We start from the raw sequence: 213,773 nt of genomic DNA, 5'->3' as shown, positions 1-213,773 counted from the left end.
ACACCTTATTGAACTAAATCCAAGATCTAAAGCGCATTGTTTGATTATGAGGTGTAGGCCTGAGATTATAATATCATTGAATATGTTTGCCTTTATATTTGAAGGTGCGTTGACATTAAGAAAATAACTAAACATTTGATCGTAAAACAGATGAAATATCGAAGCCTTATAGGCCAATCTTTTAATGATACACAAGTTCAACATATAAGATTAATAAGATTAAGCATTTTGGGCAAAACACGTTTCAACATTCACAGCATTAGAATATTGAGATGTATTCAGAATATCCTGCAATAATGAAAAATATTTATATGAATTGTTATTATCAATAATATGAAAAAGTGTTTGTTTATACCTTCATGGCTATTTTGTTTTTATTTTATTTATTTATTTATTTGACCTATTTTTAAACTCATGTGTTTACCGCCCCCTTGTGGTAATACACAATAAATACAGAATTTTTTCACATGCAAGATTGTTTCCTATCAAAAGAAAAGTAAGAACTAAAGTCACATGGGGGTTTTGTTTTTTGTGTTTGTTTGTCCTGGTGACTGTAGTAGCTGTTTACACCTGTGAGTGACTGTTTTGTTAGCTATCCCTTTGGGCCAGCGCTGTCAGATTTAATTCCCTCCAGCACAAATACACAGAGTTCAGAAGTGTATACAGCTTAGACCCCGAAGCCGCCGCCAGGCGCCGCCATTTGCGCCGTTTAGAAGTTCAGCCGCCATCAGCCAATAATTTCCTAAGCCAAATTGAGCCGCCAGCTGATAAAGTTTGGCTGAGCCGGCTAGAATTATTTGCAATCAAATAATAATTCTATCAAATAAAGACATACACACACGAAATATATAAACAATACACGAGATCTATTTTCCGATTGGTTTCATAACAGCACAGTCTTGTGCTCGCTCGTTGCTACAATACACACAGGGGTTGCAACCTGTGGAGGTCGCATATGCAGGCTGCATACGTCATCAAGCCTGGTTTATTTAAGTTAACTGAGCATTACATTCGCAAGCCATACGCATATTACAACAATTTACGATTAACTTATAATAATAATAAACTTTATAATTGTTGATATTTTGAAATAAGACAGTGTTGATGACGTAGGCAGCGTAAAATGCGACCTCCGGAGGCTGCAGTCTTCGGATTGGGAAATTAAAATTGCTCGTTTTCCGTACAGAAGAAGCGATGCATTAGTAACGTGCGCGTCACAACAATGCATTTCAAAAATAGACCGTGTTATTTTTAATTTTGACCAATGCGCGCGACCAGCATCCACACAGGAAAAAGCTGCGGTTAAAATAACGTTTGTATGTCTGTTTCAGGGTGCTGCATGCAGCATGTTCATTTTTACTTTAATTTTGTATTGGAACTGCGATTTGGAATCGGTGAAGTCAAATATAGACGCGTTTCTTATAAGAGCCGCTTCTGGGAAGTCCGTGGCTGTATAACATTGACTAAAGTGGTCGCAATCAGGTCCGGTAGCGCCGCACACGCATAATTCTGCGAATGAGAGCACTAAGTAAAAGCAACAGAAAGTTTCTTTCTATCGGTCTCCCATGCTGCTTGAACCCCAGAAGTAAAGAGACTTTTAAAAAGCTTGCCAGTAAAATCCATATCACACCAGCAATGACAAGGTAAGCTAACGTTGCTATGGTTACAGTCCAGATACATAATAGATTGCTAGGCTATTGCTATGCTATCTACAGTTTTATTACAAACGGCAACCAAAACTACAACGTAAAATTAGTGTAGACTTTTAAACATCAATGTTAAAAGTTTTTACCAACCTTTGTATGGGAACCTATATTCATTCATTCATTCAACCCAGTGCATGCCAGGTTTGTGCTGTGGCTCTGAATTTAAAGTGAATTAAAGAATAGAAATGAAAAGAGGTTGCGTGTTTTGCCATGTTATTAGTCTATAGGTAGCATTATAGTGGGCTCTAGCTCTATTGTTTTTGGTTATGTGATTGTGTACCATAATTTACCAGACTTTTACCAGATCTGATCATTTGTCTGTGTTTATAATTCTGACAGTGATTGTTATTGTATTTTGCCATAAGTCTTCACTGTGCCTATTCAAAGCTCGAGGGCAAACACATAACTTCTAGATTTATGCAGCAATAAACTACATTTTAACATTTTATAATGCCTAGTCATACTTCTGTTATTTTGATTAAAGTAACTCAAAAGTAACGTAACTCATTACAGTTCAGAGACAGTAATATTGTAATGTGACTAATTACTTTCAAATTACAGTAATTTGTAATATATAATGTATTACACTTTGTAAGTAATTTTCCCAACACTGTTAATCAGCATAACGTAGACATCTGTAGACATGTGGCAGCTTCAGCCATTTGCAGCTATGAAAACTTTGGCGGCTGCAGCAGCCATTTAGGTTTCGGCTGAGCCGGCTAGCCAGCCAATAACTTCATCAGCCAGCCATTATTCTCAAAACAAATGGCTTCGGGGTCTAATACAGCTCGAAGGTTATCACCAACAGAAAAAGCATAGTGCCTTTGAAGTCAGCCAGGTTTGTTAATGTCTAATTACAGATGTTGGGTATTTACACTGAAAGTTATCCAAAAACTAATTTTACTTGCTGACATTTTGTATAATTTCATGCATAATTTTACGCATGTTTTGCAAAACAGCAGCTCATGAATTAATACGAGTATATTGACATGGTAGCTTAAAATTATGATGCATGGCATAAACAAAGTTACAATGCAAAAGGTGGCATGTCAATTAAACATCTCATTAAATGTCTAATTTCAACAGCACCTGTGGCAGTTACTTAAGCATCTGTTCTTACTTTACATCCACAAGGGCTATAATTTTAATTTGTGTGAATGAATTAACCTGACTTTCTGAACTACAAAGACTCATAGCTGAGTTTGTAGTGCATAATGTTTGCAATGCTAAGAACATGGGTTTAATTTCTAGGTAACTAATAATCTGATAATGCATACCTTGAATACACAATAGGTGGCTTTGAATAAAATGTGCAAAATTCATATATTCAAAATGTTAATGTTATCTGGATTGTTTTAAACATATCAAAGTATCAGTTTTAGCAACAATATCCCATCATTTAATAACTAAAATAAAAACATGTTTTGTGTGAATTGATGCTTAATGGATAACAGATACATATTAAAAACAATGTACATTGTTTAGAAAAGCTGCCGTACTTAAAATAAGTTACAATTTTTTCACAGTTTATCCATATTTTATCATTAATTTCTCAACCTGTAGACTTTTGCAAAATTATTTAAGCTGCTTCTGGGATCTCTGTCTACAAACTCCAATTAACATTTCTAATAACATCTTAACCTGATGGGTAAATTTCCCCACCCTCATTCCCGATCGGGTTCGACTTAGCACATCAGAGATAATGCCTGCGAGCCCACCATGGACACAAATCAATTTCCAATCCTCCCCTGTGTAAAACACTTTATGGATTACCCCACGGGCACAGGTCTTCCTTAGGTTGACCCTCCCTCATTACAAAGCTAACTATTGGATTTTGCCTCATTAAGACAGGGCCACATGCCAGGATGTCCCCACCTGAGGTCAGCAGCTTCTTATCTCTCTTTAGACACAGCAGAATGTGAAGATAACAATGGTGAGATCGTTCACTGTATTTTTTAGCACCCTGCTGTAGCATACAGTATGCTGGAGAAAAGCTAAATGACCCTTTTTAAGTGATCCAGAATCGAGCATTCCACTCACGTCCACACCGGGGTCTCAAAGTGAATAAATGGATGATGGTCTCTAAAGATCTGCAGCCTTCTTAGGTGCCTACAGGAGCTCCATCACTCACAGTTCTCATTTGTGTTCCCCCTCCAGACTGATTGCATTACGGTGGAGCTCTCATCCATTGCAATAAAAAGGAATAACGGATGCTGGATTCCATTGTGCTGGTATTATGACATCTCCATAGGGGATAATGTTTTGGAGCGGTGATTTGTGTGTTTACAGTGCGTTTATTTTAAGGTGTAAATGAACGCAAACACAAAGATAAAAGGAAGGTATATGGTATTGATATGCCTCTTTAACTATGAAATGTGAGTCTCAAATGGCCCTTTTGGAAAGCGAATTAAAATATTAAAATTGGAGGTTGGCATTCATTGATTTAAACCCTTTATGGGAAGTAAACAAGAATAAAAAAATAAACAGAGTTTTAGACGAAACAACAAATTATGCAGAATATTACAAGATAGTTTGTGTCTAAACCATAAGTTGACATTTATTTGTTCATTGAGCTTGTCAGAGCTAGTTGCCTTGCTATTACTGTACATTTGCTCATTTGAACAAAACTTAAAGTTTTCAAGGTCTTTGCATTAACACAAATGATTGCAAACCTTTCAGAGTTTGATACGAGTGATTGACAGACATAAAGTAGTGCGACCTCACCAGGTAATATTAACAAGGAGTGTATGACTGGTGGGCTGGACAGATAACACAGCTGCAAAGTACTCTGTGGATAAAATCTGCTCACCCTATCTTTCAATCTTCCTGTGCTTATATTTTAATGGTATATTATGTTTGTACAGGTCAGGACTTGGCCTGAAAGTTAATGAGACCTTTCTGAATGAGTTGGCTCTCCATCTGCAAACAAGATAAGAGTTGTATATCATTGGTTACACCATCCATCTTGTATAGTCTTCTAGTGCCTGGAGCCTGCGACCATTGATGGCACAGTATGGTGGTGTTTGTTCCTGTCTGCACTGATAAGAAACATAGCAAAGGGTTAACCATGAAAAATTGTTTATGTGAATATACAATTAGGTATTCAGAATCTGAATATTTGAAATATAGGCACAAATCCCAGGGGGGGACCCCGCTGGGGGGACAGCTAGGATAATCTGATATATTTGATATATAAAGATATCTACTTGAAATAATTGTGTAAGTAGTAAAACCATACAAATTCAAATGGGGCAGATAAATTATGTTTTAAGTTTAGAAACAATATGATTCCCGTACCCCTTGCCTTACAGTGGTTTTGTCCACTGCCTGCCTTCTCCCTTTACCTAAGTCAATCATGACATAAAAATGATAATAATCGATGTATTTTAAATGTAAAGACTTAAATTTGATTAATTTTTTTGTGTCCATGGCAAGAAATTCAACTTTTGTTTGTGCCTTGAGTACGAATGTCTTTTTCGTGTCAGTCACACACATTTATATAAATAGTTTTTTGTGTTGGTGGCACAAATTTCTTTTTTGTGTCATTTTATGTATTGTTTTCTCATTGTTTTCCTATTTTCTTACCATTGCCACTTGAGGTTGGGCTTAGAATCACTTTCTGTTACAGTTTTAGACATCCTAACCCAAACCCCAACTCCAGACGAGAATAGTTTTAAAAGCTGAAGAAAAATATGTAGAAACCAATACATAAAAGTACATCCAAACCCCAAATCTAAACCCAACCCCAAGCGACAATGATTTAAAAATAGTGGGAAAAAATGAGAAAACAATACATAAAATGACAAGAAAAAATATTCGTGCCACGGACACGAAAAACTATTTTTATAAATTCATGCTAATGACATGAAATAGACATTAGTGCTCGAGGCATAAAAAAGATTAATTTCGTGCAATGGACACGAATAAATTAATAAAAATTTTCGTGACTATAACATGACTTTCCATGAGATCATGTTGCTTTTTCCATAAGTCTGCTATGATAGAGATTATAACGTTACAGTCATTGCGTTTAAAATTAAGTTTAAATGAAAAAAAGAATATTGGTTTTTGCTCTGTGTACACATACCCTACAAGTACAATTTTGGGTACAATTTTGGTTTTATAATTTGTGTCCCCTTCAAAAATTGCTTTATAGAAATTTTATGTTTTTTGTCCTCCCCTACTGTTAGATGAACACCCATACATGTGATGCCAATGTAAATCCATACATGATTATTTACATAAGGGAATGTAGTTGCTGTGTGTAGTTGGTTGTAAGAACAGTGTGTACAGCAGTGTTCTCCAACATGGTGCCCGCGGGCACCAGGTTGCCCGCACAGAGTCTGTGAGGTGCCCGCCAAGCACATCCTAATAGTCTCAATTGTATTTATTTATTGCATATTTTTATATTAGCTTGGCTTCTTTTATGTATGTTAACATTTTAAACAATGATAAAACAAATCAACAAGTGAAATTAAATAGAATCAACATGCAAAAAAACTTTTTGAGTACATAAATATCAAAAAGTAGCCCTCTTTTTTATCTATTGTGGTAGCCCTAAAAAGCTTGGAGACCCCTGGTGTACAGTATGTGAGTCAAAACTTATTCATATGTTACAAGGTGTCTGTGAAATCCAGGCTAAAGTCTAATAATCTGATATTAGGAGCATCAAAGATTGATTTCAACCTTTGACATGACCTTACCGTCAATATTAAATATATCAAGGTTATATTTTCACAGAATGTTCTTTACATTATGATTTATTGTAGAAAACAGTAAATCACAATAAAATGACATTAGCTGCATGGGTTTTCACAGGCAGGGTCACATATGCCCTAAAGAAAAAATAAATAAATTGGGAAAGCGCGTTATTAAAATAATATTAATGATACATACTAGGTATCTATAAATTGAACCAAATGACCTTTATAAAGTTATACAGAGTAATGCAGAATGGGCCGCTGTTATGTCTGGGGATTCTGGGAAATAATTTAATTTGCAAAATGAATGAGTATGCCATACTTAACTTCAAAAATGCTTGACCAGGATGCAAACTTGCAAATATTTGTACCCTTTTGGCAATTAATTAACTGTAAAATCAAATAATGTATGTCTTGAACACAGTGTAGACATTTAAAAAGTAAGGTATGTCTGGGTTTTCATAGGCAGGATCACTGTATTGTAGAGTACACTGGTTGGTTTCGCAAACCAAAAACAGCATGCTCATCTTTTCAACAAGCACAGGCTGTACTTGTGCTAAAGCTGCAGTATTGATGTCCATCTTTAACACTGGTTTTTATTTGGTATGTTGACTGCATTGAGATGTGTCAGTATAGCATCTTTGAATCTGCTGAAGGTGACACATGCATTGCCCTCCTTCAGAATTGGCACCTTATTAACATCCCAACTGTTCAACCACCCAAACACAAGCAGAGAGAAAGAGAGAGAAAGAGATGCGTTTAGTTTTGGAAGGGATGACAGCACAGTCCAAAAAATACTAAAAGAATGCTCACATGTCAAGAGCACAAGTGGAATTTACAAGCTTTTTCTAAACACCATAACTATTTCTCTCAAGCTATTGAATTAACTACCTTACAAGACTGCAACTATCACTAATAAAACACAGCCATCATACTGGATTCTGACCTAACCTGACACGTTTATGTCATTCCCACAGGTGATTCAACAAATCTGTATACACAGCGTGGGACCACATGGATTACTTCCTGTTGATCCTCCTGCTTGAACAAAAATCCATGCATACTGATAGGCGTGCCCGGTTGGATACTAATCGTGATACCCCAGGTGTACAGTCGGTTGGGAGCAAACAGTAAATCTGAGCCAAGTTTATACTGAGACCTTCAGCACTCTTTAAAGTTACATCCGATCATGCTGAGGAGTCCTGGGATGTGGCATAGTGATTAGGGGAGTGCTGTGCAGATAGTTTGATGTTAGTATGGCATTTATCAGAAATATTAACATTGATTATGTGCAGCCCACAGAAAAAACAAATAATGATATAAGACATAAGAGCATTGTTGTGTGTCCATATAGTAAACTTTTGCTGAAAAGAACATTAGACAAAGTTTAGATTAAAGTAGGCTCAATAATATTTTCCTCATGTAAAGTTGATTGAAGATGATTGGTTCTTTTAACTGGAAGGCGGGACTACTGTCGACCAGAGCAGCCATTTTGAGAGTTGCATTGTCTTCTTTTCATAATAATAACAGTCCTAAATCTTGTTATATATTTTTGATTTAATACAAAGTTGCGTTTTTCCATAACTATATTACGAGGTGGCTAATTTTTTATAAATTCATATGCTGTAGTATGAACTGTTTTCATGCAAATAATGGTAAGAGGAGGTGGGTATTTATTATTATTTATTTATTTATTTTTTGTTTGATTCAAATCACACGAATTCCTATGAATTAGTCAGTTAAAAAACTACAATACATATTTTTTGGGTGGTGCAACATCATCCACACCACTAGACATCACTGTAAGCAAAGACATTTCAAAACGTAATGACAAGCTATTTTACAGTTGCTGCAAAAGGACAAACATGTCGATGTCTGAGACAAAGGTCCTGTCCCAAAGGGGGCACTTCATATGGACTTTCGCATGCGCATGCTTGCTTAGTCTACGAGTCCGTAGTGTGTTCCCTCTGTCATTTTTATGCTCTAAAGTGCTCATCAGCACCCCCTTTGCACCCTTGATGCGGTCTTTAGCGAAACCCGCACTGCTGCAGGCTCCAGACACTTTACCATCCCAGAAGTCCTTGCGAAAGAGAAACCAGACAACAGATGGGAGGAGTTCACATCTCTTCCTATTTCTGGCGTGACGCTTGAGTTTGTCCCAAAATACGACTGCGGTGCGCCCTTGTCGACTCGCGTCAAGGGTCCCTAAGGTCTATACTATATGATGTCATCAAAGTGTAGACTCTGAGGAAGTGTGCCATTTGGGACAGGGCCAAACACGCTCTGTAGAACAGGCCTACTGTAGAAACATGATGGCGACTTCCATGTAAGGGGACCTGCTGTGTATGTAGATAAAAACGGCTCATTCTAAGATAATAAAAACATTACAGCTCATAATGTAAGGTCTTTATACACCACTAATAATATAGTTTGTAAATTACATTGCATTTCTGTTAAGATATCCTTCTAAAAGTTGCACATGATTTGTTCAACACTAAAAAGAGTTCTGTTCAATATATGAACTCTTTATTGTAATATTTGAATTTCTTAGTGGAAGAATCACTGTAAATTTGTTTGCTTTGTTTGTTCGACTGCAAAAAATTCAATAAAAAGCGCTAAGGGATGAGGCTCCAGCTGTTCAATTCAGGGATGATTTTCACCTCTCAAGTAATCATCTGTTTCTGAGCATCTCAGAGAAAGGAATAGCTGAAATGAGTTCTCCAGAGAATGGCTATTTTTCTCCATCTCGGGTCTCTATCACTCCTTGTAGAAGCAGTCACAGGTTGCAGATGAGACCTCACACTGTTTGCATATGAAATATTCATCTGTGTTCCAGGCCTCGGTGGAAGGACGCTAAGCCTATTCCAGGCAGATGCTTCCTATTAACGAATATGATTGGGAATAAGCATTCTGTTTTTTCAAACTCTTTACACTATCTGCGATTGTTTTACTGGGTTATTGCTTGCAGGTAATATTGGTTATTCTGTACATGGTTCTTGATTCAGTTAAAGTCGTGATTTGTAAAGGAATCTAAGGCGAATAAGAAAATAAAGATTATTGTGGTGCCATAAATCACGCTAGATAAAACAAAATCGTTTCATGACAAATTTCCTACTTGCTGTGGGATTTATAATCTGACCAAAAAAGCCAGGTAGCAATTCACTATCCCATCATGTCACCATAAAGATGCCTTGAAGAAAAATATCTAAAACCTTAGCTTGCACAGGAACATTGTGACAGCAAGTCACTTATTATGGAACCACAATACAGTCTTTCCTTTAAATATTTATCCCGGACCCTTAAAGAGTACTTTAAAGGGGACATTTCACAAGCCTTTTTTTAAGATGTAAAATAAATCTTTGGTGTCGCCAAAGTATGTATGTGAAGTTCTAGCTCAAAATCTAGATAATTTATTGTAGAATGTTAAAATTGCCACTTTATACAGTCTTGTTCAAAATAATAGCAGTACAATGTGACTAACCAGAATAATCAAGGTTTTTAGTATATTTTTTATTGCTACGTGGCAAACAAGTTACCAGTAGGTTCAGTAGATTCTCAGAAAACAAACAAGACCCAGCATTCATGATATGCACGCTCTTAAGGCTGTGCAATTGCGCAATTAGTTGAAAGGGGTGTGTTCAAAAAAATAGCAGTGTCTACCTTTGACTGTACAAACTCAAAACTATTTTGTACAAACATTTTTTTTTCTGGGATTTAGCAATCCTGTGAATCACTAAACTAATATTTAGTTGTATGACCACAGTTTTTTAAAACTGCTTGACATCTGTGTGGCATGGAGTCAACCAACTTGTGGCACCTCTCAGCTGTTATTCCACTCCATGATTCTTTAACAACATTCCACAATTCATTCACATTTCTTGGTTTTGCTTCAGAAACAGCATTTTTGATATCACCCCACAAGTTCTCAATTGGATTAAGGTCTGGAGTTTGGGCTGGCCACTCCATAACTTTAATTTTGTTGGTTTGGAACCAAGACTTTGCCCGTTTACTAGTGTGTTTTGGGTCATTGTCTTGTTGAAACAACCATTTCAAGGGCATGTCCTCTTAAGCATAGGGCAACATGACCTCTTCAAGTATTTTAACATATGCAAACTGATCCATGATCCCTGGTATGCGATAAATAGGCCCAACACCATAGTAGGAGAAACATGCCCTTATCATGATGCTTGCACCTCCATGCTTCACTGTCTTCACTGTGTACTGTGGCTTGAATTCAGAGTTTAGGGGTCGTCTCACAAACTGCCTGTGGCCCTTGGACCCAAAAAGAACAATTTTACTCTCATCAGTCCACAAAATGTTCCTCCATTTCTCTTTAGGCCAGTTGATGTGTTCTTTGGCAAATTGTAACCTCTTCTGCACATGCCTTTTTTTTAACAGAGGGACTTTGCGGGGGATTCTTGAAAATAGATTAGCTTCACACAGACGTCTTCTAACTGTCACAGTACTTACAGGTAACTCCAGACTGTCTTTGATCATCCTGGAGGTGATCATTGGCTGAGGCTTTGCCATTCTGGTTATTCTTCTATCCATTTTGATGGTTGTCTTTCGTTTTCTTCCACGTCTCTCTGGTTTTGCTCTCCATTTTAAGGCATTGGAGATCATTTTAGCTGAACAGCCTATCATTTTTTGCACCTCTTTATAGGTTTTCCCCTCTCCAATCAACTTTTTAATCAAAGTACGCTGTTCTTCTGAACAATGTCTTGAACGACCCATTTTCCTCAGCTTTCAAATGCATGTTCAACAAGTGTTGGCTTCATCCTTAAATAGGGGCCACCTGATTCGCACCTGTTTCTTCACAAAATTGATGACCTCAGTGATTGAATGCCACACTGCTATTTTTTTGAACACACCCCTTTCAACTAATACCCCAATTGCACAGCCTTAAGAGCGTGCATATCATAAATGCTGGGTTTCATTTAATTTTTGAGAATCTACTGAACCTACTGGTAACTTGTTTGCCACGTAGCAATAAAAAATATACTAAAAACCTTGATTATTCTGGTTAGTCACATTGTACTGCTATTATTTTGAACAAGACTGTAGGTGTGAGCAAACATGTGCCATTTTTGGGTGTGTCCTTTTAAATGCAAATGAGCTGATATCTGCACTAAATGGCAGTGCCGTGGTTGGATAGTGCAGATTAAGGGGTGGTATTTTCCCCTTCTGACATCACAAAAGGAAGCAAAATTTAAATAAATTTTTTTTCACATGCTTGCAAAGAATGATTCACCAAAATTAAGTTACTGGGTTGTTATTTTTCACATGAGAAGCACTGGGGACCCAATCATAGCACTCAAAACATGGAAAAAGTCAGATTTTCATGATTTGTTCCCTTTAATACTTCTTGGGTGACTGTAAAGATTTTGTTCTATAAACTTCGCCTGCTTTGAATGAGAGAAGCACACTCTCTTAAATGTATTCTCAATTCAAGAGGTCTTTTAGTAACACATTACATTTCCTATGCGCAAAGAAAAGCTTTGTAGATGGAAATAAAAGTTTCAGTCGGAGCAGCAGTAAAGTCATGTCCTTGCTATTCTTGCCCTTCTACTCCTGATCTATTTTTAATAAAGAGTGATTCATCCTACAGTATATATCTTTAGTAGAAACTGAGATCCTGCTATGGATTACAAGTGAAAGTTCTCCTCATATACTAAACTCTAAGGATATTTGCTATGCAGTACCTACAAAGATTATAATTTGATTTATCATGCAACAATGATTTAAGCATCTGCGGTTGGATTTAAGGTTCTTGTTTTCTTATTATGTTAATAAAAAGCAAGTGCTGCTGTTAAAATCCAATCAATCAATAAAATGTATCAATGCATAACCTGTGTAGAACCATATTGTGCTATGTTGAACCATGTATCTGTATACTGTCGGTGCTTTGTAGCGCTAAAATTTTTTCCCCTATATATGAGCTTTTAGTACTATTAAGCACCATTTTGTTTAGAGTGTATACAGTATATAATGCATTCATGTTTTATAAACATGTACACGTATTCAAAGTGCGCCAGGTCAGCTGGGATGCAAGATATACATCAATGAAACCAGTGCAAATTGATGTTTTTTCATTAAATATGCATATGAAGGACGGGATCCCAAAAATGAATAAAAGAAATCTTCCAATCTAATCTCATGGCTCACCTCATTTGCCCTATAGCTCATCAACTGACAGGAATAAAATACTTTACTGTAGCAGAAAAGGAGTAACCGCTCCTGACAGTGATTAAATATCTTATTCATTCAAAGAGAAAAATTATTAAACTACTAATCTTAAAATCCGTCGTAAAAAAGCGCATTACATTTAAAAACGAAATTAAATAGTTAAGTAATCATAGTACACCCATCTATTCTCTAAACCCATTTATCTACTATGGGGTCACACGAGGGCAGAAGCTTATTTTTTTAGCAAGTAAGCATAGATAGTTTTATTATTTATATTATACACTCTAAAAAAACAAACGGTGCTATATAGCACCAAAACAATTGCTTTGGATCGTAACGATAGAAGAACCATTTTAGTGCCATATAGCACCGGTGAAGAACCAGTGAAGCACCAGTGAAGCACCAGTGTAGAACCATATAGGGGCCATATAGCACCACATATGGTTCTACATAGCACTATATGGTTCTACACAGGTGCTTCACTGGTGCTTCACTGGTTCTTCACCGGTGCTATATGGCACTAAAAATGGTTCTTCTATCGTTACGATCCAAAGCAACTGTTTTGGTGCTATATAGCACCGTTTGTTTTTTAGAGTGGATAGGTACCACTTTACAATAAGGTTGTATTTGTTAAAGAGCACCAATTATCCAATTCTCGATTTTACATTTCCTTTGGTGTGTAAGTGTGTATTTGTACATGTTAACAGTATGCAAAAAGTACAAACCCCAAAGTAAACAATGATGCGAGTTATCGTCTCCAACCTAAATCTCTTTTCTTAGACTACAACAAACACAAGGATTGTAGGCAACAGTTTACTTCCTGGGATTGGTGATGTAGACAAGACCAACATTATCATAATTTCTCCTGCGTCAGACGCTGGATTTCCACCGACTGCGGAACGGCTCCGGAACAAATACGCAGAGCTTTTATTTTTGACGGATGCCGCAGGGCGGAGCCATGACTATATCGCGTGATCATACCTGAATTCGCGAGATCTCGTGTCATGATCTAGGCTGGTCCAGCAAAACGTCATAATTTAACGTCATAATGGGCAGAGACAGAACTAGATATCAAGCGATCATCACGTGAATTTGCAAGACCTCATGGGTCCTCGTCACTTCAGCACGCAGTCGCTCTGCAACAAATTCGGAACTGGTGGGTATTGGCGGACGGCAGAGTGCGGAGCCGCAACGCAGCCGCTCGGGGGTTGGTGGAAATCCAGCGAGACTCACAGCCTGTAAGTTAACACCTGTTAGCATTGCATTGTGCGCAAATCTTTCAAACATGGTAAGGAGCGTCACATTTCGTTCGCAGCTGACGTCAGATGTATTTAGGCCAATCACAACGTACAGATTAGCTGACCAATCACGGACACAGCGCTTTCAAATCAATGAGTTTCATAAAAAAATTGCATTTCAGGAAGAGAGGGAAATCTGGAGCTACAAAAATGTATGTGAAAAACAATGTGTTTTTTAACCATAAACCACACAAACACATTGTATTATACCAAATACACAAAATGACATTGGTTTTAGCAACAAAAATGAAAATAGGTGCTCTTTAAAGCGTTGGCTAACTAAATTAACAATGAACAAGCAGCATTTATTTATATTAATTCATGCTAGTTTCAGTATTTTCAGTTTTTTTATTAATAGTTACTGTTAACATTAGTGAATGCATAATAAACTAACATTATTAACATTAACTAAAATTTAAAAAGATTAATAAATGCTTAAAAAAAACTATATTGCTATAATTGTTTGTTCAAGTTAGATAATGCATGTACTGTTAACAAATACAACCTTATCTTAAGGTGACATTTTAAACAAAGCTGTTATTCAAAATAGAAGCAATGACTGAAAAAATACTTAATTATTTGTAATGAGGATATGTAAAATAACAGAAAAATATTTATTTTTGTATTACAAAAAATGTCTGTAATTTATTGTGCCCGTTATTTTACTGTATTTTTCCAGCACCCGAGCTGCCAGAATTTTACAGTTTTTTTAACAGATTTTTTTTACAGTGTACATACACTTGGTTATTTTCAACCCAGCGTTGTATCAAAAAGGGACAAACATAACCGGTTGGGCTGTAATGTAACCTATGCTGGATTGTTTTAACTTAAAATGTTGGGTTGTTTTAACCTATATTGTTGGGTCAAATGTAATCATTTTCTGTGTTATTTAACCCATCAGCTGGGTTTGTCCCTTTTTGACCTAATGCTGTGTGTTTTTAGGAGGATAGAAGTGTACTTTAGGAAAACTCTAAACACAAAAATAGTAAAAAGTGGAAATCACAATCAAACAGAATCTATTTACCCTGTTGTCTGTTACTAAAATAAGACAAGTGAAAGTGTAAGAAGTGTGTTTTATTTCAGCCATGAGAGAAGCAAAAAGGTACTGAATTATTAAGAAAGACTTGGAGACACTAGGGGATTTACTGTGGTTTATTTTGTTTTAGTCTACAGAATCACTGCCAGCTTATATTCAGGGTCAAGAAATGAAGAAGCGCATCAGAGAGGAGGCGGAGCTTTCTTTTTTCCTCTCCTGAGTAAGAATGACAGAAGATGGGAGGAACGATGGGAGGGGAGTGGACACGTACGAGCTTGTGGACTTGTGTGTTGGACAGTGGCTCAATGTGATGCTGCACCTGGGGGTACTGTTGCTTTATTAGGCCCCCTTCCCGCCTACCCCAACACAGTCACTCACCCATATGCGAAGATCTGAAAGTTGCAGATGCGTGGGATCTATACCTACTATCTACTGCATTTTTTGACGTGTTAGGATCCTGTCTATCCTGCCTCGTGCTGCAGTACAGATGTAGATGATAAAAAGGCAATAAATTGGGATTTGGACTCACAGAATGAGTGCTACCACCACTGAAGACCAAGAGATGTTCTGTGAGAAAGCAGTGGCCCTCATTGTTGACCTCTGCCTGGACAGCAGCCCTCACCTGGACTCTGCAACATGCCAGGATTTCCTGTTGCTTCTGACCAATGACAACCCCAACATCTCCAGCTCAGGTAAACACTGGGTAGTTTTCCAGGAGCGTCTGACGGTTAATGTGTTTGTTTGGGGTGACGTAGGATGGGGATGTGGTTATGATTGTGTATAAATGCGTGAGCGGCTTTAAAGGGTGGCATGCTTTAAAATATGCCAACTTTCTGTTTGATTTAAACAAAGTTGGAGCTTTTGCTTGAAAGTGAAAGTTTGTACAGTGTCAGAAAAAAATGGTCAAAACTTTGAAAAGGTTCTTTTACATACCATTTTGGTATAGATATATATTTGGCACCAATATATACCTCCGAACCATTGATAGGATCTCTGTAGGTACAAATGTATTTTTTGAAAGGGTACCTCCACAGGCAACATTTTTTTTTTTAAATTTCTCACAGTGTACAAGCATGACGTATAAACCGTAAATGCCACTGTTACTTTTTATTAATGTGTCAAATAAGTCAGATTATGTTTTTATTTCCTTTGATATCTGGATGCTGGTTGGCGATTTTGATTATTTATAACAAAAGCACATTTTTGTTCCTATCTAGGGACGAGTGCTCATTGTGTTTCATAGCAAGATTAATGTAAATGTCTTGCAATGTGCCGTTCCAGACTACAGATTCACAGCAGCAGCGTGAGGTAAAATTGACAAGAAATTGAATTTTGGACAGAAGATCGAATGAGCTGTGATATCTCCGAGTTGGCAGGTGATAGGAGTGTCTAAAGCAATACAAATTAAAATGAATTCCTCATCTGGAAAAATGCCATGGAGGAAGACACAGGATCTAATTGTCACTCTGAGTTTCTGTCACAGAAGAAATTAAATAAACCGCCGCAGGCTCTGACCTGCATCATGTCCCCGACCACAAGGATAGTGAATGCCACTGTGTGTTACCCACAAATAAAGATTAATCATTGATGCCACGGACAGCTTAAATGCCAGTTCTCTAATATTGCTCAGTGCCAGTTTCAAAGTCAATTTAAATGTGTAAATACATGGATTGAATGAAGTAGTAATGTGTCTGGATTTTACAATTTATAAAGTAATTTTGTAGCGTTTAATGCTTATCTGTCTGTGTTTAACAGCTGTTGCTGCTGTTAGAACAACTAACACAATTACACATTTATATTTGATTTTAAAGGTCCCATTCTTCCTGTGTTTTTGAAGCTTTGATTGTGTTTGCAGTGTGCAAAATAACATGTGGTCATGTTTCTTGTGTAAAAAAAACGCTGTATTTTTTAAACTACTTACTTACCTGTTTTCACTGTCCTAAAAACGGTCTGATGTCTTCCTTGTTCTATGAAGTCCCTCCTTTATAAATACGTAACAAGTTCTGATTGTGTAGTTTTTTTAGTGTGTTGTGATTCGATAGCAGCTTAGCGTAGCAGTGACGTTTGAGCTTAGCTGGTGACTGATGTATTCCTGTGGGCGGAGTTTAGTCAAAAACTCTTGACGTCATTCAACCGGGAAGTAGAGGGCTGTACTCCACTTCATGTCGTGCCTAACAACATCCTTCAGTCAAGATTAGCATTGAGTACCTTATTGCTTACTTACATACAGTATTACAACATTTCTATATACAAAAACATATGAAAAATCAATAATAGTGCCCCACCTAGTGGCAGACGTTGAATTCTCTTCCGAGGGGTGCAAATTCAAAATATGTGTTTGGAGTTTCATGAATGTTCCTCGTCATGTCAATGGGGCTGTTTGCACTTGGTATTAAGATGTGTTTTCATCGATCGGATCACAAGTGGACGAGAGAGACACATTACGTTTACACCTGGTATTTAAATCCATCTCTTTTGTCCACTTTCCACCGCTTATGTCCTGAATACTGTGGTCTGTGAGGGGGTGGTCTGTGAGACGGTCTCTCTGCTGTCATTCAAACGCGAGCGGGAGTAATGATGAGTTTATATACTGTAGACGCAAACTAATATTATGTCGGAGTCCACTGCTTGTTTAGCAAGTAAACATGCTGCACAGAGTTTGTACATGTGTATGTAAGAGCTTTCTCTGAATTTTTAGCGCAATTGATGAAATAGGATTGCGCAACTTTCATACGCTTTCAAAACGAAACTACGGAGATCAGCCGCTTTAGTTTATCAATGAAAGGCTAAAAATAGCGCTTTTCACCGTATGTTCATGCCAGAAGTAAAGATAAGACGTAAAACTTGTGTTTAATACCTCAGATTAGATAAATGGGCGGAGAGAAGGCGGTCACGTGTGGCTGTTCGAGCACATTCAACCACATCTGCGTTCCGCAACTCCAAAGCGATCCGATCGAAAGTGGTTTCGACTACCTCTGGATGTGGTTGAAAGTGGTCAAAAGTGGACGAGCTCAAAACTTTTTGAACAGCGTTTACACCTGGCATTAACGTCGTCCACTTGTGATCCGATCGATGAAAACGCATGTTAATGCCAAGTGAAAACAGCCTCAATATATGTGTTTGTTTGGTCATGTTAACCATGTGCATCATGCGTAATTTTAAAATATGTGCCTGCTGCACATGCATGAAAAGGGTTTATGATAAAAGAGACGCTCACGTTCACAAAAAACTCGCAAGACACCAACTTAACACCAAACTCTGATTGCACATGAGATTAAATAAGCTTTTAGTCATTTAAATTTATGAAAGTTGTGTTGGTAGGCGACACATTTTTCTTGCTTTAATATTTGTATTGTGTGGTTAACATTTTAAGAAAGCAGTAAAGTCCTGAAAGAATTGCAAGCACTCCACTTCGCATCGTAACAACGTCCTTCAGTCGTGACTTATTCACACTATAGTACTCAGTGTTGGGGAAAGTTGCTTTTAAAAGTAATATATTACATTATTAAGTTACTCTCAACTAATTGCATTACTTAGTTACTTTTCATGGAAAGTAATGCTTACGTTACTTTTTAGTTACTTTTGCGTTACTTTTTCTTGGCTGAGGCTTGATCTTTCAGGCCTTCAGGTGTTTTTATGAATGAAAAGTTTTGCATTCAGAAATTGCATATTTCAACACAAAAATGTCGAGCTCTTGCCTGCCATCTCAGTTTCTGACTCAAACTGTTCCCACATAGGCGTGTACATATAGAGTGCATAATGGGACTATGTTTAGTTTAATTGAGTACATATTTTTTTTAATCTAATTAATTAATGTAATCTAATTTTATTTAATTAATTAAAACGAAAAAAGTAACTTGCGTTACTTATTTGAAAAAGTAACTCAAATATTGTGTACATTTAAAAAGTAATGCGTTACTTTACTCGTTACTTCAGAAAAGTAATATTATTACGTAATGCACGTTACTTGTAATGCGTTATCCCCAACACTGATAGTCCTAGCATCAAATACGTTATTGCTTACCTGTACTTACATACAAGTGGTTCCAGCCTGAACTTGTGGGAATCTGTAGATATTTTATGAAATGGTTAATTCGTATGTGAATATACCAAAACAGTATGATTATGAAAAAAGCAATAATAGTGGCCCACTCCTAAACCCAATGCCACTTGGGTGAAAGCAAATATGAATTTATAGGAATTAGCCAACAAAAGCTACCTATATCTTTTTGATAGAGATATTAAACAACTATTCCATATGTTGGCACAAAATTATCTTTTTTACAGATTAGGTACATGCAATAAGCAGGTCGTAAAACGACAAAAATAAACTAACAAGGCTAAGTGTGCACTGTAAAATATATTTTGGCACTTTTTAAAAGTCATTTCATCTGTATCGACTAGTGATGATGAGTTGCTATAACTTATAAAATATAGTTGACATTACTAAAGCAAATTTAACTTGATTTAATAAGCTACAGCAACTCATCACTCTCCACTCAAATGGAAGTGCAAAAAGATTTTTTACAAATGATAAACTTGGTGCTGTGCCGGGTCGCCACTTGATGTGATGATGTCATGTCTTTTTTTTTCTAAATCAAAACATTTTGACAAGCACTACAAATCACTTTATTATTAGTAATGCTGTAGCAAAAATAAACGCTCTTAATGTCAGAAAGTCATAATGATCCAGCACTAATTAGTAAGGAAGTATCGAGTCTGTAAAGGGAACTGCCTGCTGACTTGACTAGGAGTGTAGGGAGTGTCTGGAACCTGCATCCACAGGCAGTAATGCTAGATGAATGGAGGACTGGCGCTGGCCTCCGCAACCCCATAGTGAGAGCTGCACCCAGCCTGCCAAAAAGCAAAGGTCATGCATCAGGAGAACCAGCTGGTGCAGCAATCACGCAATGCCAAAAACCCACATGAATAAGCAGGCCTGAACGTAACAGAAGCCACATTTGATCTGCAGTTTGGTGATAATTGTTTGGATGAATTGTCCAACATCCCTCTTGAATGCATTTCAGTTGGCAAAGCATGTGGTACTGCAGCTGAACTGTAGTCTGGAGTATTTCTTCCTGTATTAATTTAAGGGATCCTGGCATTGTCGTCAAGCCTTTGTTTTTATGAATGAATATTTCAAAGATGTCAGATCCAAATGTAAGAAAAAAGCAGCTTGTTTAATAATTCAGTTTGTGTCTTGCATTTTTTTTTAATTCACGTTGTCACAAAAACTTTAACACAGGCCTGGATGCTTTTAAGTCATGCAGGGTTGATAGTTTTAGTAAAGCACATGTTATGTTGTCTGTGAAGTGGAGCAACAAAGGTCACAGGGTTGAATGGTGGTTCTCATCAATTGATGAGTCAAAGTTAGAATTTGTAAAAAAATCATGTAAAAACAGGGGTGCACACAAAATGTGGGACACAGTTAATGCCGTTCCACCACAGTCCAAAGATGCTCTATTGGGTTGAGATCTGTTGACTGTGGGGGGCATTTTACTACAGTGAACTCATTGCCATGTCTAAGAAACCAATTTGAAATGATTCAAGCTTTGTGACATGGTGCTTTATCCTGCTGGAAGTAGCTATAAGAGGATAGGTACATGGTGGTCTTAAAGGGATGGACATGGTCAGAAACAATGCTCAGGTAGGCTGTGGCATTTAAATGATGCCTAATTGGCACTAAGGGGCCTAAAGTGTGGCAAGAAAACATCCCCCACACCATTACACCACCAATAGCCTGCACATTGGTACCAAGGCATGATGGATCCATGTTCTCATTCTGTTTACGCCAAATTCTGACTCGACCATCTGAATGTCTCAACAGAAATCATCAGACAACATTTTTCCAGTCTACAATTGTAAAATTTTGGTGAGCTCGTGCAAATTCTAGCCTTTTTTCCTATTTGTAGTGGAGATGAGTGGTACCCGGTGGGGTTTTCTGCTGTTGTAGCCCATCCGCCTCAAGGTTGTGCGTGTTGTGGCTTCACAAATGCTTTGCTGCATACCTCCGTTATTTCAGTCAAAGTTGCTCTTCTATCAGCTTGAATCAGTCGGCCCATTCTTCTTTGAACTAACAAGGCATTTTTGCCCACAGGACTGTCGCATACTGGATGTTTTTCCCTTTTCACACCATTCTTTGTAAACCCTAGAAATGGTTGTGTGTGAAAATCCCAGTAACTGAGCCGATTGTGAAATACTCAGACCGGCCCGTCTGGCACCAATAACCATGCCACGCTCAAAATCACATTTCTTTCTCATTCTGACATTCAGTTTGGAGTTCAGGAGATTGTCTTGACCAGGACCACACCCATTGAAGCAAATGCCATGTGATTGGTTGATTAGATAATTGCATTAATGAGAAATTGAGGTGTTCCTAATAATCCTTTAGGTGAGTGTATATATTGTATTACTCTAATATTAAAAAAATCAGTTTGAAGTGTTTTTGTCCTTCATGTAAAGCTGCTTTAAAACAATGCAACATTGTGAACAAGTGCTACATAAATACATTTGACTTGACTTGTCACTGGGACAGTTCCCTTTCAAAGAGTACACCTTTGTACCTAAAGAGTACCTTAGAGATACTTATTGGTACCCAAGAGTGCATAGTAGTACCTTAACGGTATATTGGTATGATATATGTGCAGCACATACATATAGGACCTTTTAAAGGGTACTGCCCCAGTGACAGCTTGGGAGCATTTTTTCACAATTTTTGACAGTATTGTATAAAAGAAGTGCTGAGAAAGGCGAATTAAGACCGTAAAAGTCAATATAATGCCACTCATGCACATGACAGTGTCGTATGATGGCTGACCATCTTTTAACCCCATTTCCATTATATGAAAGCCCTAGGTAAAAATCAATTACATTTCATTTCAAACATGACAAGAAGGTTATGACTGAATTTAATGGTTGAGCAATAGAGGGCACGTGGAGGATGGACCTCATTTTTTTCCACTAGTGAGACGACCACTACAAAAGATGAAGGGAAACCGTGGCGAATACCCGACAGATTTCAAAGTGCCTGCCACCTCTCCTCCTTCCGTATCTATAGCACATTGAGCAGAACATTGCTATTAGCCACCGTCGAGTAGTTTATAGTTTTAGCACACTAAGCTCCACTGCAGAGACCCATCCCCTCATACAAAAACTACTACCGCAGCTACCGCATTATGTGACCATGAATAAATAAAACAGCAAGTAGATATCACAGCAGCGGGGAAAACAGCATACACAGTTTATCTATGTGTACACCTTCACGCTGAAAAGAGACAGAGTTTGACTACATGTGTGTGTGTGTAAAATCACTACCAAAGGAGTCTCAGTAACCCAATGGGAAATTCTCTAAAGTGTGCTGGTGAGCTCCTGTGTGGTCTGATTAAATAATTTAACATATCCCTAGATGCGTGCCAAGTATGCCACTAGCCAATTTGTGACCGTACCCTTGTAGTTTTAATTACTGAACAGGTGTAGATTAGACACGACATCCGGAGCCAAAAATACTTTTTACTTTTCACAATAGGGTTTAGGGATGCTAACAGGCTTGTTTTAAAAATAAAAAAACTGCTGAGAATTTGGCAGTATTGTCAGCAACTATGAATAATGTGTTTTTAAACATGTTTTGCGAAGTAAACGTGAGAATCAATTTAGTTTGACCAAACCCACCGTCTCGCAGCTTCACAACATCACACTGATGTCAGACCATATGTGTCAGAGCTCCGGGAAGATCTTTGAAGTTAAAGGTACAATATTAAAACACACTATTGCTATTTTACTTTCTCATTCACACGCTGTGTGAATCTTTAGGTTAAAATGGTTGTGAATACAATAGAGGCCTTTTATGCCAAATATGTTTAGCATCATTAAGGACATTGAGCTCATATGTCCACCACCATCTGCAGTACTAAGTATATCAAATGAAGGACATTTACACCTTGACCATTTCAGAAGACAATGGCAAGCAAAGAAAGGCTGCTGACTGTGGGCTCGGCTACAACAAAGAGAAATTAAATCAGAAGCCACCCTATTCCCGGGACATAAAGGTGATTTGAGAGGTTTAGGCAGAGGGCAACATCCAAATGGATTCATTTATAAAATCTAATTTCCAGGGTCTGCCTGTTATGGGCGGCTGTGACTTTTCATCCATGATTGTGTTAAATTTGTTACTCGGTCGAGGTTGAAAAGACATGCATTCACATGCATTCACACACACTGCAAGCACTAAATGTGATTCTTTAGTGATATTGACAGTTGTTAGGTAATGCATGATGTCATCTACTATTGAAAGTGAGGTTTGCATGGTTGAATGGTTTCCAATTTAATGATGAAAAATCAATTAAAAAAGGTCCATAATGAAAAATCATCCAGCATGATCTCCTTTTTTTATCATAAAAAGGCAATAATGAAACGCCACCTTAAACACATCCGCAAATTGTATAAAAATGAACTAGTGTTGTTGTACAAATTAATATGAATTAGCCACCTCGTAAAATACGTACAAATTGCCATGATATTTTATTGGTCAAATCACTGCTCAACAAAGTGTGAGTTTTCTCCAATCATTTTTCCAAATGAATGTATCGAGATTTGAGACGATTTTTGTACTCCACATAGATTGTAAACCTTTGAAATCAGTTTAGAAATGTAAAAGCTATTGTGCATTTTATCTAGAAACACTGCAGCTCCCCACCTCACTTGTATGTGTTTATAGGGCAATCTTTACCTGCTTAATATGGCAAGGATGTTGGCGACAGGCCAAAGCAGTAAATGCAGGGTCTATGTCCTCATGCCTTCTCAACTGCACCTTTATTTTCAAGGTATGTACATACAGACTTTGGCTCTTTGTGCTGTGATTCAGTTGGTCATTTTAGTTTGCAATGACTCATCAAACTGCATCCCCTTCGCTAAATGCCCTTTAAGGGAGCAAAACTGCCATTTGGAATTTTCCCAAGGTCTTATAGGATTACATAGAAAGGTTGCATGTGCATGTTTAATACCAGTTGGTGCTAAAGCTTCTGTTTGTTTGTTTGTTTGTTTTGTTTTGTTTTTTGATTGTTTGTTTTGTCAGGTAGTGTATGCAGTGCATCAGCTTTTTTGGACTAGTCTTGATGTTCAGTGTCAATGAATGTTTGTGCTCTTGTGTTATAGTAAAAAGTATGCTGCTCATTTTCCCATTTTTAGTAACAATGCTTTTCTTTAAAAAAATAAAAACCAGTAATGTGTCTCTAATGTGTATTTATGAATAATTACAATCACCGTGAAGACTATAACACCAGTTCCTTATAAGATTTAAATTTTTTCTCTTCTTTATAATCCCACGAGCTAAGCCATGTGTTTATATCTAAGTTTTAAATTAATTTTCTGGTAAAACCTTAAATCACACACTTCTTGGCTAATCGCCTGATTAAATCTTATACCTTTAGGAGCAGTGTCCCGGACAAGGCTTATTAAAGTCCCAGACTAAAATGCACCTTTGAACTGCCTTAATTTAAAAACATCCTGCATTGGCGTATCTTAACATATATCAGTACCATTGTTTTGTAATGTTTTTCTTCAGCATATCCAGATATATATATTCACAGGGTTCAGAATGTTTGTGTGTGTGAGGGTATATGGGAGAGTTTATATAGTTAAAAGCAAGCATACAGTATTTGACATGTAAGCATTTTTTCATGTAGTATTGTGAGCATACAGATTTATGCAGAGTTATTGTGTATTGCAATATAGGACACAGACAAATTCATCATATCTGACAGAATCATTATCCAAACTTGTGAATATTGATTTCAGACACGGTTTAGTTATCTGGAACAGTAGATACTCGCATGTGACAATACAGCTTACAAAGTGATTATAATTAAAGACCCATACAAAAATTATCAGGAATTGTATTTATTTTCCTCACATTTCCTAATGATTCAGGTTTTGGTATGTGGCAAAGTAATTATTTCAATTAATATATATAGCTAGAACCCAAGAAGACATTAAAGAATATGGAAATACATTGTAAAGGATCTCATGGGTGGCTTATGAGTCAAGTAGTTCTGCTCCCATGGGCCATTATTTGCCATTAAACACAAAAAGTATTTTCATTACATACAAAATGATCGTATGCAGTATGATTTGATTGCTTTTGTTATATTATTAATTTAGGAATGACCAAGGATTTTTCTTTTTCCACTCCATTGTATTTCTTACCTTAGATACAACATTAAGATGAATATCAAAACATTAGAACAATGGCACATTTTAAAGTGCTCTTTGCACAATAAAGAGGCACTGTAAAACCCATCAAAAATATATGATACACCCTCGGGTGAACTTTCTCTTATGGTACTATTGAGCAATTTATTGTGCAACGCGGTGCCCTTAAACTTATACAAAAAGTGCCTTTTTACAGTTATTTGATTGTTTACTGTCCTTGTTCATTATCATTCTAGCACTATTTTCAAGTGTCCTACTCCACACTCTCATGCCCACAACAAATGACCAATTAAACCAACATCCTTCATTCTGTTATTTTGTAAAATCAGGCTGCACAGCAAAACCTGATGCTGATGTGATAGAGCACGCACATAATTACCACACGATTTACATCAGAATAAGCCTTGTTGCACAATATCTCATTGAAGGCAGGAGATGGAAATTAAAACAGAGCTGGCACTTTTGACCAAACCCTCCAGATCCTCTGCATTGAAACAGCAACCTTATCTGAGCTGCCATTACCATCCCTTCATGCTGAATTCCAAGATCCTGATCTTGTATTCTAACAGAATGTTACAAAGCCTTAATTATGTATAGGCTAAAGAAAATTTGTGTTTAATAAAATATTTACAGTATCATGGTTTTAGTAAACTAAAAATATATTTCATGACATGTGGCAGAAAAGAAAAATAGCATTGAACCATTAGAAGATGGGCATAAGGCAGGAATATTTAATATATACAATTGCACAATATTATAGGCAAAAAACAGAACAATTGCATTTATTATTTGTCTGCAATATATGATACCTCACAAAGTCTTAATTTTCTTGTCCATCCAATATGTTTAAATTAAAAACGAAGTGTTCCATATTGCTAAACTGCCTGAAACGTCCCCTCCAAAATCAGGAGCACAACCCCCTCCCAAAGCAGCTACAATATCATTGATGTTAATCTGTCCAGAAGTCGGCTAGGGGGAACTATGACATCTCAGCTGGGGAATCACTCAAATGCATGAACAAGACACACAGGGCTTGTAAGACTGAAAAGCGTGTTAATGCAGCCGTGCATGCATCATAAAGCAGAAAATTCACAGCAGAGCTGGCCGTTGTAGGAATCCATCCCTTATAAAAATTAACCATGGGTTTATTATAGTAAATGTAATAACCTATGTTTTTGACATATTGATTGCCATTTGTAAAATTATGGTTCCTATAGCAAAACCATGGTTAATTTTTGGTAACCATGGTTTTATGAAACATCTTTTGTTTAGTTTTATCTGTAGTAAACTTTTAATTTATTTTAATTTAATTCACATTTATTTGAATAGCGCTTTTTACACTCACTGTCGCAAAGCAGCTATGAGGGCATATTGTAAAATACATACAATTCAGGAGATTAAAAGAAAATTGTAAACAGTTTATACTCCAGTGCAGGCTTTGTCTGAAGTCCTTGCATGGCCAGTGTCATCTTTCCACATCATCTGATAGAGGATAGAGGCAGGGGCTGGTGATTATAAAAATGGTTACTAAGCCTATTTTATTTGTTTTCACGAGACATTTGTGTATGTGCTTGCTTAAGTTACTGAATAAGATTGTAACAATTTATTGTCTTTATATATTTTTAGATAGCCTATATTCAGACATACAATGACAAATACTTTATAAAGAACTACTTGCGTCTAAATATATGGTGTCTTTAGAAATAAACCCGGGGTTATTTGTTTGCAGTTGTTGTAAACGCTTTAGTTTGGCAAAAAAATAGCGTGTTCGTGTGTGTGTTTGTGTATGTGCCCCCAGACAATTACAATACAGCATCTCTCGAGCTGAGCAATGGCTGGCTTCCTCGCGGTGCCATGGAAACGCGGTCCCGTGCGCGCTGCCGTGTAGAGCTCATTCTGAGGGAAGCTTGCGGGAAGACAGGAGCCGTGTTGAAGCAGGGAGTGTTAAAAACTGCATGAAAGCGAGTTTAAGTGGAAATAGCAGAAGTTAAAGAGGAGAAACTCTCAGTGGTAAGAAAGTACATGTATTTTGTTGTTTTGTTTTTAAGAAAGTTAGTATGGTATTTTTCCAGCGTCAGCGCTTTCGCTTAGTACCGTATGTGTGCTTTGACTAACGCAAAGACCGCATTAAAGACGCATTACATTTCGTTTAATATTCGTTTACTTGACTGTTTTTTCTGCTCTCTTTCATTTTTTTCCTTTTAACGACAGAGTTTTAAGTTGATGCAGCACTGATAGGCTTTTCATGCAGGTGTTTTGCGTCAGCACCTCTTGAACCTCCCTCGACTACTGTTGTAGGTTGTCTTGTTTTTAAAGGCTCATTAAAAAAATAAATTAGTTGCATTAAACATAACTTTGAGTGGGTGTGGAAGACTTTTATGTCCTTTTTCTAATCTAGTTTTTAGTACCTCTTAATAGGTACCATCTGTGGCTGGTCCTTTCAGGGGGAAGTCTTTATCACCTCAGTACAAAGGCTGATTTCTTTTTTACTATGTTGTATTGATCTCACAAAAGTGTATTGGTCCGTTACCTTTGAGCATATTGAACATATGGCAGTCAAGAAAAAAAATCGTCGGTGCCCTGGGGCTGCATAAAGTAGCAGACTATATTTCATACCAGTTGTATGTTCATTCAAGCATAGTGTGTGTGCAGTATCAGCCTCTTGTGAATGGAGTGCTGAAAGAAGGAAAGATTCATTTGTGTGTATGTGTGTGTAAACACAGCACATATATTATCACGCACATTATCGTGCGTGTGTGTGTGTGTGTGTGTGTGTGTGTGTGTGTGTGTGTGTGTGTACATGCATGTGTTTATCCACACAATTGAGCATGTGCATGCTTTTGTTCTCATTGTTTATGTGTGTTGCACAAACACTTGCAGGTGTGAGTGAATTAGGGTACGGCAAGTGCACTGACCTGCTTCTCTGGTGCAGTCTAGTCCATCACTGCTTCTCCCATGGTAGTCTGCCCAGGCTGTGTGAACATGTTCTGTCCTCCAGAGTTTCCTGCATTGGCAGTCATTCACACTGGAGGTGATGCTAGTGTTAAACCATTTCTGTCAGCTGCATATCCCAAAGCTGCAATGTAGACAAATGCAAGATCTGGATAAAACAGGCTATGGTGCATTGCTTTCATGCCTTAGTATTACACTGACTCAGTGTCTTAACCTTTAGGTGATAATGACGCCTCTTGTGGTGTTAGTTTATTAGCTGTCCAACATGAAATGGTTTGTTTAGATGCATGTGGGAATAGGGAAAATGCATGTTTGTGTGTGCCCAAAAGAGCAGCAACTGGTAGAGAAGAGTGCTTTCAATGCGCTGTAGTGAGAGATATGACTAGATTTCGATGTTTCAACCTCAACCGCACAGTTTCAGATCAACCATTGTGCAGTTCATATTTTATTTGTTTAGTTCATGAGCCAATATGATGTCAAAACTGTTACACAAACTTGCATCGCCTAAAAAGTAGTATCACACAATTAGAACCGGGTACGATAAAAAAGTGCCATTATAGGGCAACTGTATTGGCAATCATTAGCATATTAATAAAACATTCATATTTGTACTTTAATATACGTAGGAGAGTTTTAATATGAGCCTTACAGATAATGGATGCATATATTAGTTGACATTTTGCTGACAGGGTTATATTTTTATAGTACCAATGAAGCTGTGTCATCAGCACAGCACTAATGATCATGTTGAACTATAAAGCAAACTTCACTGAGCATCAAGAAAGATCGTGCACAATGTGCTTTCTTAAACTGCTGTGGGATTTTGATGCCAGTAGCATTCTCGGTTCATTCCTCTTCGTGTACAGCATGAAGTACACTGCCTTTTGATACTAACATTTGGAGACAGTTTCTACCTCACGGCGTAACGCTGTAGCTACGGTTTCTTCCTTGTTTCTCATGCTGCCACATGTTGTCATCTTCAAATGCTTATCCTAAATGGCTCAATTTCACCTTTCAAGGGACCCTTGTTGTAACCTTTCAGAATGCATTGACAGGAAGATATAGGGGTATTTGTGTAGCCAAATACAGGCATTGGCCCCTCACTTTTGCCTTTTCTTTGAATGACTGTCTGTGTCCATCAAGACCAGTAAGCTAGCTCTTCCCTGGCCTTATCTCGGGCACACACTCCCCTTTCGCCTGCACAACAAATGCTAATCTAGCCCAGTTTCAACCTAAAGGAAAGGGAATGGCACTTCTAAAGTGGCACATTATGTCATTTCTTTGGCTTATCTTGGATAGACAGTGTGCTAAATTGTATGCTATGTACTGTGTGGCCTTTGGGGTGAAAACAATGCTTTTGAGTTTTTCATGTAATAAGATGTGTTTTTAAGCTGCCCTATTTCTCACTTTCTCATCTCTCCTGTGCTGAACACACATCAGCCTGTGAGGTGCAAAGAAGGCGAGGAACATGTTAATAACTTGTTAACAGTGCAGTGAGATTTCTCTGCTTCGTCTAATTACTAGGAGGATTATTTTTTTTTAATCTGACACCAGTTATGACTTCGCTAAACAGTTATATTTAAAATTGAACCACAGTGGGGGTCAGTTACTTTCTTGGAATTACTTGCAGACTGAGTCGCTCTTTTTGCAATTGGAGCAGGACTTTTTGTGTCATTCCTATTTATCTTTTTAACTAGCTACACTAAAAAAAAAATGTTGGGTTGTTTAACCCATTGTTGGGTCACATATAGACAAACTCAACAGTTGGGTTGTAAATAAACCTGTGCTGGGTTATTTCAATCCAAATGCTGGTGCAAACTCAACAGTTTGGTTTGTTCATATTTAACCCCAGTAATGATACAACATTTTTTTAAAGTGCAGCAATGCAAGATAAATTTAGTTTAAATGTGTTAATTTTATAATAGCTCCTCATCCCTTTAACATTAGGATTGTAAAAATACATTGATAAGGATCGATACATTAAAGGCGGGGTGCATGATCTCTGAAAGCCAATGTTGACATTTGAAATCACCTAAACAAACATCTGGATCTTCTTTTGATAGGCCCGCCCCACACATATGCAACCCAGGCAACGATGACGGTTAGTAGACACGCCCCTTACTGCTGATTGGCGACAAGTGTGTTTTAGTACTCGGTCCGATTCCCTTTTCCAAAGTGTTTTTCAAAAATCATGCACCCCGCCTGTAATTATGTGATGCATCAATGCCACATGTTACATATGAGTTACATTTAAAAAATATGAGTTACATTTATTTTTACACTTTCCACACGTAACATCTGTCTACGCATGTCTGCCAATGCGCGCTTTTTGTTGGCAATGCAACAGCAAAGCAGTGCTAAATAACAAGCACAGAAAACTTTGTGTCTGAGTTGGACGCTGTCTTAATATCAGCAAATCGATCGATATATCCCTGAATTAAATCAAAATCATATCACAGAATTTTTTTGTTATCTGCAAATATTGTATCACTGACACAGAGATAACATATCCTATTGCTAACCAGTCTCACGAAATTTCGTTATATAGTCACGTAACTTTTTGATTCTTTTTTCGTAATATTATAACGAATTTCCACGTTTTATCGTGATCGTATAACAAATTCCTGTTTTCGTGTGATTATCACGTATTGGTTACTCAACTGCTTTTTCCTATTTTCAAACCATTGTCCCTTCGGTTTAGGGTTAGATTTGGTGCTTGCATTAAAATGTCACTTTATGTTTTGGTTTTTACAATTTTTTTCGGATTTATTTTTTATATGTCACCCGCGTTAGGGTTAGGTTTGGGTAGGGATGTCATTTATGTAAATCTAACCCTAAACCGAAGCAACAATGGTGAGAAAATAGGACAAAACAGTTGAGTAAGTAACCAATACGTGATAATCATACGAAAACAGGAATTCGTTATACGATCACGAAAAAAGAATCAAAAAGTTACGTCACTTCAAAATTTCGTGAGGCTGGGCTGCTATTGTGATGAGATGTCTGATTTACGCTCCTACTTAACATACAGTATGCCCAAAAATAAATAAATTAAATCATAAAATTAATGTTTAATGCTTAATCAATGTTCTAGTACCCTACCCTTTATGTCTTATCAGCTTTCTAAACAGCTTGTCAATAAATTGATATTATCTGCATTATCAATAATAACAGCATCAATTATTTGCATGTTTAATTATGAATGCATGTGTTTGAAGAAATTCCTTAAATTATAAATAAGTTCAATATTATTATTTATAATTTCTTATAGCCTCAAACACGTTATTTATAGACAAAATCTTTTTTTATTTTTATAACATTATCTCTGATAATGTTTCAGGTTTGGTCAGCATAAGTAAGTGTAGTTAAGTCCAAAGCCTCAGTAGACGAAAACCCCAGAGAAAACAACTACAGTGTTTGATATGGTGTTTTATACACTCAGGGCATAGAAATTACAAAGGTCTTTTGCTCTGAGAGAGGTAATCGTAGGTTAGCCTACAGTCATTACCAACCTGCAATTACAATAATTGCTTGTCTGTAAAATTGCTTCTAGTGTGGAATGAAGAAGAGGTCTTCCCCATGTTGTCAACGTGGCCACAAGGGCAAAAGCAGAAGGAAATATTATCTGCATTTTTTTTTTTTTAATACTTTGATTTAACTTCGTAAGGTCTTATATGGTTAATTGTTTGGAGTTTTGTAAACACTACCAGTTTATCTGTAGGACAAGGACTTTATTACCTGCATTAATTCACCCTGTAGTTTGTTCTTGCAGGGAATACTTGGTCCTGTGTGATTGAAATAAATGATTAAAAAGAACAAATCATTGCAACATGCCAGCACGACTATAAATAGCAAGCGATTTTCTAATGAAGCACTTTTCAGTTGCTTTAATAGAATGGTTTGTGTCGGCATTAGGTCTCTGTTTCTAGTGTTGACTCCAAGCACACTGTACTATTCATTAATGTGGGCTAGTCTTAAATTTCGATGCCAGGCCTGACCACAGCTGTCACAATGTAATACCAGAGGGACTTGTGAATGGCTGCAAGCTAATGGCAAGAGCGCATTTAACTGGATTTCACTTCTCCTCTGAGCTCCCAGAGCTTTGATAAGGCTCAGTGGTGCTTGATGGAGCTCACATAGAACCTTACAGGCTATTGTAGAGGTCAGAAGGAAGTGGCAGGCTTGAATACAACACATCGATAAGGTAAATACTTGAACGAGGGTAATTTTCAACAATAAAGAAATATATTCTTTTATATCGTTTGTTATTCATTTTTTATGCAGTTACTAATTAAATTTTATTTTAAAGTCTCTGCACATTTTTAGAACAGTTTTTATAGACGGTTTCAGCAGTAACAACATAAACAAGTGGCTTTCATGGAACACACGTAACTTCCTGTAAACTCCGTTAAGAATAAATAACAACATAGTCCTTTTAAAGTACTTTATTTATATAACAAGCAAAATAAACAACACATAGATTACCTAAGAAACCAAAATATTTATTTTCAATAAGGTATTTGTTCAGTTTAGCAACAAGTCAGACCATTAAAGGAAAACACCACCGTTTTTCAATATTTTACTATGTTCTTACCTCCACTTAGATGAATTAATACATACCTATCTTTTTTCAATACGTTCACTATTCATCTTTGTACAGCCCTTCTTGAATGTGTTAGCATTTAGGCTAGCCCCATTCATTCCTATGGCTCCAAACTAAAGTTTTATTTTGTGCCACCATACTTACTCATGTAACTACTTATGTAACAGTCTTTAAATAGGGAAAACATGAAAGTGTTTGGGTGATTCTCACGAAAACTTGGTTTTAAAAATGTCAAGCATGAAAATGTAAAAATTGCTTAAATTTACTTTTTTCCCACCAGACATTGAAAAACAAAGTCTGGAGTAAATGGGAACATTAATTTAAACACTTTTACTTATCATTTAACACTTTTTGTAACATAATTTAAAAAATTAGTCCTAAAAAATCTCATTTCCGCAACAGTCAGAAAACATCAACACTGACATATTTTCAAAATGACATGACAAACCTGAAAGAACATAATTTGGAGATTCTGCACATGCATTTAAAATCAAAGTATTATGCTTCTATTAATTAAATTAACATTTAATAAGCATCTGTTGCAGTAATGATAATCAAAATGTCGTGTAAGCATTCTGACAAGACAATATTTCAAATTAACTGTAAAAAAATGATCTTACCTGGTAGCCATCTTGAAGTAACTGGTCCATGTGCTTGGTCACTCAAAATCAAACTTTATTAAAATTCTGTATGTGTGCTTAAACTGTTCTCAAAAAGTGTTGCGGAGGATGAGAACATCAGGCATGGACACATCATTTTCCTAATTTTTCTTCATTATTATTATACATGAATATTCAGTAAATATTTTTTCTGTCATCTCTAAAGTAGTCTAGCAAAACATCCATTTATTTTTTTTCTAAATATTTTTGTGTTAATTTGATTAAATTACAACATAACGCATGTTCAAACACAGCCGGAAACATTGCGGTAATGAGAATTTCAGCAGAAAATTAGATAAAATTGACAAATTATAAATTCTAATGTTGAAATCACACATTGTGCAAGGTAGAACACAGTATTGTGTTAATTCTGATGCTTTTTAATATTATTATATTACACATTTTATAGCTAAAATCATTAGTGCCGTGGTGTTTCAATGGTTTCGTGAGAATCACCCGTTTGGTGGCTTCTAAATTAATCCATGTTTGATGCCAAAGGAATGAATGGGGCTAGGCAAGGCAATGGGGGGCAAGGCAAGGCTAGGCTAAATGCTAACACATTAACAAAGCGCTGTACAAAGATTAAAAGTGCATGCATTGAAAAAGTATGTATTAATTCATCTAAGTTGATGTAAGAACATAGTAAAATATTGAAAAAAAAAGTGGTGTCCAACCAGACGTGCAATCGCGACACCACCACCGCCGTGGTTTTATTATCATTTTCCTCCTGGGTGGAAGAGGGAAGAAACCAAATAGTGTCTAAACTATTTATCAGTGTCTGGAGATCTATCACAATAGGTGCAATAAAGATAAACATTATCATTATTCACATCTTCTAACAAGTTTTTATTTATTCTGAGTCTGACTGTGCAATTACTCAGAGACCATAAATAGGATAATAATTTATGTTTGCATCTGACACTTAGTCATAGTCATCTGACATCTGAGTCCTATGTCTGAACAGAACTATATTTGATGGCAACAACAACACTGCTTTTATATCACAATGCTACTGGAACTGGAACTAATTGGACTCACATGTTCAGCACTTTTTATGATGAGCTGAAAGTTTAGAGGGTAACTGAATAACGTGTCTCCAACAAACCATGTCAGATGATAAAAGACAAATAAACCATTGGTTGGGATTTTGCTGCAGTACAACTACAGCCCCTTTTTTTAGAAGTAACAAAGTTAACATAAAGAGTGGAAACTGTCTAATTGATATGTTTCTATGGATACCAGGTTAGATTTAAAGATACTTGAAGAGAAGTTCAAACAAACCTCAGGGCTTTGGTTGCTTTCTGCCACTGATACCGAACAAGTCGTAATTAGATTTATTGGTCACAGGAAATGTTCCACCTGACTGGATTTGTTTCAGCTTTGACATAAAATTGTCATTCATGCAAAAACTCTTTAATGCATGAAGAGCTCAGATGTGAAAAAACGGCACCTCTGTCAAAAATGAGATAATAGTATTTACTGAATACTCTTGGTATCTCTTGGTACTGAAGAAGAATTGGAGGAATGACAGTGCGTGTTCATTAAGGTGCAAGAGTTTTTTAAGTGGAGATCTTAGCAAAAGACAATCACATATACCAGTGAAATGACTAAAGTGACATTTGTGAAATAAGGCATTTTAATTACTGACTAACATTTTCATTAAGTTGAAATTATTAAACCTAAACATATGAGCCTGATAAAAAACATGTCAGATGCACTTAGAGGGTTTTGCATCTGAGCTCTTCATTTCTTAAAATAATTTATTTAAAAAATGTGTAATACCCATATGTTGCACTAATGCATGCCCACATTTAGCTCATTTCTATGTGAACTTCTGATTACAAGGTAGTTTATCTTGTTTCAGACATGATCATACACATTACTGCAAAGTGTTTTAGCCCTTTGGAGGATTGCAGTTGGTTCTTGTTAATGCACTCCAGCTTGTGAGAGGTGAAACTGCCAAACCATAAACATTGTAATGGTTGTGTAACCTTACATCACACCCATTAATATTTCATTTATGGGAGAGAAGAGTCTGCCTGAAAGTCTAATAGCGCTCTTATCTGCTAAACTGATCTGCTACTGTACGCCTCCAAGTCAGACCCCGTATGAACTTGTAATTCTTGGTAATGTATTTAAATGTATACATTTTGCTTCATTGATGTTTTTGCCAATAGAAAATTGTTAAGACATCAATCACACGGACAAAGACAAACTGAATTAAAATTTAGCAGAGTGCAGCTGAACTCATTTAGATTCATTAGGGTGAAATCCATAATGTATCACGATAAACGACAAAAGTGTGTCTGACATGTTTTCTTGTAAATTACATTTTTTTATCAGGCTCCTATGTTTAGGTTCAGTAATTTCACTTAAATGGCAATGAAACTACTGATTAGTCAATAATTTAAATTTCTTTTTTTTCACAAATGTCACTTTAGTCATTTCATTGGTATTTAACAAATTTGACTGTTTTTGGCTGCAAAACCCTCTAAGTGCATGCAAGCTTTTTTTTAAACCTCCACTTCTGCTTCCTTGGAAAAGACATAGTACAAAGTTGTAAAATCAACTAGATATGCAATTCCCAAGGAATTACCAGTGCATGAAAATGCAAAAAGCTGATTGATAGAAATGTAAAAGAAATTTAGTCTAGTAGTTTACCTGGCTGTTGACATGTTTTAGTGTGAAGCTAGCATGATTTAAAAAAGTTATCATGATGAAATATGATGCTAGCATGATTAGCATGATTCAGCATAACGTTAGCATGATGCTAGCATGATTAGCATGAAGCTAGCATGATTAGCATGAAGCTAGCATGATGTTAGCATGATTAGCATGAAGCTAGCATGATTTTAGCATGATTAGCATGAAGTTAGCATGATGCTAGCATGATTAGCATGAAGTTAGCATGATGTTAGCATGATTAGCATGAAGCTAGCATGATGCTAACATGATTAGCATAATGCTAGCATGATTAGCATGATGCTAGCATGAAGCTAGCACGATGCTAGCATGATTAGCATGAAGCTAGCACGATGCTAGCATGATTAGCATGAAGCTAGCACGATGCTAGCATGATTAGCATGAAGCTAGCACGATGCTAGCATGATTAGCATGAAGCAAGCACGATGCTAGCATGATTAGCATGAAGCTAGCACGATGCTAGCATGATTAGCATGAAGCTAGCATGATTAACATGAAGCTAGCACGATGCTAGCATGATTACCATGAAGCTAGCATGTTGCTAGCATGATTAGCATGAAGCTAGCACGATGCTAGCATGATTAGCATGAAGCTAGTATAATGTTATCATGATAAACACGAAGCTAGCATGATTAGCATGAAGCTAACATGATGCTAGCATGATTACCATGAAGCTAGCATGAAGCTAGCATGATGCTAGCATGATTAGCATGAAGCTAGCATGATGCTAACATGATTACCATGAAGCTAGCATGAAGCTAGCATGATTAGCATGACGTTAGCATGATGCTAGCATGATTAGCATGAAGCTAGCATGAAGCTAGCATGATGCTAGCATGATTAGCATGAAGCTAGCATGATGCTAGCATGATTAACATGAAGTTAGCATGAAGCTAGCATGATTAGCATGAAGCTAGCATGATGCTATCATGATTAGCATGAAGCTAGCATGATGCTAACATGATTAGCATGAAGTTAGCATGATGTTAGCATGATTAGCATGAAGCTAGCATGATGTTAGCATGATTAGCATGAAGCTAGCACGATGCTAGCATGATTAGCATGAAGCTAGCACGATGCTAGCATGATTAGCATGAAGCTAGCACGATGTTAGCATGATTAACATGAAGTTAGCATGAAGCTAGCATGATTAGCATGAAGCTAGCATGAAGCTAGCATGATGCTAGCATGATTAGCATGAAGCTAGCATGATGCTAGCATGATTAACATGAAGTTAGCATGAAGCTAGCATGATTAGCATGAAGCTAGCATGATGCTATCATGATTAGCATGAAGCTAGCATGATGCTAACATGATTAGCATGAAGTTAGCATGATGTTAGCATGATTAGCATGAAGCTAGCATGATGTTAGCATGATTAGCATGAAGCTAGCACGATGCTAGCATGATTAGCATGAAGCTAGCACGATGCTAGCATGATTAGCATGAAGCTAGCACGATGTTAGCATGATTAGCATGAAGCTAGCACGATGCTAGCATGATTAGCATGAAGCTAGCACGATGCTAGTATGATTAGCATGAAGCTAGCATGATGTTATCATGATTAGCATAAAGCTAACATGATGTTAGTATGATTAGCATGAAGCTAGCATAATTTGCATGAAGCTAGCATGATGCTAACATGATTACCATGAAGTTAGCATGAATTTAGCATGAAATTAGCATGATCCTAGCATTATTAGCATGATGCTAGCATGATTAAGATGATGCTAGCATGATTAGCATGAAGCTAGCATGATTTAGCATGAAGCTAACAAGATTTAACATGAAGCTAGCATGATTTAACATTAAGTTAGCAAGATTTATTATAAAATTAGCATAAAGCTAGCATGAAACTAGCATGAAGCTAGCATGACTTAGCATGAAGCTAGCATGAAGCTAATATGACCCAAAGACCCGACCCCCATGTCTCTATGATGTCCGGATCCAGAGATATAAGGCTTTGTTTATTATGTTGCTAGGCTGCTCATATTTGGTTGCTAGGGGCGTGGCTTAATACCTCAATAAGGATGGTGAGAGACTGATTGGATGCCTGAGTAAAATGAGCCCACCCCCATGTCTCTGTGACACTGTGCTGCAAAGATATCCATCTGGGCATTTTATAATGGCAGTCTATGGGAGATGTTGCTAGGGTGCCCAAAATGGTTGCTAGGGGCGTGGCTTGATAGCTCAATAAGGATCCTAAGGGACTGATTGGATGCCTGAGTAAAATGAGCCCACCCCCATGTCTCTATGACACTGCGCTGCAAAGATATCCCATTCGGGACGTTTTTAGTTCCTTATATGGGCATGATTCCTGCCCCATTATAAGTCTATGGGGAAATTTGGGGACCTCTTACACCCCAGGGGTACAACTTTCACCCCATTGTGAGGTATGTTCTTACAGAGCCTGCCAGCCTCTTCAAATGTGGCAAGTCACAAGTTTCTGTGAAATTCTAGGTCTGAGCTACGACTCGTCAAAGTTTGTCTCCATGTTAAGTCAATGGGATTTTTCGGCTGCTTTTTCGCCCCTGGGGCGAAGACCGTACCCCCGATCGCTTATAAAAGTCATAGCCCACTATTCCCGAATAGTCCGCACGTTTGAGAGTTTGAATGAAGTTTCTAAGTTAAGCGGTTCGAGCCGTATTAATTTCCGAAATTTGGTTGGAAGAATAATAATAATAACTAGATAGGTACATTTCCTGAAGAAAATGTGAAGTGGTGCTTGCCGTGGCAAATTTCGGGGGACAGTATATGATTATACTCCAAGCCAAAAGTAAAACAATTCAACCCACATGTCTCTACGATATTCTGATGCGAAGATATAAGGCTTTGTTTATTCGGTTGCTATGGTACTGTATTTGGTTGCTAGGGAGAAAATTGGCATCCACTAGTGATTACACTCCGAGTCACGAGTCAAACTGTCAAACCCCCGTGTCTCTACGATGTTCTGATGCGGAGATATAAGGCTTTGTTTACTCTGTTGCTAGGGTACTGTATTTGGTTGCTAGGGAAAAAATTGGCATCCACTAGTGATTACACTCCGAGATACGAGTCAAACGGTCCAACCCCCGTGTCTCTGCGATGTTCTGATGTGGAGATAAAAGGCTTTGTTTACCCTGTTGCTAGGGTAATGTATTTGGTTGCTAGGGAGAAAATTGGCATCCACTAGTGATTACACTCCGAGTCACGAGTCAAACGGTCCAAACCCTGTGTCTCTACGATGTTCTGATGCGGAGATATAAGGGTTTGTTTACTCTGTTGCTAGGGTACTGTATTTGGTTGCTAGGGAAAAAATGGCATCCACTAGTGATTACCCTCCGAGTCATGAGTCAACAGTCCAACCCCCGTGTCTCTACGATGTTCTGATGCGGAGATATAAGGCTTTGTTTACTCTGTTGCTAGGGTACTGTATTTGGTTGCTAAGGAAAAAAATGGCATCCACTAGTGATTACCCTCCGAGTCACGAGTCAAACGATCCAACCCCCGTGTCTCTACGATGTTCTGATGCGGAGATATAAGGCTTTGTTTACTCTGTTGCTAGGGTACTGTATTTGGTTGCTAGGGAAAAAAATGGCATCCACTAGTGATTACCCTCCGAGTCACGAGTCAAACGGTCCAAACCCCGTGTCTCTACGATGTTCTGATGCGGAGATATAAGGCTTTGTTTACTCTGTTGCTAGGGTACTGTATTTGGTTGCTAGGGAAAAAAATGGCATCCACTAGTGATTACCCTCCGAGTCATGAGTCAAACGGTCCAACCCCCATGTCTCTACGATGTTCTGATGTGGAGATATAAGGCTTTGTTTACTCTGTTGCTAGGGTACTGTATTTGGTTGCTAGGGGCGTGGCTTGAGAGTGGCCAATGATGTGCCCAGTGATTACACTCCGAGTCACAAGTAAAACGGTCCAACCCCCGTGTCTCTACGATGTTCTGATGCGGAGATATAAGGCTTTGTTTACTCTGTTGCTAGGGTACTGTATTTGGTTGCTAGGGGCGTGGCTTGGGAGTGGCCAATTATGTGCCCAGTGATTACACTCCGAGTCACAAGTAAAACGGTCCAACCCCCGTGTCTCTACGATGTTCTGATGCGGAGATATAAGGCTTTGTTTACTCTGTTGCTAGGGTACTGTATTTGGTTGCTAGGGGCGTGGCTTGGGAGTGGCCAATGATGTGCCCAGTGATTACACTCCGAGTCACAAGTAAAACGGTCCAAACCCCGTGTCTCTACGATGTTCTGATGCGGAGATATAAGGCTTTGTTTATTCGGTTGCTAGGGTGCTCAAATTTGGTTGCTAGGGGCGTGGCTTGGGAGTGGCCAATGATGTGCCCAATTGTTACACCCCTAGTCACAAGTAAAACGGTCCAACCCCCGTGTCTCTACGATGTTCTGATGCCGAGATATAACTGTTTGTATTTTATGTTGCTAGGGTGCTCAAAAGTGGTTGCTAGGGGCGTGGCTTAGTAAGTCTGTAAGGATCCTGAGAGACTGATTGGATGTCTGAGTAAAATGAGCCCACCCCCATGTCTCTATGACACTGTGGTGCAAAGATATCCATCCAGGCATTTTATAATGGCAGTCTATGGTATAGGTTGCTAGGGTGCCCAAAATGGTTGCTATGGTAACCTTACACCCCATTGTGGGGGACGTCCTGACAGAGTCTAGCACCCTCTTCAAATGTAGTAACCCACATGTTTCTATGAAATCCTGGCTCGGACCTATGACCCGTCAAAATTTTTGCAATGGTAAGTCTATGGGATTTTGCCCCATTGACTTTTCATTGGGGCACTTTTGGGCACCTCTTACACCCCAGGGGTACAACTTACACCCCATTGTGATCCATGTTCTTAAAGAGCCTACCACCCTCTTCAAATGTTATAACCCACATGTTTCTACAAAATCCTCGAGCGGAGCTATGACTCGTCAAAGTTGGGCGCAATGTTAAGTCAATGGGATTTTTTGGGTGGTTTTTCGCCCCCCTTTCGGAAATCCTGCACCCGATCGCTTATAAAAGTCATAGCAGTCCTCTCCTCAATAAGCCGGTCGTTTTGAGCCCTAATTTATGGGTCTACGACAAAGCGTGCGGGACGAGTTACGCGCCAAAAAAGTGTCCAGAAAAAGAAGAATAATAATAATAATAAGTATGCAAGATAGTAATAGTGATGCTTTGCATAAATGCAAGCACCACTAATAATAATAATAAAAAGCCCAGTAAGAACAGTACAGCGCATTTTCAATGCACTGTAATAAAAATGCAACTAGAAACATTGCAAATAATTAAGGTCAGAATGTAAAAAGGAACCAAATGTTCAGAGCCGATGGTGTGGTGGACAGTGATCCGACATATGGTGCAGATGCACTTCCGGCGACCTGAGTTTGAATCTTGACTCAAGGTACTTTGCCGATCCCAATCCCATACCCCTCTCTCCACCCTGTACTTTTCTGTCATCTCTCTAATAACTGTCTATCGAATACAGGCAAAATGGGCCAAAAATAAAATAAAAAAGAAACTGAACCACACATTAGGGTGCGTTGTGATCCAAGTCACTGCCACATTTGGGTTGTATTCAGGTATCCTAGCTAGTACTCACAAAGGACATAGGTTTGAATGTGATCTGATCAATGGTCATTTTGCATGCCACCTTTCATCCAATTTATCTTCCGTGCTTAGTGGACTTTGCTCAAAAATCAATGTGACATTTTGTTTTGCCAACAAGCCTGTATTTCTGAATGGATTAAGCGGATTTGAAGTGTAGGTATTTGATGGACATGTACGTGCCGCCTGCCAAAAGCATTTGGTTAATATCATTATATAATTTTTGACGGAGGTTGGGTTTAGCTGGATTTGCATCGGAGCTCCTCAAATATTCTTTGAGAACATTTATGGCATTGCATCACTTATATAGTATTACTAATATAGATGTTTGTTTGGTTCTTTCAACAAAACATAACGTGTTGCATTAACACTTATGCATTTAACAAAACAATAAATAATAAAATGCCTATGGTACCCAATTAATTCAATGAGCACTTGCTTTCTCAAATCTCGTGTTCTGTGTATCTCATAAGTGTGAAGGAGCACCCAGTTATGCGTATTGACTATGTCTTCTGCATTTGGTCTACCTTAGAGTTTGCAGAAATCAAAACTGTTACAAGTGAGGGATTATTACATTAAAATCTCCCACTAGCATATGCTGTTTATAAATATAAATGAGCAATTTTTCTCCACAAAGCCTCCTAAGTGGGCAGTTTGGCAAATTTATTGGTACATTAATTATGTTGTCAAGTTGTTTACGTGCTCCCACAGTTTCCCAGTTGGAAAAGCGAATAATTTTGAGCATGAGTGAAATGTGAATTTACATTTACACTGTCCCTGTTTGTGGTTACGATCCAAGTCTCCATTCCTGAGGGGTGTGCACTCCACCATATTTGTAATAATCATAAAGCATAGCTGATTTTTTTATATAACCTCTGTGAGTCTCTAGAAGAAGTTTGACCAATGACTTGCTCTTCTTTAATGAAGATGTCTGTAATTACATTTAGCTCATTTGCAATTCAATCTGGAAGTTATTTGTACTTCAGTGTTAATAATGCCGACTAAGACGGCTGGAAAGTTTTGGTGCTCTGAGGATTTAGTCATTACCCTGTGATACTCTCATCAGTGATGGGTTTAAGAGTCCTGACCAATCTTAATCCTGGAAAAAAAAACATCAGGCTCACTGAATCATTACTTCTAATGCTGTAGCTTTTCTCAGTTTGCAGTGGTTAATATTTATGTAAAAACTTGTGACCACCTATATAAGTATAGTCTGATATGACCCTCCTTCAAAGCTTTGCCAGAAATGTACAGGCTTTCCAACCAGCTCACATGTTGTACAGCTGTATATTTTCAAAAAGGAAGGAAAAACCTGTCTTTGAATTTTATTTTCATTATATGCTGTTTCAGTAAAGGTAATTCATTCCACTTTGATACATATACCAGGATATTTATCATGTATTATGCCATTCAACACAAAATTACCACGATATCAATTTTGGTCAGTATCTCCCAGCCCTACTACAGAATATAAACAAGGTAAGTTTTTATAAGAAGCTTTGACTTCAAAGAGTCTTTGGATTTTCTGTGGCATTGCTGCTCCTTTTATCACCTTTATTAGCTTAACCCTTGTATTGTGTTCGATTTTTGTGACGATTTTGATGGAGCGGGTCAAATTGACCCGCATTGGATTCAATGCAATTCCGTAAATATCACATTATGAAAAACAAGAAGGGATTAGGTATGAACAAAACCATTTTAGTATCAGTCTTTGTCACACATTATAAACACTTCAAATTAAAAAGTAAGATTTAAAAAAATGCATTTAACCACAATTTTTAACATGTTTGTTTTAACAAATGTTGCACAAAAACTGTTGCAACATTTAACATTTTAAATTTTAATTCAACATGTTTTTTTTAACATGCCTATGTTTAAGACATCCTAAATGAACAATTTAATATTGCTGTGAAATGAAATGAAGCTTTTCTTTTTCTAAACAGCCTCATCTTTTGTTCTTGAGGCTCATTGTACAAATTCAAGAAATCACTGTTTACATAATGTGCACACATCAAGCATGCGCTTTCTGACCTCTTGCATTTTACACAAATGATGCTTATTTTGGTGTCATGTCTTGTGGGGCACAGCTGGCATCACCTGTATTCACCTCTGGATTTACTGTGGGTCTGAATTAATCTGCTTTACATAGTATTTCATATACATTGAAAATAGAAATGATAGTTCACATTTACTGTTCTGTGTCTGAGGAAGTCTTTATCAGTACTGAAAATAGTGAGGAAAAGCTCACTTTTCCCTTTCCAGGGTAGTAAAACACCAAAATATATGCAATAAATGTATTTAATTTGTGTCTATACAGTTCCCTTGGAACAAACAAATATGGGTCAAATTGACCCGCGAACATCAAAATCGTACCAAAAATCATTATTTGTGCTAAAAAAACCCACTTCAAAACACATCAGTGTATCCTAACTTTGCATGCATGTTCATGGCCCTAAATGAGAATAAGTGACAAAATTTCTGGAAGAAAACTGAAACTTTAGTAGTATTTCATATACATTGTAAACAGAAATTATAGCTCACTTTTACCATCTGTGTCTGTAAAAGTCTTTTTCAGTACTCAAAATAGTGAGGAGAAGCATTTTTACCCCCATTTCAGGATAGTAAAACACCAATATAACAACAAACACTAAAAATATATATTTAATTTAGGTCTATGCAGTTGCTTTGGAGCAAAACAAAATGCGGGTCAAATTGACCCGCGAACCTCAAAATCGTTACAAAATTATTTTGGTACACTTCAAAAAATATCAGCATGTCTAAACTTTGCATGCATGTTCATGGCCATAAATGAGAAAAAGTCAGAAAATTTCAAGAATAAAATCACAGGTTAACTGGTTTATCCGACAGCTTAAAAATCAAAACGGGTCAAATTGACCCGGAACATAATATAAGGGTTAAAGCTTTAGAAAGTTTAGCAAAGGACACACTTCTTTTATATTTGGATTCAATGTGCATTTCTAGCAAACCAAAAAAATCCAGGCATTGACTTTGATAGGGATAGCGCATCGACTCCCTTTGATATTAAGTGGCTCCTTTTGCGGCTGTTTCTGATTTTTTATGCAAAGCAGCGATCTGCATTATGTGCATTTTTACCATGTCCACTTCTGTCTTTGTCCTTTCTACCAGACATTTCTTTCAGTCTCCTGCTGCTTGTATTTGTGGTGTTCAGTTTGGCCCTGCTGGGTCTCATCAGCGTCGCCACCTGGAAGCTGTGCTGGGTGCCCTGGCGCAGCAAAGCACTTTCCTCCAGTGCCACCGCCCTTGCCCCCACCCAACCAGAGAGAGGCCAACACAGAGAAGGTCACGGTGACTACTGCCCACCCTTCATAGACATCATGGCAGCAGGCAAGTTGAAGGACCCTGGGAACTTTCTGGAGGCGGCAGTGAAGATCAGTCATACGTCGCCAGATATCCCCGCAGACGTGCAACTGTCCATGAAGGATCATCTGCTGAGGCGTACACGCATCTCACGACAGACAACAGAACCGACCTCCTCTAACAGGTCAGTGTTCTGGAAGAATAAAGAAATGTTTTTGTTTCCCAAGATTTCCATATGGGTCATCACGGTTTACTGTAAATATAGAAACAATTTATACTGAGCCATTATAAGGGTTAGTTCCAGGCATTCCTAATCATGTTAATGCTTAAATCTTGTAAATGTCAGCTAGAATTAGACCTGAAGGAGATCTCTGGCTTTTATTGACTGCAGAGAAGGTCAGATGGTAGAAACCTGCAGCTCAAGGGCTGGATTTAAACTTGTTAAGCAATTCTTAATTTAAAATGTATTTTTGAGAGAATATTATTGGAAACCGGCTGCATGACCGCGGTTACCTTTAGAATACCATTTGCATTCGTTCACGAGGTGTTATTCAAATGTAGATTAGCACCTGGTGTACCTTTTGTGATAGAACCAATGCCTCATATCAGCATGATTAAGCAGTCAAATTGTTTCTGAATGTTGCCAGGCACAGTTCCTTCAAGAAGCACCTCCCCAGACAGATGCACCATGTGACCAGCCTGGACCGTGGAAGTGAGTTTTTGGATGTAGAGGACCATCCCACATGCACCGCGGCCTCTCTTGGGCGCATCCAACCGGAACTCTACAAACAGAGCACAGTGGAGGCAGAAGAGTCATCCAAAAACGACTCTGGTAAAACATGTGGCAAGATCAACTTCTCCCTCAAGTACGATTATGAGGGAGAGTTCCTCCTTGTCACCATCGTCAAGGCTTTCGACCTACCTGCTAAGGATCTGTGCGGCAGCTCGGATCCCTACGTCAAGATCTACCTGCTGCCCGACCGTAAGCGGAAATTCCAGACACGGGTCCACCGCAAGACGCTCAACCCCACGTTTGACGAAACCTTCCAGTTCCCCGTCCCATACGAGGAGCTGGGCTCCAGAAAGCTCCACTTGAGCGTGTTTGACTTTGACCGCTTCTCACGACACGACATGATCGGGGAGGTGATTCTGGAAAATCTTTTTGAAGTTTCAGACCTCTCCCGGGAGACTTCGGTCTGGAAAGACATTCAATACGCTACCACCGTAAGACAATTTATTCTCTTTATTACTTACTGAGTCAAGACCCTACTGGGGATTTGTCAAATTAATGTATTTTTGTCACATTAATGTGACCCTAATGATTTGGTTTTCTTACAGTCCTCTTGTATTGGGTTTTTTGCTAGAAACACAAACAGGGAATAATTAGACCTTGTTTTCTATTAAGTCTGATATAGTAATTTATCCAAAATTGAAATGACCAAAGAAGAAAAACTGTGCAATGTATATAAAGTACTAAAAACATAGTACAGGGAATAAACAACAGTTACGGCCTTGGCAAGAATATGACGATCCTGAGTCTGAAATATGCTGTGCTGCAGCACTTTTTGAAAACAATTAATTTTTTACTTGATTTAATTTTATATTAAAACTTTTTCAGTGCACAGTCTTTCAAAGACACGTTTTGTGCAAAGCAGAACATTTTTGGTACTTGATTAAGGAGCTGTAGTATAATGAATCCATGTATTACTGTATATTTTAGAAAATAAATGCTCCGGAAATTCCGCAATAAGCCAGACTATTTATCAACTGGCTTTTCTAAGTAACACAATACATCATGCTAATCTGTTGCACTTCTTTTAATAGGGTTATAAAGTTGCACAGTTATATAAAGAGCTCAGGTCAGGTTAGTGCGTTCCAGGTTTAATCGCATAGTCACATAAATGGGAGATTTTGAACAAAATAGACAGTTGCAATGTTTATGCTACAGTTCACAGACATGCAATCCAGTCCCCTATTGCAGTTTAACAGGATTGTGCAGAAGCTATTCGCTCCACCTGCCACACTCATGAAAATGAATTGTGGCCTATAGGGGTAACTTTTTTCAATGTAGCTTCTCAGTGCTTCCAAGCATTTATAGTAAATCTGGTCTCATCCATGATCCGAGTCCTCCACCGGTTACTTTAATATCTCTGGATTTCAAATTCTTACGGTTTTAAAAAAACTGTGTGTGAGCATGATATACAGTAGCTTTTTCGGGTTGTTCCCCTATAATTGGGACTGTTATGGCAGTAATAATGGCACTGGCACATCGCTAAGAACTTTTAAGTAAAACAAAAGATGTCTTGTTAACAATATCACTAAAACATCAGCCTGAATGTAGGTAATCATACCTGTCGCGCAACTCTATGACTTTAAAAGTGCTAAGATAAGACATTTAATTTCAGATGATTGATTATAGTACATGCTACAGATCATTGAACTCAGCAGTTGAGGTGTCAATGGAATAAATATGTCAAAATTGGTTAAATGTGGGTGAAGTAATTAGAATTGTGTGATCCACTGAATGTCTTCATTTGCATAAAAGTGCCTGCACAAATTAATGTCTCATCATGTCATTTTATTGATCCCCTGACTGTTGGTTTTTGGGTACAGTAGATGATCCTCAGATCTGTTGCTTATGTGGCTTACACAGCAACTTAGTAGCAGAATATTGACTTTCTAATGTTTTTCTGTCCAACATAGAGTTATCGCAACTACTATGGATTAAACGCAAATTTAACTACCATTTTCAGCCCTGGATGATGTTAAATGATTGTGCAAAAGTAGCCAAAATATGTGTAAAGAAATGGATTAGCAAGCAAAAATTATATTTAAAGGGATAGTTCACTCAAAAATTAAAATTCTTTCATCATTTACTCACTCTCATGTTGTTACAAACCTGTACAAATTTCTTTGTTCAGATGAACACAAAGGAAGATATTTTGAGATATGTTTGTAAACGAAGTGATCAGAGGCCCCATTGACTTCCATAGAAGGCAGTGGCGGCTCGTGACTGCTCATCCGAGGGGCGCAAATTCAAAATATGTGTTCGGGGTGTCATGTGTGTTGCTCATGTTTTCAAAATATGTGTTTGTTGCATCTTGTGAACCGTGTGCATCACGTGTTTTGTCGAAATAAGTGCCTGCTGCAGATGCGTCCAAACCATTTATGATAAAAGAGACGCTCACTTTCACAAAATACACGCAAGACACTCTGTTAACAGTAAACTCTGATTACGCATGAGATTATGCGAGTATCTGGCAAACGCAAGTGTCTCTTTTATCATTAAAGGAATAGTCTACTCATTTTCAATATTAAAATATGTTATTACCTTAACTAAGAACTGTTGAATCATCCCTCTGTCATCTGTGTGTGTGCACGTAAGCGCTGGAGCGCGCTGCGACGCTACGATAGCATTTAGCTTAGCCCCATTCATTCAATGCTGCCATTTAGAGATAAAGTTAGAAGTGACCAAACACATCAATGTTTTTCCTATTTAAGACGAGTAGTTATACGAGCAAGTTTGGTGGTACAAAATAAAACATAGCGCTTTTCTAAGCGGATTTAAAGGAGGAACTATATTTTATGGCGTAATAGCACTTTTGGGAGTACTTCGACTCGGCGCAGTAACACCCTCCCTCTCCCATTATGAGAGTGAGAAGGGGAGCGGACTTTTCAGGCGAGTCGAAGTACTCCCAAAAGTGCTATTACACCATACAATATAGTTCCTCTTTTAAATCCGCTTAGAAAAGCGCTATGTTTTATTTTGTACCACCAAACTTGCTCGTATAACTACTCGTCTTAAATAGGAAAAACGTTGATGTGTTTGGTCACTTCTAACTTTATCTCTAAATGGTACCATTGAATGAATGGGGCTAAGCTAAATGCTATCGTAGCGTCGCAGCGCGCTCCAGCGCTTACGTGCACACACACAGATGACAGAGGGATGATTCAACAGTTCTTAGTTAAGGTAATAACATATTTTAATAATGAAAATGAGTAGACTATTCCTTTAACACTTTAGACACGTCTGCAGCAGGCACTTATTTTGACAAGACACGTGATGAACATAGGTTCACTCGAACACATATTTTGAAATAACAAACCACACACATGACGGCTACATACATGTTGTGACGAACTTCGGATTGTGCGCCCTCGAAAAAAAAAGTCACCGGCCGCCACTGATTGTAAGAAGAAAGAATACTATGGAAGTCAATGGGACCTTAAAATATCTTCCTTTGTATTCACCAGAATAAAAAAAAAATATAGAGGTTTGTAACATGAAAGTGTGTAAATGATCCCTTTAATAGCAGTGTGTATGTGGCCTATGTGGTTCAAACTAAAACGTCAGAATATAACTTAATGTACACAAATCATACATCATTAACATGTATGCATTTGGCAGACACTTTTATCCAAAGCAACTGTTATACAGTGCATTCCAAGATATACATTTTATCAGTATGTGTGTTTTCCTTGTGATCGAACCCACAACCTTTTGCGCTGCTAATGCAATGCTCTACTACTGAGCCGCAGAAAGACCCAGTTTTGTTAGTAAATATTACGATAGATTTTTTTATTGACGCCGATACAATTTTCATTTTGTGTGTGTGTGTCCATTTGGCTTCACAGGAAAGTGTGGATTTGGGAGAGATAATGTTCTCTCTTTGCTACTTGCCAACTGCAGGGAGACTCACACTTACTGTCATCAAATGTAGAAATCTCAAAGCCATGGATATTACTGGTTATTCAGGTACGTTCAGCCTATTTGGCTCCATCTTGCTGTTTATCATTTTGGACAGACACATTTTTCATTGTCAACAAAGCTATTACGAGTCCATTTGTCAGGAACTTTCAGACCGAATGACAGACAAAGAAAGCTCGAGAAGTTTTTATCTCACTTATCATTCTGTTGGCAGATCCATACGTGAAGGTGTCACTAATTTGCGATGAAAGACGCTTGAAAAAAAAGAAGACGTCCATAAAAAAGAATACATTGAACCCGGCATATAACGAGGCGATCATCTTCGACATCCCTCCGGAGAATATGGACCAAGTCAGCTTGCACATATCAGTTATGGATTATGATCTGTGAGTAATATTTAATTCAGGTTATCATCTGTAATTTTAAAGGGAGACTACACTTTTTGTGAAAATATGCTCATTTTCCAGCTCCCCTAGAGTTAAACATTTGATTTTTAACGTTTTGGAATCCATTCAGCTGATCTCCGGGTCTGGCACTAGCCCTTTAGCATAGCTTAGCACAATCCATTGAATCTGATTAGACCATTAGCATTGCACTTTAAAAATAACCAAAGAGTTTTGATATTTTTCCTATTTAAACTTGACTCTTCTGTTGTTACATCGTGTACTAAGACCGATAGAAAATTAAAAGTTGCAATTTTCTAGGCAGATATGGCTAGGAACTATACTCTCATTCTGGTGTAATAATCAAAGAATGCTGCTGTAACATGGCTGCAGGAGGTGCAATGATATTATGCAGTGCCCAAAAATAGTCCCCAGCCATTGAAAGTAACTAAGGGTACTATTTTGGCTGCTGTGTAATATCATTGTGAAGAGTCAAGTTTTAAATAGGAAAAATATCTAAACTCTTTGGGTATTTTTTTAGGCGTGGTGCTAATGGTCTAATCCAGTGGTTTTCAAACTGGGGGCCAGGGCCCCCAGGGGGGCCGCGAGATGGTGCCAGGGGGGCCCTAGTTTAATGACATTTTATGAAATACATTAATTTATCATGAATTCTGTGTAATTAAACCTAAAAAATAAGGCTACTAACCAAAAGCACTACTTTTTTTGTATAATTAAATGTTTTTTATTATCAAAATGTTGAGTTTTAGTACAGTTTTTTGTCACAAATTTTCTTTGGGGGGCCGCGAAGGAATGCACCGTACACAAGGGGGGCCACATGCTGAAAAAGTTTGGGAACCACTGGTCTAATCAGATTCAATGGATTATGCTAAGCTATGCTAAAAGTGGTAGCCCCAGACCTGGAGATCAGCTGATTGGATTCCAAAACTGTAAGAATCAAATGTTTAACTCTAGGGGAACTAAAAAAAAATAGAATTTTTTTTTTTAAGTGGAGTGTCCCTTTAACAAATATCGCGATTCTAAAACTGTGGTGGCATCAGAAAATGTCTAAGATAATGAAAGTCATAAATCCTACAATAAAGTTTGATTGGTAATTCATCATGAATGCCATAATAAAACAAAACCACTGACAATGCAAAATGACTATTCATTCACTTTAATATGGCTACCTTCCCTACACATGATCTATAGCTTAAAAAAGAAGCTTCTTCTGTCTTTCATAAAAGTACTTTTGGTGTTTTCATTTGGTAGCACATCACTGACATTACAAACAGAATTATGCAATGTTATGTCTATTGTTAAATAAAACTGAATAAAAACATATTTACTATCCTATTTACAGTGACTAACAGCATTTTCCACCGCATTGGTAGAATGCCGCATCTTTTATATTTACTCCAAAATCTCTTCTTGTATTCTGGTGAGCAGAGTCGGACACAATGAGATCATTGGAGTCTGTCGTGTAGGAATCCATGCTGAGGGACTGGGCAGAGACCACTGGAATGAGATGCTAGCTTACCCTCGAAAACCCATCGCTCACTGGCATTCACTTGTAGAGCCCAAGAAGTCAGAAAAGGAGGTGACTATCTTGCCCTACGTACTGTTTCCAGTGTGGAAAAATTCAATTTTCTAAAACTAATGCATTTTTATATTTCCATCTCTCTCACTCTCTCCCTGTCATTTCTTATTATGTCTCTCTTTCAGTGGAAAACTCGCACAGCAAGCTTTGACAGTCAGGGTTCTTGTCCCTCTCCCAGACTTCCCTCCAGTCCATAAGGGAGGGAAAGACTCTCTCTGCGTCTTAACACGAGCCAAGGATCTCCCAGGAAGCAACGGTGAGATTCAGATATGTCCTAAGACAGTGTGATACAACATGTGTGGACATATATCATGGAGGAAAGATGATGCAGACTTCATGCGTATAGTGAAACTGAGCCTAGCCAAGTTATTGTATAGCTTTTCGGTGTTCGGATTGAAGTGTTGCTGTATTGCTCTGGGTAAATCTACAACCCACAGAGAGTTTGATTATTACACTTCAAGATGAATTTAAGTATAACAGGAAAATTTTGGATGTTTTTGTTATTGAATAATTGGTAAATGTACAGTATGATATATTTTCCTTGACATTATAGTAATATGAAGATATAGTTTATTATATACTGTATTTAGCCATAACTTATGATTCTTTTTGTCTCTTTGAAAATAAAATACATGAGATTTATAAGACCTTAACTTATTATTAGATTATTGTTTACAGAGATATTCCATTGATCTTCCTTTTATTTTGGTGAAATATAGTGAAATTGTTCTGCTACCAAAAAAGATAAATGCCAAGAGTATCTTGTCTACATAAAACTCATTATTAGTGTATAAATCGCTTTATTTTGGTTTGCTGAGATTTAAAGGCATAGTTCACCTAAAAATTAAAATTCTGTCATAATTTTGTCATCCTCGTGTTGTTTTAAACCTGTATACATTTATTTTTTTTGATGAGCACAAAATAAGATATTTTGATAGACGATGGTAAACACAGAGCTGATTGTAACCATTGACTTCCATAGTATGAAAAACAAATACAATGGAATTCAAGGGGTACTGTCAACTGTGTGCTAACCATCATTTATTAAAGGGGTCATATTATGAGATATTTTAAAGATTTAAAATAAATTTTTGCTGTCCCCAGAGTGTGTATGTAATGTTTTAGCTCAAAATAGCATATAAAAAAATTATTATAGCATGTTAAAATCGCAAATTTGTAGGCCTGAGCAAAAGTGTGCCGTTTTTGGGTGTGTCCTTTAAATTGCAAATGAGCGGATGAAATGCAAACACTGATCACAATGATGGTGGTTTGTTGTAATTGAAACTCAATTGTGCTGTCAAGTCCATCTTTTCTCCTTCTTTCTCTCTGCACTTAATGGCAGTGCTGTGGTTGGATAGTGCAGATTAAGGGGGCGGTATTATTGTAATTCACCTTGCTACCTACCTCACAAAACAGGCAAAAACGGAATGACCTAATTTTTCACATGCTTGCATAAAATGGCTTACTCAAATTAAGTTACTGGGTTAATCTTTATTACATTTTCTAGATTGATAGAAGCACTGGGGACCCCATTATAGCACTTTAACTTGAAAAAAGTCAAATTTTCACTCTATGACCCCTTTAAAATATCTTCTTCATCTTTATCAAAATACTTCCACTTGTTTTTACTAATATGGAAGTCAATGGTTACAATCGAGTGTGGGCTTACCATCATCTATCAAATATCTTGTTTGTTGTTCATCAGAAAAAGAAATTCATACAGGTTTAGAACAACAATTGTTGACATAGATTTGCTGTTACAGTATATATAAAGGGTTTGGTTCCAAAACGCAATAAATCCATTTTGACTACTTTGGGTAAAAATGTGATTTCTATACCAAGAAAGTGACAAGATAAAAACCAACATTAGCATCTTTAGGTTATAATAACATTAAAAATTCAAATTCATAATTTGATTTTCAAAGATTTATTATAAAAACTGATTATTTTTTCCACAAAATGCAATAAATCCATCCAAGTTTTTATTTTCAAAATGCTATAAATCTATTGAATCAATATATAAATGTGCATTCATATTTTGACATCTTTCACTGAATTGAAAAAATTTAACATTAATGGCATTAATCAAAACACTTACTGTTTGCTGAACTTTTTTGACAACGATCAGCTGTAAAATGTTTTGGTCCTGCTCGATTTTCGTTGGCTTCGAGTAAAATAATGGAACGTTTTTAATAAGATCCCCTGGGGTCAATGTGTTAGCATCAGAAAAGTTTGATGCTGTCGGGAGAACAAGCAACAGCTGGAGTGCCTCTCACTTAAATTATTCGATTTTGATGACCTACTTTTTCTTCCTTGTCACAGAAAACCACCACAAGTTTTTCAATGCCAACAAAAGTATTACTTTTTGTTTGTTTGTCAAAGTACAAAGTAGATGAGGAAAACTAGGATTCTGTGTGTATTCAACACACCGCCATTGTTGTTTACAATGCTTGGAATGGTGCCCTGTGATTTGTTTGAGCGGATTTATTGCATTCTGCAGAGAAGGAGGGTATTTTGGGGAAAAAAGGGAGAAAAGATGACGGAATAACACAGATAATACAGAATAATACGCATTTTCCGTAAATTTAAGAATTTACTTTTTAATACTGACCTGATACAATACTGATTTTGGCGGTAACTCTTTTTTTTTAAATGCCGTTTATCGCGTTTTGGAACCAAACCCTTCATATACTGTGTGTGTGTGTGTATATATAGTTTTTTTAGTCAGCTATGATTTTCTTTAGTCAAATTCTGCACAGCTGTATCCTTCTGTACATCTGGAATAAATGCATAAAATGCAGTAACTGTAGCTTGTAAAGTATAGATCATTATGAATACCAGGGATTGTGTTGACAGCATGCCAAATGTAAAGGTATCTGAAATTGGATTGATAAAGACTTGAAATGCCACCATTACGTATATTTAATTTATTACAAGTATTTATTCTGTTATATTTAATTCTGTTCAATCGTATTCTGCATAAACTGTGACAAACGTTCATTGTTCTGTATTTTTCTTGTTACCTTGGAGGTGTTCAGATAACATGACAGGAATCCACTGTAAGAGTAATCAATGGGAATCAAATGGGTGTTTCTGTACGAAATAGGCTACTTGATTCAGTGCTGAAGGGCAACTTTCCACTTTTATATAAAAAAAATCTATTTGTAATGTACAGTAATTGTTTCAGAACAACCCCTTGTACTTTAAAGGTGTGATTAAAGTTCTTGCTTCTACTGAAATTGCTGTTATGTTCTCCTGTCATTTCATGTTCATTTATGTGTTTTATTTATTCATGTAAGCAACAATGAATGGTCACAATTTATGAAAGGTTATTGAGTCTTGCCCTAGTAATTTAAACTAAATTATGTAAAATCCACTTTAATAAGATTTGGACATAAATGTGTGTTGGCAGTGTGTGAACACAACAACACTAACCACTCCTTCTTCTTTAATCCACATTAAACCAAAGCAGTCTCATTACACATATTGTTTTAATTTTGCTGTTAATGTGACATCACAAAAACAAAGCCCCGCCCACGTCCACTCACTGCTTGGTTTATTTTACCCAAAAGCTTTTCTAAATGTGTTTGTAGGACTAATACGGCTAAAGATACTACTATCTCAGGCTGTATTTAAAGGAATCAGATCTATTTTTAACGGAAAGCAGCTCATTTGCATTTAAAGGTACATACATAAAAAACTTTTTTGCTCCCACCCAAATAGGGACATTTTGGACATGCTATAACAAATGATCTGGACATAATATGGGCAAAATATTTAACTTTGTAAAAACATCCTCATTTATTAACAGCACGTTTCACAATATAAAACCATTATAATAGTTCTGCTCCAGGCAAACTAGGTTAAAACAGAGTATTTTCTGAAGTTCAGTACATACATAGATTTCTACTAAGCAACCTAAGAAAATCTGTATCTAATCAATCATACGTTTCGCTTTCCTATTACAGTCTGTAAGTGCAAAACTGAAAACGTATTGATCTGTGACTCATTCTATTTAAGCTGGGTTGCATTAGATACATGGGCATGTCCTCTTTAGCTTTGCTCCATTCAGTCTTCATTGCACATTCTAGACCTCCAGCTTCTTTTTCATTTGGAGTTTGTAGAGGATTTGATAGCCATCGTCCCAAGCATACAGCAGCTGCTCCACCGGACTGTATTTGAGACTGGAATGAGTGCCGTATCGCTTGGGAAAGTACACATTTGGAGCATCATCATTCGTGATCATATCGCTGACATCAAAAACGCACTGGATTCGGGAACGGCTGGGCAGTTTGGAGTTGTAGACCACGTAGACGGTACCGCAGATCACAAACGCCGCCTCTGCGTTTTCTCTTACGCAAGGAGTGTCCCACATCTGTTCAATGTCCAGCGTTTTAGGATCTATCTTCGCAAGAGAGATGTGCTTCTCATTCTCCTGCGTGGCGAAGATAGCCCAAAGACCTTCTTCATCTACCGCCAGATCGATAAAGGTCTCTGGATTCAGGCTGTAAGCAGGGAGCTGGTTTTTGGCGGGGAAAACGGAGCTGTCCACAACTGTGCTTTTCTGAAGATCAAACTTTATTAATTTCATTTCATCACCCTCCTTCATGTAGTACAGGTGGTTGTTGTAGACTACGTGGCCAACACCACGCCAGGCGGAGGGGAGCTCGATGGTCTTGCCAGCAGATAGACCTTGGGAGGACGTGAACTCCCGTACTGTACCAAATTCGTACAAGGTGTTATCATCGGTCCCATTTAAGAGATACACCTTGCCATTGGCTGCTCCCATGTCTTTCGTCCACACTCCTTTAGGGCCACCCACTCGTTTGAGTATCTTCATGGCTTTGATGCTGGAGATCATGTCACTACAATCTAAACATAAGGAAGTATGTTATATAATCAGTGTATAACAACTTGAATGTTTACGATGTAGTAAAAAGTTTTTGCGTTAGGGAAAAATGTCACATAAACATAAAACATCTTTGTTGAGATGGACAAAGTGACCCTAAAAAATGAAGCACCAACATTTTGTAAACCTTTTGGAGAAGGGTTTATAAACTCAGTATCTTAAGTAGCACAAACACAGTCCTGTAGACCGCTACTGTTATTTTGGTTATACTCGCGCATGCCTATATAGACTGAATTTACACATGCGCATGACATCACCGTTACATATTCACATAATTTCATAGTTACACAGAGACGACAACTTGCACTTTGAAACCAGTCTTCAAAAGTTTTATCCTTGCAGGATCGCACAATGCAGTTCTCATGTAAACGGCCCCATAGTCTCTTCCTCCTATAGGTGCATGCAGTATGGGTACGGGGCAAAAACTAACATGGGGTTAGTTGTAACATGGACTGTTTACATTGTTGCACAAGGTTGAGCGTTTCGTTTTTCCGGTATTTTTTTCACGCTGCCAAAAGACGATCTCCTGAAAATATTTTCACCCAGCAGGGTTAATTGTAACGCTGTGTTACAACTAACCCCTCAGCACTTACAACATGAAAACCGCTAACGTTAGCGTAATTCTTGCCGTTGTTTTAAATAGACTACACACAAATGATTGCTGACTGCCAACAAAATAAATGTGCCTGTCTTATCAAAAATCATGTGTAAATTTTATTTTTGTTTATATCTTTAATATTGATTGAATAAAGTCACGTCAAAAATTGAAATCATAATGAAATGAATGGATAAAAAACAGACTTTGATGCTCATTATCTCAGAATTTGATTTTGAAACTGTAGTATGGTATTTACAGACTGGGTCCCATCTAAAAAAAAAAATTGTCATAATTTTTCTCACATATTTAGACATTTGTATCCATTTATATTTGAACTAATGTTAGAAAAGGGCTGAATGAATGAATACAGTGTGGATACCTGTCTATTATAGCCAGATATATAAACAATATCCACTTCAAGTATATAGACAAAATAGTATTGAAATATTTGCCTGCAAACTTAATTTTTAAAAAGTGTTACAACTAACCCCCTGACTGTTACAATTAACCCCACCTATGGGGTAAGTTGTAACGTTTGCACTTCTGTCACGTTTGGTGTTATTGTCCAAGAATGGTAAGTACTAAAAACAAACTTCAAATGTTAATTTGTTGCAGAGATGTGTGTGTTGTTTGTGTAAAAAATAATTAATAAAAACTCAAATATTTTTAGAAATAATTGAGCCAAAACCAAAATGTGTTGTGCCCCGCTCTCCCCTACTTAATGGACCTTAACAGCATACAGGAGCAACCGGATGGTCAGTAATAATGTTCAGTTTTGGGTGAACTGTCCCTTTAAGTATTATATAATACCTTGTTGGCACATCCATTCTCCTTCTCAATTTTTAATAACACATCATTATATCAAATATTGTACACCACTGCATTTGCAATTTGTCTTGCTTGCTGTAATTAGATCCTTAGTTGCCCTTTTCTGTTCTCTTGCAAAGTTTATCCAGCACTTTATCAAATGATTACTTAAGATCTGCCTGCCACTAAAGCCTGATTTAACACTAAACCCTAATGGGAATGCACAACACATAATGGCAATCTAATCAGATGTTAAACAGATGTGTGGCTATTTACCACGAAAATGCAATATAGTGCTGCCAAAGTATTAAGGCACTATGCGGAAAGCATCCGACTCATCCGCCAGGAGTATAATTATCATCTTTCTTAATGATGAGATAATAATACATTTTATTTAATACATCTAAGCCCTTTCAAAACAAGGGCTTAAGAAATATTTGAACTATTTATTGTATTATAGCATGATCTTATCTCTCAGTGTTTCTGTGACACTTTGCTATATGCATGAGTGCAGGGCTATTAGCATCGGTGGCCCTTAGGGGTGTGTGTGTTCCCTGTTGTTATTTACACTGTACACTAATGATGAGCATAGGAGTCACTATCCAGGGAATGCTGTGGTATAATTTTCAGATGATGCTGTCTGGGTCATCGCCATAAGGATAAGGACTTTAGCTTCATACTACAGCCATCTTTGTCCTTTTCATTTGCGTTGCTTGCTATGATTGACAATCTGCCACAGGTTTCTTTATATAAACACTTACTGTCAGTAATCTACATTGTCAGTAAGGATGGTACCCATTAAAAAGGTCCCAAAATGTACCAATTGGGTACATTTATGTACGTTTGAGGTACCAATTTGTACTTTTGAGGTTCTTATATGCACACTTTTTGAAAGGGTACTGTCCCAGTGACAGATTTATCACTGTGAGCTTATAGTGTACCTTTATTCAGTTTAGTGTGGGACTTGCGACAAAAAATGTAGGGTCAGGCTTTTTGGAGTTGCCGAAAGGTTATGTTGTTGTTTTATCAAGACTTTATTGAATTCAGCTTCCTGTATGCCATATCTGCTTACTTGGGTAATCTGACAGTTACCCGTAGGTCTCAGGTGAACCGTGAACGAGGAAGATGATTGGTGTGAGTTTATACACCAACCAGATGGTTCAACTGAGATTTAAGGGTCACTCAGCCTACATTTAACAAAATTATCCTCAAACAGGCAAAGAAAATAAACGTGAATCCTTCTCATGTGCTCCATCCGGAATTTGAACTGCTCCCATCTGGCCCCAAGTTCTAGATACAATAAAAACTCTTTTGTTGAAACTTTACAGTGATGATTGTGAGTATCGTCATCTTCATCATCACTTATCCATAAGGCCTCATCCCACTAACAGCTTCTTAAACCTTAATCTTTCTAAAAATGGTTGCATAATACTGCATTTAAGATGAATATTAAAAGCATAATTCACCCAAAAATCTAATTCCTGTCATCATTTTCATCAACTTGATGTTGTTGTAATCCTGTATGACTTTGATTTAGTCTTTAGATTAGTTTAGTATAATGTCAGATTTGCTGTTTTTTTCATACAATCAATGTAAAAATCTATAAAATGGCACCATAACAGCATCAATCTTCAAGACTGCTGTATTTCTAGTCTACTGAATGTCAAACTGTAGCTTTTGAATACTTATATCTTCCGTATGTTTTAATTAAAGAAGTTTAATATTAATTTCATGGGGGATTTAAAACTCAAATAACACACGCTGTTTCTGCTTATCTCATGTAAATCTTTTTTAATTAATTTATATTTATAATTATTGTTTTTTTTTTGTTTTGCTTGTTAAGAATTTGCTTTGTGTGTAATGTGTTTATATGAAACTCTTATCTTGGCCAGGACTCCCTGAAAGAAGAGAATTCTTTAATCTCAATGGGACCTTCCTGGAAAAATAAAGGTTAAGTAATAAATAAATAAATCTTGAGTACCTACAGAGTAGTATTACATCCTTCATATATCCAAAGGCTTTTTACACCTGGTCACTTCACGCGTGAAGACCTTCCGAAACGTTTTTGAGAAGGATTTAAATCCGATCGCTCAAACCACTTCAGGAGGTGGTCTGGGACGCATTTCAGACGAAAGTGTAATTTGTTAATGAAACCATATGTCAGCCTCAATTTCTCCAAAAGGGAAATTTTTGGGAGTTCTAAAATAGATAATATTAAAGCATAGTTATTACCATATAAATTCTGTATACCAAATAAAGCGAAAGAAGTGAAATAAATTTTTATCATGCAATGTTTCAACACTTATCTGAAAAGATTTGAGTTCCTATTGTTTTTTTGTTTGTTTGTTTAATAATGTGAATTGTTATTTATGAATATCAAAGATGGGGTTTTTTTTTGAAAATAAAAAATCTTTAGAATATTTTGACAAAATCTATTTTCACAAACAAATATTTCTCAAGAAAATACGTGAAGTAGAACATTTAATTAAATCACTAAGACTAATTAATAACAAAAAATGTATTTTTGTAAGAAATATGATGAGATCTTTCATGTACTATAATTAGTTTTGGAATTTATTTTCTCCTTTCTCTCTTCTCTTTCATTTGTTCAGATGACTTTGAATGTATTGTTAAAACATTTTATTCATTATGCTAAAAACATATGTCAGTGCATAACTCCTCCCAAACGTAAGCACGCCACCCGGAAGTTAACAAACTTCAAACTGAGGTAAACAAACATAGACGACACGGTCGTTGCTTTATGGAGCGACGACAGCGGGTAAAAAAAGTTTCCTAGAAACAATAAAAGAGTCCAATGACATTAAACAAAGAAAGAAAACTTTATAGAGAGTTTTGTGAGCGCTTTCCCCATCATGGACCTGTACGTTAAATCACAGCGCCTTCACTCTCCTGCTGCTTTGTACTGCGCGCTCCAGTTCATGTCAAGCAAAGAGACTCGCGTCCCCTACCCATCATACAGTTGGCTACAACATACAGTAAGTGCTGCCTTTTGTTGCATAAACGTTTTTAAGGCGGAGTAATGAATATTGTATTTGCATTTTTCGCGGAAGTAGAAGATCGGATTCATATACGTTTTGCCAGCCCAAGACGCATTTATGTGACAATATATGTGGTTTTAACAAATCAGATAGCTATCCGATCAGAGAAAACACATGAAGTAACCAGGAGTAAAAAAGGCCCAAAGTTTTGTCAGATAAAGAAACCGCATACTGTATAGTAGGTACTGAATTAGATGAAGTACCTACTTACTTGCTGTTCAAACAGTAGTTACTGTATAGTATGAATCCTGGTAGTATGAACAGGGGCGCCGTAAGGGGGGGAAAAGTTAGGACGATTCTAAGGGCCCATGAACTTTTGAGGGCCCCAGCCAAGGACTGTGCCGCAAACGCAACCCCCTTAAGCTGAGCCCTCTTAGCTCCGCCCCGTCTTTACTCTGCGTTTTAGCGCCGTCTTTAATCCACAGTCTCCAGTGCGCGTGAACTTCAGAAGAGAACAAGGTGTGTGTATTAACTGCTATTTCCTATGATATCTGCATATGTGCACTTCCTTACTATAAATGCAGTTTACACAATGTGACGCTGGATCAATACAATGCAGTTTTCTTTCCACTGTAAAGTTCGCTCTGTTCACCTCAGTTTAAAAAAGCACAAAGCGATATACGTTCTCTGTTTTATGTTATGATTCTAACGCGAAGTCAGCCCTTATAAGCTGTTTTAATTAACATAGCCCGTATAATCTAATTAACATAAATTAGAAATGCGATCGGTTACACACTTCAATGTTTTGTAACGCAATATGCCAAGGAAGTATTTTTATGCAGTCGTGAATCGAGTTGATTGTGATAAAACTGAAGGCTAAACTAGTCCAGTTCCCTTTCAATACGGTTCACTTCGCATTGCGTCAGTTTGCTGACGCTATGGGGGGAAACTCCTGTTTACTCCGTGATTGAAGCCTATTGGTTAACGTCTGTAGAAAATACAGACCAATGACGTTTGAGCCCGCGCGGGGGCGTGGCACACGTCCCTATATAAGCCGGTGAAATACGTCAAGAGCTCATTACTTTTCTCCTTCAGCGCGAACCTTCTCGCTGCTCCGAAGAAGAAGCCCTTACTCGCCGTCGATCCAAGCACTGCAGCGGACTACAACACACCAGCGTGTTCCCCTGCCGCTTTCCGGTGAAACTAAAAAGAGTTATCTAAAAGAGCAGAAGCGCGTTGAGATAATGTCGCTTCGGCATTGCGGCTCCTGCCGAGCCCCTTTGCCTGTGGAGGATTTCCACAAGGAGTGCGTCATCTGTCTGGGTCCTGCCCACGCCGAGGCCGTACTCGCTGAGGCGGGCTGCGCCCACTGCGAGCTCCTTCCTATCGCGGTGCTGCGCTCCCGCCTCGAGATCTTTAATGTCAATGTCAATGTCAAATTTATTTATAAAACACCATTTCTACAACACAGGTTGACCAATGTGCTTTACAACAGATACACCAAACACTCGCACAATTAGAGAAAAAAAACAAAAAAACAAACTCAGAATAAAGTAAAACACATCAACCGTAATGTAAAAATATTTAAAAATAATAAAATATGTAAAATAAAATGTATAAAATATAAAACAAGATAAAAGAAAAGACAGAGTACCTCAACCAGATATAAAAGCTTTATCAAACAAGTATGTTTTTAATCGTGACTTAAAATTTGCCACAGAGGGAGCCAGTCTAATAGAGATGGGCAACTTGTTCCAAAGTCTTGGAGCGATTGATGTAAAAGCACGATCGCCCCTGCATTTCAGCCTTGTCTTAGGAATAGTCAAGAGTCTCTGATTGGAAGACCGTAGAGATCTTGTGTCACTTCGTTCAATCAGTAGATCAGATATGTAAGAGGGGGCCAGCCCATTTAGCGACTTAAACACAATTAATAAAATTTTAAAATCCACTCTGTAGCGCACAGGCAGCCAATGTAAGGACTGTAAGATTGGAGTGATATGCTCCCGTTTATGAGTTTTAGTCAGAAGTCTGGCTGCCGCATTCTGAACCAGTTGTAATCGAGATAGAGCTGTTTGACTAATCCCAGCATACAATGAGTTACAATAGTCTAATCTAGAGGTAATGAACGCATGAATCACCTTCTCAAGATTTTTAAAAGAAAGAAAGGTTTTTGCTTTAGACAGAAGCCGCAGTTGAAAAAAAGAAGATTTGACTACAGTATTAATCTGTCTCTCAAATTTCATATGTTCATCAAATACCACACCCAAATTTTTTACATGTTGCTTAACATATGATGATAATACACCCAGATTTGGATTGGCAATAGTAACAGAATCAGATGGTTTAAAAACAATAATTTCAGTTTTGTCCTCATTGAAATGTAAAAAGTTTAGCGACAACCATTTCTTTATATCACTTAAGCAGGCCATCAGTGCATTCATTCCATCAAAATTCCGTTTTAGCGGCAGATAAACTTGTGTGTCATCCGCATAACAGTGAAAGGACAGCCCATATTTCCTAAAGATGGAACCAAGTGGAAGCATATATAGAGAAAAAAGAATGGGAGCCAGAATGGACCCTTGAGGAACTCCACAAGTTATTGCAGCTTTACTCGAGGTATAGTCTCCTAGCTTAACTGAAAAGGTTCTATTTGTAAGATAAGATTTAAACCACTTCAAGGCACTGCCAGTAATGCCTGCACAATATTCCAGTCGATCAATAAGTATAGCATGATCGACAGTATCAAATGCAGCAGTAAGATCTAAAAGCAATAAAACAGCATAGTTGCCTGAGTCACATGTTAACAATATATCATTTGAGACCTTCAACAATGCAGTTTCAGTAGAATGATGTTTTCTGAACCCAGACTGAAAAACCTCAAAGATCAAATTGTCAGCTAAAAAAGATTGCAGTTGATCAAAAACAGTTTTCTCTATAATTTTTGAAATGAAAGACAAATTTGAGATGGGCCTAAAATTTGCTAAAATAGTCGGATCCATGCCCTGTTTTTTAAGCAGGGGGCGAACCGTTGCATGTTTTAGCAACTCTGGGATCGTGCCTATTTGTAAGCATTGATTAATCAATATCAATAAATTTGGACCAACCACATTGATAACTTGTTTAAGGAAAGAAGGGGGCATCACGTCAGCTGGAGAACCTGATGCTTTGAGGTGTTCCACTATTTCTATCAAATAGTCATCTGTAACAGAATTAAAGCAATTAAGAACAGCAGTGCATCTGGAGAAAGTTGAGGGGTCAGTCAGAACTGGGTTTATCCCCATTCTTAAATCATGTGTCTTTTGTACAAAAAACTGAAGAAAGTCTTCACATGAAAGCGTAGATGCCTCAGTCGTGAATCCAGTGGAGGGGTTGATAGCAGCATTTAAAACATTAAAAAGAGTTCTTGGTTTGTGGCAGTTCAGTGAAGTAGATAGATTTAGCTGTTTTCACAGCTTTTTGATAATTAGTTAATGAGTCTCTGAACATTTGTAGTGAAACCTGAAGTCTGTCCTTTCTCCATTTTCGCTCAAATTTCCTGCAGTTTTGCCTTAGAGAGCGAGTCGAATCATTTAGCCAAGGCTCAGATTTTGGTTTATTGTGTAGTGTCTTTAAAGGTGCCACTTGATCTAGAGCATTAGCACAGATGGAATTAAACCTGAAGAGAAGCTCTTCAGCACTCAAAACACAGTTAAAATCGTCTGATTGTTGCTTCCCTTCATTAAACGCTGAGCAAAAGGCTTCTCTTGTAGCTGGTGTGATATGCCGGGACTGGCGAAATGAAGACACTGGTATAACAGCATTAAAAAAGGATGGAAACATAAACATAATAGTCTTATGGTCAGAGAAACCATTTTCACACACCTCTAGGTCACTCAGAGAAAAACCATATGTTAATACTAAATCCAGTGTATGGCCATGCTGATGGGTCGGTACATTGACCTGAAGCGTCAGATCAAAGGCATTTAGTAAGTTAATGAATTCCTTTGCTAATGAATCTGCTACACAGCAGACATGGACATTAAAATCTCCTACAATCAGGAGTTTATCATGTTTTGGAATGATATCTCCCAAAAAATCAGCAAAGTCTATTAAAAAGTCCGCATTGGGCTTCGGGGGACGATAAATCAGTGCAACCAGAACAGAGTCATAAAGCTCCAATGTAAACAACTGAAGTTCAAAACTGTTGTAATCGTTAGAAGCCACGGGACGGCAGGAAAATATGTCTTTATATATGGAGGCCAAACCTCCACCTCGTCCCGTTGTACGAGGAGAGTTAAAGAACAAACACTTAGACGGAAGCATTTCGGAAAAGGCGCTAATATCCCCAGGAGAAATCCAAGTTTCAGTCAGAAAGAGAAGATCTAGGTGGTGAGCAGAGAAAAAATCATTAATAATGAAAGTCTTGTTCATTACCGATCTGGCGTTGATCAAAGCCATCCTTAGCTGCGGTGGGAGTCCTGGAGAAACCACAGACTGTTTTGCCCGAGGCAGCGGCCGAAGATTGCCCGGACAAACTCCCCTACGCAAAGGTCGATGTGAACGGAAAACCGGGAGCGGCTCCAGCAACGTGGGAAACACAGGGATAATCCAACCGTGTACTGGTTCCAAAGAACGCCAACGGAGGTAACATTTCCCAGACAGGTCTTTCGCGAAACGCCCCAGTTTAAAACGCGACTCCCCATGGAGTAGCAGGTAGCGTTTTAACTTAACAGCAAGGCCGCTCCGTCTTCCACGTCGTCTCTTACGCCTTCTACACGGTAGAGAACACGGCCACCGGCGTATACAGTCAGGAATCGACATCAGAAAGGGAGGTGGAGCATTGTGAGAGCTGGTGACCGGGTTTTTAAACAACTTAGATGAGATATCTTCCAAATTTAAAAGAGTACATCGATCATAGGTTAATACTGGTGAAGCACACTGTGTTAAACATAGTAAAAAAGAGGTTAAAACAAACAAACTCAAGACTATACTGGGCGACAGACGGCATGCCAGCAACAACGGCGCCATCATCCGAGATCAAACGGAAGGCTTCCCGTGCTCTCCCGCCTAAACAGCAGCGGAGCCGTGAAGCTGGAAGACGCCCTGAGACCGAGTCCACGCCGGCTCATCCCCCGCGTGCTCTGTCTCCCCGCCGTCACCCTGTCACCTTCGCCCATGAGGACCTACGCCCCCTGCCGAGTGCTAGCGGCATGGTTTCCTTTGGGTCCGGTGACAACTTGGAAGTGATGTCATCCTCTGAGGAGTTAGAGGATTGGGCGGCTTCGGATGACGACGCCCACGCAGCCGCCGCTGATGAACCTACCGAGTCGCGTCCTCACGACTCTGAGCTCATCCGCATCTTGACGCAAGCTACGGCGGAGCTCAACATTAAGTGGTCGCCGCCGTCAGAGCCTCAACTCAGCCGGTTGGACGAATGGTTTCTGCAGCCCGGGCGCCGTCAATCATCCCGCCAACGGCAGGCGCCGTTTTTCCCTGAGGTTCACCAGGAGCTCACCAAATCTTGGCGTGCTCCCCACTCCACCCGAGCTCAGAGCGCCGTCTCCCACGTCCTCTCCGTAGTGGACGGCGCCGACGAACACGGCTACTCCAAGATGCCGCCGCTCGAGGAAACTGTCGCCGCCCATCTCTGCCCGTCTTCAGCCGGCGGATGGAGGGCGAAGTTGAACCACCCATCAAAGCCCTGTCGCCTGACATCGACCCTGGCGTCGAAATCCTACGCCGCCGACGGCCACGCTGCATCCGCTCTCCATACGATGGCGGTGCTGCAGGTATACCAGGCAAAACTCCTCCGTGACATGGACGAGGCAGGTCCGGACCCGTCGACCTTTCAGAACCTGCGCAGCGCGACTGATCTGGCCCTTCGCGCCACTAAAGTCGCCACTCAGGCTGTAGGAAGAGCCATGGCCAGCCTGGTTGTTCTGGAGAGACATCTGTGGCTGAACTTGACGGAGATAAAGGACACGGATCGGGTTGCCCTTCTTGACTCGCCCGTGTCACCGTCGGGGCTCTTCGGCTCCGCTGTGGAGGGGTTCACCCAGCGCTTCACTGAGGCACAGAAATCGTCGCAGGCTATGCGGCATTTTCTACCAAAACGATCTGCCTCAGCGTCTGAGACCGGCCGCCCAAAACCGCCGCCAGCTCAACGCCCTAAGCCAGCACCAGCTCAGCCCCAGCAGAGAGCTGAACCGGAGGTCAAGCGCCAGCGTCCTGCACGACCGGCTGGCCCGCCTCGACGCCGCGGTCCCCGTCCTCGGATTACGCTGGACCCGACGCCGGCGCCGCCTCCCTGAAGAGAGTCTGAGGAGGAAAAGAGGCTCTGGTCCCGCTTCGGCCGGCCCGCCCTCGAAAGTTCTGCGTGTTTCAGTCCCCTCGGGCGCTGGACACACCCTCGCTGTAACAGCGAAACAAAAATTTTTACCTTTTCACAAAAAGAGCAAATTTCCTCCTCTGTACACACAAACACACACACACGGCTTAACGTCCATAAGCATATCGACGCTCGCCGTCAAATTTCACGTTTGGCAATCCACCCCCGGTATGCCGGGCTGGATTCTAAACGTAATCCAACACGGTTATTCACTTCAATTCGCCCGGAGACCACCCCGGTTTCGCGGCGTTCTCTACACCACTGTCCCAGACGATCGTGTACAGATCCTCAGGGAAGAGGTGCGTTCTTTATTACTAAAAGACGCGATAGAGACGGTCCCGGCGGATCAAAGCGAATCAGGCTTTTACAGTCGTTATTTTCTCGTTCCAAAGAAAGACGGCGGCCTCAGACCGATATTGGATCTACGCGTTTTGAATCGCGCTCTTGCCAAACGGCCGTTCAAAATGCTTACAGCCAGACGAATCATGGCGTTAATTCGACCGGGCGATTGGTTCATATCAGTGGATCTGAAAGACGCTTACTTTCACATTCCGATAGCGCCACGTCACAGGCCGTTCCTAAGATTCGCGTTCGACGGGACAGCATACCAGTACAAAGTCCTGCCCTTCGGATTATCTCTGGCACCACGCACATTTACCAAATGTGCGGATGCGGCTCTCGCCCCTCTCAGACAGAGCGGCATCCGCATATTGAATTACCTCGACGATTGGCTTATTCTAGCACAGTCAGAGAGGGAAATTACTGCGCACAAGACCGTTGTACTCCAGCATTTGGAGAATTTGGGGTTCAAAATCAACCTCCAGAAGAGTTTGCTCACCCCCACGCAGCGAATCGCGTTCTTAGGCACGACGCTCGACTCATTAAAGATGCGGGCATGGCTTACACAGGAACGCGCGCTCACGGTCAGACGCGAGGCGGCATCGTTCAAAGCGGGTTCACATCTCCCTCTCAAACGATTCCAAAAAATGCTGGGTCTGATGGCAGCAGCATCCCCACTAATACCGTTGGGAATGCTGTTCATGAGGCCGCTTCAGTTTTGGTTGAAAGCGAAAGTTCCGCCCCGTGCTTGGTTGTCGGGCCGCTTATTAATCAAAATCACGTACAGCTGCGTGAAAGCGCTTTCGATATGGACATCCCCTCACCTTTTCCTCTCGGGCACGGAGCTCGGCTCCGTGAGCAGGAGGAAAGTGGTGACTACGGATGCGTCTGCGACGGGTTGGGGCGCTCACTGCGACGGCGAGCTCGCCTTCGGTGCGTGGAACAACCAGTTGTCTCAGCTACATATCAACCACCTCGAGATGTGGGCGGTTATCTTGGCGCTACGACACTTTCGACCGAAACTCCAACATCAACACGTTCTAGTGCGGTCGGACAGTATGACGGTGGTTTCGTTCATAAACCACCAAGGAGGGCTGAGATCTCGCTCCCTATCCAGGCTGGCGAAACGGCTTTTATTATGGGCTCACGCGAACGTACGTTCGTTAAAGGCGACTCACGTACCGGGTGTAGCCAATACGGGTGCAGACATTCTCTCGCGCAACGGTCCGCCGCCGGGAGAATGGAGACTGCACCCTCAGACGGTCGAGAGAATATGGACCGTCTTCGGCCGGGCGGAGATCGATCTGTTTGCATCAGACGAGAACGCGCATTGCCCGATCTTCTTCTCGAGACATCACGATGCCCTGTCGCAAGCATGGCCGGCGTGTCTTCTGTATGCTTTTCCTCCGGTGGCTCTGTTACCACAGGTCCTTCAGAGGATAAGAGAGACGAAATGCGCGATAATTCTGGTCGCCCCGTTTTGGCACAATCAACCGTGGCTCCCCGACCTATGGCAGCTGAAAACATCAGCACCATGGCCAGTACCGCTGAGGAAAGACCTCCTATCTCAGGCGAGAGGGACGATATGGCATCCACAGCCGGAGCTATGGAATCTACACGTTTGGTCTCTGAACGGCAACCATCACGCCTTTCAGGACGAGTGTTAAATACTCTAACTGAAGCTAGGGCCCCATCTACCAGGCGCCTTTACGCTCAAAAGTGGTCTATTTTTTCTGACTGGTGCACGACGAAAGACTTAAACCCAAACACCTGTGAAGTGGAGCATATTCTCTCCTTTCTGCAGGAAATGCTGGACAGCGGTCGCGCGCCCTCGACGCTTAAAGTGTATGTGGCGGCGATAACGGCGAATCACGCCCTTATCGCCGGTCGCACCGTGGGAAAACATGATCTCATCATTAAATTCCTCAGAGGCGCTCGCAGACTAAACCCACCGCGACCTAACACGGTCCCGTCTTGGGATCTGTCCACGGTCCTGAAAGCGCTGCGCGGTCCCCCTTTCGAGCCCCTCGAACAGGCTGACCTGCGCGCTCTCTCGTTTAAAACCGCTCTCCTCCTGGCGTTGGCATCGGTTAAACGAGTGGGCGATTTACACGCGTTTTCAATTGACCCGTCGTGTCTGGAATTCGGTCCTAACGATAGCAAAGTGATCCTTAGACCGAGAGCGGGATACATTCCTAAAGTTTTGACCACGCCATTTAGAGTTCAGGTGGTTTCACTTCTCGCCCTTCCGACGGTGGACGGCGAACAAACCCCGAACACGCTCTGCCCCGTCAGAGCGTTAAGAATATACACGGACCGTTCTGCCTCATACCGCAAGTCAGATCAGCTGTTCGTAAGCTTCGCGCAACATTCCTTAGGTATGCCGCTCACTAAACAGAGGCTATCTAAATGGATCGTCGAAGCCATTGCTTTGGCTTACGCCTCCCTGAATGAACATTGTCCAGTTGGTTTAAAAGCTCACTCCACGAGGGGTATGGCTTCATCTTGGGCTTGGTCTACGGGGATTTCTATCGTTGACATTTGTAACGCGGCCGGCTGGTCCTCGCCGTCTACGTTTGTCAGATTTTATAGCCTGGATGTCCCTGCCTTACAAGCACAGGTCTTATCGGCTTAATGATTCACGCGACTGCGTTTCTGTATGCCTTCACGGTGCGTTGTTAGCTCACCGTCATGGCTACCTATTAATAATTCATGCACAGCTCGCGGCGCGCTCAGAGAACCCGCCGTCTTGTGCTCTATTGTATATGCATCATGGTGCGTTTAGAAACTTCACTGTATGCGTATTACTGTCTCATATATGGTGCTTACACTTGCGCTCGCTAGAGCTATGTATATGCTGGGTTAGGGCCACATGCAGTGTCTCTCCGGTAAGGGCACCTCAGTCCGTTGTGTATGCACGGCGGGATGGGATTACGTTCCCCCATAGCGTCAGCAAACTGACGCAATGCGAAGTGAACCGTATTGAAAGGGAACGCTTAGGTTACTCACGTAACCCCGGTTCCCTGAAATAACGGGAACGAAGCATTGCGTCGCTGGCCGTGCTACTAACGTCTATGCAGCGAGTGTTATTCGGCTGCGCGCTTCAGTCGAATAATAATGAGCTCTTGACGTATTTCACCGGCTTATATAGGGACGTGTGCCACGCCCCCGCGCGGGCTCAAACGTCATTGGTCTGTATTTTCTACAGACGTTAACCAATAGGCTTCAATCACGGAGTAAACAGGAGTTTCCCCCCATAGCGTCAGCAAACTGACGCAATGCTTCGTTCCCGTTATTTCAGGGAACCGGGGTTACGTGAGTAACCTAAGCGTTATGTATATTAAAGCTTCTCACCTTGCAACAGTTTTAAGAAATCAATGGAAATCTATGTTGCAATCTGCTATAGTTGTCATTCATTTCATTTTAGAGTCCCGTTGATAAAAAACAGTCTGAAGAGTCATTTACGAGTATAGCTGTTTTCTCAAGTTCACAGTTTCAATGATCTGTCGTTATTTTTGCTTTACTGAAGCTGCTGGTGTGTGAAACTTGTTCTTTACCTTATAAATAATGCTAATAATTATAATACAGGCTTTGGTCAAGCATTTTTTACCCAGTCTTATTTGAGGCATAAGGTAACTGTATAGAAAAGATGCATTGTTGTTGTTTGCCATTTTGTTAAATGTTACAATGTTATTGATGTGTGTAACAGCTCAAGTATACAGTATGTCACTGAGACTGCCTGTGAAAATCAGACTAAAGTCTCAAATCTTATTGTGAAATAAAAGCATCACAGTTTAATTTCAAGCATTAATTTCACTTTGATTTCAATCGCTGACATGACATTACTCAGTCAATATTAAAGATATCAAGTTTATATTTTCACAAAATGTTCTTTACATTATGTGGGATGAATTTATGTGGAAAACAGTAAATCACAAAGAAATACTTCAGCTGGGTTTTCACAGGCATGGTCACATTTATCTTTAATCTTTAAGAATGTTGCATTTTCTCTGAATATTCGATTAATGTACTGTATTTTTCAATTAAATTTACATTGCACAATAAATTATCTTAGTTTCAGTCATTGTAGGTGTCTATAAATACTGATAATTGTGGTCATAACAATAGCAAAATAAATAGTTCTGTATTATTAAATTACAGACAAAGAGTTTGAATAGCTACAGTAGGTTGGATTGTATGTTTGGTGCGAAATGGGTATAGTGGGGGCCTGACCCCCTATTCTTTCATAGGGCCCAAAATTGCTAGCGGCGCCCCTGAGTATGAATGAGATTCGGACGTACTACATTTGCCATGTTGCTACATCACGTGACATACGTCGTCATCACGTCATGTCATTTCAGCGCGAAAACAGCCTCATGCCTCTTCTTCTTCCTTGGATAACTCCTCTCCCGCGGCATCATGGGATAGTGAAGTGTCCATCGTATGCACACTGCAAAATCTAACCGGAAGTAGTAGGTCATCCGGGTACTTTTCGCATACTGTTTTTCGAATACTATGTATTCGGACATACTACTCGCCTCGCCTACTGCTTTTCGCGTACTATATGGTATGAAGTATTTCATGCAGTTTTACTTATCGACTCATGACCCGGTTGGGACCACCCCATTTCAACGAAATTCAGCATTAAACAAACACACACACAAACCCTGCTGCACAAACAATCCGGGGTCATTCTTTGGGAAGCTGAACAAGACTTATAAACAACAACACACTTCTTTGATTCATTGCGCTATTCCGAAAATGCCCATATAAGGAATTTCACTGTACTTCCTGCACTGAAATTGCCTATTAAAGAAATAAAGCGAGATTGTTCCCCTTCTTATGCCAACTGCTTTTTGACATTTCGCCTTGGTTTAGTATTAGTCAGAATGCATAAAATAGCTTTAGATACCCCCCCAACTCACTTTTTAAGATAATTTCTTACAACACCAGAACTCCTTAAACCGTAATACCTGTAAGCTTGGAGTATTTGGCTTTGTTCCTCTCCTTGATAACAGTCACCTGCTGTTCCACCAGCTTTTCGTCCACGTCCACACAAGGCTGCGCACCATTTTGCGTTTCCATGTAGTCCATTTCTCTCTCGACCCGATCTACTCGCGTCCCCACTGTGTCCAGCTCGCTCCTCAGCGCCTCCTTGGTCTTGTCCAGGCCCTCTAGCTGTGATACCATCTGCTGCTTGAACTCACGCAGCTCGGAGGCATAGCGGCTGGTCTGCTCGTGCCACATGGAGATGCGGTCCTGCCGGTGAACAAATAAACAAAAACAAACCTCAAGACGGTTTGAATTAGGCATCTTTAACTATATCTGCTGAATCCTCCAGATGGACATTTAGATTACATTACATTACGCAGCAAGACCGCTGAGTAAAACAGTTAATGTGAAGTATCTGATATTTAAATGGTTAATCATCATCCGTGTCGAATCGTGCCAAACGGTTACAGAGAGACATTCGCACATTTCAAACCATAAGTGTGCATACTTAAGCATGCTTAAGTGTTGGGCAGTGTCTCGAGTGTAAATTATTCAAAGATAAACCCTTCCTTAAAAGCTGCAGGCTTTTGGCATTGAAACAGCATCATTTACACTGCAGATGGATCAACCTTTGGCAGCAAATGTTTTATTTTTTTTATTATTTGTGACTCAGTGGAAGGAAAAAGACGAAGAGAAGTGTAGTAGCATAATAACATGAGATGACTGAAGTGCAGACTCAGCACGGAGCAGAGCAGAAAACAAAATTTCTTTCATGTGGCTAAACCCAAGACGCAGAGGGAGTATTTCATCATGCACGCAAAACAGGGTACAAAGGGGCTAAAGGCTTTGGAGGGAAATGATTTGATTTTCTCCCACAAAACCTATATAGCACAAATATAGTACAGTACTCTCCCTGGCACTTTTTTGTCGCTCCACCGCAATGTTTTCCTTATCCAAGAGGTCATTTGTAAAACTAATAGAAATGCCACTGAGAAAATGCATTACCACCTCAGAAGCTCGATTTTAGTGTTGCAAACCAAGTGACTGCACAACAAATAACTCTGCTTAGTTGAAATTCAGTCTATTGTTTTTACAAGCTCTACTTTTTTACTCCTCTCACTAATCTTTAGATCCCTGCCAACTGCTGTCTGGAGGCCAGGGTCTGAATGGGAAAGCATTGTCGTTCTTACCTCAATGGCAAGGAGTCTTCTTTCCAAGTAGTCCATAAGTGCCTGCTGCTGTGCCCCAGCCAGGCCAAAAAGAAAGAGGACGAGGAGCTGTAGGGCTCTCATCTTAAGGAGCAGAGGTGACTGTCTTGAAACAGTGAGTGTGTGTGTGTATATGACAGGTCGGAGAGGAAAAGCCCTCATGCAGAGGAATTGACTTGGCTGGAATGTTTAGAGAAAGAGTGGAGCGAGAGGAGGGGCTTAAAACATCTGGAGCGCCTCTATGCCTTCTTCCTCTGGAGAGCTGGATTGCCTACTCATCTCCATTTCTGGTAAAACACAGAACTTGAACACAAGACAACTTTCAGTATTACTGTAGTTAAAACATTTGTAATTTACTTAAGACATGCATGCAGTTTATAAGGTGCCTAAAAAATCCATAGGTCAACTGCTGAGTAAATAAGGTTTGAAAAGGCTCTGCAGAAAGAATTGACTGATGTGTTGCCCTTTGCATATTTATTTTCTTTGGAGATCTGCACAGCACATATTTTTTCCCTTGCATAACATTAGATAATTTCCAGACATTGAGTCATTTTTCAGTCTAGTCTAAACCATTCAGTGCATAGCTGCCGGCACCTTTTGCAGTGTGGGGCGAATGAAATTCATGTTGCTATTCACAGTGATCAGGCAGTGTGTGGGAATGTGTTGAAAGTAACAATCCTAGATCACTGGTTTGTGGCTCTGTTAGTGCAATACTGCGTGCAAACTAAGGGAAATTAGTATTTGCCAAAATTTTTGCCAAAAAGCTTACTTTTATAAGCTGGGTTTTTGCAAAATTACTGTATATGGTCATAATTATGCCGAAATCACAAATGTTTACATTTTAATGTAGCATCAATTACAGTAATTTTGACTCTGTGTGTAGCCTATATATTTAATAATAATTAAAAAAATGTAATAATAAAGATTATATACACTAGGAGGCGCTACAGTATAATATCAGTGCACACCAGTGCATTGACATGCAAAACATGCAGCATTAGATGTTCAGTGTACTTCCTCTTCCTGTTTTAGGCAAAGAGGAAATGCGTGGGTAAACCGTTATTAAACACTGGTTTACTTTCTATTAATTAGTCCTGATTTCTAATAGAAAATCTAATCTTTTGTTAGTCATAACATTTATGACTATTTAAAGAAAAATTTACTTTTAGAGGAAGTTAGTATATGTTTAAATTCTGTATGTATGTGTTTGTTTGTTGGGGAAGCATCATGGATGCTTTACCTAAGACCACAGAATAATCACTATTGTCATCTGACAGGTCAGAGGTTGCAGCTTTTGAAAAATTGTGATGAAATCTCTGGTGACATTCCTATAGTTTAAATTCCTCAAACATCTTGCAGACAGATTTTCTGTACTAAATCTTGTTAAATAAGCAAAGGAGACTGAAAGTAAATATGTGACCATGCCTGCCTGTGAAATAAAACAATCCTACAAAGTGTAATTTACATTCTTTCAGAACAAAATAGTAAGGTCATGTCAAAGATTGAAATTAAAGTAATATCCATAAGTGATGACAAACATTGATGCTCCAAATCTCATAAATATATGTCAGGGTCACAAATAACAAATTAAAACGGAGCATCCCTATTATTAAGGGAAATATTTTCCAGCCCCCCGATCCTAATTGTCTCAAATAAAGGGCTTTAACTGATAAGCTTATGCAGGAAGTTGACCTGATGTATGTCTGGCAGGCTGATAAGGAACTAAACCTTAACCAACCCCTAATACTAAGCTTATATGGCCTATATAGATCTCATCAGCCTTGAGGCACCTTGCCGGTATCTGCCACTGTGGTATGGACTGATGTTCTCCTCCCTTCCTGATAGCAATCACTCTGTGGTTAGACCGACTCTACACTATATGTCTGCTTCTTTTTTTGCACCTAACACTTTAATATGTGATGCACTGGAGTTTAATTTTCTATGATGATCATTGGTCATTATTTTGTATTTTTCAATAATTGTTTTACTATATTTAATTTTTTTTATATAATGAGTATAATGTTACTGACAATAATAATAATAATAATAATAATAAGTGCATTGAAAAGTAAATAAGGATATAGTCTACTCTTAAAGGGATAGTTCACCCAAAAATGAAAATAATGTCATTAATGACTCACCCTTATGTTGTTCCAAACTTGTAAGACTTCCGTTCATCTTCGGAACACAGTTTAAGATGTTTTATATTTAGTCCGAGAGATCAATGACCCTTCATTGAGAATCTATGTACGGTATACTGTCCATGTCCAGACAGCTAATAAAAACATCATCATTGTAGTCCATGTGACATAAGTGAGTCGGTTGTTAGAATGTGTTGAAGCATCGAAAATACATTTTGGTCCAAAAATGTAAAAAAAATTACGACTTTATTCAGCATTGTCTTCTCTTCCGCGTCTGTTGTGAAGCGCATGTGTGAGACTAAAGTCACGTGACTGCATTGACGCGGATGACGTGTTATCCTCAGACATGTTTGCGAAGTTTTTTTTTCAAACTTACAGCGTGCATCTCCCTCAGACTGTAAACGAAGCCTGGGTGCACAAAAAACCCATAAAACCAATAAAAACAGATGGGGCGCACCAGATAATACGTCAGCCGCGTCGTACGTTACCGGCATCACTGCAGTCACATGACACGTGGACATCATAAAATGCACTACCTTTATTAAAATGACAACAAATTGGGCAGATGGGCTCATAGGATGTGCCTACATTTAAAGCAATCAAACAATCATCATGAGCATCCAGTCAAGAGGATCAGAGGAATAGGCGTGGTCAGCATGTTAACAATAAGATAAGGTGCTGTACAGTAAAAGAAAGCAAAATAGAAATACTAAAAACAACGACTTATAAGAAACAATATAAAATAATAAGAGTACTAATAAGCCAAAGAAAACAAATATATTTTAGAAGAGACTTAAAAATTGTCAGAGAGGGTGTCTAGCCTGATCTCCTGCGAAAGGTCAGACCCAAGGCCCAATCACAGAAAATGCTGTTGTGTGGGATTTGAAAAAGATTTTGGTCACCTGACCTTAGGCTTCGAGAGGAATGGTGAGGGTGCAACAATTCAGATAAGTAGATGGGTGCTTGATTGTGCAGGACCTTAAAAACAAACAAAAGGATTTTGACCTGAATTCTCAATTATATAGACAGCCAATGAAGATGAGGAGAGCTCAAAAGAGGGTTTATATGGTCACTTTTATGCTTTTTAAAAGAAATCTGGCAGCCACATTTTGAATCGGTTGAAGACGAGCAATTTGAGTGTTGGAGATATCATAATATCATGAATTGAAGTAGTCTTTACGTGAGGTAATTAGAGCATGACCTGCATGACCTCTAGAGTTTTATCGGTTAAAAATGCTTTATTTTAACAAGAAGGCGAAGCTGATAAAAACTAGACCCAGTCACAACAGAAATTTGTTTCTCTGGTTTAAAAAATTCGTCTACACTCTTAGAAAAAAGGTACAGAAGTTGTACCTTTTTGCCCCTATGATGTTACCTTTTAAAAAGGTCCTAATATGTAGAATTTAGGTACCACACTCAAAAAAATTATTCATTGGATTAACTCAATTAAATTGTGGGCAGGATTTCCATCCAATCTGAATGTGTACCCCCAGAGTCGTATAATAACAGAGTTACGAAACGCTTTGATCTCGCCGCCGTGCGGTCACGTGATTCATGTAACGTTCTGCAGTTCCAAACCAAGCAGGGCTGTCAATCTGTTTGCATAGGTTTTCAGCTATTTTAGATAAATATTAGCTTGTAATGTGAATTGATCACTATACTTACTATGTTTATAACGTTTTTTTTACTAGGGAGTGATGTAAATATAGTAAAACAGTTAATAAAGATAAACAGTTAATTGTGGCCCAAAGATAACTGTGGTTATCTATACCAACTACAGCAACACAGTTTATCTTTTATTTTTGTAGCAAAATATGGCTATATAAATGGCTATCAATCTGCTAAAAACATAATTCCTACACTTTTACTATATTAAAATCACAAAAAAGATCGCCAACGCGGTTATTTGTAACAGTGAAGCATAACATAAACACACTAAATTAATATTTAATTGTATTTATAGTACACACATTAAATGTTAATATAATCATACATGATTTTCGAGGATACATCACTCGTATTACTTACCAAACACAATGAAACACATAGCAGCATTGTAAGCAGTGTGACTTTCTTATAAGGCATTTAGCTTGTCGCTGTTGCCCCCTAGTGTTACTCGTAATATATAAAAAAGATAAGTATAAAGTAGATGGCCACCAGTAATAAAATATTAAACCATTAAATCTATATTATTCACACATTATACACAACTCATTAAAATATAAAAATTTTACTAGTTATTATTAACGAAAATCATTACCTACAGCAGAGTTCATAAAATATCACTGTTGACTATATTAATGAAATGTCCGAAAATGTAAAGAGAAACGGTAATTTCATCGATTTACCAGCAGGTGCCATTGAAATGAATGGGCTTCAGTGCTGCGTTTGGAACTATGCGTCACTACCGGTCACTACATGAAACGCTGTTACTTCCGCATTCCATTCTTACAACGGACGTCTATGTGAGTGTCGTAACTCTATTATTATACGACTCTGTGTACCCCTAACTCATTAAAAATTGCTTTACACAATTAAAATATATTGAGTTTGTCCAAATCAATTTAAAGTAGATGTCAGTACTCAATTAAGTGTAGTTGCCTCAACTCAATTAAGTGTAGTCTAAATAACTCAATTTAGTGTAGTTTAAATTACTCAGTTAATTGTAGTTTCAATAACTCAATGTAATGTAGTCTGAATACCTCAATTCGGTTATTTTTAAAATGTTTTCATCATACTAATGGGCATGAACACATGTTAGCATGCTAATAATAATAACATGTGATACTTTGAATGAGCATGTGAGAAGAGACTGTGTTAAGAGATTAACACAGTTAGTGCTCATTGAGAGAAATACGTCACATCCACAACTTAACCATAAGCGACACTCTTCTGCACGATGGTAACCAAACAATTTGAAAAAATATAACACAAACGCTTCTAAATCAATAAGATAAACAAACATTCAACACTATTAAGTCTTTCTCTTTACCTAACAATGCATAAAATAACACTTAATTAAAAAAATTACTCTCCAAAAGCAGTTTCATATAAAGCATGCTGGAAATACAGATACACTGCCCAGTTAGTTATTTCAACTAAAATCATTCATGTGGTCCCAACATAAAATCAGTAAGTGGACTGAACATGATAAAATTAGGTTGAGATAAAAAACGGTATTCTTTTTCCAGAACCCAAACTCAAACTTGTGTTAACGCAATTAAAAAGAAATCAATAAATTATAGTACATATTCAATTTGTGTTAGACTTATTTAATATATATACTTATTGCTCTTAATGAGGCATTTAAAATTAATTGAACTAAATTTTAATGTGTCATTTCTAAGAAGGGCTTGAATAATTTGAGTGCAGTATGTACTTCTAACGGTACCATTGTGTTTATTAAAGTTATACCAATATGTACCTTTCAGTAATATGTACCAGTGCAAATTTTTGAGCTAGCCAGGATTTAACCTCATCTAAACACAACAAAAGCAATGTAATGTATGAGGTAAATAAATCTGGGTATCATCAGCATTAAAGTCAAAAGACAAGCAGTATTTTTTAAGAGTGGAACCCAAGGGAAGCATATATAAAGAAAGAAAGGATGGTGCCAGAATTGAGCTTCAAAGGAGATCACAGGAGAGAGGAGCAGTGGAGGAAAAAGAGTCACCTAGCTTAACCATAAACTTCTATTAGATAAATATAACTGAAACCACTTGAGAACCCTGACAGTCCCACCCACAGCATCCCCTATATATGTCCACAATACAGAGTGTTAAGAAGTAACACTGCAACCTTTAACTTTATCCTTACAATCACCATCCATTTTTATTTGAAACATAAAATTACATTTTACATCTTACTTGTAGGGTTATTTTTTTACTAAGATTTAGATGTTTGCTTTGTTTGGTTTAAAGGGGCATTTCACCCGTAGAAACATTAATCTTTATTGAAAGTGTGTCATATTTGTAGTCAAAATGTAACATACATTTAGAATTTGGTGCCTATTTGACCGAGAAAAGGGGTGCTTGTAGTCTCACCCCCTCAACAAAGATATTGCACTTCCTTCTTTCAATGATGCAAAATGATGATTTTTACATCATTGAAAGAAGGAAGTGCAACACTGAAATCTGTATTTCTCCTGTCTCAGCGGCAACTGAGGAAATTATGCATGACAATTCAAAAACATGACTGGGGTTCTAACTATAAAAAGCTTAATGCAAATGGGTGAAGTGTCCCTTTAAAGTCACTATTGTGGTAATCGGTGATTGTTTTAGTTGAACGCTTGGCTCTTAGGTTGTTAGTTTTTTCTGGCTGTTATAATTTGTGTGTTAAAACATGTTTATTATAGCACAAATAAAGACAACAGCTCACTCATCAGAAGTATCTATTTTGTCAATAGTGTGTCACTACAGTATGAGATCCAGCACTCTTATAGCAGTTTGTCATTTGAAAGATTTTGAAAGGATTTTGCCCAGAGGTGTCATGCCTATTCAAACTGAGGGGGCACGTGCCCCCTTGGTTTTTTTTTTTGAGTCAAATGGATTTTGCATGCAACCTCAAAATCAAAGAAGCGTCCTTTAATCAGTTATTTGTCTTTTAATCTGTTTAATATGCACAATATTATCAATTCTGTGCTGCATTCTTGTCACTTTTCTGAGGTTTTCGCCATTTTTATCGTGTTACATTACTTTATTCTGGCGGCAGGCGCTGCAGACAGCGCAGTCGCAGACCTCATCGCCGTTTGAGCGCACTCACAGGTTCTTTCCTGTTGCTGCTGCATTTTGCTATGTGATGAATTTAAACGTGTAAGAAACGCTCGAGACATTTCCAAACTCCAGTACGGTAATGTGCAGTTAACCTCCTCTGTGTAGAAAATGGATGGTTTAAAATGTGACAGTTTCTAGATTCATCTCTTGGTACAACGCCAAAGTTCGCCAGAGTTCATGGGGGCGCGGAATCACACATGCTCACATATGAGGTCAAATTTGATGCAATAATGCGTTCCTCTAATAATTTTAAAATCATTATTGAACATTAAAATCGATTACATTGCTATAGCTTATGTCATTTTCGTTGTTTATATACTTCTTAATGGATTTAAAATTACATTAATTTTATAGGATAATGCAGTTGTTGTGCAAAATGTAAGTAATTTATTAAAACTTAAATAAATAAAAATGCAGTTTCAGATGTAAATATGATTTCAATATGTAATTTTTCCGATTAAATAGTATTTGATATGAAAGTTAGTCAACACTTTTATTTTGGAGTTTTTTGCAAGAAAGCAGGGGTGTTCAGATTGTTAGAAATGTAAGTGTCATGGATAATAATAATGAAAAGACTAAAAGCTCTATAATATTTCGTTTGATGTCTGTGTATGCACAAATTTCTGTGAGCTGTGCACACTGTGCCCCCTTAAAAAAATTTGGTGCATCACGCCCCTGATTTTGCCCATAACAATTTCACCACTGTGTAAATTAGACACACAAACATCAAGAATCATGAATCTCAACAACGGTAACAAATAAATGAAAAGCTTCATGCTGCAATGCATGATGCTAGGTATCAACAAATTACAAATCTCATCCAGAACTCCCAGAATCCACGGTGGCATAAAAAACTTTATTATTATTTGTCACCATTGCTGAGATTCATACTCTGATTCTTGATGTTTCTGTGACTAATTCACACAGTTGTTAATTTTTATGTGTCATTTTTTGGGTTAATGTATTCATAAGAGTATGTCAAGAATCATGGGGGAGCAAAGTGACCATCAGTTGTCCCCTTCAAAATTCGTCATTCTGGTGATCCTTTTGAACTGGCCAGTTTTAAGCACTTTGATTTGAAATGATTTTTTACTCCGACTTGTCCTTTAGAGGGGAAAATAAGCGCACTTTACATTATAGAAAGGCTTATGAAAATCTTTATCATGATTCATCAAATAGTATATGCTTTTAATGGTTGTCGAAATTAAATTATTTTATAATATTCAATTCTACACCTCAACAATCATTCTCTCCTTATCCATGGTTGGTGTTTATGAAGAGTGGAATAAAGGTTCAATGAGTTTTTGGTGTGAACAAGGCTGAATTTTAGAAATTATTATTTTAAATGAAGGAATAAAAATGTGAGTGTATTACAAATAAATACAAAGTCTAAGGTCAGTGGAGAAACATTTAGTCCATTGATTCTCTCTAATGAATACATTTACCAACAGTGCACAGGTGTGAAACAGTTTTGGATAAACATGTTGTGTGTGAAATTTTCTGTTTCCTGTTTTCACATGTCCTGCTTACGTTCGTCTGTCAGCTGCATTTCTAAGTGCTAAAATGGCTATCAGTGTATAGATTATCACCTCTGAACCCAAAATGTGGATCTAACTTTGAGATTTTCAGGAAGTCTCTTCTGAGATTCTGTTAGCTAAGGAAGAGATCATGAGGAACCAACCAATAAAATGTTTTATCTTATGGTCCGAATGACTAATGTCTGCACTTCCTGTCCTGTGCAACTCACCCTGTCTGTGATCTTTATCTAGAATATTTCTTCCAAAGCATTAATCACAAACATAATCACAGTCTGGCCAATGATACAAGTCTAAATTTTATCAAAAAAGTATCCATTTCCTTGGAAAAGACAGAAGTCTTCATGTAAGTATAAGTCAAAGCAGACAATTGTGAGTTAGCCTAAGACTTTTCTTTGGGTATTTAATGTGGTAAAAAAAAGAGTAAGAAGAACAATTAGTCCCGTATAGGTGCGTAGGATAGAGAGACAATGAAGTCCAACCATATATAAAAATAAAAGGTATCATGTATGCCTGATGAAGATCTTGTGATTGAAACTTCGCAAAATAAATATTTTCATCATATTTTCAAATATTTTCTTTTGCAAGTTAATAGTGTGCGGGATACCCTTTATTTTATATTTTAAAAAAAAGAGTAGAAATGGTTAATAATATATTATGTGCAGTTTAAATAAAACTATTACCTCTCCTAAAGGCATCTCTCCATAAGGCTTATGTATTTATTTTTTAAATACTTAGAGATAAAGTGTTGCAGGATAGAAGACAGGAACAAGTCTTATGCAAACAACACGTTAACAGTAAGTATTTCCCCTTTAACTCTTATTTTATATTTTTGCAGTTTGTTCAGGGATGCTAGTATAACCAGTAATTAAACACTTTTGTTCAGTTGTCTCTTAAAAGTAATTGAATTAATTAATTTTTAAAGTCCATCAATTTTTTCTCTCTACAGTACATAAAGCAGAAAGGTAACAGACTGAATACACCGTTCTTCTGTGTATCTTAAATAGGTCATGAGAATTTTCAAAAGCTGGTTGTGTCAAATGTCAAATTTGATCTGATGACCCAAATGCAAAGTTAACGTTCACCACTCGACTGCTCTATCTTAAAATAATGTATATAATTAAAAACTTTATTCTAACGTTCTATTATAACAGCTTACAGTAACCTTTGAAAGAAATACATTTATTTTCACATTATTCTGTACTGTAATCATTGTTCTTACATAATTTAAAAGTTAGATGAGGGAGTTAAATTTCTTGCTTTAAATTCATATACAGTAAGATAAGAGAGGGTCGACAAGTAAGTCTTGGTTTTATACTTTAAGTTATTTATTTAATCATGATTTGCAAGGCCTTTAAGAATATGTCATCCATACATTCTCTGTAATATCTTAAAAGGGTTATGGGGAGACTAAAAATGCACATTTAATTTCATTCATGTGATCTTACTGATAACATATTTTTAGAAGTTCACATCTGCATATGCATTAAAACTAAAATATCATAAAGAAAAATAACAAATTCTTTTAGCAATTTTGCATGATTCTTAACCCAAATTGCTGAATATTTAAATCGATTTTTTTCGGCATTGAACTATACAAATTTCTCAATAACTTCATACTGCCGATGTATAGAGCTCTTTTGTACGAATATGCAGCAACAAGCAGTTTCTATAGCAGGATGTGGAGAACATGTCATGAGAGAAACTGAGAAAAGAAACTATCAGTACTTCAAGTTTATTAATGGATTTTTAAAAATATATTTCCTCGTACTAATGCTAAACAAAGGAATGTCATTTAAGGTTATTTAATTTTATAAACACTGTAAAAAAAACTTGTTTGTCAATTTGTCAAAATGCTTCCATGATCTCTTCTCATCAATAGATTATTTAAAGAGTTGTGCTTTGTTGTGATATTTCAGCATGGTTCGAATCCAATGTTAGGTTTACTTCCTATCTCCTGTCCTCCTGAGATATCTTTATTGTCCTGTCCCACAATTATATGCGTGCACAGGAATTCCATTATATTGCCTATATATGAAGTCTGTCTGAATGCGTTTCTATGTTCTTATCGCTCTTTATTCCGTCTGTGTTTGCCGACATTGATAAGACACAGAATATTATGTATTTTCTGTTTAAGGGAGACAAATGAATAAGATCGGTTTAATTTACATTAAGTGTTATGGCTGCCCACCCCCCAGTCCAACAAGCCTTCTGGGCCTGTTGATAACAAGAATGTTTCCTTTTAAAGATATTGCCAGTCACTGTCCGGTTTCTATTTCTCTTTCTGTTAAGTTATATATTCTACATTACTTTTTGTATGGCAGAAAACTTTTACATCTCACTTTTTCCAAAACCCTCCTTTCAGTTCAAATAGTTTGCGGGAGCACAACAAACGTTTTAGATTACCTGCGCCGTCATTATCACTCAGCCGCAAACTCTCGTGCAGGAGCCAGACGACGGCACTCCCTTAAGATTGTGTTTACTATAATTTCAGCCTTTCTGATCTCCTGGCTTCCTTTCAATGTGCTCAAGAGCATCCACGTTATCTCACTGATCAGCTCAGGAGAGGTCAGTCTGGACACAGAGGTGTATTTATATAATGGGCTCACATTGTCCTGCTGTCTTGGGTCAAGGTGATCAGCATCAAAGCTATATCTCCTCTAATTCTCTCTCTAACGGCACCTGTGAAAGCTTCTCGGGAAATACATCTACCCGTGGGCGCCTTTTTTCAAAAGAACTGAACTTTCAGTCCTAAATTTCAGTTTTTAAATGCTTTCTTTCTTTATAAATGTAATTATCAGCTGAAACCCAGAGTACTTAAAAAGCTTAAGTATATATTATTTCTAGCAGATTTGTATTTGCAACATTTAGAACTAATATTAATATGCAATGCATTTATAATAGAATTGGAATTTGGCATATATAACCCTGTTTGTGAAATCCAGGCTAAAGTCTCATATTTAATTATGAGATTAGGAGCATCAAAATTATTTTAAATTATTGATTTGATGGTATGACCTTACTCGGTAAGGATGCTTTTATGTAGAAAACTGTGCACATGACAATTACTTTTTAGCTAGGTTTTCACAGTATGGGTCATGTATTATAACATCAATTTTTTATATACTGTATTATAACAGCATTACTTACAATTCTATATTTCTTATTTTAATGCGTATTTACTGAACAAAATTAATTCAAATAAATTATTTTTTATTAATTTGTAGTGCAAATTGTTTAAAGCAATGTATGTATAGATTTGATAATAAAAAACTTTATTCAATCTTTTTTTCGAGTCAATTATTTACTTAATTACTGAATGTTAAATCCAAAATAAAACAAATAGTTTTGAGAAATATTTGATCAGTTACATATAGCAAAAATGTCTAGCGTTCATTCGTCTACCGCTTTTTCACAGATCAGTCATGGTCACTGTCATTGTAAATGTGCATGGCACTTATGGCAAAGAAAACATTTTTCATTTATTTCTGGGGACATTTTCTCACGAGAAACTGTGTGGGCTGTTAAGAGACTTGAAAGTTGAAAGTGACTATTGTGGTGATCAGTGTTTGTTTTAGTTGGACGCTTGGCTTTTAGGTTGTTAGTTTTTTTCTGGCTGTTATAATTTGTGTGTTTAAAACATGTTTATTATAGCACAAATAAAGACAACAGTGCAATGCTATGGTGTTGGTTAGTACATAATGTTAAAACATCATCTAGATTTATTAATTTAGTGCTTGCTCACTCATCAGAAGTATCTATTTTGCCAATAGTGTGTCACTACAGTATAAGATCCAGCACTCTTATAGCAGTATGTCATTTGAAAGATTTTGAAAGGATTTTGCCCAGAGGCGTCATGTCCATTCAAACTGAGGGGGCACCCTTGTTTTTTTTTTTTTTGAGTCAAATGGATTTTGCATGCAACCTCAAATCAAAGAAGCGTCCATTAATCAGTTATTTGTCTTTTAATCTGTTTAATATACACAATATTATCAATTCTGTGCTGCATTCTTGTCACTTTTCTGAGATTTTCGCCGTTTTGATCGTGTTACATTACTTTATTCTGGCGGCAGGCGCTGCAGACAGCGCAGTCGCAGACCTCATCGCCGTCTGAGCGCACTCACAGGCTCTTTCCTGTTGCTGCTGCATTTTGCTATGTGAGGAATTTAAACGTGTAAGAAACGCTCAAGACATTTCCAAACTCCAGTACGGTAATGTGCAGTTAACCTCCTCTGTGTAGAAAATGCATGGTTTAAAATGTGACAGTTTCTAGATTCATCTTCTTGGTACAACGCCAAAGTTCGCCAGAGTTCACGGGGGCGCTGAATCACACATGCTCACATATGAGGTCAAATTTGATGCAATAATGCGTTCCTCTAATAATTTTATCTACAAAATTCTAAAAACATTATTGAACATTAAAATCAACTACATGGCTATAGCTTATGTCATTTTTGTTGTTTATATACTTCTTAATGGATTTAAAATTACATTCATTTTATAGGATAATGCAGTAGTTGTGCAAAATGTATTAATGGCACAATTAAACAAGTCATTTATTAAAACTTAAATAAATAATAATGCCGTTTCAGATGTAAATACTATAACTAATTTTCATGGGTTGTAGGGTTAACACCCTCAAACGTATTTTTTTTACAGTTTAGTCATAAGGGCACAGAATTATAGAGTGGACTGCTTTCTGGTACAAACCATCAACACAGGAAATCTCCAACCAGCTCAGAAGAATAGTAGTTAACGTCTCCCACCACTGTCTAACCAACTCTGAGTCATAAACACTACAACTTCCAGCCACATCAAAACCTAGTCCCAGCATAAGCAATTTGACAAAAACAACTTATATGTCAACAAGCATTTTAAGTTGATTTCCCCAAATATTATCAATCTGAAACCGTCTAATTACAAGAATCCCCCCTCCAGAATTTCCCTCAGAATTTTAGGGCTTGTGTTGCTGTCTGCTCTCTGCACACGATAACCTTTTGATGAATTTGTCATGCATGCCAATTTGTCAAAATGCTTCCATGATCTCATCAAAGAGTTGTGCTTTGTTGTGATATTTCAGCATGGTTCCGAATCCAATGTTAGGTTTACTTCCTGTCCTCCTGAGATACCTTCATTGTCCTGTCCCACAATTATATGCGTGCACGGTAATTCCATTATATTGCCTATATATATGAAGTCTGTCTGAATGCATTTCTCTAGGCTGCCTTATGCCGCCAAAGTCATTGCCTCATGAGGCAGTGAGGCAAGTCAGCTGCCTTAGCTTTTGACGCAGCAATGGTCAGGAATGAATGAAAATATCCTATGGTATAGACTGTCACATCAAGGTAATAAGATTGAATGACCTCACCAGAGTCTGCCATACCTTTGCTTTAGTTGAATTGAGACCACATATTGAACGTCTTACCGCAATATCATATCTACACAATGTTGGCATCAAAAACAAAAAGTATAATTTGGTCGGGGGAAATATCTTTAGAAAAAGTCTCCTATCGCTTTTTATTCCGTCTGCATTTGCCGACATTGATAAGACACAGAATATTATGTATTTTCTGTTTAAGGGAGACAAATAAATAAGATCTGTTTAATTTACAATAAGTGTTATGGCTGCCCACCCAAAATTCCTGAACCCCCAGTCCAGCAAGCCTTCTGGGCCTGTTGATAAACAGAATGTTTCTTTTTAAAGATATTGCCTGACACTGTCCGGTTTCTATTTCTCTTTCTGTTAATTGCATCTTACTTTTTCCAAAATCCTAATTTCAGTTCAAATAGTTTGCGGAAGCACAACAAACGTTTTAGATTAATCAACAATGTGTGGTTCTCCTGTAAAGCTACACATCAGGAAACCACAGCAAATCGCAAAACTTCTCCAACATGCACCACAAACTCCCTTAATGTTTCGCATTCTGCATAGTTCAGTATTAAAAAAATTTTTTCATCTAAATGATGTGAACTGATTGAATTCTCACTTCATTTTTTAAATGCTTATGTGGTCCTTTTTGTTTTTTGTCCCTTGTCCTTTACAGGAAGTGACTGTATTGACCTATTGACTACTTATTTACTAACATAAAATAACCTGACAGTCATAAATGTTTAGACATTGCATAAAGTTAACAGCTTGTTAATAATCCCAGTAACAGATTTGAATGTTGCACTAAAATTTTTAGATTAATTTTAAACCAATGGTTCAATTTGTTCATGTTTAACTCAAATTTAAGTTGAAACAATTCAGCATTTTAACTGTGTGACTGTTTATGACCCAATCAATATTAAATCATAAAATATTTTAATACTTAACACTTAAGAAAAGTGTTTTGTGATAAATTTAGAAATAGAAATAGAGACAGACAGACAGAGAGAGAGAGCAAGAGAGAGAGAGAACCTGTTTTTGCAGTTTGTGGTTTCTAAGCATGTGATAGGCTAGGTTTTCTGTAATGTGCCCATCATTTGTGCACAGATGGCAAGCGGCACAGAGATGGCACTCTTTTACTCAACAGTAGATTATGGCTTTAATGACGAAGACCACGATCATAATATAACAATGAGCCCGACAGCGTACATGTACGACTACCATGTGCCGATGGAACCTGAAGAGCTGCCCATGTCCCATGTCTACATTCCTGTGCTGTACTTCATCATGTTTTTTGCTGGCTTCTCAGGAAATTTGTTTGTCATCATGGTCATAGGCAGTCGGCGTAAGAGAAGTGGACGTCTTGTGGACACCTTTGTGCTGAACCTGGCATTAGCTGATCTTATTTTCGTCTTGACCTTGCCGCTTTGGGCCGTCTCGGCTAGTCTTCATTTCCAGTGGCCCTTCGGAGAGCCCCTGTGCAAGATCAGCAGCTTCATCATTGCTGTCAATCGCTTTTCCAACATCTTCTTTCTCACTTGCATGAGCGTGGATCGCTATCTGGCTGTAGTGCGCTTAATGGACTCAAACTTCCTCAGGAGCAGCAGCTGTGTGCAGCTCACCTGTGGAATTGTGTGGATCATTTCTTTTCTCCTGGGAATTCCGTCTTTGGTGTATCGTGGACTGATTGGCAATTTATGTTCTGAAGACCCCAAATCTTCTTTTGTCCAGGGAATGAATCTTCTTACCATATTTCTGACGTTTCTGCTACCTGTTCTGATTCTAGGCCTTTGTTATGGGTCAATTTTGGTGAACCTGCGCCGTCATTATCACTCAGCCGCAAACTCTCGTGCAGGAGCCAGACGACGGCACTCCCTTAAGATTGTGTTTACTATAATTTCAGCTTTTCTGATCTCCTGGCTTCCTTTTAATGTGCTCAAGAGCATCCACGTTATCTCACTGATCAGCTCAGGAGAGGTCAGTCTGGACACAGAGGTGTATTTATATAATGGGCTCACATTGTCCTGCTGTCTGGCATTTCTCAACAGTTGTGTAAATCCGGCCATCTACTTGTTCCTGGATCAGCATTTCAGACGTCGAGCCTATGTCCTGTGTCAGACCTGCTTGGGTCAAGGTGATCAGCATCAAAGCTATATCTCCTCTAATTCTCTCTCTAACGGCACCTGTGAAAGCTTCTCGGGAAATACATCTACCCGTGGGCGCCTTTTTTCACTTACTCAAAAGAACTGAACTTTCAGTCCTAAATTTCAGTTTTTAAATGCTTTCTTTCTTTATAAATGTAATTATCAGCTGAAACCAAGAGTACTTAAAAAGCTTAAGTATATATTATTTCTAGCAGATTTGTATTTGCAACATTTAGAACTGATATTAATATTCAATGCATTTATAATAGAATTTGGATTTTTTCATATATAACCCTGTTTGTGAAATCCAGGCTAAAGTCTCATATTTAATTATGAGATTAGGAGCATCAAAATTATTTTAAATTATTGTTTTGATGGTATGACCTTACTCGGTAAGGATGCTTTTATGTAGAAAACTGTGCACATGACAATTACTTTTAAGCTAGGTTTTCACAGTATGGGTCATGTATTATAAAATCTATTTTTTATATACTGTATTATAACAGCATTACTTACAATTCTATATTTCTTATTTTATTGCGTATTTACTGAACAAAATTAATTCAAATAAATAGCTTTTTATTAGTGCTTGCAAATTGTTTAAAGCAATGTATGTATAGATTTGATAATAAATAACTTTGTTCAATCTTTTTTTCGAATCAATTATTTACTTAATTACTGTATGTTAAATCCAAAATAAAATAAATAGTTTTGAGAAATATTTGATCAGTTACATATAGCAAAAATGCCTACCGTTCATTCGTCTACCGCTTTTTCAAAGATCAGTCATGGTCACTGTCACTGTAAATGTGCATGGCACTTATGGCAAAAAAAACATTTTTCATTTAATTCTGGGGACATTTTCTCACGAGAAACTGTGTGGGCTGTTAAGAGACTTGAAAGTTCAATGGTTCACACTTGGCTGGCATTGTAGTTCCCCTTTGAAATGAATCATCCATTTTCTAAAAGAAAATGGTTCTCACATGTACCACTCAGAAGGCAAACTTAGGTCACAACTTTCGTCTTTAGTTTGGGCAACGGGGAAAAATTAGGAATCACTGTTAATTATCTAAACTTGACACGCAATCCACCCACTATGTGTTGCTGTGTTGCAAAGATGCTGACCTGAAATTTAGAGTCTGAAAATGCTATTTAAAAATAAATTTTACATTTTTTAGTTTTACATTGCTATCTGGAATATTTAATTCTGAATTAAATTTTTATTAAAAATTATTTACATTTTTGTCTAATGTAAATAATTTCAAATAAATGTCAAGCAGCGGTGTCTAGTTTCATATATCATGCTCTCTTCTTATATATGTTAAAATAATTGCTATTCAAATAAATATTAACATTTTATTTTGTAATCTGCTGTGTAGGAGCATCATACAGGTGTAGCACACAGCTAAATGGGTGAATTTTGCAATATGATCAGCCAACATTGTCCTCTTCTAAACTACAAGTTAACAACCCAAGTGCCAGTTTCTGTGATTCACTTCAGCAATTGAGTGGGATGTTTCTGAAAGTTCAATGGTTCATTGTTATTTAAATAAATAGGTTACTGCTAGACTTTATTTTACTTGTATTCTAAGAAAGAAAAGTACTTTACCCTTTAACTGACATGGCTCATTTTACATGTGGTCAACTTATACACTTGCCGACCTACCGATGCCTCATGTTGGGTAAAAGACTGTTCTCAAGAAAAATAAACTGTCTTTCATCTCCTTGCGAGTTTACCAACTGCCCTTACCTGCCAAGGGCCACCACAAGTGTAGGTTAACATTAGACCTTGGTGAGAATGTTAGTGTAAAAGCATTCTCATGCACCTTTCCGCCTGTATAACAGATTGCGTTGCGACAAGTAACTTTCAGTTTGATTTTGAATCATTTTTATACCGGTTTCACTGTATGGAGATCTGATGATAGAATAGTTTTAGTAAAAGTAAAAGGCTGGTATAGGATTAGAAACACTTTATTGTTAGTTTATTTTATATATATTTATTTTATACATACTAGAGTTATCCTAATTGTTAACTTGATGTATTTTTACAACCAAAAAAAAAACATTAAAACAATTGCTGGTATGACTTTAACTGTTACTTTATCCCAAAGCATACAGTATGACAGATGTACCCCATTTTGCTATTTGTTTTTGTAGAATATTTGGAACATTGCAAAAGAGTAACCCAGATAAGATCATAGGAAATGCGAAAAGAGGCTGTGAAGTTAAAAAGTCTCTTTATTGCACCAGTACGATCACATGATACCTTGTGGCTTTTGTCTAGATGAAGGTCTTAATTTGTCCACAGAAGCTCTGTGTGTATCTCCAACTTTAAATATACTGTACAACAACTCGAATTGTAATTTAACTCAAGGGATTTACTCAGTGTGGTTATTGTGTGAATCTATATTACAGATATGACAAATGGAGGCCTATATCATGTTTTAACTAATCATATGTTTAGAGCAAATATAAATGTTTATAATCTGTTGTGAGACCCATCTGACAGCATCAGTGTTGAGATTTGTGCAAAATGTTTCTCTTTATTTTAAGATTTAGTGAACCAGATTCTGTGTTGATAATCATTCTCTGTGTAGTATAATCCAGTCCAGTGTTACTGCATGCAATGAATAGTCTAGATACCAACCATTGACTTTGGTTCATCAATGAATAGGTTTTGAGGAACTGTAAATAAACTGCAAAGTTATGTTTCATTTTCCTCTTTTTTTTTCAGATAAATGGGTTTATTTTGAATACCTCTCTGTAAGGTCACTAATGTCAAACTAGGTCTATACACTTTAAAAATGCTTATAAATGTCATACTAGAACAGGGGTTATCAAGATTTTTCATTTTAAGGCCCCCATATTGTACACTACAAAATTTGAAGGCCTTACCACTCATAGTTTCTACAAACACTATATACTAGCTTGGCGTTACACGACAGATTTGTATATTCATTTAAAAAATAACCAAACACAAATAAATATCTAGATTTTTAGGTGCTTTCGCTTATTTAAATGTTTGTTTTGTCTTATTCTGAATAGTTTTAGGTCATCTTGGGGCCCCCTTGGAAGTTTATCGAGGCCCCCTAGTGGGCCCTGGCCCCTTGGTTGAAAAAAAACTAGAAAATGTTAATATTTGAACTAGCCATGGTTTGTTAGTTGTTAAAACTAAGCATTTTTAGAGTGTATCAAAATAATTTGTAAATGTGCATTTATGTTAGTGTAGTTTTAGCAAAGTACAAAATTGCTCCCCTGAGTAAACACAGATGTGAAACATTTGGGTCCCACGGTCATGTTTACAGGTTTGACAGTATTACATTATACTTATGTCAGTACAGAACTTGCTTTTTACAGGTTAAATGTCCTTTTAATTCATTTATTAGTTTTTACTTATTCATTTTACGATTTTTATTTTATTTTATTTTTTAAATAAATTTTGTACAAAAAAGATTTTCTATAGCAGACATACTGAAAAAATTAAAGATTCGTTTATTTGGATAAAAGCCTCTACCAAACGCATTAATGTAAATATTTCACAGCTCACTGCTGACCTCTAGCGGTACGCATTTGAAGACACGTTGTGTGTTGTTTACAGTAGCTTACACAACGTATCATTTATTAATCTTTTTTTTTAATATTTGAATTAAATTTTTACTCTAGTGCGTTATTTATAACATGTATGACTTGATGAGTTTAAAGTGTTAAAATACTATTCAGATTCTGCAAGCTGCGTCGATAACTTAATAGGCCTGTTAACTTTAATGGGCCATCTTCTGTGTTTCCTGAACATTTTCTGTGAGAGTCTTCTTTAAAAGGTTAAGCTTTTCATATGTTAATAAAAGGCACCCGCACCCTGCCGCCCAATGATGGCACATAGCATATACCTTTAATGCCTTCTCAAAAGATGCTACCTTGGAGGCATTAACAAAAACCCCCATTTCCCATCGTATGGATTAGCAATGTTTCGATCGTATGCAAACGATTTAGGTCGATTTAGATATATCAGGATCAGGATAACAGTAAACGCGGCTCTGCGTGTGTTCAGCGCTGTGAAAGAAGTTGGAGAGTTAAGGGATGTACCATTGTGACACGGGGGACACGGTTGTTTGTTCACGTAAGTAAGTGCTGGCGTAAAACAAATGGAACCAAAAATATAACAACCACGCGTTTTCAGACATCTGAAATTGACTGTGTTTTATTGCGAATTTATTATAAATCTGATCTCTGGTGTCAGTACCAGGCTTGAGGGAATACGTGGGAGGCAGCACACATTTAGTTGGCGCGAAGTGGTATCGCCCATTCTTCAGCGTCTCGCTTACATCAATGTGGAATGCGGCGGTGGAGAAAGCGTGGATAAATCAAATCCCATCATAATGCGTTGCGTAAAGCTTTGACGACTCCGTTGGTTTTCCTGTTGTTATGAAGACACAAGGTATGGTTATATTTTTCCTTAATAAACGATACATTTGCTTAACATTGTTTTATATATTTAAGAAACTATGCCTTCAATGTCCCTAACTTACTTGTAACGTAGCTGTGCAAACTAACACTTATTGCTGCTTCCGTAGACAAATGTTTAATGTTTTCTCATGTGTAAGTCGCTTTGGGTCAACGCATTTGCTAAATTATGCACTTCGCCGAAATGAGCACGGGCACAAAATGAAAACTGAGCTCATTCAGCCACTTAAAGTTTTGCAACTATTCAAAACTGTTGAGTGTTCTACATCTCTATGTGTATTTGCTTTTACTTCGATTTAAAAGACTTTAAACTGCATACCATTAAGTACAAAGTAACATTAATAAACACTATTCACTATTATGAATAACTGGGATGACACCGAAAAGTTGCTGCAAAATAATTTTTTTAACCAGGCCGTTTTTTCAATTCATCTTCACATTTTCTTAAATAAATAAACTACAGGCTACATATAAATAAACCAATTTAAAGACTTACTAATATATTTTAATGAATGCACCAAAGCGTTACATAAATGTAATTTAAATAGTTTGGATACTATATGATATTATTAAACTGATTCAAATAATATTTTACATGTTATACCTTTCAACTTTAATTTCGTATTGGGCATAATTTGCTGTTTGTGCTGAGGATGACATTGTCTATGTGATGCTAATTTTGTACCACAAACTACCGCATTAAGTCAGCACTTGTGATTGTTATGTATATGGAAGTACAGTGTTGTGTGTAGACTGTGTAGAGAAGTTACAAAGCTTTGTTTATAGCTCAAAGAGGAAAGAAACTTTCCCAGGTAAGCGTGAGAATCACATGATTACATTGTGTCACTATGAAAAGGGGGATATTATTTTACACGCCATTCATTTATTCAGACCGGAACACTGATTTCTTCAATTGAGGTTTGGTTGGATTATATAAGACAACAGATCAGTCAGTCACTGGTTGCAAGCAGTTAACTATTAAATACACTATAGTCTCCATCATTTCATTGTCCAGCTCTCATTATTCCTCACTGTGCAGTGACCAGTTACCCAGGAGTGATTTGAGTGGGCAGGTGTGCAGACCAGTGAATGTGAATAGCCCTGGAATCTGTGGCTTTGTTGGTTCATAGCCAGGGTCGGCCAAAGAGGAGCCAAGCAGCGTGTGTGTATTGTGTGCCGTCGACAGCTCAGTTTTAAGGCTCTTATTAGCACCTCTGGACGTGGCTGTTTTACAATGACAGGCACTGTAGTGACATTTTTATTTCGTCCACTTGTGTGGCAACACATTGTCTTTTAAATTTGACTGTTAGCTGGTTTGAAAAACCTCATCTTTTCAGTAGTGTTGCAGATTCTGTGTTAATCTGAATTGAGTTCCCGGGTTATGTGTCAACACATCATGATCAAAGTCACTTCCTTCCTAAATACTAGCTTGTGCATTCATATCAATAGCGGTCAGTTGCCCAAAAAAAGAGTAGTTTGTTAGTTAATAATGAATATAGTTTCCTGTCTAATTGCTACATTCAGCTTTCTGCTTGGTGGTGATCTGCATTGACATTTAGGAGTCACGTGCATGCATTGTATCTCTTTAATTCTGAAGGAATTGATCAGAAATAGTTTTAATACAGAGTGCTTTATTTACAGTAACAGTTCACAGTTGTATATATAAAATATCTGTCCACTTTTCTCTGTGGTGACACAGAGACTAAACAGGAACAGACTAAAGCCATAACATACTGATTTCAAAGAAACATTGCACTTCCTTTTGGATAAAGAAGAATAGATTAAAACAAGGCATGATTATATATACAATAAAATGTATCATTTTGCTACTCATTCTGGTGATGGTAAATGCACTTATAATGTATATCCTAGCGTACAATTAATGAACTTTCCAAATGCTTGGTTACTTACATCATTTCTTCTGTTATTATTATTTTACTACTTGGTTATTATAATGGTTTGATTCAACATGTGAGGTAACCACGAACGTTTTCCCCTAACAGAAATACCAGCCCAGTGTAAAAGAGAAGGTTAAGCCTGCCTCTGTGAGGTCTGTTATTTTTTGTGAGGTCTATTATATCTGCTGAGCCTTACTGTAGTAGTAATGAACTTACGGAGAGAAAGTACTCTTCAGAGTTTTACCGCCTGAGGGATTCACGCTGCGCTGCAGTGCTGCTGGTAGAATTAAAGCCGGAGGAGACGTTTAAGTCCACATCAGAGAATCCAACTTTGCTTTGGGTTGTTTGAAATCAATTTCCACTTTTCATCCTCTTTCTTCCATGATGAGTACCATGGCCACACAAGTATAAATGCTGGGGTGTGCTGTGGTCATCCTCTGTTTTATCCATCAGAACTGTTATTACGCAGTGTCTTATGATAGCTACTAGTTTGGAGTAATTACATGTCACTAACTATTGACAGTTGTGTAAACAACATAAAGCATATATTTAAAACCAAGTTTAAGATATGACCTATTCCTTAAGCTACTCAAAACAGTTCCTTAGGGTTAAAGAGTGCAATGTTGTTTTTAAAGGGGACATTTTAGAAGACTTTTTTAAAATGTAAAATAAATATTTGCTGTCCCCAGAGTATGTATGTATGTGAAGTTTTAGCTCAAAGTACTATATAGATAATTTATTATAGCATGTTAAAATTGCCACTTTGTATGTGTGAGCAAAAATGTGCCTGTTTTGGGTGTATCCTTTAAAATGCAAATGAGCTGATCTCTGCACTAAATGGCAGTTTTGTGGTTGGATAGTGCAAATGAAGGGGTGGTATTATCTAGGGCTGAAACGATTCATCGAGTTACTCGATTTACTCGATTCAAAAAATTCCTCGAGGCAAAAATTCTGCCTCGAAGCCTCGTTAAATTCCTATGACGCGCACTACACGCGCCGAGATCTGATTCACACGGACCGTTGTTCAATGTTCAGTAAGCACATCATAGCGCGTGGTACATTTTGAATTTAGTTGGCACGATGGCGGAGCGAATATGTCCATAAACGGCAGAGAGAGAGACTGTTTAAAGTTTGGGATCAATTACATTATCATTACATTCAGCATCTGAACTGAAAACATCCACTGCTGTTTCACCAAGCGTCGATGAAACAAGGTAACGTAGCTTCCGCTGATTTTAATCCCATACTGTATTTGTAGCGATGTCGTTATGCGGTTTGACTAGATATGATGTTTAGCTTTGATGTTTTTAGGTAGTAAACGTATTCACGTTCAATTGCAGGACAGTATAGCTTAAAAAAGAACCCCTTCACACACACGCATGCACTACAGGTGTGTGTACCAAAAAACGGCACCACAGTGGAATCATATATGGGCAACTTGTAATCTGACATATTTTGTTCAATAATAATAATCTCTGTCTTATTGGAGTTTAGCATAAGGAAGTTATTCTCTCTCACGTGAGTCAGACCGATCGCGCAATGCATCACATATGCTTAAACTTTTATGTAGCCACGCAACAATAATTTCAGCATGCATTCACTGTATACAGCGGGACGTGATGTTGACCAAATGCAGCGTTCTATTGAAAATGAATGTATGTATTTCTGCAGTACCAAAATGCAATGAAGCAACTGAAATGTCTGACTGGGGTGTCACTCTTCCTCACGCACAGAACGCGTGCGCGCATACACACAGGTTGTTACCATAGCAAATAGGCTCACCCCAGAAATGATATATTATATGTTAAAAGCCTAATGGTAAATGCTGCAGGTGTAGAAATGTATATAAACCAGATATTTACTTTGATGTCAGGGCTAGATTACAGCATGAAACCTGTTGTGCATATTAATAAATTAAAGTGTTTAATTGTTGGCACTAAATGGGTAAAAAATTGAAATAAATAGGCTTATTTCTTGGAGCCAAATACCTCTGTTTTTTTTTAGAAATAAAAGCCAAATGCTTGAACATTTTACAGCCAAGTCATTTTCGTTATGCATTATTTGTTTTGGTTGTTTAAAAACACACAAAAAATGTATCCGATTACTCGATTAATCGATCGATTCAGTGCTAGATTAATCGATTACAAAAAGAATCGATAGCTGCAGCCCTAGTATTATCCACTTTTGACATCACAAGGGGTGCCAAATTTCAGTGACCTGTTTTTTTCACATGCTTGCAGAGAATGGTTTACCAAAACTAAGTTACTGGGTTGTTCTTTATCACATTTCCTAGGTTGATTGAAGCACTGGGGACCCAATTATAGCACTTAAAGGGACACTTCACCCATTTGCATTAAGCTTTGTATAGTTAGAAGCCCAGTCATGTTTTTGAATGGTCGTGCATCCTTTCCTCAGTTTCCGCTGAGACAGGAGAAATACAGATTTCAGTGTTGCACTTCCTTCTTTCAATGATGTAAAAATCATCATTTTGCATCATTAAAAGAAGGAAGTCCAATATCTTTGTTGAGGGGGTGAGACTACAAACACTCCTTTTCTCGGGCAAATAGGCACCAAATACTAAATGTATGTTACATTTCGACCACAAATATGACGCACTTTCAATAAAGATTAATGTTTCTATGGGTGAAATGCTCCTTTAAACATGGAAAATATGTCCTCTTTAACATAAAGATGATTTGTGCAAGATTATTTTGAGAAAAGTGTTATGGTGGATACATCTCAGTAGTGAAGTTTTTCTTGTGCTTCATACCTAGTATTTCACTTGTATTTTAAATTTATCCAAAACACTACATTGCACAATATTTTTTTATTGGGGGGGTGATATGTTAGCATAGCATCCCCTTATTTACGTTACATTAGTAATACGCACGCTTATAATGTTGATTCATAGTCGCAGCAAATTTAGCTGCTTGTGCTATTGTGTATTATGTTGTGTTATCTGTCGATTTTCTGTGTTTTCCACTGCTTCTATTAATGTAAAGCTGCTTTGAAACAATCACCAATTGTGAAAAGCGCTATATAAATAAAATTGAATTGAATTGAATTGAATATGTGATAACTCAATTGGGTGATTCTCACGAAATCCAGATTTAGAAGGTGTCCAGCATCTTTTTTTTAAAGCCCTTGAAGCCATTTTTTTTTTTTTTGCACATATAAGATAAAGGTCTGAACTTACTACAATCATTATTTTTAGAGGATTTAAAAAATATTTCCTATAGAATTATTTACATTTTTAGATTATTATTATTATCAAAAACGATCATTACCCAAACATGATATTGCATTAAATATATGCATTTACAAACTCGTGTTTTTGTAATGAGAACTAAAAAGTTGTCTAGGTACTATGACAAACAGAATTTCAACTTTTATCTGGAGAGAAAAAATAAAAACTGCTTACCTGGTAGCCATCTTGAGTGTCACATTCAATTATGTCCCTTCCAACTATTGTTTATGTTAGTTTCTTAAACAATGATTGAAAAATGTTGCGGAGGATGAGAAAATTGGTCTTGGACACATTTATATTCCTTATTATTGTCTCTACATTTACCAGTGATCACCAAATACCACATGTTTCTTTACTGTAAATGTTTATAGTATAGCATGCACTGAAGCTTTTTATTTTATAAATATTTCCATGTCAAAGAACCCAAATCCAGTCATGGACACAGTGCCGTAATTAAAATGTTCCCCTTAAATGTGGAAAAAACAACAAAATTGCTTTGTATGATGTCATTTAAAGTCATGTGCAAAATAGTACATGAAGAGATGTTTGTAACTGGGTGCTTCTTATTTTGATAGCATTTACTTTTTTTATCAAAATGTTTCATGACACCTCATAAGTCTAATTTCGCGAGAATCACCCAATTGTGTGTTATGATAATGCTTAAATTAAAATATATTTAAACGCTAAAAATTATAGCCTGGGTGCCAGCCGATCTTAGCCCCGCCCACCACATTTTGAAAAACGGGAAGATCGGTCTGGTGTTTTTCCGTTGAGGAGCTACTATGCGAGTCCCAAAACTGGCCGACGAATCAAATTGTGAGGGCGGGCTTTATACGATGATGGACAGATGATCAACAGTAACGTATCAACCACGTCACCAAAGAGCGCGTGTGTTGAATCTGTTTACAATGAAATGGCTGCCGCTAGAGAATTCAGATGTGTGGATTCTGACATTGAGTCTGTTCTAAAAGATATCGACAGAGCATTGATTTTAAAAGAGGAACAGAGAAACGCGATCAAGGCATTTGTTTATGTTTTCGTCGTCATTCCTACGGGATTCGGCAAAAGTTGGTTGCACTTATGGAGGACAAAGTTAAAGCAGCAACTGAAATGGGTATCACGGCGATGCAACTCGGCGTGCACGACGAGATGGATATAATTAGCGGTCGTTGCCAGCTTCTTTTCGGAAGCCCGGAATCGTGACTGCTGAATAAGTGGAGGGACATGCTAGGCTCCGATATTTTTCAAGCCAACGTAATGGGTATCGTCGTGGATGAAGTTCACCTAAAGTACAAATGGTAAGAGATAGTCTTACTGTATGACTTAGTAAATACTTAATGTTGTGATATAAATGAAATGTTGTAAACATAGTAGGTGTTGATGTACCTTCCCTAACTCAGACTTAGTATAATCACAATGATGTTAGTATCATTGTAGCGAAATTACTAGCAGTTCGGTCAGGCTGCAAAAGACGACATTTCAACATACGTCACACACTCCGTTGCTCTGATTGGTCATAGGTCTATCCAATTGAGTGGAGAGGCATTTTTCAGTTGAGACACGCCTCATAATTTTAGCTCAATGGAGCGGTATCAGACTCAAATTCTGACTAGAATTGAGTATGACAACGTCAGGCTATAAAAATTATATAGCCAACATACGTTTTTAAATTATTCTCTCTGCATTGACATAAAACTTTGCATATACATAACCTTTTAAAGTATTAAAGTCATATGGTTATTGCAAAATGAATGCTATATAAATAGCTATATGCACATTTGTGGTATTTTGAATAATTTAATATATCTTGCTGCCGTAAGTCAAGGTATGCATTTTAAGACAAGGTATAGTGCTCCTGTATAGCTCAGTGGTAAATCATTGCATTAGCAATGCAAAAGGTCATTGGTTTGAGCCTAAAGAACACACATACTGATACTATATAATTTTTACCAGTATATGTATTCCCTGGGACTGAACCCACAACCTTAGAATCCAATGCTTTACTAGTTAAGTTACAAACCTTTAACCATACATCAAACTGTGCATGTAGTGTGAACAGGTCCTAAGTAAAGGTTAATATGCAACCGTCACAGTTCACCAGTTTTCCCAGTGTGTTTGAGCTCCCAGTCTGAATGAGCAGGATGGGGGAGATCCCCACAATAATAAAACTCTCCGACTCCCATGCATGCTAATCCAATATATCTCAGGGAAGAGGAGAGATATGAATCTACAGACTCCCATAGAATGTCAGCTTAAATTTGTAGACAGGAACCCCTTGGGTTCACATAGCTAATCCCATGGAAATCCAATGGATGTAGGACTAACTAAACAGTTCCTATATCCTCCCACAACTGTCCTCATGGGTATGTTGGTTTAGATTTGCGACCCACCACTGGTCTTTCTGTTAGTCTTAGACAAAGCCGCCTCCGCAAACTTTGGTTTTGGAGTTCAGATGACAATAGAAACCTTGTTTTTCAGCAGATGAGTGGTACTGACTCCCACTTCCTGTATGAGATTTCACAGCAGGTTGTTGTACTGTATAATCAAAACTTTGTACAGTTCACTAGTGCTGGCCCAGTGGTTAGCAGATAAACAAGCTTTAATTAACGCTCATTGTTTTGTTTAAATCACCCATAGCAGCCAAAACAGTGTTTTTATACTGTGCTTAATGGCCTAGTGTAGTTCTAGGATTGTTCCCAACTTAATATGAGTTGTGGTTAACTAAGCTTATGTGAATTGTCTGAAATAGCACATTTGGGCCTAGCTCCTGCCGGGAAGTCCCAGTGGTGTTTGTTTTAACACAAATAACATGATCCAGAAAAGTCATTCACTTCCTGCAAAAATGTCCTGTAGCTAAATGTGGTCAGTTCAGAGTTCATTGCTCAGTTCAGTGTTTGTGGAGCCCAGCCCATGGTTTTAAGCAAGACGTTATTTCTGTGTCCATTAAATGATTGACATGTTGCAGGAATTTTGCTTGTTTTTTTTTTGTATAGACAACATTGTCAAACAGATCTTTGGTCACACAGATTAGCAAAATTACCAAAAACACTGTATTATGCATACCAGGGGTCTCACTTATAAAGCGTGTGTACGTATGAAACGGGGCTGGAAACGTGCATACTTCAGTGTCCACGCAAGGCTGTGATCTATTAAAAAACTAACTTGACGGGAGAATGGGCTTGCAAGGAGGGGTCTGAGGATGATTCATGTAGGCACACTTGCAAGTGATCTGTGATTTATAAAGGGAACATTGCTTTGTTTTATAAGTCTTAATATTTTTTGCCGTATGCCATTTTTGGCTTTTGTGCGTACGTAGACTTTTAGTAAGGATTCGCACATTTTACAAATGAGACCTCAGGTCATTACTTGGCGATGTCACAAAATATATATAAACATGTAATTATACGCACATGCATGATGTCACCATTCTTACAATTTTGCTTTTTTGTAATTTACACAGAAACAATAAACATATTGTTGTTAAAGAAAACTTGCATTAAAACATGTTTTTTACAAGTTAGCATCTTTAGGCCCCCAAAACACTCGTTGTGTAAACGATTGGCAAAAAAATAAAAACATTTTTTGTCTTTAGTTGAAATAAGTGTCAGATAAACACTCGCTAAGTCTTACGGAAATTTAGACAAATTACTGTAGTCAATATTAATAAAAAAACTAAATAATAATTTAATTATTTCAACAGTTTAACAATAAGTTTAAAAGTTAGTTTTGTACCATGCACAAATCCTTAAGTACGCGTCTGTATTTTTGACACTAAAACCCGGAGTATAGTGTCTTTTTTTATGTGTACGCGAACGTACAGCCTTGCAAAGTATTGATTAATTGACTCGTACGTATACACAGATGTTCAACGCATGCACATTGCGACAAAATGTAGTGCCTGTCCTGGGCTTCATACTACATTCTCCTGTAGGTGCATGTGTGACCTCCACGTACAATGTACATGAGGTTTAAAAAATTCGGTGGTGCGCGAACAGTACACATGATGACAAAAAATGTGTGATGTGCACTGTACGCGGACCCTTACGTACGTGTACAAAAATGGACCGTACTTCAGCCTTAAAGGTAGACTTGTGTACTTTCCAATGTACTTGTAAGTGGCAGAAAGATGTTTTCGTCAGAGACTGGTTGTAAAATCAGATACTGGCATGCTCCAGCAGTCATGTTTCCTATGTCATTTGTTAGGTGACAGGAAACTTTCCTGTCTGGGAGCCGTGGCGGCTCCTATAGGCATGTAACTGGCATTCTTAGAGGGTCAGTATGGGAACGGGGATCTTGAATGTATGCGAGTAATGTGTAAGAACAGCAGGTGCAATGTCTCCCACGGTATTTTGTAGAACTGTTACATTGACATCTGTGTGTGTGTGTGTTGCTTTTCTCTATAGGTCCGAATGTAAGAGTAGATTGGGCTTCACTAAGGCTAGCGTATCCATAGCAACAGAATTAGCATTACTGTACAAGGAATGTTATTAAACAACAGGTTGGTTGGTTAGTTGATTTGTGTTTTGTTAGAATTGATCAGTTCTTGAATCAGATTTAAGCAGTTTACTATAGCTTTAATTGAATGTCAATGCATATCTTATAGAAAGAGGGACTAGCTCGGATATTTTATTGATCATCTGAAATTTTCAGCATGTTAAAGGATGTTAGCTCCAGGAGAGGGCAGCAGGACTGCATTGTACAACGCTTAAGCATTTTCAGTCACAGACTTCTTATTTTTTATTATTTATAGCTTATATAAATCTTTTATGGAAATAAAAATTATATAGCATTTCTTCTATTGCATTAGTGCACCATTTATTTTTAATATGTTATATATTTATTGATTTGTTTAGCATCAGAGCAGTTGCGTAACTTGTTTATACCGTATTGGGGGGGGAATCAATGCTTTCTTTGTACCAGTATGTAAAAGTGCTTATAAGAAATACAGCAGGAAGAAGAGTTATGATAAACCACATCAAGTGGCTACAAGCTTATAGCAGTGATTGGCAAACAGTTTCACCCACACGTGTAGGTATTCACAAGTCACGCCCAAGTTCATTTCACAGTACAAACGGCACGCCGGCACATATTGCGTGTCAGAGAGCTGTGCGGAGTCATCTGTGAAGTCATCTGATTCACTTTACACATTACTGGATAGAGAGAATCATTGTTTCTCATTATGTGAGTATCTTTTTTAATATAGGTTGTATTTCAGGCATCTATAACTCTGCATCACATCAACATTTGCATTGTTTTTATCGGTTTGACTAGTTTTACTTGTTTAGTTCTTACTGGTGTTGTTTAGACTACGAGTGCTCATGTTTATTATGTAAGGTCAGACTTTGTTATTGTTTCTAAAGTTTAAAATCGTCATTTGATGCAGCCAGAGTAACTTTTTGTGATCTTGGGTATATTAATTTGTTTTAATTCACACACATTTGTATGTTAAGACTCAAAAATTAGCATATTAAAATTAAATAGTTTTTCAGTATTGTTTTGGGTTTACTACGGTATATAATTGATGATAGCTGGTAAAATACATTAATTTAAATGAATATCGCTTTATGGCTGTATTCGTGAGTTGTTAAAGATTGTAATGTCAGGAGTAATTGGCACTGTTATGTGTTTTAGTGTCAGGAGTAATTGTTATATTGTCAGTGTGTGTAACAGAGTCCTAAACAGTTTCAAAGTAATAAAGGCACAGGTGCCATAGATGTAATATTTAACATCTGTTAATCATTGTACCAGCTGTAGATATTCACAGCTTACTCAAACGTTGTTGTCATGATGTCAAGTAACACTTCATTTTGGCAGACGGGAAGCTGTTGAGACTCTTGGATTTGTCATAGACGTACACCACAGAACATATGTGTCACAAGCTGCTGATGCACTGGACTTTAGCATTTAATGTTACACAGTTGTGAAATGAAGTGAAGACATTCAGCGTTATTGTTTTCAGCTATATACGGTGATAATAATTTTATGACATTCTTATGACACACTGCTTACAGTTATGACAGTAGAGCTGTACAGTACTAGTCATGTTTGCACATGCTGATTAGTCATATATTCATGAGTGTCTATAAAAAACAAATGTGGCGAATAACACACAAATCCATAGCTAATCGCAATGTTTTCAATTTCTTAAAAGTAAATGCATTTCAATTCCTTACAAGTGTGAATGTAATGAATCGAGTCAGGCCTCTTCTATTGGGAGCATTCCAGTATTGTAATCGAAGCACAGCACACCCTTGTTCCTCCTGGAAAATGGACATTTGAGTACTACTAACTTGAATGCCCTCCTAGTTAAACCTCACCCTAAGCCCCTGCTGACACCGCATAGCTGAGAGGCGTAGTTAGACAGTGATTTTTTGGTGGGCATGCATGTGAAAACTTTTGTTTGCCAGATTTAGTCCCCTGGAATCTGCTTTGACCCCTGTGGCTTTGGGTCAGGAGACACTACACGGCTGAAGGGCTAAGTGGTTACGCGAGACTAGTTTCTTCACTTTGGCTCGAACAGCCAAAATGGTCTCTGGTGAATTATTGGGAGTGTAATAAAAGTTGTGCTTACTTTGTAGGAAATAGTGAAGGAAAGGAAAACCAAGTCTTTCACTTTGAAGACAACTTGATCAGCTGACATGGAAGGAAAAGAGGAGATCAGCGACACTGATAGCGGGGTTATTCTGCATTCTGGTATGTTCATTCTCAATACACATGGATTAAAGTTTTCCGTCGCTAGACGGATTTCCGTCAATTGAAAAATTATTAAATTCACTTTTCATAAAGACGAGTCGTGTATTCACCTTTTTAAGTGGGATGTGATCAAAGCCTGGAGTGGAGCCAAATCACGTTCCTCTCTCCACTGTAAGCGTTCTGTAACCACCACGCACCGGATCCACTCCGGGTTTTCTGGCTGTATCACGTTAAGCTGAGGGATAACTTTATTTCAGCTAGCATGGACAAACTTATAATGCAGGAAGGCTCCGATGTTTTGGAGATCGATAAAGGTGTAAAAGACCTGGAGATTGACTTAGCGAAATGATGAAGATTGGCAAGGCTTTCAGTTCGTGGGCTAAGAAAACCAAAAAGCCAGGTAACTTGCGTGTCTTTGCACAGTATGACTAGGGGTGCTGTATTTTGGGGGTAAATGATTTCCCCCGTACGTGATCACCCGCGTCCCGTTTTTGACTGCTGATCTAACCAGTGGCTGATAAAACATGTTTGTTAAACTCGTGGGTAAACTTCATGTGGCGCCACAAGAACCAGGAGGCAGATGACATCCAAATCCCGTGAGAGCGATTCGAGGAATCATAAGAGGAGACTGCTTCCGAAATGCTCTCGCGGGACTTTGATGTCAACCACATGTCGGTTCTTGCAGTTGCATTTGCGTGTGGTCACAAAAACTTAACATTTGTACACATATTTAAGCACCACAGTTTAAAAACAAGTGATTTAAGCCATTCAAAGTCAAACAACAGTGCAAAATGCGGCCGCTGTTTCTGTGTCAGATGGGCACGCAAAGTCGCGCATTCGCTTCTCATTGTGTGAGTATTTTTGCCGCTTTATTGGCCTTAAATAAACATATGCGTCAAAAATCCAGTCTTTGCAAATATCCTCATATAAACACGGCCATTTAGGTCTTAGGATAAAGTAAACAGCAGAAACATTGCGCACAAAATAGCACATCAGCGCTGCCTCTATTGTAACATAATAATTTGTTGATAAAGGTACAGTCATTCATTTTACATCTTTCACTATGGTTACAGACTGTGCTTATTGTACACGAGTTTGACTCGAGTTACTCGTTTAGGATTTATATTCATACATAACGTTACTGTATAAGAGCTGTGACTGTAAGCTGTTTTGTGAACAGAACAGACCCTGGATTATTTGTTTGTGTACTGAATAATATGATATGAAAAAGTTGTATTTGTTTACATTAGTAAATGCATTATATAACATGAACAAACAATGAAAATATAGAGTATATAAGCATTCTTGTTTATGTCATTACAGTAATTGACGGTAGTTCATGGTGCATTCACTAATGTTAACAGTTTCAACTTTGATTTAAAAAAAATATTAGTTAATGCTCAAATTAATACATTTACAATTAATTAATTAATAATTAATAAAAGATTCATTAAAGGTGGTGATATTCATGTTTTCTTTTTATATAGTGAGTTATTTAGCTGTTTCGCCTTAATCTGAAATTCCCTGTAAACTACAGCTACCTATATACTACAGGAGACTTTAATATGGAATTAATGGCAAAAAAATCTCCCCTTAAAATGTTATTGGTCTCGCCTACATAAAGTGTAAGTTAAAGGAATATGACTTGGCCTGAAAAAAATTTCAGTCAGAAGAATTTTTTTCACTTTAATCCCTGAATACATTATATACTAAATATATCTAGCTGCTTGTTGTATGGATGCATTTCAAAATATGTAATGAGGGTCATTATGGTTGTTATTATTTGGTTATTATTGACGTTAGCATGAATTTAATTAATTTTAAGCGGTGGGTGTTGACTTCAGGTAAAGACTTAATTGTAGCTTTTTTGTTTTAGCGTATTTGTAAATGTATGATTCATGTACTACACCAAGGGTGTAACAGTCATTAGGAACCACAGTAAAGCAGGTTTTATAAAGGTCAGAAGGAATGCTCGCAGCATTATTAGCCACAAAATAATGCTCTGTATGTTTTTTACACTAAAATCTAGACTTAATTAATCTGTTTCTTCCGCTGAAGTTGAATTTTTCCTCATTGTTTACTTTGTGTGCTGTCACGCCGGTAATCGGAAATGTATGTTGAGGAATTTTGTAGATAATTCTTCCGGACATGCCAGAGGCATTTAGCTAATATTTAAAATGTCTGTCCTTTGTTGTCACCGGTTTAGCCGTTGTCTGTAAAATGAAAACCACCATTCATCACCTTCAGTTTCACTGTTGATCATATCACAGTTATCTATAAGTATTTGTTTCCTGAAAGTCTGCATCAGATTCAGAAATATGTAAAAGCTCATGATACATTGAATACCTAAAGTCACTTTAGATTAAAGTGTTTGCTAAATGCATGAATTTAAATGTATACATTGAGTGAACAAATGTTTATTTTAGTTTCCTGTCTATATCAGATGTATGAAAGGAAAGGAATAGTTTTTTTTAAATACTGTACTATTTAGTAAATTTGTTTAATAAACACTGATTATGAACCAGAATACTTGGCATCTAATTGTAATAAATCAGATATTGTATTTGTAATGTACTTAGTTATGATTTTTAGTTAGTTAATGAAGTAAGTAAAGTTAGTAATAGAAGTAAACTATTTTATTTGTATTTTGTTTATAAGTGCCGCAAGGATGATGTATTTTTGTAGGCCAACCCGAAAGTTAGCTGGACACTGGTTCCCTCGCAAAAAACGACCATAAATTTTATGACAAAAAAAAAAACTCTGTGGTTAAAGGGACAATATGCTCCTCTAGAGGAAACCTTTCATTTTTACCATATTGGAATCAATTCAGCTGATCTCCGGGTTTGGCGGTACCATTTTTAGCATAGCTTAGCATAATCCATTGAATCTGATTAGACCATTAGCATTGCGCTCAAAAATAGCCAAAGAGTTTCAATATTTAGCTATGCTAAAAGTGGTAGCGCCAGACCCGGAGGTCGGCTGAATGGATTCCAAAACAGTAAAAAACTCTAGGGGAGCTGGAAAATGAGCATATTGTCCCTTTTCAACTCGTGCGTGTCTCGTGGCAATGCTCAATGTGCGCCATTCGCGCGAACTAGATGCGAGACCTCCAACGCGGCTTTACATTGATTTAACATTGAAATCACTCGCGCTTCACACCTCTACTGTGGTTTGTCTGAATGCAGCATAACAAAAGTTAAAGACACTTATGCTACGTACACACCAAACGCGAGGCATCGCGTTACTCGCTCTAGATCACTCGTGGGATTTAACTTCGTGTCATGCAAATTTTTCGCTCAAGTTAGATATTCAAGTTAGGCGAAGACGCGTTTGAGGCGAATAGCGCATGTTTTCGAGGCAAACGCGCCGCCCATATTCGTCACTCGCATCGCCCCACGCGAGGACGCGTCTGATCACGTCTTTACATTGACTTTGTATGTAATCTACTTGCGCAAATTGTTGAACTTGCATCTGGTGTAAACTCACAGTTACGCGTTTTGTCCAACAAGATTATATTCACAGATAAATACAACGTTTATGAATTTTAAAGTGTAAATGCATTTACAATAAATAAAAAAGCCAAATTTCATAAAAGTTGTGATCATCTGTGAAGATTTTCTTGTTGGACAGAACGTGTAAGTGTCATAACCTTTTGTTAAACACGGATCTTATTTTTGCGATAATCCAAAAGTCTATGGGGAAAATAATGGGCTTTTTGCGTGGATGATTTTATGTAGAAATCTCCAAAAAAGACTTTGAGCTGGGTTTTCACAGGCAGAATCACATATGAAGGACATGTTTTCTGCTATAATCTTGAATCTGCTTTTCATCTGAACGTGTTTGTTGTATTTTAGGTCCTGACAGCCCAACCACAGTGATGAAGGATGTAAACACGCACACTCGGGTCATGAAACTAAAGCAGCAGGATTTGGAGGACAGGCTGAAGTTGTGCTTACTGGAGCTTAAGAAACTCTGTATCAGAGAGGCTGTGAGTCAACATTTGCTGATCAACACCAACATATAGGCAGATCTACCAAAACACTGAGATAAGGCATTCATGGGTGATTCGGAAATTAGGGGGACTTCCATTGTAGGGAGATACCATCGTGTTTTAAAAGAAAACCGAAATCAATTTTCAGCACAAAATCACAAGTGTGTCGAACCATGAACTCAAGGTTATTTAGATGAAAAAAGCAAGAACATTTTATCCCGGTACATTGTGTATTTAAGTTGCACCAGCTTTGAAACAGTAAAATGGCAACAACACGTCCGTCTTATCACTCGTCGTCACATTCAGACTCAGATGCAATGTATTAGTCCCACAGGGAAGACATTAAGTCACAGAAATGCATCGTTGTTTCCTGTTGGATTGACCTGTTGGTGCTTGTCCAGGTGACTCTCTCTCATGACACCTTCATGTCACAATAGGTCTGAAGTCACGTCAGGTAACAAGCATGTGTATCATCTGTCTGAAAGGATTCGCCCCTATTGTGTCTCATTGAAGAGCTGTGGGCATGTGGTTTTTGTTTTTGAGAGAATTGTATCTAAACGTATGCTGGCAGGGATTTCAAGAAGATGGATAGCAGGTTTAGTTTGGCAGGTCAGGCTCTTGGAGGAGCTTAAGGAAGAAGAGATTGTTTGAAACAACAGGCTTGCATAATATTGCGGTTGAAATCCCAAACCTGTCTTGACTTGCCGAAAGGTTTCACAGTGGAGAAACAGGAATTCTGGCCCTATTCGTGATAACTTGTTGGAGGCATGGACACTGATTAATTATAACTGCATTTTTGCTAAATTGCGGTGTTTAAAACATATTCCATGACTTGTTTTAGAATTTCATTTATGATACATTTCTTATTTTCTTTCAGGAGCTCACAGGGCGTTTGTCTTCTGACTATCCATTATTACCTGGAGAAAAGCCCCCTCAGATTCGCCGGCGTATCGGGGCTGCTTTTAAACTACATGAGCCGAGCATTTTACAAAGAACTGAGGTAAAAGCTTTTATTGAACGCTCCCGGAACTGAAACAGATCTGAATAACCATTGACTGTTTTGAAGTCATTGTCTAAAAGACTAATCAAACTTCAATGCACAGAACCCTGAACTGAGCTCTGTTGAAGCTGGTCTGGCCCTTCAGCAGCAGATATTTGTGGCGGCTCAGAGGTTGTGTCAGGAGGAACATCTCAGCAAGGCTGTAAAGAAGAGCCGCCTGCAGCAGTACCAGCGCGAGGAAAGGAAACTTAAAGATCTGCAGGATGCCGTGTTCAGGTTGCGACTGGAGCAAGGCCGTTCCTCACCGCGCCCTGGTGTGATTGCTCAGAGAGGTGAGAACACAAAGTACATATAGTCTTCCTGTAGCTCAGTGGTAGAGAATTGCATTATCAGCACAAAAGGTCTTGGGTTTAATACTAGGCAAAAAACATACATACTAATAAAAATGTGTGGCTTGAATTCACTGTGAGTTGCTTTGGATAAAAGCATGATGTAAGCATAAATGCAAATGTAAACGTTGAGTAATTTTTTTTTTTTATAAAAATATTTATGTTTGTTTATTGTTCTCTTTATCAAGGCACTTCAGATGATAGCTCATTGTCAGACTTGGCTGTGCTCGATGAGGGTAAGTAAAAGCTGAATGTTTTTATGCAACATAAGATGCTATTAAAAATTAATTGTGTGTAGTTTACTGTTATTTATCATGCTATACCTGTACTTTATTTTTTAAGTATTGTCAATATGTACATTTTTACTATGAATCTAGTTTTTTATGATTTCTTTATAATTAAGAGACTACATTGGATATTCACACTGATAATACTTCTTTACAAAAACTGACTGAACGTTCTTGGCACATATGTACATTAAATACTTTATCTTTAAATTCGCTTAAAGGGGACATATCATGAAAATCTGACTTTTTCCATGTTTAAATACTATAATTGGGTCCCCAGTGCTTTTAGCAACCTAGAAAATGTGAAAATGATCAGACCAGTAACTTAGTTTTGGTAAACCATTCTCCACAAACATGTGAAAAAATAGGTCATTGAAATTTGGCTCCCCTGGTGATGTCAGAAGGGGAAAATACTGCCCCTTAACTGGTACTATCCAACCACAGCACTGCCTTTTGGTGCAGAGATCAGCTCATTTGCATTTTAAAGGACACCCAAAACGGCACATTTTTGCTCAAACCTACAAAGTGGCAATTTTAAACATGTTATAATAAATTATCTTTGTGATATTTTGAGCTAGAACTTTACATATGTACTCTGGGGACACCAAAGATTTATTTGACATCTTAAAAAAGTCTTGTGAAACATCCCCTTTAATCCCAACTCCAGGCCATTCAGAAATACATTTTTGTTGGCAGAATCTGTTAAATGGCACAACATTTTTTTAGCAAAGTCCTCTAAGTGCATGGAAGAAGAATTGGATAAACAATAGCGTAAACGGCAAAATAAATTTTTACATGATTAAAGGAGGTTTACAGAATATATTTGACTGAATTATTGAGCATGTGGAGAAGTGGAGTGGAGATTTTGGCCAAAAACGCATGCATGCACTTAGAGGGTTTTGCAGTGAAAGACAGTCAAATTTGTTAAATACCAATGAAATGACTAAAGTACGGTGCCCCTAAGGGGACATGGAGCAAAAATTAAATAAAGTTTAGTTTCGCATGTGCACGTGAAACTATCGCGTTTAGTTTCGCGTGCACCAGGAAACTTTCACGCGCATGCGATAGTTTCACGTGCGCATGCAAACTAAACTTTATTACAAAATTCCGCACATTAAGTTTTCGCGTGAGCACATGAAACTAAACTTTACATTTTTTTTACTCCACTGTCACCTTAGGGGCTTGGTACTAAAATAACTTTTGTGACAATAAGGCATTTAAATTACTGACTAATAACCTTTTCATTGCCATTAAATGAAATAACTGAACCTAAACACTAGAGCCTGATAAAAAAAGCTTATTTACAAGAAAACATGTCAGATGTACTTTTTGCGTCTGAACTTTCTCTATATATATGTTATACATATATTTAAAGGTTAATGTTATGTCAACTACTCATGTACTATTAAATTAATAACACAAATCTCTATTCTCATCCATGTTTCAGAGGAGCTGACCAGTCAGTCTTCCCAGCTTTCCTCTGAGCTTCCCGCTCCAACTGCAGACCCTCACCCTTCACCTCGGATCAACTCTCATCCCCCTCCTCAAACACCTACAGCTCCCTCCTATCGGACCCCTGAGGTCATCCTCCACCAAACCCCGCCGCAGTCACTGGAGAACTTATACCTATGCCAGACGCCAATACAAGAACTTGACCCCGCCCCCATTCAAAACTCTCCATGGGCGGAGTCGAGTCTGGACAAGCCTTATCAGAAACAAAAAAAGTCTCACTCTAGTAGCACCAAATCCAGGTATGTTTACTTTTATCAAAGGGACATATCATGAAAATCTGACTTTTTCCTTGTTAAAGTGCTATAACTGGGTGCCCAGTGCTTTTATCAACGTAGAAAAGTTAAAAAGATCAACCCAGTAAACCATTCTCTGCAAGCATGTGAAAAAATAAGTAATTAAAATCCGGCTCCCTTTATGATGTCAAAAGGGGATAATACTGCCCCTTAATCTGCACTCTACAACCACGCACTGCCATTTAGTGCAGAGATCAGCTTATGTGCATTTAAAACGACACACCCAAAAACCACACATTTTTGCTCACACCTACAAAGTGGCAATTTTAACATCCAATAATAAATTATTTATATGGTATTTTAAGCAAAAATTTTACATACGTACTCTGGGGACCTCAAAGATTTATTTGAAAAGTCTTGTGAAATGTCCCCTTAAAGCAAATATTTTACAGTGCACAGCACACACAAGTTAAAGACACTTTTGACACATGCTCTATAAAATGAAAGAATATAAGATTCATTTATGTTATAAATAGGAATGCTACAAATTAGAGGTTATGTTTAAATGTAAAAAATCATGTAACCATGACCTTTTAAAACCTATTGTTTCTCAACTAGTCATTAAGAGAGCACAAAGTAATTTTGGGTTGGGTCTAACCACACCTTTTCTTCTGTAGTTCTGTTTTACCGGTTGATTTATGGGACACGTGTATTGTTATCATGCAACATGAGAAAAATACAACTGTGTGGTTGTTCATCACAATATTCAAGACAACTGCTTTTTTTTTTCACAAACCCACAGTCCTGTTACCCCAACGTTGCCTCCTCTGGATGTTTGTCTTGTGGAGGCTGGAATACCGCTGCAGATACCCACCCATGCTGCCCTGAGACACACGCAGTCCTGCAGTGCACCCACCACTCCAGAGATGCATCTGCGCAGGGGACAATCCCTCAGGTCTGCTTCCAATTCACTTAGATCTAAACAGTCCCATGCTTTATTACTATTATTATCTGATTTTATACAAATCTTGATTCAACTCATTTTGAATTACAACAGAGTTCCCAACACTGATCCGGATGGTGGGCCCGGGCACTCGAGAGGTCCCAGGAGACGGTTAACGGAGTTTGCAGTGACATCACGAGATTACTCGCCTATGAGATTAACTGTAGGAAGCCCATTGTATTACTCCAGCTCTGAGGACAGCAATTCTGAGCATTCTTTCCAATCGTACGCCAGCTCACCTTGTCAGGAGTACCCTGGGGAACTACCATGGCCCTACCAACCCCAGTACAGTTTCCACGTATCTGACAACCCTGTATCGCAGAGATATTCACCTGTCAGCTTCAACAAGAACTACCAGCCCCCGTCCTCATCTAGTTATTCCAGAGGGTACGTAGATGACGGATGGGGCCATCCTTACGATATGGACACCGGAAGAGCATACATAAGCCATCATGCTCCTTCCCCTGTTTATTCCAATGGCCACTACGATTACTGCTATAATGAAGCTCCACATCACCAGCAGAGAAGTTTGAGGGTGTTACCTGCCCACGTGAAACTGTCTCGGGCCCCGTCGTTACGAGACTACCCTCACCACCCGAACAGAGGACTGCCCAGGCAGGTGGTGTCAGAAGAACTGAAATCATGGCACCAGCGCAACCAACGCCGATCGCCTCAACCATGCTCGCCGGATCGGAGCAGACAGGGTTCGCCTCGCATTCGACACGCGCCAGGACAGGAGTCTCCACTTTGCCTTCCCCAGCACCACATGTTCCAGGAACAGCAGGTAAACAGTTGTTTCTCACCGTCACTTGTGATAAATGGGTGGAAAATGCATTGAACTGCAAAAGGGGGAAATATGAAATCGAATACCACTGTATCGACTTGCTGCCGTGCATCAAACTGTTGGGGAGGAATTTCCTGGTAAGGCAGGTATGTGCTGTCCAGGCCTGTCTGAGGTACCGTGAACGTTATGGAGAAATTGCACAGTTTCCTTAATGCTCTGATTCATCACAGTGAGATCATATTGCTAGAACAAGGTGTGGTTTTGAGCTGTGAAAGTGATCTTGATTTGAATTAGATCAGTGGCAGAGTAACAAACCACATATAAATCATAATTGTCATTTTATGTGTTATATCTGGCCCGGAGACTTTTACTAAAGGAATTATGAGAATTGGGTAATGGTGTAGAGGGGTTTGGAGAGTTTGTGGCGAATGCAATTTGCACAGCATAATTCCCTATCTTCCAGGTATGATTAGGGAAGATTTAACAGGTTGCTGGGACTGAACATCTTCACTTCACCACAGAGCACAGACATAGAATTGTCTCTTTAAAGTGATGAAAATATGTAAATAAATCTGTGTAGATGCACAAATAGCTACCCTCTTAAAATATAAAATTGCATACTATTATTATTAGTTTTCATTTTGAGTTACATTTAAATGTCTGCACATGTTTTCATGGGATGTAATGCTGCGTACACACCAAACGCAAAGCAACGTGTTCCTCGCTCTATATTACTCACGGGATTTAACTTCATGTCTTGTTAAACAGGCGGTAATCGCCTCAAACGCGTCTTTGCGCAAGATTCAACTCAAGCTAAACATTTGCACGATACAAAGTTAAATCCCACGAGTAATATAGAGCGAGGAACGTGTTGCTTTGCGTTTGGTGTGTATGCAGCATTACATCCCACGAAAACGCGCTATTCACCTCAAACGCGTCTTTGCGCAAGATTCAACTCGAGTGAAAAATGTTCACAACACAAAGTTAAATCCCGCATGTAATATCGAGCGAGGAACATGTTGCTTCGCGTTTGGTGTGTATGCAGCATTACATCCCACAAAAACACCCTATTCACCTCAAGCTAGTTTTTGCGCAAGATTCACCTCAAACAAATAATTAGCTTGACACAAGTTAAATCTCGCCAGTAATATAGAGCGAGCAACGTGTTGCTTCGCGTTTGGTGTGTATGCAGCATTACATCCCACAAAAACACGCACTATTCACCTCAAACTTGCTTTGCGCAAGATTCAACTAAAGGGAAAAATGTGCACGACACAAAGTTAAATCCTGCAAGAAATATAGAGCGAGGAAAATATTGCTTTGCGTTTGATGTGTATGCAGCATTACATCCCACGAAAACATGCGCTATTCACCTCAAACGCGTCTTTGCGCAAGATTCAACTCGAGTGAAAACTGTTCACGACACAAAGTTAAATCCCGCATGTAATATCGAGCGAGGAACATGTTGCTTCGCGTTTGGTGTGTATGCAGCATTACATCCCACAAAAACACCCTATTCACCTCAAGCTAGTTTTTGCGCAAGATTCACCTCAAACAAATAATTAGCTTGACACAAGTTAAATCTCGCCAGTAATATAGAGCGAGCAACGTGTTGCTTCGCGTTTGGTGTGTATGCAGCATTACATCCCACAAAAACACGCACTATTCACCTCAAACTTGCTTTGCGCAAGATTCAACTTAAGCGAAAAATGTGCACGACACAAAGTTAAATCCTGCAAGAAATATAGAGCGAGGAAAACATTGCTTTGCGTTTGATGTGTATGCAGCATTACATCCCACGAAAACATGCGCTATTCACCTCAAACGCGTCTTTGCGCAAGATTCAATTCAAGTGAAACATGTGCACGATACAAAGTTAAATCCCGCGAGTAATACTGAGCAAGGAACACGTTGCTTCGCGTTTGGTGTGTAAGCAGCATTAAAGGAACAGTATGTAGGATTGTGGCCAGAACTGGTATTGCAATCACAAAACATGTGGCTAAAACTGGTACTGCAATCACACAGCTTGAGGGCTCCACTTTTTAAATGACAATATCCTGACCAGACCACTGTTGTTAGTGATATAAGTATTTGAAATCAAAATGATTTCTTAACGTCTATTGACATTTCAGGGCCATTTAATGATTAATTGATATAAATTTCTTACATACTGTTCCTTTAAATCCCACGAAAACACTTGCTGTTCACCTCAAACGCACCTTAGCTCAAGATTCAACTCAGTGAAAATTTTGCACAACACAAAGTTAATTCCCGCGAGTTACATAGAGCGAGGAACACGTTGCTTTGCGTTTTGTGTGTACACAGCATTACATCCCACAAAACAGGCGCTAAACGCCTCAAACGCAACTGTGCAACTCAGTGAAAATTTTGCACACCTCGAAGTTAAATCCCGTGAGTAATGTAGAGGGAGGAACACTTCGCTTCGCGTTTGGTGTATACGCAGCATTACATCCCACGAGTAATCTAGAGCGAGGAATGCGATGCTTTTGGTGTGTACGCAGGTCATATCCAATTTATTTTATTTATTTTATTAACCTAAAAAAATTAAATTCTGTCGTTTACTCACCCTCATGTTGTTCTAAACCTGTATGAGTTTCTTTATTCTGTTGAACACAAGTCAGGATATTTTGATGAATGATGGTAAGCACACAGTTGACTGTACCCATTGACTTCCATAATAAGAGAAACAAACAAATACTACGGTAGTCAATGGGTACAATCAACTGTGTGCTTACCATCTTTTATCAAAATATCTTGATCTTTGCCCATCCAAACACCGCCATGAAGTTTCCCATTAACACAAAAAGATTATGGGAAAACACGCAGTCAAGGTTGATCTGCTGTTTAGTCTCTTTTCATTCAGGCTTATGGTGGCTAAAAAGCGTGTGAACTTGATATCTAGGTGAGCATTCCATTCCTCAGGGACAAAAGCCTGATTGGACGGAAGGAAACTGTGATAGTAGTAACCCAGCCCATTACCTTCTTTATTATCTGTTGCAAGATTAGCTGTTTGGCATTTTAATAGCTGGCACATTACCAACTGAAACCAATAGGTGTCATTATTCGTTTTATCCCAATTACTTGACGTTGAATTTGATAGTGTGTAAGGTTGTGGTAATACCCCTGAACACCTGAGCATATGCTGTAGTGTCACTCATAAAACCTCCGTCCATTGTTAAAACGCCAGGAGGTCATTCCTGAAGACCTAATAATGTAAAACTCTAAACCAGTACTAATTGGTGTATTAGTGAAAAGCTGTTCTCTATGAAATACCACAAAATGTATAGGTTACAAAAAAAACATAGGCATTGAATTCAGCATACGGCCATTGTGTTGGTTATTTAAGTCAAGCACAAAGTTTCTTAAACATGAGAATGGTGCTGTTTTTGTGGGGGTTTTTTATTTATTTTTTGCCTGAGACTTTGATAATTTACACTACAGTCAAAAAATGTGCAACCGGACACCTGGGGAATGCAGTGCACATGTACCAACAAGTCAACAATACAAGTGATTGAAAATTCCCTGAATTAATTAGGGATAGAGACCAAATTCCTCAAAGACACAAGACAAGCAATATGAGGTACCCAGATTGTGTAATGGTCCATATTGACCCATTTAGAAACTTTGCAACCACATAAATCCAAAACCTCAATCCAAACATTCAGGTGCTAGATTTAGTGGTGTCTTCATCTGTATACACTGATTAATTCAGGCATTTCTTATGTCTGTCATTGGTCTTTTTTTGGATCATCCCTTTGAAATTTATTTTGATTGTATGTGGGAATATCAGCACCGCCCGAAACACACATTTGCTTCATCCCCATATCGTGTTTCAGTTCTGTATAATGATTTACAGAGCCATGTGTTTCAAACACAGGCAGCTGCGGAGGTCTTCGAGACATCTTTACATCATAATGGATCAAATATTTTGGGTGATTTTTTTCAAACATTTTCCCTGTTAATGGGATATGGTGCAACGCAGTATTTCTTAATATGGGAAAATATTTGGAAAGAATTGTATACATGCAAATGTGAATCATAAGTAAGTCACTGGCCTTGTTGGTTGGAGGACTATTCTGTGAGCTCCGTGATTTAAAACCCAGCTGTTGTGTAAACCCTGTTGGATATAGAGACACACCTTCAGTCAACACCACAGAGCTGCTGATTGTGCAGTCACTCCCTACTTGTGTTTACGATTAAGACTGTGCACAAAACCTCAAGTCTGCTTGTTAAGCTCAAGTGTTTATGCAGTGAGAAAGATTTACTCTACTCCAGTAAAGTAGCTTGACCTCAGTTTTCTTTTGTTTTGCTATTCCAGGTACCCCAGAAGCGGCTCATTATGATGGCTCAAGACATGAGATATGAGGATGACTCTGAGATTGCCAGCCAGGTGTGACGGTCTGTCCTGAAATCATGGGCACCCTTCTAACAAGAGTCCTATTTATTCAATAATTTATTGAGCTGATGGACAAAATTGAAGACTGTAGATTTGTAACACCAATTACAACATTTAGGGAGATTGCAAGGATTCGATCTCTCTTTTATCTATCAAATGCCGTGTCAAAAAATACAATATGGCATTTTACTGTGAATTACGATGTTTTTATGTTTTATAGACTTTTTATAGATGTTTTTATAGAACTTGTGAAGAGTTTTGTACAATGAACTAAAATCTAATTTGATACTAAGTGTATTTTTTTGTTCCTTGGTTAGTGTATGTTGATACTAAGGCAAATAAATAACATTAAAAACACTGAGATGTTGTACATATTTTGATATGATTTATTTATTGAAATCTATTGTTTTGTTTGGTTTTTGTTTTATTGTTATTGCTAGATTTTTGTAAATGGCTGCTTTGAGAATTAAATAACTCTCCAAACGGAAAAAACTAATAAAATCCAAAACATTTAGTGTAATTCCTTACAGTGGTTTTGGTGACATAACAAAGTCAAATTTTTATTTATTTTCTATTAGTCTAATTTGTCAAGTAGTGCAAAATTGGCCATCTGGCACAATTAGTATTTTACTAAATCAGTTAAATCTAAAAAAAAAAAATGTTTAACCTTTAATAGTCTCAGAAATTGGTTTAACTTCTTATATAAATTAAAATTTTATTTTATAATTTCATACACTGTATAAGTGACCAGGGCGCTGCTATTTAAAAAGTGTTGTCATGTGGTTAGTGTTACTTTTTGCATCACTAAAGGGAATGAAAAATCACAGCTGTTTGTGATTATTAAAGAATTATTTTAATCGCTTATTAAACATAGAAAATTATTGAGGTGAATTTCTATTTGCATGCAAGCTTACCGTCACTAAAATGTATATAGTTTTAAATAAACGTTTGTTTATTTGTTTAAAAAAGCAGTAGTATAATTTTTGACCGCATGTGTAAAACATAAAACAAGGTTGTGGCTAGAAGGGATACAGCTATGGGCGAAAGCGCTGTTCTCATCCTAACCTAAAAACTCGCGAGATTTGGTCGTAGCTGTTTCCCCTCTACCCAGAACCGGAAAAAACGATGCTTTTATTGGTCACCTCTGTCTTCTTCGAGGCAAACAACAATGCGCTGAAGTTTCGCAGAAAACTACAGTATGAATCACATTCATATACCTTAACGATCTGTTGTCCTGTGTTTACGGTGTGGATTTTTCCAGTATCTTGCTTCACTTTTCTGTCATTCATGAGTGAACGGGCTGATCGCTTTATTGATTTTGCTAGTTTGCACTTGATCAGATTTATTGCTGCTACTACTGTATCTGATTTGCAATGGATAAAACACTAGCACTGCATTCAGACAATGCCGAAGACGTTGCTACCTCGTCTAGTTACCGCCAGTTTAAAATTAAACACTTTCATCTTGATATTCAAGTGGATTTTGAGCAGAAAGTTATATCAGGCACTGAGACGATTCAACTGAAATGCACTCAGGATGGTCAAAGTGAATTGCGACTAGATATTCATCCAACTTTGTCGCCTCAAGAGATCTCATTCACTCGTGATGAACACATCTGGACCACAACTGAATTTCTCATTCAGCAATTCACAAGTTATGGCACAACATTGATAATAAAATTTTCCTCACCGTTTAACTCAGAGGACAAATTTCAGGTTACCATCAAATACACAGCTTCTGACGGACCTGGGGTAAGCATGCATTTTTTAAAAGTTATGTGCGACTTTAACATAACTAGAAGTGAAACTTATTTTTGCACGTCACGAGATCTATTAAATTAGTTTCGTCTTATTCCTTTTCACTTGTCCTCCTTTTTAGTTTTAAAAAATATTTCATTCATGTCGTCTGTTTTTCATTTATTGCATTTTTCACAAACATTACCATGCATTAGCAGATCTTTAAAGTATGACAGGGCATTTCTCTAGATGTCATGGCTGGACCCAGTGCAGACACCTGAGAAGAAGCTCCCGTTCTTGAACACATCTGGGTTCCCTGTATTAAACCTAATGATGGTCGTTTTCGAAGCACTGCTTCATAAGGCTTTGAAACATTTACGAATCTTTTGTTTCGAATCTCAGTGGTTCGGAGCGTGTTTCAAACTGGCCCAAGTCACGTGATTTTAGCAAACGAGGCTTCATTACGTCATAAATGTTTCGAAACCGATGTTCACCACTAGGGGGAGTTGATCACAAATGACCAGTGTCTAATATGTTTAGGTGAACTCGGGTCAGTTCATAAAACATTTATCCTTCTGACTAATAACACTACCATTTTGTCTACTTTTTGTTTATAGACAGATTTAATGACAGAAGTGTGCATAATTAAAAGGGTAGTTGGTTTAATTATTCGTTTTCATCTAAATAAACTAAAAACACATAATATATTTTTAATTATGTCTTAATTAAGTTATATAATTTTTAAACATATTGTAATAAAAACTTGCTATTATTTTGTAAAAAAAAAAATGTAACATGTTTGAACATATCTGCTTTTGACCAGCAGGGGTCGCGAGCGTGTGTGGTGTTTCGAAATGCTTTGAAAAACTGAATAAATTTTCGAAGCAATTGGTTCAATTTATTCGAAGCTTCGAAAAGCTTCGATTATCCCATCACTAGATAAACCGCAGTCTGTTTCCTGGCTTCCATACACCCTTGACAAAAAAAAACATACCCATCTGTTGTGTAGGTATTTCACCCATGTATCTTCTCATAGGTGTGTTGGCTGGAACCTGAGCAGACTGCAGGAAAAATCAAGCCTTATGTTTTTACACAAGGCCAGGCTGTGCTCAACCGTTCCTTCTTTCCTTGCTTTGATACCCCAGCAGTCAAGAGCACCTATTCAGCTGCTGTTAAGGTGAGGCCATTGGGCCAGACATATTTTCAGGGATTGAGAGGTTATTGACTGCTTTTTCATCATACAACATTAAAAGGAAACCGTGTTCTGATTGCATTTTTGTAATATTATGTTTTTTACTAATATCATGACTGATAGATGGTACATTGAGCTCATGGACCCAGTATCTTTTTATTTTAATGGTCTCTATTCTCTTTATCAGGTGCCTGATGGGTTCACAGCAGTTATGAGTGCTAATAAATCAGAGCAGAGAAAAGCAGACAGCACTTTCTTGTTCACTATGGATCATCCCATTCCTGCCTATCTCGTAGCACTGGCAGTAGGGGACTTGCAGTCTGTTGAGGTTGGACCCAGGTAAAAACATATAATAGTATCTTGAATCCCTTACACTAAACGTAGGATAATGTATGATGGGCATTATCACAAAATCAAATTCAACGATTACTAAAGGATTTATTTTAATTTGACAAATTGACTATGCACTGTTAATGCTAAATGCTGGGTTGTTTCGACACATAGTTGGGTCAAATATGGACATTTTGTAGATTAATTTAACCAAGTGCATGGCTACCTTCCAGATAAATAACACAAAACATGGATTTGCATTGAAATATTGGTATAAGTAATCATCAGAATTATGCACAGGCTTCCTGAACAGTAACATTTTGGGGGTCAGATACTCTTGTGATGTTTACAGAGCCCAGGGCTGGACGTTTCTGCATGTTGGTTCACAAATAATACAGGACCTACAATAATTAAAAGTCTTACCTGTCACAGTAATTTCTTCATGCTTTAAAGGAAAACACTAATATTTTACTATGTTATTATCTCAAATTAGACTAATAATACCTATCTTAATTTAATGCATGCAATTAATCTTTGTACAGTGCGTCGTGAATGTGTTAGCATTTAGCCTAGCCCCATTCATTCCTTAGGATCCAAACAGGGATGAATTTAGAAGCCACCAAACACTTCCATGTTTTTCCTATTTAAAGTTACATGAGTAGTTACACGAGTAAGTATGGTGGCACAAAATAAAACGTGGCGATTTTTTAACTATATTGTATAGCAGAAGCGCACTTAGTTTGCAGTTATTATTAGTGTTTGTGACGTTGGAAACAAATGAGATTTTAAACCGCGGGAATGAGTTTTATTGAGAAAATACTCAGCAATGGTGTTGACTGATGATTTGCACATGGCTTGTCTCAAAGCTTTTTAAAAAATACAACACAGACGTATAAACAACATTAAAAACATGATTTTCCCCATAGTGAGACTTTAAGATTGACTCAACTGTAGCCTTCCTTGTATATATTTTTATTTAAAGGACTCGTGTTTGGACAGAGCCGTGTTTACTGCAAGCAGCCAAGCAAGAGTTTGATAATGTGATCGAAGAGTTCCTGTGTGTGGGAGAAAAACTGTTTGGACCCTACGTCTGGGGGAGGTAGAGTTTTACCATAAAGGATTTTCTATACATCAACTATAATTTTAAACCTATGTGTGGTGTAACTGTGTAGGTATGACGTTCTGTTCATGCCTCCATCGTTCCCTTTTGGTGGGATGGAGAACCCCTGTTTGACATTCGTCACACCTTGTCTGTTGGCCGGGGATCGCTCTCTCGCTGATGTGATTGTGCATGAGATCTGTCACAGCTGGTTTGGAAATCTGGTTACCAACGCCACCTGGGGTGAATTCTGGCTGAATGAGGGCTTCACTATGTACGCTCAACGCAGAATTTGCAGGGAACTGTACGGTATGCTATATAGATAATGTATAAACGGTAGATAGTGTATGAATAATTAAGGTGAATTTCCTTTGTGACAGGCCTGTTTTTGAGTACATTAATAAATGCAGCTCATTTTATTTCTAGGAGAGGCTTATACATGTCTGGAGGCAGCAACTGGTAAAGCCCTTCTGCGTCAACACATGGACAACACAGGAGAGGATCACCCTCTCAACAAACTACGTGTTAAGATTGAACCAGGTAGATCACCAGTAGTTAAATTTTTTTAACTGTATATTGTAAATATATAAAAGTTAAAACTTTAAAGGCTACTTTTTAAAGAAACTTTGTATAGCATTTCTCATGTTATTGCCCCTCTAAGATGAATCACTTTGTTGTCTTGTAAATGGCTTTGGATAAAAGTGTCTGGTAAATGCATAAAAAAATTGTAATACATGTCTGTATAAAAGTAAAAATGAAGTGTTTCTGTAGCTCAAATGGTAGAGCAATGTGTTAGCAACACAAAGCTCATGGGTTCAAACCCCAAAGAACACACATGCTGATAAAATATTTACCTTGTAATGCAGGGTAAGTCACTTTAATAAAAGCATCTTTCAAATGCATAACTGTAAATTAAAGCTATTGTTGCTCTTTAGATGTAAATGTGAACTTGTATGTGTTGACAATCCTCTATAGACAGGATGCTTAAAATCCAAGAGTTTTAAATACTGAGCAGTAATGTAAAGCTTCTACATGCAATGTAAAGAATTTGTGCCATTTGACTTTTTATTTGTGCAGGTGTTGATCCTGATGATACGTATAATGAAACACCCTATGAGAAAGGCTTCTGCTTTGTGTCCTACCTGGCCCATCTCACAGGAGATCAAGCCCGCTTTGATGCATTTCTCAAGGTTATCTAAAAAAATATTTATGTGTGTGTGTGTGTATGATTAATAGTATAGTCCAGAGTTCATGTCTATTGCATTTTAATACAAATATTTAGTCAGACTTTTTTATAGTTGAGTTAAACAACTGTATCTTTTTAAGGCTTATGTGGAAAAGTTCAAGTACCAAAGTGTGATGGCAGAAGATGCTTTGGAGTTCTACCTGGAATATTTCCCAGATCTTAAAGAGAAAAACGTCCACAAAACTGATGGTGTGATATTATGGAATAATCACTAAACTGTAAATAATTGATGCTGTTTGGGCATCTTTACAGATCTTTTGTCATCAGCTTTTCTTTCTACTGTCCAGGTTTGGATTTTGACAGCTGGCTCAATGTGCCTGGTTGGCCTCCATATTGTCCCGATCTCTCTGCTGGTCAGCAGCTGATGAAACCAGCAGAGCAGTTAGCTGAATTGTGGGTTAACCAGAACCTGGACTTGGATGCCATCAACCAAATCGATATCAAATCATGGAAGACCTACCAAACTCTTTACTTCTTGGACAAGATCATTGAGAAGTCACCTCTTCCAGATGGTACTCATAACTCCTTATGTCTATGGAGAAATGTTTGTGTCTGCAGTCTAAACAGTTATTTCTATAACTTCTTACAGGTAACATAAAGAAGCTGGAGGAGTTTTACTCACACATCACTGGGTCTAACAACTCTGAGCTGAAATTACGCTGGGCACAGATTGTTGCAAAGAACCTGCATGAACCAGGATACCAACATATTCGCAATTTTCTCACTAGTCAGGTCAGATTTTACCTTCATTAAATATATATTTAGATCTATTTAGCTCTCTGGATTAATACACAAATTATTTTTATAAATTAGGTTGGATTAGAGTAATAAATTCTGATTATCATGTCATGTTGTGTGTACAGGGGAAGCAGAAATACACATTGCCTGTTTATCGGGCCCTTTGGAATGGATCAGAGGAGACGAAGGCTTTGGCTGTGGAGATATTCTCAGCCACTTCAAATCAGCTTCACATCAATGTTTGCAATTATGTTAAAAAGATATTGGCTTGAGCCTAATGAATCTGTAAAGCATTAGGGAAACAAGTGTATGCAATGGGCTAATTTTGAAAAAGCTTTAACTTTTGATTACTATTATAACTGCATTATTTACGCTGTGCAGGACCATTTTTAAAATATAAAGTAAGACTTAAATTTCTATTATAATTTTTTATGTTTTTAGGAATTTTTGGAAAAGTTTGTATATGCTAAAATCACATTTGATACTAAAGGCCTGTTCACACCATAGATTCGTTTTTTAAGTTTACAAGTTTAAGGTGCACGCCCTTCAAATTACAGTGGATTGTAATTGGCTGTGAATGTTTTAGCATTAATGAGTCACAACATTATGTGACCATTCCTTTGAAAACTCAAAACTTACTGTTTTCAACTTATCCTACATATTTTAAAAGAACATTCTGTATACCTTGATATCTTTGACTGAGTAAGGTCATGTCAAAGATTGTAAACAATAAATTAAATCAATTATATTATGAGAATTTGGCATGGATTTCACAGAGAGTCAAAAATTGTTCCTCTGTAGTTGTGAACTATTTTTATTGTATTTGCTATTTTCTTCATTTTAAAACTCTAAAGAGTTTGTGAATTTGTATGTATCCTGTTATTATTAGAGTAAATAAATAGGTAAAAATTACATAAGTGGTGATATTTTTCTGTTGTATTGTGTTCAGGTTTATCTTTATTGTTATATATTGATATCGCCTTGGAAACAAAATGGTAAATACTGATGCCTCTGTAAAAAGATTAATTGTTGGGAGAAACAAGTAAAACCTGCTCACTATTTACCAAAGCTAAATATATATATATGTTGTTTGTTTCTTGCGTGTCACGTGCTTGTATTGTTTTAAGTTTTCACTTGTCATTCAACAGATTATTGCTGTCTACCAGTTCAATCAACCAATCAAGGTTGTGAATTGTTTTACTGGTGGGTGGATAAAAGAAATTGAAACCTGAAGCGAAAAGAAAAATAATCTCAGAGCCAAAGCAAAGATTATGAATTTAGTTGTTTTACTTTGAAATTATCTGCACCAATGTTTTAATTTTTACAGTAAAACTAAGAATAAATGTGGCATTTTTTATTTCATGTCAATCTTTATCTTCCACTTTGTAAGGGTGTTGGCTGATGGTTTCCAAATACAAGGTTCTTAATAAAAGAGCACAAGAAGCATGAAAGAAGATTTATTTTTGGTCTAAATTAGAGCGAACAAAACAAACTCAGTAGCTTTAATTTTGATGATCTGTTGTCTGTGTCAGCTGTGTCAGCTCCTGTTAAGGTGAGTGAGGCCATTGGGCCAGACATATTTTCAGGGATTGAGAGGTTATTGACTGTTTCTTCTTCATACTAAATTAAAAGGAAACCATGTTCTGATTGCATTTTTGTAATATTATGTTTTTTTACTAATATCATGACCGATAGATGGTACATTGAGCTCATGGACCCAGTATCTTTTTATTTTGATGGAAAAACGTCCACAAAACTGATGGTGTGATATTACGCAATAATATAATAACATTTCTTAAAAATAAAATCACTAAACTGTAAATAATTGATGCTGTTTGGACATCTTTACAGATCTTTTGTCATCAGCTTTTCTTTCTACTGTCCAGGTTTGGATTTTGACAGCTGGCTCAATGTGCCTGGTTGGCCTCCATATTGTCCCGATCTCTCTGCTGGTCAGCAGCTGATGAAACCAGCAGAGCAGTTAGCTGAATTGTGGGTTAACCAGAACCTGGACTTGGATGCCATCAGCCAAATCGATAGTCACCTCTTCCAGATGGTACTCATAACTCCTTATGTCTATGGAGAAATGTTTGTGTCTGCAGTCTAAACAGTTATTTCTATAACTTTTAACAGGTAACATAAAGAAACTGGAGGAGTTTTACTCGCACATCACTGGGTCTAACAACTCTGAGCTGAAATTACGCTGGGCACAGATTGTTGCAAAGAACCTGCATGAACCAGGATACCAACATATTTGCAATTTCCTCACTAGTCAGGTCAGATTTTACCTTCATTAAATATATATTTAGATCTATTTAGCTCTCTGGATTAATACACAAATTATTTTTATAAATTAGGTTGGATTAGAGTAATAAATTCTGATTATCATGTCATGTTGTGTGTACAGGGGAAGCAGAAATACACATTGCCTGTTTATAGGGCCCTTTGGAATGGATCAGAGGAGACGAAGGCTTTGGCTGTGGAGATATTCTCAGCCACTTCAAATCAGCTTCACATCAATGTTTGCAATTATGTTAAAAAGATATTGTCTTGAGCCTAATGAATCTGTAAAGCATTAGGGAAACAAGTGTATGCAATGGGCTAATTTTGAAAAAGCTTTAACTTTTAATTACTATTATAACTGCATTATTTACACTGTGCATAAATCATGTTTATTATATATTTTTTAATTATAAAGTAAGACTTTAATTTCTATTATAATTTTTTATGTTTTATAGACTTCGATCCTTTTACATGAATTTGTAGAAAATTGTGTATAACCTAAAATCAGATTGGATACTAAAATGACAGGTTCACTTTTTAAGTTTATGGTGCACGACCTTCAAGTTACAGTGGATTGTAATTGGCTTTGAATGTTTGTTTTTTTATTGAGTAATAATATGTGACCATGTCTTTGAAAACTTGTGATTTACATATCTGATGACATTTTTGTTTTTAGGTTTATCTTTATTGTTATATATTGATATCGCCTTGGAAACAAAATGGTAAATACTGATGGCTCTGTAAAAAGATTAATTGTTGGGAAAAACAAGTAAAACCTGCTCACTATTTACCAAAGCTATATATATACATGTTGTTTGTCTCTTGTGTGTCACGTACTTGCATTGTTTTGAGTTTTCACTTGTCATTCGACAGACTATCGCTGTTTACCATTTCTGCTTGTAAGTTTTATTATTACTATCTGATTTACAATGGATAAAACACTAGCACTGCATTCAGACAAAGCCGAAGACGTTGCCACCTCGTCTAGTTACCGCCAGTTTAAAATTCAACACTTTCATCTTGATCTTCAAGTGGATTTTAAGCAGAAAGTTATAATAGGCACTGAAACTATACAACTGCAATGCATTCAGGATGGTCAAAGTGAATTGCGACTAGATATTCATCCAACTTTGTCACCACAAGAGATCTCATTCACCCGTGATGAACAAAACTGGACCACAACTGATTTTCTCATTCGGGAGTTTACCAGTTATGGCACCACATTGATAGTGAAATTTCCCACATCTTTTAACTTTCAGGACAAATTTCAAGTTACAATCAAATATACAGCTTCTGACGGACCTGGGGTAAGCATATTTCAAACATAGTTCTTTGCAGGTTGATTCAAACCAAATCTAGGAACAATCCTTTCTTTTTCTTAGACTTGTTCTCTCATTCATTCTTTACATTTCTCAGGGTGATGATGAATTATTATTGCATGAACCCTTGTCTTAACTTGCCTACCTCCACCATTTTGTCGAATATTTTGAGGATTGAGAATTTTTATAATCGAGTACTTGAGCCATCTCACCAACCCATGTATCTTCTCATAGGTGTGTTGGCTGAAACCTGAGCAGACTGCAGGGAAACTCAAGCCTTATGTTTTTACACAAGGCCAGGCTGTGCTCAACCGTTCCTTCTTTCCTTGCTTTGATACCCCAGCAGTCAAGAGCACCTATTCAGCTGCTGTTAAGGTGAGGCCACTCTGGTTAATATAATCAGAGATACAAACTGCTTTTTAAACAAGTCAAGACTTAAACAAGTTTTTCTCTGAAATGGACTGCACCAATGTTTTAATTTTTACAATAAAAAAACAATAAATATGCCATTTTTTTTTTATTTTGTGTCGATCTTTCACTTCAAATACAGGGTTCTTTATAAAAAAGAGCATACGAAGAATCAAAAAAGATTATTTGTGGGGGGTTTTTCTAAATAAGAACGAGTCTTAAAGAAACTTATAGACCCAGTAGTAGCTGTTTATTTTGATGGTCTCTATTCTCTTTATCAGGTGCCTGATGGGTTCACAGCAGTTATGAGTGCTAATAAATCAGAGCATAGAAAAGCAGACAGCACTTTCTTGTTCACTATGGATCATCCCATTCCTGCCTATCTCGTAGCACTGGCAGTAGGGGACTTGCAGTCTGCTGAGGTTGGACCCAGGTAACACCTTTCTTTGAATCGCTTAATAAAAAATAAGAGCCTATTCGTGAAAACTCATCTTTTCAGTCTATTGTTATTCTAGTGTGCAATGATTGGTGCCTTTAAAAAATGTAGAGCTCAGATGCAAAACCCTCTGACGTGTGTCTGACTTGTTTTCTTGTAAATGAGCATTTTCTTATCAGACTCTTAATGAACAAATAGTTTTTTTATGAATGGCCTGAGGCCGGGATTTAAAGCAAATACTTCTAATGAACATGTAATCAGTGTTGGGGAAAGTTACTTTTAAAAGTAATGCATTACAATGTTAAAGGACAAGTTCGGTATTTTACACTTAAAGCCCTGTTTTCAGATTGTTTATGATGAAATAGAACGGTTTTGACTGAAATTTCGACATATGATGCTGGCCCGAGAATTTTTGGGTGTTTCTTGTATCACCTCCCACCTCTATAATGGCTTTATGGGTGCACAGGAACAATCCTTTCTAAAATGCATTAAACTTTCATTTACAAAGATGTGAAACTCACCGAGTGGTCAGGGGTGTTCACTGATATGCTCACACAAAAATCGCCGCAAAAGACGCATTCCAACAGCTGTTTTATCGTAGTTTTTGTCCAAATCCATTGACTTGTATTAGATGTGCTGTGAGGTACGGTATTACTCCGCGCCGGGAACTTTGTTTCTATTCTTGCAATTGGCAAAGGTGGATTATCGCCACCAATGGTGTGTCTATTATTCAAGCTCACAGCGGAAGAATATACAGGTGTGAGGCGTTTAAAAAAATAGGTCCACAACTTTACAACGAATGCTAAAACACCTGTTGGAAAGCATCTTTTGCAGCAATTTTTGTGTGAGCATATCAGTGAACACCCCTGACCACTCGGTGATTTTCATGTCTTTGTAAACGAAAGTTTAATGCATTTTAGGAAGGATTGTTCCAGTGCACTTATACACCCATTGTAGAGGTGGGAGGTAAGAAACAAACATCCGAAAATTCTCGGGGCAGCCGCATATGTCGAAATTTCAGTCAAAACCGTTCTATTTCACCATAAACAATCTGAAAACAGGCCTTTAAGTGTAAAATACCAAACTTGTTCATTAAGTTGCTCCCCAAAAAAGTAACTAATTGCGTTACTTAGTTACTTTTCATGGAAAGTAATACTTACGTTACTTTTGCGTTACTTCAAATATTACTTAGAAGTAATATTATTACGTAATGCACGTTACTTGTAATGCGTTACCCCCAACACTGCATTTAATACGTGCCGAGAGCATTCAGTTAATATTATTATCTCATTTTTGACAGAGGTGGTGTTAGTGACTTTTGCATGTGAGGTCCTCAATTAAAGATTGCTTATTTGGTTTCCATCTGTTTTAGGCACTGACTGGCTAAAACCTTATGTTGTCATATGTTTTCTACTCTTAACATAGCACAAAGCCTTACAAAGGCATAACATTTAATCAACAAAAACGTTTGCAGCAAGATGGATATCTTTTCTGATGTTTTTTCTATCATAAGGACTCGTGTTTGGACAGAGCCGTGTTTACTGCAAGCAGCCAAGCAAGAGTTTGATAATGTGATCGAAGAGTTCCTGTGTGTGGGAGAAAAACTGTTTGGACCCTACGTCTGGGGGAGGTAAAGTTTTACCATAAAGGATTTGTTATACAACAACTATAATTTTAAACCTATGTGTGGTGTAACTGTGTAGGTATGACGTTCTGTTCATGCCTCCATCGTTCCCTTTTGGTGGGATGGAGAACCCCTGTTTGACATTCGTCACACCTTGTCTGTTGGCCGGGGATCGCTCTCTGGCTAATGTGATTGTGCATGAGATCTGTCACAGCTGGTTTGGAAATCTGGTTACCAACGCCACCTGGGGTGAATTCTGGCTGAATGAGGGCTTCACTATGTACGCTCAACGCAGAATTTGCAGGGAACTTTACGGTATGCTATATAGATAATGTATAAACGGTAGATAGTGTATGAATGAGGAATGCGTGGTGAATTTTCTTTGTGACAGGCCTGTTTTTGAGTACATTAATAAATGCAGCTCATTTTATTCTTAGGAGAGGCTTATACATGTCTGGAGGCAGCAACTGGTAAAGCCCTTCTGCGTCAACACATGGACAACACAGGAGAGGATCACCCTCTCAATAAACTACGTGTTAAGATTGAACCAGGTAGATCACCAGTAGTTAATTTTTTTTTACTGTATATTGTAAATATATAAAAGTTAAAACTTTAAAGGCTACTTTTTAAAGTAACTTTGTATAGCATTTCTCATGTTATTGCCCCTCTAAGATGAATCACTTTGTTGTCTTGTAAATGGCTTTGGATAAAAGTGTCTGGTAAATGCATTAAAAAAATTGTAATACATGTCTGTATAAAAGTAAAAATGAAGTGTTTCTGTAGCTCAAATGGTAGAGCAATGTGTTAGCAACACAAAGCTCATGGGTTCAAACCCCAAGGGACACACATGTTGATAAAATATTTACCTTGTAATGCAGGGTAAGTCACTTTAATAAAGGCATCTTTCAAATGCATAACTGTAAATTAAAGCTATTGTTGCTCTTTAGATGTAAATCTGAACTTGTATGTGTTGACAATCCTCTATAGACAGGTTGCTTTAAATCTAAGAGTTTAAATACTGAGAAGTAATGTAAAGCTTCTACATGCAATGTAAAGCGTTTATGCCATCTGACTTTTTATTTGTGCAGGTGTTGATCCTGATGATACGTATAATGAAACACCCTATGAGAAAGGCTTCTGCTTTGTGTCCTACCTGGCCCATCTCACAGGAGATCAAGCCCGCTTTGATGCATTTCTCAAGGTTATTTAAAAAAATATTTATGTGTGTGCGTTTGAATGATTAATAGTACAGTCTAGAGTTCATGTCTATTGCATTTAATACAAATATTTAGTCAGACTTTTTTATAGTTGAGTTAAACAACTGTATCTTTTTAAGGCTTATGTGGAAAAGTTCAAGTACCAAAGTGTGATGGCAGAAGATGCTTTGGAGTTCTACCTGGAATATTTCCCAGATCTTAAAGAGAAGAACGTCCACAAAACTGATGGTGTGATATTATGCAATAATCACTAAACTGTAAATAATTGATGCTGTTTGGGCATCTTTACAGATCTTTTGTCATCAGCTTTTCTTTCTACTGTCCAGGTTTGGATTTTGACAGCTGGCTCAATGTGCCTGGTTGGCCTCCATATTGTCCCGATCTCTCTGCTGGTCAGCAGCTGATGAAACCAGCAGAGCAGTTAGCTGAATTGTGGGTTAACCAGAACCTGGACTTGGATGCCATCAACCAAATCGATATCAAATCATGGAAGACCTACCAAACTCTTTACTTCTTGGACAAGATCATTGAGAAGTCACCTCTTCCTGATGGTACTCTTAATTTCTTATGTCTATGGAGAAATGTTTGTGTCTGCAGTCTAAACAATTTTTCTATTACTTCCAACAGGTAACATAAAGAAGCTGGAGGAGTTTTACTCACACATCACTGGGTCTAACAACTCTGAGCTGAAATTACGCTGGGCACAGATTGTTGCAAAGAACCTGCATGAACCAGGATACCAACATATTCGCAATTTTCTCACTAGTCAGGTCAGATTTTACCTTCATTAAATATATATTTAGATCTATTTAGCTCTCTGGATTAATACACAAATTTTTTTTATAAATTAGGTTGGATTAGAGTAATAAATTCTGATTATCATGTCATGTTGTGTGTACAGGGGAAGCAGAAATACACATTGCCTGTTTATCGGGCCCTTTGGAATGGATCAGAGGAGACGAAGGCTTTGGCTGTGGAGATATTCTCAGCCACTTCAAATCAGCTTCACATCAATGTTTGCAATTATGTTAAAAAGATATTGGCTTGAGCCTAATGAATCTGTAAAGCGTTAGGGAAACAAGTGTATGCAATGGGCTAATTTTGAAAAAGCTTTAACTTTTGATTACTATTATAACTGCATTATTTACGCTGTGCAGGACAATTTTTAAAATATAAAGTAAGACTTAAATTTCTATTATAATTTTTTATGTTTTTAGGAATTTTTGGAAAAGTTTGTATATGCTAAAATCACATTTGATACTAAAGGCCTGTTCACACCATAGATTTGTTTTTTAAGTTTACAAGTTTAAGGTGCACGCCCTTCAAATTACAGTGGATTTTAATTGGCTGTGAATGTTTTATCATTAATGAGTCACAACATTATGTGACCATGTCTTTGAAAACTTGTGATTTACTGTTTTCAACTCATCCTACATATTTTTAAAGAACCTTTTTTTGAACCTTGATATCTTTAATATTGACTGAGTAAGGTCATGTCCAAGATTGTAATCAGTAAATTAAATCAAACTTCCAGACAGTTTTAAAAATTGTTTCTCTGTATTTGTAAACCTTTTTTTACTTTTTTAAAACTAAAGGGTTTATGTGAATTTGTTTCCTGGTGTTAATATTAGGGTAAATAAAATTTAAAAAAGTACATATCTGATGACATTTTTATGTTTAGGTTTGTCTTTATTGTTATATATTGATATCATCTTGGAAAGAAAATGGTAAATACTGATGGCTCTGTAAAAAGATTAATTGTTGGGAGAAACAAGTAAAACCTGCTCACTGTTTACCAAAGCTAAATATATACATATTGTTTGTCTCTTTTGTGTCACGTACTTGCATTGTTTTGAGTTTTTACTTGTCATTCGACAGACTATCGCCGTTTACCATTTCTGCTTGCAAGTTTTATTATTACTATCTGATTTACAATGGATAAAACACTAACACTGCGTTCAGACAATGCCGAAGACGTTGCTACCTCGTCTAGTTACCGCCAGTTTAAAATTCAACACTTTCATCTTGATCTTCAAGTGGATTTTAAGCAGAAAGTTATAATAGGCACTGAAACTATACAACTGCAATGCATTCAGGATGGTCAAAGTAAGTTGCGACTAGATATTCATCCAACTTTGTCGCCTCAAGAGATCTCATTCACTCGTGATGAACAAAACTGGACCAGAGCAAAATTTCTCATTCGGGAGTTTACCAGTTATGGCACCACATTGATAGTGAAATTTCCCACATCTTTTAACTTTCAGGACAAATTTCAAGTTACAATCAAATATACAGCTTCTAAAGGACCTGGGGTAAGCATATTTCATACATACAGTTCTTTGCAGGTTGATTCAAACCAAATCTAGGAACAATCCTTTCTTTTTCCTAGACTTGTTCTCTCATTCATTCTTTACATTTCTCAGGGTGATGATCATTAATAATTATTGTATGAACCCTTGTCTTAACTTGCCTATCTCCACCATTTTGTCGAATATTTTGAGGATTGAGAATTTTTTTAATCGAGTACTTCGGCCATCAACCCATGTATCTTCTCATAGGTGTGTTGGCTGGAACCTGAGCAGACTGCAGGGAAACTCAAGCCTTATGTTTTTACACAAGGCCAGGCTGTGCTCAACCGTTCCTTCTTTCCTTGCTTTGATACCCCAGCAGTCAAGAGCACCTATTCAGCTGCTGTTAAGGTGAGGCCACTCTGGTTAATATAATCAGAGATACAAACTGCTTTTTAAACAAGTCAAGACTTAAACAAGTTTTTCTTTGAAATGAACTGCACCTATTTTTTAATTTTTACAATAAAGAAACTGAATAAATATTCAATTTTTTATTTTGTTTTATGTCGATCTTTCACTTCATAAGGGTGTTAGCTGTTGGTTTACTCAAATACAGGGCCCTTAATAAAAAAAGCATACGAAGAATGAAAGAAGATTTTTGTTTTTTGGTCTAAATTAGATCTAAAACAAACCTATAGACAGTATCTTTTTATTTTGATGGTCTCTATTCTCTTTATCAGGTGCCTGATGGGTTCACAGCAGTTATGAGTGCTAATAAATGGGAGCATAGAAAAGCAGACAGCACTTTCTTGTTCACAATGGATCATCCCATTCCTGCCTATCTTGTAGCACTGGCAGTAGGGGACTTGCAGTCTGCTGAGGTTGGACCCAGGTAACACCTTTCTTTGAATCGCTTAATAAAAAATAAGAGCCTATGTGTTGTGAAAACTCATATTTTCAGTCTAAACACAATTCTAGTGTGCAATGATTGGTGCCTTTAAAAATTGTAGAGCTCAGATGCAAAACCCTCTGACGTGTGTCTGACATGTTTTCTTTTAAATGAGCATTTTTTGTCAGACTCTTAATGGACAATTTTGAAGCAAAAGCATTTAATGAACATATAATCAGTGTTGGGGAAAGTTACTTTTAAAAGTAATGCATTACAATGTTAAGTTACTCCCCAAAAAAGTAACTAATTGCATTACTTAGTTACTTTTCATGGAAAGTAATACTTTGCATTACTTTTTGTTACTTTGCTGAGGCTTGATCTCTTTCAGGCCTTGCAGGTGTTTTTTATGCCTGAGAAGTTCTGCATTCACAAATTTTGTTTACATCATACATGTATATGTACTGTGTATAATAATTATGTATAAATAAACACACACACGCACACCTAGATATTTAAAAAGTATGTAGATGTGTATATACACCTTTTTTATATTTATATATAATTTATATTATATATAAATATTGAATCTACAATATTTAATATATTTTTTCTTAAATTATACATGGATGTGTGTGTGTGTATTTATACATAATTATTATACACAGTACACATACATATATGATGTAAACAAAAACTTTTATTCTGCAAACGATTAGTAGCGATTAATCAGCCCCCATTCCATCGCAAAAATGTCAAGCTCTGGCCTGCCATCTCCGTTTCTGACTTAAACTGTTCCTGCTCAGGTCCGCACGCATAGAATGCGTAATTCTACATGACTATGTTCAGTTTAATTTAGTACATTATCTTTTTAATAGATTTAATTAATTTGAAAAGTAACATTACTTATTTAAAAAAGTAACTCAAATATTAATATGTACATTTAAAAAGTAATGCGTTACTTTACTCGTTACTTTAGAGAAGTAATATTATTACGTAATGCATTACCCCCAACATTGCATATAATACGTGCCGAGAGCATTCAGTTAATATTATTATCTCATTTTTGACAGAGGTGGTGTTAGTAGCTCTTGCATGTCATGTGAGCTCCTCAATTAAAGATGGCTTATTTGGTTTCCATCTGATTTTGCCACTGACTGGCTGAAAAGTTATGTTATCATATGTTTTCTACTGTTTACAGAGCACAAAGCCTGGCAAAGACATAACATTTAATCAACAAAAAAGTTTGCAGCAAGATTGATATCTTTCCTGATGTTTTTTCTATCATAAGGACTCGCGTTTGGACAGAGCCGTGTTTACTGCAGGAAGCCAAGCAAGAGTTTGATAATGTGATCGAAGAGTTCCTGTGTGTGGGAGAAAAACTGTTTGGACCCTACATCTGGGGAAGGTAGAGTTTTGATGTAGTGTAATATATACAATGCTATGCTTTCCTATACTGCAATTATATGCCCTGTGTAACTGTGTAGGTATGACGTTTTGTTCATGCCTCCATCGTTCCCTTTTGGTGGGATGGAGAACCCCTGTTTGACATTCGTCACACCTTGTCTGTTGGCTGGGGATCGCTCTCTCGCAGATGTGATTGTTCATGAGATCTGTCATAGCTGGTTTGGAAACCTGGTCACCAACGCCACCTGGGGTGAATTTTGGCTGAATGAGGGCTTCACTATGTACGCTCAACGCAGAGTTTGCAGGGAACTTTACGGTATGCTAAAAGTCATTCATTGATGCATATAGATAGTAAGTAATACAGCACTGCACACAATGGAGGTGAATTGCTTGTTTTTGAGTATATTAATAAATGCAGCTCATTTTATGCTCAGGAGAGGCTTATACTTGTCTGGAAGCAGTGATTGGTAAAGCCCTTCTGCGTGAACACATGGACAACACAGGAGAGGATCACCCTCTCAACAAACTACGTGTTAAGATCGAACCAGGTAGATCACCAGTAGTTATCATTCTCTAATTTGATATACATTTTTAATGTCAATAAAAAAAATCAGTAAATGATGTGTGCCAATGTATATAAAATTAATGTAAATGTACACTCACATTTATACAGTATATATACAATAACTGCATATTATTTTTAAATCATTTGTAAAGAGTAGGTTCTGTCTTTTCTTATACAGGTGTTGATCCGGATGATACATATAATGATACACCATATGAGAAGGGATTCTGCTTTGTGTCCTACCTGGCCCATCTAACAGGAGATCAAGCATGCTTTGATGCATTCCTTAAGGTTAAAATGCATTATCTTAGTACAACTTTAGAATAAAGTTTGTATCTTTCATGTATTTAAATACAAAGATTGCATCAGGCACTGTACACTTCAATAAATCAACAACTGTGTCTTTTTAAGGCTTATGTGGAAAAGTTCAAGTATCAAAGTGTGATGGCAGAAGATGCTTTGGAGTTCTACCTGGAATATTTCCCAGATCTCAAAGAGAAGAACGTCCACAAAATTGAGGGTGTAAAAAATTACAATTAATATTTTTTTTGTTAAAATCACTGATTTGAGATGGAATTGGTACTGTTTGTTCAGTAAGTCTTTACACAGCATTAGTCATCAGCTTTTTTTCTGTTCAGGTTTGGATTTTGACCGCTGGCTCAATGTGCCTGGTTGGCCTCCATATTGTCCCGATCTCTCTGCTGGTCAGCACCTGATGAAACCAGCAGAGCAGTTAGCTGAATTGTGGGTTAACCAGATCCTGGACTTGGAAGCCATCAGCCAAATCGATATCAAATCATGGAAGACCTACCAAACTGTACACTTCTTGGACAAGATCCTTGAAAAGTCCCCTCTTCCAGATGGTACCAGTTGTACGTTTATAGGAAAAGTTGTGTCTTTTTATAAAGAAAAAATATACAATACTTTTTATCACCAGGTAACATAAAGAAGCTGGAGGAGTTTTACTCACACATCACTGGGTCTAACAACGCTGAGCTGAAATTACGCTGGGCACAGATTGTTGCAAAGAACCTGCATGAACCAGGATACCAACATATTCGCAGTTTCCTCACCAGTCAGGTCAGAGTTCATTTTAATGATGTGACATTTGAACTGAGGCTTCAGAGCTTGTGTCAAGCAAGCAAACAATGGGCATGCCAGATGAATCCTCTATTGGAAGCTTAATGTAGAAATCATGTGACCAGCAATGACAAGCAAACCTTCACTTTCTGCTCAGTCCAGTGCACACTTTGCTGTGCATGTCAGAAACCTAGAGCTTAATTATGCATTATTTGCCCTATTCACATTCTAGTCGTCCCACATAGTACAGAATAGATAGTATTGTATGTACATATATTTACTTTTTTTGTGTTTGTGATTATGTGTGTGTAAACATTATTCTGTACAATACAGTATGGAATATTAACTCATACTAAAATGTATTGCCACAATATAATAAATTAATTAACCCATTCACACACATGTTGTACTCTAAGCTTTATTTGTACACATAACATAAAAATTCATCTGAATTCAGCTGTCTTTTAACCAGCAGATGGCACTGTTTTCGACACTAGCTTTGAATCTTATTCCGAAACAGTCAGGGAAAGCTGTGTGCTTCTTTTGAGGCTTCATTTTCCATCAATAGTTTATTTTTATTCACTTATATATTTAGATAAATACATACATATATAAATGTTGTAAAGACTTATTTTTCATGCTTTGTTTACAGGGAAAGCAGAGGTACACATTGCCTGTTTATAGGGCCCTTTGGAATGGATCAGAGGAGACGAAGGCTTTGGCTATGGAGATATTCTCAGCCACTTCAAATCAACTTCACATCAATGTTTGCAATCATGTTAAAAAGATATTGGCTTGAGCCTAATGAATCTTAAAAAGTGTATGCAAATGGTATGGTTTTTACATGACTCTTTCTTAAAATCTTAAAATGATGGTGCTTTGATTACACATATGACCGTTGTGTTGTATTGTATAAGGCAGGGGTCACCACCCTTTTTGTGAGCAAGGGCTACCACAATGGATAAAACAATCTGGAGGGGTATTTTTTTGATATACTGTAGTCTACTCAAAACCTTGTTGTTTCCTTGTTGATTTTTTACTTGATGTGTTTTATCATTGTTTAAAATGTTAACATACATAAAGAAGCCAAGCTAATATTAAAAAGATAATAAATAAATATTAAAATTGTGGCTTTTAGTAGAATGTGTTTTGGGCACCATGTTAGAGACTTCTAGTGTAAGACATAACATCCACGTTTATACATTTGTAAATTATATTTGATTTTCCTTGATAAATAAAGTAATTTGAATTTCTAAGGTGACTTTTAATTTGAACTCTTAAGACTTTTAAGTCTTATGGGCTTCCGGTGTGTCAGTGAATCTCAAGCAGCGCAGTGCAGTAACAAAGTTGGCAGTAATGTGGATTGCTTAACTTCGCCTGACTGCGTGTTGTTATGCGCAATGAATGCGCAGCCTTGTATGCCTCCAACACAAACCTCTCCGCCTGCATGTTCAAGGGTGTGTCAATGTACGTTTAATCTACTGGTTGACACGAAGGTTTGTCTTGACTGAATAATTTCAAAGTTGATCAGCCGTCATGTGTTGCGCGATGGTAAGTTTAAAGATGTATGACAAGTGTATTTTAATATAAGCTGTTTAACTTCACTATAATTCCGAAAGACGCTTCGCAAAATAATGTTCTGGCTTGCCACCAAGTTTGTTGTTTCACATAGCATTGATAGTTATCATGTTTTATCAGCACATAGCACACGTTGTGTCATATATATATAAAGAAGTCTATTCAATTGATAAATTACAGTATTCGGGCCAGGAAAAATAGTCGCCTTGTTTGTTAGTGGGATAGCAAAATAGAAACGTCAGTAAAAAAAATTATGTAACAGTTACTCGTGTCTTTGTTTCCTTTTTAAAGTTTTTTTTTTTTAATGTAGATTATGAATGGCTGAATGAATGTCTAACCTTTATTTTTGTCATGGCAGGCCTTAAATCCCATTACTACGCACTTTTCTGTGAATTTCAGAATACTACAGTAGCAGTAACAGTTGGAGTAGTGCTGGTCTCAACAGCAGGTGTACTGGGTTATCTTTATCTAAACAGGAAAAGGAAACCAAAGATTACACTAATTAATCCATCTGAAAAATACAAACTGAGGCTCATAGATAAAGAGGTATACAATTGTTTACTTTCCCATAATTTTCTGTTCGTGGCAATGATAGGATGCAGTGTTTTTACTTTACTTTTTTCATATTATTTTCCTATAGATCGTAAGTCATGATACCCGCAAATTTCGATTTGCTTTGCCTAGCCCAGAGCATGTGCTGGGTTTACCAGTAGGTAAGCAATCTTAATAAGTGAACCAATATTGATTGTGAGTGGACTGTGATGGCCTATTGTTTAAGGATCTAAGCTGTTTTTTCTATGTGTGTGAATTAGATATATTGCTTATGCATTCATGATCTGTCTTTCTCTCTTTCAAGGCAAGCATGTTTATCTCTCTGCCAGGATTGATGGTGCGTTGATTGTGCGCCCCTATACGCCGGTGTCCAGCGATGATGACAAAGGATATGTTGACCTTGTTGTTAAGGTTCTGTATGCTTGAACTACACCTAAAAGCTCATTTGGCTTTATTACGGAGCTATCTGGATGTTGATACATGTTACTTTGCAGATTTATTTTAAGAACGTGCACCCCAAATTTCCTGAAGGGGGGAAGATGTCCCAATACCTGGAAAGCTTGAGGATTGGAGACGTGATCGACTTCAGAGGACCAGGAGGTTTGCTGGAGTACAAAGGGCAAGGTCTGACTCGTGTTTTTCATATTTGACAGTCGGTGCATGTTAAGATGACTGTATGTATTTACACAGTGGCAACACCTTACATCTACATCTCCATCCAATAGGTCGATTTGCTATACAAGCTGATAAAAAGGCTCCTGCTGAGATTAAGGTTGCTAAAGCGCTGGGACTCATAGCTGGAGGAACGGGTACAGTTGCTTTGTCTTTGCTTCATTTATAATGGAGTCTTATTTGTCTGTTCGATTACTCAAAGCACTGATGTCTCCTATGTGTAGGCATTACTCCTCTGTTGCAGCTTATTCGTGATATCATGAAGAATCCAGGTGACACAACTATGTGCCACCTGCTGTTTGCCAACCAGGTTAGTGTCCCATTAGAAATATATAAATAAAGGGGTAGTTCACCTATTAATACAAATGGATGTGAGAACGTCTTGCAGAACTGGCTGTCATTTTATGGTGAACGGTCCCTTTAAGAGTGCGTAGAATGAATCACTTAACTGAATCATTTAATTCTCTCTCTTTTTATACTAGACTGAGAAGGACATTCTGCTAAAGGATGAGCTGGAAGAGATTCAAGCGAGGCATCGAGATCGCTTTAAACTGTGGTTTACAGTGGACAAAGCACCTGCTGGTATGACGCCTCCTAGTTGTATGTAGTGCTTGATATGTCTATGCAGTACATGGTCTTCCTCTGACATAGTCTTCCTTTGACAGACTGGGAATACAGCCAGGGCTTCATCAATGCTGAGATGATTCAGGAGCACCTGCCTCCGCCCAGTGATGACTGTATGATCCTCATGTGTGGCCCACCTCCCATGATCCAGTTTGCCTGTAACCCCAATCTGGACAAACTAGGCTACCGCCAAAGCCAGCGCTTTGCCTATTAAACCATTGTGGATGAAACCAAAATGACATGACAGATGCTGACTTGCAATCACCAAATCAAGCTAATGCACAAATATAGCATTATAAATCTAAGAGTGCATAGCCACGTAAAAAATGCATTTAACTTTTAAGTGCCAGCTTATAATTGGTCTTATATTAAAATCCCTTAATACCATATAAAGATAGTCTGCACTATTCTTGGGTCTACCTTTCACCATTGTGGATTTGAGTTTGTTTATGCACTAAAACCTGATGCTGTAGAAAAGCCCCAATCTAATGCACTTAAAAAGGCACTAGTGTGTATTTATTATGTGTGCTATTTGACATTAATGCTGAATGTATTACTTGCGACTTAACTGGTATTATGTGCACATTGTTAATGGTGTATATTTGTTCTCACCGGGGTATTTTTGAATGCATGCCGTACTCCATATGTTTATCTGTTGTTATTAACCATGCTTTAAAAGCAATGGCTGTATTTTATACAAAATGCACTAAAGGAAAGTGGAGCTGGGTGCTCATTAAAGTGATTTTTTTTTCACAAAAATTGTGTGTGTTGCAATAATACATGGTCAAATCAAATGATTGAAAATGAATATGAATGTTCACATTTGCATTGGAAGATGCTGCCATGGACAAGAATTTGGGATTATAAGAGATTGCCTCCTAAATAAAAAAATAGCTCCATCTTGAAATGGGTGATTTCCCAGACTGGGTTTATCCTAGGACCAGAATTGAATGCATGTTTGAGCTAAAACATGTTGTACTGACATATCATCATAATATATATATATATATATATATATATATATATATATATATATATATATATATATATATATATATATATATATATATATATATATCAGTGCAATTGTTTTGTCTTAAAATGCACACCAGTATTGTTTTTTGTAAGCTGTGTTTGTAAAAACTACTTCAATGTCCTCATAACTAAGCCCTTGTCCTGGATTAATCTAAACCCTGTCCGGGAAACCGCCCCATAGTGTTTTCATCTAAAGCCTGCCAGCACATGCTGGGTAAATGTGACAAGATTATCTTTAACCCTATGGTACCATGTTGCATCATAGCCTATTGTAGTGTTTTTAAATATAACAAATATGTTTATTGAAATTGTTATAGTGTCCAATTTCATGCAGGAAAAAACATCACAAATATTGTTTCTTCACTGACATCATAATGCGTACCATTGCAGTATTTTGTCTCTTTTTCTCCTGTAAGCTCCACCATTACTGGCTGGTCCTCAATTCGAAAGCTGCAGCCTCCTGAGGTCGCATATGCAGGCTGCATACGTCATCAAGCCTGATTTATTTATGTTAAATGAGGATTACGTTCGCAAATCATGAACATATTAAAACAATTTACGATTAACTTAGAATAATAGTCAACTTTGTAATTGTTAATATTTTGAAAAAAAAAATACTCTTGATGACGTATACAGCCTACAAACGCGACCTCCTGAGTCTGCATCCTTCTGATTGAGGCCAATAATTAAAATAACCTGCTAGATACGCACGGCTCTAAATTTGGAGAGACCCAAAATAAATGGGTCGGACTACACACTGATGAGAGCTATATGGGGATGAGAGCTGTGGGGTTTTACAAAATTTTCACCAGAAGGTGGTGCCACTGCGGTGTTATTTTACAGAAAACAGAGAGAGCCAGTTTAAACTCGCCGTCTACACAGCACCTCTCAACTCTTTATTTTCCTATCCTGCTGCTGCTGTGTGGAAACCATCCGGAAGAGATCGCATTACTTGAACAGCAGATCTGGACCTGATAAGGTAAGCATCTGTACTACTAAATACACCTTTATTTGATAGACACTGAAATGTGTAATTTCTATTGTTTCAAACGCCTCAGTATAGCGGTACGCAGCGGTTTCTGTGTCAATGCTAACCTGTTCTAATGCAACAGCGCTTCCTCATTTAAAGCTCCAAAATGATGTCGTAGTCATGAATGCATCGTTGTTAGAGGTTAATGTCTTGGTAGTAATATAATGATTATGTAAGTATGTTATGAATAATCTTTTAATAGACTGTAAGTGTTATGACGTGTACCGGTGTGTTTTTGTCTGTTCGTCCTCTAAAATTATCCAAAAAATACTGAGGGGCTCGTTAGCCTGCAAGCTAATTACCGTTAGCCGTTGTTATTTATCTGTTACGTCAGCTTGACTCCATGTTCCAAATACATGCTAAAATTCATATTAATATAAAGTGTGCGTTTATAAAAATCCGCGTGTCTGGACACAGTATGTGCATTTGAACGGAGATGTGTTTGTACTGTACAAAATATGTTTTTAAGGTAAACCGTTAACTAGGTGTGTTTTGAAACACAGCCATATAAACATTGGAAATGTTTGTCAGAAAAAAAGTATGCACACACACATTTTAATATGTATATAAATATATACACATAATAATAATAATAATGATAAAAATAATAATATTATTATTATTGTTATTATTATTATTATTATTAAACTATTTTTTTCTCTCTCTCTCTCTCTCTCTAAACTTGAGCCAAGTCTATAAATATAATATATATATATATATATATATATATATATATATATATATATATATATATATATATATATTAGACTTGGCTCAAGTTTTCCAAGCGGTTGCAGAGTCACTGGTGGTGTTATAAGTTGGTCAATAATGTTTTCTGCTGATTGAAGCTATAATTTTTGGCCCGCAGTAAACTGAAGTGAGGCATCAGAGGTCCAGGAGGGGTCACAGGGCAGTCTACTGATGTCAGGCCAAATCAGGTCTGCCAGTTATACGGACTGCCGGGTCACAGAGGAATGCCATGTTCCTGCTGACGTGGAGCTGATGGAGATTGGTCCCCTGCTGGAAGAGAGTGGCCCTGTAGGAGCCAAAGGACTCCAGGCAGAGGCAAGCGGCATAATTATCAATTTAAATCTCCTGCATTCACATTCAATGCACGCAGAAAATGTTCTAGGCTTATTTTATGTGCTGATTGTGTCTGCAGGGAGCCAACGGTCCTGTAGATGATGAAGAGGAGGAGGAGGATGTTGGAGATGTTCTGACATTACCACTGCAGGCGCACCATGCCATGGAGAAGATGGAGGAGTTTGTGCATAAGGTTTGATCGTCAAACGTGTATATTTGTGACATTTATGGTACTGTACATTACATTAAGTGATAATACGGTTGCCGTTTGTTCTGCAGGTGTGGGAAGGTCGCTGGAGGGTCATTCCCTTTCACGTCCTACCGGAGTGGTTAAAAGACAATGACTACCTCCTGCATGGTCATCGGCCTCCAATGCCTTCCTTCCGTGCCTGCTTTGGGAGCATTTTCAGGATTCACACAGAGACCGGGAATATCTGGACTCATTTGTTGGGTAGGTTAGGGTTACGCTGTTGAGCCGTAACTGAGATGAAGCGGCTATTGTGCACCTCATGCATATATTTAGTGCATTAAGTGTACCTTAGATCGATGACAAGGTTGGGAAACAAACACCACTCTCATCTGAGAGCATGTGGGATCAGTTTAAACCTGTTACTTGTGCTTAAATATATTAATAATATAAATATGATCTTCTGTCAACAGTGCAACTGTAAACGCACACTGTTTGTTAGCAAATATTTGACCCTGCTTTTAAAAAGCCTCATCATGGCATTACTCAGTCGGTATTGAAGTTATCAAGGATATATTGTCACAGACTGTTCTTTACATTATGTATGATGATTTTATGTACTGTAAATCACAAAAAATGACTTAAGCTTTGTTTTCACCGGCAGGGTCACATATGGAAGATAGGTTGTCATAAAGATGATGTATTACAGTAATAAATCAACAAACTTTTGTTTTTGCACAGGTTTAATCTTATTCTTGTGCCTGGGCACACTTACATTGCTGAGACCCAACATGTACTTCATGGCCCCCTTGCAGGAGAAGGTTGTGTTTGGCATGTTTTTCTTGGGTGCTGTACTGTGCCTCAGCTTCTCCTGGCTTTTTCACACCGTCTACTGCCATTCTGAGAAAGTGTCTCGCACGTTCTCCAAGTGAGTTAACTGTTCAATGTTAAATGTACGATTTAATGCTGAAAATGGCTTGAAGGTGATTTCTGTCGTCTTGTGTTTAATCTCTCTAGACTAGACTACTCTGGCATTGCTCTGCTGATCATGGGCTCTTTTGTGCCCTGGCTTTACTACTCGTTTTACTGTTCGCCTCAGCCGCGTCTCATCTACCTCACAGTCGTCTGTGTTCTGGGCATTGCAGCCATAGTCGTCGCCCAGTGGGACCGCTTTTCCACTCCCCGCCACAGACCCACCAGAGCAGGTGCTGTAATGCATGTTTGCCTTAATGTGTCGACACAGTAGTTCATGATAGTTTGTGTATTTTTTTAAGCTAAAAATACTGTACTATGCAAGTCTTAAAAGTTGTTTTTGCAATAGCACAATGACTATACATATAATAATATATTCTCTTTATTAAAAAAATACATTATATTTGCATGCAGTATTATAAAAATCAAGAAAAATTATAGGCCAAAGTGTCAAGTATTACATTTAAGCAAGAGTAGGAACCTGCAGTCTCTCTTAAACTTAAATGAAATGAAAATTTTAATTTAATAAAATGTGTTTACATATTGTATTTTGCTTATATCTTAATAAAGAGAGCAAAAAGTGCATATGGATGTCATTTAAACTAACAAACCTGGTGGTAGTCTAAGACTTTTACACAATACTGTACATTTTCATAAGGATGGTGAATGCTGTAGTTAAATATGCCTAATATCAGAGGTGTTTTTATTCCTCATGCAAACATTATTTATGAATACATTTTTGATTTCTCTTTAGGAGTTTTCATGGGTCTTGGATTGAGCGGGATTGTCCCCACCATGCACTTCACCATCGAGGAGGGTTTCGTCAAGGCCACTACAGTTGGACAGATGGGCTGGTTCTATTTAATGGGTGCAATGTACATCACAGGTGCCGGGCTATATGCTGCACGAATCCCTGAGCGCTATTTCCCGGGCAAGTGTGATATTTGGGTAAGTTAAAGTATTTTTCACTACTATATTCACTATTTGACGATAAAACAACAACAAAGGGCGAAGCTTAATGACATTATGAAGGAGAGTGGAATGATGGGAGATGTTTTTCACCATCCATGAGAATCATGTTGATGGATGAGAGAATAATTTGTTCTTTTTTACATGTACGTCACATTATTTTATGCCATCGTAATGAATTAGCTGCAAGGCACAACAGCTGTGTGCTAGATTCTGTATAACTGCCACTTCCACATTTGTCAGCTCGTGTTGCCATAGTTTTTACAACTGGAAACTGAGGATTGCGCAGTCACTAAATAGGCGACAATTAAAAGGGACGAGCCATGTAAAGACTTAGAAGGATGCATATAATATACATAACTGTATATAGTTATCTATATGCAATTCATTATGCATAACTATATTATCATTGGTGTATAAAGACCTTACATAATAAACTCTATTGTTATTATTACGTTAGAATCGCTGCCATGTTTCTACAGTAGGCCTCCTAAATGGACAAACTTTTTTACAGAGCTCGTTTTGTCCCTACGTTGTCTTAAACAACGACTTGTTTGTACTGTGGCAGCTACTGTAGCTTCTCATTGCATTTCGAAAATGAAGTTGGTTGCAATTCACAATCTCACCACTAGAGACCGCTATAAAACCGACATTACACCTTTAAAACAGGAATTTCTCTGTATTTAAAAATCCTTGGGAACTTTTGGGTTAATGGGTACACAACTCTATGAAATAAATCACACTGTGCATTGGTTTTTGGATATTTTATTTAAAAAAATCGTACATATTGTGGCTTTAAAGACAATTGTGTTATAGAAATATACTGCTATTTAGTTTTTCGCAGACTTCAAAATGACCTAATTTGCTCTCTTTTTTTTTTCCCCCCAGTTTCATTCGCACCAAATATTTCATGTTCTGGTGGTGGCAGCAGCCTTTATTCATTTCTATGGCGTCTCCAACCTGCAGGAGTTTCGCTATGGCCTGGAGGGAGGCTGCACAGATGATTCTCTTCTCTGAAAGCTGTAACCTACATACTTCAAACCCATTCCTTATGATTTATCATTTCATTTACTAGATGATTGTTGTTGTTTTAGTTTTTATTTTATGTTTATCTGATTTATTTGGCTTTTATTCCTCATTTCTTACTGTTACGGTTTATAAGCAATGCATAGATGTGAGGTTTATCATCATTTGTCTAATGACAAAGCAATTCAGGATCTCTTCAGGATGAGTACTTTATTTGATAAAAGTGTATGTGTGTGTGTGAGATTAAAGGGCACCGTAGGCTGAATAAGTAATTTATGGCTGGATTGTGACCCTTGTCATTTAATCTTAATTTGAGCACAATCTTTTGGGTTTAACATGTTACTTTTGAAGTGAAAAGCACTTTTCTAAAAGTTGTAGAGAAGCTCCCCTATAACGCAACGCATCAAGGTTTTTGAACCAAAAGATCATTCTTGACACCATTTGATGCACACCCCAAGTGTTGCCCTGAACTTCACTGATGGACATTGTTTCTGTCATTAGTTTCATATAGACTGTAAAACGCACAAAGAGCAACTGGGTTTAAGGGGTTTAGGTAAAGTCTACATATTTAGAACATGAACAATTTCTTTATGTAACCTTCTAGGTCAAACAAAAAAGTAAACAGGTCAACTGTTGCACCTTACAGCACAGATATTGAATACCAATGTTATAAAGCTACTGCATAGATACCTCTGTGCAGTCTGTAGAGTTGAAACTTTCCTGTAAAGTATGAAATTATTCCTGTGCCTTAGGCCACTGGAAATAGATTTAAATAGATGGGCCAAAACTACAGTGTAGTAAATTTCATCAGTCACAAATAAAACTAGTAATATTACTTCGCAAGCAATTCAATCAAATTATATAGAAAGATTGACCTTTCTTTATTATCCTTCTCAGACTGCAGTTTGTATAAAGTAGTGTTCGATTCTTTTTAAAGATATAAGCTTATTGTGTGGCTCTACCACAATGACTAAACTATCCATATATTCATGTGTTATGTGTAGAGTTGTTAAATCATTTACATTTAACTGAAATGTGAAATGTTTAATAAATATTTATGGATCTTACTCTCTTGTGATTTATTTACTGGAATACGTTTTTCAATCGTCATGTCAACACACATGGGCCTGGTTTCACAGACAAGGCTTACATAAAGCCAGGACTAGGCCTTAGTTCAAATCTGTCAGTGCAAGGTATTTACAGTTTGTGTTTTAGTGTAGGACTAGCCTTTAGCCTTGTCTGTGAAACTGGATGAAAGTGGTGGTTTTCCTACCCTGCTGGAAAAAAAACAGCATACCAGCAAGACCAGCATATGTTGTGTTTTGGTGCTGGTTTGTTAGTGAACACCAGCATTAGCACCAGCTAAACCAGCATTAGCACCAGCATCCCATGCTGGTCATACCAGCATATGTTGTGTTTTGGTGCTGGTATGCTGGTGACCACCAGCTAAACCAGCATAGACCAGCATAATTCCCATGCTGGTTTGATGCTGGTTTTTTCAGCAGGGTAGACAGGCCTTTTCCTAGTCCCAGACTAAAATGAGTGTTTGAGCTGCCTTCATTTCAAAACACCTTGCATGTACGTATCTTAAAATATATCAGTGCCATTGATTTGTTTCAAGGTTTACACCAACTTTTTTTGTAAAGTTTGTTTGTAAAAACTCCTTAAATGTCCTAAAATAACTAATTCAGGCCTAATCCTGAATTAATCTAAACCCTGTCCGGGAAACTGCCCCTAAATCCATTACGTAGTCTTCTGAAAATGGATGCTGGGTGGAACGTGGAATCAAAAGGCTTTGTTTCAGTCGGTCTGGTTTGGCAGTTGCACACAAGCGTTAGCAAGTAGCCGGTTTTAGTCAGCTACTAACTATTGTTAATTATTTACTTGGTTTATCATATTTATAGTATTTTGAGGGAAATACTGTGTAGAATATTTGTCTTAAAAAGGATCAGTTTATCCTCATGGTCTAAAACAGAAGCGAGTATTCTTCACTAACGGTACAAGTTTGAATGTAGCCTGCTAGCTAATAACATTAACAAGATCATATTAAAAGCATTGACAGATGGGTCATAATTAAATTGTATGTCTAACTGATGGTATGATGCTTTCAGTTTGAACGCGTTGTATACAAACATGGATGACAGTAAAGGATCAGTAGACCCATCTCTTGTGTCAGAAGATGGAAAAAATGTGAAAGCGGTGTTGTGCCAACGATGTGGTTCAAAGGTGCTTTGTCCTGGCATGGCAGTGTTTGCAGAAAAAGAGGTAAAACATTTGAATACACTTATGAGCAGATATTTCTTAACATTAGTTATTGTATTAGCTTTATTAAAATTAGTTCATATTCATTTCACCATTTACTGATACATTTTTAAACTTAAAAGATGTAACTGTTAACATTACACAATGCACAATTAATTAAAATGAACAATTGTTTGCGCATTAACAAAGATTAAAAACATTTCTCATTGTTAGTTATGTAAGCTTATGCACTTACTTTTGACCTACTAAGTTTGACCTGCATAGCATTATATAGTATTATAACACTTGATATCACAAATCTTGTTTTTCATGCAAAACCCCTTCCAGCTGTTTCTGCCTTCGATGAGAAAGAAAACCTCCATAGGTCAGTCTGATGGAACGCTGGATGGGGACACATTAACTGCCCACTGGCTGGTTGATGACATGTACACATTTGAAAATGTGGGCTTCACTAAAGATGTTGGCAAAGTGAAGTACCTTATTTGTGCGGATTGTGAGATTGGACCCATTGGCTGGCATTGCCTGGATGACAAGAAGAGCTTCTATGTGGCATTGGACAGGGTAAACCATGAATAAAGGCCATATTTGAGTCTAGAAAAATGAAACAGTATTTGACAATGTAACTCAAGGCTCTCATACTAAAAAAAGTCTTTAAGTTCTGTATTTTATTTTCTTGCAGAGTTTGGATTAATTCTAGGGTAGTGTTTCTGTATGGACTGTTTATATTTTTACTGTAAAATTTTCATATTCACCGTACTAATAATTCTGACAAAGACAGACAACACTTTTGAACATTCCTTAACACATGGCCTTTTCCATCTTTCTTATCTCTCTGCTTTTCATAACACATCAACCCACTATTGAGTATGAAGAGGTTGGGGAGAAAGACAGTGCTTGTAAAGTAACAAAATTTGCATTTGACCATTTGAAAGACTTGCGATATTAAACTGAGGTAAAATAAAATATAACTCCAATCTTTTCTCCAAGTGTCATGTTTATGTAAAAGAGTGTTTCTTTTTGCATCAAAAATGTTTGGAAATAGAACATGTGCATTTATGAATATGCTGTCTTTTAATATGGTACCTTTGTAAAACCTTATTGATTCAGAAATGTTTTATATCCTGGTTACCTCATTTCATCAGTTGGTAAAACATTACGCTATAACTGCCACACCTCTATATTCCATAGTAGAATAATTCCTCAGATAGGCGGATCGGACTACGGGCATAGCTGTCCTGTGTTTATAGGGGGCGACAACACTTCCTAGTTGACGTGTGGTACGTGCTCGTAGATATTGCTTGCATGGATCGCTACAGTGGATGCTAATGGACATTCAGCACAAAGATATGTAAAGACAAAAGTCAACTGCAACCTCAGTACGGTGAGATTCTTTCTGTCTTGCCACGGCGTTTTATTATCCGCTGAAGGATGCTGTGTTCTGAATTCGGGTCATGTGAAGATACAAATCCACACGGGTTACATATTCAAGCGTTGTTTGAGAGCACCATTTATACCGCATCACGCGGTGGTTAGCGACTAACCGTGAAGTTAGATTTCGAGCGGATTAGAAGAGTCAGTGCTACACATTGTCCTGAGCAACAAATGTTACTTCCGTGTAGGCAACTTGAAAGAGTCCATTTAAAGAAGTAGTTCCGGTAAAAATGAGGCTGTCGGTTGTGGTACATCAATCCGCGCAAGTCACTTCTCTAATTCACTAGCAGCCTACTTATGCCTTTTAAAGCACTTTCGGGTAGACGTCAAAGCATCTTAATACATAAAAGTTGGATTTTCTGGATTGTGACGAGTAGGTAAAAGCTGATTCATAACCACAGGTTTTGTGAAAGTAAAGGCTGTTATGTCATTTGTTTACGTTACGCCTTGCGCAAAGAGGTCAAAAATAAAGCAAAGGCATTTTCCTGAGCTTTGCAAATAAAATGGACCGTTTTCTGTGACTTTTATCAGCATCCGACCTTGAATAAAAAAAAAACATATTTAATATGCTATAAATTAAAGGACTGTGTTTTTTATTATTGTGGAATCGTGTTGCTCAATTGTTAATCATTATCAAACAAAAGCTTTGTTTGAATGTATTCTTACATAATGCTTAAATATTGTTCAATGCATTTTTCTATCCAACATGCTTCTTGGAAAATTTAAGTGTCGTTGGACTAAAAAAAACAAAACAATGACCAAAGAAATGTATATTGATGAGAATGTCAGATGAAGAATAATCAGCGTCTCTATTTTGTACGCGGAAGCCCACTAAGCACTGTTACGTCGACACTGCGGCTGTGTGTACGTTTCCCAAAGTGGATGAGGATGTTAATTGTCGGAGTTCAGGTGCAATCATTCTTTAATATGGCATATTTTCGAGACTAATTAAAGCATTTACTTCAACTTCAAACAGTTTACTGCAGTTTCCGCATGTCATCATTTGGATCAAGTTCCCCAGAATGACCCATTCACGACCCAACGAGTTTATTCCACCACCGGAGTGCCCTGTCTTTGAGCCCAGTTGGGAGGAATTTGCCGACCCTTTTGGGTTCATCAACAAAATACGTCCAATTGCAGAAAATACTGGCATCTGCAAGATACGACCACCCCCGGTAAGTTTCTTCGACATATAACTGAACTGTCAAGTGAAAACTGCATCTCGATCGTCTTTTTTACGCGTAGGTTACAGCCCTCAGTTAAATCCCGAAACACTTTGTAAAGACAGGTTTTTCAACATGGCGGATTGCGGCTCCAGCCATTGCGAATGTTCGTAACTGTGCGTGAGCGTGTGCGCGCAGCAACTAGCTATGCGTGAATGCTCGCGTGTGGCTACTCCTATACATCCACAATAACATCACTTACTTTCTTAGAATGCTAGTTTTTTCATTCTGTGGATTTTGAGGATTAGAACTGACTTTCTGTACATACTTTTATAAATATTTGATTGATGGACAGTGTTGTGGTACGACTGTTATTGTCTTCCAAGATCAATGTTGTTAGTAGGCATCCACCCAAATAAGAACAAATCAAACCTCGATATTAATCTAGGACGAGCATTTTCTTCACCAGTTAATTTGACAGTATTTTTAAACATTTTTGCGCACGGTGCTCACCAGTAACTTGCACTGTTGGTGCAAACGCAACTTCCTATTATTTTTCATCTCAACGTCAAAACATTGAAGTAAAAATGTGACCTTTAAACTGGATTTTGACGTCAGTTTAGGTGGCGTAGCAGTGTTTATATATCAGATTTAAGTAAATAAACAATTTATTTTATACAGTTTATACAGTAATTCGAAGACAATGTCCTGACCTACAATGGCCCTTTTGCTTGCAAATAGTCAGAAATCGATCGATTGGCACCGCATTTCTATCGTTCATCAGACAAAAATACTTTAAGATAGACGAAATGTAAAATTATTGCATAAGTTTCAGGAGGTGTAATTGGCCTTAGCCGTTGTCCTCCATGTTGTACGAGTTGAGGATTTGCATTTGGCTTCGCCATCTGGCCATTGAAATAGAAATTCGATGTAAAAAAACTCAAGTGAGAAGTGAAATTCAATGCTGGTCGCGTTTTAAACGGGTGCATGGTTACATACTTTTTGTTTTCGTGGCTATAAATATTTTTGTATTTGCCTTGTTTATAAATATAGTTGTTAACACCCTAAAACGGCCTCTGTGAAAGGATAAAGAAAGGTGTGTTGTCGTCACCAGTATCCATCATAATGTAATATGCGAGAAACCTTTTGTGATTTTGATTTTTTAGCGATATAGATATTCAAATATATTGCTTCTTTCTCCAAAACAATGCTATATAAAGATGTTATGGGATTTATGTATATGTATTTGTAAATTACTATTAAAGTGATTAAATAAATTTTATTATATATATATTATTTTGGACAGTGACATAACCATGGTGTTGTTGTTGCTGCACTTTAATGTGTATTTTTAAGCAGTAATATCATTAGCCTTAGAAACTTGCATGCTTTGTAAATGCTCTGTTATTAGGTGACAAATGGTGAACATAAAAGCTTACCATGCATTTTGTTCATGTCAGGGATGGCAGCCACCATTTGCCTGCGATGTGGACAGACTTCATTTCACCCCACGCATTCAGAGGCTCAACGAGTTGGAGGTAAAGCTTAGATCTCTGTCCTGCTGCTTGTCGGGTACTTTGAATTTGCAGACACATTCATGTGGTCTCTTTTGGGGGCTTATTAAGCCTAACCCTGAACCCCAATGCTGAAGCAACAAGCGTGGCCTTTGACACCAAACCCAATGCTTTAAAGTGTGACAATCCTAAAAGGTCACAAACAAAAAGCGAAGGTCACTAATGCAATGCTGCAACAAGATCTCATTGTTGCAACCAGCCCCATTCCGGTTGGAATGATTAATATTGTTTTTATGTAATATAACCTGTTAAAAAGCAAATCTAGCCATGAAGTTTTCTTCTTTGCAGAAACTATTGAAAATAAAATAGAAGAAATTTGCATTTTACCTCATGTGTAATTTATTGTTCCTCAGGCCCAAACCAGAGTAAAGCTCAACTTCCTGGACCAGATAGCAAAGTTCTGGGAACTGCAGGGCTGCACTTTGAAAATTCCTCATGTCGAACGCAAAACCCTGGATTTGTATGTGCTCTACAAGGTGGGTTTAAAGTTATGTCTTCTCCAAAAGTTTCTCTTTTGCTTAGCATTGCGTTAAACCTCTTATTATTCACACATGGTTTAAAGCTAAGTATATATTTGTTCATTTCTGCAGTTTCCAGGTAATTGTTGGTTCTGCAACAACTAATCTTTAAAAATCAAATCATGTACTTTATCAGTGGCTTTCTTTAAAAAATAAAATGAAGATGTAAACATCTTTCGAAAGGAATCTGACCTCTGCCATTGTTTCTGTTTAGCTGGTCAAAGAAGAGGGAGGCTTTGATGTGGTCTGCAAGGAACGAAGATGGACTCAGATTGCAATAAAGATGGGCTTTGCTCCCGGCAAAGCAATTGGCTCTCACCTGCGTGCTCATTATGAGAGGATTCTCTACCCTTACTATCTGTTCCAGGCTGGAGCTAATCTTATGGTGAGGCCACGAAAGAGTTTGCATAACTTCTAATCTTTTAGTTCTGTTCTTTCTGATGTAGATTGCAGTTCATTTAGCATAGTTGATTGAAGTGCCCTAGTTTTTCTTTTTTTTTTTTTTTTGCACCAGTAAATGTGCATGCAATCTATCTGATCATTTTAAAGGATTAGTCCATTTTCTTAAAAAAATGCAGATAATTTACTCACCACCATGTCATTCAAAATGTTGATGTCTTTTTTTGTTCAGTCGGGAAGAAATATGTTTTTTGAGGAAAACATTCCAGGATTTTTCTTATTTTAATGGACTTAAATGGACCCCAACACGTAACAGTTTCAATGCAGTTTAAATGCAGTTTCAACGGAGTTTCAAAGGACTCTAAATGATCCCAAATGAGGCATAAGGGTCTTATCTAGCAAACGATTGTCATTTTTGACAAGAAAAATGTAAAATTTGCACTTTTAAACCAAAACTTCTCGTCTATCTCCGGTCCTGTGACGCGCCAACGCGACGTCACGTAAATACGTAATGCCGTGGAAAATTAAACGCACATTTGGGGACCATTTTAAACAGTAAACAGACACAAAGACATTAATTAGTATCATTCGACATACAACAACGTCGGACCAGAACAACGTCGGAACGGTCCTCTTTCTCCACAGTGGGGCGTAGTTTCGCATACGTCATCCGTGACCTCTTGACGTGATGACGTATTGCGTGAGGTCGCGCTGGCGCGTCACAGGACCAGAGATAGACGAAAAGTTGTGGTTTAAAAGTGCATATTTTTTATTTTTCTTGTCAAAAATGACAATCGTTTCGATAGATAAGACCCTTATGCCTCGTTTGGGATCATTTAGAGTCCTTTGAAACTGCAATTTTAAACTGCATTAAACTGTTAAGTGTTGGGGTCCATTTAAGTCCATTAAAATGAGATAAATCCTGGAATGTTTTTCTCAAGAAAACATAATTTCTTCTCGACTGAACAAAGAAAAACATCAAGATTTTGAATGACATGGTGGTGAGTAAATTATCTGGATTTTTTTAAGAAAATTGACTAATCCTTTAAGGATTAGCACAAAGTATAAGTACTACAGTATATGTATAAAACATCTATAAAATGTGTATAATATAGTATAATAGTAAACCTGCAGTTTTGTTTCTAAGTTTTATGGGGTGTAAATTTTGTTTGTTTATAGTATTGTCTGGCAAGCTGTGTTCCTGTGGGTTCAGTGGTTAACTTCTTTTTCTGTCTTGCACTACATGTTTTTGGTGTTTTCCTCGTAGCCCCTCCCCCAACTATAAAGGGGTGTCAATGTATTCACCAAGTGGGCCTGAGCTCTAGACCCACTCGCCTGCTGCCTTTACCCCTTGCTTAATACCCTAGGGGTGATCTGCTTTGCCTCTCACTGTTACTGGCTTTAATGATGTCCACCCTGCTGTCATGTGGCTATCTGTTTAATTAGAGAAGAGTGAAGCCACATGTGCACACACAGTGGTTATGTAAATTCCGATTTGTGCATCTGCATTTGTCAAATAAAAATGGGTATTTTTAGGTCTTTTTATAATGTGGATATATTGGCTTGTCGTTTATGTGATGTCTGTTCAGCAGAACGCCCAGAAGCCAACCCTGACTAATGACACCAAAGACAAGGAGTATAAATCCCATGATCTGCCCCAGCGCCAATCAGTGCAACCGGTAGAAACTTGCACTATCGCCCGCAGAGCCAAGCGAACAGAGGTAAAGCTGCTTTTTTGACCAATGTGTACCTCAACCAGTGTGTCTTATGGGATTACTCATTATACGTTTTTAAATGGTCACTTTCTCCTTATAGGGGCGCTGTCTCAAATCAGAACAGGGCGAAATGAGCGAAAACAAGCCCAACCTGAGAAGGAGAATGGGCTCGTGTGTGGCCAAACAAGAACCAGGTATAGATCCATTTTTTGCTTTCTTCCTTTGCTTACAGAATTGTTTTAAATAGTGCTGGAAATTGACCTTTTTGTTTATCTGTCTTTTCCAGTGAAAGAAATTCCCATCCAGGTGAAACAAGAACCCGTTGAACCAACAACTGAAGGTGAAAAATCAAAGGTAAGGACATTTTGTTTGTTTCACAACATAGAAATATGCAGTGCATTTGTGGTATTGATTGTTGTAACCTATTTGTTCTCATAGGTGGAGCAGTACATATGCTTGGTGTGTGGGGGTGGAGGTGACGAAGATAGACTATTGCTTTGTGATGGGTGTGATGACAGCTACCACACCTTCTGTTTGATCCCACCCCTCCATGATGTCCCCAAAGGTGACTGGAGGTGCCCCACATGCCTCGCTAAGGTAAGCCACTCCCCAGCTGCCTACATCTGCAAACAGATGGCATAAGTCTTTGTGTTTGTCACTATGGTTTTTGACCTCGTGTGACACTTGCATGGGTTTGCTTAAACAAATACAAAGGCATATAATTATTTTAAAAAGCTAATTTCGCATTACGTGTTCTAATAAAGATGATATTTCTTAAGGGAATGTGGTTGCTTTTAGATTTTGCATGCATGCTGTGCAATGTGTTCGGAGTTTGTAATCATTCACATTGACTTTTATATTCTCCCTACAGGAGTGTGGTAAGCCACAAGTTGCTTTTGGGTTCGAGCAGGCCCCCAGAGACTACACCCTCCGGACTTTCGGGGATATGGCGGACTCTTTCAAATCAGACTATTTCAACATGCCTGTTCATGTATGTTTGATGTTGTGTGACACTTGCGCAAACAATTAATGATTGCTAATCGTTTCACTTTGGAGTAACTGGCTTTATCTTTTGGCAGATGGTTCCTACAGAGCTGGTGGAAAAGGAGTTCTGGCGACTGGTTAGCACTATTGAGGAGGATGTCACAGTGGAGTATGGAGCCGATATTGCTTCAAAGGACTTTGGAAGTGGATTCCCAGTTAAAAACGGCACCTTTAAAGTCTCGCCAGAGGAGGAGGTACAAAATTGCTCTGAAGTCAATCTAAATGCTTTAAAGCCCAGTACAGCCCTGGTCATGTTGCGATTTCTCTCCCTTAATGTCTTTTTAATTAAAATCATCTTGCTGTTATAAGAGCTTACAGATTATTGGTGCAGTATGATGAGTAATTAAAACAATCTTGTGTCATTTTGTCAAGGATTATCTGAGCAGTGGCTGGAACCTGAACAACATGCCAGTACTGGATGCATCTGTGCTGACTCACGTCACAGCAGACATCTGTGGGATGAAGCTCCCATGGCTTTATGTGGGCATGTGCTTTTCCTCCTTTTGCTGGCATATTGAGGACCACTGGAGTTATTCTGTCAATTATCTGCACTGGTATTCCACTCTCACTTCCTATATTTTACAAGAAATTGGTTAATGTGATGCAGTATTAAATGTATCTGCTTTTTAACAGTGACACATCACATCGTATGTGCCCTCGTTTTTCACTCAGCTTTTGTTGTTGTTTATTTGCAGGGGAGAGCCAAAGACGTGGTATGGCGCTCCAGGCTACGCCGCCGAGCAATTGGAAAACGTGATGAAGAGCTTGGCTCCTGAGCTCTTTGAGTCCCAGCCAGACCTTCTTCACCAGCTGGTCACCATTATGAACCCAAATCTACTCATGGATCATGGAGTACCGGTGAGTAGCCACTGGATGCACGCCATTTGACAACGCCTATGAATCTAATTTTTACTCCATTTATCCTCATTTGAGATGCAGTACATCGATTAACTCGTTTATTTGTTCTCTGTAGATTTTTCGTACAAACCAGTGTGCTGGTGAGTTTGTCATTACCTTCCCGAGGTCCTATCACAGCGGATTCAACCAGGGATTTAACTTTGCAGAGGCTGTCAACTTCTGCACGGCAGACTGGGTAAAAACTAAACTACTTAATATCTAGTTTATTATCATACAACTTGTTTCAGTATACTGTTAAATCGTACCCATCTAGAGATGTGAATTGTCATTTGCAACTCATTTTAATTTTGTAATTATTTCCAAGTGTGCAAGAAATGTAAGGCAGACCTTGATTTTAACCTTGAGGAATTGAGTGTTACATTCCAGTACCAGACATGATAGCATAACATTATCTAAAAGTTTGCCTGAATGCCATTTCAGAGGATAAACAACTTATTAAATTTTTATTACATATTTAAATTCAAGCCTAGATGCAGGCTACAGTTAAACCATTAAAAGTAAATAGCGTTGATGTAAGTTTGATGTCATGTTAAATTAAATGGAAAAACTAAGCTGCGGTTTGGTGTTTCAGATGCCTCTTGGACGACAGTGCATCGAGCACTACCGATCTCTGAACAGATACTGTGTTTTCTCCCACGATGAGATGACTTGTAACATTGCCACCAAGGCAGACAGTCTTGAGTTGGAACTTGCCTGTGCTGTCCAGAAGGACATGAGCATGATGATTCAAGAGGAAAAGGAGCTCCGTGAGAGAGTCTATAAGCTGGTATGTGGAATTTAACTCTGCAGATCCACCAGTGGGTCCAAAACTGCATATCAAATTTATTTGTAAAAGAAATTATATAAAAAATATGGAAGTTATGCAGCACGTTTTCTGTAAAATAAGACAATTTTTATCAATTTACTCCAAACTATGTGGGTAGATGGCACCTTTAAAATCAGGCATCCCCAATTCTGCAAAAATTGTTATTATACTGCAGAGCACAAGTAGTATCAGATTGTTCTATGTTAGCATCTACAGTGTTTATGTAGCTCAATAGTTGTCCTGTAATTCAGCTGGTATAGTACTGTGTTAGCTACATTAATGTTAATGGTTTGATTCTCAACATGCATACTGATAAAATGTATACCTTAAAGGAAAACACCACAGTTTTTCAATATTTTATTATGTACTTACCTCAACTTAGACAAATGAATACAAACCTATCTTTTTTCAATGCATGCACTTAATCTTTGTGCAGGGCGTCGTGAACGTGTTAGCGTTTAGCCTAGCCCCATTCATTCCTTAGGATCCAAACATGGATGAATTTAGAAGCCACCAAACACTTCCATGTTTTCCCTATTTAAAGATTGTTACATGAGTAGTTACACAAGTAAGTATGGTGGCACAAAATAAAACTTGGCTATATATATATATATATATATATTTTTAGCATACTATAGAACTGTATTATATGGTGGAAGAAGGAGCACTTAGTTTGCAGCACTTTGATCTCTGTGCACTGTAACATCATCACTCCTGACTACTCCCCCTATCGCTCAATCTTCTGTCAATATTACTGCGCCCGAGGTCGAAGTGCTGCAAACTAAGTGCTCTTCCACCATACAATATAGTTCTCATTTTTTATCCGCTTAATAAATCGCCAGGTTTTGTTCCACCATACCTCCTAATGTAACTACTCATGTAACAGTCGATAAATAGGGAAAACATGGAAGTGTTTGGTGGCTTCTAAATTCATCCATGTTTGGATCCTAAGGAATAAATGGGGCTAGGCTAAATGCTAACACATTCACAACGCACTGTACAAAGATGAAGGGCACACATTGAATAAAGATAGGTATGTATTAATTTGTCTAAGTTGAGGTAAATACATAATAAAATATTGAAAAATGGTGGTGTTTTCCTTGAAATACACTGTATATTTGTTTGTGTTTTAAATGCATGGTGTCTGCCAAATGCATAAATATACATTTTAACCACCATAATCTATATGACAGAAAAACTAGAAATTGCATCTTTAGTAATAGCTCTCATGGCTTTTTACTCTTGGGTGTGTTTGTATGCACTGTCTGGCTGTCTAGTACTAATTGATCCCATTGTGTTCATGTTGCTCTCTAGGGTGTGTGGCACTCCCAGCAGGTTGACTATGATCTATTGCCAGATGAGGACAGGCAGTGTGCTCAGTGCCGGACCACCTGTTACCTGTCTGCCATCACCTGTCCCTGTAGCCCTGAGCAGCTGGTCTGTCTCCACCACATTCAGGACCTCTGCTCGTGCCCGCCTAGCAGCTACACACTCAAGTGAGTGCACAAGCGTGAACCATTACAACTTATGGGTGTTAAGCAAGGGGCAATAGATCAAGTGCAAAACGTTTGATCTGAAAGTTCTTGCTTTACTAAACTTTCTGCAGGTTTTTTCTAAATTAACCCTTCTTTCGCTCCGCAGCTATAAATACACCCTCGCCGAGCTAAACCCACTTTTCCAGGCGTTGACATCTCGTGCGGAGTCCTATGATGACTGGGCATCAAAAGTGAACAAGATTTTGAAAGCAGATCAAGACAATAAGAGTGGTAGGTTATGACTACATTAGTTGTTTTCAATGCTCTCATTTTAGTTTACGATGTAGTGATCAATTGTAATTGCTTGAAGTTCAGTCTCAAATGATTGTTTTTCACACAACTAGATTTGGAGGATCTTCGTTCCTTGATAGCAGAAGCAGAGAAAAAGATGTATCCCGAGACCGACCTGTTAAATCACCTGCGTCAGGTCATTCAGAATGCAGAAAGGAGCGCTTCAATGGCGCAACAACTTCTTAATGGCAAGAGACAGACAAGGTATAAACACATCCTAATTTACTTACCCACCTCGACTAGACCAGCCGTATTTCTAACATTACTTTATTGACAGGTATCGCTCTGGTGGAGGAAAGTCTCAGAACCAGCTCACAGTAGAAGAACTGAGATCATTTGTCAATCAGCTGTATGATCTGCCCTGTAACATTCGACAGGCACCTTTTTTAAAGGTATCCAACCACACATCATGCAACATTGTTTTTTGTCACTTTTTTAGATGTGTGATCTCAACGTTCTCTTCTTCTACCCTTTAGGCTCTTTTGAATCGTGTCGAACAGTTCCAACAGCAGAGCTCCGATCTCCTTGCAGAGGACATGCCCAGTTCTTCGGCCCTCCAAAGCCTTCTAGATGAAGGTGCAGCCCTGGATGTGGAGTTACCTCAGCTGGCAGTGTTACGGCAGAGGCTGGAGCAGGCCCGCTGGGTGGAGGCCGTTCAGCAAGCCAGCGATCAGCCAGCCAACCTCAGTCTAGACTGCATGAGGAGACTCATAGATCAAGGGGTGGGCCTGGCACCTCACGCATGTGTGGAAAGAACCATGGCCCGCTTACAAGAGCTGCTCACTGTCTGCGAACATTGGGAAGAAAAGGCTCATAACATGCTCAGTGCTAGGTGAGTTTAGTTTGTATAGAAGTTTAAATACAAAAGTGTCAAGTATAGAGTAACACTTTGCTTATTTGGTGTAAGGTGATTTTTTTTTAACACTTTTTTGATTAGTGATGCATTATCAGCAAGATCTGCGATTACTGAAGGCAGCTTTTGGTAGTTTAGTTTGGCACTTTGCATGAACAAGTAGAACGTGCAACAAAATCATTTGCAAACTGGCAAAATTTTACTTGCAAAATTTTTTTAGAGGCCAGCCATATTGATTTGATGGCTACTTGATGGTCACATGATGAGATTTAATCTCAACAGCATGGAGTATGTCTATTCTCATAGCATTTTGGTATAAAGGTTTTGTATTTGCTGGTTTAAAGCAAAGTAGCAGCCTTTTGGAAGAAAATCGACAAAATATTTCCTCGTTTCAGACCTCGCCATAGCATTGAGACTCTTGAGGCAGCCATACAGGAAGTGGATGGCATCCCAGCGTACCTACCCAGTTGTCTACAGCTCAAAGACTGCGTCAGCAGGGCCAGAGAGTGGATAAAAGAAGCAGATGCTCTTCAGGTCCGTTTCACATTTTTATAATATAGGCCTTCGTAATATTAACCATGTGGTTGGACACATCTCACCGTTTTGTTTTAAAATTTCCAGTCGCTCAGTTAAAACATGTTTTCTTTTCTACAGGTTGGAGGGCGGATCCCTGTTCTTGCTACCCTTTCTGAACTCGTGTCAAGAGCCAGAAGTATTCCGGTAACGTTGGAGCCCTTGACCCGACTGGAAAGTTTAGTGTCTGAGGTGCAGGCCTGGAAGGAAAGCGCAGCTAAAACATTCCTGTTGAGGAACTCAACCCATTCTCTACTTGAGGTAGATGAATCCGCAGCCATTTTTAAGAAATCAATAACTTTATTTTTATACTATAAAATGCATTTGTCATTTCTATTATTAACGTGAGCGTGTTTGTCTTTTAAGGTTCTGTGTCCTAGGTGCGAGACTGGGAGTCAGAAGTCAAAGTCTAAAAAAGTCAAGGATGGCTTGATACCTTGCAAGAAAGCTGATGTGAAACTGGACTCTCTCTGTGATGTGGAAAGAGCACTTTGTACAAGCAAAGATACAGCTTCAGCAGTATGTCCAATCGTCTTTTGATACAAATCCAGAACACATATGAGTAGGGCTGAAACGATTCGTCGAGTTACTCGATTTACTCGATTCAAAAAATTCCTCGAGGCAAAAATTCTGCCTCGATGCCTCGCTAAATTCCTATGACGCGCACTACACGCGGCGAGATCTGATTCACACGGACCGTTGTTCAATGTTCAGGAAGCACATCATAGCGCGTGGTACATTTTGAATTTAGTTGGCGCGATGGCAGAGCGAATATGTCCATAAACGGCAGAGAGAGAATGTCTAAAGTTTGGGATCATTACATTTAGCATCTGAACCGAAAATATCCACTGCTGTTTTACCAAGCGTCGATGAAACAAGGTAACGTAGCTTCCGCTGATTTTAATCCCATACTGTATTTGTAGCGATGTCGTTATGCGGTTTGACTAGATATGATGTTTAGCTTTGATGTTTTTAAGTAGTAAACGTGTTCACGTTTAATTGCAGGAGAGTATAACCCCTTCACACACACGCATGCACTTACAGGTGTGTGTACCAAAAAACAGCACCACAGTGCAATCATATATGGGCAACTTGTAATCTGACATATTTTGTTCAGTAATAATAATCTCTGTCTTATTGGAGTTTAGCATAAGGAAGTTATTCTCTCTCACGCGAGTCAGACCGATCGCGCGATGCATCAAATATGCTTAAACTTTTATGTAGCCACGCAACAATAATTTCAGCATGCATTCACTGTATACAGCGGGACGTGATGTTGTGATTTTGCGAACGGATTCTTAAACTAAAATGCACCGCAATGCAAGTGATGCAAACCAAATGCAGCATTCTATTGAAAATGAATGTATGTATTTCTGCTGTACCAAAATGCAATGAAGCAACTGAACGTCTGACTGGGTTTTAACTCTTCCTCACGCACAGCATGCGTGCACACATAAACACAGGTGCACATGCGCGCGCACACACACAGGTTGTTACCATAGCAAATAGGCTCACCCCAGAAATGATATATTATATGTTAGTAGCCTAATGGTAAATGCTGCAGGTGTAGAAATGTACATAAACCAGATATTTACTTTGATGTCAGGGCTAGATTACAGCATGAAACCTGTTGTGCATATTAATAAATTAAAGTGTTTAATTGTTGACACTGGCACTTATAAACACTAAATGGGTAAAAATTGAAATAAATAGGCTTTTTTGGAGCCAAATACCTCTGTTTTTTTAGAAATAAAAGCCAAATGCTTGAACATTTTACAGCCACATCATTTTCGTTATGCATTATTTGTTTTGGTTTTTTAAAAACACACACAAATTTTTTATCCGATTACTCGATTAATCGATCGATTCAGGGCTAGATTAATCGATTACAAAAAGAATCGATAGCTGCAGCCCTACATATGAGGCTCTGGGTAGTGTTTTTATACCCTTACCATATTTTCTGGACTATAAGTCGCACTTTTTTCATAGTTTGGTGGGTTCTGAAACTTATAGTCAGGTGCGACTTAAACGTCAAAATGATAATATGAACCAAGAGAAACCATTACCGTCTACAGCCACGAGAGTCCGCTCTATGCTGCTCCTGTATTTATGTAATTCGATGGATGCGGAAAGACTACGGGACCGTTTTGAACTTGATTTGGCTTGTAGTGTTAATTTAGCCTATTCAGCCTCCCATGTATGTTCTGTATGCTATTTTGTATCGTGTAAATAACTGTTAATGTTACTTTAACATGTATGGACACCTATTCAGCCTGCTGTTCTGTGTTATTGTTTAGTTTAATAACTTGCCTTTTCAGATGAAATATCTGTTCTTCGGCTTGGATTTTGCGACATCATTTTCTAAATAATTGCGATGTATAGTCCAGTTCGACTTACATGTTTTTTCCTCTTCAAAACACATTTTTTACTTTTGCGGCTTATACTGCGGAGCGACTTATAGTCCAGAAAATACGATATATGTAATAAGTCAATGTAAATAAATAGTTTCAGTTTTCATTAGCTATTGTACAGATCTATACTGTGTTTCAAGTGTATTTACCACAAAGCATCTGGGTTTCTTACCCTTGTGTATTCTTTGTCTTAAAGATGGCCGCTCTGGGTGATGTGCGTCAGAAAGAACTGGAGAGTCTGTTGATTCTGAGGACCTCAAATGAGTCAAAATTACAATCTTCGCCCAGTAGTTTGGCCCCCACCGTGTGCTTGTGTCACACCGTCCCTGCAGGCCCAATGCTTCAGTGTGAACTCTGTCGAGATGCCTACCACAGTGGCTGCGTGCCAGGGTTCAAAGACATTCCGGCAGGACAGCCTTGGTTATGCCCGCTCTGTAAGCGATCAGAGAAGCCCCCTCTGGATAAGGTGCTGCCTCTGCTGGCGTCCTTACAGCGGATCCGGGTGAGACTTCCAGAGGGCGATGCCTTGCGATATCTGATTGAGAGAACAGTGCGTTGGCAACACAGAGTGCAGCAGGTTTCTCTTCTGACAGAGCATCCTATTGGAAAAGTAAGCTTAAAATGTTTGTTGCATTTTCAATTGTCTGAAAGTTATTTGTACATTTTGATGCATTATTAATTGGTTACACACAGGCGAGACACATTTCTGGAACTGCATCACCTCATACACTGGACGAGAGCATTGGTTCTTTCTACATGCTACAGCCGTGCATCCCTCTGGATGGTAGGTCAACAGCACCTGGTGTTTCAATACTAGGGGTGTCATGATTTTCCAAATCCTCAATTCGATTACATTTCGATGCTAAGACCTCGATTCGATTCTCGATTATTATAATTTTTTTAAAGAACAGGTTGCTATGCCATTTTTAGACTAGACTTTTATTGAATATAATATCTGACCTTGAACCCAGAGATGCCTTGCCATGTTAGTCGTGCTGCCAGTTGAAAAATATAGTACACGCACATACCTGATAAAACCAAACTTCCTGTCAGATGAACATCTGTCAGTACTTTGCACCTTAAAAGCGTGTTTTTAATACCGTGTGATGACATTTTGAGACTATACCCCAATAAGTCATGTTTAAATGCTGTCTTCATAACTCTTACCGTGGGTTCACACCAGCCGCGCTTGAGACGTCAAATTCGCGTCTACCAGTCTAGTTTAACGCTTGAACATTTTGAGTTTACGAGCTTCATTCGCGTGTAAAAATTCTAGTCATGGGAGGGGCTTCTGTGACTCTGCTCACTTCCTGTAATCATGTCACTACTAGAGCAAGCTCCTCATTGCTTAACGCGGTGCGTTTTTTCCACCATAGTTAACATTTTTCATCTCTCATGTTTGCCGTAGCAACGCTCAATTAGCGCAAACTAGACACGTGCATGAGGCGGAATCGGGTCTACCGCGCTGCGCTAAACGGCTCATTCGCGCCGCGAGACCTCCAGACGCGCGTCTTTACGTTGACTTAACGTTGAAATCACTCACGCTTGACGCCTCAACCACGGCTGGTCTGAACGCAGCATTAAGCAACTGAAATAAGTTGTTGTGAAACTTAAATAGATCTTAGTTCAGAGAAACAAGTGGTCCTGTCACAGATCCTGCTCTGGCAGCATCGACAATTCCATTTTATTAATTCGAAGTTCGTGGTTGTGACTTAATTTCGATCGATTAAAATTGAAATCATGACACCCTTATTCAATACACATTTATAAAGAAATTCAACATAGATCTTGTTAAATTTACTGCATAGACAATTGTAGATATTTATGTTATGTGTCACAGGCCTCAGCACTGAGTTGGAAGAGCTGCTGGTAGAAGGTCTTCTTCTGCAGGTGACTTTACCTGAACTCCAGCAGCTTTACAGCAACCTGATCAACAGGTTTTCACCACCCCAGCACTCCCTGCAGAGCAGCGAACATGATCATCAGTATCACATCGCCCAAGACAGGAGCCCGCCCCACAAAAGCTCGCCTCACAGGAGCCCTTCCCACAAAAGCCCGCCTCACAGGAGCCCCTCGATTCACAGGAGCCCCTCGATTCACAGGAGCCCCCCACACAGCAATGGACAGGTGGGAGAATGTTCCCAACTTGCTCTCAAATGCTTTTTATATATATATCAATGGTGGTGGTACAAAATAACATTATCTTACAGAGACCTTGACTGTTTCTGATTAAACATGTTTCATCTAGGATGGCGTTCCAGAGATTAGGAAGGAATCCGAGAAGGTTGAGAAGAAAAACAAAAGACGTCTAGAGAAGGGAAACATGGATGGGCAACCCAGAGACAAGATGAAGAAACCCAAGAAGAAGAAACCCAAAATGGATAAAGAAAGGAGAAGAGAGGAGAAGAGAACCATCTCCCCATCCAACTCTCTTTCTGATCCATCATATTCAGAAGACTCTGAGGAGGATTGGTCTGTGTGCTCTGCTAAGCGATGTCAACAGCCAGAAGGAACTGAGGTGAGTTTTAGCCTAATTAAAGATCTGGTAAATGTTCTTATTTGCATGTTTATAAAGTTTTCTTTTTCCTGTCCCTCATAGGTAAACTGGGTCCAGTGTGATGGAAGCTGTAACCAGTGGTTCCACCAAGTTTGTGTGGGAGTGTCTGCTGAGCAGGCTGAAAATGAGGACTACATCTGCAAAACCTGTGCATCAAAGAATATGACAGAATGAGGACCAAACAAATGTTTTTGGAAGGATAGTCAAAATGTCTCCCCGTTTTGCACAGAAGTTACAGCACCAAGAGCGCACCAGATATCCTCTTTTGAACCCCCCCCCACCGAATACCGACCCTGCTCCCTTGGTGCTACCGCCTTCTTGATAGGACTGTTAACAAAAATCTGTATGACTCTTCTGCTATGGTTTTTTTTTTGTTTTTTTTTGTATTTTTGAAGATTACCTTCTATAACATTTTTCTTCTCTAGAGAACGTGATGCATAGATGTACCTCAGGGGTTTCCATCCCATGAATGCAAAACAATAGGGGACCTTAGCTTCTCCACTTGTATTTTTGTTGATATTTATTTTTCCCCAGTCACCTTAGACTTTCTAATGTGAATTTATCAAATGACATTGATCTGGGCTATTTACACCAAATGATATTAATTGGACTAAACAAAATGGTCTAAACTTATTTTTGGAACCTGCTGTTTTGGTACATGTATCTAATAATATAAAATATTATTTATTTATCCCAGCAATAACTCGGCTGGTTACCCTGATTTTCCGTAGCTTGAAATCTGCTCCGATCTGTTGCTTGATGCATTAGAAGTGTTTGTACAGAATCCTAATGTAGGTTTTCAGACAGGAGATGTAGCAGGCAGAAGAAAAGGCTGTGTGAAAAATACTTTGTGATGTATACTGTGGCTTTCTTTAAAACTCACAAAATGCATCTTTCTGATGTTAATTCAGTTGTGGAATAAAATGGTTTGTTCTCTCACCTATAAACACTGACCTGTTTTAATTATGATGGATATCTTTTCTTGTCTTTTTAACTAGTTCAAACTTATGCTTAATAAAGTAAATTAAAATATATTCCAGTCTTTAAAAGTGAATATAAAAGCTGCGTTCGACCTTATGCTGCTCTGCGCAGCCCTTTTGTCTTTTGACATTAAAGTACCGCGAGAACTATTCAAAAGCCCAGCTCTCGCGATACATCGATATCATACGCCGCTCGCTTTACGAACCGCCTCAAAAAGTCCAACACACCCCTAGAAGTTCAATGTCGCTATTCACCCTCCATTCCTGTGGATGGAGCCATCAAGCGCCAAAGATAGACGAATGACAACAGTTCATGGTCTCATAGTCCCTCCCAAAACGTGCAGTGGCGCGCAGTGCATCCTTCCGTCGGGTACCCGGTCATCTCTCCGTTAGCCTTCGCAAGACTGGCGAAAATATGGCGGGTATGAACTCCTCGGGTCCCGGCCCGGTTTCGACTCTCGACCAGGTGGATAAAGGACTGAAGGAGACTCTGATAGACGCACTGACCGCCATTCTGTCCCCGGTGCAAGAAGTGCGCGCTGCGGCGGAGGAGCGTATTAAAGTGCTAGAAGTGACGGAGGGTAAGAACCGACATTAGCTGCTTTAGTGATGTCTTCACAACATGCATGGCACCATGTGAACTACATATTTAAGACATGGACCTTCCAGGACAAGTGTTTTTAAACATTTAAAATGCACATTTGGGGACTTTATAGTGCTATTAGATTGACCATAAGCAGTCGAAGCGCCTCTAACGTGTTGGATTGAATCGAGAAGCCAAAAACATGTGCAATACATCCAGCATGTTCCCACACTTGTAAGAGTTTTAACAAATTAGAAAAGCCTTGTGATATTAAAATACACTACGATGCATTTATCGTTTTTGTTTTTCCGTTTCATTTCTCACTCGCATTATGACAGTAGTCTAATGTTGATGAATAAGTTCTGCTTTCTCCGGTGAAATAATATTATCTGAAAACAATTTATGTGTCGTTCAAATTAAATATTGCAAACCAAACGCGAGATTAAATCAAATTAGTTTGTCTTTTATGTGAATTACTGAAGACAAAACTTCCACCCTGTCTGAACTTTTCCAAGCATGTCAATAATGAATCCGCCGCATCCCTTCTAGCACGGGTGAGAGGGTTTTTTCCCCAATGTACACAGGTGCATAAATCTAGGGATATATGGGATGAATGCAGGCCCAACTTCTTGAAAACATCAGCTTTTTGATTTTATCAATCAGTTAAGTATGGTAAAGAAATGTCTTATCACACTGTTTCTCCACCCAGTTTGGTTAAACCTAAATAAATGCTAGAGAACCTGTTGTATTTTGTATAAGTACTAATAACATAATTTTAAAGGGATAGTTCACCCAAAAATACAAAATTCTGTAATCATTTACTCACTTTCATGTTGTTACGAACTTGCATAAATGTCTTTGTTTTGATGAACACAAAGGAAGATATTTAGAGAAATGTTTGTAACCAAACCTTTTACGGACCCCATTTACTTCTGCAGTAGGCCTATACTTTTTTTTTACCATGGAAGTTAATGGGGTCCACGGACAGTTTGGTTACAAACATTTCTTAAAATATCTTTCTTTGTGCTCATCAGAACAAAGAAATTTCTGCGGGTTTATAACAATATGAAAGTGAGTAAATTATGACATAATTTTCAATTTTTGATGTGATGATGGCAGTCAAAAGCTATGAACCCATTCTTCTTCATGTTGAATGTACTTTTTAACACACCAGGATGGGCTTTGGCCTCACTCGTGTGTGCGCTACTGGGTGTCAGCAGTAACATTGTCTCTGGTCCACCGACTTCTCATTGAGTTAAATCCATGATGAGACACAGCGTTACTGTTATTGTGCTTGATTTGCATACGTTATATATTTTTCTTCACTTTTTGTCTGTACCGTTTTGACTTTAATTCAAATGCACATACCTACTCATGTACTCTCTTTATGTATTTAAGATCATTTTTTAACTACACATCTGTTTCATAGAGTTTGGAGTTCATCTGGCAGAACTTACTGTTGATCCACATGGAGCCCTTGCTATTCGACAAGTAAGAGTGGATCTGATTTTATTTCAAATATGTGACCCTGTCTGTGAAATCCAGGCTAAGATCTTATAATCTAATTATGAGATTAGGTAATGAAAGTGTTCAACCTTTGACATTACCTTACTTAGTCGATATTAAAGTTGTCAAGGTTATATTATCACAGAATATTGTTTTTTTATAAAAATGTGACTTGGCTGGGTCTTCAAAGACAGGGTCACATTTTATGCCACATAAAAAGCATTAAAACTATTATTTGATTCTCTTGTTGATGGAGACCGTTAACTCTCGCTATGTGTCTTTTGCAGCTGGCCTCTGTCATTCTTAAACAGTATGTTGAGACCCATTGGTGCGCCCAGTCAGAGAAATACAGGCCACCAGAGACTACAGAATGGGTAAAAATGTGTGCAGATCATTTTTAATTTGCATTGACACAGTTCAATATTAAAACTTCATGTGTTTCCTCCTTTGTATCTCAGGCCAAAGCAGCAATTCGTGAATTGTTGCCGAGTGGATTGCGAGAGGCCATCAGTAAGGTTCGCTCTAGCGTAGCCTATGCTGTGTCAGCTATAGCACACTGGGATTGGCCTGAGGCTTGGCCTGGGCTTTTTAAGCTCCTCATGGACATGCTGGCCAGTGGAGATGTTAATGCTGTGCATGGTGCCATGCGGGTCCTTACAGGTAATGTGTCTGAGCCTCTACACCAAATGATGATAATGATGGCACAACATTACTGTGCCACCGTGAAATGATACTTGATGTTGCGCATTACAGAATTTACCCGAGAGGTGACCGATGTACAGATGCCAGACGTTGCACCAGTCATTTTGCCTCAGATGTACAAGATTTTTACCATGGCAGAGGTATTTTATTCAGTTGCTTGAAATGAATTATGTATGTTACTGCATGTTAAAGCACTGTTGTGTTTTTATTATTTGTCATTTCACAGGTTTACAGTATTCGTACCCGATCCAGAGCAGTTGAGATCTTTACCACCTGTGCCAATCTTATCTGTGCTATTGATGAGGTAGCAAAGGTAAATTTGAGTAAAATACTATTTAGGCAGGGTTAAAACGGTGTCAATGATGTACTTAAGCCACCGCTCATAGCCCCGCCCATAACACATTCACATGCATCCTTCAGGTTATAGCTGAGCAGAGAATGCTGCCTAATTCTCCAAGATTTTAATAACTTATTTGATTTTCTTTCAAATTTTTTTGTGTGGTTAATATCACATTTTTCTGCCTTTACAGGGACTTTAAACATGTCACATTTTATTCTAGGGTGCTGCCAATACTCTGATTTTCCCAGTGGTGCAGCAGTTCACTGAAGCCTTTATACAGGCCTTGCAGATACCCGATGGACCCACTTCAGACAGTGGATTAAAAATGGAAGTGCTGAAGGTGAGAGGCTGTTCCTTGTAGCAGAACATTACTCAATTATTTCTTAAAAAGCAATCAGATGCTATTTTGTATTTCTTTATAGGCAGTAACAGCTCTGGTAAAGAACTTTCCCAAACCGATGGTGTCCTCCATGCAGCAGATACTTCCCATTGTGTGGAATACCTTGACAGAGAGCGCCTCTTTATATCCATTTATGAAGATAATATATAATGCACGAGTACTAAAGAGGGTGTGCACGTGACATCACCTTCAGCGAAAGTGACTGCATTTACGAGTGGCAAAAGACAGAGCGGCAGAATTTGTGTACAATGTGAAATCAGGGAAAACACGTGTAAATTGGAAAAAGCTGTTGTGCGATAGACTGTACGAACAGATTTAACAAGAATTCGGAGCTATCGTTTTACAGGCTGCCAAAAAACACAGAAAAGAGAAGTAAATAGATTGTTAATGCCAACGTCCACTGACCACAGGTGGGTTGACAAGTTGCTAGGCTAGGGTCACTATCAAGCAAAGGTGGACACTACTTAAGTATTTTACTTTCTACTTAAAAGTATTTTTTTAAGTATTTGTGTTTTATCAGTGTTTTTCTTTGGAAAACATACTGTCCAAAGCATATTGTCATAATTTTTACTCTATTACATAAATACAAGTTTTTGTTTTACATGTAATATTTAAGTACATTAACGTACCTTTACTCAAGTAAAAGTACACAATTTGTATGTAATTAAGTATTAAATAAATTGTAATTATTCATTATAAAAGAATACACATTATGATTCTATGTTTTAGAACATGGGTCTTCAACCGGGGGTCCGTGACGGAACTGCAGGGGGTCCGCCAAATGATGTTTAACGACAAGCTATTTTTTGCTTAAAACGTAAAATATATGTACAAAACGTTACATGTCCCCTTTAAGTTGTGCACGTGCGTGGCCGCATAGGTTTGAAGGCGCGCGTTCAGTTTAGCCAGTGGACCAAAATACAATATCTAAAGATTATAAATGTCCACTCAGGAAGCAGCAGTAGCGATAGAAAAGTCATCATAAAACAGGTAAATCTTATGTGTGTCTTTCTTTCAGAATGTCATTTTAGAATCATTGCGACATGTTGTCTCATCTATATTTCTGAACTTGGACGTACGGCTGTTTCACGCGGTTCAGATTTAAAGCGCTAATTCAACAGGCAAATGACACCACACCACAAAACTATTGCTCGCATTTAAAAATTAATGAAACGCGCGCCGTGATGATGCTTTGTGCAAGATTCAGAGTCAGGTTGAAATCCGCCTCTCAAAAAGTTTCCCCAAAGAGATGCGCTCGGACTCGTTGCATGTTGTTCTCCTGAGTCTGATATGAAGCTATACAGAAAATAAACCTGCTTTACTTAAACTTGTGACAATGATGATACACGAGAAAGGCATCAGAACTCAGAATTATGAAGTAGCACAAACTCTATCCCCACCAGAATAGACAGTCTTTGTGCCATTCACCATGATTAATCTTCTTTATAAACTGAAAGCCCTTGTCCAATTCACAGTAAAATTAAAATATATTACACTGCAAATACCTTAAAATAATATTATATTATTATTATTATATTAATATAAAAACTAAATCTACTTTAACAAAAAAATTATGCATGTTAATAGTATGGCTGTGTGACAATATGGTTTGTTTCTATTTATAAAACAGTTCCAGTCCTTGATTCTGATTGGTCATCAGTTGTACTTTACTCCACTTTGCGTTGTGCCTAATACGAAAAGGCAGCCTTTCGTACCTTACTGCTTACTTAAATATCTCTGTTTTACACATTTAGTATTAGTCTAAGGGGTCCCCGACCCAAAAAACGTTGAAGACCCCTGTTTTAGAATGTAGTGAAGTAAAATGTTTCCCAGGACAAACAACCCAATAAAGCACAGATGCTTGGAAAATGTAACTAATGTAACTAAGTATTGTCCATCTTTGCTATCAAGTCCAACTAAATTCAATTTAAGCTGATAATAGTCAGTTTTACTGGCATTTTCGCAGCAGTCGCTATGAAAACCAACCATTTTGTTGAATGTTTGCCACTCCACAGGGCGTGATCACATGGAAAGGTGATGTCAATGCATACTCTCTATTGTCAGATAAATCTAACCTGTTATTGATATGTCTTATAAGTTTGAAGTCACATTAGTAAGAGTATTTTCCTTAATAAAACTTTACTTATGTTAGAACTGAGGTTAACTACACAGAAGAAGTAGATGATCCGGTTGACTCAGATGGTATGTAGTCCTTTTTAAATTATACAATAGTGCTGTTGGTTAGTAGCCTTGTTTTTATAAGGTTTAATTACATAGAATTTATGTTTAATTAATGTATTTTTATAAAATGTCATACAACTTGGGTCCCTGGCACCATCTGCCACCCCATGAAAAAGCCCTGAAAGTGGTGGCCCATGAGTGGTGGCTTATATCCGAGTGAAACAGCTTCTGAAATGAAATAAGGCAGGGCTGAATGTAAATTTGTCCATTGAGATCTAATTGGATCATTTTCGTTTGAAGTTGGGTCATGTTGCTAATTGCTGCGATCTTCTCCCGGACCCCGCCCACCTGCCATACTATATGACCGGAAGTAAAGCGAGATCATTTTGAGGAGGGGAGAAGATTTTCATTTTTGATTAAAGATTATGAGGGCACATGAATAAAAAAAAAAATAATGAAGCTCACAAATAAGTGATTTGTAAAAAATGCCACAATATTCCAAAACAAATGACAGTTTTTCATTTTATTTAAAGGGGACATATCATGAAAATCTGACTTTCATGTTTAAGTGATATATTTGGGTCCCCATTGATTCTATCAACCTTGAAAATGTGAAAAAGATCAACCCAGTAACTTCGTTTTGGTAAACAAATAGGTCATTGAAATTTGGCTCCCCTTGTGATGTCAGAAGGGGATAATACCAGGAATTAATCTGCAGTATCCAGCCACGGCACTCCCATTTAGTGTAGAGATCAGATCATTTGCATTTTAAAGGGCACACCCAAAAACTACACATTTTTGCTCACACCTACAAAGTGGCAATTTTAACATGCTATAATAAATGATCTATGGAATATTTTGAGCCAAAACTTCACATATGTACTCTTGACATGTTAAAAAGTCTTGTGATTTACTTTAAAATTTCTTGTCATACTTTATGGAGCACAGGGCTTTATTAACAAGTTTTTTTCATGTACAGGTGAGGTCCTAGGTTTTGAGAACTTGGTGTTCAGCATATTTGAGTTTGTCCACACACTGCTGGAGAACAAGAAGTTCAAGAGCACAGTGAAGAAAGCTCTACCAGAGCTAATTTATTACATCATTCTCTACATGCAGATCACTGAAGATCAGGTTAGTGTGCCGTGTGAGTGCTCGTCTCGCATCCTGTGGTTTTTCTGCAGTTTTCTTCATCTTCTTCATCTTATAGATCAAGGTGTGGACAGCCAATCCACAGCAGTTTGTTGAGGATGAAGATGATGATACTTTCTCTTACTCGGTTCGGATATCAGCACAGGATCTGTTGCTGGTGAGAACTCTGAGCACTTGATATTTGCAGGTTAAAATGTCCAGAATACTCGACTAAATTATTTAATTTTCTCCTCCATCAGGCTGTGGCTGCAGAGTTTCAGAACGAGAGCGCTGCTGCTTTAGCCGCGGCTGCAACTCGGCACCTCCAGGAGGCAGAGCAGGCCAAGAACACCGGCAGTGAACACTGGTAAAACATTAGATGACCATTTCTTTATAGTCTTTTTTCAGTATGTAGTTTGCATTGATATCTCTCCACGCATGTGCAGGTGGAAGGTGCATGAAGCTTGCATGCTAGCACTGGGGTCGGTCAAGACGATCATCACGGAAAATGTAAAGAATGGCCGTATTCAGTTTGATATGCACGGGTTCCTTGCAAGTGTCATCCTTGCTGACCTCAACTTACCAGGTAAGTCTCTTCTACACTTTCATAATTAGTCAGTCTTGAACCTGAAAATTGGTTTTTAGAGAGGTCTGGTCTTATTTTATAGATTTATTTATACAGTGAGAGTAATTTAGAATATTTTCACCTCCCAGCGGCCTCTCCATTCCTGTTGGGTCGGGCCTTGTGGGCAGCCAGTCGTTTCACAGCGGCGATGTCCCCAGAACTCATCCAGCAATTTCTTCAAGCCACTGTGAGCGGCTTGCATGAGAGCCAGCCGCCATCTGTTCGTATCTCTGCTGTGAGAGCTATCTGGGGGTAATTTTCTCAATTTCATTTAAAACTATGTAGTTGTGTGACTTTAGAATGCCATGATGTACTTTCATTACATTAAGCTTCCAGTGACATCAGCCCTATACCTGTTTTTTAGGTACTGTGATCAGCTGAAGCTATCTGACAGTACCCACGTCCTGCAGCCGTTCTTGCCCAGCATCTTGGAAGGTTTGGTGCAGCTTGCGGCTCAGTTCAGCTCTGAGGTCCTGACTCTAGTTATGGAGACCCTTTGTATTGTTTGTACAGTGGATCCTGCTTTTACCACGAGCGCTGAGAATAAGATCTGCCCTCTCACCATCGCCATCTTTCTTAAGTACAGCAACGGTACAGTATGTTTTATTTTATATTTGTGGCCACCAGCCAGTATCTTTGCATTTGGAGATTACTTGGGTCTCATCAGTTATCTCTTATAATTTTCTGTTAGATCCTGTTGTCGCATCTTTAGCGCAGGACATCTTTAAGGAGCTTGCTCAAATCGAAGCCTGCCAAGGACCAATGCAAATGCGCCTCATTCCTACTCTTGTTAGCATCATGCATGCACCACCTGATAAAATCCCATCTGGCCTTTGTGCTGTAGGTTAAACTACTCTGTTTGTTGTCTCTCTCTCTTTTTTATTCTGCACTGTTGTTTTTCTTTTGTAATTGTGGTTGTAATATATTGATGTTACAGACATCGATAGACATCTTGACTACAGTTGTTCGCAACACCAAGCCACCATTGTCCGACTTGCTCGTGTGCCAAGGTTTTCCTGCCGTGGCCCAGTGCACACTACGTACAGATGATAACACCACAATGCAGGTAACTTTGATTTTCTAAATTTACACTCTAAAGGGATAGTTCGGCCAAAAATGATATTAAACCCATGATTTACTCACCCCCAAGCTGTCCGAGTTGCATATGTCCATCGTTTTTCAGACAAACACATTTTTGGGTATTTTAGAAAATGTTTTAGATCTTTCAGTTGATTAAATGTTATGTTACGGGGTCAACCAATAGTCCACGACCTTCAAGTCCAAAAAAGTGCGTCCATCCTTCACAAATTAAATCCAAACGGCTCCAGGATGATAAACAAAGGTTTTCTGAGGGTAATCCGTGCGATGTTGTTGTAGAAATATCCTGGAGCCGTTTGGATTTAATTTGTGAAGGATGGACGCACTTTTTTGGACTTGAAGGTCGTGGACTATTGGTTGACCCCGTAACATTACATTTAATCAACTGAAAGATCTAAAACATTTTCTAAAATATCCGAAAATGTGTTTGTCTGAAAAACGATGGACATATGCAACTCGAACAGCTTGGGGGTGAGTAAATCATGGGTTTAATATCATTTTTGGCCAAACTATCCCTTTAAAGGTACTACGTGTGTATTTTAGCGGTGAATTGCAACAAATGGCTCAGTCCACAACGGTATCCACCACAGGACAAACATGTCATTGTTGGATGCAATATACTGTCGAAACGCGCTCTGTATAGCAGTTTGTTCATTTAAGGCTACTATAGGCACATGGTGGCTCAAAATGGCGACTTCCATGTAAGGGGACCCGCAGTGTATGTACATAGAAATGGCTTGATCTGAGGAAAAACATAACATTTAATTATGTAAAGGGTTTACACACCTCTGAAAATATAGTTATGTATATTATATATAATTTCTGTCAATAGATCCTTTAAAAATCTATGCACTGCACCTTTAAGAAAGTTATTGATAAACCATTAAAGAGGTTCAATTTCTGTATTGTCTTACTGGTATTGATGGTTTTCCCAGAATGGTGGCGAATGCTTGAGAGCATATGTCTCTGTGGGACTGGAACAAATCGCTCAATGGCAAGACGATCAAGGCCACAGTGGGGTTTGGTACGTCATGCAGGTGGTCAGTCAGCTCCTGGACCCTCGCACATCCGAATTCACCGCTGCTTTTGTGGGTCGCCTGGTGTCCACTCTTATCGCTCGGGCCGGTACTCAGTTGGCTGATCAGCTGGACCAAATACTGCGTGCTATCCTCAGCAAAATGCAACAAGCAGAGACCCTCAGTGTGATGCAGGTGTGTGAGTGGCACGTCACCCAGAAATGAAGCTGTATATACTCATCCTTATGTTGTTATTTATTAAAGATGTCAATTTAAATGGGAAAAAATATAACCAAGGCCATATTACTAATGTACTATTGGCATTCTGAAAATATAAGAGGGCTATACATGAGAAATGGGCTGAAATTGAAAGTTATTATTCAAAGAAAGTCTTCACAAATACACCTTTTGGATCTCAGTGACATCAAAAATGTGGTCACTATATCATGATTTTTTTTGTAAAAAGCAACACTTGCATTTATGTTTAATGAAAAATGCATACAGGTTAGGAATTACATTATGGTGGGTGAAGCATGTTAAGGATGTGTTTGCTTAAATTTTTTTACTTGGGCATCTAAATTCTCTTGCTGGCGGGAAGTGTGAAACATGTTCACGCTCTTTATTTTAGTCCCTGATCATGGTTTTCGCCCACCTGGTTCATTCGCAATTGGAGCCACTGCTGGAATTCCTATGTAGTCTTCCGGGTCCCACAGGGAAACCTGCCCTAGAGTTTGTCATGGCTGAGTGGATGAGTCGCCAGCATCTGTTTTATGGCCAGTATGAAGGCAAAGTCAGGTGAGGCTTTCCAATGTTTTCAGCAGCTTGTTAAAAGAGCTGTTCGATCTTCCATTGAGATAACACTGGGTTTGGTTGTTCTGTCCGCAGCGCTGTTGCTTTGTGTAAACTGCTTCAGCACGGCCTCAACACAAATGACAAGCGCCTCCAAGATATTGTCGTCAAAGGAGATGAAATTTTTAATCCAGATGAGGGCATTTGTACACGTTCCAAATCGGCTAAGAGTGAGCCTTTCACTTTTTTTTTCATTTTTGACATGACCTTACTTAATCGATATTAAAGATATCAAGGTTATATTTTTACCGAATGTTTTTTTTTACATTATGTAGGATGAATTTATTTTTAAATCATAATGGTTGTTTTCCTCTTACCTCAGACCCACAGCGGTGGACCAACATTCCTTTGCTGGTAAAGATCTTTAAACTCATTGTGAATGAGCTATCTTCTGTCGTGGAGGCTAACGCAAACAGAGCAAATCCAGCTGACTGGAGCCAAGGTATGGGGTTATGTGACTGGCCCTTATATTAATAGTGAAATGTTCGACAGTGCTGGACAATTTAGAAATGTTTGGTTGCTTTGCAGACTCTGGAGGAATGTGGGATGATGTGGCGGAGGAGGATGACGATGATGATGAAGATGAAGGGCTAGCAGGACAGCTTCTCTCTGATCTCATTGCCTCTAACAAATATGGTATGTTTTGGTATAACTTATAAAGATAAAACAGAGTTTGTCCTGGCAGGAAAGTTGAGTTTTTTTCCAGAGTCAAAACAGCTGCAAGTTCTAATATTTAATAAATGTCGCTAGTTTTGCTGATTAAAAATTATTTAAAGGGATAGTTCACCCAAAAATGAAAATAATGTCATTAATGACTCACCCTCATGTCGTTCCAAACTCGGAAGACCTCCGTTCATCTTCGGAATACAGTTTAAGATGTTCTATATTTAGTCCTAGAGCTTGTTGACCCTTCATTGAAAATCTATGTATGGTATACTGTCCATGTCCAGAAAGGTAATAAAAACATCATCAAAGTAGTCCATGTGACATCAGTGGGTCAGTTAGAATGTGTTGAAGCATCGAAAAACATTTTGGTCCAAAAATAACAAAAATTACGACTTGATTCAGCATTGTCTGCTCTTCCGCGTCTGTTGTGAAGCGCATGAGCGAGACTAAAGTCACGTGATTGCAGTGATGCGGATGACGTGTTATCCTCAGACAAGTTTTTTTTCAAACGTACAGCATGTGTCTCCCTCAGACTATAAACAAAGCTCAGACGCACCAAAAAAAAACCCAGCTGGGGCGCACCAGATAACACGTCAGCCGCGTCATATGTTATTCGCGTCACTGCAGTCACGTTACTTTAGTTTCGCGAATGCACTTCACAACAGAACCGGAAAAGAAGACGATGCTGAATAAAGTCGTATTTTTGTTATTTTTAGACCAAAATGTATTTTCGATGCTTCAACACATTTTAACTGACCCACTGATGTCACATGGACTACTTTAATGATGTTTTTATTACCTTTCTGGACATGGACAGTATACCGTACATAGATTTTCAATGAAGGGTCAGCAAGCTCTAGGACTAAATATAAAACATCTTAAACTGTGTTCCGAAGATGAACGGAGGTCTTATGAGTTTGGAATGACATGAGGGTGAGTCTTTAATGACATTATTTTCATTTTTGGGTGAACTATCCCTTTAAGAGAACTTGATGAGGTAACTGGGGTGTGCTGGTAAAAGCTTTTTCTACGATCCATATCAATTACTACATTTTCCCCCCAGATGATGATTATTTTGAGGATGATGATGAAGAAGATCCAGATGCTCTAAAAGATCCTATATATCAAATTGACCTCCAGGTAAGCTTTTTAATCATTATTTTATTGCTGTGTTACTTTTCCTTGTAGTAGTCAAGTTGCTTTTGAATTGTGAAGTTGAATTTACTATTGTTTTAAGTACACTGAAAAAAAGATTAATTGAATTTACTCAATTTTTTTAAGGTAAGTGGTTGCAATCAATTTATTTAAGCTACATTTAAACAAAAGTTTTATATTTTATTTTACTTTACTAATCTTTTTTGTTTAAATGTAGCTTAAATAAATTGATTGCAACTACTTACCTTAAAAAAATTGAGTAAATTCAATGAATCTTTTTTTTTTCAGTGTATATGTAGTGCTTACAGCATGAATACACAACATATATACAATATGAAGTAAAATGCATAGCTATAAAGAAAAAACAAAATGAAAATGAATACATTTGTACTTATATGTTAATTAAAATATAACTCCGTATTTTATTCTACTATACGCTTATATTATTTGTCTCTCTGCAGGCTTATCTAACAGATTTCCTCACCCAGTTTGCCCAACAACCATGCTATAGTATGTTTTCAAGCCACTTGAATGAAGTAGAGCGAAGTGCCTTGCAGTCCATCGGTATATGACCTGTATCGCTACCTGACATCAGCTCCTTGTCCTCGTTTCAGTCTTTACCACTCGGTCATCTTTTTCGATTTTGAACATTTTGAGTGGCCTTGGAAAGCTTCTTGGACAGCGCTCTTGTTCCACGACCCAAAAAAGGACTAGTCTGAGGAGTTTACATGCCTCTCCCTGTTTTATTTAGGGAAGAAATGGACATTAATTTTCTGAGAGAAAAACAGGGACGAGGGCCAGATTGTTGGCACAGAAAATGGGACTATGTTGGGTTTAAAATTAATGTCACAGTTGTCAAAAACACTACTGTGCTTTGGTAGATTTGTCTGGTGTGATGGAGTTGAGACATTTTTGAAAAGGGACTAATAACAGTATAGGAATGGTTTAAACGTATCAGCTGTTGTTTCTCTGTTCCTTTTCACTTTACTAAATCATGTGGGTTACAAATTCTTCCTGTAGAGGAAGGAAATAGACTTCTGACAGATGAATTTAAACTTTAAAAAAAGTTGGAACTGTTGGCGGCCTTATTAAAAATATCCATGTTGTTTGTCATTACGTTGTCTTATAAGCATGGTCTCTATGTCTACACTGTCCTGGGTGAGCATGAAAAATTCAGTGTTACCATGGTGATCATACAGTTTATAAGTAACACTGTCCACATCAGAGTATGAGAATAAAATTCATAATAAAAGGCCAAAAATAAGGGTCTAATTTTTAAAAATTAGCTTTTCTGGTTTCCACATTTGTCGTTTTGCTTATACATCTGTGTAACTTGAATCTTTTATTATTTTACAGTGAACACAATCTATAAATAAATCCTATGCATTAGCTGAATAGTTTTATATTTATATTAATATAAAAAATATTAGCACACTATATGCATTTTACTGTTACTGTTGTTTAAGCATATGTTAGCCATGTATGGGTTTTCAATATGCCAGAATTTATAATAGTTTTGTTATAAACTGATTCCTCTGTATTTTAAATGGATACTTTTAGTTTTTATATAGTGTGATTTCCCTCATAAAAAATTGTGTAATTTACTTTTGTATTTACCGTGTAAACTAGTTTAAAAAAATCCTATTTTTAAACTTGTCTATAATTTATAGTAAATATTAATACTACAGTATTTACCACAGTTTATTATGAATTTACTTCAGTTAATATTAACACTATATTAATTATACGTAATTTCTATAAAGTACTACAGTACAATTTGATGTAAAACCTAATTTATAATCTTATTTTATTTGAGTAAAATCAAAGTTATCAGTGCACTGAGTAAGTATTCGGTAATAGGAGTAAAAACGTGACAATCAGAAACCAATGACTTAAATTTTATTTTTATATTGTATTTTTTTATACTGTAACGTTATACCATTTTCGTAAAGATTTAATGTATTAATATATATAAACTATAAATATAAAATATATATAAATATAAACTGCGAAGAGGCTGAGAGTCGCGGGTGTCTGCTTTACGCTGATACAGTGTTGTTTTCTGTATTAATTTAGCATGTAGATAGCATAGATATCGGAAAAATGTCATTATTTTCGACTTTATGCGTCGCTGCGAACAGTGCGCAAACCGAATAGCGCATGACATCATAGTGCCGCGAGACCGAATCGAATGCTGCGCTTTCGAAATGCTCTCGCGTTACCTTCATTCAACGCCGCATGAAGGCGAAGAGGCTGGTGCTGAAGATTTGGGTTTACCGACCTCCCGGCGCGTCACGTCACGGACGATGTGTCATTCGACACAGATCGCATGTTGATCACGAAGCTACTACGATTACGCATCGTTTAAAGTTTTATTTTTTAACAATGCAGCTGTAAGCATATTTCGTCAGATTTAACGGATAGTGTTCTGGAAGAAGTATGTCCTTGTACGCCGTTATTCCACCTGTCCTCTGTATTATTTTCTCAGCCTGGCAGGGTAAGTCCATATAACAGCTATAGTTTCTGGATAGGCCTTGTTAGAGAAATTACAGTGAAAGGGATTTACTATTGTTGTTACATAATGGTAAACATGTATCTTTTTAAACATTTCACTGTTCGTATTGTTTTTCGTCATGAAGACATCTGTAGCCTTTTTATAGTGTAGCGTCTATATATATACTAATCTGGTCTCTGTATATTTGTTGTATAGAAATATGTTTCAAACCATATAGATGTAAGGTCACATAAGACTGCATTTGTTTTCTCGTGCATTCTGTAAGTGTAGGTGGGTCACTCACTGCAGAACCAGTAGCTTAATCCTAATACAAGTTGAGACCTTTACGCAGGTGCTTTCTGACCCACATTTTTATTAATGTAGATAAAAACAAAATATATATAGATATTTATTCAGAGCTGTATTGTGACCATTTTTAGTTATGATCAGGTTGTATGCTGTAGTATTTAAATAAATGTATGAGTGTCCAATCATTTTCATTTTATAAAATGTTATACCCAAGTTTTAATATTTAATTTTTTTAATTATATTTTATGATACAATATTTGTCCTTTATGTTATACCGTTGAAGGTTTAACCTTTTCAGTTGATAGAGCATTAACAGTTTTTTCCAACTTTTATATTGAGCAATGTGTTCTGGTTTGCCACTATTGTTTATTTGACTGTGTGTGTGCAGTGGGCGCAGATGAGGACTGTTTGTGGTATGTGGACAAAAATGGTACCTGGCACAATGGTTTTGACTGCCCACTCATAACGTTCTGCTGTGGGAACTGTCATCACCGTTACTGCTGCCTGGATGGCTTCAAGATGATCACAGAGGCAGGACAGAAACGCTGCATGCTGTTCCATCTCAGGTACATATGAGTGCATACTAATGACATGAGCCAGGTTAGTTAACCCAAATAAATAAAACCATTAACAATATGGAGGCTTATGCTGAAGGCTTGAGATCATTATGCAGGTTTAGATGTGTAGCTAATTGTGTGCATAATAGATTATATTTATTAATATATTTTTATGATTTATTTAATTTATTTATTCATTTTATTAGATTGTTTATTTCCCAGACACCAGACGACCCCGGGCCTGATCCGCACCGGAGCTGCTGACTTTGGCGCGGTTCTGGCCCAGAGTTGTTTGGGTTTAGGCCTTATTGCTGATTGCTTGCCTTAATGGATATTATTATTTTTACCCCAAACTTAACTGCTGGTCAACATTTAAACATTTATGTCTCTCTCTCGCTCTGTCTCTCTGTCTTTCTCTCAGCCCCTCCACTATAGCTGGCATTGCTTCATCCATCCTGCTTTTTGTGGCTGCCATAGCAACCATGGTCTGTTGCTTCATGTGTTCTTGCTGTTATCTGTACCAGCGTCGACAGCAACTTGGTCGAACACCTTATGAAGGTAAACACAACACAAACAGTTCACCATCTATCTAAATTATATTGTTATAAATATGGAAATACTACTTTTTATCATTTATTTTAAAATACTATAATTACACATAAAGATGTGTAACATAAATCTGATGTTTTTTCTGTTCTTGTATTAGTTATTATGTTGCACTGTTTGTTAACATACATATACACTCACCTAAAGGATTATTAGGAACACCTGTTCAATTTGTCATTAATGCATTTATCTAGTCAACCAATCACATGGCAGTTGCTTCAATGCATTTAGGGGTGTGGTCCTGGTCACGACAGTCTCCTGAACTCCAAACTGAATGTTAGAATGGGAAAGAAAGGGGATTTAAGCAATTTTGAGCGTGGCCTGATTGTTGGTGCTAGACGGGCCGCTCTGAGTATTTCACAATCTGCTCAGTTACTGGGATTTTCACGCACAACCATTTCTAGGGTTTACAAAGAATGGTGTGAAAAGGGAAAAACATCCAGTATGCGGCAGTCCTGTGGGCGAAAATGCCTTGTTGATGCTAGAGGTCAGAGGAGAATGGGCCGACTGATTCAAACTGATAGAAGAGCAACTTTGACTGAAATAACCACTTGTTACAACGAGGTATGCAGCAAAGCATTTGTGAAGCCACAACACGCACAACCTTGAGGCGGATGGACTACAACAGCAGAAGACCCCATCTCCACTACAAATAGGAAAAAGAGGCTACAATTTGCACAAACTCAACAAAATTGGACAGTTAAAGACTGGAAAAATGTTGTCTGGTCTGATGAGTCTCGATTTCTGTTGAGACATTCAGATGGTAGAGTCAGAATTTGGCGTAAACAGAATGAGAACATGGATCTATCATGCCTTGTTACCTCTGTGTATGTTGGTGGTGGTGGTGTAATAGTGTGGGGGATGTTTTCTTGGCACACTTTAGGCCCCTTAGTGCCAACTGGGCATCATTGAAATGCCACAGCCTACCTGAGCATTGTTTCTGACCATGTCCACCCCTTTATGACCACCATGCACCCATCCTCTGATGGCTACTTCCAGCAGGATAATGCACCATGTCACTAATCTCAAATCATTTCAAATTGGTTTCTTGAACATGACAATGAGTTCACTGCACTAAAATGGCCCCCACAGTCACCAGATCTCAACCCAATAGAGCATCTTTGGGATGTGGTGGAACGGGAGCTTCGTGCCCTGGATGTGCATCCCACAAATCTCCATCAACTGCAAGATGCTATTCTATCAAAATGGGCCAACATTAAAGAATGCTTTCAGCACCTTGTTGAATCAATGCCACTTAGAATTAAGGCAGTTCTAGACTGAGGGCGAAAGGGGGTCAAACGCAGGATTAGTATGGTGTTCCTAATAATCCTTTAGGTGAGTGTATACTTTTACTGGAATACTATTTTTATGCCTGAGGCTGACTTTTTTAACTTTTGTCTATGTTATGCACCCGAAGAGATGCATGCATGAACAACTGTGCATCTCTGAGGGGGAAAAAAACAAAAATCAACTTCTAACATGAGCCTCGATTTCAGCTCAGCACATTCCTATGGCAAGTTATCCTGTGGAGCCCATGTATGATGCTTATGGTAAACCTGTTGGACATCCTGATTACCATGGTTATCCAATGGCGCCGCAGTATCCTGGTGTCCCTCAGCAGTATCCCATGATGCCCCAGGGTCCTTATCCTCCTGATGCAGGATACAGCCAAGCAGGTAGAAGATTACGCTCTTTTAAATATCATATAGTGGTTAAAGAAACATAACATGATTACTTGCATAGTACAGCTGACGGAATGATAATAGCCTTCTATTATTTATGACCCTGTCTGTGAAGTCCAAACTAAAGTCATATTTTTGTTATTTATTGTTTTCAATATGATGTAAAGAGCATTCTGTGAAAATATAACCTTGATATCTTTAATATTGATGTCAAAGATTAAAATAAAGTTGAAACCAATGATTGAAATAAAACTTTGATACTTTGTTTATTTGGTTAAGTGTTTGAAAAAACTGTTTGGGGGCGTAACAGTATGGATAAATTTTTCTTAAACAATAGTGATTTGTTTTCAAAATAACTAACTGTTCCTTTATTTTTTTCAGCTCCTCCACCATACTCCCCTTCCCAGTACCCAGGGCACTGAGAAAGCTCTCTAAGCAGTGAAGGATATCCCATAAAGTGGCTCCATGGGTGCCACTGACTTTTCTGAATCCCTAGTATGAGAAGCACTTTTAAATTGATTTGTGTTTTTATTTTTTTGTGAAGTAAAGCATGAACTGAACCTGGATTGCCTCACATTGGAGTGTTTCCTTGTTTGATGTACAGCTTTCACATATCTCCAACTTAATTAAAGCTACTCACAGACTCAAAAGACATTAAACAGACTGGATCGCTTTGCTGTATGTGCCATTATGTTTTTTCATACTCCCGAAATGGAAAGTAAAGAATGATTTTTTTCACTGAAGATGACCTGAAATATACAGAAGACACAAGAGGTTGGCAGTTTTGACTTGTTATCTGTTTAACCAAATAAGAGATCGTATTAAACTGTAAATGAAATATTATGTAAATAAGAGATAACTTATAAAAAGAAAGATTTTCAGTTTCCACAGTAAACCAGCCAAAACTTTATGATGTTCTTTATGCGGCATTTGCAGTATGAACTGTCCGGAGTTACGTTTGTATCTTGCCTTTAGATTATACATTTTAGGCTTTACATTATGAATGGTGGCAATGAAGGTCATTCTGTAAGATGTAATGTTAACCCCACTTTGTTTAGCATGTCTTTAAAGATATCTGATACCAACCAAGCCAGCTATGAAGGAAACCAGAGGAATGTTTGCATTCTGTATTTCTTTTTTATTATTATTTTATGATAACTTTCTTTATAGGCCTCTCAGAGACAGATTTGTAACGTTTATGACTCATTAAAAGGGTGAATTGAATGATTGTTTTTAATATTAAAACATTTGTCAGATTTTAATTTAGAAATTATTTCTACTACCTCCTCATCTCATACCAGTAAAATTAGTTGTGATGGTTTGTTGAAGAACATGTACGCTATTTAAATTAATTGTATAGTAAACAGAGTTGTTTTGCTATGTACAGCATATGCTAATGTATTTGTCAGTTCGGAATGTGAAGTGCAAATAAGAAAAAGATCAAAGATACATTTTTACAATGGTGAAAAGTAACAATTATTTTAAACTTGGAATAAACATAAACAATGCTAGTGTTTGCACTAATTTTGCCATGAGAGAGGTCTAATTGATAATCCTGGATGAGAAGTGTTGCGTAATTCACTTTTTACAATAAAAAAGACTTGACTTTTATTGTCTTTTTTTGCTGTACCTGAAATCAACCTTTGACCTATGCAGTATTAATAAGCTATACTTTTTATTTTTTTTAATTCTTTTCACTGTCAGAAAAAAATGGTCCTAAGCTGCCACTGGGGCGGTTCCCCTTCAAAAATGACACCTTTGCAACTAGAGAGTTCATATTAGTACCTGAAAGGTACATACATTTTAAAAAGGGAAAAGTTGATCAACTTTAAAAAAAATGTGCTTTTAATTGGTAACACCTAACAAAAAAATCACTTAAATAAGTTTTTACTTAAACATTTAAGTTGGGAAAAAACTTTTTTAAGTGTTACCAATTAAAGTCATTTTTTTAAATGGATACAACTTTTCACTTTTTACAGTGTATTGGTACCAAATATCTTTAAATGGACCTTCTTAAAAGGGCACTGCCCCATTGACAGCTTGGGACCGTTTTTGTACCATTTTTCCTCTACACTGTAAAAAAGATTTGTTGTTTTAACTTTTAAAAAGTAAGTGTTTGTGCTGCCTTAAAATGTTGAGTTAATTCAACAAAAAAGTTGTCAACTAATATTTTTATGTCGAATTAACTCTGAATTAAATCTTAAGGTAGCATGCACAGTTACTTTTTTAATTTAAACATTAAATCTTTTTTTAACTGTAAACAATTTTTACATACTGTGATAAAAATAGTCTGCTACAAGAAGGCTGATTTTCTTGGTGACAAATAGGAAGTAACAGTTTGTTTCTTGGATGCTTTGGTGTTTTAGTAAACCATGGCCTTCCCTATTGCCTTTAAAGGACTATGTACCCCCATCTAAATATGGTCATGAGCTCGCAATGGATTTCAAGGAATGTCCAAGCACCACAAACTTGCACTGATGGTCCGTAGTGTCTCCAAACAACAGGGTCGTTTACATCTAGCGGGGCTTCGATTTGATTCATTTCTCTTTCCCTTTCTAAACTGCTATCTCTGTCAATTGATGGATTTCTTTAAAAACTAAAAGAAGTAAAGGATATCTGTAGCAAATTTGATAAATTTTTTTATTTATCCAATTTAAGGATCCTTACTTCAGCCCAGCCATGTCCAGGAGGAAGGTGAGAGGGCTCACTAAAACCGGTCGACAGGTGAGCGAGGACCCAGACCTCGACAATTTACTGTCAAACCTGTCACCTGAAGAAATGGAGGAGCTGGAGAAGGAAGTTTCAGTGGTGCCAGATCCAGATCCAAGTGAAATAATCATTGTGGACCAAACGGATGCCAAAGAAACTGCAGCGGTTATAAAGGACTCTCAGTCGGGCAGCAGGGCAGATGGTTTTAGAAAAAGCTTTCAGAGGAATCTATCCACAGAGGTATGAAGAAAGATTAAAACATTTACTTTTATCTGAATCTCTGACTTTTAACATCCCTTTTAAAGTCAACAATAAAGTCAGTATATTCAAATTAAAGATAAGGCACAAATAAATAAATTTAAAAAACAAGACGTGCCATCTTAGGTCCAGGGTATGAACTGTGGATTTATGTATCATTTTTGCTTGTCTTTGCATCTTGTCCTGAGTAAAAGCTATCTTTTTATATATATATAGCTTTTACAAATTGCTTATACATTGAAAGGAGCAGTAGAATTGTTACTTCCATCCAACTTTCAGAGTGTATTTAATTATTTAAAGACAAAAGCTTTTGTGTCTTTCTGGAGTTTGTAGATGTTTCTATTTAAAAACAGGAGCAGAAAAGATTTATATAATAGATTATCTTCAGATGTTTAAATCTCTGCTGCTTCTAAATGTTGGAATTGCTTGGTTGGTCGCTCCTTTGCTCACTTCCTTTTAAGGACAAGACTGCCAAGCCTGGAGCTTTCCACTGAGAAATAGTTTGGCTCACAAATCAAACACTCAGGCACTGTGTAAGTTTACATGTTCACTGCGAAACAACTGAATGTTGAATGCGTAATGTAAACATTTAATACGCATGCACCGCATACACTTTTTGTGCAGCCATCTGGGTCAAAATGGTACTGACAGTTCTGACAGTTCAACGTTTTGTTGATAGGCCTCAACTCCTAGAATTTGTCTTGTATGTGACCCTAAAAATGGTTGAGTTATCCATAACTTCCATTATGTACTGTTTCATCCTCAGGGAGAACCGAAGAAGGAAAGCCGTAAACAGGAGTACATCCGTAAAATGGGCCTCAGCCAGGAGAAGACCTTATCAAGGTCTAATAGCAAAGATGGAGGTTTTCAGAGACAATCCAGCATTACCAGCCCCTCTTCTTTTCCGAAAAAAGACGGTAGGATGGAAGACAGGAACAGTAGAGTCACAGAGGAGACCAAAGGCGACAAAGCTGGCCCGTGTTCCCTTTTCAAGAAGGATGAGGAAATGGAGAGGGAAAGAGAGAAAGAACAAAACAATGGAACTAAATTCAAGGAGAGAAGAGAGATGAGGGAAAGTAGCAGCAGCAAAACTAAAGAATTAATATCCAAGCTTCAAGAGAAAAAAGATGATAGTAAAGAGAAAAGTTGGAAAGAAGACATTCGGAAAAGGGAATCTACAGACAGTAGAACAAAGGAGATGATATCTAGGATACGAGATAAGGAGGTGAAGGAAAAGGAGAGAAGGGAAGAGAGGAAAAGAGATGAGATCAAAACAAAATTACCTAGTTCGAGGTTAGAGGAAAACCAAAGTCAGGTTGTTGAGGAAGAAAAGGACAAAGAAGAAAATCAAATGTCTAATGGAAGGGAGAAAGTGGAAGATAAAGGACCAGATGATAAAGAAAAAGAGCCTGAAAAGATGCAAACGCATTATACAACCTTGACAGATAAGGGAAGAGGGAATGTTGTGGAACAAAATGAAAAAAAGGAGGTTTATGAGAAAAACAAAATTGAAAACCATGTATCGAAGACTAAAGAAGAAGAAGAGGAAGATGAGTCAGCGAGTATGTTTGATGAAGATTTGGAGAGAGTTCGAAGTAACGATTCGGAGATGATTGAACTCAACGTAAATAATTCTGAGGTCATAAAAGCCAAAACGCTTATTCAGTTTGCAGAAGCCTTGAAGAACAACACACACATCAAATCGTTTTCTTTGGCTAACTGCCGTGCTGATGACCACGTGGCTTATGCTATCGCAGAGACCTTACGCAATAACAAAAGCATTACTAGCATTAATCTAGACTCCAATTTTTTAACTAGCAAAGGCATCATGGCCCTGATCCATGCCCTTCAGCACAACTCCACACTTACTGAACTACGCTTCCACAACCAGCGACACATCTGTGGAGGAAAATCAGAGATGGAGATGACCAAAATCTTGAAAGAGAACACGACTCTTCTGAAGCTGGGCTATCACTTTGAGTTGGCCGGTCCTCGGATGACCATGACCAATATTCTCAGTCGCAATATGGACCGGCAACGGCAAAAAAGGCTGAAGGAACAAAAACAGGCTCAAGGACAAGCTGGAGACAAGAAGGATACATTGGAAGTTCCAAAAACTGGCTTTGGTAAAGGCTCCCCCAAAGCCTCTCCCAAACCATCTCCTCTACCATCTCCCATACCCTCACCCGCTCCGTCACCGAAGTTGGCACATAAAAGAGGAGGCGGTGGACCTGGTGGTGGACCACCACCCCCACCACCACCACCTGGAGGCCCACCACCTCCGCCTCCAATGATGGATGGAGACTTCCTGAAGAACTCCCTAACACCGGTTTCACAGAGGAAGTTTGAAGATAAAACTGGTGGAAAAGGTGGAGCTCAAAACTCAAGGGACCAACTTCTAGCTTCTATTAGGACGACTAATATCAAAAAGCTCAAAAAGGTAACCAGCTGTTTCATTTTATCCCTAAAGTCTAATAATGTAAATACGTGTCACATCTGTGTTTATCAATATTATATAAGAAGTTAAAACCACAAGTATTCTGTAAGTTTCCCATATTGTCTATAATGTTTGTAAGCACTTTATCTAATGTTTTTACAGGTTGCAGTACCAAAGCTTTTGCAATAAGTGGTAAAAATGTATGAAAATGAAAGGACAGACATCTCACGGACCTTGAGAAGATCACCACTCAGAATCTTCCATACAGAGTCTTATTTCTGCCCAGTGGTTTGAAAGACAGGCAAGGACTTGTATATCATTCAATGCACAGCTTCTGCCCAGGAGTCTTTGTATGAAATACACTGGACTATAGAAAAGAGTAAAGCATGATGCAGTCATGGGTGCTCAGAGGCTGAAATGGTCTATGGGACTGCAGAATTGATGCCTTGCTTGTCATTTGCACTAAGTGAGTCATTTCAAATGATTGATGGGTGAGTGTGTATGTGTGGTAAAGCATATGTGTGTATGAGAAGATGCTTGTGTGGTTTGTTTCTGCAGTAGAATTTAAGTGTATTGAATAATGAAAGAAGTAACAATTACCTGGAATTTATTGTATCATTTTGGGGATGTTTCAAACGAAAACTCTCATTGATAATAGCATAAAAGAGGAATTTTAATTGTAAGTCTTTAAAATGTATACATAAAGTTATTTTTTCAGTATAGATTCTACAAATTATATTTTAAATGGGATGACCAGTGTTGGGGGTAATGCCTTACAAGTAACTTGCATTATGAAATAATATTACCTTTCTGAAGTAACGAGTAAAGTAACGCATTACTTTTTAAATGTACACATTAATGTTTTAGTTACTTTTAAAAAAAAAAGTAATACAAGTTACATTTTAGTTTAATTAATTCGATTAAAAAAAATTAATGTACTGAATTAAAATAAACATGGTCACATTATGCACTCTATGCATACACGCTTGTGTGGAAAGAGTTTAAGTCAGAAACTGAGATGGCAGGCCAGAGCTCGACATTTTTGTGATGAAATATGCAATTTCTAAATGCAGAAGTTTTCAGTCATAAAAAAAACCTGCAAGGCCTGAAAAAGCAATGCAAAAGTAACTTTCCCCAACACTGGGTATGACTGAGTGAAATGTTTGGAAAATAAGTGTTTAGGAAAAATTGCGATGATGCATGAACTTCCGATCTATGTCTATGTAATTGCATAAGCATACTTTAACATATTTATTTTAAGTTTTCTTTTGAACATTTTCAACATTTTCATGTAAGCCATACAGTCTAGCATATATATGTGAATCACTGTCAAGTATAATTTCTAATTTCTACCATCCATTTATACTTTTTAGACAGTGTTAAAGAGTGTTATTTTACTGGTGAATCTCTGCACAAAATGTTTATTGTTCCTCACATGCTTGTTAAAGAATTCAATGTATCTTCATGCTTGTACAAAAATGATCTCAGCTTCTTAAAGAGCACAGATGTGGAAAGTTTCATCAGAAAGTTCTGCTGAATGAAAATAAGTATCATTATCCATTTGTCTGATAAAGATTAGAATGGTCCAACAAAAACACTTTTGCTCTCAGGTCATTTAACTACATCACAGATTTTGGTTCTGTCTTAGATCAAGACAAACTATGTAAGATTATTCTAAAGTCTTGTAATCCAACGAAATAACAGGCATTATTTTATTATTTATTTCTTATTTTCTGTTATCTGACTATTTGATTATTTTAATAATTACATTGCCATTAAATTTTGCATTATAAACAGATGATCCTTAAAACAGACTGCATGCAAGTTCTGAACCATGCAGTGAATGAATGAATTTGAATCATAGTGAATTGGTCTTCACGTGGTATAACAAGCAGATCCTGATAATGCTTCCAGACCAACAAAGAGTCCCTTAAGCCGTAAAAAGCCATTGCTCTTACACATCATTGTATTCATGTGGCCTAATTCTCTGCTCATTAGCTCATTTTGTAACTTGAATAAAAAATTATACATAAAACCTATAAAAGAAGGTTTAAGAAAAATAAAGCAAAGCATATAAAGTCAAGTATTCATCTGCACTGGATCTGTAAATTCATTGTAATCAGTGAGGATTATAAGTATTATGGTCCTTAAAAGTTTTATTTGTGCTCATTTGAGAAGTGGCAGATGTTTGGATTACTTGTAAACCAAAAGCACCATGTGAAACTCGGGTCAGTTACTCAAAGGTCTGTTGTATATTCTTTTCAATGACTTTTGAAATGGATTTGAAGTCTGTTGATTGAAACCACAGCAAGCTAGTTTATATTCTGATTGCCCTCTGTACTCATGAAATGTCTATATTTGGTAATTTCTCAATGTAGGCCCGGCAGCATCTCATTCCTTTCCCCTCCTAATAATGGGAACTTAGCCAACAGCCTTTCGGACTAAGACCAATGAATGTAGGATAAAAAAAGGAAACAGAGAGATTATGCCTAATCACTTTGGTTATAAGAGAGCTGAGACATAAATATGATTTCGTATGAACAGATGTTTTCCAGTATGAGGCTCGGGGAGGTCAAGATGCAAAATTTCACGAAGTTGTGTTATATATTTTACACACAAGTGCATTCATAAAGTACTGCCACTAGAGGCAGCGATAGACATACAAAAGCTAAAAGAGCACACGAAGAAAACTGATAGGCGTGTTCTACTTCTAAAGGCGCTGGGCAAACCGATCGCGCTATGATATCAAAGTACCGCGAGAGCAATTCGAAACGTGTGTTCTCGACTCCCTCTCGCGGCACTTTGATGTCATATGTTTGCGCAGCGCTGCAAGAAGTCGAACAGTCCAAAGTCATCCGCCGCAACAGCACGTGTCTAATTACGTCAGCAAGAATTGGATAAGAAGAAAATGGAGGAGTACGCGAGGGAGCCGTGGTAAGCCGACAACCTGATTCAACTTGTTATTTTAACATTTTGAATACTATCTTTATCAGTCTGCAGAACGAACACAATGTCTCTTAAAATGTATACTGTAAAAATCGTTTGAGGCACGAAATATTGTGTTATTGTCGGTTCGATGTATGCTCGCAAACTAGCTCATCGTCCTTCAGTTGAAGGCTTCATGCTGCCTGTCAGTAGAGCACATGACCTTGCTCTGCCGGCATCTGTAATAGATTAAATGTTTTTATTAATATTAGAAAAAAATGTGAGCTTATTATTACTATATTTCGCTTAAATGCTTTAAACTGTGTAAAATAATTCCACAAATATAAAATTAAGCTCTGTTTAGGAAGCTCTTTAGATTACCTGACCAGCAGACGTGAACAAACAAACACTGGAAATGTGTAAAACAACTTATTCGTCTTGATTATTTTAAATATTTAACGTTACCATGGTATACGTTTATTTACCATATGCCAAATCACATGCAACAGTACGTTACTGTTATGCATTATAATACTTGTAAAACTGTGGTAAAATAGCACTTTGAATAGCACTTTTACATGTTTAACTAACTTTAAAAACATTTATTTTTCATCTTTCATCATTTTAAAGTTTTTATCAGTAAAGGCAGTAAACTTTTACATATTGTTACCTGTTATTAGACCTATTTTATTTTACTAGTACATAAAACACATCTGTCCATTTTCCATGAGTTTTTCCATTTATATATATTATATATATATTTTTAGTAAGTGTTTTATTTAGATTATGAAATATTTATTAACATTAATAATGTATTATTTTTTAAATAATAAATTGCTTTTCATCAACTCACGAACCCTCTGCAATTTCCTCGCGAACCACCAGGGGTTCTCCAGTTTGGGAAATCTTTTACTAATACTATATATACAGTATTCAATAAAATCAACTTGTAGAAAATGTATAAACTGTGGTACACTTTAGTATTACTGTAGTAAGGTTTATAATAGTATCTAGTAGCTACTGTATTTTTTCATGTTATTTTTTGAAGTACCATGCAATTCTCTCTCAACATCATGTTATTTGAATTTGTTAACCATTCAGTGATCCCCCATGGGAGTGTGTTTCCATGTTATTTTTTTTTACTGTACTATGGTACAACCACAGTAGATGTAGTTCAACAGTAGTGTATTATTGAGTGTCCTGTACTGTTTTTCCTCAGCCCCTGGAGGATAGTGGATGACTGTGGTGGGGCTTTCACCATGGGAGCCATCGGTGGAGGGATCTTTCAGGCAGTCAAAGGTTTTCGAAACTCTCCTGCTGTAAGTAATTCTCCAGCCTGCAGATTGTTTTTGTGCATTTTTAAGTTCCTTTTATTTTAATGGCCTGCTTTGCTTTATCGGCCCCATAAAATGATGCTGGTGTGCATAATGACATTTGTAAATCTTTTCAGGGGGTAAATCACAGACTGAAGGGTAGTTTGACTGCTATAAGGACCAGGGCTCCACAACTAGGAGGTAAAGTTCAAGTTAAACATTTGTTATAGGCATGCCAAAATTGATTAGATGTTGGGTAGGGATAGGATTGCATTATGCATGAAAAAAAAACTCTTTTCATTGTAATCTAATTTGATGAATGTGTTTGGGTGTGTCAGCCTGTGTCTTTGAAATCTAGGCTAAAGTCTTATAATCTAATTATGAGATAAGGATCTTTAAAGTTTGATTTTACTCTTTGTTTTTACATTGATTTTAATCCTTGACATTACTCAGTCAATCAAAGTTATATTTTCACATAATGTAAATGATTTTATGCAGAAAATGACTTTAAAGGGTTTTAACAGACTGGGGCACACATGTTTAATACATTATTGTCTGTGTTGGTGATAGACTGAGATATTGACTATTTAAAGAGGACATTTTAACAAGACTTTAAGATGTAAAATAAATCTTTGGTGTCCCCAGAGTGCGTATGTGAAGTTGTAGCTCAAAATACCATATAGTTAGATAATTTATTAATATTGCCACTTTTAGGTGTGAGCAAAATGTGCTTTTAAATGAAAATGAGCTGATCTTTGCACTAAATTGCAGTGTGGTGGTTGGATGGTGCAGATTAAGGAATGGTATTATCCCCTTCTGACATCACAAGGGAAGCCAAATTTCTATGACCTATTTTTTCACATGCTTGCAGAGAATGGTTTACAAAAACTAAGATACTGGGTGGTTATTTTTCATATTTTTTAGGTTGATACGAGCACTAGGGACCCAATTATAGCAATTAAACATGGAAAAGTCAGATTTCATGATATGTCCTCTTTAAGTGAACTTTAAGTTGTTGTTTTTTTCATGTTACAATTTCTGTGGATATCTCTTGTTTGTGATATGTTTTATGTGATATTATTTATATCATGGTTTTGTATCAGGTATCAGTCACTATCCTCGCTAGACTTATTGATCTGGCGCATTATTTTAAATCCTTGAATATAAATTAAATACTTTGTCCGTGGCTAGGGAGCTTTGCTGTGTGGGGTGGACTCTTCTCCATGATCGACTGTGGACTGGTGAAGGTGAGAGGGAAAGAAGACCCCTGGAACTCAATCACAAGTGGAGCAATGACAGGAGCCATTTTAGCAGCAAGAAGTAAGTCAAATCCCAAAAATGTTTGTTTAATGATGTTATCCCATACACAGAGTTCCCACGGGTCCTTGAAAGTTTGTGAATCTGAAGGGAAAATTTCAAGGCTCTGGGAATTTTTTGAAAATATACATACATGGAGACAGGTCATTAAAAGTGCTTGAATCTATTTTATGCAAGAAGTTTTCTGTAAAGAAAATCAATATTATTCCCTGTGTAGTGTAGGATAATATCATACAAATTCTAGACTTTTTAAGCACACGTGCTAAACTGTTAGCTTTAAAGCTTCACTGTGTAGGATCTACTCCCATCTAGCGGTGAAATTCTATATGACAACCAACTGAATATTCCTTTCTAGCCCCCTAGTTAACATGGCTTCCAGTAGCTACAAAGCAAAAGCAATAAAAAAAATGAACAATTTGCAATGTCCTTTGCCTGTGATCTGTCAAAGCACACAGATTTATGTTAAACATGGAAAAAGTCTGATTTTCATGATTTGTCCGCTTAAAATCACATACAAAAAGCAACCATAAACGTAGCTTAGACACTCCTTTTTCATCGACGCGAATCACGTTTACACTTGGTGTTTAAATCCGTCTCTTTTTGTCCATTTTCGACCGCTTCTCTCCAGATTACTGAGGGGATGGTCTGTGGACTAGATTTAATCATGAGCGGGAGTAATGACGGGTTTAAATGGACGCAAACTAATATTATGTCAGAGTCCAATGCTTATGTTTAAGTAAACATGTTACGTGTCCGTGTATATGTAAGAGCTTTCTCTGATATTGCTGAAATAAGATCGCTCAACTTTCACACGCCTGTAAAATGAAACGAAAGATGCGCAGATCAGCGGCGTTAGTTTTATCAATGAAAGTCTAAAAATAGGGCTGTCACCGTGTGTTTGTGCTAGAGGTCAGAAAAGATGAAAAACATTTATCTCAGTACCTCAGATTACATAAATGGGCGGAGAGACGGCGTGTGACTGTTCGAACACATTAAACCACATGCGTGTTTACACTAACAAGTGTTATGCATAACCATTCTATAGTTAGCCAAGGAACTATAAAACTTCAAGTTTACAACAAGGATGTATAGATGTAAACGAATATGCTGAATTACCTGTGGAGAAGATAGAAAGTAGGCAACTTCGGTGTCCCTTGAGCCCCATCTTGGAAACTAACATTACTCCAATATTGACTTTGGTCTTGTTGTTTTTCCTATCGCGTTGTCGTTTTAAATCCCCTTTTCGCTTCCTTGGCGACGTGTTTTAATGTCCTCGAAAATAGGTCTTCAACAGGCTTTCAAATCTGCCTCAAATTAAAGCATTAGATCGCAGGATGATCACGGTGTGCAGCTGTTGTTGAATCCGAAGGATTCAGTGTACACAGGTCGCATATGCGGGCTACATACGTCATAAAGCCTGGTTTATTTAAATTAACTGAGCATTAAATTCGCAAGTCATAAGCATATTACATCAATTTACAGTTAACTAAGAATAATTGTCAGCTTTATAATTGTTAATATTCTGAAATAATACTGTCTTGATGACGTATACCGCCTACACATGCAACCCCGGGAGGTTTCAGCTAGCGGCCAGCGAGAGTGTAGTCTGAAAGCGCGAAAGGCGGAGCTTGAATTTCAGGAATGTCCCTCGTCGGCCACTGTATTTCAAAGATGGAGGCACAACATGGATTCAGCCAGTCGAGCGACTTGACCGTATGTATTTTAAATAGCAGATTCTACACTTTTTTTTGCTAAGAATTAACTCAAAAAAGTACACAGTGTAGCTTTAAATACTTATATCTTCTGTATGGGAATTTTGATTCATAACAAAATGCTTTTTTGCAAAGTTGTGTTTGACACATGAAAACGTCTCTGGTTGCGTATATGTAACTTTTGTTTCCTGAGAAGGGAACGAGACGCTGCATCTTCCTTGCCATACTTCCTGCGTCCCTGTAACACCGTCTTTGGCAATATTTCAGATAGGGATATACACTAGTCAACATTTGAAGTGGATCAAAACCTTTTCTAAAAGTTTTCTTAAAACCAATATCCAATACCCGTTCTTGTTTTAGGACAAATTTGGTGAATGTTTTTGATCCACTTCAAATGTTGACTACTATAGTTCCTTTCTCCCGCGTCACCCTGTCTTTGTCGTTAAGCCCCTTGAAAGGGATCTGTAACAATGTATCAAAAGGTAACACAATGTAACCTTGCTCTCACTTGAAATTTGTACCCCATTTAGTCCTTGAATTTGAGGGTAGTGGACATGGAAAGTCCTTGAATTTGAAGTTTACTAAAGTGTGGGAACCCTGCATACACTGTATATTTGTACTCTGATAAGGAAGACTTTATATGTTTTTATAAATGAGTCCTTTTAAAGGAAGGACACCCTGATTTGTATTAAATTGGTGTTCATCATCTCTCATTACAGATGGGCCAGTGGCTATGGTTGGCTCGGCAGCAATGGGAGGTATACTGCTTGCATTAATAGAAGGCGCTGGAATTCTCCTCACAAGGTTCGCCTCATCACAATTCCCAACTGGTAAGTGTACCAAGATGTCCATTGGTGATTGATCAGAGTGTTTGATTAATTGTAATATGTGATTGGTTAATTAGGTAACCAACCAATATTTTGTTAATTAAAACAAAAATGTATTGTCACCTTTTCTATAGGTCCACAGTTTGCAGAAGAACCTGCTCCAATGCCTGCTTCTTCGTTTGGGGACTATAGACAGTACCAATGAGAAACCTTTAAAAAGGCTTTTTCCTATTCCATGAACTCACCTGAGACACTGAAGTTTAAAATGAGGACCTGTATGACTCTCATTTATCCACACAGCATGCACGAATGACTGTGATGAGAGAATAAGGAGGGGCAGACTTGTTTCTGTGTTCGTCTGCTGTATGCCTTGTTATTTTCAGCCTTGTCATTGGCCCATGGGTCACCCTATTTAAGTCAAAGGAAACCTCTTGTAAATCAGACCGGTGTTTTGATCCACTTCTCCCCATTTTTTTTTTTTGTATGATTGACTGTTGTGTATTTGATGATGCTGATGACACGTGTCATGTTTGAAAACTAAGTTATGCAAGGTTGTTTGAGTTGAGCCCAAATCAATTGGCTGTATAAAGTGGATGTTTGTGTGCGTGTGAATGCATTGATTCCATTGTGTGCTTGCAGAAGAGTTTAATACATGCCTGTGTACTGACTGTTTGCCTTAATGTTAACATTCTCATAGGCTTTACCAAGATCTTATATATATAGCTGAGTTTTTAATTGATTGCTCTTTGCCAAACCCTTACGCGCAGACTATATTTCATCAAAGTTTACTCTTTGATATAACTATTTATTTTCTCAGTGTACAACTTCTCGGTTTCAATGAATTATGCTGTATTGTACTTGAAATGGTTATCTACAGTAAATATTAAAAACTTTTGTCAGCCAAGAATACAACAGAAAAGGATGAATGGACAGAATTAAGCATCTCTTGTGTTGGCTGTATGAGCCAATGAAGCTGAGAAACATCATAAATAAAATAGTTGTTACTATTGGGAAGATGTGATTTTTCAGTGCTAACCATATTCACAATGTTGGTCATAGAATATGACAAATTAAATGTAGAACTAGTTAACAATTTAAATGGATATGTTAGATAAGCAATAAAATTGAAAATGTCCTAGTATTGTCCACTAGATGGAGGTATATAATTACACTAGTGGTGTAACTACATTGTAATACACAAGCTTTCAGACGTATTGTTTGTTCTGGGTGTTGTTGCATTGACAAATTAATGTACATATTTTAATGATGTAGATTAATTTATTTAATATTCTGCAATCCGTATTTTTGTTAAATACATTCAAGTTCAGTTTTTAAAAAGGTCTCATTATTACCGGCTTACCAATTCACAACGGTAAGCTTAAAATAATAAATACCGTACAGCATAGAGTGAACTGTTGAGTGCGATTTCGCGGCAAATATTAATATTAGCGTGACGTCGTCTGATTTCAAGGCCTACGTAAAGATAAGTTGTAAGTAATGTGCAATGCATTGTTTCAAACAAAGACAGAAGTCACGGAGAACAGCTACGAAAAGTTTGACGGAGAAATATGATCTGGAATAACCCACAGTCTGAAAAGGTTCTTCTGTCAATGAGAAGGACAATTCGACGGTAACGTTAGGTCTTTGTGGAGAAACGATAATAATTTACAAATCTGTTAAATTCCCAGATAGCAAAACCACACTGGGGTGGTTCTGGCCCACACCTACCATGCGATCCACCCCGGATCCATCTCACGGACATGGTCCAGTGTCCAAATGCACAACGGGCCAAAAGTGATCAGGATTTGTTTCATGGCTCTGCACCAGAGATGGGTCAGCCCTGGCCCACTCTCGTACCAAAACAGTAAAACAACACTGGGGTGGAGCTGGCCCACACATACCGTTCCATCCGCATCAGATCCGTTTAACTAACACGGTCCAGTGTCCAAACGCACATCGGCCAAGAAGTGGTCAGGATCAGTTTCACGAATCTGAACTGGAAATGGAACAGAGCTGGCCCAGTCCCGCATAGAGATGCGGCACAGATCCGCGTACCAGATCAATGCCAGCTATGCCTTATTTTTGGGATTTATGGCCTATGTGATGTTTAGTCTTTCATGTGTTTAGGCTACCTTATATTTAATTACCCTACAGTCAGAAGCAATAATCATAGGCCTCCATTCACATAAAGTACACATGAAATTTTCAGAATGTATATAAGCTAACAACCATAGCACTTGTCGCTTGGTGTAGGTCTTTAGGCATTAAACACATTAAAGAACACATTATTTGTGGACATGAGCAAAAAAGAAGCATGTTCTGATTTAAGACTTTTATTTTTTTAACTATAATAACAATTTCAAAATACTTTATTATATAAAGGGATAGTTCACCCAAAAATGAATATTTAGTCATTTACTCCCTCTCATGTTTCAAACCTGTATATCTTTCTATGTTCTGCGGAACACAAAGATATTTGAAAGAATGTTTTTAAAAAGCAGATCTCACAACCCATTACTACAATTGTAAAAAAAATGATTATGACAGTTAATGGGTTGTGAGAAATGCTTGGTTACAAACATTATTCAATCTTTGTGTTCAGCAAAAATAGAAATGTATACAGGTTTGAAACACGTGGGTAAGAAAATTATAACAATTTTCATTTTTGTGTGAACTATCTCTAACACATTACATCTGTTTGGCTTATTTTTTGTATTCACAACCCCTAGCTCTCTTCCTGGAGCGTGCTTGAGGTGGTCTGCCATAGCTGCATCGATTTCCGAGTCCGTGGCTTTTGGGCTCCACCTCCTCACAGCATCTGAGGGAAGAGAAGAATATGTTTCTTTTTAAAATAAATACAATTAAACATTTGAGGTAAATGACATGCACTTACTTTCAAAATCTTTATGGTCTACAGCTAAAATTATATATATATAATTTTTCAGAAATCTTGTTTTTTGGTTGTTCAACTGCAGTTGGTTTGTTTTGATTTAAACCTTCATAACTTAAAAAATACAGCTAGGTAGCACCATATAACAAGATAATAACATGATAACAGAATAATAAACATGTTTTGACAAAAATGTTAAAAACGGAGTTATCTCGTTTTGCAATGAAACTCTTCATATATATATATATAAATTATTGTATAAAAGATGTTATGCTTTAAATAAGTGTTAGATCAGTTGTGAGACCAACAGCATTTGTACCCTTGCTCTTCAATCCCACTGTGGTGCCCTTGAGAAAGACCCTAAACTAGGTGTGTAACTGTCAAAAAATGAACAGGATATTTCTGATAAAGACAGGTGAGCTGTGATGTCCCCTAAATACATAAATCATAGTAATAAAAATTACATCAATATACAAGAACAAGAGTTTTTTTTAGATCAACATATTCCCCAAATTACCTTGAATAACATAATACAAAGGTGTGCCTTTAAAAGACTTATTTTCCAGATGTCCACCACCCCTCATATTGAACTTTGCCATAAGACAATTAGACATCATTCTGTGAAAGAAATGTAAGATTACTTCACCTTAGACAAATTACCTTAATGGTCAATAAATTACAATTAACAGTAATGTGCAACATAGCAATTGCATGCAATGTTCAAACATACTCACAACTACTCATCTACCATGTAACATGTGCTATAAACAATATCCTCATCAATAGGTTTTGGTGACAAGTAATGGCTTACACCAGGGGTGTCAAACTCAGTTCCTGGAGGGCCGGTGTCCTACACAGTTTAGCTCCAACCAACTCCAACACACCTGTTTGGAAGTTTCTAGTAATCCTGAAGACCTTGATTAAACGCATCAGGTGTTTTTGATTAGGGCTGGATCTAAACTCTGCAGGGACACCGGCCCTCCAGGAACTGAGTTTGACACCACTGGCTTACACTGAAATTATGATTTGATTTCTTGTTTTCAGTATGGCTGACTGTTTGAGCCACTACGAACTTTAATAGTTCTGAACAAGTGATGTGTGACAGATTAAATCCTGAATTTAAGTAATATAAATTGCTGGGTTAATTATGGTTGTAATCAATATTCCTGCAATATTATGCAGGATTACACAATTCAAGGGAAACACATACCTGTTCATAACGTTGTTCATGCAGTCTCTGATAGAATATCCACCAGCTCAGAAAGTTGCTGGACCTAAATGTGAAAACAATTGAAATAATGTTATAGAAAGATAGATGTAAATATATATATATATTCTTTATATCACAACTTACACAGATCAACTTGTTATCAACATCTTTGATGTATTCATAATGCATTCATAATGCATTCATAATGCAAAATACACGTCATATAGCATTTCTTACTTCTTGCATTTGAAGCTAAGGCCATAGGTGAAGAATCAGGTAGTCTCCATCCTGTTATTTTTTCGTTGTGTTACCTCACCTGTACAAATATAGTTAATTATATGGTAGTGTAAAATATTAACAGTAAATCACTTCACAGTGTAATACTGCATTAGTTATGAAATCAGATGGCTGTACTTTAGGTCTTTGTGGTTGAGCAATGACAGACATTATAAGCTCTGTATTTGTAACTATTAACTGAAATTCAGAGAAATGTACATGTTTATACTCTAAGCTGTGTTGTCACTAATGTAGTTTCCAGCGATGCATGATAAATCGCATGCGATATCATGCGCATCTCGTCATTGAAGCCGGTTCCTTGATTAGTAGTAAATTGCCATCACCTGCTTTCAGATGGAGCAGCATTTACTACACAAAGCTGAGGTTAACTGACAAGCTGGTCCATATCGCATGTATTGCAGGAGATGCGTCCCCGATAATTAATGCGAAATTGCCCCAATTGTCAGTGAACTAAGGCTTTGTGTAGTAAATGCCGCTCCATCTGAAAGCAGGTGATCGCGATCATGGAACCAGTTTCACTGACAAGATGTGCAATGACAATCACATGCGATATATTGTGCATCCCTAGTAGAATCTGCTTAAAATAAGATGTGACTGTAAAGTTCTCACATACAATGGGATGCTCTCTGGGATTGGAGTGCCTTCTGGTACTGGGGCGTCAATCCAGAATTTGGTATTGTAGACAATACTATATAGACATTAAAAACAAAAGGAGTGAAAAATGACAAGTTATTTAAGGTAAGAAAGGACACATCAATGAATGAATAACGCCATAACTGTACAATTACAAAAAATCCTCTTTAGGTGTATGACAATACACAAGAAAACAATACTCTGCCTGTTTCGGTTGTCTGGAAGATGGCTGTGCATTATGTCACCCTGCAAAACAAATTACACCTTGCATGTAATTTCATTAAGTACAATAAACATACACACGCACAATGTATTTAAAAAAACATAGTAGTGTAAAATATTAAAATAAATCACTTTTTATATCAAAGTTTTGGGATATTATGTTGACATTCAGGCAAAACCCTGATGGAATAAATGTTTACCTATAAATGAGAATGACATTATAAAGTCAAAAGTGTATGCACTTTGGAGCCAAGCAACGTGTTTGTATAGTGTGGGAATGCACCAAAAAAATAACAAAAAGCATCAGTAGCACGTACGTCTCATAGTGTCACAGCTTATTCTAGGGTATAGATCAATCACATCATCTTGATACCGATGTTTACTGTCATGAAGTGTGCCATCACCTGTGTAAACAAAATACACCAAAACAATTTATATAAATTTTTGAGTTTCATATCGAAATATATAAAAGTCCTTTTTGAAAGCATGATTCTTTTTCAAAGTAAAGCAAAGCAGTCAAAAACTTACAACTTAATGTAGGGTAGACAAAGTCAGGGGTCGGGCACGTCTCATCCAAGTGTGTTGGACACAAAACTTGATCTTTAGCACAAACAAGAAGATATGACACATTAGAACATTAACAAATATGTAGACTGACTGTTTAAACCATATCTACAGTTTGCCATACCTTCTTTTTTATTGTTTGTGGAATGTGCAACATCTTCATTTGGTTTGTGTTGACCACCTTCAACTGTAAACAAAATGAAATTGTAATTACTGATATTAGGGCTGTCACTTTTGAGAAAAATCAAATTCGAACGGATTTCGAATATCAAGCAATGTATCCGAATATATTCGAATATCTAGGCTCCGCCCCCCCCCATGCGCATCAAAAACCCACCGTAATGGAGATTCAATCACAAAATTATTAACAGTGACAGTCATAAACAGGGTTGTCTGGATTACTTTTTTACTTAATGTTTGAAACAGCAGGTTATCAACTTATGAATAACAAACTTATATATATAAAAAAATGATTCAGAACAGTTACAAACAATAACGTGACAACTTAAATAGCAGCAGGAGTATATAGGCAGACGCAAACGGAATTCGCGCCCCCAGATTTCGGCAGAAAACTCCGCGGAATTCCGCGGATTTAATGCCCGTCATTGACAAGCACACATATCCCGCGCTAGAGCGTGTTTGTGACCAGAACTGTCACTGACAACAAGCACACATACAAAGCCCATCCCGCGCGTTTGTGAGCCGTCATTCACAAGTACATTAACCCTGCGCGTGCTGTTTGCTTGCCCGTTTTCAATGATAGAGAGCACAAACCCTTTGATACTTGAAATGAAATTAAACTTACCGCTGATTTAAGCAAATCTCACTTGTCGTCAATGTGACGCGCGACAGTCAGCACGTGATCATTTCAAATCCGTTTACAAGACAAATGCTGTTGTTGTTTAATATAAAGTTTACATTGCATTGTAAAAATTATGAAATTATCTTCATACATGCTTATTTCATAATGCGAACGTATTAACACAAGCTTTTTATACTGCTATAATATTTAACACTATAAACAATATGTCATTTTATATACAAACTATAATTCTATCTTGACATGCACATTAGGTTCATGTTGGTCCCATTTTCCCTCTCTTGCGCACAGTTGCCGTCGTCGGTCTCACTCTCAGCATTCTTACTGTTACGAGGTGTTACTGTAAAAAATGCGCTACACATGGCATTTAAAAAACCGGATGGTTTATTTATAGTTCGAATACGGATATTTCACGTCATGTTCGAATGCATATTCGAATATCGAATAAAAAGTGACAGCCCTAACTGATATTAACCCCACAAATACCAACTCCTATGTGTTTAAGTGTATAAAACTGAGGCATTTACCTGGCTTTTTACAGCTTGTTTATTTTTATTTGGATTAGGTTCTGCTCTTCCTTTGTACAAAACAAAAGCAAAGGAAGTTAATCAAACACTTATGCTGAGCTTTTAATACAGAACAGTATTTAACATTTTACATGTGCAATGTGTAGGCAATCAAATCATTCCATCATGCCAAATAACTTTTCTCTTTCAGATGTTTTAATTTCTGAAAGAAATTCTCAAAGGCTACATATATAAGCTAAAGTAATAACTTTGACTCTATCATTAAATATACTTTATACTATGGTATAACATGTGTAAGTTCAAAGTACCTTTTAGCCTATTAGCTAATTTTAGCCATACTCAGTGTGGACAATTCTGGCAATGTTTATTTTGGTTCATTTGTGTCAAACAAGTAAAACTTAACCACGTTAATCAAATAATACAAAATGTACTTACCCAACAGTAGATTTTATATAATATATAGACAAAACTCCTTAGTAAATTCCCCCTCTCCTCGTGGTTGCATGCAGAGGATTTTTTATGTCATGATGGACTATAAATGCACCTGTAAAAGACATGCATCCAATTCACATCAGGGTATATATTGAAGTACACGTAGCTAAAAGTCAAAGTAACAATTATACATGTAACCCCATAGAACTATAGACATGTACAAATGTATCTGAATGCATTTTTATGACATGTTTTTTTTTTTTTCATATTTTCACCAATTTATGCCGTCATACCGCGACTATTTTTGGCCAGGGACACGACGTTGCCGTCGGACCAATGTTTGCTGGGTAACTAGAAAAATGTATAAATTTCTATTTTTCTTTTTTCATTTTATAAATGGAAACGATAAATGAAAATTCGATTTGTTTTTTCATTTTTGGTTTTTAATTTTAAAACGAATATGGAATGGACGGAAGATACCCTGATTCACAACGCGTGTCAGACGAACATTTGGAAACCCAAACAAAACAGCACAGGCAGTAAAAGACAGAATATAATGCATGCACATTGCACCGTGAAAGCTTTAGCCAGAAACCTTTATGCTGATATTACTCAAACAGAAAGCTGCATCCTCCGCAGGTCGCATATGCAGGATGCATACAGTACATCATCAAGCCTGCTTTATTTCAGTTAATTAATCATTACATTCGCAAGTCATAAGCATATTACAACAATTAACTAAATTTAAATACAGCTACTATTAACTAAATATAATAGTGTAAAACTTTATAATTGTTAATATTCTGTAACAAGACAGTCTTTATGACGTATGCAGTTTACAAATGCGACCTCCTATGCAGCCTTTTGTTTAAGAAACCTCCAAGAGAAAGGTTCATTTATCAAATGTTATTTTAAAGTATTAAAAACATCGTTGTTTTAGAATTTTTCGAACGAAATGGTTGGTAATTACTTCACGATAGCTGATAGCGGGATGGGGCAAACTGTTCTAGGATTTCATTCTTATGGGGGCTTAGCCCTCAGTGATTATGTGAAGAGAGCATTATGATGCCTTTTTGCAAATTGGGACCAGTATTATTATATTAATAAATTCATGTAGGCTACATATACATTACTCTTCTATATAGTTCCAAGCCCTTATTATTATTAACCTAATACAAATAAATAAAAATTCTCTTGAACAGATATAAAAGGTATAAAAGTTATTTATTACTATTATTTATTATTGTGTATCTTGAATTCAAGTTCATGTATACTATATGTATATTCAAAGTTTAATGAATACTAACAATTTATATGAGAATTTATATTTATACGAGTCAGACTGTACTTTTCGGTATACATTATAAATCAGTTTTACTTTCCAGATGTATCATGCATGCTTCTAGCATGCATAACCATATTCATAAACTTACTAACAACAACCTGCAGTGATTCTAAATATGACTGTAATAAATCATACATGACCCCTTTAGTTTCTGATCGGAAAATAAAAGCTGTTATGTTTTAAAACAACATAAGGGTAAGTAAATAATGGAATGATGTATATTTTAGGGGCTAATAATAATAACATTTATCATGACTATGAAACTGCAACAATCACTTTATCATCTCCTAACGTTACCTGTCTCTGACCTCAGTCTCTCTAACTCTTTCTCCACCTGTTTGCTCTCCTTTCCAGCATTTAAAAAACGTTATATATACATCTATAAAAGCGAACAAGTCACTGAATGTTGTTTATAGTCTATCTTATTTGTGTGTTTAATTTCGTGGGTTAAACTCATTTGACATATTTCTCAATTGCACATTCGATAACTTAGCATCATATTATTCACAGCTGGTATTACTGTTAACTAGAAAAAGGTACAAATATAGACCTTGTAGTATTGCAAAATGTCATGACAACGGCAAACTTTAAACGGCACGGCTTCAGTATGCAAAGCAGTTTTGAATTATAAACGGGGGATACCAACCTATTATTATCTCATTTAAGACGGCAAATATTCTTATATATTTTGTAGACATGACTGCACTCATACAGGTTAGCAAACAAATTAAAACATTAGCGAAAATACCTTCTGAGCTTCCACGCTGGATATTTTATGAAACAACTGCTCCCTCTGTGTGACCTGAAGCACAGGCGCTCGAGCTCTCCTCCACTGACGGTTACGACGCATGCGCAGAACAGCAAAGCTAATCAAATGCCTCATAAACTCGTAATTTTTTTCTAAATGTCTTGCATTTTGCGTTTTTTTAATAATTATCTTCGAATTAATTGTTTTTACAAATAAATAAAACTTCAGAAAAATATAGCCTATTAGTTTGGTAGAAATATTAAGACTAAGGCTAAGATGACGGCAGGGTGGCTGGAGCCCCACTTAAAAGGGTCTAGAACCGCCCCTGGGGCAAATTACAACTTAAAGCAGAAACTTGCAGTCCCATAACACTATATTCACCATAATCACACCATTGCCAACGAAATATAGTATTAAAAAATCAATATACATACCCATGTTGCCATCCATTATGTGCGCCAGTGCCGTTTTTTCCCACGATGTTCGCAACTTTTTTTCTTCCCAGGATGGCAATACAGCTTGGACCATTGCACTTGGATAGTGGACAGTTGCTAATGTATTATTTTGTTATGTGGTAAATCTTCCATTTTGAGACAAGCCTATTACTTTGTTAGTGAATTTATCATTTTTGTGTAGGCTACGTGCAAGTGTTCCATTGTAAGATTTAACAAATCAGGATTTAATAACGAAATATGGCATGGGCACCCCCACAAAAGTTTCATTTGATCTATTCCAACGGTTTCTGGCTATAATCCGTGGTACGGATGAGGGCCAGATCAGCATAACGTCTCTCAAACGGACGGACCTCACTCACTTCGCGCGTTCGGCTCTGTTCAGTAAACCAGAGTGGAACACACAAGTTTGGAGGTGGTTTGGGTCAATATTACAGATGTGGGCCACATCAGGGAACTGTCTTTCTGGAAGCTTTGGTTCTGATGTGGTAAGTGGATCTGGCCCAAATCTGCTGACTGTAGAAAAACAGCACTGAAAAGTCTAACTGGCACATATACTGAGCCAATTAGCTTAAATTTAGTGTAGAAATGAAGTGGCCATGGGCACATAGTGCACCCTCATGTTTCTAAATTTGTGCCATTACAAAATACTTTTATTCTACAGCAGCCAGCTAGTTGACTTCTCTGTTCAATTACCACCTGCTCCTTCTGCCCATATCCGTATCACAGGTTTGGGCCAAATTAGTGTTTTGTATTTTAAACGCATCTCCTGACTTCCGGTTGAGTTGCGGAAACCGGACCTGGAACAAATCTGTAAATCGATGAAAAAACAGCTTTGCTAGCAGAGCTGAAATCTTATCAGGTGCAGATCTGGCCCACAGTCAGATACCGTATGTCCGCTACAGACGGATCTAAAGGCTTTCATGCGGATCCGGTCCAAAGGAAATTGCTATCTGGGTTGCTTTCAAAAGTCAAATCTGGCAGTTTGTAGGTTTCTTGAGCATTCTCTGCTTGTGCGATAACAATACAAAGTTACTTTTTATAGACGTTTGGACCCATGCGTAATCGGCGGTAACGCACCTCGCCCGAAGTTAACTTCTTGGGCTTGTTCGACTTCATGCGGCGCCGCAAGAATGAATCGACAACCAGATGACGTCAAAGTATCGCGAGAGTGAGACGAAATATGATTTCTTGAATCATTCTCGCGGTACTTTGAAGTCATCCGGCTGTCGGTTCTTGCTGCACCGCATGAAGTCGAACAAGCCTATAGTCTGTGCTTGCTTGTTTATCGATCTGGCTAGTGACCAAACTGACCTCTGAAACAAATACCTTGTGGAAAATAAAAAAGTTTCTGTTTCCAAAAGACGAGGGGTGACAGTGAGGACAGTGCTTTGCGGATTTGGCAGCCAGGCAAGAATTTACGGATCTGTAAGTTAGCTATATTGTATACATTCATTTTACACAGTAACGTTAGCTTAGTGGTTGATACGCTTTAGCTAATATTTAAATTAAGGTCATTTGCTTGTTATTTATTTAGCATGTTATCAGAAATAATGTACACTAGAGAGCAGTGGCGGCTGGTGACTTTTTTTTCGAGGGCGCACGATGCGAAGTTCATCACATGTATGTAGCCGTCATGTGTGTGGTTCGTTATTTCAAAATATGTGTTCTTGCGTCGAGTTAACCTGTGCATCACGTGTTTTGTCAAAATAAAATAAGTGCCTCTTGCAGACGCGTCTGAAGGGTTTATGATAAAAAAGACGCCGGTGTTTGCCAGATTCTCACATAATCTCATGCATAATCATAGTTTACTGTAAAGGGAGTGTCTAATGTGTATTTTGTGAACGTGAGCGTATCAT

At 37.7% G+C, this 213,773-nt stretch overlaps 15 protein-coding genes and 3 long non-coding RNA genes across 23 annotated transcripts; 14 read left to right on the top strand and 4 right to left on the bottom strand.

Annotated features, from left to right (window-relative positions):
• The first annotated feature begins 27,022 nt into the window (after positions 1 to 27,022).
• Positions 27,023 to 53,074, top strand: syt6b (synaptotagmin VIb). Its single transcript, XM_065241301.1, has 7 exons — positions 27,023 to 27,142; positions 44,795 to 45,170; positions 45,634 to 46,210; positions 49,622 to 49,742; positions 49,909 to 50,080; positions 51,524 to 51,674; positions 51,800 to 53,074. The coding sequence occupies exons 2-7, from the start codon at positions 45,004 to 45,006 to the stop codon at positions 51,869 to 51,871; spliced, it is 1,260 nt and encodes a 419-aa protein (XP_065097373.1). The 5' UTR covers positions 27,023 to 27,142; positions 44,795 to 45,003; the 3' UTR covers positions 51,872 to 53,074.
• Positions 53,075 to 54,038: 964 nt separating this feature from the next.
• olfml3b (olfactomedin-like 3b) lies at positions 54,039 to 74,092 on the bottom strand. The gene is made up of 3 exons (XM_065241302.2): positions 73,876 to 74,092; positions 72,667 to 72,952; positions 54,039 to 56,546 (listed from the first exon to the last, which is right to left on the bottom strand). Exons 1-3 carry the CDS (start codon positions 74,053 to 74,055, stop codon positions 55,762 to 55,764), a joined length of 1,251 nt encoding a protein of 416 aa, XP_065097374.1. The 5' UTR covers positions 74,056 to 74,092; the 3' UTR covers positions 54,039 to 55,761.
• A 14,731-nt stretch (positions 74,093 to 88,823) lies between these two features.
• gpr25 (G protein-coupled receptor 25) lies at positions 88,824 to 90,378 on the top strand. The gene has a single exon (XM_065242107.2). The coding sequence runs from the start codon at positions 88,835 to 88,837 to the stop codon at positions 89,957 to 89,959; it is 1,125 nt and encodes a 374-aa protein (XP_065098179.1). The 5' UTR covers positions 88,824 to 88,834; the 3' UTR covers positions 89,960 to 90,378.
• A 3,788-nt stretch (positions 90,379 to 94,166) lies between these two features.
• On the top strand, positions 94,167 to 120,126 carry inavab (innate immunity activator b). 2 transcript variants are annotated; one of them, XM_065241293.1, is made up of 10 exons: positions 94,167 to 94,288; positions 106,038 to 106,152; positions 110,007 to 110,140; positions 111,021 to 111,143; positions 111,247 to 111,475; positions 111,721 to 111,768; positions 113,267 to 113,570; positions 114,367 to 114,519; positions 114,622 to 115,351; positions 119,691 to 120,126. In XM_065241293.1, the coding sequence occupies exons 2-10, from the start codon at positions 106,098 to 106,100 to the stop codon at positions 119,766 to 119,768; spliced, it is 1,854 nt and encodes a 617-aa protein (XP_065097365.1). In that variant the 5' UTR covers positions 94,167 to 94,288; positions 106,038 to 106,097; the 3' UTR covers positions 119,769 to 120,126. The 2 variants fall into 2 exon arrangements, with proteins under 2 accessions (XP_065097365.1, XP_065097364.1); XM_065241292.2 differs by lacking the exon at positions 94,167 to 94,288 and adding an exon at positions 104,484 to 104,640.
• A 916-nt stretch (positions 120,127 to 121,042) lies between these two features.
• LOC135718924 (aminopeptidase B-like) lies at positions 121,043 to 127,471 on the top strand. The gene is made up of 11 exons (XM_065241297.1): positions 121,043 to 121,519; positions 122,541 to 122,681; positions 122,884 to 123,035; positions 124,009 to 124,125; positions 124,199 to 124,434; positions 124,552 to 124,665; positions 125,203 to 125,315; positions 125,452 to 125,560; positions 125,659 to 125,883; positions 125,961 to 126,103; positions 126,235 to 127,471. The coding sequence occupies exons 1-11, from the start codon at positions 121,142 to 121,144 to the stop codon at positions 126,379 to 126,381; spliced, it is 1,875 nt and encodes a 624-aa protein (XP_065097369.1). The 5' UTR covers positions 121,043 to 121,141; the 3' UTR covers positions 126,382 to 127,471.
• A 1,746-nt stretch (positions 127,472 to 129,217) lies between these two features.
• On the top strand, positions 129,218 to 135,059 carry LOC135718925 (aminopeptidase B-like). The gene is made up of 11 exons (XM_065241298.1): positions 129,218 to 129,699; positions 129,946 to 130,086; positions 130,401 to 130,552; positions 132,069 to 132,185; positions 132,259 to 132,494; positions 132,617 to 132,730; positions 133,268 to 133,380; positions 133,516 to 133,624; positions 133,723 to 133,947; positions 134,024 to 134,166; positions 134,298 to 135,059. Exons 1-11 carry the CDS (start codon positions 129,322 to 129,324, stop codon positions 134,442 to 134,444), a joined length of 1,875 nt encoding a protein of 624 aa, XP_065097370.1. The 5' UTR covers positions 129,218 to 129,321; the 3' UTR covers positions 134,445 to 135,059.
• A 184-nt stretch (positions 135,060 to 135,243) lies between these two features.
• On the top strand, positions 135,244 to 140,721 carry LOC135718926 (aminopeptidase B-like). The gene is made up of 11 exons (XM_065241300.2): positions 135,244 to 135,708; positions 135,955 to 136,095; positions 136,425 to 136,576; positions 137,862 to 137,978; positions 138,058 to 138,293; positions 138,412 to 138,525; positions 138,721 to 138,833; positions 138,954 to 139,062; positions 139,181 to 139,405; positions 139,480 to 139,622; positions 140,275 to 140,721. Exons 1-11 carry the CDS (start codon positions 135,331 to 135,333, stop codon positions 140,419 to 140,421), a joined length of 1,875 nt encoding a protein of 624 aa, XP_065097372.1. The 5' UTR covers positions 135,244 to 135,330; the 3' UTR covers positions 140,422 to 140,721.
• A 291-nt stretch (positions 140,722 to 141,012) lies between these two features.
• cyb5r1 (cytochrome b5 reductase 1) lies at positions 141,013 to 143,870 on the top strand. The gene is made up of 9 exons (XM_065241304.1): positions 141,013 to 141,173; positions 141,600 to 141,746; positions 141,841 to 141,913; positions 142,057 to 142,163; positions 142,247 to 142,376; positions 142,478 to 142,561; positions 142,649 to 142,734; positions 142,907 to 143,006; positions 143,090 to 143,870. The coding sequence occupies exons 1-9, from the start codon at positions 141,159 to 141,161 to the stop codon at positions 143,260 to 143,262; spliced, it is 915 nt and encodes a 304-aa protein (XP_065097376.1). The 5' UTR covers positions 141,013 to 141,158; the 3' UTR covers positions 143,263 to 143,870.
• Positions 143,871 to 144,903: 1,033 nt separating this feature from the next.
• On the top strand, positions 144,904 to 150,417 carry adipor1a (adiponectin receptor 1a). The gene is made up of 8 exons (XM_065241303.1): positions 144,904 to 145,062; positions 145,982 to 146,178; positions 146,276 to 146,389; positions 146,476 to 146,647; positions 147,125 to 147,311; positions 147,401 to 147,588; positions 148,110 to 148,303; positions 149,213 to 150,417. Exons 2-8 carry the CDS (start codon positions 146,035 to 146,037, stop codon positions 149,339 to 149,341), a joined length of 1,128 nt encoding a protein of 375 aa, XP_065097375.1. The 5' UTR covers positions 144,904 to 145,062; positions 145,982 to 146,034; the 3' UTR covers positions 149,342 to 150,417.
• A 708-nt stretch (positions 150,418 to 151,125) lies between these two features.
• Positions 151,126 to 152,591, top strand: rabif (RAB interacting factor). Its single transcript, XM_065241305.2, has 3 exons — positions 151,126 to 151,347; positions 151,462 to 151,615; positions 151,940 to 152,591. The coding sequence occupies exons 2-3, from the start codon at positions 151,484 to 151,486 to the stop codon at positions 152,186 to 152,188; spliced, it is 381 nt and encodes a 126-aa protein (XP_065097377.1). The 5' UTR covers positions 151,126 to 151,347; positions 151,462 to 151,483; the 3' UTR covers positions 152,189 to 152,591.
• LOC135718932 (uncharacterized) lies at positions 152,087 to 152,831 on the bottom strand. Its single transcript, XR_010520933.2, has 2 exons — positions 152,696 to 152,831; positions 152,087 to 152,203 (listed from the first exon to the last, which is right to left on the bottom strand). It is a non-coding gene; the product is annotated as an uncharacterized lncRNA (long non-coding RNA).
• Positions 152,832 to 152,844: 13 nt separating this feature from the next.
• On the top strand, positions 152,845 to 170,368 carry kdm5ba (lysine demethylase 5Ba). Of its 2 annotated transcripts, XM_065241294.2 has the most exons (28): positions 152,845 to 152,993; positions 154,020 to 154,218; positions 155,667 to 155,744; positions 156,134 to 156,256; positions 156,513 to 156,683; positions 158,287 to 158,418; positions 158,513 to 158,606; positions 158,699 to 158,766; positions 158,851 to 159,009; positions 159,284 to 159,403; positions 159,492 to 159,650; positions 159,829 to 160,010; positions 160,152 to 160,314; positions 160,430 to 160,549; positions 160,946 to 161,140; positions 162,494 to 162,675; positions 162,821 to 162,945; positions 163,059 to 163,209; positions 163,283 to 163,397; positions 163,482 to 163,837; positions 164,254 to 164,392; positions 164,513 to 164,692; positions 164,798 to 164,950; positions 167,039 to 167,452; positions 167,536 to 167,626; positions 168,683 to 168,969; positions 169,091 to 169,360; positions 169,442 to 170,368. In XM_065241294.2, exons 2-28 carry the CDS (start codon positions 154,066 to 154,068, stop codon positions 169,571 to 169,573), a joined length of 4,512 nt encoding a protein of 1,503 aa, XP_065097366.1. In that variant the 5' UTR covers positions 152,845 to 152,993; positions 154,020 to 154,065; the 3' UTR covers positions 169,574 to 170,368. The 2 variants fall into 2 exon arrangements, with proteins under 2 accessions (XP_065097366.1, XP_065097367.1); XM_065241295.2 differs by lacking the exon at positions 152,845 to 152,993 and having other exon boundaries at positions 153,982 to 154,218; positions 158,290 to 158,418.
• A 346-nt stretch (positions 170,369 to 170,714) lies between these two features.
• Positions 170,715 to 184,017, top strand: ipo9 (importin 9). The gene is made up of 24 exons (XM_065241296.2): positions 170,715 to 170,960; positions 172,392 to 172,453; positions 172,756 to 172,842; positions 172,927 to 173,128; positions 173,222 to 173,310; positions 173,397 to 173,483; positions 173,731 to 173,850; positions 173,933 to 174,033; positions 176,054 to 176,112; positions 177,071 to 177,222; positions 177,299 to 177,397; positions 177,480 to 177,586; positions 177,666 to 177,805; positions 177,934 to 178,096; positions 178,209 to 178,435; positions 178,536 to 178,684; positions 178,782 to 178,910; positions 179,878 to 180,153; positions 180,587 to 180,753; positions 180,844 to 180,977; positions 181,130 to 181,249; positions 181,336 to 181,443; positions 182,537 to 182,613; positions 183,090 to 184,017. Exons 1-24 carry the CDS (start codon positions 170,795 to 170,797, stop codon positions 183,198 to 183,200), a joined length of 3,132 nt encoding a protein of 1,043 aa, XP_065097368.1. The 5' UTR covers positions 170,715 to 170,794; the 3' UTR covers positions 183,201 to 184,017.
• An 873-nt stretch (positions 184,018 to 184,890) lies between these two features.
• shisa4 (shisa family member 4) lies at positions 184,891 to 189,887 on the top strand. 2 transcript variants are annotated; one of them, XM_065241291.1, is made up of 6 exons: positions 184,891 to 185,125; positions 185,820 to 185,997; positions 186,410 to 186,546; positions 188,091 to 188,270; positions 188,658 to 188,709; positions 188,740 to 189,887. In XM_065241291.1, exons 1-5 carry the CDS (start codon positions 185,068 to 185,070, stop codon positions 188,696 to 188,698), a joined length of 594 nt encoding a protein of 197 aa, XP_065097363.1. In that variant the 5' UTR covers positions 184,891 to 185,067; the 3' UTR covers positions 188,699 to 188,709; positions 188,740 to 189,887. The 2 variants fall into 2 exon arrangements, with proteins under 2 accessions (XP_065097363.1, XP_065097361.1); XM_065241289.1 differs by having other exon boundaries at positions 188,658 to 189,887.
• Positions 189,888 to 190,023: 136 nt separating this feature from the next.
• lmod1b (leiomodin 1b (smooth muscle)) lies at positions 190,024 to 195,671 on the top strand. The gene is made up of 3 exons (XM_065241288.2): positions 190,024 to 191,225; positions 192,010 to 193,683; positions 193,843 to 195,671. Exons 1-3 carry the CDS (start codon positions 190,956 to 190,958, stop codon positions 193,867 to 193,869), a joined length of 1,971 nt encoding a protein of 656 aa, XP_065097360.1. The 5' UTR covers positions 190,024 to 190,955; the 3' UTR covers positions 193,870 to 195,671.
• An 844-nt stretch (positions 195,672 to 196,515) lies between these two features.
• On the top strand, positions 196,516 to 202,781 carry timm17a (translocase of inner mitochondrial membrane 17 homolog A (yeast)). Its single transcript, XM_065241287.2, has 6 exons — positions 196,516 to 196,614; positions 197,825 to 197,924; positions 198,056 to 198,119; positions 199,110 to 199,238; positions 201,667 to 201,777; positions 201,909 to 202,781. Exons 1-6 carry the CDS (start codon positions 196,589 to 196,591, stop codon positions 201,977 to 201,979), a joined length of 501 nt encoding a protein of 166 aa, XP_065097359.1. The 5' UTR covers positions 196,516 to 196,588; the 3' UTR covers positions 201,980 to 202,781.
• Positions 202,782 to 204,386: 1,605 nt separating this feature from the next.
• On the bottom strand, positions 204,387 to 206,940 carry LOC141280712 (uncharacterized). Its single transcript, XR_012335000.1, has 5 exons — positions 206,785 to 206,940; positions 206,112 to 206,190; positions 205,875 to 205,938; positions 205,182 to 205,282; positions 204,387 to 204,592 (listed from the first exon to the last, which is right to left on the bottom strand). It is a non-coding gene; the product is annotated as an uncharacterized lncRNA (long non-coding RNA).
• A 69-nt stretch (positions 206,941 to 207,009) lies between these two features.
• LOC135718917 (uncharacterized) lies at positions 207,010 to 212,866 on the bottom strand. 3 transcript variants are annotated; one of them, XR_010520931.2, is made up of 7 exons: positions 211,897 to 212,866; positions 209,373 to 209,481; positions 208,938 to 208,987; positions 207,715 to 207,777; positions 207,555 to 207,626; positions 207,344 to 207,430; positions 207,010 to 207,050 (listed from the first exon to the last, which is right to left on the bottom strand). It is a non-coding gene; the product is annotated as an uncharacterized lncRNA (long non-coding RNA). The 3 variants fall into 3 exon arrangements; XR_012335073.1 differs by lacking the exon at positions 207,010 to 207,050 and having other exon boundaries at positions 207,058 to 207,430; XR_010520932.2 differs by lacking the exons at positions 207,010 to 207,050; positions 211,897 to 212,866 and adding an exon at positions 211,463 to 211,690 and having other exon boundaries at positions 207,058 to 207,430.
• Positions 212,867 to 213,773: the final 907 nt, after the last annotated feature.

This window comes from Paramisgurnus dabryanus, chromosome 14 (genome assembly GCF_030506205.2).
Source record: "Paramisgurnus dabryanus chromosome 14, PD_genome_1.1, whole genome shotgun sequence".
Lineage (NCBI taxonomy): Eukaryota > Metazoa > Chordata > Actinopteri > Cypriniformes > Cobitidae > Paramisgurnus > Paramisgurnus dabryanus.
The sequence above is the reverse complement of the archived record's forward strand: the minus strand, read 5'-3'. Positions and strand labels throughout refer to the sequence as shown.

What these genes read in the sequence shown, in the direction of transcription:
- shisa4 (XM_065241291.1), top strand. Translation starts at nt 185,068, where the DNA reads ATGTCCTTGTACGCCGTTATTCCACCTGTCCTCTGTATTATTTTCTCA. An exon ending in TATTTTCTCAGCCTGGCAGG is followed by an intron (nt 185,126 to 185,819) that starts GTAAGTCCATAT and finishes GTGTGTGTGCAG; the next exon opens with TGGGCGCAGATGAGGACTGT. An exon ending in TGCATGCTGTTCCATCTCAG is followed by an intron (nt 185,998 to 186,409) that starts GTACATATGAGT and finishes TCTTTCTCTCAG; the next exon opens with CCCCTCCACTATAGCTGGCA.
- kdm5ba (XM_065241294.2), top strand. Translation starts at nt 154,066, where the DNA reads ATGACCCATTCACGACCCAACGAGTTTATTCCACCACCGGAGTGCCCT. An exon ending in GACAGGCACCTTTTTTAAAG is followed by an intron (nt 163,398 to 163,481) that starts GTATCCAACCAC and finishes TCTACCCTTTAG; the next exon opens with GCTCTTTTGAATCGTGTCGA. An exon ending in CAACCCATTCTCTACTTGAG is followed by an intron (nt 164,693 to 164,797) that starts GTAGATGAATCC and finishes TTGTCTTTTAAG; the next exon opens with GTTCTGTGTCCTAGGTGCGA.
- LOC135718925 (XM_065241298.1), top strand. Translation starts at nt 129,322, where the DNA reads ATGGATAAAACACTAGCACTGCATTCAGACAAAGCCGAAGACGTTGCC. An exon ending in GGACCCTACGTCTGGGGGAG is followed by an intron (nt 132,186 to 132,258) that starts GTAAAGTTTTAC and finishes GTAACTGTGTAG; the next exon opens with GTATGACGTTCTGTTCATGC. An exon ending in GCAATTTTCTCACTAGTCAG is followed by an intron (nt 134,167 to 134,297) that starts GTCAGATTTTAC and finishes TTGTGTGTACAG; the next exon opens with GGGAAGCAGAAATACACATT.
- cyb5r1 (XM_065241304.1), top strand. An exon ending in TGAGGCTCATAGATAAAGAG is followed by an intron (nt 141,747 to 141,840) that starts GTATACAATTGT and finishes ATTTTCCTATAG; the next exon opens with ATCGTAAGTCATGATACCCG. An exon ending in ACCTGCTGTTTGCCAACCAG is followed by an intron (nt 142,735 to 142,906) that starts GTTAGTGTCCCA and finishes TTTTTATACTAG; the next exon opens with ACTGAGAAGGACATTCTGCT.
- inavab (XM_065241293.1), top strand. Translation starts at nt 106,098, where the DNA reads ATGGAAGGAAAAGAGGAGATCAGCGACACTGATAGCGGGGTTATTCTG. An exon ending in CGGGGTTATTCTGCATTCTG is followed by an intron (nt 106,153 to 110,006) that starts GTATGTTCATTC and finishes GTTGTATTTTAG; the next exon opens with GTCCTGACAGCCCAACCACA. An exon ending in TCTAGTAGCACCAAATCCAG is followed by an intron (nt 113,571 to 114,366) that starts GTATGTTTACTT and finishes ACAAACCCACAG; the next exon opens with TCCTGTTACCCCAACGTTGC.
- olfml3b (XM_065241302.2), bottom strand. Translation starts at nt 74,055, where the DNA reads ATGAGGGCTTTTCCTCTCCGACCTGTCATATACACACACACACTCACT. An exon ending in GAAGACTCCTTGCCATTGAG is followed by an intron (nt 72,953 to 73,875) that starts GTAAGAACGACA and finishes GTTCACCGGCAG; the next exon opens with GACCGCATCTCCATGTGGCA. An exon ending in CAAATACTCCAAGCTTACAG is followed by an intron (nt 56,547 to 72,666) that starts GTATTACGGTTT and finishes CCTTATGTTTAG; the next exon opens with ATTGTAGTGACATGATCTCC.
- timm17a (XM_065241287.2), top strand. Translation starts at nt 196,589, where the DNA reads ATGGAGGAGTACGCGAGGGAGCCGTG. An exon ending in GAGTACGCGAGGGAGCCGTG is followed by an intron (nt 196,615 to 197,824) that starts GTAAGCCGACAA and finishes GTTTTTCCTCAG; the next exon opens with CCCCTGGAGGATAGTGGATG. An exon ending in GTTTTCGAAACTCTCCTGCT is followed by an intron (nt 197,925 to 198,055) that starts GTAAGTAATTCT and finishes AAATCTTTTCAG; the next exon opens with GGGGTAAATCACAGACTGAA.
- LOC135718926 (XM_065241300.2), top strand. Translation starts at nt 135,331, where the DNA reads ATGGATAAAACACTAACACTGCGTTCAGACAATGCCGAAGACGTTGCT. An exon ending in CAGCTTCTAAAGGACCTGGG is followed by an intron (nt 135,709 to 135,954) that starts GTAAGCATATTT and finishes ATCTTCTCATAG; the next exon opens with GTGTGTTGGCTGGAACCTGA. An exon ending in GAACGTCCACAAAATTGAGG is followed by an intron (nt 139,063 to 139,180) that starts GTGTAAAAAATT and finishes TTTTCTGTTCAG; the next exon opens with GTTTGGATTTTGACCGCTGG.
- lmod1b (XM_065241288.2), top strand. Translation starts at nt 190,956, where the DNA reads ATGTCCAGGAGGAAGGTGAGAGGGCTCACTAAAACCGGTCGACAGGTG. An exon ending in AGAGGAATCTATCCACAGAG is followed by an intron (nt 191,226 to 192,009) that starts GTATGAAGAAAG and finishes TTTCATCCTCAG; the next exon opens with GGAGAACCGAAGAAGGAAAG. An exon ending in ATATCAAAAAGCTCAAAAAG is followed by an intron (nt 193,684 to 193,842) that starts GTAACCAGCTGT and finishes ATGTTTTTACAG; the next exon opens with GTTGCAGTACCAAAGCTTTT.
- gpr25 (XM_065242107.2), top strand. Translation starts at nt 88,835, where the DNA reads ATGGCACTCTTTTACTCAACAGTAGATTATGGCTTTAATGACGAAGAC.
- ipo9 (XM_065241296.2), top strand. Translation starts at nt 170,795, where the DNA reads ATGGCGGGTATGAACTCCTCGGGTCCCGGCCCGGTTTCGACTCTCGAC. An exon ending in CACCAGAGACTACAGAATGG is followed by an intron (nt 172,843 to 172,926) that starts GTAAAAATGTGT and finishes TTTGTATCTCAG; the next exon opens with GCCAAAGCAGCAATTCGTGA. An exon ending in ATGATAACACCACAATGCAG is followed by an intron (nt 178,911 to 179,877) that starts GTAACTTTGATT and finishes TGGTTTTCCCAG; the next exon opens with AATGGTGGCGAATGCTTGAG.
- rabif (XM_065241305.2), top strand. Translation starts at nt 151,484, where the DNA reads ATGGATGACAGTAAAGGATCAGTAGACCCATCTCTTGTGTCAGAAGAT. An exon ending in CAGTGTTTGCAGAAAAAGAG is followed by an intron (nt 151,616 to 151,939) that starts GTAAAACATTTG and finishes AACCCCTTCCAG; the next exon opens with CTGTTTCTGCCTTCGATGAG.
- LOC135718924 (XM_065241297.1), top strand. Translation starts at nt 121,142, where the DNA reads ATGGATAAAACACTAGCACTGCATTCAGACAATGCCGAAGACGTTGCT. An exon ending in GGACCCTACGTCTGGGGGAG is followed by an intron (nt 124,126 to 124,198) that starts GTAGAGTTTTAC and finishes GTAACTGTGTAG; the next exon opens with GTATGACGTTCTGTTCATGC. An exon ending in GCTTTGATGCATTTCTCAAG is followed by an intron (nt 125,316 to 125,451) that starts GTTATCTAAAAA and finishes TATCTTTTTAAG; the next exon opens with GCTTATGTGGAAAAGTTCAA.
- adipor1a (XM_065241303.1), top strand. Translation starts at nt 146,035, where the DNA reads ATGTCAGGCCAAATCAGGTCTGCCAGTTATACGGACTGCCGGGTCACA. An exon ending in CCACAGACCCACCAGAGCAG is followed by an intron (nt 147,589 to 148,109) that starts GTGCTGTAATGC and finishes ATTTCTCTTTAG; the next exon opens with GAGTTTTCATGGGTCTTGGA. An exon ending in CGGGCAAGTGTGATATTTGG is followed by an intron (nt 148,304 to 149,212) that starts GTAAGTTAAAGT and finishes TTTTCCCCCCAG; the next exon opens with TTTCATTCGCACCAAATATT.
- syt6b (XM_065241301.1), top strand. Translation starts at nt 45,004, where the DNA reads ATGGCAGCAGGCAAGTTGAAGGACCCTGGGAACTTTCTGGAGGCGGCA. An exon ending in ACATTCAATACGCTACCACC is followed by an intron (nt 46,211 to 49,621) that starts GTAAGACAATTT and finishes TTGGCTTCACAG; the next exon opens with GAAAGTGTGGATTTGGGAGA. An exon ending in CCAAGAAGTCAGAAAAGGAG is followed by an intron (nt 51,675 to 51,799) that starts GTGACTATCTTG and finishes TCTCTCTTTCAG; the next exon opens with TGGAAAACTCGCACAGCAAG.